Source organism: Notechis scutatus, chromosome 2, assembly GCF_049901735.1.
Source record: "Notechis scutatus isolate UNSWTSFEM ecotype Mainland chromosome 2, rNotScu1.2, whole genome shotgun sequence".
NCBI lineage: Eukaryota > Metazoa > Chordata > Lepidosauria > Squamata > Elapidae > Notechis > Notechis scutatus.
In genome coordinates, this window is record NC_142010.1 from 189,491,979 (window position 1) to 189,780,336 (window position 288,358).

Genomic DNA, 288,358 nt, shown 5'->3' on the forward strand with positions numbered 1-288,358 from the left:
GAAAATTGGAAACAATATGTGATTAAAAAGTGGGATAAAATATTCAGTGTAATTCAGTGAAATTTCTGTGAACAAAAGGAAGGTAATGAAATAAATGAGAGAATTGAAGTAGGAAGGAATGGGAACATTTTAATGACACAAAGTTTTAAAATATAAGTGAAGTGGGGGGGAAATAATTATGGAAAGTTTATAAGTGTTCCCATAAAAGTATGATATTTAACTGAAAAGTAATGTGCAAAATGTTCAAAATTTAAATGAACATTAATATTAATGATAGATTTGAATTAGTATGGATTGTTGTTTTAATTATAATACATATTTATAATTTTTTTTCTTTCTTTAAAATATAGTGTGTAACTTTAGAATGTACTAAGCAGAATCCAAATGGAAGTTATGTACTATACTAAGTGTTATAAATATAGGGGAAAGAGATAAAAGCGTCATACTCCAATTAGTGTACAGGAGAAATTTTGTTTAAAGAGAAAAGATAATAGATAGCTGGAAACAGGACAGACAAAGAATAATAAACATAATCATCTGAACTGAGATGAGATAAATAAAATAAAACTAAGAAAGTTAAAAGAGGGGAGAAGCTATATAGAAAATGTAAAATGGCAATAAGATATGGAATGGTATATAAAATGAGCATGAATTTGAATTTGTGTCTGTATGAAGAGATGTAACCCGGGATCAAGCTGCTTTCAGAAAAGATGTTTTATGTTTTTATGTTTTATGTTTTGTTTGTTTGTGTATTGTCTTTGAAAATCAATAAAATTTGTTTTAAAAAAAAAGAAAGCAAACTTTTCACCACCAACTGACAATCGCGGAGGTATGTTGTCTCACGCGGCCTTAGATAAACAGAGGAAAGTAATAATTCGAAGCTCTAGTAGATGGCGGTAGAAAGAGCACAGACAGGCAGCAAACTATCGCTGCAGCCAATCCACATTGAAAAGGCATGGGAATTCAACACCTATGCCCATGTCCATAAAAGAGAAAAACCAGAGGCTTAACCAGGAAGATCTTTTCTGATAAAGGAGATAACAAGCAAAATATTTCCTCTCAATTCCTCTGGTCATAAATTAAACATCACGCTCACATTTGCTTCACAGAGACCTCCCATTCTTATAAAACTCTCGTCAGTCAGTTGCCAGATGCCCCCCAAACCACTCTATATTTTGCTTTTGGAAATAAAAAGGGAGACCTCAGTTCCAGCAGCTCTCCTTGTGTTCTGATTGCTTGGTCTCTTTTTCTGACTCAGAAGAAAAAGGACAGAAAGACATGCTCCCAACAGTCTCATCACGACTTATGGCCATAGGCTGCATTACCGTCGTAAGTTGAGGACTTTCTGTATTGTTATTCATAACTGTTTATACTCTTTTTGGAATACTATCTATATATGATCTGCTTCGTACAATCACATGAGTGAAAACTCCTACAAGATTTATCTCTGGGGGAATTCTAGGCTATCAGAAATTATTTAACAAAAAACAAGTAAATTTGGAAGCCATAATATCTATTACAACACACACAAAAACCCTACTTTATATTCATCTTTAAAATAATTAGGAACGTTGAAAGTAAGTTGCATCAGATTGTTCATTTTCAGTTAACAATTTTGATTTAATTTAATTTTCGGGGGGAAATGTACACATTCAACATTCCGCTTTCCAAATATGATCCCCTTTCAGAATGGTTTGGGGGTATACACAAGCAAGATGAAAAGTGAAAATCAGAATACAAAGAATCAGTAGGGAAACAGAAAAAAGAAATTACAATAGGGTATAAATGCAAAGATGCAGCAGACTCAGGAGCATCTCTCAGAAGAACCAATCTTCCAGATTCCACTATTTAAAAAAAGAGGCCATATTCCTTCATCTTCATTATGAAGACACTATGTTGGTTTCTACAAACCTGTCTAGTGATGTTCTTCACCAACGTCTCATCTCAGCACTGCGATCAACTTCACAGCAGACTACAAGAAGACAACAAAGGAAACTTGGAGCTCTTGGGAAGTCATATGAGAGCCACCATTCCCTTAGAATGTATTGGAGATATTGTGGACTTCTCACCCCTCCTTGAAGAAAATGTAATGAGCATGAATGAAGCATCCCATGAAGAGGATGCCAAAATAGCAATACAAGAAATACTCCAACAGACAGACCTCGTCTTCAAGCAAGTTCATGCCGAGTTGTTTTGGGATGAGACTTCTCTAAGAAAATTCCATGCTGGATTGGATCAGCAGATCAAGAGACTGGAAACATGCCAAAATGCAGAGTTAGGACCTCGCACCATATCGAGTCCAAGAGCTCAGAAACTGCAGCTCACCAGATTAAGAGTGAAGAGGTATTTCCAAGGGCTGAATGATTTCCTGAAAGATAAGCAATACAGCTCCTGCGCCTGGGAGATTGTCCAGATCCAACTCAGAGAATGTTTCCTATTGATTCATCAACTGATCCAAAGGATTCCAACTCAAGGTATCAAGTACTTATGAAATATTATTTTGCATTAGAATTGAAAGGGAAACGGGGAAATTAGAAAAATTTACAATTACTTCTTATGATATGTACATCAAAATTCTGTCTTCCCAAAAATATTTGATATGATTCTTTTGAGAAACATTATATGAATTACATGACTATTGTCTTTGATATCATCGACAGAATATCTTTGTTAACAATCTCCATTGAGGCCTTTCTGTATTCTTACATGGGGATAATTGCTACACTCTTTGTCCACACTCTTAACTATAGTAGTACTTCCCACTGAATATGTTATGCTAGGAATTTTCTGTTTCATTTCTCTATTGTCCTTCAAGTTACCTTTAGATCCCTAATACAAGCAATTATGAAGATACAACTTTTTTTGACAAGGGAAGGCCCAACTCAACTGTGAACCTTGTGAAACTGGGATTATCAAATGGTGTCCATGAAAAACATAAATCTTATTCTATAAAAATATCTCATTCTACAATGCCCCACCATTTGGAATTATAATACAGAATATATATTTTTCTGTATTGTATGATTTCTTTTAAAAGGCCTCTGACTGGCTATTTTGCATCTGAAGAAGAAACTAGCATGAAGACGTGGTGATTATAGGTTTCATATATAGCTTGACCTAAATCTCTAGCATCTAGACTGCTTGTGTTAATTAAATTACTACAATCTTTGACCTTTGAATGTTACAAGGGTGCACAATTGAATGGCAACTCAATCCACTATAAGAACAATTGGGCTACACAAATAATTGCACAACACGTTTTCTTCATGAGTGAAATGTCCCTCTGGATCTTCTTCTCAAATGGCAAAGTAGAAGCAATCATGTCAAGGCCTGTCATGATCATCTGAGCACCATGGAATGATTTGTATAGCTCTAATAAGTAAAGACACACACTTTTATATTTCTGCAAGGTTTTATTAATTCTCCCCCCCAAAAAAAAACATATACACAAAACATAAAAAAGATCTTTTTGGAAAGTAACTTGGACCCAGGTATCTCTCTCTTCATGGACTTCAACTATATTCATGCTCATCTTACATATCATTACTTATTTTATTTACCATTCTAAGTCTTCTATATTAACTTCTCCACATATTTCACTCTTCTTAATTCTATCTTAATTAATCATCTTAATTTAAGTCATTATATTTGTATCTTTTGTCCATTCTTTATTGTACCTTTGTCTCATTCCTTATAAAAAAAAGAAATTTCTCCTGAAATCACTAATCAGAGTATGATGCCTTTCTATCTCCCCACTAAATTAGCAAGGATACAATTCATTAATTCATTTGAATTAAAATGCTTAATTGTTGAAACAATTGTTAACATGAATAGGGATTTCTAACTGTTTTTCCTTTTCCTTCTAGCTTGACTTGCTCTCTATGATGCAATCCGAAAAGCAGCAACAATCAGCTTTCACTCCGTGCCTTTCACGTATTCCTAGAAAGCCTCTGATGTTTCCTGTTTCCACTTTCTCTTTGACTGCATTGCTTCATGAAGCAACAGAGCCTTATTAAACAATGGAGCCTTATTAAAAAAAAAAAAAGCAAGGACCAAAATCCACAGAAAATTGCCAAATTTGACAAGCTTCCCCGAATTGCTTCCAAGGATTCCAATGTGAACTTGATCAAATAATTCTGCATGAAAAGATAAAATTGTGTTCTTTTATTCATTCCCTTAAAATCGATGCACGTTTCTATGGTATTATATACAGGGTAAAAATTCATGATTCTAACATCAAATGCAGCCAGTAGAATTTAACTTATGTCTAGCTGGACTTAATGATACAGGAAGGTTTGAATTAGCTAAGAAAGACAATTGACACGTGATGAGAGACGTACTGGAAAATTTATCTACATTGAAACTCAGGGAAATCACACCAACCAGAGGGCAGAAGTTTCCACAATATTTTGGACTGAAACACAGCAAAAGAGGCCCCAATGCACCTGCAAAGCTGATTCAATTGCTACCGAAAGTTGTGTGATTCATTTGACTCTACTAGACCACTTGAACCACAAAGCCTATAAAGAGAAGCAACTTTGGGAGAGATAACAAGCCACTATTGCTCACTTTGTTTCCTTTGAAGACAAATTATACAGCAAGATGTTTATTCTTGGGGTAAAATTAGGTAAAAAATGCTCCAGTAGAATAGATGAGATCCACTATAACTACTGAGTGCAGATGTTCAAGCTTCATAGAAGTAATACCGGTTAAACTATTTTACAAAATATCTTTATTCTTTTTTAAAAAATATTAATCCTACTAGAGAATTACAGTATTATTTATTTATTTATTTTTGTTTTGTCATTATACCAAAACAATGTATACATTGCTGGCCAATATTTATTTATTATTTATATTATTTATCTATTTATTTATCTATATATTTATGCTATATATTTATACTATCCCAATCGTCTTTGCTATGTTATAAAATTCAAGAAGTCTGTCTATTAAAATGCTAACTTCAAATAAAATTGGTCATTTGAATTATTTCATCTATTTGGATTATTTTCATCTATTTCACTGTGGACGTATACCTTCCTTCCTTCCTTCCTTCCTTCCTTCCTTCCTTCCTTCCTTCCTTCCATGTGGTGGAATATTATGCAACATTATTTGGAAAAAAAACTAAATATGAAATAACAAATCATTCTTTCTTTCCAAGAATGTATAGAATTATGGTATTACAATTGTACTTTTAAAAATAATTATAAATAATAATATAAATATTACAGAGGATAGTATCATACAAATTCATGAAACGCTACATTTTAGTCATTCTTCCACTTAATCCAAAGGATCAGAAATCTTCCTTAATGAATTTATAAAATGTGTTAATTCATGAAGCTCTGTCCTTAATATCTGACCACTTTTGATCGACAGAAACACTGGCGTGTTATCATATAGTTGATTTAAACTATAATCCACATTGAAATCATAACAGGTTTTTACTACTGTCATTTATTTATTTATATCCTACCTTTATTGTTTTTACAAATATCTCAAAGCGTCGAACATATCCAATACACCTCACTCTTCCTTTTATTCCACAACAAGAATCTGTGAGGTGGATTGGGCTGAGAGAAACTGACCAAGGTCATCCAGCTGCCTTTCATAGCTAAGGCAGGACCTGAACTTGTGACCTCTTGCTTTCTAGCCTGGTGCCTTAACCACTGGACCAAACTGGCTTTTCACTGTTTGAAGACAGTTTGAGATATTATTTTCATAGATGATAAAAATTAATATTTCTTCTCTCCACAATACAATTGCCTGCTTTTTATTGTTCCTTCTTTCAACCAAACTAAATATAAAAATGTTAATACAAATAAATTTTGGACAGTTCTTGTGCTTGTAGGGCACAGATAGGATTTTGACTCAGTGAGCTTAAAGTGAAATAAAACCACAATTCATTGAAGTGATATTTCATTGTTCCCACTTCAACAGAAGATAATATCAAACAAAATAACATTTATCACAAAGCGAAGGCTAAAATTTTAAGATATTTCTATAGTGTACTGTACTTCTGCTTGTCACCTTGCGTGTCAAGTTCAACAGAAGTATTATGTTTTCAGTTTTAGTTCCACATTGTAAACAATGACTTGCACTAGCTTTTTCTTCATAAAATCATTTTTTCCATTTGTCATCAAAGATTTGGATGTATTTGTTAAAAACAGAACAGAGAAAAGAGACACAGAGTTTACTTGCAAGGAGTTTCAGTTCAGTGGAGAGCAGAAAACAGCCAGCAAGATATCATTTTCCGTCCTGTGTTGCAAACCCATGATTTTGGGCAATTCTGTGGAGACAATTTCACAAACAGATAATAGACAAATGAAATCAACATGATGATGTTCAACTGAATAGGCAGAGTAGGAGTGGGATTCAGTTTTTTAAACAACCAGTTCTGTGGGCGTGGCTTAGTTGGTGGGTGTGGCTCGGTGGTTATGTGACTGGGTGGGCATGGCCAACTCAACATCACTCATGTCAAAGGGCGCTTCTCCTCACCTGGACTCTCATGACAGTGGGGATGCTGCAACAGTCGTAAGTGTGAAAAATCATCATGTCACTATTTTCAGTGCATTGTAACTTTGAATGGTCACTAAATGAACTGTTGTAAGTCAAGGATTACCTGTACAAAAGTACAAAAAACTTATTTGCTTGCAAAAAGCTGCCCCAAATACCAGTCATTAGATTAAGAATACCTGCAAGCCGGAGTTACAAATCAGGCAGAGCACCTTGAGGAATGAAAATAGTTAAAATGTAGTGATAACTATCAAGGAGCCAACTCTTGCTCATAAAGTGAAACTCTTTAGCAGAGAGGTCATTTAAGCTCTCCAGAAAGAGCACACCCAGGAGGAGCAATCCTTAGATCCATTTGCACCTTTTAAAGATACCAGCTGGTCTCACTTACCTCACAAGATATCCTAAGGAAATCACCCAGATTTAAGGAAAGGTCACATGCCCCCCCCAGAAAGGCAGTTAAAAAAAATCAGTGCCAAGCTTGCATCCTGCCTCTTGGAAGTACACCCCAAAAGCACAGTGCCAGATAGTACTAAAGCAGTGAGGAAGACACCCCCCTCCCCAGATAGAAAAAGAAACCATGAGGCAAGAAAAAATTCAAACACAATACAAATAATTAAATCACAACAGTAACTGTTGCTTGTTGAAGCTGAATAGAGAAAATTATCCCACCAATAAACACAGGTTTAAACTTCACCAAGCACAGAATTAACCTTCACCAAAAACCAGTTTTACATGAAAACTCAGAAAGGGTATGTAAACTTATGTTTGAATGTCAATCTTTCTATTTAGCCAAGAAGCCTTGCTGAATGTCGCTCATCTTGGTTCCCTGTCACTAAAAGCTCTGTTTCATTATTCAATTATTTCTTCAAAGTGCTGATTGTCCAGGGAAGTATTTCCTCCCAACAGCAGTGTAAAAATCTTAAAACAACCTTCCCCTTTAAGAAAGCCTCAGAAGCTCTGGAGACAGGAAGTCTAGGCTGTCTGCCAAGAATGTAATAAGAGTGGAAAAAAACAAAAGGAGATTGCTTCTAACTAAGGTTCTCCGAACTACTTAGAAAGTTAATAAGGGGTTCTATAGAACCAGATAGAACCAGTAGAATCCAACCCTGGCACAGAGTATAACCTGCTTTCCTGTCCTATAACTGGGCATAGAATAAAGTTCTGCATAGGACCAGTTCAGTTAAACCAGGAATGTCAAACTCAAGGCCCATGGGCCAGATCTCGCCCACAAGGTACTTAGATCTTGCCCGTGGGCCCACCCTGGAAACAGTGAAGGACAGATCCATGGTGCCTCTGCTGCCGAAAATGGAGCCCGGGCGGGCCCTATGTGACCTCCTCAAGCTCCATTTTTGCTGTCAAAGAGCTTCAGCCGAAAACGGATCCTGGGCAGGACAGGCGTGGCCTCCCCGAGATCCCTTTTAACTGGCAGAAGGCTGCAGGAGGCCATCATGGCTGAAAACAGAGCCTCAATGAGTGACATCGAGCTGGCCATGCACCCCTAGCCATGCACCCCTGAGGTCAAACACAACCCTGATGCAGTCCTCAATGAAATCGAGTTTGACACCCCTGAGTTACACTAATACTTGAAGTGTTGTATTGATGTAGAAACATCATCGTTCAGATACCCCTGATCAGACTTTCATCCCAATTCAGACAGACAACCAAGCCCTTTACAAGAAATAGCCACATACAGGTAGTCCTTGACTTACAACCGTTCATTTAGTGAACATTCGAAGTTAGCATGGCACTGAAAAAAAGTGACCATTTTTCATAATTACAACCATTGCAGCATCCCCATGGTTACATGATCAAAACTCAGACACCAGTTCCTATTTATGACGGTGGCAGTGTCTTGGGGTCAGGAGCACAGGTGGTCTTCAGCAGGTTCTGACCAGTTCTGGAGAACCTATAGGGGAAATTTTGAATAGTTTGGAGAACCAGCAAATACCACCTCTGACTGGAGATTTTACAATATCCTTCCCCTGCCACGCCCACCAAGCCACGCCCACAGAACCGGTAGTAAAAAAAAAATGAATCCCCCACTGGTCAGGAGATCACCTTTTGTGACCTTCTGATAAGCAAAGCCAAGTGGGAAACCAGATTCACTTAACAACGGTGTTACTAACTTAACAACCTCACTGATTCACTGAACAACTGTGGCAAGATAGGTCATAAATTCACTTCACAAATGTCTCGGCTAGCAACATAAATTTTGGGCTCAATTGTGGTTGTAAGTCAAGGACTATCTGTAGGTGTGTGTAGCCTATTTAGAAGGAGTTCTCACTCAACAATGGCCACTAAGCAACACAGGCATAAAATGCAACGTCATGTGACTGGAATGAAAATCACATGATTGTGGGACACTGCAACCATCAAAATTGTGAGCCAGTTGGTCAAGCACCCAATCACAAACTGGTACTAGTGACACAATGTAATGGCTGCAAGGAAGGATCATAACTTCCCTCATTCTGTGGCATCGTAACTTTGAACAGCCTTTGAATGATTGGTCCCTAAAGGAGGACTACCTGTGAACAAACCCCTCTTCTGAATGAAATCTATCCTTGCTGTTATCAAAGGATATTTGGGGATGATTGGCAATCTTACCGAGATGGTTACCTTAAAATGTACCTGTTTTACATCAATAAATTTTCTATAGATCCTGTTATACAGTTCACTCATTATTTTAATAAAAGAAAAACTATTTTTTTCTGGAAAATTTTCTGGAAAAATTAAATAAATAATTTCCCCAAATTAGGTTTTTTTTAAAATCACCCTCTGGAATATTACACCAAGTACCTCTTAAGGAGAAGTCCACCAAATGATAAAAACTGGGATTCCTGCCTTCTTACTCAAAACAGGAATGATAGCTTTTGGGTAATCTTTGGCCTCAGACTTCCAGCTGTCGATCCCTGAAGTAAGGCAACATGCAGGCCTGGAAACCAGGTGGCTGTGAGTTCTAGACCTGCTTTAAGCATGAAAGCTGGCTGGTGACATTGGGCCTTTCTCTCTCAGTCCAATTCACCCCACAGTGTTCTGACCTAGGTTTCACAAAATCACGAAGCAGACTCCTCATTCCAAGAAAACCCTTTTTTATTAGGCTAATGTGAATTCCAATCATTCACATCCGGGCAAACAGTCTTTTAAGGATGAATTACAACCACAGACTTTATCAGGCTTGGAGAGTTGCCAGGTCGATAGCTTCCAAGCACAACTCTGTACAAGGAAATACTTGGCAAGGAGTCTCGTGATTGAGAGTCACGAACTAATGTTCACACTAATTAAACGAAATAACTGTCTCCTACAAACACCACTCCCCTTTCGCTCCCCTTTATTCCCTATGGGAGGAGCCATTCATCGTCCACCTGAGCCTTTACTCCCGTTGACCCTTGTTCCTTAACTGTTCCCTTCTCCTGATGGCTCTGCGTATGCACACATCAGGAATAGACTCCAGCTGTTCTTCTGCCACCACTATCTCCGACTCCAAAGGCAGCTGGTAACTGTCAAACAGCCCTGGCCCCATCTCTGCCTCCAACGCAGCGCACTCATCAGAGCCTTCCTCAATCTCCTCACTGGCCGTTGGCGGGCCACAACACACAGCGTGGTTGTTGTGGGGAAAATAGGAGAAGCAAAAATTATTATGTATCTTTGCTGCCTTTAGTTATTTATAAAAAAATAATAAAGGCAATATACAAGTAGTCCTTGAATTACAAGCATTCATTTAGTGACCATTCAAAGTTATAACAGCACTGAAAAAAGTGATTTATGACCACTTTTCATACTTATGACCATTGCAGCATCCTCGTGGTCATGTGATCAAAATTCAGACACTTGGCAATTGGTTCATATTTATGATGGTTGCAGTGGGTCATGTGATCACATTTTGCGACCTTCTGTCAAGCAAAGTCAATGGGGAAGGCAGATTCACTTAACAACTGTGTTACCAACTTAACAATTGCAGTGATTCACTTAATGACTGTGGCAAGAAGCGTTGTAAAAAGGAGTAAAATGTACTTAACAAATGTCTCGCTTAGCAGTTGCAATTTTTTTGCACAATTATGTAAGTCGAGAACTATCTGTATAAATCAAACAATAAAACTGCTTGGAATTTACAATACAATTCACAGTGCCCAATTCTGGAAAGTATATCACCCAGCTGATTCAGACTCCAGTTGTGTATTTAAACTTCCAAATCCATTAAGAGCATTCATGCACCGATAGGTTTCAACTTATGTGTTCCCTGCAGGATTGAGAAACCGACTAGCTGCAGTAAACTCCACTTGATTTTTTTTAAAAAAATAATTTCAATTAAAACAAAAACCAGCAAAGAAAATTCCACAGTGCTCGCTTGAAATCACAGGCTGACAACCCAAGACTGAAACTGAAATTGAGAGGGAAGTGGGAGGGAGTGGAGAAGAAGAATGCATATTCTGATTGAACAGATTGGGGAATTTTTCAGAAGACTCAAGCTAAAATTGACTACTTGAAAACAGAAATGGTGATATCTAAGGCAAGAATATAGTTAGTACTCTGTGACAGATGAGCCAAATGAGAGAATGTTGATGCAATCAAACTTTGCATCATTCCAGAGCTGATGCATCAGTTCTTGTGCTTCAAACAAAGCAAAAATCAGCTTTTTAAAACCCTATCATTATAAGCAATTCTTCTTCAGCCTGAAATTCTATGTGTCTTTTGAGACTAAAACTTCCAGCCTTAAATTATAAGATTTGTAGTCCCAATGCTTTCTCAAATGGGACAAGATTGGAAAGACTGCTCTGGATAAGTAAATAAGTAAATGCATAAGGAACACAATAAGGAAATGCATAAGGAAAAGTTTGAGACAATTCTAATTGGGTTCCTCCAGTTTATTCCCACCAAAATTATAAGCATCACACATGTAAGAATCAAGCCCACTAAGTATATTTCCTAGGTATAGAAATGGGATCTAATGCTTTGCTGCAAAACTCCAGAGGACCCCTAGGTGGCATCAGAATGATCTACAACACTTTGCTGCCATCTACTGGTTCCCCCGAGCAAAGATATGAAATACAGATAGTCCTCAACTTACGACCAAAACCAAGCCCAAAATTTATATTGTTAAGTGAGAAATATGTTCAGTGAGTTTTGCCCACTTCACGACTTTTTTCACCACCTTTGTTAAGTGAATCACTGCAGTTCTTAAATTGGTAACATGGTTGTTAATGAATCTGGTTTCCCCATTGACTCTGCTTGTCAGAAGGTCTCAAAAGGGGAACACATGACTCTGGGACACTGCAACCGTCATAAACGTGAGTCAGTTGTCACACATCCCAATGTAAATCGCATGACCGTGGTGATGCTGCAACAGTCATAAGTGTGAAAAATGGTGATAAGTCACCATTTTCAGTGCCGTTGTAACTTTGAATGGTCACTAAATGAACTGTTGTAAGTCGAGGACTACCTGTACTATAACAGTTGATATTCCAAAGCAAAGTTTCTTCAAATTGCCTTGAAGAGTTGGAACGGACCTTACAGGTCATCTAGTCCAAGTGGGAGACCCTACATCATTTCTGACAAATGGCAGTCCAATCTTTTCTTGAAAGTCTCAAGTGATGATGCTCCCACAACTTCCCAAGGGAAGTTGTTCCATCGGTTGATTGTTCTCACTGTCAGAAAGTTTCTCCTTATTTCCAGGTTAAATCTCTCCTCGATCAGTTTCCATCCATTATTCCTTATCTGGCCTTTGGGTGCCTTGGAAAATAGCTTGACCCCTTCCTCTCTGCGGCAGCCCCTCAAATATTGGAAGATTGCTCTCATGTCTCCTTCTCTTCACTAGTCTGGCCATGCCCAGTTCCTGTAACCATTCTTCATATGTTTTAGTCTCCAGCCCCCTAATTATCCTGGTTGCTCTTCTCTGTACTTTTTCTAGAGTCTCAACTTTTTTTATACAGTGTAGTATTCTAGGTGTGGTCTTACTAAGGCTTTATAGAGTGATACTAGTACCTCCCTTGATCTTGACTGTATCCCTCTGTTAATGCAATTTAGGATTGCATTAGCTTTTACTTATTTAAGGTTAATTATCGTTTGGATTATTTATATTTTGCCTTTCTTCTGGGAGCTACAGCATAGCCATAATCAGGGAGACCGGAGGTAACATAGAATTTGCCAACCCATTTCAAGGACCCTACAAACAACTAAAGAAAGGGTCTCCCAGCCTAACTTACAGTATTTCATAGACTTTGGATGGGAAAAAAATAATGTTGTAGCTCCTGAAGGAAAGAAAGAATATAAATAATTGTTCTCTGATGCTCATATGGATAAAATTTATGTAGCCTTAACTCCACTGTTTTCTGTACCCCCAAATACCTAGCATCTAAAACCCGCAGAGTTGACAAAGGGAGCCAGGAAAAGGTAGCATAACGCCAGATTTATTTTTCTGCTTCCAGTGCAAGAGATGGATTTCCATAAGGGCTGTATAAATGAGGACATTTTCCTGATGGGGTGACATGATAGCAGTGTTCCAATATTTGAAAGGCTGCCACAAAACAGAGGGAGTCAACCAATTTTCCAAAGCACGTGAAGGCAAGACAAGAAACAATGGATGGTAACAATGGATGGAAACAAGGAGACAAACAACCTAGAAACAAAAGACAAATTTCCTAACAGGGGGAACAATTAGTGGAAGAGCTAGACTTCAGAAGTTGTGAGTGCTCCAACACCAGAGATTTTACAGCCATTTGTCTGTAATGGTGTAGGACAGGGGTATCCAACCTTGGTAACGTTAAGCCTGGAGGACTTCAACTCCCAGAATTCCAAGGTTGGACACCCCTGGTGTAGGGTATCCTCCTTAAGCAGTGGGGTTGGACTAGAAAACCTCCACGGTCCCTTCCAATTCTGTTATTTTGTAAAAAATAAAATGTCACAGATGGGTCAAGCTCAAACAAAGCTGAGTGTGCATTTGAATGATTACATCACACTGAATATTCAAATTATCCCAAGTAATTTTAATGAGCATCTACTGACCAGTCAGCCTGTGTAGATTACAAATTACTGTCATGGCCAAATAACCTCTCATAAACTGGAAAATAGGCACACAACTGGACTGCAAATCCCATAACGTTTGATCATGGAAATTGTAGCCTGAAATCTTCAAAAGGCATTGGGGATTACCTATCTAGTATTCACCAATCTTGTGTGTCCCTGGAGATTGCACAACTACAAAATAGCTTTCCTCATCTTGGACAATTAGCTAGACCAGCTGGGGAAAATGGATACCGTAGTCCAAAACTACGGTAGATGGAGAAGACTTCGCCTCCAATCTAATTTCAAATTCCATCTCATCAGTTATGTTTGATGCATTCTGTCAGTTCCGCTGGGAATTTACAATATCTAATTAAAAAAGAAAAAAAAAGTTTTCTGGTCTGTTCATTGGTTTCTTGGCTCCATGAACAGTGAAAAGAGTGTGGTTTTCAAACTCTTTTTTAACAAGAAAAATTACTCAGCAGCTGCGGAGTGACGATGGGAAAGTGAAAGTGGTGGCAGAAAGTGGAGCATCTGATGCTGTAGTAACTTTACCTCTACAAATCCAAAGACAAATCTGAAAAGCTCCAAAAAATAATTTGGAGTTATATTAAAAAGGGAAAATATCCATGTTTATCCTCATCGATCACTTTTTGCACATATTGATAGACTTACTGAATTTAATCAGCATTAAATTATTCTCTCTCTTTCTCTAATAATAAAGGCAAAGAATATAATCCTATTAAATTATAGACTTTTTTTTAAAAAAAAAGAAAATCCTAAAATAAGAGTAATTACAAAGGATTTTTAAAATAGGTTTTATAAATTATTCATTCAGTAGTTGAAGTTAGTCTCTTAAGTAGCCTGTCAAACTTCATACTCGTCTTTTAAAATATGATACATTAGATTTATCAAATGTTGGGGAAATCAGAAGATTCAGGAGTTCAAATGAGTATAAAGATTTCTTGCACGCTTAAGCTCTCTATAAGAATCTGACCAACTAACGGTCAAGGGAAGTCAGCGGGCAATAAGAAAGGTATTCAAAATGGGCTGGACTTAGATCTCTTGTGGGCGTGCAGGGACTCATGACTTTCTAGCACTAAAAAGGTTACCTTGCTGGGAAAGGAGATGTCTGCAAGAAAACAATCAAAGGCAGAGAGCAGCAAGGAACCTCCAATTCAACCCTGAACTGCAAATATTCTCTTCTCTTGATAAATCAAATACTCACTAAGGCTGGTATGAGGCACAAGTTACCATATGAATGATTTTGATCACTGTTGTGCAAAACATGGCAACAATCCACTTTTACTTTTACTTATTTGGTAATGGAAGATGGGGATGATGGTTGTTGTAGTTCAATATAGATAGCCCAAACTGAAAGTCTACATTTCAATCTACTGGGAGATGAAAAGGGTAACTCAAAAATTACCCAGTTAAACCAATGAAAATGGAAAATGAAAATGAAAAATGGTAGGACTGAGGTAAGGGAAGTTTTCTGCAGCTCTGATAAATAAACTCAGGAACATGGTACCCAGACTCAAACATCTCAAAGAATCCTTGAAGAAGGTCCAGGGTCTTGGATCTCCACACAAGTCACTGAAGCGGCATCACCATGATCTCAGGTTGCTTCCAGAACATTGTCCTCTTCCTTTTACTTTTCTCAGGAATCAGAAGTCTGAACTGTAACCATATTGTGAAATGCCAGCAAGGCGGAACTGTGAACATCATGAAGCTTTTGGACTCAATGGGACCAAAAATGATTCCCTGGCAATGCTTCAATCAAATTCAAGACTTTGCTTTCCCAATAGGAAACAATACTGGGTCCATCAAAGAGGATGCAAGAGCAACCGTTGGTCTGATGCTGGAGCAGATTAACAGACTGTTTTGGCAAAACTTCACCAAAGCTGAATGGAACACGACAGTCACTGAACATCTTCAAACATCTCTGGACCAGCAGCTTGTGCAGTGGGAGAAGTGCTCTGTTGCAGAGACTGGGAAGAAAGCAACATTTAAAGATGTCCGTATAAAACTCAAACTGAGGAAGTACTTTTTAAGACTAGACACGTTCTTAAAGGATGAAGAATACAGCTCTTGTGCCTGGGAAGCTGTGCGACATGAAATCATGGGCATCCAGGTTGTATTCCTCGACCAACTTTTGAGCACTCTTCAACTCTAAAGGTAAGATATTTATCCGATGGTTTGGTTAAAAAACTAACAACAGTGAATATACTTTGCTTGAAATAACTAATTGTATAAACTATAGTCATTTTCTATCCATTTGTAGATACTATATATTTTTGAAAATATATCTCTTTCTTAAACTATTCACATCAACCTTGTAATATAACATTAATGTCAAAAAGGGGGAAATTGCTATCAAGGCCTTGAAAATTATATTGTAAACAAAACAAGCCCTTCCTAAATTGATCAAATTGCCCAGAAGTCCTTTTCCTATTAACCCTAACTCAATGCACTGCTTAAAATTAAAATTTATCCTTCTGGTGTTGTATAATATTTCTGTCTGTAATTCCTCATTCCTCAGTTGTTGATGTCTTGAAACAGCCAAGAAGAACATAGACACCCTTATTGGTTAACTAATGGTTTAAACTAGCCTTGTTAACCTTCCTATTATTTTCAGTCCAAATAACAGGATAAACTCATTTCATGTGAAATAATCCTTATTAAATATTTTCATAGGTTACATATATATTTCATTTTTCTATTTATTAGCCTTGTTTTTTATACCAAAAATAATAATTTAACATTCTCTGAAGCAAACTTTCATTGGTATAGTAAAGTTGTAGACCTCCAGGAGGCAGTATATAACTTGTCACATCTTTCTTGAGATAGGTGTACGGAGGTTCACATGGTTAGGATGCTGGGTGGACAACAGCAAGTTTGAGACCTGAGTGCTGCCCTGGGACAGGGTGAGGTCCTGTCATTTTCTTCAGCTCCTGCCAGGACATAAAAGGAAAGCCAAACTGGCTTACCCTGGGCAATAATGATGTCACTGGCTAAATTTTTTAAATCCCAGAAACGCCTTGGTGCTTCTGACATGAATGCAATGCAATCCTATATATAATCTTCTATTGGAGACTAAACTCATGGTGCATTAGATGACTATAGAGTTGGGGTTATTATTTAATATTTTAAGAGGCACCATGTATCCTTTAGAATATGCATTTACTACCTAGTTTTAAATTGCCCTAGTTTCTTAAAGTGAGCTTTTCGGAGGTCAAATGCCAAAACTATACCTATGACCTAATGTTTTTCTTTTTTTCTTCTACATTACAGGTTCAACAAAAATTCTGAGACGACAAGGGACGCACAGCCTCATCTTGAAGCAGATACACAAGAATAAAGAACATCACAAACACTCTGGAACAATCACTTAACAAGAACTGAGACTTTTTAAAAAATATATACGGTTGAGATCAAGCTTTCAAACTTGACTTCTCCATCACCTGAATATAAGCCAGGAAACAGAACCTCCACCGATCCTATAAGCTTAAGATGTGATTGTCATTCTGGAGAAATGCCTACTTGAAATTTAAACATAGTATTTTAAAATTATTTATTTATTTACTTATTTTATTTATTCAATTCCAGATATTATTTATTTTTTTAACATTCTGCTTTTTAAAAAAAGTGTATTTAAGTGTATGTATTCTTTAGATATTATTTGTACTTGGTCTAGGACTATCCCCCCATGGCTATTTAATTTTTCTATAGTTGTAAGTAGAAGTGCAGTCATGAAATGGAATCCCGATTCCATTTCAGAAGGTCGCAAAAGGCGATCACATGATTCCTGGGACACTGAAACAGTTGTCAAGCATCTGGATTTTGATCACATGACCATGGGGGATACCGCAATGGTGTGAAACCCACACGAGAACTACCTGTGCATTCCTCAGTTTTTCCTGTCTAGAAAAGCTTTGGAACTGGGAAAAATAATATTTTTAAGGATTGCTTTGACTGATAAATCTTACAGTGGCTTTCAATTGCTAGATAATCATCACTGAAACAATTCCCTGTTGTTATCATCTGACATTGATCTATGAGGGTCATTTGTTGAATGATATTTGCATTCTTTTTATTGTCTTTATCAGCGCTATTTTATCAGCTATAAAATGTTTTAATAAAGTTTCCATTGTACTTTTATGGGGAAATAATAATATTTTTTCTAAATAAAAAAAGCAATCTAAATGTTCTTGAGCTTTTTTCCATTGTATATAATTTCAGAAATGAAGACAGCTGAAAAAGTTGATCTTATTTGTAAACACTCCTTCACTTTGTAGTCAATCGATAAATTCATTTAGATTCAAGTTTCCAGAGATAGTGAAAAAAGTAAGGTTCTACATTTAGGCAAGGAAAACCAAATGCACAAGTATAGTACAGGTGGTAGCTGGCGCAAGAGGAGTAACTGTGAGAGGGATCTTGGAGTCCTAGTGGACAATAACTTAAATATGAGCCTGCAGTGTGCTGTTGCTGCCAAAAAAGCCAACACAGTCCTAGGCTGCATTAACAGAAGGGTATAATCAAGATAATGTGGAGTGTTAATATCACTCTATAATGCCTTGGTAAGGCCATACTTGGAATACCGCATCCAGTTTTGGTTACCATGATGTAAAAAGGATGTTGAGACTCTAGAAAGAGTGCAGAGAAGAGCAACAAAGATGATTAAGGAACTGGAGGCTAAAACAAACAAAGAATGGTTGCTGGAACTGGGTATGTCTAGTTTAATGAAAAGTAGGATTAGGGATGACATGATAGCAATGTTCCAATATCTCAGGGGTTGCCCCAAAGGAGAGGGAGACAACCTATTCTCCAAAACAGGGGTTGCCAACCTTTTGGACCTCAGAGACCACCAAACTCATAATTTTAAATCCTGAGGACCAGAGACCCTGGGAAAATCCCCCCAAAAGACTCCAGGAAAATTGCCCATCCCATTTTCCTTCCGATCGAGCATTCTTTATTTGGGATCACAGGATATGATCTCCAGTTCTCAGGGAGGGAGGGAGGGAGGGAGAGACTGACTGACTTTTGGCTTCATGTAAGGAAAGCAGCAAAAGCAGCAGAAGTCTTTCTTTCTCTCCCCCAGACTCCACCAGAAATGAGTCTTTGTGAGAGTTGTCACGCCGGTGCAGCCTCTTGAAGCAGAAGGCCTTGCAGGGTCCCAAAGACTCATTTCTGGTGGAGTTTGGGGGAGAGAAAGAAAGACTTTTTCTGCTTTCCTTGCATGCAGCCAAAAGCAGAAGAAAGAAGCAGAAAGAAGCAGCCTGATGGCCAGGCGAGGCACGTTGGGTGAGTGGGGCAAATTCCCCCCTCTGCTCTTTTCCCCCCTCCCCTCACTATGTGTTGTGCACAATTCAAGCGATGCAAGCCTTGTGTTCCTGCGGGCCACGTGGGCAGCGCAGCCTTTTGTTCCTGCGCAGCCTGGATTAATTGCTTTGTAGGGTGCTTTGGGGGTGACATTTCACTGTGGACCACCAAAATTTTCTCATGGACCACCAGTGGTCCTCGGCCCCCTGGTTGGCGACCGCTGCTCCAAAACACCTCAGGGTAGAACAAGAAGCAATGGGTGGAAACTATTCAAGGAGAGAAGCAACTTGAAAGTAAGAAGAAATTTCCTGACAGTTGGAACAATTAATCAGTGGAACAACTTGCCTCCAGAAGTTGTGAACGCTCCAACACTGGAAGTTTTTAAGAAGAGAGTGGACAACCATCCGATGAAATTTTATAGGGTTTCCTGCCTAAGCAGGAGGTTGAATAGAAGACCTCCAAAATTCGTTCCAACTCTCTTATTCGGTTATTTTGACCGAATAACATGACTTTGACATCATGACAAAGCAGCATACACATAGTAAAGGGGATGAGCTAAATATATCAGCTACACCTATCAATCTTTTATTTTGTTGCCTAGTATCATGGGCTCAAGAAGTGTCAGTACTTTTAGTAAAAATATAAAATTCCCTTCGGTAAAGTTCTTTCCTAGAGATCATATGGATGCATACAGGTTTTGACAATACTACAACAGGGCTTTGCCTTAGGTAGTCCAAGTGCTAAGTACAAATGCTTTTATCCAAGTACTAGGCAAGCCAATGCAATTTAGCTATTCAATATCAATTAATTTTGAGTGTTTTTTTTTTTTAAATGAGAAGTACAGAAGTATTGTATGGGAAGTCCTCAACTTCCAACCAGAACTAGGTCTGGAATTCTGGTTTTAAGTCATTGCGGTCATAAATCAAGGCCCCCAAATGACTGGGCCTAAGTTTTTGATTGTTTTTATGGTGGTTGTTAAGCCAATCACATGGTTATTAAGTGAATTCATTCACCCAAATGGGTGTTTTTTGTTCAGAAGCCAGCAAAAACCATTGCAAATTGAGGTCAAGTGACCGTGGGAAGCTACAGCCGGTCACAGATGCAACTGATTGTCAAGCACCCAAAATTTAGTCATGTGACTGTGGGAGAGGGCGGTGTGATGTTTTATGATAGATGGAACTCTTTTACCAATCATCATGCACCCTTTCCATGGCCCTCATAACTTTACGTGGTCATTAAACAATTGGTAGTAAGTCTAATATATACAGGTAGTCCTTGACTTATGACCACAATTGAACCCAAGTGAAACATTTGTTAAATGAATTTTGCCCCATTTTACGACTTTTCTTGCCATTGTTGCTAAGTGGATCACTGCACTCGTTAAATTAGCAATACGGTTGTTAAGCAAATCTGGCTTTGCTTATCACAAGAGGAACACATGACTGCAGGACCCTGCAACCGTCATAAATATGAGTCAGTTGCCAAGTGTCTGAATTTTGATCACATGACCATGGGGATGTTGTAATGGTTGTAAGTGTGAAAAACGGCCATAAGTCACTTTTTCATTGACATTGTAACTTTGAACGGTCACTAAATGAATTGTTGTAAGTCGAGGACTACCTGTACATTGATGCTACATTACCTTTACAAAAATGTTATGCCTCTCCTGGCCACTAGAGGGCAAAATGAGATCAAGGCTAAAGAAACTTCACTGATGCTGTAAAATTAATCACATTTGAAATGTAGTGATTGCACATAGTTTATCAGTTGAAAAGGTGAGATCTTTCAGGAAATGTGGTGGGCAATGTGCCTAAAACCACAGTTCCACCCAACTAATCAACTGCACTCCTTTTGCAGGATTTTAATCCATTCCCATACCCCCCACATAATTATATTTCTTCCAACTCTGGAGGAAATTTCTGCAATCATTCATAGAGTGCTTAGCTCCAATTTTTCTCACTGGTTTGAGTTTCCTTTTTTTTAAGAGAAAGAAGATTAACTCATTAAGCTCTTAGGCATTTTTTCCCTGAAGGCCTTTTTTTGTTTAAACGAGGCTTCAGTGCATATGCTGAAGGTGGCTTCTTTTGAAGACATATTGGTCAAAAGATTTCGTACTATAGTTATTTATTACAAATAGCCCTCATTTAGTGACCACAATTGGGACTGGCAACTTGATTGTTAGCCGAAGCAGTTGCAAAGTGAAACTGTGACTGGTGCTTCACTTCATTTTTCTTTTGCTTTACAGATTTGCAGAAATTGTAAATACAAGAATTGGTCATAAAGCTACTTTTTCATCACTAACTGTGAAGGATCGTGAAACAAGGCAGTCACTAAACAGGAACTTACATTATTTATTAAGCATCTGCAGTGTTTTCCCAGTTATAGCTAAATAGCCCATCATGCCAGTTCACCACCCAAGCGGGGAGCCAATTGATCGGCTTTAAAGAAAGTGAATATCAACAACTTGCAGGGAGAATCGGTTTCTTCATACTTATTAGATAATAATGTTAATTCTTCTCTATTCTACCATGTTCCTCTCCTGAAGAGGTTTAGCACTGTGTTTGGGTCTAGGGTTCCTAATTTAGTACTTCCTTAAAAGGAAAGTATTTTAATTAAAGTGTTATAAACCTACTTTCAGAGCTCACCTTGTGAGCAGCACCTTTGTCAACCTTGGCTTATTTCAGAAAATGAAGCTGGGCTGGACCTGGATAGAATTTGGATAAAAGATTACCTGAAATATCAGGAATGTAGGCCAGAACCCAAACTTAAACAATTCGGCTTTTGTTTCTTTTTGGTGACCACTAATTTTAAGAGCTCAGGTCTGAAATTTTTTCCCTACTGTGGATATAAACAGTTGGCATGATATCTTTATTGTAATTACCCTGTGGCATGTAAATTGCTTTTAAGTTTATTGATGGTTGACAGGTATCATTAATCGTCACTAATAAACCTAACCCATCAATGGCAGAAGGAAGTGTGAGAGAGCCCAAAGAAGCAGACACAACTGATCGGTGTGCAAAACTGACTGGCAGGCAAAAAGGAATAAAAACTTAGCCAAAAAATCCCAACATATCAAATCTAACTTAAAGAAGATCTCCTCTATTAACCATTTTTTATGTTAGCTGTTTTGATTTTATCCTGGTTGAATAGAAAATTGGGTTAAAGCTCAAATATTAAAAAGAAGTAAGAGAGAAGAAATAAAAGGCTATTAATCATAAGGAAATTATTCACTTTTCCTGAAATAAGAAATGTGTGAATACATAAGATTCTCTCCCTGAAGAAAGGAGAATGGTGGTATCTGAGCATACTTCCCATACTGTTCCTTTCATTTTGTGTAGGTGGACTGTATTAATATATTGCAGGCTAAAGTAATGTCCCACATTCCTCTTTAGGCCATGTGGCTGTCTCAGATGGAGAATTTGGGAAGATTGGAGACCAAAACATATGAAGAATGGCTGCAGGATTTGGGTTTGGCTAGTCTAGAGAAAAGAAGGACTAGGGGGAACATGGTAGCAGCATTCCAGTATTTCAGGGGCTGCCACAAAGGGTCAAATTATTCTCCAAAGCATCAGAGGGCAGGACAAGAAACAATGGCTGGAAACTAATCTTAATTCCAATTAGCCAATGGAACAGCTGGCCTTCAGAAATTGTGGGCTCTCCATCGTTGGAGGTTTTTAAGAAGAGACTAAACAGTCACTTATCTGAAATAGTATAAGTTCTCCTGCTTGAGCAGGGGGGTGGACTAGAAAATTTCCAGCTTTATTCTATTTCTAAGATTTGGGATATCTGTAGTACAGGTAGTCCTTGGGTTACGACTGTAAAGGAGCTTATTGATTGTGACTGATCAGTAGTGGGATTCAAACTTTTTCACTACTGGTTCTGTGGGCGTGGCTTGGTGTCTGTGGACGTGGCAGGGGAAGGTTACTGCAAAATCCCCATTCCCCCACCCCACTAACCTGCTTTCCAGCTCCGTTCTCCTGTGCAAGGCAACAAAAGAAGACTCAGCCAAAAGAAGATCAGCTGGGACTCGGGAGGCAGAGAGTAGATGGGGGCGGGGCCAGTCAGAGCTGGGATTCGGAACTACTCAAAATTTCCGCTACCAGTTCTCCAGAATTGGTCAGAACCTGCTGAATACCACCTCTGCAACTAATCCAATGTTACAATCTTTTTTTCAAGTGGTTGTTAAGCGAATGCTACAGTCATTAACTAAATGTCTGTTTTCAACAAAGCTGTCGTAAAATGTGACTGTGGAATACTGCAAATGGCTATAAATACAGCCAGGTTGCCAAGCGCCCCTGGAGTGTGATCATGTGACTCCAGAATGGTTAAACATCAGAACTTGGGTTGTAAATCGAGGAGTGTGTACAAATTAGAAATGGATTCAAGAGTAGGCATTGGAGGGGACCATGACTGTGTTTGAAGAACACACGGAGCCATAAATCTGCCAACTGTGTTTTAACATAGCTTGTTCTGAAAACTGGGCAGTGTTGCTAATTTTTTGGCTTCAGGTGTAGTATGAATCAAAATGCTGGATTACGGAGACATCTTCATACCTAGGTGCAAATTGCAAACAAGTGTTGTATTATCATGATGTAAGCTCTATGACGTTTGTAGTGCATTATGATATCGCGGACACACATATAGGGACAGAGCTCGTGGTGCAATGTTGCATGCTCATTTCATGAAATCCAGGATTCTGCAGACCCCTCTGTTGAACGAATTCATATAATAATAATAATAATAATAATAATAATAATAATAATAATAATAATAATAATAATAATAATAATAATAATAATAATAATAATAATAATAATAAAGGAGTCATGCTTTACTTAACCATGGAAAATGCCACAAATGCAGTGCAGGGGAAGATGAACTTGGGAAGAAATGTTGGGGCCAAAGAGGATTCTAGGATGGTTGAAACCACCAAAACCCCAAATTGGAGTCTCCTTCTAGCCACTCAGGTGGGATGAAGTCAGGCAAAATTGTCCCATCCCAGAAGTAGGATAATCTTTCTTGCCAACACATTCCATGCAGATATTGAGACATGGTGGGGAGACTGCCAATTATATGGGACCAGCCTTGGATCTACATCATTCTCATTGGTTTGCCACGTCTAATTCAGGTTCACTTCCTTATCTAATTGCTCCTAATTTTTTTTAAAAAAATCAAAAGCACCCAAACAGGTTTTAATTGGGCATGTGCTGTGTTCTGGTTGGGAGTGATGGGGTAGCCTAGAGATGGAGCTGTCACCTCACAATCAGGAGACTGTGAGTTGGATCCTAGGTAGAAGCAGATATTTCTCTATAGTACACGGAGAATACATCTGTTGAACAAAACTCCGTATTGGCGACTGGAAAGGGCATCCAGCTATTAAAACACTCTGCTAGCTCCATTCAACCCTGCAAGGGATGATGGGGTCATTAACAGAAGAAGATGATGTCCTGTGTCCGTTCTTCAAGGGTTGTGGATAAAGAGTGTGTTGAGTGGGGGATAAGAACATCCACTGCCGTTGATGCCTTCCTGGGAAATTGGATCCCTGTGGTCGTTACGCATTAAAGGTGTTGTATGTGCCACCAAATTTTCCTCCCCGCCCCGGGACAGCACGGAAGCTGCCATGGGGATGAGGCCAAACATTTTTCTTAGTCCGTTTGGAAGAGAAATCAATTCAAAAAAAAAAAAAAAAATCGCCTCCGTTGATACGACATTCTTGATCAGTAGGAGAGCAGAATTGCACAACCACTTTGTTCGGGGAAATTGCCTACGTTTTTCAACGCGAGGCTGCCAAAGAGAGAAGCCACGGACACGCCATTTCTTAGACCTATTTTTTCCTTGACCGCCGAAGCCGCAAGGAAAAGCCAGGAAAAGGGGTCGTCAGCCTCCCTGCAGAAACGCAAAAGAACACACACACACATCACATCCCCCCTCAGCCATTCCTTCTGCTCCATTCAAAGGTCAGACTTCGGGCACCTTCGCCGGCTTTGGCCGCCCTGGCTGGAGACGTAAACGAGGAGGAAGAGAAGGGAGCAAAAAAGGAGGGAAGAGGTGGGTGGGACGGCCTCCAGAGCTCGCCTCCGCTCAGGGTCGAGAAGCTGCCGGAGCGGGCGAAAAAGGAAGGCGCGACTGTCGGAGAAGGAGCGCGCGCGCGTAAAGCCCTCAGCTGAAGGAGCGGAGAGACGGAGCCGCCCCGGGTAAGTCAGGCTTTGGTGCGAAAACCGAGCGGCCTCTCCTTGTCATGAGGGGAGCGTGTGTGTTTCTCGGAGCCCCGCGCGTGCGCACGGAGGTGCTAGGGAGAGGTTGGGGTTCGTTTGGGGCTCCCTTTCCCCTTTTAGGACCCCCCTCTTTCCGATGTTTCTGGAGAGTGGGTTTCCTCTACGATCTAGATCGGGGGTCTCCAACCGTGGGCACTTTGAAGACTTGTGGACTTCAACTTCAAGCTTTGCTGGCTGTGGAATTCTGGGAGTTGAAGTCCACAAGTCTTAAAAGTGGCCAAGGTTGGAGACCCCTGATCTAGAAAGCGTTGCGCCTTCAGAGGCTTCGGGACGCGTTGGGTTGGAGTCCATCGCTCCTTTTAATTTCATTTAATCTTTATTATTGGGTACAGGTAGTCCTCGGCTTGCAACTGTTCGTTTAGGATGGTTCAAAGTCACAAGGGCAGGGGGAAAAAGCAACTTGCATTTTCCTCCACACACTTAACACGTTGCAGCATCCCCATAGTCACTTGATCCAAATTCGGACGCTTGGCAACTGACTCAGATTTATGACAGTTGTAGCAACCCTGGGGGTCATGCGATCGGGTTTTGCAACCTTTTGACAAGCAGAGTCCAAAGTGGATTCATTAAACAACTAAGTAACTCAACAACTGCAGCGATTCACTTAACAACTGTGGCAAGAAAGGTCATAAAGTGGGGCATAATTCACTTAACAATGGCCTCGCTCAGCAACAGAAACGTTGGGCTCAGTGGTGGTCATGCGTTGAGGAAAACTTTGCCAGCTCTTCGGGCCACCAGTTCTGGAAAAAGCTGGTGGCCTGATCCCATTAATCCCTCATTAGCTAACTTTAGAGATTGGCTGGATGCCGATGGAGTAGTTGAATAGTAAGTAATATGTTATCGTTGAAAGGAAATCAGATGTCTTGGCTAGGGTTGAATGGTCCTCCAGCCACACTGGTTTCTCTGTCTTCTGCACTAAAGAAGGCAGCTGTCAATCTTTTAAGAATATTTTTCCCCACCTTTATTATTGTGTAACTAATTCAAGGTGGTGAACGTACCTAATACTCCCGTTTCCTTCTATTTTCGCACAACAACAACAATCTTGCGAGGTGGGTTGGGCAGAGAGAGAGAGTGACTGGCCCAAAGTCACCCAGCTGGCTTCATCAAAAGCATGCAAAAAACAGTGGCATCCAGCGTTTGGCTGCCACCAAAGGAGAAATTTGCAAAGAAACAGATGAAGCAGATGCTTCCTCAAATGTTATGTGCAAATAAGTGTGAGCCCTGTTGTTATATATATAGAAAGGCTTCTCTGGTTTAGAAACCATGTCAGAATGCCACAGCTGACATTTGTGGTTAACTCAGTTCCTAATATCTACGACATGCCAAAACATCCGTTGCCTTAAAAAAAAATATGGAAGGAGTGGGTGACAAATATTTGACCAAGTTTGTCATGCGCCTGTATTCTTATGACCAGAAAAAGGAAGGGAAGTTTAGCCAGTTGGTCTTAAGATAGCAAGATTGATTTTGGCCGCATCCAAAAGTAACTTTTTGAGGGGTCCTTGGTACTCTCCGAGCTTGTTGTTTTCTTGCAGACGTTTCATTACCCAAGCTAGGTAACATCAGTGCTAGTCAGTAGTTTGGGTAATGAAATGTGTACAAGAAAACAAACAAGCCCAGAGAGTATCAAGGGCTCCTTATTTCAACCCTGAGCTACAAATATTCTCCTTTATTTGCAGTTTGTGTAATTTTTCTCCAAAACTTGCTGGTGCCCACTTTTGTTTTGCTTCAGCTAATGAAAACTCTGCTGACTCTTTCAGCTTGCTTAGCTTAAGTGAGAGGACTTACCATTATTTATTTTGAGTTTCTTTATTCTGTGGTCTACCATGCCACCACACACACATACAAACATAGACCTAAAAAAGCAAGGATAACAGAGCTATTTTCACAAACAGAGGGGGCGCATTATCAGAAAAATAAAACTTTTATTCCCTAGTACTCTAGTGTAAATAAATAAAAAATAATGGTATGGGCATTCAAGCTTTTAAATGTGGCTTTCATTTTTTTTTCCTTTGCTTTGGCACAATTTGTAAGATGTTAGTGTGATGTATAAAATGCTTTGAAGAAAATAGCTAGCAGGTAAGAAATGATTCCTTTCTATTAGAATTTTGAGGTCAATCTTTGGTTTTTGAATTGGTACTTTTGTCTTTTCAGGGGGTAAAACAGAAAAACAATGAATACATATATATTCAGCTATTACTTAATTCAGTTTTGTGGACATTCATGGATATTTACCAATATGTTCATCAGATTCCTTTCATTTGGGGAAGGTAAGCTCATGTCATACATTTTCCTTTTTGCTAAAGCTTGTTAGTAATAAACAAATTAAGTATTAACTGAAGTAGATCTAACAGTGATATTGCTCTAGATATTTGCACTTGAGAAGTCTAAAACCCTTTTTACCCATATATAATATGTATGAGTTAAATTCCCTCAAAGGCAAAAAATAAATGTAAGAGAACCATTGTATTTATATTTTTATTCACTGAGAAGCTATTTTGATATAAAAAAATTGTGACAACAGAACTATAAAATCAGTTCAAATCAGTTTCCTGGTTGTTATTTCTCAAAATTACAAACAGAAAACCACGGTTTATTTGTTTTTAAATATCCACTTATCTCTCTGATGATAAAAACTCTTCATGTTTTTCTTTGAATTTATAAGAAAAAAATGGCTATCAAAACGCCAGCCTGACCCAGCAATCAAAGTCCCGCCCCTTTTAAAATTGTGCTTTATAATGTGTGGCACACAAAGGAGTGAGGTGAAGTGCCCTGTCCTGTCTGCCATTTTGGCATTATTGACGTCTTTGCTTACAGATAAATCCTGGAGAAGAAAGTGTAGGCACTGTGGGCCTAATCGTTTCTTTATTGCAGTGTTTCCTTCAGAGCCTCATTTTCAACTTCCTGGTGTGGAACAGAGGACTGAAAGTGAATTATAAATGTTAGCCTAAATCCAAGTGTAGTTCTGTTCACAGTTGGAACCCACTTATTTTTTTGCTTTTATGCATTCAGATGGTTGTGTGAAATAGGGTTGATTTAATCCCAATTCCTGGAAAGTGGAAAGATTTTAAAAAATAAAGAACCAGTATTATAGATTAAGGCAAAGGTGCTCTAACTCTACAATTCAAACCCTGTAAATGCTAAATGAAGATGAGTTCCCTTTATGAATAAAACCAAACTATGATTATGAAACAATGAATAGAACGGGCTGACCGGGTGGCTCAGCAATTAAGATGCTGGGCTTGTCTGGTAGAAAGCCTTCAGCCCAGGGTTTGATACCAAGCATCACACAGTAGGCAAGCTCCTGTCCTCACCCCAGCTCCTGCCAACCTAGCTGTTCAAAAGCATGCAAATGCAAGTAGATAAATAGGAGGGTAGGTAGCAGTGGGAAGGTAACAGTGCTCTATGCTGGCCACATGACAGTGGAAATTGTCTCTGGACAACATTGCCTCAATGGCCTTGAAACGGAGATAAGCACTGCCCCCTATAGTCGGAAATGACTAACGCAGTAAAATCCGCAGAGACTCCTTTATCTTTTTTTAAAAAATAAATAGAGATGGTATGTTTGGCAGGTAGTTTGGCCAAATGGCTAGATCCATGGGTTTAGCCATTTCTCAAATCTTACTCCAGGTTTTGCTCTCCATATTAAGGTAGATATAGGATGGATGGATGGATGGATGGATGGATGGGTGGGTGGGTGGGTGGGTAGATAGATAGATAGATAGATAGATAGATAGATAGATAGATAGATAAAAAACTGTTCTATAAGTTGCTTATAACCTCCTTGGTTATTATGACCTACGGTTTGAAAAAGAGTTAACTAGAGAAGTAGCTCGCTGTGTGAGTCAACAAGCTGGTTAAGATAGTACAATTATTCCATTTGTATGGGCACAGCATAAGTAGTGTGTGTGTGTGTGTGTGTGTTACTTTTGACAATTTCAATTACCCAAACCTGGGCCTTTTTCTAGGTGATTCTGAATGGAAATGAGATTTAAAAAAAACAAATTGTCCCCATACTTTTGCAGTATATATTCACTGACAATGATCAGTCTTAATTACACAAGGATTGATGGAAGGAAGTTCTCTTACATGTTTTGTTTTTGTACTTTTTATTCCCTTTTCAGTGTTAGGATCCCCCAAGTCCCCTAATATCTTACCCTTGTGTGTATACGGTGTTATTTTAGTAACATTATTATTTAATAGGAGAAGATTCAAGCAGGCTTGATACCTCCCAATTACAGTCGACTTTTAGCAAGATTACAGATTACAGATAATCAGAGTTGGAAGGGACCTTACAGGTCATCTAGTCCAACCCCCCACCCAAGCGGGAGACCCTACGCCATTTCTGACAGATGGCAGTCCAATCTCTTCTTGAAGGTCTCAAGTGATGGCGCTCCCACAACTTCCGAGGGCAAGCTGTTCCATTGTTTGATTGTTCTCACTGTCAGAAAGTTTCTCCTTATTTCCAGGTTAAATCTCTCCTTGTTCAGTTTCCATCCATTATTTCTTGTCCGGCCTACAAGCGCTTTAGAAAATAGCTTGACCCCTTTCTCTCTGTGGCAGCCCCTCAAATATTAGAAGACTGCTATCCTGTCTCCCCTGGTCCTTCTCTTCACTAGACTAGCCAAGCCCAGTTCCTGTAACCGTTCTTCATATGTTTTAGTCTCCAGTCCCCTAATCATCCTGGTTGCTCTTCTCTGTACTTTTTCTAGAGCCTCAACATCTTTTTTTAATGTGGTGACCAAAACTGGATGCAGTACTCTAGGTGTGGTCTTACTAAGGCTTTATATAGAGTGGTATTAGTACTTCCCTTGATCTTGACTGTATCCCTCTGTTAATACAATTTAGGATTGCATTAGCTTTTTTGGCAGCGGCTGCACATTGCTGGATCATATTTAACTGGTTGTCCACTAAAACTCCAAGATCCCTCTCACAGTTACTGCCATTGAGCCTGGTTTCACCCAGTCTATATGTGTACTTTTAGTTTTTCTTGCCTAAGTGTAGGACTTTACTTTTCTCTATATTGAATTTCATTTTATTAAATATGGCCCAGTGTTCTAGTCTGTCAAGATCCACCTGGATCTTGAGCCTATCTTCTTGGGTATTAGCTATTCCTGCCAGCTTAGTATCATCTGCAAATTTGGTAAATTCCCCTTCTATTCCCTCATCTAAGTCATTAATGAAGATTAAGTTAGCTTTTTTTCTTTAAAACTCAAGTTTTCTGCATGTGCAAGCTTATGCAATTCTGAAGCAATTAGTATAGTTATTCCAGTAAAACTCAAACAATTAATCATCTAGGGACTTTCTTTTAACCTTTTAATTCCTAACACATTGCATATGCCCAAACCATTTAGTTTAATCATCTGATCAAAGTTGATTAAGAATATTGGGAAAAGAATGAGGTTGTAAGTAATTATAACTGACTGGTCACTTCCTATATAATAGAAATGACATCAGCCTAATCCAGCTTAAGTAAATCATGACTAAATTACATTAAATGCACATTAATCAAATGGATTAAAGCCCCAGTGAACAACCATTGCTGGGAGACCCAGGATCTGAAAATCTTATTGCATTTAATCGCACTGGAAAAGCTTTGAGCCCATTTTTAGAACATGTGGAACTTATTACTCTGAGGAAAGCCTTACATTATGCATCTGAAAATGAAGAGGAAATGATCAGTCTATAATCACATATTGATATAGCAATAAATCAAGTCCAGCAAAAAGAACTATATTGAATAATGACCTATTATTTTAATCGATCTTGCATGAATATAGCCTATGTAAAACTGAACTAGATTAGAACGCACAGCAGCATAAATGTAACTACATACTTGCAGAAAATTGCTGGTAGATTAACACAATGATTTGTTATCCAATGAAAAAAGAGAGAGAATAGAAGTTTAGCCCTTTTTTTAGGAGGAGAATCATTCAAGTTAAAATTTCCTGGAAATTTAATTCATAAATTTGGTTGTGAAATAACTTTTCATCCCGTCACCAAATTAAATGTCACGTATTCTACGGGCCCATGTTCCACAGACATGATTGCCACATTTGATCTATTCCCCTTTGAAAATCTTGTGGGAAAATTTTTTGCTCAGTATGCTCTGTGCCAAAACATACACAGAGACAAAAACATCCAAATCTTCTGGAATTATTATTTATATATGTACAGGAAATCTTCAAAAATCTTTAATGCCAGTTTTGAAAAGTAGGCAAGTATTAACATCCTGTTTTCTTGAAGGTCAGTGGGAAGAGGGAAGAATGTGGCAAAGGGAGTGTCCTAAAAAATTAAATCAACCTTTCCTATTTTTGCTTTTGCATCTGTAGATTCTGTTGCAGACACTTTCCATTCTATTGGACTTGTGATGCGTATTTGCCAGCTAGCATCGATACTAGAGCTCCTGCATATTTGGTTTGGCATTGAGAAGGATCAGTTTTTCCCAAGATTCTTACAGGTATGGCAAACGATCATCATATTCAAGATTAGGATTTTGATATTTGGAATTCAGTCTCCTTTGGTTATTCTTACTGTTCCTGAAAATCCCACAGCAAATACTTGTGATGAAACTGAATAAACCCAACTTGGAAAGTCAATGAGAGAAAGTTCACACGTGACTTAATTACGCCATAGGAAAGCAGACCTATCTGTGTGTACCTCCGAGGTTGAAAGATGCCTCTGATAATTTTCACACCTGCGGTTTATGTTGCCTCTAACTGAAGGAATTAGGAGGTGTTGGCTTTGTTTTCATTACTATGTGGAAAAAATAATTGAAGTGATTTCAATCACTCTAAAAATAGTGAACTAGGAATCCAGATGTGAATATTATTCATTCAAACCTCATATCCAAATGGGATGATTGGGTATTTCCCCTCTCAAAAGCATGTAAGTGCTGGCTGCATATGAGTTTCAGGTTACACATCTTCTAAGTTTAGCTCCTGTCCTTCGATCAGAAAGGGGAATCTTTACTTCCTCCAGATGTTCCCGGAATCTAGTTTTCATCGTACCTTTTTAGTGTTTCAGATCTTGTTCTCGCCAACCTTACACCCTGCCTCTTTATTTATTTATGTATTAAATTTATATGTAACTTATGATCACATTATCATACTAGAGCCAAATCGATCAGTCTGTGTAGCTAATATTCAGATGTTTTGAATCATATAGATACAGGTAATCCTCGACTTATATTGTTTAGTGATCGTCTGAATGTTATAATGGTTTTGAAAAAAGTGACTTATGACTGTTTTTCACAGTTATGACCATTGCAATATCCCTGTGGTCATGTGACTTACATTCGGATGCTTGACAACTAACTCAGATTTATGACGTTTGTAGTGTCCCAGAGTCATGTGATCTCCTTCACTGGCAAGCAGAGTCCATGGGGAAACCAGATTCATTAACAACCGTGTTACTAATTTAACAACCCCCAGTGATTCACTTAACAAATGTGGCAAGAAAAATGATAAAATGGGACAAAAGTCACTTACCAAATGTCTCGGTTAGCAACATAAATTTTGGGCTAAATTGTGGCTGTAAATTGAGGACTACCTGTACAATGGCTTTATACAAAGACTTTGGCCACTACTATAATAAGCCACTGGTTATTGTGTATACCTCCAAATTATCCTGAAACTCCTGTCAAAATAACACACGGTTTAATTACAGTCATCAAAGCCTACCAGAAAGTAACACATAAGATATCCATTCCAATAACCATTATCTGAGCAAAAATGAATGAAGAACAATGGATCTAATACTGTGAAATTATGGTTGTCTTCCTCTTATGCCTTTTTTCTGTCAAGCACCAGGCTGCCCGGAGGTTATAGTTCCTTTTAATAGAGGTCCTAATTGACTAGATGCCCATAGCTGCATACAATTAAGTTAAGGGATACACATGGCCCTAAAGGCCACAGGTTGCCACCACTGCCCCAATCAAATCAAAGCAGCATTCAGAAAATGGTTGTTTTGCAAAACAGTCGATTTTGAATCTCAAAAGACCCATGCAGAAGGAAAAGGGCATTAAGTTAAAGAACAGAATTTGGAATGATTTTTTTAAAATAGAAAAATGGGTTAACTAATCACTCGAAAGGAAAGGGACAGAAACAAATCAACTAGAATGAAGATAGTGTTTGTTTGTTTTTTTGCATTTCTCCAACAGAATTTGAATTTGAGAAAATGAATTTGTAGGACAAATATGAATGATAGCATAATCAATACGTCCCACAAATGCACAAGATAATGGCATTTTAAAAATAATTTTAGAATATGCTGCTTTTCTTGAGTGGGAAGATTGTCAGCTTACATTTCAGCCTAGACTTCTGATTATGCCCTGGGTGTAAAGAATGGCCGTGAAAAATATAATGCTAAGTCAGAAGGTGTTTACTCCCAAGTAACACACACTAAGCTTAGTGAGATTGACAATACAATCTTACAGATGTCTACTTAGATTACACTAGAAAGATGCATTGTGGGATGACCTATTCAGTACATAGGTAGGAAATTCTAAATTTTTAATTATTTACCTGGGGAACATAATTTTTGAACTCTATGGGATTTACTTTTGACAATTTTTGGGATAGCGCTGTTAAATATTTTTCTCTGCCTATATCCCACACACAATCCCTTTTTTACTAGAATGCATAGTAATAGAGAGCTTAACATGAACATGAACTGGTTTTAGGTCTGAATTCTGGATACCATTTTAATGGGTTAAAAACATGGGTAATAAAAGTGCTCAGTTCACAGTGGATCAGAGTTTTGGAAGAAAACTTAATACAGGTGAGAAATACGATCAGAAGACAATCAAGGTTTGAGCAAATTTTATAAAAGTTGCCATTTTCCATCATCAATACGTTCTCTATAAACTAAACATGCATCATTTTTTAATCATTAAAACTGAAGAAACCATCCTCTAATACAGGGATAGGTAATGCCCCCCAGTTATTTTGAATTTAAATGCCTATTAGTATATGGCTATGATGACAAATAGCAATTCATTATTGGACTTGGAATTCAAAATATATACAGGGCAGAAGTTGGCTATTTCTGACATAATGTTTGGACTCGGTCTATCAACTCCAGTCTATCAACTCCAAGTGTATCATAATCATGTTTCCTATATTTAGCTGACAATATTTAGGCAATATAAAAATGATATCAAATTGTCACAGTATTAAATAGGCAACAGGTGTACAGTGCCAATCATTTCTAGTTCAAACCTTTCCTCTGCTTTTCCTAACTAATCTTAGATGAAATAAATGTACTTTTTGACCATAACAAAAGAAGAAAAACATGCTTATGCAACTCATTAAAAAAAATTAAGAAGCAAATTAATATGAGATCATATGATATCATATTATCTAAACTTGCCTTCAGGAATACAAAGATGATTCAGAGGTTGAGAATTATATAAATTTGATTGGGCCAATCTTTAAGAGTCCGGTGTGCCCTTCCTATGAGCATTTTTTTTCTTTCAACAGTCAAGGCAAAATTAATCCAGAGCTTTTCATACACAATTTCCAGATTTTTGGAATATAATTTAACAACAGATTAGCATCTTTAAAACTTCTCTTCCTCACAAGAACTTGATTCAGTAGCTTGAAAGGTATTGCCTTGAACATGTTCGAAGTATGTGCACAAATATTCTCTCAAATTTATTGTAAGTTGTGCTATATGAATGTACTTTGTTGCTTGACTTAGGCGGGAAATTTGAAGATTAGAGTCTCCAAGTCATTTCACACGCGAGATCAAGAGCAAGATGTTGTTCTCCTTTCATATATAAGAACTGACTAGCCCAGCAGTTCAATTTATTTTGGCACTGTTGCTGCTGAACTATGGTTTCTCCTTTGTGGGTGAGAGTGGAAAACTAGTTAGGGAGCCCAGTGCTTTGCCTTCCAATTCTTTGATACTTCTTCTTGGATTTAGGATCGGCTGCTTGAGACAATTGTACTTAAAGATAAAAACTGGCTTTACTTGGATACGCTAATTCTATCCCTGTACAAAAAAGGAATGTGTGCAAGATATTATTATGTTGTGGTTGGTTACACAGCCAGCCACATGTTTAAACGGGATTCGGCATTTTTATTTCACTCTCTGTGACTTTGTCTATTTTGTGGTCTCACCAGTTCTTGCTTGTTGGCAAATGGTATATCTTGCAGCTATTTTAATGCACCATTGTTGCTATTTTGTCATGCTGTTGTTTGCAATCAGACCGTGAGATCTTCTTGCAGCAGCTAACTAGGTGGTCCCCTATTTCTTCAGCTTCTTTTCAGAGGTGGCATTTGCTGTCTGTTGTTGTCTTCTCAATTTTGGTTTTGAAGCATTTGGTTCTTAAGGCTTGATCTTGTGCAGTCAAGATTAGACTCTGTCTCTTCAATTTTCCAGCTCTTAGTCATTGTCACGTTATATGCTTTGACTGCTATTTTTAAAAATATACTGGCCATGTAATACTTTGCCTTGCCATGTCTCTTTCCTGTTTTTTTCATTTGGTCTTTCTTGTAGGACAGTTTGGTCTCTCCAGTACTCAGTAAGCCTTTGTAGCATACCAACTTCCATGCATTTTCTTCAATGTCCTTCAGATATTCTTCCAATGCCCCTCCTTTTTTCTTCTTCAACTATTTGTTTCTTCAACTGTTGCAACATTCCATTCTCACCTATATTTCATGGCATGTAGAGTCTGTCAATGTTCCTGCGTGGATGAAGCCATGATTCATTGTCATTATTTTTCCAGTCCTTACATGCGGAGCTAGCAGTGTGATCTTTTGTAATTGACAAATGGAAATTTTGTTAATATGTAGATGTTCTAAGTACAATATGGCACCCACTGAGACTGCTGTATGCCATAATATTTTAACTTTGATTTTCAGATCTTGATACTTTGTGATCTTCTCCAATTCTTTGCCTTCTAGTCTACCATCCCTTGGTATTGCCACATCAATTACCCACTTTTTTTTCAATCACAGTTAAATCTTGTGTATTATGAGCCAAGACCTTATCCATTTGTATTCAGAATCTCACACTATTTTAACCTGCTCATTTTTACTACTTTTTCAACTATGTATTCTCACCACTTTTTCATTATTGGCAAATGATTACTTCAGCAGATGTTCCAGTGAACCATTTTGATGACTGTGCAGTGCCATTGTTTATAGTAAGTTTGTGTGGTTTTCTTGCATAAACTGTGTATATGATCTGAGTATGTAATGAATGAGTATCACTCATTCAATGCTATTATAACTTCTAACAGTCATCAAATTAGCAAGCAAGGATTATAACACTGAACATTTTTGTTCAGTAATTCAAGACAGGATATATCATATTCCCAATTCCAGTTTTTTTCTCCAGAAGTTTGTAGTGTTGATTAGGCTATTAGATACTGACTGATCTAAAGTCTCCCTGTGACTTTCCATAATTGAAGGTGAACTGTAACCTGCATTCTTGGTTTCTGCCCTCACCCCTTTTAAAAATGCAATTTTTGTGGGTTAATCAGATTAGAATTGTGTCTGGACATGACACATATTGAATAAATTGCATTTTTCATGGGCGTGGGGAGATGGGAAGGCTAGAGATGAAAATCTTTCTCGCTAGAACAGAATGTGAACAGAATTTCCTAACCAAGTTGGGATTTTGAAGCACACTATATATTTGTAATTTTAGTTTTAATAGTGGGCTATTAATTGAGTTAGTATCTGCTGTTGCACTGACTAAGCCACCTCAGAAACTTGAATGTCTGCTAAAAAATTGGGAAATAGGATATAAAGATAGAGAGAACTCAAGAACAATAGTACAAAAAAGGAAAAAGGAAAAACAATAGTACAAAATAGGACAAAGAAGCATCTTTGCATACATTTATTTTATAAAATAGTGGCACGAGTTTTCTGTTTCTGACATCTGATTATAGAAAACAGGATATGGAATTTGGATTTCGAACTTCAGTTTTTTTAAAAAATGAAAGCCAACAAAATGAATATGAAAATGCACAATTTCAAAAAATTATCTAGAGGTAGTCCTTGTCTACAATTGGGACCAGTGACTGTCGTTATACGAAACTAACTGGGAAATCACATGTCCTCAACTGTGCTTTCCTTTTCTTCACTCCCTGCTCTTTGTTAATGCTTATTCTAATGAAGTGATTACTAAGTGAAAGATCATGATTTTATGATCTTATTTCATCTTTCCTTTACTTTACAGACCTATGACAATCATAAATGTGAGAACTGGCTGCAAAGTTACTTTTTCATCACCGTCTTAACTGAAAAGTTGCTAAACCAAGCAATTAAAACAAGGATTACCTGCATGTGCTTAAAGACTAGGGTTTCACCCCACTTCTAATCTGTAACTAAACTCAATTCTGGTTTGTGCAAAATAAGTCACCTTCACAGTGTATTCATATACTCAAGGTTCTGCAAACCTGCTACCCATTATTTTTTTTATCTCAACCGCATTGTTTGGAAATTTAGTGAGCGGGCAAATATTGCTACTTATTAGTGAATAATAATCTACTTTGCAAACTACAGTACAGTGTTTCCTAAGTTAAGATAGCAGAAGCATTTAATGACAAAACTAAAAGTGTGTTTTATTGTCTTAGTATTTAGTGCATCCAATGCTGTACTGCTGCAGCTGTACTTACATAATATTTTGATTAGACAAACATCTTTTAATATAACGTAGTGTGTGAATTCTGCTTCCATACTTATTAATATGTCAAACCCAGAAAATTAGGGTGAGTAAATAATTTAATTGACTGAAGGGCTTATGTCACACAACTACAGGCCATTTGTCTTTTACGATGCAACCTTTACCATAATTGAAAATAGTATCCCTTCTGGCTGCTTTTATCACACTAACCGTCCCAAGAGAACGAGTTGAGGAATAAACTGTCTTACTTTTTCCAGATCACAGAAAGAATTGTCATCTTATTTGTTGCAATAGCAAGTCAAGAAGAGGTTCAAGGGAAAGGCATTGTGTGTGTCTTATTTTTCCTTTGGAGTTGCATTGATGTCATCAGGTGAGAATTTAATGCCACTCCTGTGGAAACACAGCCAAGAAGTTTCCAATATTTATCTTCCCTGCATGGTATTCACTGTTATTATCTGGGAGGCTTTCTTTGCAACAAAGCTCAGAAGATAAGGATGTGCGTTCTCTTATCAAAAACATTCAACCTCTAGCTGTAGATCACATATTGTCTTCTTTTGCTTTCTATTATCAATAGAAAGCAATAACCAGAATATTAGAATCCAAGATTTTGATAATATCAGAATACCCAGAACATCTGAATACTGCAAACACATTATTAATGAAATCAGTTGCTTTAGACTCTGTTAATTCCTGAGAACTGAGGCAACACAAAAACATTGTATGATTCAGTGAGAAAAAATGTAAGCAAACTAGTTTCTTGAGTTTCCTGCAGTTTATTGGAGCCAATAAAAAAAAAACCAGAAGGTCGCTGCTGATTAATTCTGATTTCTATGAAAACTAGCAAATGTTAAAAGAGTTGACCAATCAAATCATCCTTCCCAAATCTGTTTTTACCTATTCAATTCGGGCAGGCGGGTTGGAGATGCTACAGGTTCCCATCTGCCTTGGAATGTCAGCCTTTGGGTGAGTAAATAACTTAATTGACTGAAGGGCTTACGTCACACAACTACAGGCCCTTCTCTGTCGTAGGTCCCAGCCTTCTGGAGTATTCTTCCTTTGATATCCAGATAGGTCCAACAATGTTGGCCTTTCATAAGGTTGTATAGATAGGGTTGTACTCCTGAGCCTGGGGCCTCGAGTGTGTAATGGGCTCTGTTTCTTGGTTGCATTAACATCCATAATAGCAGCTTTCTTTGGTGCCAAATATATTTATTTTGTAGCAGTATTTTTAATTGATCTAATAGTTTTAATTGTTCTTATGACTTATGAAGAATGCCACCCAGAATTACTTGTTGAGATGGGTGGTTATTAGAAATCACATACATACATACATACATACATACATACATACATACATACATACATACATCCTCTTGACCAAGATTCAAATATAATCATTTGATCATTTCTTCTAAGTTGAAACAATGGCAGTTATAACACAACTGCAGGGAACCTGGGTTATGAAGGCTGCATGGGATTCATCTGTCCCATAAAAAATCAGTACTAATCATAATAACAATACCATATGTGTTATTTATTTGATAACATGGCACACATGACGCCACTCCCCTGCCCTGGTTTTCCTTCTAGATACACGTACTGCATATTATCGGAGACCGGGATATACTTTCAAGGACTAGCTTGGCTCTACCATTCACTGTGGATTCCTTTCTATCCTCTCTCAGTTTTGGCTCAAGGTAAGTAGAGGAAGAGGCTATAATTTCTGGCATTGCAATTCTGCCCAGGTCGTCCTCGCCTAATGATCCTAATTGGAGCCAGAATTTCCATCCCTAAGCAGAATGATTGTTAGGTGAAACGTCATGTGAACGCACGACAGTTCTGGCAGTGGTTGTTAGGTGAGGACCTCATGCTTTTCGCCTGCCCTGCTGTACTTGCCTCCATTCAACATCCGGCTCGCCTATGGAAGCGCCGGTCTCTGCCCTTTTGGTCACTCTGCACTCCACTCTTGGCCATCTTTTTCCTCCTGTGGCTGATTGAGGTGCTGAGGCAGCTGCCGGCCCTTCATGAAAACTTGAAAAGTCAGCAGGTGCCTCAGCCAGGTGCACCTCAATAGCCGGGAGGAAGATGATGATGAGGGTCAGCTGAGGGTGGTAGAAGTAGGTGATGGTAGAACGCAAGACAGCCAAAGGAGCCGAGATGGGGGAGGGAAGATATGTGGGGAGTGAGTTGAAGCACATGCTGCGGTTGTTTGTAAATGTGGATGGGCTGCCCGGCCCCCACATGACCATGAAGGTGCTTTAACGACTGTATCTTTGAGGACTGGCTGTAACCACCATTCTTTCAATGCTACTATAATTTGAAATAGTTGCTTAACAAACAGTTGTTAAACAAAGACGATCTGTATATTTAATTAGGAGTAAGTTTCATTGGATCATTCTAGATAGAAGTTATCCTTCACTTACAACAGTTCATTTCGTGACTGTTCAAAGTTACAAAGGCCCTGAAAAAACTGACTTATGACTGTTTTTCACACTTCACGACCTTTGCGGCATCCCCTTGGTCACAGAATCAGAATGTAGAAGCTTGGCAGCTGACTCATATTTATGACAAATTGCAGTGTCCCAGGGTCATGTGATCCCCTTTTGTGACCTTCTGATAAGCACAGTCAATGGAGAAGCCAGATTCACTTAACAACCGTGTTACTAACTTAACAACTGTGGTAAGGTAGGACATAAAATGGGGCAAAACTCACTTTAACAAAAGTTTCACTTAGCAACATAAATTATGGGCTCAATTGGGGTCGTAAATCGAGGACTACCTGTAGATGTTCGTAGGCTTGTAGAATGTGTTTGTAGAACTTGCAGTAAGATAAATATGATGGCCCTCCATAAGGAAATATTTCCAATAAGGAGTCACATGCTTCGCAAGGCAAATATTGTTCAGCAAGAATGGTTCCAAAAGTTGGTAACTTTTTTTATGTGATGCTACCTCTTGGAAAAATGATTTCTCTGAAACAACATGGGATATGTGTGTGTGTGTGTGTGTGTGTGTGTGTATCACTGGAGTACTCCTTCAAATCAGCTTCAGTTTTTTTAAAGTGGAACAGGAGCCTCTAACCTTGGCAACTTTAAGACTTGTGAACTTCAACTTCATGGTGGCTGGGGAATTCTGGGAGTTGAAGTCCACAAGTCTTAAAGTTGCTAAGGTTGGACATCCCTGGGGTAAGACTTGTGCTCTTCCAGATGTGCTGAACCACAGCTCCCAGCATTGGAAGCTATTGCCTAGATTGTATAAGGCTGATGAAAATTGGGATCCAATCTAATAATGAAAACTTCTAATTGTGAATCTTTAGTCCTGGCTGAAGCGTGAACCTAACCTATATCCATATGAATTGAATGTATTATGCAGAAATGAGACATTTTTACACATTTGGAATTTTTCACTTGGCTGATTTTTCTTTTTCTTTTGTCCCCCAGCATTTGCCATATATGAATCATTGCCTCACTTTGAAGCCTCAGGCACTTACTCCACCAGAATATTCTTTCCATTTGATCTAACTATTTACTTTCCCTATGTACTGAAAATGTACATGGCAATATTATTTGGGGGTAAGCCCTTTTATTTCTTGGCAAATTCAACAATACACTGTAATGCATTGGCAGAATTGGGTAATACACTCCCATTCCTCCTGGGGGCCTGATTGGTATAGGAAGTTCTTTATTCGCACAAGCCTCCGCTCTCTCATTATACCAGTATAAAGTATAGAGGTGTCCAGCACAGTTACATCAGATTCCTGGTCAAACTATATACGAAGTCTGAAACAACTATAAACAGATGGGTACAGTATATATTAATGCAAAGCTCTCATTAGCCATAGTGTGTTTTCCCACAGATACTGAATCCCAAATGGAAATAATCATGCCTATTTCTTTAGATGATTTAAATGACAATACATTTTTTAATTGTCAGAAGTGGGCTACTCTATCAGGAGCCGTGGTGGCACTGTGGTTAGAATGCAGTATTGCAGGCTAATTCTGCTGACTGCCAGGAGTTCGGTTCTGACTGACTCAGCCTTCCATCCTTCTGAGGTCGATAAAACGAAACACCAGATTGTTGGGGGCAATATGCTGACTCTGTAAATCGCTTAGAGCCGTAATGGGATTCAATTTTTTTTACTAACTGTTCTGTGGGCATGGCTTGGTGGGCATGGTGTGATTTGGTGGGCGTGGCTTGATGGGTGTGGCAGGGGAAGGATACTGTAAAATCTCCATTCCCTCCCCACTCCATTAACCTGCTTTCCAGCTCCGTTCTCCTGTGCAGGGCAACAAAACAAGACCCAGCCTATCAGCTGGGACCCGGGAGGCAGAGAATAGATGGGGGCGGGTCCAGTCAGAGGTGGTATTTGCCGGTTCTCCAAACTACTCAAAATTTCTGCTACTGGTTCTCCAGAACTGGTCAGAACCTGCTGAATACCACCTCTGGCTTAGAGGGCTGTAAAGTATTATGAAGTGATATATAAGTGCTATTGCTATTGCTATTTTGTGTGTTCAGCTATTTGGATATATGTACACTTATATATCTACTGTTCAGAACACAAATTAATATTGCCAAACATATGGGTGTCAAACTCGCTCATGTCATGTGACATGTTGCGACATTTGCCTTCGTGGAGCTGGGGTGGGTGTGGCCTATGCATGATGCATCCAGGCCGTGGGCTGCCGGTTTGACACCCCTGGTCTAACATATCTGAATGATCAAAAAGAATGAGGACAACCCTTGTCCTGCTCTGATGCTGATTTTCCTAACACCATTTCAAGTAATTGTGAGCTTAATTTCCTTCTTCATTTTGGTAGGAGCCCCAGTACAAATTTTCAGTTTTTTTGGAAATATTAAACAATAGGAAACAAAGAATATTGGGGGACTGGCTACTGAATCAGAAAAATGTGCTAAATTAGTTCTAAAATATAAGTTGCTGTAGGCTAAATAAATAAATTCATTTTAAAATAAATTTGAACACCTTTAAGGCATGAGGATTTGGGAGACAGACTATTATTTGATAAAGAGTAATGCTATTGTGTAATTTATATGTTTCTTTTTTTCTTTTTATGTTTCAAACATGCTGTGGTCTGGGTTTAGGTGCCTACTTCATTGTTCAATATCTTTATACTGAACGGAAGACTTATCTACGAAGCAACAACATCAAAGAGAAAAGGAGCTAACTCGTGTTTTTGGTGAGAAATGACAAATTTCACCTCCTGTGAAACAGTCTTTGCAACAATATATCAAGATCTAGTCATTTGGAGATTTCGTTGCTCAAAGACTTTGTATACAGAGACATACCAGGCTGAATCAAAAGAATTCCTTGACTCTGTGAACACACTTTCAATAGCTTTCTCGTTATATTCAGTGGAATGAACATTACCTCATTTAAAAGGCAGGATATTATGTACATACATGTATACACAAACACACACACACACACACACACTGGAGAATTCTTTTAAAGTTATATAGGAGGTGTTCATTGTTTCTAACACTGCCAGAAAGCACCACAGCCAAAATGACCTTGTTCGAACCTAAGTTTTTGTCAGCTGGTGCCTTTGAAGAAATATTATGTGAAAACCAGATCAGAACAAAACAATTTGATAGCAATAATTAACCTTTTTAAAAGTAGGATACATTGTCGGGCATTTTGTGTGCGCCTGTAATTTTGATTACATGTCTGGTGATACGTTGCAAGTCGTAACAGATAACATAGGGATGAACTTTCTGTATCTCAGGAACTTTATTTATTCCTAAATCTGTATTTTGCTATTATTCTGGAGCGTCTTAGGATCATGCCATTGAAATTTAATGACAAAAGGCTTCTTATCAGCCACATGATTTTAAATATGTTTTAGGATTTTCAAAATAAGCATGCTAAGCCTTTCAAAACCTTAAAACTCTGACTTCTTGTATTCTTTCTCTCAATCAACCACATCCCTGAAATGCTGAGGTTGAAAAATGATTTTAAAAATGGTGCTTGCTCCTGCGTTAAAGTATACGTGTGAATGTGCTCCGTATGATTAGACTATATAACAGTAGCAACATTTTTGAAATGCCTCCATACTTCCACACTGACTGCCCTTTCCTTGTGACTCCTTCTTTTTAATCTACATTTTTCCACGCGGAAATCCTCCCTTCCCTTGATCCATAGTTGCACTTCATTTCAGAAATGCAGTAACCAAAGATATTTAAAGGAAGAATAAAGTATGCTGAAATGAGTGGAGATTTTTGGGGAGATAGAAATATTGAAGTTCAAAACATTAAGAGATGGGTGGGGATAATGGGCAGAGAAACCTTGATATTAACCAGCTACAGAAACTAGAAATTTTTATATGATCGTTGTTGGATCAAGTCCCAATGTACCTCCATCAGTGCTTCTGTAGCTCTTTTTCTGGGAAACTTTCTTTTGATCTGAGGCTTAAATATAGATTAGGGTGCTGGGATCCTCTTCCATGTTTTCTCTATCACCATAAGTGAACTTTTTTTGTAAGCCTATGACCTGATATTTTGGAGCAAATTTAAATGTTTAAGGCAAGAAAACATATCACTTGGCTATACAAAGGCCTACTTCTGATTAAAATGACATACCTCAGTTTGAACTACAGCCCTCCATACTTGTAGGCTCATTAATTTGTATGCATCTCCATATAAAACATTTTTTTCCAGTTCAAAATAGGGTCATTTATTTCCATGTTGAAGGAACCCTTGGGGAAATACTTTTTTGTCAGCCTAATTTCCTTGGTACCAATAGTGGTAGCAGGAATATTAATGAACAGTGGGTTCATTGTCTAACAAATAAAACACATTCAAAAGTTCAATTTTTCAAGGCAGCATCTTTAATCTTGCCACACTGAGATTGTCAAGTGCAATGCTAACCAACCATTTGTGAAATATTCTTGCCTTGTTTACCCAACTCCCATTTCCTATAGTAATTCTTTCTTTCTTTCTTTCTTTCTTTCTTTCTTTCTTTCTTTCTTTCTTTCTTTCTTTCTTTCTTTCTTTCTTTCTTTCTTCTTTCTTTCTTTCTTTCTTTCTTTCTTTTCTTTCTTTCTTTCTTTCTTTCTTTCTTTCTTTCTCTCTCTCTCTCTCTCTCTCTCTCTCTCTCTCTCTCTCTTTCTTTCTTTCTTTCTTTCTTTCTTTCTTTCTTTCTTTCTTTCTTTCTTTCTCTCTCATCAATAGAACAAATGGTACATATTCAAATAGGGAGGATTTTTAAGGATCTTTCCCCAGGAAAGATAAAAATATATCTGTAACCAAAGCTCTTATTCCACAGCATAAAAGGTTTTTAGCTAGACATGTACAATCGGCAGCTACAGTATCTTTCCGTTTCTTCAAGATCCCTACCAGCCATAAGCTTTCGTCCATACTGCTTTCTTCTTAAACTCTGGAAGAGATCTCAGGGCCAATAAAGAAGCTGTTAAAAGAACACACACAATATCAGCAATGGAAACAGAAAGAAATCTACTGTTGCCTGTCTGAAAGAATTTGAAAGTCAATTAATATCATAGGAAAAACTCCCTTGGATCAAATCAAAGAAACATCAAGCCCAGCCTTCTTTTTCTCATAGCAGCAAGTGCTTATAGAAAATCCACAAACAGTAACTGAACAGAAAAAACACTTGTGTTTTTCCACATCTGAAGGTGATTACAAGAAGCCAATAAGAGGCTCATCCTCCAAGAAATGTATATGGAAAACATTTCAAAGTCCCTGAAGTAGCCTTTCTTAGTTGATGCTAACCACATTGTCCCATCTCTAGCCAATACAGAGGTCTGAGACCTGAAGCTGAAAGAGTCTACCCTCAACTTTGCCCAAAACTTTATAATGTGATGTGCAAAATAAGTTTAAATAACTATCTTTTGTAAACATGTTTTGCTTTTAAATTGATATAAATCACCTTTTTAAAAAAAACAAAAAACAAAGTGTTATTATTTTTCTAAGTTGGAAGTCTATAAGTAACTCAGTTTCTATCATACCTTTCAAAAGTTCTCTGGAAGACTGAGTGAGCATTTCATCAGCATTCTCCATTAGGCTAAAAATCCAGTCAATAAACTGTGAATAAATTTAAAACTCAAATGTTAAAATTGTTCTTTTTTTAAAATTAAAATAACTCAAATCAAGCCTTTTCAACTTTGTCCAGACATGTTGGGATACAACTATTGCCATCTCAACAGTCATCTATTCAGGGATGGGATTCTCCCGGTTCGGGCGAACCCCTAGTTCAGTGGCTCCGAACCCGTTTGCTCCCATGAGCATGTGGGACCGCCCACCCGCCCCTTTCTTTCCTGTGCTTTATTTCGTTCTTTAGAACACAGCTGATTCCACGCCTCAGCTGTTTTATTCACAGGGGCTGGTAGGTATTAGAGGTGAAAATGGGCTTTTCAAAATGTGGAGCGTGCGCACAAAGCGCGCACTCATCGAATTGGTTGTTACACCGGTTGAATGGCACCACTGATCCAAACTGTTTTATATGAAATGCATTTTAATGACAATTCAACATACTCTCGATGAGAACAATCAAATGTATGGATATTTAACCATTTCTTTGAAAAGGAAAAAATAAAACACAACTTCTTAGAAATGATAAAACAGAGACATATTAAATGGACATATAATCTGCCATATAATATTCAGATTCTACTGGTCAACTGTGATTGATATTGCATGCTGATCTGTGTAATTATTAGAGATAAGAGCGAGAGTTGCATGTTACTGTGCAAGTGAGAAAGAATAGCATTGTTGCTATTCTTTCATCATTGTTTGTAAACTTCCTGCAATGTCATACCTTAAAATCCTAGTTTGTAATTAATATTATTTTCTTAATATTATAAATTTGTTGGTGTTGGGCAGCATTTCAGAATGAAAGGCATGCTAAATTGCACCTCTCTGCACTTCCTTAGAGCAGCAGTATCTCTTCCCAGGAATCTATGGCTACTCTCCAAAGCCATCCCATAGCTCATGCAATCCTGGAAAGTATGAATTTCATTTAAAGACCTAATTTCAGTCATGCCAAGCTCTTCTCATACGGAGCGCTTTTCACTGGAATGATTTTGGGAAGATGTTGCAATTACCCACATACCACTTAGAGAAGATATGCTGGGTGGACTACATTTTAAACTGCCAATATAATGAACGTCTGTACATTAGTTTGAACAAGTTCATAGCTAGGAAAGAAGTTACAATGACCTTAAAAATGTATTGGGAAAGATGGGAATTCTTTCTTTCATCATCAGTTCTTTCTATAAAACACATACAACTATAAACAAACTTAAATTGAAGTCAGATCCCAATATTAGAATGCAGACATGAAGGATTTCTGGTCAAGAAGAGAGTGTATCAACAGGTATGGCAATTTCTCAAAATATTTTTGGATTTATTTAATGATTGCATTGTTATACTGCTGCAATCTACAGATACCCATTTCTATTATATGCGAGTCCAGCTGCTGCAAAACCTGCAAAGGATTCTTTCACATTGTGAGATCAGACTGCTGAGTGAACTAGTGCCAAGACATGATAGTGGCAGACTAGTTTTCATGATTTCTGTGCAAAACACGGATGACTATTTTGCTCCATTTAAAAAAAAAAACCCTTTTACTCTAAAATTCTCTTGTTTATTTTTGTTACCTATACAAATATTTTAACTATCCCATTTCAGCTGGTGGAACTTTCCATTTGCTCTTGTTCCTCTTTGTAATTATTATGTAATGAATACTGTAAATGGCTTGGGTGACTTGCAGGTGGATAAAAATTCCACCCAGATTGTCTTCTGAATGACAATACTGAGTTCAATCAATGAAAAAAAAAAAAAGGTTCAAGCCCATCATGAGTCCAGTGGACATGTACAACTTAAAACACATACCTTTGGTGTTTGCTCTTTCCAAGGCTCTTTGGTCAACAGAATTTCCAAGCTACCTGGAAGAAGGGTGAGTATCTCTTTAACTGCCAAAATATCCACTGGACGCTTGCCTAAGCCACGTGCGAAGACTCTGTCTATTGTTTCACACTGCCAGGCAGACCAGTCTGCACTAAGGCCAAGTAGCATTGGCAACGCATGATCAGCCCAGGCAACCACACAAGCGGTGAAAATCCACAACAGGAAGCTGACAGCCTGAACAGGAAACAGATGCACATTTTGCTAAGGGGATCAGTGAAGCCTGGAAAGGTCTAGAGCCACAATAATTTATAAATTATGGAGTGCAAACAATTAAGAAGAAGAATGCTACCAGAACTTTTTAATCATCTTAAAGCTAGTATATTTTTTTCTTTAACATGAGCTATATCAGGCTGGGAAAAAAAGAAACGTATCTTTAATTTCTAGAATGACCAAGTGAGCTTGTAGAAATGACTAAGTACAATATTTTATAATATATCCTGCTATGTTGTAAGTAAGCCTGTTCGTCTAATATAAAAATGTCTCCAAAAAGTACTATTAGCGCACATTAACATTGCAATAACTATATGGAGGATCATATTTTATTAGCTCTGACATTTTCTTATAAATGGGATGCACCAGTTTGTAGACTTGTTGGTAAGATAAAGATGGTGCCTATTAGGACTGTGGTATAGTGGTTACAGTCAGACTGGCATTGGAAAAACCCAAGTTCTAGCCCATCTTCAGCCCGCTATCTGACTTTGGGCCAGTCATTTTCTCTCAACCCCATTTACTTCACAAGATGGTTATGCGGGGCAAAATTGAAGCAGTGACTGTTTTATATATAGCCTTGAATCCTGAAAGAAAGATGGGCTATGGATCTAACAGATATATCAGAAATAAAAATAAGTCTTCACAAATTCAAACTTGAAGGCCAAAAGGGGCATGCACATAACATTTGTTTCCAGCTGCTTAAAGCAAATATATATTTTCCTCAGGATCATGTTGCAGGTGCCGACAGCACCCGTACAATCCTATAAAAGATACAGCTGCTTTAAGGAGGATCAGACAAGGACTGAACAAGTAGTCCTATATGCCCTTAAGCACCTTTGTCTTTGATTCCAAAGTGATGCGCAGCTCTAAAAAGTATTTACTACACAAGGGCTCTTCTTCTATCTGAAAGGATAGAAATTTGTACGTATGACAATAAAAGAATGAATTGTGGATCAGGAATTTTTCTGCATTCAGCTTCAGGAGTATTTCCTATAATAGAGATGCTTTCCGAACCAATCTATCTATTATTCAGTGGCCTTGGCCAAGTAAATAACACTAATTGTCTCAGTAAAATAAAAGGAGTGCAGTGGAATAAAAATCCTGACTCAAAGGATCTTAGTGTGAATATCTAGATAAGATATATGAAACACTCTGTTTTCTAAACCACAAATGCAGGTAGACCTCAACTTAAAAATGGTTTGAAGTTGTAAGAGCTTCGGAAAAAGCAACTTATGATCCATCAACAAAGTTATTATGACTGTTGCCACACGCTCACAGTCATGTGATCATAATTTGAGTGCTTGGCAACCAATTCCCATTTAGGACATCTGCAACATCTTGCAGATAGTTTAATAGTAATAAAATTGGCTCTAGACACATGATGGCTCCTGTAATGACTGCATCACTTAGTGACTGGTCCAATTATGGTCGTAAGTTGAGGACTACCTATAATGCCAACATATATTAACACTGAATTCTAGGAGAATTTTTTAGTAATACCAGTTTAAGCTTTATGCTGAGAAATTGCTATATAAAACAAACCACTACTTCCACTACAATTTCATTTGTGGTTCTAGCAGTACAGGTAATCCTCAATTGTATGACCACAATTGAGCCCAAAATTTATGTTGCTAAGTGAGAAATTTGTTAAGTGAGTTTGCCCCATTTTATGACTTTTCTTGCCACATAGTTCAGTGAATCATTGGAATTCTTAAATTAGAAACTCGGTGAAGTGAATATGGTTTCCCCACTGACTTTGCTTGTCAGAAGGTCGCAAAAGGTGATTACACAACCCCGGGATACTACAATGGTCACAAATGTGAGTCAGTGGCCAAGTATCCAAATGTAAATCATGTGACCATGAGGATGTTATATCGGTCATAAATCTGAAAAATAGTCATAAATCACTTTTTTCAACGTCATTGTAACTTTGAACTGTTGTAAGTTGAGGACTACCTGACCAATCAAACTTACTACTATCCTCATGGGGCTTATTCACAATAAAATATGTAACTTAATAAAGTAATTCTATGCTAATGAATTTTATGCTTTCCTCAAAAAACAAGAAGCAATACAAGTCACGAAGCAGAATTTAATCTGGTTCACATAAAAGGCTAACCTATAATGTGTTTTGCTTTTGGCTTAAAGTGATCTAAATACAGCTCTGGGCTTTATGCATTCTACTGCTACTGCTCAAGAAACTATGGCTCAAATATTGACATATAATTAATTAAGAACACGTGATTTTTCAGAATTCTGCTCAATTTACTGCTGACACTAATGGAAAAGAAAATAAATATGCAAAATTAAAGTCTGGCTTGCAATTTTCGAATATATCAGAGAACCATTTAGATAGGAGTGCGGAGTGTAAAGTCTTTGGATATGTTTTACTTGATTTTCACTGCCTATTTTATAGAGATTATATTTCATTACATCTTGTATTTGTGGATTATTATTATAATGACAATAATATGAATAATTCAATTCAGCTAAATAATGTGCCAAGCAAATCATACCGATGGTTTTACAAATCTTAAAAGCATTTGAATTTTAATTGCAGCTATTTCTAAATGTATATCCAAAATATTTTCTTCTTAGATTTTATCACTAGTCAGGCATTCCAGATGATAAATTTCCAAATTTTAAACAGGAGTCCCCAAATATTATTTTGGTGTGTGTGTGTCTGTGTCTGTGTGTATGTATGTATGTATGTATGTATGTATGTATGTATATATATATATATATATATATATATATATATATATATGTATGTATGTATGTATGTATGTATGTATGTATGTAAGTATGTATGTATGTATGTATGTATGTATATGTATATGTATATGTATATGTATATGTATATGTATATGTATATGTATATGTATATGTATGTGTATATATATGTGTGTGTGTGTGTGTTTCAACAAGCTGACATTTTCATTATGGAAATAATAACATGATCTTCTCTCAAAGCAAGCATTTCTTGATATTCCTCACAAGAATTTAAACCACACATTTCAATTTATTTTCCTTGTCTGGAAACAAAATGTAATTTTTCAGCAATGTACCTCTTGGGGAGAAACATTTTGCATAGAGGCCGTATTTAAGGAAACTTTTTTAATATATCCCATGAATTCCAAGAGCCACTCCATTCTTTTTAAGACTCCTGTAAAAGCAAAAGCACAGAGGTCAAAATCACACACCCGTTTTCAAATGTTGTGTAATCCTAATCTTATGGACATTTCCCCCACATTTCCAGTCATAACACAAGAATTCCACAACCACATTTCCTTCAGATATATTGAAAATGATATGCATATTGGGTTTAAGGGTCTATATCAGGAGTGTCAAACTCAAGGCCCAGGGGCCGGATTCGTCCCATGGGGTGCTTAGATCTGGCCCGCAGGGCTGCCCTGGAAACAGCAAAGGACCGGCCTGTGCCAGCAAAAACAGAGCCTGGCCCATGGCTCTCCTGAGCCCTGTTTACACTGGCAGAGTTTCAGGAGGCCGTCGCAGCCAAAAATGGAACTTGCAAGGGCCGTGGGCAGCCCTCCCAAGCTCTGTTTTCTCTGGCAGAGGATTGCAGGAGGCTGTCATAGCTGAAAACGGAGCCCGGGAGCCCGTTTTCTCTGGCAGAGCACTCAGGCCACCACGGGCGAACCTGGCATGAGTGATGTCAAGCTGACCATGTCCACCCTGGCCACACCCACCTTAGCCCCCTGAGGTCCAACACAATGCAGATGCGACCCTCAAAGAAATTGAGTTTGACACCCCGATCTAAATAGCTGGAGTATTGCTTTAATTATTTTCTAATCATCAATAGGTGGCAATAGCTAGTTACTTCTTGGATAGGAGACAACCAGGAAATCTCAAAACAGTTACAGATTAGACATGGAACTCAAAAAGCGTATAAGAAGATGGCAATAGAAATAACTATTATGTAATTGTCAAGAAACTGACATGGCTATGTCTAGGTAAAGAAACGGGGCCTGATTCAGTGGAAACTGCTTTATTTTATAATCATTATGGTATTGATAAGCCACAGATTGGTGTAGTGGTTAAGATACCAGGCTAAAAACTCAAGAGATTGTGACTCCTAGTCCCATTTTAGACATGAAGCTATCTGGATGGCTTCAGGCTAGTCACACTCTGTCAGCCCTAGGAAGCAGGCAATGGTAAATCACTTTTGAAAACTTGCAAACAAACCACAGAGATTTGTCCTGCCAGGCACCAAAAGACAAGACTGATATGAAGACACATAGCCACATGGCCACAGAGACTGTTTTAAATATAAGATACTTAATTCAATGTCTCCACCAGAAACTGTGAAGTTTGCAGGTTTTTGAGAATTGCTTGAAGGCAATAATGGATTGATTGATGGTCGAATAATTGAAGATGACTTAAGGAAAAAGAGGCTTACAATGGGTCTCTCTCTCTCTCCCCCTCCATCCCCCTCTCTTCTCCCTCCCTCCGTCTCTCTCTGTAGTGCTTCAATATTTGAGGGGCTCCTACAAAGACGAGAGGGTCAAACTATTTTCCAAAGCATCAAAAGGCAAGACAAGAAACAGTGGATGGAAGCTAACAAGGGAGAGAAGCAACCTAGAACTGAAGAGAAATTTCCTAATGGCGAAAGCAATCAAACGATGGAATAGCTTGCCTTCAGAAGTTGTGGGTGCTCCACCACTGGAGGCTTTGAAAAAGGGACTGGACAACCATTTGTCTGACATGGTATAGGATTTCTTATTTGAGTAGGAATTTGGACTAGACGATCTCCAAGATCCCTTCCAACTGTATTATTTTATCTTCTATTCTATGTCTTATGTTCTGTAGAGATATGCCCATTCATACAGGCATTTTAAGAGTTGTAGGATAATAACTCTTCCAAATTAGATTGTCTTACAGATTTTTTAAATAAAAAAAAAAGTTACTTCAAGTTTCAAGTTTCTATCAGTTTTAAGGACTCAGATGAAGATCAACGCTTCTTTTATAAACAATGGCTTCCACCATTACTCTTTCATCCCATTTCTATACAGTATTTTTCTGATGGTAGATTTATGAATTCTGGATTTAACCAGGCCGAGAGAAGCATGAAGATCCAGAATGTTGTCTGTGATTCCTTTATGACTCCCTGGATGGTATTATGCTGTGCTCTTGGATCAATTTGGACAGGACAACCACTCTTGGGAAGATTCACTATTGCCCCAAGTCTTTTCTATTTCAACACTGTGTCTCTGACTATATATCACCAAAGCTTAGAGATTTCTAAATTGTTTGCATGTAACTTTTCTCTCTCAAATGGATAGGTATTAATAACTTTTTAATAAAAGTTTTCAAAAACCTTTTAGAGCAGGATAAGGTGTGCTTTTAGAATTTGTATGGTGATGTTGTGACAAAGTTTGTGAGGTTTATATAGGGCAGGAGGGGTCCAAATCTATACATTGAAATATCAAGTACAATTGGCTTTTATTATTTTAACTGCATTGACTGGATAGGGGTGGGAGAGTGGTTACTTTTTTTTTTACACAGGCACAGTGCTCGATGGATAAATTTATGAAATAAGTGAAATAAGTACCAAACTTTGTTGTTATTTTATTCCCCCTCAGATTTTCTTTATGTATTGATAGGATCCGATAGCACATGAAGCTCTGATAAAATTAAGAGAAAAAGATATACCGACATTCAGGAAATCTGAAAGGGAGTGGGGGGGGGAATATTTTTTAAAAGGACTGTAAATAATATGCTCCAGGAATTTATGCTGACCTTGCACAATTTATGTTCCACAAGGCCAAATGCAGTCTACTAGCAGTTCAATAAATCTCCATCTTTCTGATGTCTGCCTGGAACTGGGGAAGGGGAAGGGGGTATTTGCGCATGCATAGTTCTACAGAAGGACTGGGGAGAAAGTAATTAGCAAATGTGAATAAAAGGAGGTTTGATACATTACTATTAGTAATGATACTAAATGGATATTAGTGGATCGGCCACGTTTTTTTTGTTTTGTTTTTGGCCATGATATCTTACCCGTGTTTTCATGGCTCAGGATTCGTGCATGATAAAAGCTGTGCAGCAGCATCCAAACAATGGTTTCTTTCTGCTGGCACCCAGCCGCAACACTAATCACATCGTTCCATCTCAGCAAAGGAAATCTGCCTTGAGATACTAAATAAACTCTGACAAATGCAACCTTTTCCAAATTGTTCTGCAAAACAAACCATGAAATGGATGAAAAATAGGAAACGGGCTCTATGGTGTAAGTTCTTACTCATTATTATTTGAAGACAGGAAACATTTCCTCACAATTTCTGAGAAAGAAAAAGGGACATCGCATAATCAGAAAAGAGTTCTCCGTTGAAAATGTTTCTGGCGATGCTCCTGAATTTCACATTAACAAAATGCAACATTTAAAATGTTTTAAAGCATACCCTAATTGAAAATCAGGATGCAGTTTCATACATATACTTCCCAACTCTATTGAATTAAATCCTTTTTTCTTCCCTTCCAGGCACATTTTATATATACACACATATGAAAATCATAGTTAATTTAAATCATGATACTTTATGATTCACAAATTATAGCCATGGATTTAAAGAGTTCTCCAATTATGGGCACGAATAAAGTAGGTTTTGTAAAATGCACAATTATTGTTCTGAATCAATGCGTAATACTAATAAACAAAAGGAAGAAGGAAATCAGGCTTGAGGGATAAAAAATAAAAACACCTTTCACGATAGTACACCCTAGTTTATAAACCATGATTTATGGGGTCAAAGCATTTGAAAACTGGCTCGGAGAGCAAAAATAGTGTTACATGTATAAGACAGCAATACTTCATTTCATACAAAAATAATTCTGGTATGGTGAATAAGAATCAGTTGGAATCTTCACACTTCTGGAAATCAGTTCAAAAACTTATAATTTCCTTTATTAAAAAAGCTTCTTGACAAAAAGCGGCTTAGCCCTCAGAACATAAAACTACACAAATATTGGGAGTTGTGTCTGTCTGTCTGTCTGTCTGTCTGTCTCCCATGTGGAGCCATCAATACTGATTCTGTCTCAGACTGGCGGGGGTAATAAATTAAAGCCACTCTGCCTGTCTCATCAGGACCAAAATAGATTAGTCCCTGGCATGCTACTTACTTTAAGAAAACTATCTACATAACTTTATTTTTGTGAATGGTATCATCTTTCAAACTCTTGTTTTAAGGTTATCGGGATTTTAGTTCAGTATCTACTTCCAAACCGACCAAGAAGTGGCATTTTTATATTACTAGGAAATACCTTAATTACTCAAACCCTATTTTCAAATGGTGTCAAGTTTTAAATAAAAGCATAAAATTAAAATCTGCCTTACTATATGCATCTAGACTTTGGAATGATAATGATAATGTTATGTAGAACAGTAGACAGAAATAATTATCCTCCATCTCCGTAAAAGATTAATAAGGCTAAAATGCATCTACCTTTGAAACTTCTGTAATCCGTTCAATTTCTGTATCAACCATTTCTGAGAGACATTTTGCTGCAAGTATATACATCTTTACGTCATCCTGCTGAAGAAATAGAAACAAACACATGTTTTAGCCTTAGCCAAGCCAGAAAAGTTATTATGTTGTGATATATGATTTTAATATTCTTCTGTTTCAAATTTTAAACTTTTGCTTAATGTTATCAGTGATAGCAATGTGAACAAATGATACCATGTACCAAAAACAATAATGCTTTAAACAGAGACCAAAACTATCTTGAGGTTACTGGAAAATGAAGGAATGACCAATACAGTATCATAAATGCCCACAGTGATATCTGTATTTATTAACTGATCAAACTAGTGATTCTTATGCACAGCATTACATGAATGTGCCTAATATAAAAAAACAAAACAATCCTAACCTCTACCCCATCAATTTGTTTCCCAGGTTGTTTTGTAAGACTAAAATGTTTGCTTGTTTACCAACACACATTCTTTGGGGAGGCTCCTGGACAACAGCTTATAGCTGACTAATCTTTTCAATTCAGAAGCATCCAAAGAGTAGTGAGGTGCTCATTTCTACCTGTGACTAAAATGTTGAAAACCTCTATATACAATACCCATGAAAAGCCGGTGTAAAAATCAAAATAGTATTACTGTTGGAACCCAAACTATCATTCATCCTCCTCCTACCAATGAAGCAAGCAACAAAATCTTGGGGGAGGGGAGAGCGGGGGGCGGAAAGACTGCACTGAAATTTCCTGAATGCAGCCCATGCTTCAATAAGCAAGAAAACTAGACAAAAGCAGAAGTAAGAGGTAAGGCAGGATATTAAAGGCAAAATAAATAGGGCAGTTGTAAGGAAGAAATATGCCCCATTGCCATGACAGCTGATAGGGAAGTACAGAATTAAATCACTGAATGTCATGTATGGTTCCATTTTTTTTTAAAGATCAAGAGAGTTTTTAAAAAAAGCCTGCTTGTGGCCTGGAAATTAATACTATCTGCTTCAATAACTTTGCGTTATGTTACTGGTAACTAACCAGGCTCTAAATAAAAAAAAAATCAAAATTGTTTTGGGATCTTTTTATCCTGTAACTAGATACGCTCAAATTCTGAAAACATAAAGAGTCTAATGTATGAGAAGATTATATTTCTGCTTTTAATACTGGATAAGCCAGATTTGCCTTCTTTACAATTCTATATATACACATATAATTGTCCACCAAGTGCTCTTTTTCCTCATTTCATGTCACTTCGGCCTTTGTTACATTTTCCTAGACTTCAAGAATGTAATATTCAGAGAACTATGCTTTCGATAAAATAAAGATGTCTAATTGTAAGGTAAAGGTAAAGATTCCCTTTGCACATACGTGCTAGTCGTTTCCGGCTCTAGGGGGTGGTGCTCATCTCTGTTACAAAGCCAAAGAGCCAGCGCTGTCCAAAGACGTCTCTGTGGTCATGTGGCCGGCATGACTATAAACGCTGAAGGCGCACGAAACGCTGTTACCTTCCCACCAAAGTGGTCCCTATTTTTCTACTTGCTTTTGAACTGCTAGGTTGGCAGAAGTTGGGACAAGTAACAAGAGCTCACTCCGTTACGTGGCGCTAGGGATTCAAACCACCGAACAGCTGACCTTTCTGATCGACAAGCTCAGCGTCTTAGCCACTGAGCCACCGGGTCTAATTGTAAAGTTGCCCAGTTTATTGCAAATTGTTCAAATTTGCAATAAGTATAAAAATAAACACACTTTTGATCAAAGGAATGCAATCATTTTTAGAATGATTTTAGAGAAATTTAGTCCCATGCACATGAGAAGATGAGGGAGGTAGGATTAGTATGAATAACCCCACCCCACTTTTTCCTTGAATGTGTTCAAATCAACATGTGAAAAAGGGCTTCAGTATTGTTCATTAAGACTGGAGTCCCTTACAAGTCCTGCAATCATAATTCTAAATTCATGGGCAGAATTAAATATGATTTTGCTCTATTAACTAAAAATAACAGCTTAGGTCATTTCTAAATCCATTTTATATATTTGCCATATTAGGCCCCAAGGAAAATTTTGCAAAATAACATTTCAATTAATCTTATTCACTCAGTACTTCAGTTTCTAACACGAACTCAGTTCAGTGAACATCCTCTGAGTGGAATTCCAACTTAATTGAGTTAATAGATATTTTTTTGAAGCAATGGAATCAAATGTGATTCTCTAGTTCAATGGTAATGTTGATCTAAGTTGTCCTCAAATTACATGCATACTCATTTTAAAAAGTACAAGAGATTATCCTACAGCATACTTGTGTAAGGCAATCTCTATGAAAGCTCTGATTAAAATATTATATGCAGTAAAATATCTGCATATGTCACAGTTCATTCTTTTTCCTCTAGCCTTTCCAGTTCATCAACCTCTTTTATCTTCCCAAATGAGGCGTTTTTTCAGCAAAATTTTAATACTTCAAATGTTTACTTTTCCTTACCCAAATCTCATCTGGCAAAAGCTCAAATATCTTCTCAGCAGCTTTGCAAAAACAACTCCAGCTGTGCTGAGTTGGGCTAGGAGATTTCATAGCTTGGCTGAGTCCTTGCAAAATATTCCAGCAAAGGTCTTGGTTTTTTGACTGTTTCTTTGTGTCAAAATGCTGCACCATAAATACTTCAGTGAAGATCTGCTGTTTGTCTTCTGCTACATATTTCATCCACAGAGGTAAGGAAGAAAAAAGGTACTTCTTGGCTTGTATCTGATGAGCAAATTCATAGCATTAGGGATTCACAGGAATCTAATATCTATTACAACGTTAAATCATAGTTGATTGTTTATTATTTTCAACAAATGTCTTTGAAAAATACATGTATGTATTTGAAGAATACCTAAACCAATATGATTTCATTTTACATTTACAAATGTTTCTTCTTTTTCATTCAGAGAATAGGTTAGTTTTAAAAAGAGTATAAACCTATTTCACTAAAATATGTGTTCCACCCCCCACCCCCCTTTTGTATTGAATGGAGAAGAACCACATGGTAAAAAAAACTGACTTTCCATGTCCACCCCCAAAACTGGGAAATAGAACCATTAGAGAAAGAACACATACACTTAGACTGTAGACCAGAGGTGGTGCCACCCACATGCCTAAAATCACTGCTGCATTCTGAGATGATTGGGCCTGGGTCACAGCTATTTCAATACACAACTGCTGTATTTCTTCTCCTAAAAGAAAAAAGGATGGAGAACTGAAGTCATAAGAAGACATAGCAAAAGGATTGGAATAAAACACCAACCTCAACTTCCTATATATCCTTCCAACTCTATTGAGTTAGAACTCAATAATAGAGTTGGTCTACTATTAGCATAGAATAATAGAGTTGGAAGGGACCAACTCAATAATAGAGTTGGTCCCTTCCAATTCCATTAGTCTTATGTTCTAATGTTCTATATTCAAGGAAATTTCCATTGCCCTGGAAAACATAATAGAATACAAGCAATGTTTCAGGGACCACAGAAAAGCAGTACAGAGGTAATCTGTGTCTTAACAGTTCATTTAGTGACCGTTCAAAGTTACAGTGGTACTGAAAAAAGTAATTTATGACCATTTCTCACACTTACAACTGTTGCAGCATCTCCATGATCATGTGAACAAAATTCAGACGCTTGGCAACTGATTCGTATTTATGACTGTTGCTATGTCCCAAGGTCACTTGATCACCTTTCATGACCTTTTGACAAGCAAAGTCAATGGGGAAGTCCAATTCACTTAACAACTGGGTTACTAACTTATCAACTGCAGTGATTCATTTAACAACTAAGGCAAGAAAGGTGGTAAAATGGGACAAAACTCACTTAAGTGAGACATTAACAAAAGCCTCACTTAACAATAGAAATTTGGTCGTAAGTTGAGGACTACCTATACACTAGTGCTGATCCTGATTGAAACAATCATCGGGTACCAGGGAGTGCCTGGTTCTGTGCAAAAATGAAAACCAAGTGAAATGGTCTTTATCTCTTATTTATTCATTTCAGATACATGAAGTATTTATTTCATTTGTTTACACTTACCATTTACTTTTTCTATGTTCCAGCAGATACTCAATTCAATAGATGACTGCAATTACATTTTGATTTGATACTGAGTTACAAAAATTATTCTAAAAGTATAATGAAACTAAAATCCAATTACAGGAGCACGATAAATAGAAAAATTTGCATTAGTCAACCAAGGCCAAGTAGGACTTTAAACAAAATTTAAATATATTAGAATAGAAGAGCTTGACTTGATTTAAGATTTAAACAAATAGTACCACAAAAATGGTATTTACATGAACTGAGAATACATGCTGAGGAAATAAAGAAACTCATAATCAGTTCTCCACCATGTATCCAAGTCCCGTCATATGGGAGAGGACGCTGCACTTTTGCTCTAATTGTATTTCTTCTGCTCCTTGAAATCTATGATGCAAATTTAAATTTTCAAATGTCATGACAAACAAATGGTGTAATGGAGCCCATTAAGTTACAAGGAAATTCATAAACCGAATGCATAAAGTTTTCACCTTCCACCACCTGTGAAGAATGCTTAATAGTGGATAAACAGGGATAAATAAAAAATGTTGCTCTATACTAAAAGAAGAGATCTGATGAAATTATTTATCTACTCAAAGGAATACAAACAAGATTCAGTTATTTATTTATTTATTTTTTAAGCATACCAAAATCTAGTCGCAGCAGCGGGGCGAGAATTGATGCCCAGTTCAAAGGGGGATACTGATAGCTTCCTCCAATCGATGCAATGGGTGCCATGGCTGCCTTTAAGAAGCTTGGATGAACTTCTTCAGGCCCTAAAACAAAGCCTCCGATTACTACTTGAAGAATTAGATACCCCAAATAACTGGCATATCTTATAGTAATAAAAACTAAGAACGACTTGATTAATTTTTGTGAGTTTTAACTATATTTTACTGAGTTTTAAAAATACAATCATTTTGTATCTTCATAGTAATATCTGGTATGAAAGCCCTTCATCAGAGTAAGGTCCAGATCCATTCCCCCCTTTTCTTCAGATATGCAAAATAAGTATACAAACACGGTCCAGATATCCCTCCATTTGCCCCCTAAGAATTCCAATTCGACATGAAAGAAGTTAAAACGGACACAAGCAAATGGGCATGCACCATTTTTTATTCCATAGTCCAGGGGTCCCCAACACCCGGCCCTTCAGAACCAGATTGTGGAAATGGTGGGGAGCGAGAGCTTGCATATGCAGCTGCATTAGTGAAAGTGGCGCACACACAAAACCATCCCCACTCCGCCCTGCCGCCATTGTTCCATCAAGCTGCAAAGATTGGAAACTGCTGCCATAGTCCATAAAGCAGACCCTTTGCTTTCTATTATAAATATCTTCTTGTAAATGGTAAAAATTTGGATTCTTTGGGAAAAAGTAGAGGGATACTCTTGGCTGTGTCCACATTACAGTCATTGAGAATGTGTAGAATCATAAGTTCACATCAGCAATGTAAGTCTTCTCCGGTTGTAAAAGAGAATGCTGATAATTTCTATAGTTAAAAAAAAATGTTTGGACCATTCTTTCAATTATCATGTCACATTTGTGGTAGAGAAGTGAAATAATTATTTCATTTCCTCACTGGAAGATGTTTTCCCCATAGAATAATTTTTTGTTTACCTTTCTTTCCGCCTTCTATAATAAAATCAATGGCTGCTCTAAGGAAACTTTTCTCAGGGAGGTAGCTAAAGTCAGAAGGAACTGTAAAGACAAAGACAAATCAGCTTAACCATTTTCACATTTACACTTGACAATTTTACAGCAGAATATAGAAAGGTGCCTGACATTAGAGTTCAAAACTGAGGTCCATGCATGATATTTGTGTAGTACGCTGGAAATAGTGGACAGGACCAAGTCAAAAAGTAACTTTCATTTCATTTACATTTAATGAAATGAAAGCCAATATGATTAACTCTTGATCACAGGGCAACTTAAGAGTAGGAAAAAGCAGGCTGTGGGAAATTCAGTGAGCGCTAGCAAACCAGAAATAAAACTTTTCTCTACGCAACAGGTGTCCTCCCCATGAACTGAAAAAAGACACTCTACTCAAGATGACCTCATAGTCTCAAAAATAAGCCCCAACCATATCAAAACTCTTTATTATTATCTCTTTCTCTTTCCACTGACATTTTCTGAATCTACAAACTCATGAGATGAGTTTACTTACCAGATGTTCGACTACGGGTTGCAGACACATTAGAAAGGTACAAATGTCCTAGCATCCATGCTGCGTTTACCTGAAGGCCTATCACCCCAGAAAAGCTGATTACCTGCAAGGAGAAGCATCACAAATGAACCCAAATTATAACTCATTGTATGTATGTTATCATAATTATAAAATAAATGTCACTAGTTTAATGTGGTGTTCCCCATAATATTACTGTAGGCACACTCAATATTTAGGTGAGTAGACCATACCATTCTGTAGATAACAGAATAAAAGGTGCTTTATTCTTTGAAGGGAAAAAATAGGCAAATGTTGAAGGGAAAATGTCCAATCATGACCATTCAATTGTCTGTGAATATTTTTCCTGTAACAAAGCTCATGCCTATTCTAAATAAGAAAACTTTAATCCAAAACAAGAACAAGAATGACAGCAAAAACTATATAAAACTATTCAGGGATTGTTGCCTGATTATACCCATACTCGAAAGTCATTCTGTTCAAATGGGAGTACACCTCTGTGAATATTTAGTAGAAATACAAAGCAAAGAAACTATGATTCCAAAATTGGAAAGTGAATTTTAATCACTATGACCAAAAGTGCGGGCTGCTATTGAGGTGTCTTTTTTCTTAATGATTAGTTGGAGTGAGATAGTTCACTACAAGCTGGAATAAAGACTACTGATAAAGCTGAAGATGGAACTATGGTGTGTCAGATCCAATGGATAGTGGATAGCAATTTCAATGATTATTTTCTAACCTCGTTAAAAGACTGATATGATTAATAACCATTTTCAAGCCAGCTCTTTCAGAAAAGGAAATGGGCCCAGGAAAGAAATAAGCAAGATAACCTCAGCAACAAAATATTATGTTTTTGAATCATATCAATTACATTGATAATTAAATTATTCCCTTATATTTAATCATTTTACCATGTCACAAAAAAAGTGACAACAATTTTGAAATAGAGCACCTGAGGACTTAAAGACCTGCCTAGATAATTCCATACTTTACCCCAAAATAATTTCACAGCAATGCCAATAGGTCAACCCATACCTGAGTCAGGGTTCGGATAACTTCATTTAGTTTGCTTTGAAACTGAGAAGATTGGATAGCTTCTGATTTCAGCTATTTTAAAAAAAAGGAAAAAGAAATGGGAGAACACTGATGGATGGGAGAAAAATTGCACCAAAAGCCAACGCATCTATATGGTGAGGAACTTTTATGTATGTGTGTACACACATACACGCACACAAATGATTTATTTTAATGTTTATTTAAAATGAGAACAATTTTATTTTCTAACACCAAACACATGCTGCTAAAGCAATGTTGGGTATGGTCTAATGGTTAAGGCACCAGGACATAAAACAGGAGACCTTGAGTTCTAGTCCCACCTTAGCCATGAAAGGCACCTTGTGACTTTGACCTAGTCACTTTCTCTCAGCCCAACCCACCTCACAAGGTTTTATTGTAGGGAAAATAGGAGGAGGAAGATATGTTGGATATGTTTGCTGCCTTAAGCTATTTGTAAAAATAATCAGGGCAGGATACAAGTAAATAAATAAATCACATGGCATTACACTCTACAGGTTACTAATCAAGGAAGCATAAGTGAATTCGAGTAAGTCACTTATTTGAGTAAGCCACTCTATCTGTTCCTCAGCTGTTTATTTATTGTGTTTGTTATATTCAGGAACACATCATACTCCTTTTCCCCATTTTTCCCAATGACATCTCTTTGATACTAGCCCAAAGTCACCCAATTAGCTTCTTTGGTTGAGAGGAGGCTTGAATTTGGGTTTTCCCAGGGTTAATCCTACATTTAACCACTACAGTATAATATCTCTTGAGTAAAAGCTATACCTTTGTTGACTCTGTATTGATGTCTGTTATTGGAAAACACCAATCACTTAAAACTTATTTATTTTTATCAGTGAATACATACATACACACACAGATATATATATATATATATATATATATATATATATATATATATATATATATATATATATATATAGAGAGAGAGAGAGAGAGAGAGAGAGAGAGAGAGAGAGATTCTCTATATTTCATCACACTAAAGTATAACTGAGAAAAATATTCTGTAATAATAAGCTAAATACTTAATATGTTGTATCACCCAGAAGAGACCAGAAGTAATCTTCTATATACTCTAAAGCAGGGGTCTCCAATTTTGGCAATCTTAAGCCTGAAGGACTTCAAATCCCAGAATTCTTAAAATTGCCAAAGCTGGAGACCCCTGCTCTAAAGAAAAACATTGTGTAACCATAAATTAAAAGAACTTCTATATACTCAAAAGAAAAATACTGTGTAATCGTAAACTAAATACTTAATATGTTGCAACACAGAGAAGAAAAAAGAATCGAGCTTCTATATATTCTAAATAAACATTTGTCTCTCATTCATGCATGGAGGGATAACACAGACCACCCTGTCTGGTGAGGCAAAGTCTGTTCCGCATCACTGATGGAAACTTAGGGAAACCACTGCTGGTTCTAGAGGAGAGCAATACAGAGGAGAGGTGCTAGGCTGGCAACCCCCTCAAATTCTCACCTAGACGTCCCAAAGAATTCTGGAACTTGGATAAACAAGACATCCAGAGGGAAGCAGGTTGTGAAGCCTGTAGTTGGAGTTTGCTTTTGGACAACACACACACAACTTCTCTCTCATTTTTTGTTACATGCTCATGCAACTTGTTTTAGCATTTTTCTATAAAAATCATGTATTTTTTTTTAAATGTAGAAGGGTTTTCCTCCAAAAACAAGAATAGAGAGATGGGAAAATAGTGGCTAGTAGAAGTACTATGGAATGAAGGACGAGCAGCAGTTCTTGCAGGCATACATACATCTACAGACCTCTTGCTCTTTCCGTACTACATTCTGCCCTAGCCTTATATCCTTTCAGGCAGCAAGGAAACAAAGTTATATTCTGGCCATTCTCCCAGTAAAATGGTTCAAAATAGCCATTTAGGCAGAAGGGGGCAGAGGAAGCATTGGCGGTGTTATTGTAGAGAAAGCTATAAGGGTGCTCTATGTAAAAGAAGACTTAGATGTTCATGTACTGCTATCCATGTACACTGTTGTGCCCCCCTCCAAATCTGAACCACTCTGGGGCAGCTCTCAAGGAACTAAAGTTGCCTAAATTTCACGTGACATTATGGTTTTTCCACCAGGTATGAGCATATTTTTGCAACACCACGGGGCTTGTTCAATTCACCTGAAAATATAATATAAGGAGCAAAGAATCAAGACCGTATGATAAATTCCAAATGAAAAAGGTTTATTGCTCAAGCCTAAACACAAGAATCTAGCCCACTAATTGGTCAGTACTAAATTGGTGCAAAATAAAAGACAACAGAATTCAAGAGGGGCTGGACTTGGAGCATCTGTGGACATGTAACAATTCTAGGCTGAGTCCTTTCTTGACTCTGCCCACAGGCTCTGCCTCTTCTCCTAAATCTACCCTATAAAGTTACCTTCCTATTCTTAAATTTGAAAACAATGTAAATTCAAGATGGAAATAACCATGCCCTTATTTTACCTGTATCATGGTATTTTCAGAACCCACTAGAGAGACCAAGCCATTGACTGCTGCTAATCTTTGCATTGTAGGGGCTCCCTAGAATCAAAGCAAAATCAAAGTTTGTTAGAGAAGAAGTGAATGTTCTTGAATTGCTTCCTGCAAGAAGAGATCCCCCTTCCCCCAAATTCTTCTAGCCACTGATCCAATGACAGACATCCTGATACCAAATATGCTACTATCAGCATTGTGAAATGGAAAGCTTTCCACTCATCCTCTCAGGATTCAATTCATAACTTATTCAGCCTTTTAATCATTTCAAAAATGAAATGCAGCTATGGGACTCTGTGGTCAGGAAGAGATGAATAGCACAAAAGGGAAGAGAAAAATGACTGCTTAGAAACTTTCACCTTCAACCACTTTAACCCCCGAAATCTTTGTGGTTGCTTTTCTATCCGTTAAAAAACAATACTGTGGTAAAGCAACTGGGGTGGGGAGAACAGATGGACAGGGAAGTGTTAAGCAGCTTCACTTAATTTCTACCATGCCACTGGTTTCCAGTTAAAAGCAGTGTAGGAACCAGGAAATACATCTGCTGATGTAAGTTTGGCCCTGGGTCAAACTTAGCGCAGCCCAGTTCTCAATGATTTAGAAGATCCAGAAGCTCATTTAGCTTCACTGCATGAATCCTGGATCTTCAGGTGTCCTTTATGGGTGGGGGACAGGGGTGGGATCCGACCAGTGTAACTACCGGTTCGGTGATTTTACATTTTGCGTGCGCATGCACGCTTCTCCCACACACACACCTGACGTATGCTGCATGCGCGTGTATATCATCATCAGCTAGCTGCCTGGACAGCTGAGCAGCGCTGTGCGCGGGTACGCAGTGGTTGAAAAAGCACTTTTTTTCTGCTTTTTCAACCGCAGCTGTGTCACGCAAAGTACCTGAGGTTGAAAAAGCAGGAAATAAAGGTCAGGTAAGAGCCCGGGCGGGCGGGCGGGCCAAAACAGCAGCAGACATAGAACCGGTTCTATGTATGTTCTCTGTTTGCTGCTTTTCAGAGCAACCGGTTCTACGGAAGTGGACAGAACCGGTAGAATCCCACCACTAGTGGGGGAAATAGAAACAAAAAGAATGGAATTGAACACAAAAATAGTTTGTCGCGAAAGTGGCTGCCTGCAAAGGCTTCTGGATTGTGGCTGAAATATGAAAGTGGAAGCAGTATGTTTCATCCCATAGTTGGGTAGACCAGGTTGCCCTAATAAGCCAGTTTCATTGGGGGGGGGGGGAGAATGAATAGAATCAGCCCATTCTAAGCCTCAAGACTTTCCATTAACCACAGCTAGCAAAAACAGATAAATTTATTCCATATTTTAAAAAAAGCAGCCAACTGGCACACTGCATCCCCAGGAATAGTTCTAGCTGTCAGTCAACTCATCCAGTTCCAAGTGCTTTACCTCGGCAAGTACAGTTTTCATCCAGGCAGGAAATAACTTATTGCTGAGAACATCTGCTTTTCCATGTCCGCATACAGACAATCCATGAACAAGGCTCCCCAAGGCTAAGGCAAAACCTGGTGTCTGGAGCAGAATAAGACATAAAGCAGGCAGCACATTACGAAGGCCGTTTGTTTTGCATTGTTTCCAAAGTGAGAAAAAAAAAAAACGGAGGAAAGGGGAAGGGCAGAGAAATCCTTAATTTAAGATGTGTACTGCAGTACAGTTGTGAGTTCTTTGAAACAAACAAAATCAAAATGCTTTTACGTTGTCGCACTCAAGCATGGAAATGAACTTGCACTGTACAGTATTGCTCACAGAGCAGCCCTTCTTCCAAACCAGATAAAATACTGCTTAAGATCAAGTGTAATTAAAAGTGAAAAAAAATCTTAGAATTCACAAACAAAAATATACCAGATTAAAAGATTGCAAAGCCACGAATGGTTTCATTATATGGTAAACATCATCCCCTTCCACTTTGAAGTGACCCCTTTCAGTTTCCTAGTATTCTTTATATAATTGCATTAAAAATTAGCAGGCTAGACTCTGAGGAGGGAAACAGTTGACATAATGACTTCAAAGTCCTGAATAAGATGGAGCAGCCTTTTTCAACTGGTACCCTCCAAATGAGTTGAGATTATACTCTTAAAATTTTCAATTATTTGGACATTGTAAGAGGAAGCCATGTTAGTTGACAGTGGCAAAAAAAATCTGGACTTTGATACCAACTTTTCTGAATAGGAATTTTTATTAAAACTTATTATTGTGCTTTCTTGAACTGCAACTCACTTCATCAGTTGTAGATGAAGGATTTACATTGAACAAAGGCAGGAGAAAGAGAGAAGGAAAAGTGATTATGCAGATGCAATTTACTTATAAAACAAATCACAAAAACCTTATCAATTAACAATTGTAATGTATTAATATATGTCAGTTTTGTGTCCATTAAGTCTTTTGCACAAAGACTATCTCCCATTTGTTCTAGATAGAATCTAGAGTTCTGGTCCTGCCATAGGTACAAACCCAGTTACTCTCTCACAGGTCTAGGAAGCACACAACAGCAAACCACTTCCAAAAATCCTTGCAAAGATAAACTGCAGGGATTTGTCCAGGCAGTCACCAGAAATGAATAACTGAATAACACACACATAAAAATTTCAGATAGATATTGTTGGCAAATGATAGCATACATCACAATGGAAGCAAAGTATATGAACTTACTTCTAATCTTATGCATGTTCTTGTTAAGATTCTGGTAGGTCACAAATTTGACATCAGGATTCAAAACAAAGGAATATCAAAGCATTTCAATCTCCCAACAAATTTCCTGACAAACCTCAAAGTGGATGTTTTGGAAAAGCAGGACTTTAACAGCACTTGCAAAGTTTTCAGGCCATCTCAGTGTACAGGTTATTTACACATTACAATTGTTAATAGATAAGGTACTTGAAATCTGTCTCATCTGTAACCTGAATCTGGATATTGTAACTATCTGTCCGCCTCCCTTTTTCTTCTCCAACTTCATTCAAATTTAAATCCTATCTCAGTCTGAGAACTGAAGAAGCTTCTTGGATGAGAATTGAAATGTTTTCAAGGGGGGAAAAAACAAGAGTTGCTTTTTGGAAAAGCACCTTTGGGACAACCATGACTTGGATGATTGAGAATCTCCACAGACATACAGGACTAAGGTTTCCTGCTGCCTCCATTTCAAAAAGCAGTTTGATTAGCTTTTCAGATCATTCATGCTGTTGCTGAAAACATTAGGATGACATAAAATATTACAGAAATATAAAAGCATAAAATTGATCTAAAAGCTTTATATGACCTGCTGATTCATTTCTGTTAATTTCTGCAACTTGTCCATAACCTCTTCAGCCTCTGTAGCCTCAACAATCCTAGTGCTGAAAGCAGAAACACAGACACAGGCAATTGTGTAGGCAAGAATCTAGAAAATAGAAAAAGTAAGAAATGATTAGAATGAAGTCATTTTTTAAAAGTATGTTTTATGTACACACAATCTGGGAAAAACAAGCATGCTGGAGAAACAGCAGATGAAAAGCAAGATTGGAAAAGTAAACATCATTCTCTTACTTCCTGTAATGTTCGGCTTTGGTCTTCTGCATCATCCAAGTATTTGCAAAGTTTACGCAGAGAAGTGGAGATGTGAGCTTCAGAATCTGTCAAGTTGCTGTGACTCATCAGTGACAGAACAAGTCCTACCCCCAAGATACATCCAGTTCTAAATATAGGAAATTAGAAAAAAGTGATGTGTTAAGTCAGTCAAAATTTAACCAATTATAAAGAATGCTTATTTTTTTCATATTCCAAGAAATTCTATTCGTGTCACTCATAAGAAATCACAATGATGTGAAAATGATTACACGTGTGATAACATGATCATGTGACTGGTATAATTACACACGTGTGTCATGCATAGAAGTCATTGCATTTTCAAGATAACATGATTATAAAATTGTTTCTTGTTTACAAATTTTGTACAAATATTAATGTTTTATTTGGGGGATCAATGTCACAACTCCATTTTATATTCACATATTAAAGTTACACACAGCCACAGAACTTTATTTTTAAATGCCTGTTTAAACAAGTATGTGCAATCGTTATTCAGTTCACAGCAGTTCATAGATAAGTGAAGAAACTGACATATCTGAAATGAAATTCATTACAAAAGATCTGTCTGTCATCCAGGTTCTGCCTGACTTGTATATGGTTATAATATTTTTATTAAACTAGTATGCCACTCAATAGTAGTTCAAGCATAATTGGCTCCACTAAAAAGCACTGCATCTGCGATAATGTGAAGAAATATATATGACAGCCTTTTCAGACAAGTGATTCTCATCAAGTAACAAAATACCTTGCCCTTACTGCACAATGTGGAAGTCCCTGCTATTCAATCCTTCCACTGGAAACAATGAGAAATATCTGTAAATATATGGTATTAGGCACATACATGTGGTGATTCATGATGAACATCCACAATGCAAGAACTGTGTGAATTTGAAAATCACTCTCATTGGCTAGTATTAGGAGCTACATTAAAAAAAACTATATCAATGATGGCCCTGATATAGTCATATCTTCATAGAACTGAAGCATATTTATTCAATTCATGAAGTAGATATTTAAGAAAAAAATAATGCTAGTATAACAATTCCTCACTGTTGTTGCTTTAACCGTTCAGTCGTGTCTGTGGAGACATTCTAGGCAAGTGCTCTCTATGCTACCCTGTCAAGCATAGCTTCTTGCTTAAAAGTCTATGCTGACCAATTGGCCCCCATCTTCACCTGAATCTTCAATAGATCACTAGAGATGCGCTATGTTCCTTCTTGTTTCAAACGCTCTACTATTATCCCAGTGCCAAAGAAGCCCTTCATCAAGGAACTGAATCACTACAGACCAATTGCTCTAACATCTGTAGTTATGAAAATCTTTGAAAGGCTTGTGCTGTCCCACCTGAAAACCATCACGGATCCGATGTTAGATCCCACGCAGTTTGCATACTGAGCAAATAAATCGACAGATAATGCCGTTAATATGGCTCTGCATTACATCCTACACCACCTTGAATCTCCAAATACTTATGCAAGGATCCTCTGTAGACTTCAGTTCAGCCTTCAATGCCATTATTCCAGACATTCTTCTAACTAAATTAAACCAGCTAGCGGTACTTGAACACACTTTAAGTGGACCATAAGCTTCCTAACAGACAGGAAGCAGTAGGTAAAGCTAGGCAGAATCACATCTGATACTTGTACAATTTGCACAGGGCCTGCCTCAAGACTGTGTGCTTTCTCCACTTCTCTCTATATACCAACAACTGCATCTCAAATGATCCATCTGTTAAAATACTGAAGTTTGCAGATGATACAACAGTGACTGGTCTCATTCGAGACAATGACGAATCCGCCTATAGACAGGAGGTTGTACAACTTGCCTCATGGTGTAACCGGAATAATCTGGAACTGAACACACTTAAAACCATAGAAATGATGGTAGACTTTAGAAGAAATCCTCCCATACTACCACCTCTTACAATACTAGACAACACAGTATCAACAGTAGAGATCTTCAAATTTCTGGGTTCTATTATATCACATGACCTAAAATGGACACCTAACATCAAAAATGTCATAAAAAAAAACCACAACAAAGAATGTTCTTTCTGCACCAACTCAGAAAGCTCTAACTGCCCAAGGAGCTGCTGATACAGTTCTACAGAGGAATTATTGAGTCTATCATCTGTACCTCTATAACTGTCTGGTTTGGTTCTGCAACCCAACAGGACAGACACAGACTTCAGAGGATAATTAGGACTGCAGAAAAAATAATTACTACCAACCTGCCTTCAACTGAGGACCTGTATACTGCATGAGTCAAAAAGAGGGAAAAATATCTACAGACCCCTCACATCCCGGACATAAACTGTTTCAACTCCTTCCCTCAAAACAACGCTATAGAGCACTGCACACCAGAACAACTGGACACAAGGACAGTTTTTTCTTGAAAGCCATCACTCTGCTAAACAAATAATTCTCTCAACACTGTTCAACTATTTACAAAGTCTGCATTACTATTACTATTAATCTTCTCATCACTCCTTATCACCCATCCCCTCACACTTGTGACTTTATGACTGTAACTTTTGTCACTTGTATCCTTACAATTTATATTGACTGTTTCCTAGTATGATTTGATTGCTAATTGTACCCTATGACTAATACTAAGTGTTGTACCTTATGATTCTTGACTCTTGAGGAATGTATCTTTTCTTTTATGTACACTGAGAGCACTTGCACCAAGACAAATTCCTTGCGTGTCCAATCACACTTGGCCAACAAAGAATTCTAATTCTAATTCTTTCAGTTGTTGAATGTCCATCTTTTGATTTTATTCATCCAGCATGATCTTTGCTTGCCCCTTCTTCGTGTTTCACTAACCATTCTAAGCATCATTGTAATTCCTGATTACTTAAAAATTACATTGTGAGCAATCCACCGCTAGATGGCAATAAAGTCTTATAGGTAGGCTGCAACTGTCCCCTGTCAAAAGAAAGCTATGTGAAACTATAAAAAAAAATACCCCTTTCAACAAGCTGGCTCCCATAAACATTTTTATTTAGATTATTTATGAGCATTTATTATCAATACATTCCAGATTCAGCATAGATTCTTATGCTTCTAAAAACAGAGAAGAACTGTTTTGAGACCTTCATCAAATCACAGAAACTGTTGAGTGACTTTCATCAGTGTCCCTTTCCTCCTCCAACTTCTGTCCACCCTCAAAATTTTATGTCAAAGAGTCAAGGGAATCTCTGCCAAAAGTTGGGAGAGGAAGATAGGAACTCCACTTTGGTGAGTGAAGGAAATTTGATGCACAAAGATTCTTGGTTTTTAAAAATTTATTATTTTATTAAAGTCATAACAAACAATCATGACTATAAATGGATTGAACTTGACACATTAATGACAATTAAAAAAAAACAAATTAAACTTTGTAAAATGTTAAGAAAAATAACCAAAGGAGGAACTTCTCCCCAAGCAGCTCAACCAAGAGGGGAAATGTTCACACAATGGTAAAAACACAACGGTAAAGTCAGAGAGAAATGGAACGGAAACAGAATGGTGGTTAGGGTCAGCTGCTTAATCTTAAATACAGTATTTTGTTGCAAGTGCCACTTGTATAAAGTGTTGAGTAGTCATGTTTTGAATATTTCCCCCTTTAGTTTTGCTCAGGTCAGAAATGGTATTGTATGTGTGAGAAAGGTGGGGGGGGGGACAAACAGAAAACAAAATACAGAAGCACAAAACAAATGAACAAGAAAAACAAAAACAAATCCTCAGAAAATCAACAGGTTCAATAATTGAACATACTTGTCATGAAAACTGTACAATTTTCATTCAAAAAGATTTATTTCCCTTTCTCTTAAAAGATACTAGATGGCAATGGCTAAGCAATAGCCTTGATTGATAATATATTTCATAGTAATATATCAGATAAAATCCAAGCCCTTCTTTACATAATACATAATTAAGTTATGGAGATTGATGCAGCTAATTTAGAGAATTAAGCATATCAAAGACGAATAGGGTTTCCAACGGCTATCCAGAGCGGAGCTGAACTATTTTAGAAGTATTTCTCCAGGTAAAGTAAGATTCCCTCCAAAATGACGGAATCAAATTCTGAACTTAATGAAAGACAGATAATGAACTGCAAAAATGGCAGCTCTATTTTCATTTTCTCTGACGTCAAATTTCATTCTGATCATATCCTATCCACCCTTAGAAGCATAAGCTCTTCTATAACTTTTTCTTTCTCTACTTGGGCCTTAATTGTTATTTTGAATTCTATGCTCTCTCTGTAGTTCTCCAGTGTATGTATCAGTAATTACTGTTTCTTGTTGAATTATATATTGTTCTGCCTCACAGTGCTCCTTCTGTGGGCCTTTTATTTAATTGCCAGTGTACTCTGTGTTTTATAGGCATTTTATTTTACATGCACACCATTGTGAATAATACAATATACATATCTGTAATGCTAATAAATAGTTATTTACACTCAGTTCATTGTGAGGGCAGACTACACAATCCACATGGGAGAATTAAAGGAGAGATTTCATCTTCTATCAAAATCCCAGTAGGAGATGACCAGACTGAGCCTGAGGGAGGGGTTAAATAGATCATCAGTCTCGAGTCCCTTTGCATCCACAGATCTAAGTCTTCCACCACCCTTGAATTCCATCGACCCTTATTTACCACCAATTTGTTTTGACCATTAATAGTTCAGATTTTGTAGAGAATAGTAGCATACAATAAACCTATATTCATTTGAACGGCCTTCAGATTTAAATTTGTTTTCCATAGGATCAATTATGTGAAAATTACATATTTAAGGAAGGTCCACTACTACCTAAATATGTCCACTTTATGAAATCCTTCCATTCCTTTCTCTGGGATTTTACAGACCCATTTTTAGAAAAAAAAATGCTGTACCTACTTTTGTAGATATCCTAGGCTGGCCAATGAGAGCCACAATATTTAACTAATTTATAGAGCCGTTCATCCTATGAGCAAGGGATTCTGGGCAGCAAAACAAAAGAAAAATGTATGATTCCAAAATTTAGTTCACATTTAGCTCTGAATCAAACTGTCCAGAATCTGAAATGTTTCAATCAAATCAGAGAGTTTTCCAAATGATCATTTCAGCATCTGAACTGGGTGACTGATACATGTCTTAACGTTTAACAATTAAGTTCTAAAAAAAACACCTCAATAAAGTATTTTAATGGATAAAATATGAATTCCTTATGTACCTCCCTAATACAAAAATTACTTGGTCCATATGAGTGCTTCATTTCTTGATATAGTTTTTAAAACTGTAGTTTAGAATGAGGTATCTATCTCTTCAAATATTTTATGAGCTAGGAATATTTGCAATCTAAAATGACATTTGGTATCGGTAATAACCAGATTTTTATTTAGCTCATTTTGCCCCAAACCATACCTAAAATAGGAGGCAAAAGATCCTAATCTTTCATCTCCCTACCACTGTACTATACCTCCATCTGCTCTTGGCTGGCAGGGAAAGCTAATTTGGCTACAATTATCAAGCTTTTATCTTATGCTAAATGGGCACTCAGACATGAAACAGTGGGCATTGCAAAGCAATGTGGCTAATGCATCTCCCTTTTACCATATGTGCCTCCTATCATGCCAGAAGACAGTCGAGCAATGCCAATTTGATTCTAAACTCAGCTCTCCTTAGATTACAGTGAGGGCAGCATCTACTCAGTGCCAAAGAAAAGTCTAAAATCTCTGCCAACGAAACAAGGAATCCGCATACATTTGCATACATTTGCACAACTAGGTATTTCTCTTTTGCTTCCAAGTGTCAGATTCTCAAACAGCAAAAGAAAGTAAGAAGACTGAACATTTATTCTTTATGGCATAAAATAAGAACGGAAAAAGGAATGAATTGAAGGATGAAAATGGGGGGGGGGGGGAATTAACCTAGTTGAGGCCATTAGATACTGAATCAGGACTGATTCAATAATGCTTACAATTTCAATGGATTTTGGAAGTATCAACCTGAAATTCACCTCTAAAATGGCCTTTTTATCTAAACATTGATTCTGACTGTAATGGTCAGGATACACCTCAAGGCCCATGTAATTTTAAACATGTTTTTTTTTCCAGCATCACTGTTCCATACATTTTAGTCTTTTCCCAGATTCTCAGCCTTTTTGTTCAACACCTGGAGTTCTAGCCTGTCGCTTGGCAAACCTAAATAAGTTTCCTTTCATCCATACTTTACATCCAATCTCCAGCTGTTAAATTAACACAATAGTTCCTCCAAATAAAGGAGCAGGGTGAGACAGCTGCTCCTGCAGCTCAGACTGCATTATAAGCACATGTCTGTTCTAACAACAGGCTCCAGAGATGTTAGGCTCAACTCAACCTTACCAACCAAAGCTTCAAAAGTGCATTTTATTAATTAACCTGTAAAGGAAGAGTCTCCTGTCAACGCTGGCTGACTCCATGATGCCATTACTGCCCTCCATTTTACCTTAAATGCTCCAAATCTTCAGTGTTCTAGGTTTAGGATCTAAGTGACACTGCATAGTTATCTTTATTACGTACTTTGCCTTTTCTGCTTAGTTTTTTGCCATCCCAGCAAAAACATAAACTATACATAGAACCATTTATTGAACACGTAGAAATATATTTAGGAGTTTAGAGAAAAATGTAATGAATGAAGCAGTCCTACAGTTTTCTACATATTGCATGGAATTTATAAACTCTTCCACAGTTGTGGAAAGAAAACAATGAAATCTAGTAACTCAGAAGACTGTCTTTGTTTCAGAGGGCAAGCATTTTGGAGATGTTTTAAATCTCTATTATATTTATACAAGCAAGTATATATTATAAATGTAGCATGCACCACTTTCTATCATGTAATAGGCAAGGTTATTTTACTGCACAAATACTATGAAAATATATAATAAAAACTGTATAAAGTACAGTTAATTGTTCAATATATGTAGCTGCTCTAAATACATATGAATCTTATGTCTCATAAGAAGCCCAGCTATAATACAGAGATTTACCACTACTATAACTGTTTTCAGCCTAACCTCATTATTGTTCCTAAAGCAGTGTGGAGAACATAAGTAAAATAACAGAAATTACAATACTAAAAAGGGAAAACACATGGCGTACTACAGCACAAAACTACAATAAAATTAAGCAATCTAAAAGTCTAAGGCATTTTAAAAATACACTTCCTTTGTTTATTCAAAGAATTTCCTTTAAACAAGCATCTCACACTAGTACAACAAAAAAGCATATACCTGTTTTACAGTGGATAATCAAGCAACCATTATGTATTCCTCCTATTTATACCCCATTTTTCCTGTAAAGTGTTCAGGAATTGCCTAGTTTTATCTTCACAAACATTTTAGAAAGTAGAATTAAGACGATATTATGCGACTCGTATGAGATCAGCAAAGAGTCACAACTAAGCTCCATGATCCAGTTTTAACTCTATTAAACCTGGACCTGCATGATGTTGGTGAATTACAGTTCCTAGTATTCTTGTCAATAGTCATGTTGTTTGGTTACTGGATGTTATAGCTCAGCATCTAGAACAGGGGTGTTAAACTCAAAGCGTGCAGGCCAGATCCGGCCCGCAGGGTGTTTCTAGGGTGAGACTGCCCTGGAAACAGTGAAGGTCCAGCCCACAGTGCCTCTGCCAGCAAAAATGGAGCTCGGGAGGGCTGTGTGCAGCCCTTCCAAGCACTGTTTTTGCTGGCGGAAGGTTGCAGGAGACATCCCAGCCGAAAACAGAGCTTAGAAGCCCTTTTTTGCTGGCAGAGTACTCGGGCCACAGGCGCCCCCAACATGAGTGATGTCAAGTTGGCCATGCCCACCCCATCCCCCCCAAGGTCAAACACAACCCTGATGCGGCCCTCAATGAAATCAAGTTTGACATCCTTGATCTAGAGGAATATAATTCCTGCTCCTGATCTAAGCACAACTTCACTCTACACATCAAAATGCAAGCACAACAAACATATAAATGTACATACCTGTACTCAATACTTGTGTCAAAGCAGCAATCTTCTAATGTATCCAGGGATTTCATCAACAGAAGATTCATTTGCTTGTCAGCTACATCACTAGGGGAGGAAGAGTAGTGATAATAAATCCTAGTGATACATTGCTCTACATTGTAAGTCTTGTAAATTCTTACAGTGTTTTCTTGATCTGATAACCAATTGGCTATCATTATTTATATATTCTTCTCTAGTCTGATACAAGTTAACATTTTGCATCTATGGGCAACAGAGCTATACGTACACTCACAGAAATAAACAAACTAACCACACAACATACAATGTCATGTAGTAAGGAGTGGATTCCAAGGAGAAGGTGTGTGCATTCCAAAGGAATAAGAGGCAACTAAGTCCAGATCTTATGTGAGAGAAAGATGGTGAAGATAGGAGCCTCCTAATCATTCACAGAGTATATTGTAAACGCACACAGTGGAGACTTCGTCTGGCAAAACTGTCTGTAGGCATGAAACAATAAAGAACTCAACTTGGAAGAATCACCACGTGTCATTATTTTTGATATATACACACATCTCCAAAAGCAGCATCCAGAATTATATTAAGAGCGTGCCAATGGGAAGTGTTGCTAACTTCTCTTCTCTTTTGATTTCTGACAAACATCTCTCAAAAGACCAAAAGAGAGAGAACTTACTTATCCCTTGACTCTATTCTTTATGCAATAGACGCTTTAAAGAATGAAAGAATAGGACTCATAATTTCTAGACAAACTTGTTTTTCCATCTTTCCATCCTTCTGATTTTACTAGAAAGTATACTCAAGACTAATTTAGGCTCCACTGAGTGTGTGCAAATCTATTTCCTTTCAATTCTTCTCACATATTCAGTATTGTAGTCTAAATGATCTTGTAAGAGCAGAGCTAAACAGTTATAGAGAACTGAATCAGTTTTATTCTTATCAGTTTCAAAAATAGCAGCTTTCTTTAAAATGTAGGTTTCCTTTATCTGCTGAAGCTATCAAAGCCTGCACCTTTGTATGGTATGTCTGTCAATGAAAAAAAAACCTATGACTTAAGATACCAAGTCCCAAATAGGATGAATGGATGGATATTTGGGGAAATTATGATAAGTAGTTGCTTAGTTCCATATTATACAATACTGTGGTGTCTTTTTTATTAACAGTAGAGAGATGACTTTGCTCCCATGCACAATGCACTGGTGTAATTTTGTCTATTTCTTTTTAAACTACTTTTTATTTTATTGTTCCTATACTGTATTTTATACAACATTGGAAAAAAATTATATAACTGTAATCTCCTGAAATATTAGTACAGGTAGTCCTCAACTTACAAGAATTCACTTAGTGACCTTTCAAAGTTACAATGGGACTGAAAAAAGTGACTTATGACCATTTTTCAGACTGATGACTGTTGCAGCATCCCCATGGTCAACTCATTTACATTCGGATGCTTAACAACTGACTCACATATATGATGGTTGTAGTGTCTCGGGGGTCATGTGATCATCTTTTGCAACCTTCTGATAAGCAAAGTCAATGGGGAAACCAGATTCACTTAACAACCATGTTACTAATTTAACAACTGCAGTGATTCACTTAACAAATATGGCAAGAAAAGTTGTAAATGGGGCACAACTCACTTAACCAATTCCTCACTTAGCAACATAAATTTTGGGCTCAATTGTGGTCAAAAATAATCACTTTTAAGCAAAATGACATGGGAGAGCAAGATATATTCATTTCAAATATTAGTAGACACATCTAGCTTTGAAGTATATGGAATATCCAAATAGAAAATAAAGTTACAATCCAATGTGGCAAACAAACAATATGTGGATAAAAAAGAAGTTTAGGCAACCTTATCTTCTCCAAATACAACATTTGATTATTACTATTTTTAATACAAGTAGCTGCTTCCTAACCTTTCATTCTGAGATTGGAATAATCCAGAATTTTCTCTAGTTTTCTACTCCAAAGTAATATTGTCTGGACTGGATGGGAAGCAAATCTGTTTTGTTTTTGTTGCTCTTTATACAAAACATATCAAAATAATCCAGTATTGGAATACTAAGAAAACTATATACAATTTGAGTCCATCCAAATGTTGGATATTTTATATGATTTCCAGCCAGCAAGATAACAGTAATGCTGGCTAGGGCAGATGGGCTATAGCAAAACACCTCTGGAGGATAATAGGTTGGGAAAAGCTTAGATTATGTGGGTTAAGACTTTTGCTTTTATTTTTGCAGAAAAGTCCACACTGAAGGGGCTTTCTCGCTGTGAACGTAACCCAGAGGAGGCCTTAGACACCACTGCAATCTTGTGGAAAGGGAATGCAATCAGTTACATGGCAGTGAAATAAGTTGAAAAAGGAAGAAGATGGGATGATCAAGGAAGTAATTCAAAATGAAAGCATCTTGCAGAATGGCTTGGGATTTGCGAAGTGCAGAAGGCTAAACATGTTGCTCTGCATAATTTGAATATCTAGCGTGAGAGGAAGCAAAAGTTATTTGCATACCTGCCATAGGATGGAATTCATACCTGACTTTCTCTTCGCATAACCGTGAAATAAACATCCCCAATGCAAGGCTCATGTGGATTTGAACAGCCTGAGACTCATCTGCATTTGGTTTCCCAGGTAACATGGCAATCAGTAAATTCAGGACTTCCTCAACCCTTTCCTTGTAGGATACAATAAAAACCGGCACCAAGAGAGACAAAGAGGTTGCTGCGCAGGAACGAGCAATAGCACTTGCGGTATTTTCACCCGAGTAGGATTTCTAGGACACAAAAGAAAAGTACCAAAGATTCTTAGTTTCATCTTTTTTTCCGTGTATAAAAGGATTTGGCACACTGCACACTCATCTAGGAAAGTGAAAGGAAGATATAATAATGATTTTAACTGTGTGACTCTGCATCCCTTTGCTTTTTATTTGGTAACACTGAAATAAGCTTTGCTTGAAGAAAATAAAAGCAAATATGTATTTTCTAAAATATATTAACGTAAATTAAAATTATTAATTCATTGTATAACTTTACTGGGATTTTCTGAACAGGCAGGAGATGAGGAGGAGAGAATCAACATCAATAAAAGCATTATGTGAAAAAGAAAAGAATATGTAATCATTGCAGAAACATCAAATACTCAATGCAAGAGAATTAAACATTTAATAATTAATACACATTTCAACATATTTCTTAAAGTGTTTAAACACACCTAGACTCACCTCTCAGTTTGTAGGTACTAACAGCAGTTTATAACATTAAATAAACAGTCTCAGAGGAAGAAATATCCTGAAATCTTAAAACTCACTAACTATAATTAGTATCTTACTTTCAATGGGATTTACTTTTGAATACATATCTATAGGACTGATCATCAAAACACACAAAATTGTATCTTTCCCTTCGAGGCAACATTACCACGGCTAAATTACATAGAGAAACACACTTGGCATAATGAGAAAAAAGAAAGCAACTGGAACAACAGAACAGTGTGAAGTCAAGTGACATTTATTTCAATATACATAGAGAGAGAACCCATACAGTTTATAGGTGAATTTATAAAAATACAAGGGAAGTTAAGAGAAAAACAGTCCTGCTGAGCATTAGGGAATTATGCCTTGGGAATTATTTTAAGCACAGAATTCAGATAACTAACTACCAAATGAACTTGTTTGGGAACAACTCAAGATTTTTCATTTCACTTAATTAACTGCATACAAAAAAACAAAATAACATGTTAAGTTATAGAAAGATAGTAAGACAAAAGAACCCTTAAAAATTAGAAAGGAAGACATGGTACACAGGGAAGGTATTCATGGACACATATGCATTCATAAGTGTTCTACATAAGCATTTCAATGACTGCTGGCCATATTTCAATATAATCACCCATAACTAATTTATGTTGATAAGTGATTCGTTTGTAAATTGTTAACATCAATTCTGCAGACTATTCAGTAGTTGGAGTTGTATTTTATCTTCCCAGTGCTTAAGAATAAGACTAACAGCTATAAGCAAGAGAATCAACTTTCTTTGTTTAGATGTCAATTTCTTTACAATAGGAATATAATTCAGAAGAATATGAGTATCTGAGATTATTAAATCTTGTCTCAACGCTGAGTTAATATATGTAATAGCTTCCTCTGCAAATGAAATGATTTGTAGGACACTCTACAAACGTATGTTTAAATGAAGCATTAGTCTTATTGTACAGGTAAGTTACGAATGTATTGGAGCCTGCCAATTACATTCGTAACCCAAGGATTCATAGGAGTTAATCACGTAACTTGAACATGATAACTCCCTGCTTTCGCCCACTCATTCACTAATTGAATATGCAGGTTGTTAAGTGCACAAGGTATTTCAGGGTGGGGAAGGACATGGGGAGCCTAGTGCTTCTGACCACCCAAGGCCTCCTCTGATCCACTGAGATATCTCATGCTTCTCCCACCCATTCTGCCCGACTGGATCACTTAACCTTACACAAATCTTGATGATCAATGCAGCTGTCTCCTCTCCAGCCTTTCTGCCATGGTTTTGCCTTGAGCAAAGGCTTGCCAAGGCCTAGAGACCTAGCATCCCTATAGCCACCAGTCATCTTTGCAAAAAGCCTTTGACAATGGCTTGGAAGGGCACACACATCCCTCCCTAACTCTGTTCTTGTTAGCAAAGGAGTTGAGGAAAGTCCTTTGCCAATGAAAATGGGGCCCCAGAGGGATATACTCGCCCCTCCTGGGCTCTGTTCTCAGTGGCAAAGGACTTGAGGAAAGGCCTTTGATGATGACAATGGAGGCCTGGAGGGACACATGCGCCACTCCTGGCCTCCATTCTTGGTGGCAAAGGCTTTCTGCAAAGACAGCAAAAGGCTTTGCAAATGGAGGGAAGGCTTTGGTGCTTCAGGCCTTTCCTCCATTTGCAAAGCATTTTGCTGCAGATCTAGTCCAGGCCTCTGTTTGCAGAGAACAGAGGCCTTAAGTACCCTGAGATCATGCAACATCAGTAGCACGATCTTGCATGGATCTTGCAGTACTTTAGGCTTCCATTCTGAAGCACTGAAGCAGGTCAAGAGACCCAAGGCTCGCTAAATCTTTGCAATGTGTGATGACCCGGGGTGTGGCACAAAAGCTACACAATCAGAGAACAGGTCTAACTTCCCTGTATTGCTCCAGCTGTGCCTCCAAATGTCCCCACATTCACTACAAGTCCTGGAGCAAAGCTCTCACACGCACCTTCAGAAACCTCTAGCTGCGAGTAGTCCAGTAAGCAAGGTTAGCCAAACAGCAACCAGGGCCAGCAGTCTAGTAAGCCAGGTTAGCCAAACAGTAATCAGGGCCCGTAGTCCAATAAGCCAGATAAGCCAGATAGTAATTCAGAGCAAGAAGGGCAAACTGGGCAAGCCCCACAAGACAGAGTACAGCAATCTCCGGGCACTGGCAAGTGTACACGAGACTCCACAGATTCAATGCTTGTTCCCGACAAATGCCCCTCCCACCAGCACCTCCTTACATCTCAGTCCCCAGGTGTGCCTTCTGAACAGGGGTGGAGCACTCTCCTCCCTCATAGCTGACTCAATCTGCGTTGATCTTGCCTTCTCTCTTCCCTCCTTGTTCTCAGATTAGGAGGGGCTAGTCCTTGCTTTTCTCCTGAGCTCTGTCTCTGCCTTTCTAACCCTGCAGGCCTTTCTAATCCTGATAAGCTCTGCCCTTCCCCAGTTTCCTCCAAAGCCAACAGAGCCGCCCCTCAATCTCTGCTGGCTCTTGTTCCAACTCATCTTCCCCTGCAGATCCAGACTCCTACGGGGGCATGACACAATGTGAGTATTCACAAGTCTAGCGTCTGTGGAGATGTGGTGGTGGTGGGGGCAATTGGCAGGATGAATATTGCAGAGCCTCTGTGGTCGTTCATAAGTGTGTGACTGCCGTAGTACTGCAATATTCGTGCATCATAAGTACTTGGGTGCTGCAACATTTGGGACTGCATCATAAGTACTTGGAAAGTTATGTTGTGACTGCGAACGGTTGCTAAGTGAACTGTCATAACTCGAGGATTGCCTGTATCTCCCTCAACATGATAGTTTATTCAATTCTTTTCTATATAATTGCAATGGAGACTAGTAAGTATAAAATATTTTGTTGAGCAAGGTGTATACTAAGATTTTGAAGTTTTTGGCTTTGATGTTAACATCTCTTCCCACTGTCTCTTCCCAGAAAATCGAAAGTATTAATTTATTATTCGAACTGACCACTAAAATTTGCATACCATACCAAATTTTCTAGTCAGTAATAGAATTTTATAAAGAATAATTGTAACTTGTTTTGTGTCACAGCTATAATTCTGCTTGCAGTAGATTATATATTTGTAAGGCAGAAAATACCGCAGATCCAACTTGGGGTATCAACAAATATTGCAGTTATAAATATTACCAGTGAATTGTACCAATTAATATTTGAATTTTGAAGTAGAAAACAAAAATTCTTCATGTTTATATATTAATTGAGCCTTATTTTAAATACCTATTTTACCCCAATTTTTGATAACAAATAGTTCTTATATTATGAGATTTGGATTATTCCACAGCATACATTTAGCATGAGAAAAAGGATAAAACATGTCATTTCCAGAAAGTATTACCACAAATCTCAGGTTGATATAGGAATTTGACATCTATTTTGATGCCAAGATAGTCTGACTATCCAAAGATATATTGTGTGAATATTTCTAGAATGGGCCCAAGTAGACTTTCTGTTAGAAGAATTCATCCCAGATTTGATGCTAATCAAAGACATGCAAATCATTTAATTCAACACTTGAAAAAAATTATGTTCATCCCTCCTCAACAGACATCTGGTGCCCTTAAAAAAAAGTTATTATTTTGATCCACCTACCTATTCAGCACCTACTTAACTGAAAATCATTTAGAATAGATCATAGAGTTACAGCAGTTTTCCTCCAAATAATGTTCCCAAATATGTTGGGCTTCAACTCCCATAATCCACTGGCCAACACAAATTTAGTTCATGTAAGAATTGTGGGAATCGATATGTAAACCCCTGGCAAATCAGAAGATTGGGAAAGGCTGTCTTATCATATTTCCACCATCCACAATTGCCAAACCACTTAGATGAGTCCATGGCTCCTTAGGAAAATCTGCAGTTAGTTATTTGCTGGACCTTTCAGGAAAGAAAAGAGAGGAAAATGGTGCCCCCATTCACTTCTGTATAAAAGCCTCTGTACAAAAGGATCGCCATCTTATTTAACTGAAGTAACATGCGGAATGTCATTATACTAGAATAGATGAGAATGTGAGTGCTACCTCTTCTGTTCCTGTCCCTCCTGTCAGTTCCAAGACTTTGTGGTGAGGCATAGCCTAAGTTCATAATGTACACAGTGAGGTTTATTAAAAAGAACCACAGAAGCAGCAGAAGGGGGAAAAAAGAGAGGGAGACCAAGTGACCAGAGCCCAAAGCAGAAAATCTAATTGCATGTAAATCTGCATATCCATTCCCATCTCCCATAAATCAGAAGAATCAGGTCCTGGGGGGAAACATCGGGTTGTTGAGCTATATAAATGTTCACCTCCTATAAGACGAATGGGTTCTGCAATGCAGGTTTTTTGCCTTAGGGTTCCCTTGAGTGCCCATTCATTCTAAAGAAGTAGATTATCAGTAACTTACACCTAATTGGAGATATATTATTAAAACGATTCTATGATACTATACATGACAATTTTAACTTTTTATATGTTAACTGACAATGGCACCTGGCTTTGGTTCTTTCTCTCACCCACACAATGAAATGGCCGTAACACTGTTATGTCATCCCTTGAGGGCAGTCTCTTGTAACAAGATAGTCTCTTTCACAGCACGGAAGAAGTGATATCAAAGATTCCAAAGAAAGGGGTGGGGATTAACAATAGAAATACCATTTTTAGACTGATCATTTCAATGTTGCCAACCATGTATATATTTTACTTAGAGTGCTCTAACTTACAAAGTTGAAAGACTGCTTGCTGTTCAAGCTTTGTTATCAACCATTTTGAACCTTCCTAACGGTATTCTGCTCATCCCATTCATTCAGATTCCTCCTTACTTCTATAAAACATCATTTTAAAGCTGCACTGTGGTAAGGCTCCAAAAAAGCTAAGCATTTTCTGTCTATAATTGACCAAAATTACATACAACCTTTTCATCTTTTATTTCTTCAGCAGTTACGAATCGGTAGCCACTATCTATGACAAACATGGTCCATTCTTCAGTGGTCAGGGACCACAGATTAGAAGATAATGATCATAGTCAGCATGGAACTGAGATGATAATATCACAAAAGTTGATTATGGTAGGATCTGAGAAGATTCTAGGCCTGATGCTTTTTTGGTAGGGCAAAGCTTAAAATAAGGTTATATAATTATACAATTGCTTTATTCTGTTATCTATGGAATGTATGCTACCTAAATTTTATTTAAATTTGTATGCCACCCATCTCTCTACCAAGAAATTCTGGTTAGCTTACATATCCATACATAAGAGAATAAAGCAATTATAGAATTACAACATTAAAACATTAGACATTAAAAGTTAAAATTAATATTAAAACAGGTTTTTAAAAACCCCCATAGATAGGGTTGACATGAGTTCTTGCACTAGTCTACTAGCTACCTTTAAAATGTTAGTCCCCTTTGGGGCCCCAAGCCAGTTGGCAAAGCCAGGTTTTCAGGCTCTTTCAGAAGATCATGAAGTTGGGGGGCAGATCTCAATTTGGAGGACATATTTCAAAGGGCAGAAGAAAAGAATCTTCTCCTGGACCCTGCCAGCTGCAATTCCTTGGCCGATGGGATTGAAACATGCCCCTTCTCCCAAAGCAAGTGGGGCGGGTCAATCCCATTGGGTTGAAACATGTCTCAGGTAAGCTGGGCCTATGTCATCTAGGGCTTTAAAGGGATAACCAAAACCTGGAGTTGCATCTAAAAGCAAAGGAGCAAACAGTGCAGTTTACACAACAGTGGTTTAAATGGGTCACCTCGGAATCCCTAAGACTGTTTATTCATTTTGTGCCAGGTTTTAGCTTCCAAGTGCTCTTCAAGGATAGTCTCACGTAGACGGCATTGCAGCAATCCAAGCGCAAGATGACCAGGGCATTTGAATAAATGCATGGCCTTACAATATAGGAAATGGCACAACTGGTGCACAACCTGAAGTTGTGCATTGTGCAAAGGCCACAATTGACTACAATTTCCTCTTTAAACAGAAGTTGTGAATCCAGGAGGATGGCCAGGCTTCACACAGATTCTGCCTGGGAAAGTGTAATCCCATCAAAAAACTAAAGATATTAAGCTCCAGGATCCTGAGGCTGTAGGTACCCAAAGCCTCTTGGTTTTACCAGGACCAGCTGATTTTTTAAATTTCTTTTTGATGCCACTGACAGATCTACACTGAAGGTATATCTACCATTAGAGAATGAGAGTAGATTCTATGTACAATTTCAAATGTAAGGTCATTCTAAAAGCCAAGATAAACAAAGTAAAATCCAAATCAATTTCTTTCCCCAATACAGTAAAGTACAGTTGTAATAATGATTCTTCGTACAATCTGCTTTGACCTACCTGATAAAACCAAGGAAAGATTCGACCCTTGGGACAATAGTGACTGTCCACAATGCTAAGGAGGGTATCGATCACCATGGAAATCCAGTGTTTTGTTGGAAGAAAGTCTGGCTCAGTCTGCAGAGAACAAAAGCACTGAAAATTATCTAATAATATTTTTTAAAAACAAATCTGGTTGTTTAAATGATGTAATAATTTTATGAACTGCCAAATAATAGAACAACACTAGGTACCATTATCAAAAATTACTCCTGAATTAGTATGCACATGTACATAAAGATTGAATGATATTTTATTTATTTATTTATTTACACACAAACACACAACCACACATTGCTCAAAAAGAATTGGAGTACAATTCTAATTTTATTACTGTAAGAAGTAATTTTCACTGTGGTCAAACGGATATAGGAATGCAATTTTAAATGAGTAATCTATATAGATTTTTAAATCATTGTTTTTGTTCTTGTGGTCATAAACTATTCATGTTTCCAGTGATATTTTAAGCAACTGAATTTAAAACTCATTTACCTGATTGCACCATATATTAGAAATAGAACTATAAGAACATCATGGCCAGTTTTAATGTTTACATATACAGTATTTGTTTTACAGTGAAAGCAATCAAGTCATTTTAACTCACATCAAATTGTTCTTCAATGTCCGAAGTAAGTTCTTTTTCATGCTTTGCAACAGCAACTGCCAGTCCTGTTAATGCTAGAAGACAATTCCCTTTAACTACTGGGCTTTCCCTGTTGAAAATCATGTATCAATTGTCAATGAAATAAAGGAAAAAATAAAGGAAGGAGAATGAGGTTAGAGAAATGGAATGAAAAGTCATCCCTTTTCAACAATCTGGTGTCTTCTAAAACTTTAAAGATCTACAAATTTTAGGATTACCACCCAGCATATACAGTATAATTCAGTTGAATTCTAAAAGTAGTAGGTCTAGCATAGCCTTTTCCTTTTAGAAAAAAGACATTTAATATACTTTCCATGAACTACAACAGAATTTTAAATACGTATGGGTTTTGGAAGAAGGGATTAAATTACGAGTTAAACCATTTAAAAAAAGGTTTGAACTTGTTTGCATACATCCCCTAGAAATGTCTTTCAGTATCAGTATTCCGAGATGATGGATAAGAGGACCAGGATTCATTTAAAAAAAAAACCAAAGCCCTTCCTTCCTACACCAGGGTCCTGATCCAGATTAGGCTATCCATGCTTGCTTCTTAAAAAGACCCTATTCACTAATTGAACCAAAGGTATAGCATTTAGTATATCTCCAGTAATGTTTTGTAACTGTTATGTTAATATATATAATAAAGATAACAGAGAAATTGCTTTATATTTATATAGATAGTGAAAAGAACAAAAATATTAGTGCTTCTTAAGGAAAGCTTCTCATGAGAGGGATGTAATAATAATATTTGTTTAAAGCAGCTTGTCCAATAACAACAACAACAACACTGTACATTTAAAGATATTGGTTGATATTTAGGATGCTGGCAGCAACCCGTATCAACCATCAGCGCCAGTCAATGATATTTGTGATACATTTTTAAATGTTCAGTTGACTGAGTTACATGTTTAATGAATAAAAGAGATAATAATAATAGTATCACAGCCTGTATTTATTAAGAAGCAAAGATCTTACTTGGAAGCTCCTTTGACTGCATCAGTTAGCATATCTCTAACCCTGTTAAAAGAGAGAAACAAGAAAGTAAAGAATATGCTATGGAATTAGACAGTTTTAACTGTGAGTGTGTATGGGTGTGTGTGCGCATGAGGGAGTATCTATTAGTGAGCATCCTAAAAGGTCTGAGTTGGGTAGCAAGCAAAATATGGGGGAGACCAGAGATGGAAGAATCGTAATTGATTGTACAATCATCCCCCCAATTAAGATCCTGTTCCAGGCAATCTCTAAGAAATGGATGTGCACTCTTGATAGTCTGCATCAACTGAAATTCTATTGCTGAATTGCATACTGGGTTGCTCAAATACTGAGCTGTTAATTATAGTTTTCTAGAAAAGACAGTGACCCACCAAAGACAGATCAGTAGGGATTTCTAAAGTATTTATTAAACAGAATGAAAACAATAGATTGAGATTTATAACCTTTGCAGTGATAGGGAAACCTATTTTTTGCATTGTTTGCAGATTTCTTGGAGGTTCTGAATATTCTAGTCATTAGAACTGGTTGTTCTGTTGAAGGATTGATGGATTTGCAGAATAAGGAGATAGCTGACATGTGGACTCCCAAGGAGCCTCTCTCTCACTGTTTTACCGCAGATTATTTCATCACAATTTCATATCAGTATAAAACAATAAATATTCTTTTGATCATATTTTGTTGCATAGCCACAGAGGCTACATTCTTGCATTATGTTAGGCAAACTCAAAGAAACTTTATTTATTAAAATGTTCCTCCCATAATGCTTCATTATAAACATAAACCAATTCTCACTAGCAAGCAAATGTTTATTTTAATTATCTTCTGCTTTGTCTCTACGTAGAGACAGATTAATCTTTTTAATGTAGTTTTTGTACAGGCACATAAGAATATTATAAGAAAGTTCATCATAATAAAAACTTCTTCATTTATCGCTAGTGCGATTAAATCCACAGTTCAACAATGAGGTGTGGTTTTCCTTGAGACTAGATAACTGCCTTTACTATTAAGATAAACTTCACATTCCAAAATTTGAACCAGAAAATCTTGGATCACATACAATTTTCCACTTTACAACTGAATTTCTAGTTTTGTTCTATTTCATGTTTAGAGGCACAGTTGACATTACCTTGAAAATAATCTACCAAATACGATGTTTTGGGTTATGTTTTTAGCAACATTCAGATTGCTATGTGGCAAAGAAACAGCCTAATAATGTTGGATAAATATTAAATTTATGTATTTAAGATACATATATTTCTATATTGCAATCACAACCAGGCATATTTTTATACCAAATCCATACATTCAGATATATTGAACATAAAAAACTAAAGTATGGTCACTGATATTACAACAAAGTCATGCATTTAGATGCTAAACACATTTCCTATATGCATCAAATTACTGAACGCTCAGAAAGAAATTTCAGAACGATTTAAGCAACTTGTTTAGGGATGTGCTGACAAGTCCATCATCAAAATCCTTCAGACATTCTTCATACACAAAAGAAGAGCTACTGGTGGCGGGAGAAGGCGGAGTCTCGTCGCTGCGATACAGCTGCTATCTCGGGGCTCTGAGATAGCTGCTGATATCCCCGCTCCTGGTCGGTCCCAACGGACCTAAACCGTCCCGTAGAGACGGTGATAGTAAGGGGCGTTCTGTAGATCCCAGGGGACATCGCAAGTCCCTGGTTGATCCAGAAGAAGCCCCTTTTACCATCGGGGGAGGCAGCCATTAAGCTGCTGAAGCTGGGACAGCTCCGGAAGGAAGAGATCGTAAGAGAAAGTGTATCGGCTTGGTGAGAACTTTTTTTTTTTTTATATTAGTATTGGGACTAAAGGACACTCTAAGGATGAGAAGAAAACTGTAAGATTATTGACAAAACTGACTTAGCGGCGATTTTCAAAGAGACATGTCAAAGTGAGGCTTGGCTTTTTATTTTTACCTTTTTTTTTCTTTCATTGAACTTCTATGGTGATCTAGTTAAGCAGACTGGTTTTTCTTTTATATTTACTAGTTCTTTTTCTCCTTTTTGACTGTTTTTATTTTATAAAATAGAGGCCCCCTTTAGTTTTGTTCTTTTTTAAATTAAATATATATATTTTTGTTCTTTTTAGGCTTTTTTAAGGGGGAAGAAGGGGGAGTGGTTTTAAGAAATTTTGCAACACTGCCAACTAGAGGCTTGAAAATATTTTATTTGAAGTTGAGAGCTGGGAAAAAACTTCTGCTTCAAGGCTATTGAAGTGATAAGATAAAGGGAAGATAGAGGGAAGAGTACTGGAGGATGTTTATACAGGTGCTCTTCGGGATTTCTATTATTAATTGAATATCTGAAGCTTGGCTTTGAAATGTGTCGAGAAGCCAAATAAGAGCCTTGGATAAACAAAAAGGCAGTGGGTGTTTTTTTTTTTTTAATCAACTGTTCTATCCCTCCCCCCCAACCCCATAGCATTTTGTAATATTGGTATACTTATTTTTATTTTTATTTTACCTCATTTTTAGTTTATTTTTAAAGGGGAAGCCTCAGAATATTTATTTTTTCCTTTTTATTTTTTTTATTGGGATTTTTGCTTTCTTATCTCTACTTCTGACTTATTTTTATGGATATTTTTTATTTTTGAGATCTCTCAATTGGATTAAGGTGGGAAGAACCTGAAGAACTTCTTCTTTTTGTTTATTATTATTATTATTATTATTATTATTATTATTATTATTATTATTATTATTATTATTATTATTATTTTACATTGTTGGCTTTATTTTGTCTCTTTTTTCTCTTCATTTTTAATTTTTACTTTTGAATTATAATTGAGTATTTCACAATTGGATTAAGGTATTGAAGAACCTGAAGAATTTTTCTTTTCTTTTTTAATTTTGGGCTTTTTACTTCTTTTTGGCTTTTTTTTTTTCTTTCTTCTTTTTGGTGTTTTCCCTTTTTCTAATTGGATTATAATTGGTCACCTTATTAACTGGATTAAAAGAACCGGAAGACGCTGAATCACGGAATGAGTAAGAGAATTTTACCTCCGGGCACTTCAATTTCTGCTCCTGTTTCCCCATCAACTGGAGGACGACTTTCCATAATGGCAAAGCAAGATAAAGCACAAATGGATTTAATGACGGTTATGCAAGGAATACAAGATCTTAAAGTGAGCATGGAACAAAGAATGGAGAGTATTGATAAAAGAATTGGGAAGATTGATGAAAAATTTGAAAATTTTCAACAAATGATGGTGAATCATGATGAGAGAATCCAAAAACTAGAAGAGAAAGACAAGCAAAGAGATGACATAATTGGAAATATTGATAATAGATTAACAACGGCTGAACAAGAAAAAAATGGGATGTTGAAGTGGGAGATGGACAGGTCAGAATTTTATCTTAGATTTCAAAATATTGAGGAAGAAAAAGGACAAAATTTGGCTGCAGTAATGATTGAAATCTTGGCTGGAGCCTTGGAAATAACAGAAGAAAAGATGATGGATGGAGTAGATGAGATATATCGAGTTTTCACAAGATATGCAACGAGGAACCAATTACCAAGAGAGGTTCATGTTAGATTCACCAAAAAAACTATTAAAACCCAAATACTACAAGTGGCAAGAGAGAGGGTGTTGAAGTATAAAGATAAAGAGATTGTGGTCTTAAAACAAGTACCTAGAAAAGTGAGAGAGATTAGAAGAGAATATCGATTTTTGACTAAAAGGCTATTGGAAAAAGAGGTGAACTATAGATGGCTGATTCCAGGAGGATTAATGTTTACGTGGCAAGAACAGAGATACAGAATTGATTCAATTGAGAAAGCAGAAATATTCTATAAGAAATTCTTTGAAAGAAGAGAAATGGAGATAGAAAAAGAGAACATTTCAACTGAATCTGAAGAGGATCTGATGGAAATGAGAAAAGAGGAAGGTGCAATAGGTGGACAAGCGGAGACCAAAGAACAACGTGAAGTAAGATCCACGAGAGCTGTTAGACCTAAATATAAAGTATAACCATGGAGGAAAAAAAATTGATTTCTATTAATATAAATGGACTGAATTCAGCTACTAAAAGAAGAAAAACCTTTCACAAATTAGAGAAGCTAAAATTTGATATAATTTGCCTACAAGAAGTACATATTAAAAACAACACGAACAACTACTGACACGACCAAAATTAGGGAAAATATTCACTTCTCTGACTTACTGTAAGAAAAGAGGAGTGGTTTTGTATATTAAGGAAACTATTCCAGCAAAACTGACTTTTACTGATGAAGACGGAAGAGTATTAATGGTTGAAATAGTGGACAATAATACAAAAAACACTTTTGGTTGCAATTTATGCCCCGAATGATAAACAAGAAGAATTTTATAAAAAATTACACATGAAAATAATTGAACTGGACTACGCTAATATACTTATGATGGGAGATTTTAATGGAATTGTAGACAATAAATTGGATTATACAGTAAAAGCAGCACGACAAAATAGGAAAACTCTCCCTAAAACTTTTTTAAAAATGATAGATGAATTAAATCTTAAAGACATATGGAGAGAAAGAAATGCTAAAACTCAACAATATACTTTTTATTCCAATAGACATTTATCATGGTCCAGAATAGATATGATTTGGACATCAACGGAATTATTATCTAATATTCAAGAGATAAATATTGAAACAAGTACATGGGCAGACCATAATCCAATGACAATTAAATGGAAAGGACAAAAAGAAGATCTAGATGGACATTAAATAATACTATTTTAAAGGAAAAAAACTTTACACAATGGATGGAAAAAGAATTGGCCTTCTTCTTCAATGTAAATAAAAAGAGGACACTTCAATACAGAATGTTTGGGATACAATGAAGGCATATGCAAGAGGATTAATAATAGACTATTCAAAGAAAAAGAACATTAGGAAGAGGCAAATGATTAAAGCTTTAGAAGATGACCATAAAAAATTGGAAAAAGAATTACAAAAAGCGCCACAAAAAAAAGATATTAGACTTAAAATGGACATAATTAAACATAAAATGGATCAAGCAGAGAAAGAAGAACTGGCACAAAAATTAGAAGTGCTAAACAGAATTATTTTGAAGATGCAAATAGGCCAGGTAGATGGTTAGCATATAAATTGAGAAAAGAGAAAGAATCAAGGAAAATATTACAGTTAATAGACAATCAAGGTCAAGTATGCTATGGTAATAAAGAGAAAAAAGCAATCATTCAAGATTTTTATGGACAATTATATAAACAGGAGGATCTTGATGAGGGAAAAATTAAACAGTATTTACAAAATGCTAACCTACCTAAGATACCTGATGAAACTGGGGAAATGTTAGAAAGTGCTATAACAATGATGGAATTAACTGAAGCACTCAATAGACAGAACAATGGAAAAGCACCAGGACCAGATGGTCTCCCGGTAGAATTTTATAGAATACTACAAGAATCGTTGAGCATTCCACTATTAGAAGTCATGAATGAAATTATGGTAAATAAGAAAATACCCAAAACATGGTCAGAAGCTTATATTACACTTATCCCAAAAGAAGGGGTTGACCCATTACAAATTAAGAACTATAGACCTATTTCCTTATTGAATGCAGATTACAAAATCTTTGCCTCAATCCTGGCAGAGAGGCTTAAAAAATATTTAAATAATTTTATTCACCCTGATCAGAATGGATTTTTACCAAAGAGACAAATTAAAGACAATATGAGGATAATCCTGGATACATTGGAGTATTACGAGGCGCATCCTGAAAAACAAATGGCTTTGATATTCTTAGATGCCCAAAAGGCATTTGATAACGTGAATTGGAGATTTATGCTATTATTATTGGAACAGATGGGCTTTGCTAGAAAATTTATTCAAGCAATAGAAGCCATATATTATGAGCAAACGGCAAAAGTAATGATAGATGGAGAACTTACAGACTCTATTAATATTAAAAAAGGTACAAGACAAGGATGCCCATTATCTCCTTTGTTATTTGTATTGACTTTGGAAGTGTTAAATAGAAATATTAGAGAGGATACAAATATAAAAGGAATGAAAGTTAAAAAGGAGGAATTCAAATTGCAAGCCTTTGCAGATGATTTGGTCTTTATTCTGGAAGACCCTCTTGAGACAGCTTTAAAATTATTCGAAAAGATAGAGATGTATGGTGAGATGGCTGGCTTGAAAATAAATAAAGACAAAACAAAGATTTTGACAAAGAACATGTTATTAAGACAAAGAGAAGAGCTGACAGACCTATTGAAAATTCAAGTTACGAATAAAGTTAAATATTTGGGGATATATTTGACGTCAAGATGTACTACACTGAAAGAGAATAACTATATTAAACTTAAGCAGCAGATAGCATCTGATCTGAAAAAATGGGGAAACTTACAATTGTCACTGATAGGTAGAATTTCAACAATTAAGATGAATATTTTACCTAGAATGTTATATTTGTTTCAAACAATACCAATTAGGTTAGGTAAAGACTATTTTGAAGATTTAAATAAAATTGTGTTGAAGTATATATGGCAAGGTAAGAAAGCGAGAATAAAATTAAAACTTTTACAGGATGCTAGAACTAGAGGAGGATTTGGCCTTCCTAATTGGGAGTTGTATTATCAAGCTGCAAATTTAATGTGGGCTAAAGAATGGATAACGTTAAGAAAGACTAGATTGTTGGCATTAGAAGGACATGATTTACTATTGGGTTGGCATGCTTTTCTATGGTATAAGGGAACTAAATCACAGGGTTATTTTAGAAGGCATTATATACGGAATCGTTATGGTTGAATTGGGAGAAAATTAAGAAACAATGTTATTTGAAAATTCCAGTTTGGTTATCAACTATTGAAGCCTTTTCTTATCCTATAACTTATAAGAAGGAACAAACAGTTAGATATGGGGAATTACTAGATGAAAAGGGTGAACTTAAAACGATGCAAAATTTAGAAGAACAAGGTATAAAGATGAATTGGTTTTCATATGCGCAAATACATTCAAGGTATCTTAAAGATTCCAAAATGGAAGGATTTTATGACAAAATGACTGATTTAGATAGGATTTTGACAGGTACTGATGAAAAAGTGATTAAAAAATTATATAATTATTTGTTGGAAATTAAATTGGAGGATGAACAAGTTAAAGAAACGATGATTGCTTGGGGGAAGAATTTTGGATATGGGATTGACTTAGAGAAATGGCAAAAGTTGTGGTCTCAAAATTATAAAATGACAATGTCAACAGCATATAAAGAAAATTTGTATAAGATGTTTTACAGGTGGCATTTTCCCCGACAAGAATAGCAAGAATGTTCAAGAATAAATCTGAAAAGTGCTGGAAATGTCATCAGATACCTGGTTCATATTACCATATGTGGTGGACTTGTGAGGATGCTAGAAAATATTGGACTAGAATCCGCATATGGTTGGAAAAAATGACAAAGAAACATATAGATTTGAAACCAGAGATTTTTTTATTGGGAATCTTACCTGATACATATAATAAAAATTTGAAGTATTTGATTGTAAATGTGTTAACAGCGGCTAGGATTGTATTTGCTAAAAATTGGAAGAGTGAGAAAATACCAGCAGAGGAAGAAATCATTAAAAAAATATTGGAATGTGCTGAAATGAGTAGATTGACATTTGAAATTAGAGAACAAGAAGATAAACAATTTTATGAAGTTTGGGATCTTTTTTATCAATGGTTAGATAATACAATATAATAATAGAATGTTTAGAAATTTAGGAAATAATGAATATACACTTTTTCTTGGTTTTGATAATATTTTTAGAATATTTTATTAAGATAGATTTGGTATGATTTTATGAATTGTTATAAAATAAATTAACTAAATTATAGTTATCTCGCTTAAGTATGAATTAGTAAAATTATAGTCAAATGATTGTTTAATAATGATATTAGGATATATAATTGTTGATATGAGTTATTATGTGATATAATTATTATGATGACTATGAATGGATGCACAAAAAGGAGTGGTGAACCAACCGATACACTGTCTGTAAATTTATGAAGGATGATGATGTTTTTATGTTATGTCTTATGTTATGTTTTTTGTGTTTTTGTTTGTTGTTAAAATCAATAAAACTTTTACAAAAAAAAAAAAAAAAAAGAAGAGCTACTGGTGAAAAACAACTCTTTGTGATTACACCTGGGACTTGCCATTTCTCTGCAAGATCATATCTGGTTTTTATCATTAACACTTTTAAAGTTAGTAAAACTTACAACACTGAATCCTTCAAATTATACTACTTGTTTCTTTCCCAAACACCCCACCACTGTTCTAGGTGACAAGGAATAGAGAGTCTTTGCCTTACCAGAGCCAGGCCGTAAATTGCTTGTATTGCACTTGCTCTAGTTCCTCTTTTCCATGCTTTAACTGCATCTCCAATTCAGCGTGCCTCCCCTGTATAATCATAACAAAAATCAGCAGGGATACTTATATAGGTAGTAACACAGTGATTTTTACAGTTTTGTACAATTCCTACTTTTCTGCGTAATAAGCTATGTGTTAAGTAATGGAATCTAAAATTTTAGGTTTGAAAAATAAAGATGCATCTCTTCATGAGGCCATATTTTCTCATTACTTTCATTCATGATTGCCACTTTTTGGAGAGTTCTCTGATAAAATAATGTACATTTAGACAGTTCAGTACACTTTGATGTTATAATTTGGGAAAAGTTGCTAGGTGCTTTATTAGTAAACAACTGTAGCATTCAGCTTAAATATCTTGCTGTTATTTATCACAATAAATATCCAGGAGATGTGATTCTAATATTTAGAAGAAAGTTTCTAAATTTCCTAAGTGTAGGGAAATGGAAAGAAACTTTTTCTTGGAATACTCTGTAAATTCTGCTGTGATCTAAAGATTATAAAAATTATATGCAATATTGAATCTTTGTGAGAAAGTATACTAAAGTAAGTATCTTTCCCAGTTATTTGTCACATTTTTCTGGTATGTTGAAATTATAAAAATATAATTTTTAGTAACATGGGTAAATAATGATACAATTCTTCACAAAGTTATGTTTGTGAAACAACAGTTCCTTCATTAATTGAGATTGGCAACTATTTCTTTGTGCTAAATGATATGCATAGAGGTTACCCTAATCTTTTGAAGTCATACACACTAACTGACACATACAGAGGCAGAGGCACATACATACAAATTTAACAGCTGAACTACCACAACCTAATAGATAGCCTTGTTCATTCAGCTCTAGTTAAGTGAAAAGTTAAACACAGATTCAGAAAGAATTAAATGAATTGTGCTCACTCATGTTTAACAACCTCAAATTAGTGTGAGAAAGAAATTAGGTTAGAACTAAAAGTGTGGATTCTACTCTTTGGTTCTTTATCTATGTTGCAATGTCGATCTTAATAAAATACAGAAATGTTAGAAAAATCACAAAAGAGCTATTTAAATGTTCTCTTAGTACAGTAAGTGTTCTATAGACTATGATTTCAATTCATAACAATTCTACACTTTTTAAAAAGGTACAATTAAACTGTAAAATTCTTTCAATTTTACAAGTTGTAATTATGCATTTTTCATGGTTTATTGTCCACATTACTGTAGCACTGCAACACTGTTTTGTTTAAAAAAAACAAATTCAAAATATATTTTAAAAGACATGTGTTAAAAACAGGTTAGATTTGTAAGGCATTTTTATATGCAACTTTCCTAATTTTAGACTTCCCAAAAGCCATTTTTTAAAAAACACCCATCACCTTATTCTGGTTCTCAAATGTGTACATAATTATGATGCAGGATTTTAGAATGCAGGAAATTTCCATGATATAAGTCATTTCTTTAAAAAAAGTAACAGTAAACATTTTTAAAAATCCTAGAATTAGAAACCTACAATTAGAAACTTGGATACCAGTGGACTTTTTGCAATGCTACGAAGACCAAATGCACTAGCAAAATTAACTGAAATTATTCTATATTCATAATAGACACAGAATTCTATTCAGTGTCACATATAACTTCATTTTCTTCCTCTTGTTCTTCTTCAGCATTACACAGTAAATGAAGCAAATTTGATCCAGATCTCCCAAAATTATCTAAGTAGATAACACTGAAAATCTGTTCTATTACTGATATACCATCTATTCAACGTTGGATACACCCCTTTAATAGGTAAAGGTTTCCTCTGTCCAGTTACTTCCAACTCTAGGGGACGAGGCTCATCTCTATTTCTTAGTTGAAAAGCCTGCGTTGTCTGAAGACTTTTCCATGGTCATGTGGCCAGCGTGACTATACACGGAGGCGCACAGAATACTGTTGTCTTCCCACCAAAGTGGTACCTATTTATCTATTTGCATTTGCATGTTTTCAAACTGCTAGGTAGGCAGGAGCTGGGGCAAGTCACTCTGTCACACAGGTCACCCTGTCACACAGCACTTGAGTGTCATATTAGTTATCTTAAATTCCACTGAAATCAATAGGGTTTAATTAAAAAAACAACAGTGTGGGTTTAACCCTAGCCTATAGCAATTTAAATGGAGATCCCTTTGGCAGGTTCTTTGGTGAGCTGGCCAGAAGAGATACCTTTCATTAAATGTACATGTTGAAAATTAATGTTATTTCTTCATCTTAAATCCAGAGTGTGGCGTATGGTTATAATAAACACCAGATTCACTTAATAACCATGTTACTAATTTAAGAACTGCAGTGATTCACTTAACAAATGTGGTGAGCAAAGTCATAAAATGGGGCAAAACTCACTTAACAAATTTCTCACTTGGCAACATAAATTTTGGACTCAAATGTGGTTGTAAGTCAAGGACTACCTGTAACTGCAAACCCTGAATGCATCAGGCATGCTTGCTTACTTATGTATTTACATAAAAAGTTCATCCCACTTTACAAGAAGACAAGAATATCCATTTATATACTGTATATGCTAATATCTCATACTTGAATAATTGCATGGTATGCTCTCTCCATAAATCCAGCCCAGGAATGAGGCAGCAACAAAGAGTGATGCCACTCTGAAGGCTGAATGTTAACCTGCATGTCAAAGAAAAGAGAATAAACTGAACAAAAATATACAGTTACAAAGTAACACATACCCACAAGCACACACGTATACACAATCTCAAATTTACACTGGATCGCTGCCATTATCAAATATTTTTCTTCTTTGTATCAAGTATCAGTTTTGAAGTTTGTACAAATAAAAATACTCATACTTTTGTATTTCCTTCTGGTTATTCAGTTTTACAGATTTTTCATGCAGAGACTGTAATTCAAAAGACAAAACAACTTGTCCTGAAAGCCCCATTAGTCTTATCTGATGGGAAATTGCTTTTCCTTCTTCCACTAAACATTTAGGGAATTACTAAGTGAATAAATAAACAAAGTAGTGCACTTTGAGGAGGCTTTCAAATGCAATTTGTGTAGCAAAATAGACATCTTGTTAAAGATTTCATAATACAAAAAGTCTCTGAGGTACTACAAGGACTTGTAAACTACAAATAAATTTGGTTTTTAAATCCATAGTACACTGATTGCACTATATTAATATTGAATATTTTACAATAGAATCTTAATCATAAGGAAAATTATCCATATATAGTAGGGGTCTTCAAACTTGACAGCTTTAAGACGTGGACTTCAACTCCCAGAATTCCTCCTCCAGTCATTTTAGCTCAGGAATTCTGGGAGCTGAAGTCCACAAGTCTTCAACTTGCCAAGTTTGAAGACCCTTGATATATAGGAATGGAAAACTTTTATTACCTCAATCTACTTTGGCTAAGTATCATTTAAAATAACAGAAGTACAGTCAGTTTTTCCCCCAAAGAAACTAATAGCACAACTATACATTTCTTTGTAAAATAGTTTTACTATAGCAAAATGCCTGGGATCATTTCTATTTGTTCTGGGACTTCAAAGACCTCTATTTTTTTAAAAAAGAAAAAGAGCACTGTAATTAAAATGATTTTGGTGCATTGTTATGTCTCATAATATTGTATGGCAGGCAAAAGAATCAGTTTTTGTTCCTGTGTCCAATTATTTTTAGCATGGCCTCAACCAAAAACATTGGAAGTTGTCATGACAGCCATTTGGAGCCTATTAAACACAAGTTATGAGAACTTGGCAGTTTTCAGGTCAACATAAATTCACATAATACTAACTACTATGTTACTAATACACAAACACATCTTGGTGTACAAACATGTACATTTTGATTTGTTTCACCAATATGTAGGAACTAAATTTTGCCACTCCCCACTTCCAATTTATTCTTACAAAAGTCATTTTGTGAAACTATCCAGAGATAAAATGACTGATCCAACATCGCTCAGCTTCATGGTTAAGTGTGTATCTGCACTAGGAGCTCACCAATCCATGTCCAATGTACATAAGCCAGCTTCAATTTTAATACATTTTTTTCAATATCCACTGCTGTATTTTTTTATTTAAAAAACATTAGAATGATTTATTTAAAAAACCCAACTTTGATTTTATGTTCAATTCAGTTTCTTTCATTTCAATCACAATGCTTAAAAGGCAGCAACAGATTATTCAGGTAATTTGAATAATAAGGAATATTAAAAAATAAAGGAGTACCATTCTAACAACAATAATAGAAGTTTTAAATCTTAAAAATCAAGAAACACCAAGGAAAGCGGAAATATCAAAACCACCTGTTGAAGAATGAAATTAATTCTGTTGAGGCAGTCCATACAATAATTGGGCTACAGACATAGATAAAACTTTGATCTAGATTTTGAGTTGTCCCAAAGGTGCTTTTTTCAAGAGGCAACTGGGTTTTTTTTTCCTTTGAAGACGTTTCACTTCAGCTCCACAACACAATCCTTTCAGCAGTTCCAAGAAGGCTCCACACCCTGAGGTGACCCTGACAACACAGATAAACCCCCAAGTGGCCTCAAGCACTCGCTAAAAGAATGTAAATAACCAGCTGTCTGCGAGGAATACAAATCCTTTATTCGCTACCATCCAGTCAGAGCTGAAGAAGCTATTTGGATGAGAAGCAAAACATCTTCAAATAAAAAACAAGAAAGCCCAGTTGCCTCTTGAAAAAGCACCTTTGAGAATCTTAGGAAGTTCCATAATTCAATAATCAAAGTTTTAATTACCCTAGACTGCATTTCTTGAATATTTTTCAAGGTAAGATGAGACTCATTGAGAGGATGAGCAAGAAAAGGAAGATCTCTTAAATACCATATTACCTATGGGAATGTTTGTGTAGTTCTGTTTCATCCAATGTACAGGTGGTCCTTAACTTACAACAGTTCCAAAGGCACTTTAAAAAGTGACTTATGACCATTTTTCATACTTATGACCACTGCAGAATCTCCATGGTGATGTGATCAACATTCAGATGCTTGGCAATTGACTCATATTTATGACAGTTGCAGTGTCCCTGGGTCATGTGATCTTTTGCCACCTTTTGACAAGCAAAGTCAATGGGGAAGGCAGACTCATTTAACAATCATGTTACTAACTTAAGAACTACAGTGATTCACTTAACAACTCTGGCAAGAAAGGTTGTAAAATGGGGCAAAACTCACTTAACAAATGTCTTACTTAGCAATAGAAATTTTGGGCTCAATTGAGGCCATAAGACTACCTGTAGACAAAAGAATTAGCTTCAAAGTTTTAATTTATATTTTAGATTATTAAGAACTAGTTTCTCCTGTTTTAGATAATTAGAACTAGTTTCTTCTCCAAACCTTGGCAAATTGTAATTAATCTTAAATAAGATGAAATTTATGTGTCTAATCATAGCACATTAGAACAGAAGGATTCTGCTGATGGCCCTTGTTGTCTCCCAGTGGAACTTGTGAAGGTGTCCTTGATTTTCTAACAGGACTGTTTTTTCTGAAATGATTCGTTCTGAGCAATTTTCTACATCACTGTCACATTCTTGTCATCTGGAATAGTTGGGGATGTCATAGAAACCATGGGCCTCTCAATTAATGTGACAAGATATACTCAAGATGTACTATTTGCTGGGAAAGATGAAATTGATCCAAAAAAATCCACAGAATGAGAAGTTCAAAAGAACCGCATTATTGATGGATCACTACTCATAAACTTTGCACAGGAATGGAAAAAGGGTTATTAACACGGCCTTTGAAAATTACTAAATTCTGCTGCCACAAGCCTATGGTGATCTTGATGAAAATCTGGTTGATCTATGGAACAGGGATAGGGCAACAGTTGACAGCAGTTGACATAATCAGTCCCAAGCACCCTCTCATAATGCATGAAGTCCAGGTTTTGATTTTCTGGGGAGCTGACAGCAGTGTTTGAGTAGATAATTAATGTAACAATGGAAAAGGACTTAGCATTAAGCCAGCAAAGGATCAAAGGTTTAGAGTTTAGAGTGTTAGCAACATTATCTGGGTCAGGATGCAAATGTAGACAGCTATGTTCAGATTATTCACATTGATATTTTTGAGAAGGTATACACACAAAAAAGGTAGCACCATGGAGAGCTCCAATATGGGAAGGGGGACAGGGAAGGGGGGAGCTATTGAAAGCTAGAACATTACATGTGGATTGTCTCTGACTGAATCTTATATAGGATTTTAGCTTTCATTTGTTTTTATCATATATCCTAAAGAGGATCTTATCTTGATCAGTACTAAGGTGATTGTGGTATCATGAAGCTTTTAATATTTGAGAGTAGTAATGTGTTCTCAAGACCACAATGGGTATTAGTCTCAGGGTGGTGCTGTTCCCCTTCCCCCCTCCCCCTGAGAAGGAGGTTTTGAGCTAGTTCAGACTCAAAAAGATGCTTCTGGTACCAAATCCTCTTACTGGTCAGAAAGACTATCTCAATAATTTCTTGTTTTAGGAAAAGGAATTACATTTCAGGATCAAGACATATCTCTTTCATTAGAACAAGGCAAGTGTCTTCCAGTGAATAAAGTAACATTATGGAAGAGATACTAGTATAACTGTAATATTTTGCAAAACATTTTCCTGATAAAATAAACAATTAATAATAAATAGAACCTAAGGAATTGGATTAGAAATGAGGGAGGACCTAAGTTTGGATTCACTCTCTGCCACTGTCAGGTGAAAGCAACCAGAAGTACTCATGAAAACCCTCCAGGCTGTAACTTCTGGAGAGATTCAGAGAGGCAGCCTACATGACAGATCTTCATTTTTTGTCATATCATTGACTCTACTTTTTGCAGAGCCATTTTCAGGCCACCATTTTTTTTAAATCCGGAAATCACAATCTTTGCTTTTTGGAGTAAAGTTCAAAATAATGACATAATAAACATTGGAGTCTACTTGGATTTTTTTAAATCCTTTCTAATCTGTGTTCAGTTCTGATTTGGAAAGAAAAACAGTCTTGAATCTCTTGGTAAGATGATTAATGTTGAGCATAAGACAGGTATAACTGCTCGTTCTGGAGCCTTTTATCTACTGCATTTTTCAGTGTACCTTTCTGCCAAAAGAGGTATTACAGAATAATGACCAAAAGCATATTCAAATTTTACACCTGCCATGTTCAATGTTTTCTTATTCGGAATCAGTAAGCAACTACATATAAATAGTGAGTACTGTATGCATTCAAATTTGCAGAAAGATGGCATGTTTGACTTTCTACCATGAAGAGACTGGGTCAGCTTCTGTTTACCAGGAATGTCTTATTTTTTGCACACAACCGTAAATATCAGTCTCGGTACCAGCAACTTTACTAGAACTTAGAAGTCAGATGTCTCTTAATCAAATTCTCTTTGGGAGGGCAGAAACTACTCCTCAAAATGATGGTTTGTAACTGTTGAAATATATTAAGATAATTGTTGGTCTGTCTAATCTACAGAGGAGGGTTCTTTGAAGACACTTTCTAGGCACACCTAATTGGAATAGTTGACCAAAAGATAGGCTGATACTGCAATATTCTTTTCTAAAGAGCACTACCACAACTTCTTTACCAAACAATAAAACAGCAAGTTAGCACTTTGGGAAGACTTACATGATGAGCTATAAGAGTTATTCTAAAAAAAAATTACAGAAATGTAAAGAATACACAACTTTGGATTCCTGCTCATAAAACTGTATGTCTGTCTTTAATAGAAAATCAATTCTAAAGAATGTGAAAGCTACTTTATATACTAAAGCAATTCCTATTGACAGACTAACAAAGACACCCTAACAAAGATTATACAAAGAAATACATCAGATAATGGTTATTGTATCAGTTGGAGATGGGTATATAAATATGATATATACATATGCTCTTCATTCATATTTAACCATGTTAGCCAAGCTTAAATGCTCAACTAGATAAAATATTTCATTCATTGTGTATGTTTTATATATAACATGAGCATTTGTTTTGTATATAACATGAGCATTCTTCCTAACACTGACATCCGTTATTTACCATACATGCCAAGAAACACAAAACATAATTTTAAAACAACAGTTTTTAGTTTTACACTTTTCACCGAAAATAGTGTCTTTAGACGCACCTCTTAATAAAAATGCCATTTAAAAATTCATTTAGAAAATAGCTATCATAAGCTTCTCTGTGTGCAATTTACATTTCAATCCCAGCTACAAAACTCCACATATTGAAAAGAACTCATTTAACTGGTCCTAAATTAACTTTTGAGTATTTAGTTCAAGTACAGCCTATGGATTCCTCTGCAAGGAAAATTAAGGAGTTCCTTAATAAATTCTTACAGAATTAATAAAGAACTTCATAACAGAAAAACAGTAAGAATGTTTAAAAATCATAGGAAATCTCTACATGGGTGTTTTGGTAAGTAAAGGACAATAATTCATGTCAAAAAGCAATGTGTTGAATGAGTTTTTTAGAAAATAATAATAATACAGCTATCATATCATAGAATTATTTTATCTTAAGAATCATAGAATTATTTTATAATCATAGAATTATACCATATCTTACAATTATTTTTTATCTTAAGAAAGTATGTGTATGTGTGTGTATAATCAACGCAGTAATATCTGAAAAATGGTTACCTATATGAATTCAAAGGGAGCTTATTATATAGAGTAAAGGAAAACATTGTACTCAGAGGGACTAAAAAACGTTAAGAGTGGGCAATTTGACCCCCTCCGCATATTATTGTACTGTAATTCTCAGCATTCCCAAAACCATCCACACAGGCTGGAGCTTCTAGGAATTGTTTGGAAACATCTTTAGAGGATTAAGTTATTTATCATGAAGCAGCAGAGAGGAAGTCTGAGGTATTTGTCAGCAATCCCCACATCAGTGTGCTAGACTTTTTCCTGGAATCTCAGTTCTTACACTCCCTTTTGGGAGAAAATTCCATACAGCCATTCTTTAATTTGTGGAGTCCTTGGGCTCTCAGAATTTGGTTGTTTTCTTGCAGATGTTCATTGCCTGAACTGTTGCATATAACTGATATGCAGTTTTGTTTCCTCTTTGTGTGTTATACCAGTGGTCCCCAACCTTTTTTGTACCAGGGACCGGTTTCAAGCAGAAAATTTTTGCAAGGACCGGGGAGAAGAAGAAGGAGGCTTCGCTCTCTCGCTGCTCCACCAGCCCAGGAAGAAACTGCTTCAAAGAAGCGGGGGGCTTTTCCTGTCGCCGCAGCTATTCCGAGCGCCCGTTTCACCCCCACCCCCACCCGCCCGCCCGCGCACGCGCGCTTCAATCCACAGTGTCCCGTTCTGCCTGCCTGCCTGCCTTAGTTTCTGGTTGTTTGGGAGCAGCTTCGGCTGAGAATAATAACTATTCGCCTCTTTTACTCAGCCAAAGCTGTTCCGATTCAACCATTAACGAAGGCAGGCAGGCAGGCAGAACGGAGCACTGGGTTGAACCCCGCGCGCGCATGCGCGCGGGCGGGCAGGCGGACGGGGTGGGGGAGAAACGGGCGCTTCGGAGGTGCTGCGGCGACAGGAAAGCCCCCCTGCTTCTTTGAAGCAGTTTCTTCCTGGGCTGGTGGAGGAGCGAGAGAGCGACTGAGAGAGCTGACCCAGAGAGAAGGACAGGCTTCGGTTGCTTCCTCCCTCCCCTTCTTTCATTTGTGTCCTTGATCCCCGATCCCAGCAGCATTCACCGAAGGTGAAGAAAGCCGCCATTTTTTTAAAAAAAAATTCTTTGCGGCCCGGTAGAGAGTGCTCCACGGCCCGGTACCGGTCCGCGGCCCGGTGGTTGGGGACCCCTGTGTTATACTACTTAGTAAACCATGTTTACTAATGCTGATCAAAAATAAAGTTTCCAAGATCCAGACAGCTCCAGGCTGTTGATTCCTAGTGTCCAAAAACATTTGAGCTTCACAACTAATGTGATACAAAATGCACAATTCATATTATTCATGTGGAAAGTTAATCTCTCCATTCATGGATGGTGTGTATTGTCCAGAATGTGTGTATTGTCCAGAATGTTTGGATCAGGGCAGTATTTAAATATTGTAAAATAAAGCACTACAGTTTTTAACAATAATGAAGAATACCAAAGTGGCAGAGCTGACTCCCATTGGCACAGAGATATATTAAATCAGAGACAAGTTGAGAATTCTGAACTTCAAATCAAGAGACAAGTTGCAGACTTCTCCCCTTCAAATCAAGGAATCAACTGAGAGCCTTTCTCAAATATTTTTAATGTGGAATTATTTGGCCCCATTGAACCCTTCGTTTAAAAAAACCCCTTCCTTCCTTTTTTTGCCTTTCATTCATTCAATTAGACACGTTTGTTATTTAATTAAAAAAAGCAGTAGAAGAGTCTTACAAATATGTGAAAACATACTGGATAAACATAACAATGAGAATGCAAAAAATATTTAAGATACAAATATTAATAAAACCCAAAGCTTTTCTTTTAGATATGATGGACAAGCCAATTGAAAAACAATTTGGGGTGTTATTCCTTCACATGGTGACGGCTGCAAGAATTGTACTTGCCAAATATTGGAAAGAAAAAGGGACCCTGACTGTTGCAGAATGTACTTTGAAGTTGACTGAATTAGCAGAGATGGCAAAATTAACTGCTTTGATTAGAGATAATGGACTAGACAGCTTCATAAGAGACTGAAAACTGTGGCCTTTCTATGAGCTAAATATAACAACAGATGGATTTGAAGATTAGTGTAAGGATTAGTTCAACCTGTTGACTGCTTTTTCTTCTTTCTTCATATGAAAAAGCAGTAATTTCTCCTCCCCTTTTACATACATACATACATACACGTGTGTGTATCTGTATAAAAAGGGAGGAGAATTTACTGCTTTTTTTTTTTCTTTCAGCACTCAGCCATATTTTTTCTTTTTTGTTGTTAGGGTTGAACGTATGCTTTTGTTTTGTTTCATTTTATTTGTTTGTTGTACTGTATTTTACTGATTTTATGATAAAATAACAAATAATATATATATATAAAAAGAAAAGCAGTAGAAGTGAAATGTTATTTTGCAAATATTGTATCTGCATTTCCCAGAAGCTGGCTACTTCTTTTTCGCCAAAAAAAATGTTTCTGAAAATGAAATTACCATTTCAAATAATTTTTATTAAGCTATATTAAGCAATATAACGCTATCCAAAAACTGAAGCCTATTTTTCATCTTAATATCTTGCATCCTACAGAAAAAAATTGCCACACAAATGAATAACTCTGAATCATGTTTCCAAAGCCTAAAACTGCATATGCAAAACACTCATCTCTCTCATTATTTCATCATTTTTTAATTTTTCCTCTGATTCAAATTTAATACACACATGTATTTCTGTCAAACCAAAAGGAAATTTAGCCCCACAGGAAACAAACAAAAGCCTTGAAGTTGTAAAATAGAACACAGACATTTCTTTTTATAAAATAAAAATATATTCCAAACTCTGAAGGAGGAAAGAAAGATCTTTTTTGTGGTTGATAGCAAATAAAAAATGTGTTTGTAGTAAAAAATATTTATTATTATTGTCAATTTATTTGCCGTGTATCTTGCAGTTCAAATGATTCTTAAATAAGAATCTCCTATAGAAAAAGAGAAGAAAGTAAGACTACACAGAAGTTCAGGGCAACTAATAAAATATTTCGGATGAGGCAGACAGATTTATTCAGTTGATTATATTTAAAAGAAGTTTTGGTTTTCCTTTTGATCTAGCAACATAAAGCCCAAGATCTACCTCCAATAGTCCTTCTAACTAGCCCTATTCGTAAGCAAAACGCTATCCAAAAACTGAAGCCTATTTTTCAGTTTGGAATGGATCAACTGCTACCTAATTCCTATTACTACTAAGTATTACCTTAGTTTATCTTCTTGCCTCTTCCTATTTGAAGCACATAATGTGGAAGAAGAGTCTGGCATGTAGCAGAAAAATCTTTCCATGTTCAAAAATGTAACAGATTCATCCAGTGGCAGGTTTTAAACTTTTATTGCAGTTATAAGCAATTGACAACTATTTCCTGAAATCAAGATTTTCATTTAACTTTTATGCTGTAAGCTGCCCAGAGTCATTAACATGCAATGGGTGCCAAATAAATAAAAAATAAATAAGTAACAAATAAACATAAAATTTCAAAGTCCTATATTGTATCCAAACCTGGGAACACACTGATCAAGAGCTGCATTGTTCTTCCATTTTTTTTTGCCTGAATTCAAACAATAGAGTTAAAAACCTACATTTTCACTCGTGACTATACATTGTTTTACAATTATTTTAACATTCACTTTTCAACTTTAATACTTCTCAATTGTTCTCTAATATATTTTGGTGCTATCAGTTGCCTTGTCTTAATAGATATAAAACTTTGTATAAATTAAATAAATCAGGAAACAAACTTATTTTTATGCTATTTTTCTACCAAAACTATTGTAAGCAACATAAAAATAATCTTTTTGGTTAATCTTAACAGAACTCAATTTAAGACTATAGAAGATATGAAGTATATGAGGAAAACAAAAACCTTCAAATTATTTTAAGTGATTTCCTCCTGATTATCCTCAGAAATTTGGCTCTGTGAAATAAAGGTTTACTGAACAGGTACACAAAACAAGACAGATTTTCATAACCTTATTATTAATTTTATAGGGAAGTGGATTCTCCAAGAGGCTTTTTAAAAAAGAGTAAAAAGAGGTTTTTACTAATGACCAAGAATATTCAAGCACTGTACATGTAGTTGGAAAGCTGAGCCACTGACATCTTTCAACAACCCAGAAAAGTGTGAAAGCTAAGAAAATTAGAACTTGGAGTATTGTACAAGTTAGTCAGAACAGAGTACTGGAATAAATTCTACACTGTAGCTGAAAACTGAGAAGTGATAGATGCTGCTAATATGAAAGCAAGATCCCTGTGCCAGATTTAGATTTTTAGAAGTGTGTATTTTAACTCACGTTGTCCTCCGTTGTATTTTACATCAGAATTCAGCATAGACCCATAAAGGTGTAAGAGAAGTGCCACTGGATTAGATTTTTTTAAAATAGGAATTTCAGAAGAATAATTGCAATGCTGCATCTTAAAGATCAGTAAGCACAGAGTTCTGCAGGTTTACAGATTTAATAACTACTTCTGAACCTGGAATTCTTTAGACATATCACAGATAATTAATGATATGACAGTAGTAAAATTTAGAATGCAATTATACTGCGTTGTGCACTGTGCATTCTGAAAAAACAGTGCAGGGAAATGGGGTGACAATTGTTTAATGCAACTTTCCAAATTTGTGTCCTTCCAAAAGTGTTGGAAGTACAATTCTAAGAATTTTCAGCCTTGATGGCTAATTCAAGGGATCCTGAGAATTACATTTCCACCCTTTCTGGGTGGCATAAGGCTGCTCTAATACCGGTAGTTACTACAATTTAAGAAATGTTAAATAAAATAAAATAGAAACTCTTCTTCAAAAGTTTGTCTACTCTCATAAAGTTGAGTAAAATTCAAAATGGTCTTCAGTAACTCTTCCTTAGTCTGCAGGGTACTCATTATCTGAATAGAGGTAGATATAAATTCTTCCTGGCAACCCAGCTGCCATTCAAATGTCAGAACAGACAGGAAATAATTTTACATAGTTAGCTTTCTCAGAACCTTCCGCTAGTTATAAAAATAGCACCAATAATATAGCAGTTTGATGCAATCTGACAGAAATGCCAACATACCCGTCACATGCTTTCATACTCTTCTCCTATCTGCTCTCTGCAATTTCTGAAAATCAGTTGTTGTAGGTGGTATAAGGATTACAGTTAATTATACATCCTTTTCTTATTTTTTTGTCCCTACCTTAAATCATACTTCATGCAAGAAAGTTACAGCTTCAGTTTATAAAACTTCAGTGCACAAATATTAGTTATATTAATATAATACCCCAAGATGCTGAGAACATTGAAGAGACACACTGAGTTGTTGTTGTTGCTGTTGTTGTTGTTGTTGTTGTTGTTGTTGTTGTTGTTGTTATTATTATTATTATTATTATTATTATTATTATTATACAGTAGTAACAAGGGATATGGGTGACTCCATAGGTTGCCATCCCCTAATTGTTTTTCAGGCAAGCCTGGAACTGTCAAGAATGTCACCTGCTTAAGCAAAACTGTTTAAAAGAGTTGAAGATATAACTCTGATGCTCTGATTTGCATAGTGTTTTAGAGAAAACACTTCAACTCAGAGAGCATTTCATTAGATGAATTTGTGTTTTCCATTCTCCTTAAGTTTACTTAATTAAAAGCAAACTACAACAGCACATTGCTTGCAGCTACCATTTCATAATTAAATATAAGCAAATGGAAGCTCAGGTAGGGAAATAAATGCTTTGAATGGTTATACAAAAAAGGAGAATGGTGCCACTTACCTCATGGATGAGAACTATAAACATCTGGTGGAAGTTTCGCCCCCTGCTGGCTAAAAACCGACTGATAGGTTTGCCGTCTTTGCCCACATGGATTGGAAGATCATAACTCAATAACATGCCAGCTGAAAAAAGTGTTTATACATGCATTAAATTGCTGTTAACTGCTCCAAAAACATATGCTAACATTATTGTAAAATTACATAAATTCAGAAAAGCTGAAATCTGGGGTTTCAGAAGAATTTGATAATTATTTCTTAAAGGGGAGGGGAGATGCAAATACCGATTTTCTTTTCAGTATATCATTCACCAAATCACACCAACTGAGTATGGTCCTGGTTCTACCTAATTAGCTTAGTACATAGAGCAGAAAATATTTTTTTCTTCTTTTGAGGACTCACTTTTCTTATAGAAAACTTATTCTATAATACATCCATGAATGGACATGGAGACCCGATCTATACCAAGTCAACATGGACATAAGAGCAAAGCTTGATCATCTCCCAAAGACATTTTATTACACAAAATTTACCTATTGTCTATCTATTCTCATGAACCATATTGCTTTTTTTAGACCTTCACTAGATGCCATTGGAATATTTAATAATTCATGCATTTGGATGAGGCATGGTCTGGATGAAGAGCCAGATCTTCACTGCTCTTCTAAATAACAGCAGAGTGAGGTGGAGTCATCTGGATTTTAGGGGAAGCTGCTGCTATAGAGAATTATGCTCCCAGAATCCTAAAAGATGATATTGAAGGAATCCAGAGCATGCCAACCTTATAGAATCAAAATGGCTGGGAATGCCTGGTTACTCAAGTAACCAGGCCCTATAAAGTATAGGTAACAGTCTAGAAGATTAGTTTTGGTGACATTTCAACTGTAGAACGCTTTGCTTTATGTGCAATATGTTTAAGTCTTTTAAAATATTCAAATATCTTATTATTCAGGCTTTTAAAATGCTGTGGCTTTTTAAAATCCCTGCTCTTAGTAATCAGAATATTGGACTAAGAACACTTAGTAGACAGTGTTACTAAGTGACTGTGCACTGTTCTTTTTTTTTTTTTAAAGCAATGTACATGCAAGGCATGCATGGTATTTATTCTGAATGTCAAGTTATGCCAATTGTGACATTTAAATGTTTTAAAGTTATGAATGCCTCCCTGAGTGACATAAAAATAAAGTTGATAAGTATACAAAGGGGCATTGCAAGAATCTAACCTGCAAGGCCAGGTTTCAGCCCAGGCTGCTTGTTCCTCTCATGCATTTTCATCATAAAGTTTGGAACACTTGATAGTGTTTTCCCATGGTCTGACCGCACAGTGTTTCCTCTCAGTGCAGAATGGTATATTCCACGAGGCATGTTAGCCATCTCTTCTTTCACAAGTGATGTTGCAAACTCTTCAAAAGCTAAAGGGAGGGAGGGGAAGAAATGAAAAGGCAGTGAAGGACAGAAAGAAAACAAAAGGTGACTGACTGGAAAAACCAGAACCACCCAACCAAAGCAGAACCACAATGATTATCTGGGAATGTTATATTGAAATAAGTAGTAACTCCATTTTCAACTGCAGCTTCAAGGTCATGGTTTCTGTAACTCCTAAGCGAGATTTCATATTCACCTCCCACTCAAAATGTCACTTCAGGAAGCCTTCAATAAATGGTGTCAGATGTTCCAGCTTAGGAACAAAAACAAACAGCCCAAAATGTCTTATATGTTGATCAATGGACCCTTTGTCTGACCATTCGAAAGAGGTCCCCGATTTGAAACAACAGAAGTGACTTTTACCATACAGCATCCAAAAAATATCCCAGCCTAGAGCTACACAATGCTTATTGTGGTTTTAAAATAAAACAATTCCAAGACAGATACTGAAAAATAAATAGATGCAACAGGGTTAGGTTGATCAAGGATAGTAAAGCTGGAGTTTTAATGTTATGTTAACTGATGAATTTTTTAATAACAATTGTTATAATTGGGAAACTGAAATGCAAGGGGAAACATAGTCAGAGGGACCACAGCAGGTCACACCACTCATTGCTTTATCATCAACAGGCAAAATAAGGCAACATTTGTGAGGTTTAACAATCTGTATGTGTTTTTTTTTTTTTTGGTAAAAGTTTTATTGATTTTAACAACAAATAAAAACACATAAAACATAAAACATAACATAAGAACATCATCATTCTTCATAAATTTACAGACAGTGTATCGGTTGGTTTACCACTCCTTTTTGTGCATCCATTTCATAGTCATCATAATAATTATGTTACATAATAACTCATATTATCAATCAATCAATCAACAATTATATATCCTAATATCATTATTAAACAATCATTTGACTATAATTTTACTAATTCATACTTAAGCGAGATAACTATAATTTAGTTAATTTATTTTAAAACAAATCGTAAAATCATACCAAATCTATCTTAATAAAATATTCTAAAAATGTTATCAAAACCAAAAAAAATGTATATTCATTATTTCCTAAGTTTCTAAATATTCTATTATTATATTGTATTATCTAACCATTGATAAAAAAGATCCCAAACTTCATAAAATTGTTTATCTTCTTGTTCTCTAATTTCAAATGTCAATCTACTCATTTCAGCACATTCCAGTATTTTCTTAATAATTTGTATGTGTTTTTTATTATATAATGAGAACTTGCATTTTTCCACTCAGAGGGAAAGCTAAAAACAACTGTTTCTCATTATCTTGGTGGATCTGATGCACAGTTTTCTTAAAACAGATACAGTGCTCGGTATCTTATAAACTGGAGCTAGTATTGACTGAAAACGTATTCATATACTCATTCCTGCAAGCCAGACATACACAAAGTGTCACAAATCAGTTAACAAAATCCAGTCAGACTCTGATACGCCTTGGCTTTTTATCTTCCAATCTTTTCTTATTTCGTCTATTCTCCTGAATGCTACCCATTCTCCCACCCCACTTCCTGCCTGTTATTTCTCTTAATAATAGCCAGAGGGAAGTGTCAGAAAAAGCAGTCCAATATTTATAGGAAGATTAGGACAACTTTTCAAATCTACTAGCGGAACAAAAAATTAACATGACCAAACTAAATCTAAATCTGTGCTTCTATTTAGGAATACTTTGGTTATTTCTTGTGATTTTTGTTCATACTGCCTAAAGTGCATCTATCAAACATTTCTTTGAGGGGCACTTCTTGCCCCTTTAACTACATATTTTGGACAACTGACACAAATTCATATAAAACAATTTAATAGTAGTAGCCTTTCTTTATCTGCATAAAGGAACAGAGGAAAAACTCCTTATCCAAACATTCCAATGGACATTACTTAGAGATGTTATCCAACATGACCATGGAGATGCTGTAATGGTCATAAGTATGAAAAGCGGTCATAAGTAATTTTTTTCAGTGCCATTGTAACTTTGAACAGTCACTAAATGAACTGTTGTAAGTCAAGGACTAAAAGCGCCATTTCCAAACTGAACTTTTAGAAACAACTTTAAGAAAGTATGTGTTTGATATTATGAAATTTTACAACAATTTTATTACAAATTATCATGTTTTATGAATATGCTGCACCTTGTAAGACAGGAGGAGGAGTGAGTAACAACAATTTGATATATGATTGGCCAGGTACAGACAAATCTACTTCTTCTTCCTCCCCTTCCTCTTCCTCTACGTCCATTTTTTGTTGCTCCAATTCTGGTCTTGCCTATATGTATGATAAACCATGAAAAAAAAGGTGTATGCAATCAGTTATACAGAATCAAACTTCAAAAACTGAAAATAAGTTTCCCTAAGTCAACTGAAAGGAAAGACAACTAAACGTGTCAACCTTCCTCAGTCTGATGCTTTTAAATACGATGAACTAGAGCTGACATAATTCCCAGACTTCATGGTTCCTGGAGAAGTTGTTATAAATATTTTTTGAGACATGAAATATGTCTTTTTTATTCTGTTGTCATAACATCAACACAAAAGTTTATTATTAAAAAATTTATAATCCATTTCATATACCAATTAATATAAATTCATAACTTTTTCCACAGGAGTTTGATGAACATGAAATGGTTTACTTTTCCAATTATTATGTCCTTTAACTTTTATTTCTGAACTTTATTATATGGTAATTTTTAATATTACTATTAAGCCAACATATAGGCATTTTCTATATTAACTAATACTGTACCTTATCATGTTACATTGCATAAAGTCAATATTGATATTGTTTATATTCCATTTTGTAGTTTCTATATTGATTTTAGCATCAGTATTGTTTAACTTATAGTTTTATATTATCATATGTTGCTCACCTTAATGAAGATTTGATTTTAATAAAAAGCAGGCATGACGAATTAACCAACCACAGAAAAAAATGTCAGTCCCACTAATGGCTTTATTTTCTTTTCTAAAAAAATATTGTAACCTTCCTGTAAGTGCCATAACCAAGAGATGTTTTAGTCCTCTCAGATTAAAAAAAGATGAAGTTAGGAAATTTCACCTTTATACAGGCTAAATCAGGGGTCCCTATGCTATGCTGGCTGGAGAATTCTGGGAGTTAAAGTCCACAAGTCTTAAAGTTGCCAAGTTTGGAGATCTCTGGGCTAAATTGTAATCTGATAGTTTTTAACTGATGCATTATGTGAACTAAGTCTCAGAGGTTTATAAAACAGTTCAGGGTTAATATAAGTAGTGACTGGGTAGGGTGGAGTGGGGTGGGTGAGTGGAGAATGCCATCAGTGATTGTCGCACATGTGCGCGATGTTGCACATGCACAATAATGACTGACTGGGCAGGGAACGGAGGAGTGGGCGGAGAAGGATGGGGCCAGCCAGGGACCCGTATTACCAGTTCTCTGAATTACCGGGAATGGTAACAACTGGTTCTACCGAACTGGTGTGAAGTGGTAGAATCCCACCCCTGGTTAATATTCAGATAGGTATGAGATATTTAATGCATTATAACTTAATAAACTATGGCTTAGCTTAATATCTATTAAAGAAAGGATAAAGATGCTTCCTATGGATGCACAATGTTTCAAAAATCAAATCAATATTTTAAATTGAATTTGAAAGTTAATCAACAAACCAAGTAGAATATGGCATACTTCTCAGAAAACTATTATTAAAATCTTATTAGGAACAATCTCCTAAGTCAAAAGAAGAAGAAAATTGCTTCTCTTGTTCAAAATGTAATTTTTTTATAACTCTCTTGGAATACACAATCACCATATTGATTGAATATTAAGAATGAGAGGTAGCCCTTTTTTTTGCTTGGCTTATCCACACCTTTATGACTTTGTTGGTCCAACTCCTTCTTACTATGCAACTCAAAAATCTGTTTATTTTCAAGACAAACATGCCCATTTACAGAAGGCTCTTTGCTTCTAAACTCCCACCTGCAACAAGTGGAAGGATATGAGTCCAAGCAACTAGAATATACTGTAACACAGGAGACAGAGTAGCAACTATACAGCCATTTCCTATTAAGATCAGATGAATTACTGAATGTCCAAGCAAGGATCGAACACTGTTTCCACACTTGTATTCCTGTTGATTACAACACTCACCCATAATTAAAGTAAGAAAGATCTACCTGTTCAGGAAGATGGAGGATGGTGTATTCTTCAGAACGAAATTCAGAGAGAGATTTATATGCAGAAATAGCTACAAGAGAATCCTACAGAGAAAAATATTGCCATCACAACATTGCAAATAAGAATGGATAAGAGAAAATACTGTATTTATATATTATGTTAAATGCCGCATTGATTTCCCAAGTAGAGAATGTAGGCCACGTTCTAAATTGCCTTGAACTTTGTGGTTAAAAGCAAATACTGTGTGCTAAAAATCACATCATCCAAAATTACTGAGCAAAAGAAACCTTTTTTTTTTTTTTACTGCACTGAAGTTGTAATATTCTGCAGTAGTTATACTATAGTAGGGCTTTGGGGTAAACATTTGAGATATTACTTAATGGTAAGATCAAAAGTCTCAAAATACAAATACATATTTTGAATCTCCTGACTGTAAAATGTTTTAAAAATAAAGAATGGTGACTTGCCCGTAGCAACACACAATTCATTTACCCTGACTGTACTGTGGTCTTGATGATATTTGTGGATTCTTATGGAAAATTATCAATACCATTGATCAGTCATAACTGGGCATTAAATAAAAAATTAGGAAGGTATACAGTACTTTTAGAAAAAAAGAGTGCCTTTTTTCACATAACCATCATTACAATATGGACAAAGCAACTAGATGTTTCATGCAACACAGAAAATATTTAAATAAGGCCAGTATCTGGCCAAAGTCAGTTCATTTTCTAGTATCTCACCTTGCTTTGTGTGTGGCTCCACAGGAAACTGACAACTTGAGCTTTAAACTTCTATAATGTCAGATGGGGAAGAGAGAACAAAATCCAACTCATAAACATTATTTTTATTAAGAAAACAGGACAGAAAATTGAGGTAAATAACACATCATAAAATAAACCAAGACAGGCAATTATGGATTAGCAGTTTACTTGAGGCAATGACAAGGGAATAATATTTCTATGTGGCCACTGGAGTTTAATTTAAAATAACAAGAAAGGTTTTTGGCAATTTAGTTGGCTCCAAAGTGAAGACTAATAGTCCTTATTATACTTACTGAGAAATTTTCAAAGGTCAAAAATTATATTCAAGATCCCATATTCAATGATGTATAATAAAAATGCAAAGTACCACTTCAGGTTGAGGGGGAGGGGTTGACCTTTAAGTACCCTTAAAGAAGCAATTCAAAAACCACTTTCAATGTGACAATCTCAACCATGTAAACAGATTTAAATGCTTTTAGAAGCATAGAAGTTACCTATTAAAGCATTCTGCTCAGTCCTTCATTGAGAGAATAATTATATTAAATATATACAACTGCATTTGCAATACGAACACCAGATACAGCCAAATGACCCTAAGATTACCACCTTCTTCTCATTTGAGCAAACGATGTGGGAGGGGGGAGGAATAGGGGAAACATAGTACTAGAATTTAATATTTAACTGGATATTACCAAATTCTTTGGAAAGTATGTCTATGTAGTAATATAAGACAGGGGTCCTCAAACGTTTTTGGTTCTGCGGACCGGTGGCACCAGCTTCAGCGGTAGAGGGGAATGATTTCACATGTGCAACCTAAATCCTGTGCATGCACAAATGAAGCTTCGCATGCTCGCTCGCTACTTCAACAACCCGGTTCCCAACAAGGTATAGCCCAATAGCGGGCCACAGCTTAAGATTTGGGCATCCCTGATATAAGAGACTTGCACTGTAAAGTAGCTGATACAGGACCCAATGATCTTCAATATAAGGATGTAATCATCCTATTTATTTATTTATTTATTTTGATTTGTCAATCGCTTACACGATAATAGGTATAAGTATATACATAGTTATGAATACATGAAATGGGTACATATAAGAAAAATAAAAGAAACAATAGGACAGGGACGGTAGGCACGTTGGTGCGCTTATGCACGCCCCCTACAGACCTCTTAGGAAAGGGGGGAGGTCAATAGTAGACAGTCTAAGGTTAAAGTTTTTGGGGTTTGGGGAAGAAACCAGAGTCAGGTAGAGTATTCCAGACATTGACCACTCTGTTGCTGAAGTCGTATTTCCTGCAATCAAGTTTGGTGCAGTTAACCTTGAGTTTGTATCTATTGTGTGCTCTTGTGTTGTTATGGTTGAAGCTGAAGTATTCATTAACAGGTAAGTTGTTGCAATGTATGATTTTATATACCATACTTAGATCAGACCGAAGACGGAGTAATTCAAGGTTTTCTAGGTCTAGAATTTCAAGTCTGGTGGCATAAGGTATTCTACAAAGAGTAGAGGAGTGGAGAACTCTTCTTGTGAAATATTTCTGGACTTTCTCAACTGTGCTAATATCAGATACGTAATGTGGGTTCCAGACTGATGAGCTGTATTTGAGTATTGGTCTAGCAAATGTTTTGTATGCTCTAGTTAGTAGTGTGATATTACCAGAGAAAAAGCTACGTAGGATTAGGTTAACAACTCTTAATGCCTTTTTGGCTATGTAGTTACAGTGGGCTCTAGCACTTAGATCATTAGAGGTGACTATTCCAAGGTCCTTTACAGAGCTTGGATCATCAACAAGGTCTTGACTATTCAGCTTGTATTTTACTTTCTGGGTTTTTTTTGCCAATATGTAAGACAGAGCATTTATTTGTTGAGATTTGAAGTTGCCATTTGTTTGACCATTCTGATACATAGTCAAGATCTTTCTGAAGGGTAGCAGTATTGTCTGTGGTATTGAACAGCTTTACATCATCAGCAAAGAGACGGCAGTTACTCTTAATATGATCACAGAGGTCATTTATGCAGAGTATGAAGAGAGTTCGTCCTAGAACACTGCCTTGGGGGACACCACTATTGACAGGTACAGAATTTGATAGGACACTCCCATTTTTGACCATTTGTTGTCTGTTTGACAGGAATACTTCTATCCAGTTATGCAATTGTCCAGAGATACCATAAGATTTTAGTTTTAGGAGTAGTTTGTCATGTACCACTGAATCAAAGGCTTTACATAAGTCTATGTAGATTGCGTCTATTGTTTTGCCCTGATCGAGTTGTGTCCATATGTTTTTGCAATGTAAGAGTAGCAGATTACAGGATAGTTTTTTTCTGAAACCAAATTGTTTATTAGAGAGTAGGTTGTTTGTCTCTAAGTGGAGGATAATGGATTGGTTAAAAATTGATTCCATGACTTTACAGGTGATGCAGCATAGGGAGATTGGTCTGTAATTTTCAACTAGGCTGGGGTCTCCCTTTTTGAAGATGGGGATGACCGTGGCTTGTGACCATAGGTTAGGCAAGGAGCTGGTCCTGAAAGATTTTTCAAAGATTATGCTTAGAGGTTTGGCTATGGCAGTGGATAGCTTTTTAAAGAAGCAGGCACATATTCCGTCCGGTCCAATAGATAGAGATGGTCTTAGATTGCATAGTGCTTTTTCAACATTGTCTTCTGTAAAATTGATATGTATTAGATCATTGTAGTTGTCTGTGGTTCGGCTAGGAAATACTGGGCATGATCCATTGCTGTTTACAAATACTGAGCCAAAGAATGTGTTAAAGATGTTGGCTTTAATGGTGTCATCGTTGCAGTCCTTACCATTAGGTCCTATCAGGAGTGGGATGGACCTTGAGTCTTTTAGTTTGTTGTTTACAAAATTGTAAAAAGCACAGGTGGAATTGGTGCGTAGAAGGTTTTCCTCTTGTTTAATGTGATAATTGGTGCATTCAGTCTTTATCTGGTGGCATAAATTTTTGTATCGGCTTTTGAAGTTGGCAACGTGACCAGATTTGTTTTTCTGCCAGAGTGATCTCTTTTTGGATTGAAGTTTCCTTATGGGTAATCTGGTTTTTTTTGTTTTGGGAGTTGTTATTGGTACATATAGTTTGATGACTCTTTTGACTTCAAGTAAAAATATGTTGTAATGGTCTTCAACAGTATTGCATCCAGTGAATAGAGATTGCCAAACAAGGGATGAGAGATCGTTGTCTATAAGATCATAGTTGCTTTTGAAGTTATAATTGGGGATTTTGTCATTGTGATGATTTTTGTGTGGGCGTATGTTGAGATAAAAGTCAATCATATTGTGGTCACTGTTGGAAAAGGTTATTTTGTTTGTATTCCGTAAATTAAATTCAAACTATTGCAGAAGATGAGATTGAGGCAGTTGTTAAGTCTAGTATTGTTGGTTACTAGTTGTTCCAGTCCCAGAATTGTAACAGCATTGTAGAAGGTTGCATGTATGGGTTCAGTTGTACATTCGTTTAGGGTCCAGTTAATATGAGCTAGATTGAAGTCACCAAGAAAGATAACAGTGTGTGGGCAGGATGTTGCCCATGTTAGTCGTGAATTTAGCTTGTTTACATGTTCAATGTCATAATCAGGGGCTCTGTAATATAGTTAAAATCGAAATGTGATATTTAAGGGTAGTTCACAGATGATGGTCTCAGGAAGAGCAAGCTCCTGGGTAACTTGGATGTTTTTTAGATGTAAGGACTTTTTATAGAAGATAGCATCACCACCTCCTCTACAAATTTCACGATCTGATCGGTAAATATGATGGTCTCTTACTGTGGTAATGGAGTCAGGGAGAGATGCATTGAGCCATGTTTCACAGACAAATATGATGTCGAATTTAGCCATATTTAGTAAGAGGAGAAATTCAGGTATTTTATTCACAAGGCTTCTTGCATTGAGTAGCTTGCATTTAAGGCCAGTTGTAGTTGGAATTGAGGTAGATAGGGGCGTGCGTGCCTAGTCTTGGGTGATGGTGGATTGGTTGAAGTAGGATTGTGGTTGAAGTTTAAAGCTGAGTTGTGGGTTGTGTGACTTACTTTTGATACAGTCAGCATGGTAGTCAATGTACAGGTCCTTCTCTCCATTGTCTAGACGATTTTTGAGTTCTGTGCGTAGTATATGGGAGTGGGCACGTTGCTGTAAGGTTAGGTCAGGACAAGATCGGAGGTTTTTATGGTTGTTGTTGTTTTTGGCGAGTGAATTTATAGTATAAATGAATTTACGTTTGCTTAATTCATTTTTGCAAATGACCCTGCAGAAGCGTGGGGCCACAGAGCCGTCTCTGTTTTTGAGCTCTCGGCCAATGCGAGAAATGTCAAGTATTTCATCAGGGGAGATGGTTGATGCTTGATAATCACTGATGATGTTTCGGAAAGTTGTGATGTCATCATTTGGTCCTCTAGACCAAATAAGATGGTGTTTGGACGTTTCCGTTCGCGCTCAACGGCTTCTCTGATGAGGATTGGGATATCATTATTTGTCTGATTTTTGTTTTTTGTGGATTGGGTTGTGGTTGTTGGGTAGAGATGTGGTTTGTAGCTATTGGATGTTCAGGTTTTTGCATTGTGTCTTTTTTTTCAAGGTTGGATAATCTTTCTTTTAAAGCATCCAGGAATGCTACTATGGTGTCAAGGGATGATATTCGCATTTCTATGGTATCAACTCTTTCAAACAGATCTAGTTTGGGTCTGCATGATTTGCAGAGATATGGAAACTCATTGGATGATTCTAGGTATTGAATCATTTGCTTGGGTAATCCCAAGCAGTCATCATGAGCGTATTTGTTACATAGAGAACATTTGATGGAATTTTCATTATCCTTTAGAGTTTTATAGCATTTAAGGCATATGCAGGAGTCTTGTGGCTCATTGGTGGGGATTACTTTTTCTTTCGGTTGTGGTTTTGGCATTGGATTTTTTTCTTGGCATGATAGGTTTGTTAAGGTGATACGTTGATTAAATTACTTAATGAAACAATTTTGGGTAATCAATATAGCCAATATCACACCAATCAATCAATTGCAATAATCTCTCTAGTCAAATAATTTTGCTAAGCAACTATCAGCCTAATCAATTAATTACACTAATTGCTAATCAATTAATTACACTAATCATTAATCACACTGTTCAATTAAATTCAGTAAATCACTAATTTTACTAATCAATTAAATTGCATGAATCTTGATCTTTTAAACTAATCAATAATCACACCATTTGCACTAAACACTCTAATCATACTAATCAATTAAAACAATAAATCAATTAAACCATTAATAAATTATTTTATAGAAATTGATTATCTAATCATTGATATAGGTAATGAGGTAGAAAAGCTGTAAGTTTTGAGGTAATGAATTAATCAGTGTTTGATTAAAGTAATGAGGTAGTATTGAGAATCTGTAAGGAAAGGGTTAATTGTTTTACTAGCAGCTGTTATTTACTGGGTGGGAGGAATTTATTGCTCCGATGGCTGCTGCTATTACGCTGTAAACAATAGGCTGTAACAGGATGTTCAAAAAGCACGCTGGATTATTGAAAGAGAGCAAAACTCGCTGAATTAAAACACTTTAACTACAATCAATATGTCTCTGAATAAGATTGTTTTCCAATAGTTTCCCAAAGTTCTTCAACTTCAGTAGTAAAAATACAGTCCAGAAATTTGGGTTAACCAATCCAATCTGCCTTTACTTTTAAAGTTACTTCTAGCTGCAATATCTTTTTTTCTTTACTAAATCTGACAGTCACTTCCAATCGTTAATTGCAAAGGATTGTTAATCCTTTGAGTCCCACTTTCCAAGGAAAATTCCACTGCAGAAATTGGAGTGATTCTTACCAAGGCTAAGCACACTGTTACAAGATCTTTCCTCTCTTTTTCACTTCTGTCTCAGCTGCCTTCCCGGCTTCAATTTAGCCACGCTGGTGGTTCTCTTTTTAGTTCAGATGGAGGGGTTTTCTTTGGGTCAGTCGAGGAGACTCTCCTCTCCTCGCGACCATTATTTCCATCAGGACAAAACAAAACAAATTGAAGCCCAACATTACTGTCCTCAACTTACAACCATTCATTTAGTGACCATTCAAAATTACAAAGGCCCTGGAAAAAGTGACTTATGTCCGTTTTTCACACTTAGGACTGTTGCATCATCCCCATGGTCAAATCATCAAAATTAGGATGCTTGGCAACTGTCATGTGTTTAGGATGGTTGCAAGGTCCCGTGATCACATGATCACATTTTGCGACCTTCTGATAAGCAAAGGAAATGAGGAAGCCAGTTTCACTTAATAACCAGGTTACTAATTTAACAACTGCAGTGATTCACTTAACAACTGTGGCAAGAAAGGTCTGAAAATGGGGGAAACATTATTTAAGAGTCTTGTTCAGCAACAGAAATTTTGGACTCAATTGTGATTGCAAGTTGAGGACTACCTGTATAACTAAAATATACAAAAATATACCAAGCAATCACCTTAGGTGTATGTATAGGCGTATAAAATGGAATTTGTCTTTTTCATAACTCTTTCACATTAGATTGGCATTTTATGAAATAAATTGAATACCTAACTGCCACTGTTACAAGATTTGATTCAATTATATAGCATTAGTACAATTCTGCTCATTTACTTTTTAAAAAATGCAGGCAGGAAAAATGCAGAAAAGCACCACCCAAATGATTACAGTGTTGTACAAACTCTCCAATAACAAAAGGTTAAATTATTTGGAGGTTTTCACCTCAAGAAGAAAATAGCATGCTTGGCGGAATTAACATTTGAAATCTTTTAGACATTTAACAGTCGAATTTGTACAGAATAGAGTTATCCAACTAGCTACTTGCAGATTATTTATAAAATGCAGTATGCCTCTGAATACTAGTTGCTAGGCAACATAAGGAGAGAGTGCTAATACATTCATATTGTGTCCATGGAAGTATTTAGGATGGTTTCGTTAGAATCAAATGCTGAGGTAGATAAGCTTTTGGTCTAATCTGGAGCAGTCTTATTTACTTGTGGCAAACAAAACTATTTAAAATTAACTGATTATATAGATGGTTCCAGCCAATGAGAACACTAAGGGCAAATACCTATTTAGATTGATTCTTCCTGAATATGATTCCTTTTTCATAAGTTTTTAAGAAATCCTCAATAGTTCCATGAAAGTACCAGACTTTCAACTTTAACAAAATGATCATAAAAACCTTCAGCTCTTCAGTCCATTCTAGTTTTAATCGCTACTCAGCTATGAAATGATAACCAATATATAGGTAGTCCTTGACTTACAATGGTTTGTTTAGTGACCAAAATTACAACGGCACTGAAAAAGTGTCCTATGACCATTTTTCTACTTATGCCCGTTGCAGCATCCCCCATGGTCATGTGACCAAAATTTAGACACTTGGCAACTGACTTATATTTACGACGGTTGCAGTGTCCTGGGGTCATGTGATCTCCTTTTGCAACCTTCTGACAAGCAAAGTCAATGGGGAAGCCAGATTCACTTAACAACTGTGTTATTAAATTAGCAACTGTCATGGTTCATTTAATAACTATGGCAAAAACATTCATAAAAAGAGCACAAAGGTCACTTTACAACTGTCTCGCTTAGCAACAGAAATTTTGGGCTCAATTGTGGTCGTAAGACGAAGATACCTATAAACATTAGTTCTGACCCTGAGTAGTTTCTATGATTGGTCTGACCCACATCTCAAATCTCCAATATAGTTAATGCATTTTACTTAGAGGTAAAGATAAAGTCTGCTTTAGAGTACTGGCAACAACAAAAAAACGTTTTGCCACTGCTATCTGTTGGAATATTTTTCAATTCAAAGTGATCTGCTATCCAAATACTAATGAGGACCAATCTAATGAAGACCAATCCTGCTTAGCTTTTTTGAAGAACACCAAGGTTGTCCGTTGTCTATAAAAATAACAATCCTTCAAAAGTTGAATGGAAAATAGCAAAGGAAATCTGGCGGTACTGCTTTCCAATAGTGTCATTAGAACACTGCCTCGACTCTGCAGTTCAGTTTCCTTCACTTATGTTCATAAACAATCTTCAAGGAGGTACTCACTTGACTGCCTTATTTAAAATTACGGATTTTTAAAAAAGCAGGCCAGTATGAGACGCATACCTCATATTCAGTCGAATTCACCATTAACGAAGGGACTAGAGAGAATAATTCATTGAGGGTTTTCAAAATAAGTGGCCGGGTATCACAGCTCAGTTTTGGTGAGAGGGCATTCCATGTAGAGCGAATGCAAACAACCTGGAACAGAGAAACAAAGGCTTCTTTTAGCATCACACAGTCTGTCTCTGTGTGTGTGTTTAAAATATGTTTAAAAATATATGATATATGGATTAGAAGTAGCACTTACAAATTACATCTTGTAGGCTCTCATTGTAAACCAGAAGTGCCATGTTTCAGATAGAAACTCAATTATTATTAAGCAACTAAAATTTAACCAAAATTAAGTCCATGTTATACGGTTGATATTTATGGATATAGTAAAGGTATTAATGAAATCCAGATCTTGTTAGCTTCAACTGACTGACTATATCCAATGCCTTGGGACTGAAAAGCATAAATGACATGCATATATACCATCATACAATTCCCTTTTGATTTAGGCAATATTATGCAAAACATAGAATGGGAGTAAAAATAGTAAGCAAAAGAAATTAAAGGCATGACATAAGAAAAACAAACTCAGCTAGAACTAGTTTACATCAACAGCACTCACTACATACTTTTTTGTTCTTGTAAGCCATTCTTCCTTCCAGCATGCCCATAGACTGCAGCAAACATTGCCTTTGCTTTATTAAAATTCTCATCTGTCTTTTTCAGGATCTCATCAACTCCCACAAATTGCCTGGTTTTCCCATCCTCTCAATCCATTCACCCTTCTTCATATTTGTTTTGCAATTTAATCACCAATAATTCTATAGACCAACCCATCATATTTATTTTCCATGCTACTCAGTCACTTTCATATATCCATATTCATTCAGGCCTCATTCTTGACTGTACTTGTTTTCCACATTAAATATATCTCTCCTATTGAATTGAACGTTCTTTTTGTTTCTCCTGATATACAGTATAACTCTCACTCCCATATAACAAGATGAGTAAAGTGGTCAGAGCATATTGTTTATGCATAGTTTTGCTTCTTTTGATAATCATTTATATTTTCCATTAACTCCACATTGTGGCACACACTAAAATAATTATGTTCTCTATTCCTGGCATAAAATTTCCTTATGTCCATTTTCCATTCATGCCTTTAATCTATCTTAAAATCCTTTTTTAATCAGGGCTCATTTTTTTCACTTTCTAAAAGTTCTTATACTTTTAGTTTCTTTCAAATCTGACTATTTTTATTAATCTCTAGTTAGTTCTTTCTCTTTCATCTTCCTTCTTTCCTCCCTCCTTCCTTCTTTTTCTCTTTTTTCTAATTAATCGTGTTCTATTTTGATTTATTCCTCTTACATTCTAATATGCCATGGTCATCATAGATGAGCCCACAGATACTGCTCATATCTGTGATCTACTTGACGTCAAATTTAGAACAATGTAGACAAGGTTAACATCTTTAGCCACACCTATGCCACATGCAGTATTCCCTGCTAATGGTAAATCATGCAATACAAATCTGTTCGGGCACATTTTGGCTAGCATGCCATATGCACAATCGAAATCCATTTTTCTCAGGCACGTTCACATCATTCTATGCATGGGTATCTAATACAGTGATTACCCTGAAAGACAATATAGTATTGCCTAAATCCCAATAATTAGAAGGAATAAATAATGTAGACAGATACATTCAGGGAGCCTATTCTAAAGAAGAATTCTCAAATAATTATCACAAATTTGTTGTATTTATTCATAACTAGAAAGTAGCCCTTGCCGGATCATTGTTAGAGTGATACAAAATCCTTTGTGTCAATAGATAAGAAAAGATCCATCAACAAAATAGTAAAATCTGGTTCATATATAAAATCAATTTTGGTGAAACAGGTAGGTTTTTTTTATAGTTGGAAATAGCAATTTACCATTAAAAGGATACCAATTTGAAAAAGTTCTAGTCAGAACTACAATTCATTAACATTCCCTTAAAATACATTAATATTAACAGTAAAAAAGATGAATCATATCTGAAACTGTTTGCATCACACATTATCAAAAATGAAAAATGTTTGGCAAAAATCTCTGAACAAAGTGAGCACCATCTGTCACTGGAGGTAAGATTCTAAAGAAGCAGTTTTAGTAGAACTCAAAGATTTGAATAAATATAGCCCTAATAAAAAAAAAAAAAACCTATAAATAATAGAGTTATGCTAATATGTTGTCCCCATTTGTGCATAAATCAATGGAGCTGCACATTTACTCATCGCAAAATTTATGACTTTTAGGCAATCTAATTGTATTCATTACTAATTATCTGACCATTATTGACCCAGGACAAGCTACTACAATAAAAGTTGCTTCTGCTTCAACATTTTACCATCTCAGAAGCCCCTGTGGAATTTGCAGCCTTTAAATCCATACATTTTCAAGACTTCATATTTTGATATAAAAGATTTTTTTAAAAGAAATATGCTACTATTTTATAATGACAGCAGTTTTTGAATCTAACAAGACTGCAACTTGTGTCCATGCATGAGCCTACTTGCTTCAAAATTATAGCTTAGTAAGTCAATGCTGAAGCAGTTTGTTTTCTAGATGTGCCCCCAGAGTGCTATATGAATGAAATTCAAGAAAAGCAATAATTTAGAGAGGTGTAATGCACATTTAGACTAGGCAATGTATTACTAGATGTCAAGGTGGTATTAATATCATTTATTAAGTCAAATGATTTTTAAACACAGAAATCTAAGCTCTAGTCAGTAAACACAACAACATATATCCATCCACTGCCCAACAGAATTTTATTACATGGTCATGACTGAAGAAGCCATCAAGCAAATCATTAATGTGCAATCTTGGGAACAATAGAGTTTTTGAAGAATGCTGTGTATGAATAAATGTCACTATCTTATTAACATGGGGCAAGTTTTAAAAGTACTGTATTTCATGATCTATAATAGCAATAGCAATAGCACTTAGACTTATATACCACTTTACAGTGCTTTACAGTGCTCTTTGAGTGGTTTACAGAGTTAGCATCTTGCCCCCAACAATCTGGGTCCTCATTTTAACCACCTTTGAAGGATGGAAGGCTGAGTCAACCTTGAGCCTGGTGAGATTTGAACTGCCAAATTGCAGGCAGCCGGCAGTCAGCAGAAGTAGCATGCAGTATTGCACTCCAACCACTGCGCCACCTCAGCTCTAGGTGTCTCCTTTTTATTTTTTAGTATGAAATTCATATGTTCTTTGCTATATTGAAGTTCTTCTTTAGATATTATATCAAAAAAATCACACATTTTAAAATTTTAATTAGAGATTTGAGTTTCAGGATTCCCAACTGTATTGTCAACACCCTTACCTACCAGGAAGTCTAGAAGTTGTAGTTCTTAGAAATCTGAAGAACTCCAGAGTAGATAATAACTGCAATTCAACATAGATGGCAATGTCACATATAGAGGAAACAAGGATGTTAATAGCTGCTCCCAAAAGGTAATAAATATATTGTAAAATGTTCATTTCAGTTTTATGGTTTTACCAAGGGAGGTAATATTATAGACTAAGCAGTTTTACTTCATTTCTTTCCTTAATGTGTACATTTTGATCCAGCTAAACAGTGTTTTGTGTTTTTTATTTTTTTAAAGCAAACTTTATTGAATATGTGTTTTTTAAAAAATCAGCAATATAGCAGTAGTTCCACTTCAATACTGATGTTTTCCCATTGCCTCCCCATAAGAATGAGATTGTTAATGTATAATTTGTTATTTTGTTAGAATTAAAATGGTGAGGCTTACACTTTTCTTATTATAAATGCATCATAGCAGCATCAGCTGAGAGCCGGTTCTCTTTAGTTGCTAGATGCTGCCCTAAAAAGCAGGATATTATGAATTTTAGGCCTCTCATAGGCATGAAAGCTAGTTGGGTGACTTTGGGCTTGTGTCTCTCTCTCAATCCAACCTATCCCACAGGCTTGTTGTTGAGAAAAGAAGAGGCAAGAAGATTAAGTATGTTCACTGCTTTGAGTTATATATGTAAAAAAAGACAGGATAAAAATCTAATAATAATAAAACTGTAAATATTGACCACTTTTTTTCCAAAAATTTATTCCATATTCCAAGTTTCTGAAATTTTCAAGAGACACAAGTTTCCTAAGTTGTCTAACATATCCCTCATCCTTTTGGCCAGTTGGAAATATACTAAGTAAGATCATAACTGGAAGAAATAGATCAAGCAACCACTAATGTACTTTTTTGATAGTTAATCTGGTTTCTCCTTTAGTTTTCCTTCAAGGCTGGAAGTCCCCCCCGAATCTCTGCAGGGAGTAAACCATTGTAATGAAGACTTCAATGGATTTCCCTGGGGTCAATCCATGCACAGAAATGCATAAAAGTTCCCTTCAGGAATTTCAACTTTTCAGACATTATTATCATATCTGCAGGTTTCTGCCAGTTGCCTGCAATTATCATGAACCAATCAAATCTATGCTGTAATGGCAGCAGAAATGTTGACAAGAAAAATTGGCTAGAAAAAATAATATATATCCTTGCAAAAATTAAAACAGCAAGATGATACTAAGGGGAAGACGACAAAGTAGTGTCTAAGTTAGGGTTATACATCTGGTTTTTATTCAAAATCAAGGAAGTAGATGCCAAAAACAGTTTATAATCTATACAAAATTGTAAGAAACTTGCAATTGTCTCTGCCAAGTGGGAGAATCAAATATCTGTATCGGCAGATAAATGAGTTGACATTGTCTCTGGGATGCTCATATTGAAAAGATAATGAGTTAATGAAATCACTATAGCAATATTTTATGCTAGAAAAAAATCAAAACCCTGGGCATCAGAATTAAACAGCCACTTTGGCGGCTGTAGAAATACTTTAGAGGAACCATTTCAAAATCAGTAACGATAAAGCTTTTAAGGACTCCTATTGAGTTAAGTCCTTTTAACGAACAGATGGATCCATGAAGACAATTCCAGTGTAACTCATGTTGACAGCTACTGAAACTTAATCTGATTATATGTTGAGTGAAAATGACATTTCTCCACCTCCACTTTAGAAAACATTGATCTCAATAACTAGACAGAACAATTCATGTGGAGAATGTATATAGGCAAAAGAGAAAATGAAAACAAAATCCTGAAATTGGGAGAAATCATATTTATTTACAAACTAATTGAAAAAATTATTAATCAATACATTATACCACCAAAAAAATGGAAAGAACAGTGAATCTGTTGTGTCTGTTGTGTCTCTGTGTGTTTTAGTATAAAATGACACCAACATTTTTTATTTTGCAAAAAAAATTCATTAAGAAATTATTAAAGAGACATTCTTATAAATGACTATTATTTTAGAAGTATGTCATTTAAGATTGTAAATTCTTTTATAATTTTACATCAAGATCCAGAGACTGGCCAATGAGGTGATGGCAACACACCGACACCGATCAAGTCTACAAGAGCAGATCTTAGCACTAGTAACAAGTAAGTAAATATTTTACCTTTGTTAGCAGCATCAGACTTCAATTTCATATTGACTCACCTGGGAATAATTGTGTCATGGTCCCAAAGAATTCTTACTTAATATGAATTCCTATCTGGAGGATAGGAACATTAACTTTGCAAAATAGTTACACTTTTTGGTGCTTTTGGAAAGCACACAAAATAAAAATCACCAAAAAATCTCTGTAAAAGAGTATGTTTGTGAATGAGTGAGTGCATGTGTATAGTCTATAAACAGAAGCCAACCTTGGGTTATTCACAGTCAGTCTGAACACTTTTAGCTATCTAGTCATGTTACAATCCAACAAAGAGACACTGAAACGGTATGTTGATGCTTGGTGTTTGGTCTAGCCAAAAGAGTAGGTGAACCTCCAGAATAAGAGGCTACTTGATTTAGAAGGTTATGAATTAAGATTTGGATGGCATGGTTATTTATGGTATGACAAGGTTAAAGAAAATGTTGATTTTTAACACTCACTTTGCTAGACGTGCCATTCTAAGAGTTTGGAATAAATATAAAACAAGGTTTTCTTTGAGGATACCTCTTTGGGTGTCCCTCCCCCAGGAAACTTTTTTTAGAAAAGAAATGGTGGCAAAGCTGGACTTTTAATTGTGGTGATCCTATCCTCAGGTCTAAGGAAGAGCTAGAATCAGAAGGACATGTCTGCCATTGGTTTACATATTTACAACTGAAAGGAAGATTTAAATTAGACAAAAAGAGCTATGGGTTTGACTATCTTAAAAATGGATTGGAAATCCTCCTGTGTGGTAGTGATGAACATATTAGGGTCTATAAAACATAATTGAATTTGAATTTGGAAAGTGAATATGTAAAACATTGTATGATTCAGTGGGAAGGAACTTTGGATACAATGTGAAGCTTGAACAATGGGAGAATATGTGGACGAAAGTTTTAAAATTTACGTTAAATTACAAGTGTAAATACAGGAATGTATAAAGGTATTTCAAATGAATGTTGGAAATGTAAATGTAAAAAAGGGACTTTTTATCCTTTATGGTGGACATGTGATAAAGCAAAGAAATATTGGAGTAGGATTCATATTCTAATAAAGAAGATTCTCAAAGTAACATTGTAGCTAAGTATAAAGCTAACATTAGAAACTTTTCTCTTGGTTTTAATGGAAAAAGACTTGGATTTTTTTTTCCTTTTAGTTATATGTTATATATGTTGATGGCAGCAAGATTACTTTATGCACAAAAATGACAGCACACTTTAATCCCCACAATGACTAGTTGCAAAACCTGATGGAGTTAGCAGAGATGACTAAATTGACTACTTTGATAAAAGAAAAAAACACACAATTACTTTTACTTCTACTTGGAAACCATTGCTGGACTTTGTGCTTGAGGTGGAAAAAAATGAAATTTGATTTTGGATTTTACTGATTAGATGGATCTGTTGGTATAGAAATGGCTAGTTTATACTATTATGTAAAAGTAAAAAATTGAGGTTCAATGTTACTTCTTATTCTACTGTGCCAATGGGAGTCGGAAGTCAATGTCTTTTCTTTCTTTTTCCTTTTTTTCCTGCACTTTTCTCTTCTCTTTTCTCTCCCCTATTTTTTCTAATATTTGCATTTGTACTTTTGTATTTTATATTATAAAATAATAAAACAAAAATATTTTACAAAGTACTCACAGTCTCTTGGTTTCTAACTTTTATATCAAACTTGCTCTGGATTTAAGATTACAGATCCTTAAGTGTTACTTTTGACCACACTAAGTGTGTCAGCATTGTTTTCTGCCTGAGATCCTTTGAGATAAGTTTATATACAATGATGACTTTCTATGACCCTTTAATCTTTATCTTCCCCACCCTTCAGGGTAAATATACACAGTTCCTTCTGACTGTTCTCCCATTTGTCTTCCAAACACCTCTATATTAAGCTGCTCTCTGAATACTTTCCAATTAGCCAAAATATTGATTTACTATCAGAGGAAATGCCTAATATGATCCCCAGATCAGAATAATTATATAAAGGGAAGAAAGAGATACAACAAGAGTTAAAACACATGTTTGCTAACCATCATCATTAAAAAGATATACCACTGTTAAATGAAAGTGAAAAAGGAATAATTCTCTTAAACTTGAGGATAAGAAAGTGAATTTGATTGCTTGTTGAGGAGTGCTGGTTTTAAACTGGAATATTCAGTTAGACTGCAACATCTAATCTAATAATCTGTATCTTAAAAGGTTGACTTTTTTTCAAAATAATAAATGTATCCACAAAACATTACACTCAGTGATGGCTTTCAAAAGGACTGTATATTCACTAGGGCAGAGATACACGATCAGCAGGTTAGGGCCAAATTCAGCCAGTTATTCTAAACTGTCCTGTTGAACTGCATTATTTAATGTGATAGCATGGATATGTTACTGAACACATGCTGCATGTACATATTAAATTTATAACACTGATAAATATATTAACTTAATTCTTAACACAGTTCAATTTTCAAAGAATTTTAATTTTAAACAAATTTAAGTTTTCTCCAGCATACAGTCGCAAAGCTTTAAATTGGCCCCTAAAAAGTTGCTCATCTAGGGCACTCTCACTCCAGAACCATTTCCCAGTCTCTACAAACTGTAATGAAATCATCCTATTTAAACACTGGCATAAATGTTCCTCAACAAAGTTCCTCAGTTTTACATGTTTATAGTTCAAAACATGCACCATAGTTATCGTCTTATCACAGAGCAACTTTAAGCGTGACATCTGGCCCCCGGCCCCCAGGGTCCTTTAAGTTGAAACACTATAAAAAAAGATTAATGCTTTTTTTAAAAAATCAAAACCTAAATCAAGACAGATATTCACCAAGGTAACATAATAGCATTGATGATTATCATACTTTGAGTCACGGTATTATTTCCAGCTCAGTGGGGTTCATTCACCAATCGTGATTTGCAGCCAGTCAGCCAGGCTTCTCTGCTGGTGGTTGGGTTCCCCTTGTTCATAACAGACAAAGTCAAAATTTCCCTAGCTTTTAAAGCTACTGATCTTTTCCAAATGCCCTTGGAATTTTGTTGAGATACAGTAAATCAATGGAGAAAGAAAGAAAGAAAGAAAGAAAGAAAGAAAGAAAGAAAGAAAGAAAGAAAGAAAGAAAGAAAGAAAGAAAGAAAGAAAGAAAGAAAGAAAGAAAGAAAGAAAGAAAGAAAGAAAGAAAGAAAGATCAGGGTGGATTAAAGATAGGTTATGATTTTTGCAACTCCAGCATTACAGTTTTAAAAATCATCTTATATTTATCCAATAAGAATCTCAGATTAGCCGAGATACTAATAATCAGATTGTATATTCTCATTCAAGGCACAGGATATATTCTGAAAAGCATACTCATTTATCTAATTTCCATAGTAAAGAAAATGTTATAAAATTTAAATATTGCATATTGTAAAGATAAAATTTGTTGGGTATAAATGTTATATTATGTTATATTGGTAACTGTGCTATAACATAAAGTTGAGTTTAGAGCTGTGGAGTCCCTCCCAGATATTTATTTTATACAAAAAAATATTACAGGTAGCCCTTGACTTATAACTACATTGGTTGCAACTCATTGCGGTCATAAGGCACATGATGAATTCAATTTTATGACCATTTTTACAATGGTCATAAAGTGAGTCACCTGCAATCATAAATTTAATCATATGCTTGTTAGGCAAACCCCTTCTAATTGGATCTTATTTTTGCTGGAAACCAACATTAAATATCACAAATCATTGTCCTCTGACCATGGGATGCTGCAACCGGTTGAAAATGTGAGCTGGTTGCCAAGTGCCCAAAATGTGATCATGTGACCTGTCCAAAACAGGAAGTCATAAATTTGAGAATAGGTTGTAAGTAGTTCTTTTTTAAATAAGTGTTTGGAAGGTTGTTTAATGATTGGATTGTAAGTAGACAACCATCATGGTAAAAAAACAAGTTTCACAGAAAAAACAGGTGGTCTTATCCTGAATTGTAAAGGAAAGGTTAATCTGGGTTGGTAACATTTAATGGTAGAAAAAGAGCAACTGGTAACAGGTCAGGGTCTGAATATCTTGAAACTGATAATCTGGAGGAAGGATGATAATTAGTAGTCCTCCAGATCAGAGGTGGTATTCACAGGTTCTGACCAGTTCTAGAGAACTGGTAGCGGAAATTTTGAGGAGTTCGGAGAACCAGCAAATCTCACCTCTGACTGGAGATTTTAAAGTATTCTTCCCCTTCCACACCCACCAAGCCACGCCCACAGAACCAGTAGTAAAAAAAATTGAATCCCCACTGCTCTGGATGTTATTGAACTACAACTCTTATCCACTGGTGATTTAAGCAGTACATTTATTTATATATACACATTTATTTATACTCACTATCCTAAGGAGCTTGTAGAAAAATGGAATCTATAAAAGCAGGAAACTATGGTAAAACCAAATCAAATAAATCATTATAAAGCATGCTATCATAAACATAGTGACAATAACAGAGACACTAAAGCATCAAAAGACAAAAGCAGGTTGTACGACCCAAAAATGAGAGCAAAAAGTCAGGTCTTCTTCTATTACCAAGACATATCGAATTACATGCTATTTTATTTTTGAACAATACCATACAATTTTCCTAGCATTTTAAGAGTAGATCAAAGGACTTTGAGGTCTTCTTTTATGGCTGTTTATCCAGTATAATTGCTCATCCAGTGTAATTGCTCAAGCAATGTTATTTACTTGATAGTATTGGTCTAATCAGGACAACCTTTTCCCATGCCTTCTGAATATATTGAAGTATACCTCAGAAAATTCCCAACTACTCTAAGCAGTGATCTACTAACTAAGCAGATAACTGGAAGGGGGGGGGGGGGGGGGGGTTTTTTTTTTTTTTTTTTTTTTTATTTTTACGGGGGCCACTAAAATAACAAGTTATAGTCTAATATACTTACAAAGTGAAGGGCTAACAAAAATTAGTAGAAAACTACCATATTCTATAATTTTATCAGCACTCTTAAAAGCATGTTTTTTTGCCTAGGACTTTGTAACATGGGTGTCCCTTATTTGTTTTTTGGTAACCGGGGGGGGGGGGGGGGGGGGGGGGGGGGGGGGGGGGGGGGGGGGGGGGTTTTTTTTTTGGGGGGGGGGGGGGGGGTTTTTTTTTTTTTTTGGGGGGGGGGGGGGGGGGGGGGGGGGGGGGGGGGGGGGGGGGGGGGGGGGGGGGTTTTTTTTTTTTGGTAAATGTATACTAAATATCTTTTCCTATAAAGCAATAAGGTTAGCCTCTACTTTTGATCTATGCTTGAATTGTTTTCTACATCAAGGGAAATGTTTCTATAATTCCTCTATTCAATAGCACTAATACAGTAATTATTACCTCAAATAAAATACTGGTCTGGGAAAAGGTGAATATATTGTATGCTACAACATGAAAAATGTGTCATACAGCAACATTATATGCAAACATATATTCCTATTTCATAAAGTTAAACACAACATTCTGAGTTTGTAACAATGAAGCCAATCAGAAATGCGGTATCTTAGCACCACACTATTAAAATACCTTTGGAATATAATATAAAAATCCATGCACAATTTAAAGCATATAATCATATATATTCTGGCTAGCTTTAGGGAAATGTCTATCCATACTGAAACATTTCTATAATAAAAATTTATTTTAACACACTTGACTTCAAATTCAAATGTTTTATTTGCTCTTTCTGCAAAACAAGTTTTCTGGAATAAAGAAACAAAATTGAGAATTAGCTATTGTCAATGTTCTCATGTTACACAGAAATCAAATTTATCCTTTTTTTTCTAAATTATTATTATTTTGGTAAATGTAAACAAATGCAAAGGTAATAACAGCACTACAGTAACGATCTTAGTATGGTGCATTTCCGGGGGAGCAGCCAATTCTGTCTTGTGATAAACGGCTTGCAGTGAACTCTTTCTCTCGGTCATGAATCCCCAGGAAATGCCCAGTGTCTGGATAGTTATTGCTCAATTGTACATCGCTGTTATTTGAGAACACAACACCCTCAAGGAGTCGCAGAAGATGAAAGTAGTTTTGTGCCTCAATATGGGGGCACCTATTAGTTCTGACACAACAGAGCGATAACTGATCAGAAAGCATCTTTGTAACTCCAGGCAGCGTTCAAAGGCTGAGGGTGCAAGCAGTCTTTGTAAGTTTGTTTTAAACTTTGTGCTTATTGTTCCGTCTTTTATTGTTGTTTTAGCATGAATAGATCATTTCCATCTCTAAGAACTAACAAGGATTTAATGTCACAGATTCCAGGACTATTGACAGTGTCTTTTTTTATGCTTCGGTGCAAAGAACACACTGATTTGATATACACTTTCAACCAGAAAATGCTTTAATTATCCTTGCCAAAGCTGAGAATGGACATGAATAGAAGAGTACATTGTTAGTGAAACCATTTGCATAAAGGAAAATAAAATTTAATATACCTTTCTGTTAGCAACAAAGATCATAAAAAATACAGTGGGCTTGTATGAGTGTAATAAGTACTTTCCGAATTTATTCTAACTTGCATGAAGATCTGAAAGGTATTTTATAGTATATTAACCTTCTTCTATGTGACCATTCTGTATCACTTTGCAGAAAGTTGGAAAAATGAGGACTTAATTCTTGTCAGACCTTAGACAAAACTGTGAATACTTCAATTGAGAGTCAAATTATTATTATTCCTAAAAATGGCATTCGTATATTTGTATAAATATCAAGGAGGAGGAGGAGGAAGAAAGGGAGGGAGGGAAAGAGGAAAGGAAGAAGAGACAACTCAGACTGAAGTCAAACAGGTCTCAAGAAATAATGTACTGTAGTAAAAAAAAAAATCCCTTGAGCAACTGGAAATAGTTAAGGTGTTTTAATTAACTATACCTTGTATACTGCCTTTTGTTTTTACCCCCAATGGATGGAGGAGAAATTATATTCTGCTCAGAGTAAGTTCTGATGGAAATAGCCTATAAGCCCTGTAACACAGAGAAAGTTCTCTTATACAATATTTTCCTGAGCCTGTTGTGAAGGAAATCTATCAGTTTGTCAAAATGAACCAATATCAATGCAGTGAGGGTTTTTCTCTTCTTGAGGTTTGTAATAATTGTATATAATCCTCAACTTATGGGAGTCTGCCCATCACAGTCTTAAACTGTAATGGCTATAAAACAAGCTGGACATGTGACAAGACCAAAGTTTACATTCTTTTTTTTGCGGCACTTGTTAAGTAAATGATTCACTATGGGCATTTTTGCCCAAAACCTCCAGATTTTGGAAAAACCATCTCTCAGCTGCCTCTGGTTTCTTGGTTTCCCACCTGGAAAAAGCAGCCAGGACTCACAGTTTGGAGTAATCTTTGCTTTATTCCAGCAACCAAAACAATGCAACAGCGAGTAAGGACTTTTCCAAATAAAGCCAGCGCTGAGAGCCACTGCCTCTCAGTGCTTTAAATACCCTAGTTCCGCCCCATCCACTCATCTAATCTGCCTAACTTCTGGTCCTTTGTTATACTAACATCTACCAATCTGCAGCTCCCTTCACCAGTGTGCTTACTATCCTTCCTTATTATCCCGGGATTGTGCCCAGATTATCCACCACCATGGCCATTCTCCTCCAAACGTCAGCCATCGCTCGTCTCTCCTTCAGTCCCAGATTCAGTAGCTGCCACCCATTCCCAGCCTGCTGCAATCTCTGTCGCCTCCTGATGACATCATCCTAGTCTCTCCATAGTCAGTGCGACTATCAGCTGCAATCTCCCTGTTGCCTCCTGATGACATCATCCTAGTCTGTCCATAGGGGTGGCTGGGGCAGCATCAAGGTAAATAGCAGTTCCTCCTGCCGCCCGACATCGTTGTTGGGCTCCGGCGCATGTTGCGGTGTGTCCGGAGCCTGACACCATCATATAACACCATCATGCGACCTTATAACACTGCAAACTACTGTGAATACAGCCAATGTTGTTGAGTGACTTATTTTACTGCACCAAAGGAGATGGAAGTCAAATGCCTTTTCCCCCCCTTGCTTTCCCTAACTATCCACTTCCCTTTTCCCTCCCCTAACTTCCCTACTATTTACTTTTGTGTTTTCTTTGTATGCCATAGTATAAACGAATTTAAAAAATTAATTAAAAAATGTTGATGAGTGCCCAACATTTGGTTTTGGCTGGAGTTGATTGTTGGAACTTCTGTTTGGGAACGTAACTAGCCTCAAGGTAAATTCGTCGAAACTTTGGACTGTCTCTGAGCAACCTGTTTTAAGTCAAGGACTACAGGTATGACTGTTCTACAGCGGTGCACTGGATAGAATCTCAGCATGGCTTACTTATTGTGCTCACTTACATTAGACAGTGCTGAGAACTCATCTAAAAGTCAGCTCTTACCTATGAAGCAAAGCCTGCTTGGCTGTATTTGGACCTTGGATTTCCTCTCCCCTTGTCACTTGCTTTTCCCTTGAATCTGTCACTTGACTTACAGTTTACCAACTCAGATTTGTACCTTGCTGGTTGGACCATAAGGACTTTCTTTCGTCAGAGAAAATCTGACTTTCTCCCTTTGACTTTTCCTATTGGAAGTCAGGTGGGAAGATTACAAATGATGATCACATGATTCCTGGCAACGCAACTGTCATAAATACATTCCAATTGCCAAGTGCCTGAATTTTGATCACATGACAAAGAGGATGCTGCAAGTATGAAAACTTGTCATAAACCACTTTTTTATTGCTGTTGTATCTTTGAAGGATCACTAAATAAGTGGTTGTAAGTTGAGGACTACCTGTACTAGATTATGGAAGAACTACTGCATGTATAGCTAAGAACAGATTGATAACTACTAATTTATTACTTGAAAGACAGCCATGTTACACCTAAAAGGATACCACTAATAACAAGTATAGGAAGTTGGTTTATTACTTATCGCCCAAAAAATGTAAGAGGCATTTTGAAGGGTCATTTAAGGTTATGGTCTATTGGTACCAAGAGCCTGTTCTTAAAATCATTTAAAATGCCACTTGAAAAGCTTTAATTCCTATACTTCACTTTCTTACTCAAATTCAAAATTATTTGATATCCGATATTTTAAAAAGTGAAATAATCACATTAGTAAAAGTTGTCTGTATCAGCTTTTGTTGTGATAATATATTCTCTTCCTCAAAATATCCAGAATTATTGGTGTTCCTGAATAATATGAAGATAAAGTTGTCCCTGTGCCTTTTTTTAAATGGCACCTCTGAATTTTACTATTTACCTGTGCCTATCAGGAAGCATATGGAATAAACCTCATAAGAGTAGGTTGTTAGTCTCCAAGGAAAAGATTTTTCAACCCAAAGAAACTGCTTAATGTACAAAAATATATTGCTTCAGGTTTTAATAGCAAAGTTATTTTAAGAACTGTCAAGAAGCATTTTTTTCCTGTTGTCAAATTCACTAGGTAATGTAATTTGTCATCATCATAGTTTCCATTATATTCTGTTCTGTCAGCCTCGCTTCATGTTTACCTTTCTGTATGTCTTCTCTCTGGTCAAAGCCTGATAAATGTAGGATCAAGAAATAAACCACAAAAAAAATTGCTTCCATGGAAGAAAAGACTATAAACACATACCACACAAATTTAGCTTTTTCATTTCTGAATCTTGGCCTCCCTGATAATAGTTCCCACATGAAATCTATTATAGACCAGGACATGCAGGCTCACAGAAAATATGCTGGCTTCTGTTGAATTATTCCAGTAAAAAATGGATTTGCCAAGACTTAACAAATGTGGTCTGGCAAGGACTACTTTATGTTTTCCAGGTTTGACATGGAAAGCAAAGAATACTGTAAGTATCGTTTATGGAGTATATCATTTAAATACCCAAAAAGAATTAGCTACTGTATCTTACTGATAGCAAGCCAAATACTCAGGAGTCATATGAGTGATTCATGAACAGTGTTTTGCATTTCATATAAGATATTATATTTTAGTACAGGACACTCATTGCAGTTTAAAAAAGCAGTTAAAAGTTGCAGGTTATTCTGTGAGATTCAGATTCAAGATTGATTTCCAGTGTTGATGGTCACTGTGTTCTCCTTTAAAGACATTCTTAACATGGTACAATCAAAGAACCACAGAACTAAAAAAACCACAACCCAATTCCAACAGAAGCTTTCTAGTTGCAACACAGTCACTCATGGGAGGCTCACCACCTTTCTGAGTAATTGGCCTTTATGATTGCTTCTCTCCATTCAGTTGAAATCTTCTTTCTCATATTTCAAACTATTATTCTTTCATCAGCCACCTTGAGATAATAGAGAACAGTCTTCATCTTTTCTGTGACATCCTTTCAAGAATTAGAAGTGTACTCAAGACTCATGCCCAACGGGTTTAATTTCTTTTCATTGGATTTCGTTTCTAGTTCCTTAATCATTTTTACTACCCTTCTCTAAACTTTAATGTAACTCACAGAGCAGAGGTGTAACATGAACTGATATAGGTGGGCATAAAACTGCCTGCACCACTGAATTTTGTATCAGCTGAAGTTTTCAGATGCTCTTCGTGGACAGCAACGTGTATGGCAATGTTTCCCATCCTGTATCTGTGCATTTGATTTCTAAGTATATCTGTTAATCCTAATTTTGTTATTTTTAGCTATTTATCCATTCTATTATCATACCATCTGACTAACATTTAACTTACTTGCTAACAAAATCATCATGAGGTATTTTGTAAAAAAAAAAAAAAAAGCTTCACTGATATTAAGGAATATTAAATCCATAGTATTATCACAATCTACTAAAGAAGTTGCCCTCCCAAAATAATAATATGATATTATTGTCTGGCAAGATCAAGTCTTGATAAAACCGTGCTAAGTATTTACTTCATAGTATTCAAGATTGATAGCTCTGGAATCTTCCCAGTTATCTGTGCCAGACTTCCTGGTCTGTAATTCCCTAGATCTTTTTACTCCCTTTTGAAGAAATGGGCATTTTGCTTCCTTCAATTTCTAGTACGTCATCTATTCTCTAACATTTCTCAAGGATAAGAGACTGAGGCTCAGACAAACTGAAGCCCACACATACTTCAAAGCATCTTTTTGCCTCTTAATCCAAAGCACAATCCTCCTATATCTGTCTCTTTCTTTTCAGATATTCACTAAGAGATTTATTCAGTCAATCATTCAATTTGTATCATGAAACGTCTCAACACATGACTCTGGGTGGCTTTTGGGCTTTCACATTAGTCTCTATTGTCTTTCATATTCTTTCCCAATGAAATTGTTTGCAATTGTATTTTTAGTATTTCTTTTTAAAATTCTGAGTTCCATTTCTAATTAGCTTCTCCGATCACCGAATCCTGCTCTGAGTTTAATAAAATAGGTTTTCTTGAAGTCCAAAGTACTGTACTTATTCAATACATCAGCTATAATAGATGCTTTCCCGTAAAATGAGTGTGATTTTTGCATGACTTCAGGGATACACCCATGCATCTTTCTTGGCAATAGTACGTAAGTAATTTGCCATTCTCTTCTCACAGGATACTTTTCAACTTCCTAAAATATCTTACAGCTCCATCATTTTCTAATTATCCCCTATACAAGTACTAACCAGGTTTCTGAGTCCAGATAAGTCAGTTTTAGTTTCCCTTAATAAAAAAGAACAACTTCTCTTTTTGGTCTCTTTTCTCCAATGTTCCTGTTATTTCCACTTAAAGGTAAAAAAGGAATCCCTGTGGATTTTACTCTATTAGTCATTGCCAACTCAAGGGAGCAGTGCTCATCTCCATTTTAAGGCCATTGTGCTAGTGATGTCCGAAGACGTTTCCACAGTCATGTGGTCAGCACGAAGCACTGTTACCTTTCCACCTAAGTGGTACCTATTTATCTACTCACATTTGCATGTCTTTGGATTGCTAGGTTGGCAGGAGCTGGGACAATGACAGGATTTCACCCAGTGGTGGGATTCAAAAATTTTTACTACTGGTTCTATGGGCGTGGCTTGGTGGGCGTGGCAGGGGAAGGATACTGTAAAGTCTCCAGTCAGAGGTGGTATTTGCTGGTTCTCTGAACTACTCAAAATTTCCGCTACCGGTTCTCCAGAACTGGTCAGAACCTGCTGAATACCACCTCTGATTTCACCCCATTGTGTGACAGGTCTCGAACTGGAGCTTCCGGTTTTCCAGACAACAAGCTCAACAAACCATTGAGCCACCACTCCATCGACTTCTAAGCTAAGTCTGGAAGAAGAATAAATCCCACTCCCATCACCTGAGGGCCATCACCATCAGCAACATTAAGACTAAAAGATGTTTTTCATAGTTCAGCATCAATTGCAAAAAATATCTTTTCGAGCACTTCTGTTTCTCCATTAAATTCCTTCCTTAAAATTGAAATCTCTCTCTCTCTCATATCAGAGGTATCTAATGTAAAATTGTATTTAGAGGCTGTTCTCCTGGTACCACTACTATAAAGACTAGTAGGTGGCTGCAAAAGAAAATGTTTTTCTGATTATGATACATAAGCTACAGAAAGCTATCCTGGGGCTGTTAAACTGTCTTTGCAGTTCTTCTAACATTTTTATTTTCCACACCATATTTCCATTCCATATTTTAAAACTTTCATAAAATTCATTTAAGTTCTTACATTTTAACTGTCAAAAATTGTGCTATTTCAGAGGATTAGTTAATTATATTATCTGCTACTGGAAACTTTAATGTTCCATTTTCTTCTTTTATAGCTTATAACTGTACCTTTATGTTTCACTGATGGTTCTAATTCTAAGCCATCTGCAAAAACTCACTGGATGTTATAAAAATACAAAAAAAAAATAATAAGAGTTATGCCTGCATATGAAGTAGGAGAGGCTGTGTGGTGCTTTGAACTTGCTTTTTCTGAATGGATTCAATAATTTAGGACGTGCAATGAAAATGTAAATGACTTCTACCATTGCAATGGACATGAACTATTCAGTGCCTGCTCCACAGTTTTTCTATTACTTTTATACATTCTCTATTTGTGAGTTCTAGCTATAGAATTCTAGCTATAGAACTATAATGATCAAGAACAGCAATAGCCCCTAGCATCATGTTATTTCATTATTCGGAATTCCCCTGTATTTGTTTCCAACTGTACCATCCACAGTATGAGATGCCATAGGGTCCCAGATGCCATAACAGCTTACATCCGAACATGTTCATTGCCATATAACCAACAGTATCACAATCCTAAGGAATATTTTCCTCATTTCACTTATATCCTCTTCCCTCCCAGACAAAGCTACCACTTGCTTCTGTTCTGCAAAACCAATTTAATATTACTAGCTAACAAAAGAATTGAGGAAACCTAAATACTGCTGTAACTGATATCTCAGGTACTACAATTCTACCCCTCTAATAGCATGGGAGAAAATAGGTCCTTGGACATCAACATAAAACCAGAATCAAAATAAATTCAAGGCACAATTGCAATGTATACATCAAGAACAACACTTTTCAGAGCTAGTCCATCAATGACTGAAATATAATTTGACTACAACTCTCTAGTTACTTTCAGTTACTAGAAGATTAGTGAATGAGGAAAATATTTACTAGGAATGAAATATGGGATTTTATTCTAACAACTACTAGAAGGAATGATGGATAAAACATGAAATATATAAAAGAGAAAAATAGCCCTCTGAACTCAGTAAATAGTACCTCAGCTTGACAAAGTGCATGAAGTCCTTGTAAAACTAAGGCAGCAGGTGTGGCTTGGTCGGGTTTTGTGCATTCATTCAGTACCTGAGAAATTGCAGCCAGCATATCTGCCCCATGTTGGTAAGGCCTAACAAGATACAAAAGTTTTCATGTAATTATAGAACTAATATAAAATGAACATAATTGCATGGCTATGCTAAAATCTGTAGCAGTTTGTTCTAGCGGTTTAAGGCGCCGGGCTAGAAAGCGGGAGTTCCACCTTGGCCATGAAAGCCAGTTGGGTGATCTTGGGACAGTCATTCTCTCTCAGCCCAACTCACTTCATAGAATTGCTGTATGGGGGAACTAGGAGGAGGAAGATGTATTGGATATGTTTGCCACCTTGAGTTATTTGTAAAAATAATAAAGGTGGGATAAAAACACACACATATCTACATGCACACTCTGTCTCTGGAAAGTAATCTGTGGCCATCCATATATTATTAATCTACCATTCCAAGCACTGGCCATTATGAATGGGGCAGCTGGAATCTGAAATTTAACTAGAGCTAGAAGGGCATAATTCACCATATCTAGCATAAGAGAAAACATAAAAATGCTTGAAGCCAGAAAAACTATAATCTTCCATGATATTTTAAAATTCTTAGTTTATTCATCTGTATTATATTCCTTTATTCTTTTTTCATATTTTCTTCTGTATTTATGTAGTTTCTTTAAAGAATCCAGTTTAAAATGAACATTAGTATAAAATGTGATGCTAACCACTTGTCTGTGGTTTAACATAAATGTAAGCTTGACTATTGAACCTTATTCAATAAACCATTATTGTGTTAAGTTCAGTAATAGTGACAGCTCAACTTGTAGAAAAGGCATGAAATAAATTGACTTCATTCTCAGACATGACAGATTCATTAAGGATTTAGTTAGATATTAACCAATTTTTCAGACAAATGCTAAAAATCTTGAAACAGCTTGAATCAATTGAAAACAATTTGGCCTAGGACAGTAGGAAATGAGATAAAGGAATACTGTGAAAAAGCAGATGAGTTTATGATACTGTATTCCTTTTAAGATACACAATGGTCAAACCAAATGTTCTTGCAACAGAAACAGACGATAAAGTTGAAACTGGAAAAGATGAACCTGAAGCTCAGTACATAAAGTTTGCGGAAGCAAGGACACAGAATCATAACACATACACTAAGGCTAGCCCGTTCAACGTTTTTATAGCACCTAGATTTTAGGCTATTATTTATTTTATTTATTTTATTTATTTATTTGATTTGCCAATTGTTTACAAGATAATAAGTATAAGTGTATACATAGTTGTGAATACATGAAATGGGTACATATAAGAAAAATAAAAGAAGAATAAGAGAAACAATAGGACAGGGACGGTAGGCACGTTGGTGCGCTTTATGCACGCCCTACAGACCTCTTAGGAAAGGGGTGAGGTCAATAGTAGACAGTCTAAGGTTAAAGTTTTTGGGGTTTGGGGAAGAAACTACAGAGTCGGGTAGAGTATTCCAGACATTGACCACTCTATTGCTGAAGTCGTTTCCTGCAATCAAGTTTGGTGCGGTTAACTTTGAGTTTGTATCTATTGTGTGCTCTTGTGTTGTTATGGTTGAAGCTGAAGTATTCATTGACAGGTAGGACATTGCAATGTATGATTTTATATACCATGCTTAAGTCAGACCGAATGATTCCCTTTCTTAGGCCATACTCCTTACTAACAATATTATCAGTATAAAAATACATTATTTGATTTTTTTTCCTTTTCCACAAAAATGCAAGTAGACACAGGAGCATTAAAGAACTAAAATCAGCATAATTTTAGAACTGATAAGCTTATATCAGTTTAAAGGAAAAAAAGGGGGTGGGGGAAGTGGGAGGAAGGAATGGAAATTATGGTATAAATAGTCCAGCTCCAAAAACTTTGACCATATTGTTCAAAACCCTTTTACCTTGAACCCTTGCCAAAAAACAAAGAGTTAACATTCTAATAGTAACAAACAATACATATTATCAAGCCAAGAAGAACGCAAGCTAATTTAATATATGAAACCTAACATTTACCTTTGCTTGCATATATCTCTGATAGAAGCAGCTTTGGCTATCAACTTCTCCCACTGAGTGTCTTTACTAACAGATAATGAAGCCATTTCAGACATTGCCATGAATCTCTGCAGTTCTGGATAAACTCGATCCTAAACACATTTTGATCGGAGAAAAGGAAATAGAAAATTAGAGAGTAACATTTATTGCCCTACTGTTATTTATTAATCTATTTTTCAAATATATAATATATGAGGCCCTGGCAATAACTGCACACACCAACTTTTTGTGTGTGGGGGGGGGGGGAGGGACGGACGGACGGAGGGAGAGAAAGAGAGAGAGAGATCTTCCAAGATCCTTAAACCTATGATATCTTGATAATCATACTAGCTCTCACAGGATTTCATGCAATGATCTCAGAGTATTCGACAAAATTTGGCACAATTTTTAAAAACATAGGGAAAGGACATAAAGTAGGCCGCCTGAAATTTTTCCAAGTTTTTTTTAACCAGCGGCTACTATAGGAGGCCTCTGATTTTTCTTTCATTTAAGAGAGTGAAAACATTTGTGTGTATAAACTCTCATCCCATGTGCATGCATGTATTTGTATGTACAGGTGTATTTGTACGAAACAGGCACTGTGAAGAACTGAGCAAGCAAACTGCTTCACACTCTGCTCTGTTCTGAGTCATGAGATCAATACATGGCATTTAATTGACATACAGAAAGTCCTTGACTTATAACACAAAATTTATGTTGCTAAGTAAAATAAGTGAATTTTGCCCCATTTTACCACCTTTTTAAAAAACAGTTGTTAATTGAATCATGCATTCATTAAGTGAATCTGGCTTCCCTCATTGACCTTAATTGTCAGAAAGCATTGGGAAGATGATAAATTGTGATCCCATGATCTTGGGACGGTGCAACTGTCATAAATAGGTACCAGGTGCTCCAACAATTGTAAATGTGAAAAGCAATCATAGGTCACTTTTTTCAAAGCTGTTATAACTTTGAATGATTAGTAAATGAAGGTTGTAAGTCAAGGACTACCTGTATTGCCCAGTATTTTTCCCATCAAGAGAGGAAACATTTCTTGAATTGTTTTCAATATCCCTGCAAGTCCAGCCGGCAAAGTGGAAAGCCTAACGCCCAAGACTTGCCAGCAAGCCAGAAAAAGACGCTTAAAAGAAAAAGCCAGTAAACGCTCAATTCAAAAGTATTCGGTGATTTCCTATTCCTCCTATCCTTGACCAGCACACCAGAAAAGAGCTCATGCCAGTAAAAAAATCCAATACCAAACTACAACCTAAAAAAAAAAAATCCCTACCAATGAACCACAAGACTCCTGCACATGCTTTATATGCTCTGTAACTCTAAAGGTTAATGAAAATTCCATCAAATGTTCTCTATGTGAAATATACGCTCATCATGACTGCGTCGAATTACCCAAGCAAATGACTCAATTCCTAGAAACATCCAATTATGCATTTCCATTTTTCTGCCCACCATGCAAACCCAAACTGGACAAACATATAGCCCTGTTTGAAAGAGTTGACTCTATAGAAACGCAAATATCATCCCTTGACACCATAGTAGCATCCCTGGACACTTTAAATGAAAGATTAACTAACCTTGAAAAAAGAAAAGAAGACACAACACAAAAACCTGAACATCCAATAGCTACAAACCAACAACTGCAACCTAATCCAATAGCTACAAACCAACAACTGCAACCTAATCCACAAAAAAACAAATAATGATATCCCAATCCTCGTCAGAGAAGCTGTCAAGCGCGAACGAAAGCATCCTAATGCCATCTTATTTGGTCTAGAGGACATCAATAACAATGATATCACAATTGTCCACAACATCATCAATGACTGTTAAGCATCAACCATCTCCCCTGATGAAATACTTGACATTTCTCACATTGGCCGAGAGCTCAAAAACAGAGACGGCTCTGTGGCCCCACGCTTCTGCAGTGTCATTTGCAAAAATGAATTAAGCAAACGTAAATTCATTTATACTATAAATTCACTCGCCAAAAACAACACCAACCATAAAAACCTCCGATCTCGTCCTGACCTAACCTTACAGCAATGTGCCCGCTCCCATATACTACGCACAGAACTCAAAAATCATCTAGACAATGGAGAGAAGGACCTGTACATTAATTACCGTGCAGACTGTATCAAAAGAAAGTCACATAACCCACAACTCAGCATCCAAACCTACTTCAACCAATCCACCATCACCCAAGACTCGGCATGCACTCCCCCAACTACCTCAATTCAAACTGCAACTGGCCTTAAATGCAAGCTACTCAATGCAAAAAGCCTTGTAAATAAAATACCTGAATTTCTCCTTACTAAATACAGCTAAATTCAACATCATATTTGTCTGTGAAACATGGCTCAACGCATCTCTCCCTGACTCCATTACCTCAGTAAGAGACTATCATGTTTACCAATCCGATCGTGAAATTTGTAGAGGAGGTGGTGTAGCTATCTTCTATAAAGTCCTTACATCTAAAAAACATCCAAGTTACCCAAGAACTTGCTCTTCCTGAGACCATTATCTGTGAACTGACCTTAAATATCACATTTCGGTTCTTACTATGTTACAGAGCCCCTGATTATGACATCGAACATGTAAACAAGCTAAATACACTACTAACATGGGCAACATCCTGCCCACACGCTGTTATCTTTCTTGGTGACTTCAATCTAGCTCATATTAACTGGACCCTAAACTAATGTACAACTGAACCCATACATGCAACCTTCTACAATGCTGTAACAAATCTGGGACTGGAACAACTAATAACCAACAATACTAGACTTAACAACTGCCTCAATCTCATCTTCTGCAATAGTTTGAATTCAATTCCTTTCCCAACAGTGACCACAACATGATTGACTTTTGTCTCAACATAAGTCCACACAAAAATCATCACAATGACAAAATCCCCAATTATAACTTCAAAAAAGGCATAATTATAATCAACTATCTCTCTTCCCTTGATTGGCAATTTCTATTCACTGGATGCAATACTGTTGAAGACCATTGCAACATATTCTTACTAGAAATCAAAAGAGCCATCAAACTATATGTACCAATAACAACTCCCAAAACCAGGAAAAACAGATTACCCATAACAATAAGGAAACTTCAATCCAAAAATAGATCACTTTGACGAAAAAACAAATCTGGTCACATTGCCAACTTCAAAAGCCGAAACAAAAATCTATGCCATCAGACAAAAACTGAATGCACTAATTGTCACATTAAACAAGAGGAAAACCTTCTACGCACAAATTCCACCCGTGCTTTCTACAATTTTGTAAACAACAAACTAAAAGACTCAAGGTCCATCCCACCCCTGAAAGGATCTAATGGCAAAGACTGCAACAACGACACCATCAAAGCAAACCTCTTTAACACATTCTTTGGCTCAGTATTTGTAAACAGCAATGGATCAAGCCCAGTACGTCCTAGTCGAACCACAGACAAATACAATGATCTAATACATATCGATTTTACAGAAGACATGGTTGAAAAAGCACTGCGCAATCTAAAACCATCTCTATCTATTGGGCCAGACGGAATATGTGCCTACTTCTTAAAAAAGCTATCCACTGCCGTAGCCAAATCTCTAAGCATAATCTTTGAAAAATCTTTCAGGACCAGCTCCTTGCCAAAATTATGGTCACAAGCCACGGTCATCCCCATCTTCAAAAAGGGAGACCCCAGCCTAGTTGAAAATTACAGACCAATCTCCTTATGCTGCATCACCTGTAAAGTCATGGAATCAATTATTAACCAATCCATCATCCTCCACTTAGAGACAAACAACCTACTCTCCAATAAACAATTCGGTTTCAGAAAAAAACTATCCTGTAATCTGCAACTCTTACACTGCAAAAACATATGGACTACACAACTCGATCAGGGCAAAGCAATAGACGCAATCTACATAGACTTCTGTAAAGTCTTTGATTCAGTGGTACACGACAAACTACTCCTAAAACTAAAACTATGGTGCTCAGACAGATCCCGGGCATTTTTTAAAAAATCTTTTGTTTTGCCAGCTGCTTCTCAGCACCAAATGTTATTTTACCCCACAATCAATTCTGTTCAATTTTTTAAAACTACCCACTGATAGAGAAGAACTTAAGCCCCTTTATATCACTTTTTCCAACTCTCCAATTTGGATTAAAATGGATGAAAAAAGAGGGTGCATACCTGAAAAAAGTTACTGATCCCCATACACAATATTTTAACTAATTTTCAGGAAGGAGTTTATATTATGGAAGGATAACCTGCAGTTTATATGTAGCCCTCCAAAACTCCCAGCATGTATATCAACTACCTAAACAAAAAGATGTTTCAAGAAAAGATTATATTTCCATCTCTTTAAGTTTGTAACAGTAAGGCTTGCTACACCCATGAATGACACTGTTAAGCATTTTTGTCAAAGTGAAAATTAACAGTTTGCAAAGCTTTACCTGGTTTTCCCATAAACATGTCATCAGACGTAACGTAACAGCTTGAAGTTTTGGCGTATTTCCTAACACCTGCAGCACACGTAAAATCTGTGCAACACAGACCTAGAAGATATTTTTTTTGTAAATGCAATTCCTTGAATATTCATTTATCATGTAAAATAAATCCAGAGAGATTACTTTTGTACTATCTCCAGACCCACTGATATGCTCTTCTTGTTTAAGACATCAATCAGAAAGTAATTTTTAATTTGACTGATTGCAAAATTTAGTATTACAAGCTGACAAAGCTGAAAGCAGAGTTGTAAAAATTGGAGGTTTGGCCAACAATCCCACATTTGCTTTATTTATAAACTATAATCTGCATTTTCATTACAAGATAAGAGTAGACATGGTGTTTATACTGGATACTAACTGATTTGTGGAAATTTTACATACAATATTTTTATAAATTTATGCAAATGAACCATTAAAAGGTTATTCTGCTAAATATAAACAATGATATATTCTTAGTTTAAAAATTACATATGACTTAAGAATGACATGTGACTATATTCATTATACACACTGGAATTAGATTAAATCACTCACAGATGTGAACTGAAAGTATGAATTGTTAAATAAGATGTTACTTATTACTGAGTGCTGCATCCACCCTTTCTTTCAAGAACTCAATGCAATGCACATAACATACTCTCTTCCAATTTTTCCTCACCTGTAAAATTAATTGTGCAGAGAGAGAGAGAGAGAGAGAGAGAGAGGGAGAGAGAGAGAGAGAGAGAGAGAGAGAGAGAGAGAGAGAGAGAGAGAGAGAGAGAGAGAGAGAGAGAGAGAGAAAGAGAGGGGGGGGGCTAATTCTGTCATTCCCCAAATGCTTATGTGGAGACTGGAACTTTTATCACCCTAGTCTTAATTTAATACTTCTACTATTACATCAAAGTGGCTCTCAAGACAGCTATAGTTAACATATTATTATATTATTATTATTTAGAGCCATGTTGGTGCAGTGATTAGAATGCAGTACTGCAGGCTAACTCACTGCTCACTCCAGGAATTCAATTCTGAGTGGGCTCAAGGTTTTCCATCCTTCCAAGGTCAGTAAAATGAGGACCCAATTGTCCTCATTTGTTGTGGGCAATATGCTGACTCTGTAAGCAGCTTAGAGAGGTCTATTAAAGCACCATGAAGTGGCATATAAGTCTAAGTGCTGGTGCTATTTAAATAATAATTCTTTTCCATCCATATTTAGTATTTTGAATGAGCATACAGGTGAAACTCGAAAAATTAGAATATCGTGCAAAAGTTCATTTATTTCAGTAATGCAACTTAAAAGGTGAAACTAATATATGAGATAGATTCATTACATGCAAAGCAAGATAGTTCAAGCCGTGATGTGTCATAATTGAGATGATTATGATTTACAGCTCATGAAAATCCCAAATCCATAATCTCAGAAAATTAGAATATTGTGAAAAGGTTCAATATTCTAGGCTCAAAGTATATCACTCTAATCAGCTAATTAAGCCATAACACCTGCAAAGGGTTCCTGAGCCTTTAAATGGTCTCTCAGTCTGGTTCAGTAGGAATCACAATCATGGGAAAGACTGCTGACCTGACAGTTGTGCAGAAAACCATCACTGACACCCTCCATAAGGAGGGAAAGCCTCAAAAGGTAATTGCAAAAGAAGTTGGATGTTCCCAAAGTGCTGTATCAAAGCACATTAATAGAAAGTTATGTGGAAGGGAAAAGTGTGGAAGAAAAAGGTGCACAAGCAGCAGGGATGACTGCAGCCTGGAGAGGATTGTCAGGAAAAGGCCATTCAAAAGTGTTGGGGACTTTCACAAGGGGGGGACTGAGGCTGGAGTCAGTGCATCAAGAGCCACCACACACAGACGGATCCTGGACATGGGCTTCAAATGTCGTATTCCTCTTGTCAAGCCGCTCCTGAACAACAAACAACATCAGAAGCGTCTTACCTGGGCTAAAGAAAAACAGTACTGGTCTGTTGCTCAGTGGTCCAAAGTCATCTTTTCTGATGAGAGCAACTTTTGCATCTCATTTGGAAACCAAGGACTCAGAGTCTGGAGAAAGAATGGAGAGGCACACACTGCAAGATGCTTGAAGTCCAGTGTGAAGTTTCCACAGTCTGTGTTGATTTGGGGAGCCATGTCATCTGCTGGTGTTGGTCCACTGTGCTTCATTAAGTCCAGGGTCAACACAGCCATCTACCAGGAGATTTTGGAGCACTTCATGCTTCCTTCCGCAGACGAGTTTTATGAGGATGTTGACTTCATTTTCCAGCAGGACTTGGCACCTGCCCACACTGCCAAAAGCACCCAAACCTGGTTCAATGACCGTGGGATTACTGTGCTTGATTGGCCAGCAAACTCGCCTGACTTGAACCCCATAGAGAATCTATGGGGCATTGCCAAGAGGAAGATGAGAGACATGAGACCGAACAATGCAGAAGAACTGAAGGCCGTTATTGAAGCATCCTGGTCTTCCAGAACACCTCAGCAGTGCCACAGGCTGATAGTTTCCATGCCACGCCACATTGAGGCAGTCATTGCTGCAAAAGGGGCCCAAACCAAGTACTGAGTACATATGGATGCTTATACTTTTCAGAGGTCCGATATTGTTCTATGTACAATCCTTGTTTTATTGATTGCATGTAATATGCTAATTTTCTGAGATTGTGGATTTGGGGTTTTCATGAGCTGTAAGCCATAATCATCTCAATTATGACAAATCACAGCTTGAACTATCTTGCTTTGCATGTAATGAGTCTATCTCATATATTAGTTTCACCTTTTAAGTTGCATTACTGAAATAAATGAACTTTTGCACGATATTCTAATTTTTTGAGTTTCACCTGTAGAGTTGTTATTTGAACTTGTATTCATTGGATGTATTTATTTGATTTTTACCTTTTATTATTAAAGATAAATAATTATAACTAAGTTGAACCTGCCAATTTAATCAATAGCTGGCTTGGTGTCAGGCACAAGAAATCAAGAACAAGACTATTTCAAACGAGTACAAATTTATTCCATGCTAGCTCTGTACAAGAATTTGAACTACTAATGGGCAATGCAAACTGGCAATAGATAACACTCAATGGAATTCAAGGTGAGCTAGACTTAGAACTCTTGTGGGTATCAAAGGACTCGAGACTGATGATCCATTTAACCCCTCTCTCTGGCTCAGTCTGGTAATCTGTTACAGTTGTCTGTATTTTGATAAATTACAAAGTGACAACCCTATTACTATTTTTTCTTCATCATTTCCTACCTGACAACATTTGAATTCTTCCCCCATTCTGATTCTTGTGTATAACTGCTTTAAAATCTATTTATAAAGTACATTTTCTTCACCTTCTTCCATGCCACTAGAACAGTGGTGGGATTCAATTTTTTTTACTACCAGTTCTGTGGGCGTGGCTTGGTGGGTGTGGCATGGCTTGGTGGCATGGCTTGGTGGGTGTGGCAGGGAAAGGATACTGCAAAGTCTCCATTCCCACCCCACTCCAGGGGAAGGTTACTGCAAAATCCCATTCCCTCCCTACTCCACTAACCTGCATTCCAGCTACATTCTCCTGTGAAGGGCAACAAAAGAAGGGATTTGGGAGGCAGAGAATAGATGGGGGCAGGGCCAGTCAGAGGTGGTAATGGCCAGTTCTCTGAACTACTCAAAATTTCTGCTACCAGTTCTCTAGAACTGGTCAGAACCTGCTGAACCACCTCTGCACCAGAATAACATTTTGTACCTTTACATGGTACCTTCTTAAAAGGAATCACTCACAATGTATATAGCCATAATTGTCTTGCGCCATGTAACTGCACATTCCAAGGATTACTGTGGTAGTATAGAAATACACCACCAAAATATCCTTCTAGGCCAATAATTGGGACAATTATAGTTAACATTTTAAATTTGTACAATCAAAACTGTGTATAAGATTCAGGCATAGGAATATGGGTCCCAATGTTATAGCTTTCAACATTATCACAAGTGTCACACATCCTGTGGAAAATAACCACGGCATTGAAACTAATTGTACCTAATGTAAATAATATGAGAGAGAAGTTATATTTTTGTGCAGACCTTATGAACTCCCAAAGCAGGTAAGGTATACAAGATGTCCCGGCAGAGTGTGGCCTCCAGTGGTCTTCCCAATTTAAACATCAGAACTGGAATCAGATTTGGCACCTAAACATAAAAGCAACCAATCTAAAACTTGCATATTATATTACTTATATAATACTAATACAGATAAATAGAAGCTTTTTTGTGCTAACTTTCCCTAATTTCAGAACAGAATCAGGGTTGAGACAAACAATCAAAGGAAATAAAAAGCTACTGTGAAATATTGCACTTTATATTGCAAAATAAAAAAGAGACTATTTACAACTGAAGTTTGACAATGAAGCAATAGAATGTAGAAAGTATCTGTATATTATGACAATTTATATTTTATTATGTTAAAACATATAACAGGTCTCAGTTTCACACATTCCTCTTCCTGTCTGCCTTCTAATATGTCTGGGACAATTTGTAAGTTGTACGCTTCTATTTTTGCAAAATACAACCTTCCCTGTTATTTACAAGATTTATAATATCTATGATTACTTCTAAAAAGCTTGGTTGTTCAAAACGTACCAGAATTAATATTAAACATTTAACATTTGCTAATCTGGATAATAAAACTACCATTAAAGGGAATGTTTCAAAATGTTTTCCTATAGGAAGGAAGGAAGGAAGGAAGGAAGGAAGGAAGGAAGGAAGGAAGGAAGGAAGGAAGGAAGGAAGGAAGGAAGGAAGGAAGGAAGGAAGGAAGCTTATTTTGAAGGAAAATAAAGCTAAATACTTAGGATGGTTCATTCTTGCAGTAATAAACTATAATAGTTCCCATGAGCATTCATACCCTCCAGCAGTTCAATAATAGCACTCCTCAACTATTTCCTCTTTTATGAATTGGATTATATTAATTAAAAGGGATGTGCAGTGGTGCTTCAGATTGAAAGGGAAAAGGTGCCTTGGCATATGAGCTGATGTCTATTAATACCTGCTGGGAATTCCTTAAACCAATTAAATCTTTACCCAGGATCATACTGTAGTTGAAGACAACCATTGAATTCTATGAAAAAAATGCTTCTACATTAAGGAGCTGATTATTAAAGTCTCTCAGACAGGAATTTATGTACCAGTCTAAATCTTTCAGTTCTATTTTAAAAATTTTAAAAATAAATATTAGCATTTTCCCCATTTATAATTGTTCTGGACATGCCAAGCTTGAAATACAGTATTCTTTTTTTTTTAACAAAGTAATAGTTACTCATATATAGCTCTGAAAAATCTGCAGAAAGTATGACATGCACAACATCTAGAGTTGTTTCAGACCCTTTTAATGATAATGCCACTTCAGGACAAGGAGAAGAAATGAGAGGTAGGGAAAAGAGGAAGGGGAAGTTGGGAGGGAGGAGTCCACAACACTGTAGTTTGCTCTTCATATATATTGTGTGGGAAGATATTTTCCCCCCCCCCCCCACTCTTCAACCTCTGGCCAATTTGGACCATTTTTTAACTTTATTTCCTTGAGTTTTCCAACCATGCCAAATGTAACCTTATTTTGTTCAATTTTCAAAAAGTTATTCTGCACGCCATTGAGTTGGAAAGAATCAAATGTAGCAACCTTCAGCATATCTCATTTGTATTGAATTCGAAATATACAGTATTTGGTTGATTCTGAACCAATTTTTGAACTTGAAATGCTCAGCAGTAGTAGATTCAATTCATTGCTGCCTGGCAGTGGTGAATTCAATATACTTAAAATAAATGTAATGCAGACCTGTCAAACTGACATCCTGCATGCCGGCCTACACAGGCCACATCCACCTGACTCTGCAAAGGCAAAAAACATCACGATACATCACAATACAGTCTGCAATGCGATCGGGTTTGACAAATGTGTCAATGATGACTAAGTTATTTTTTATTTGCAATTTGAAAGTGGCTATGTAGCATTCTTGATTAGTTGTTCCCTCCTGGTAACCCGGCTACACTTGAGTTTGTATGGATTTGAAGCAGAAAGAATAGGTTATACAGAGAAATGGAGGGGAGGCCAAAAAAGATGGCAGATTGGTCAAAAAAGATGTCAATTTCTGCCACGGACAAAAAAAACATGGTTGTGAGGATTAGCAAGTAAATAAATGGGACTTGACCTGGGATTAGGGTTTTTCTTTTCTTTGCCTCAACACTTGTATGTTTTCATTTTCTCTCCCTGTTGAATCTCTGTGAAACTCTGAATCTTGCTCATAGACACAAACAGACACACTGATCTGGTTTATGAATATGTACCGTAGGAAAATAAAGTGGAGATGAGTTGGCTCGTTGACAGAGAAAAAGAAAAGGAAATTTGAAATTTGTCCTTACAACATGAGTGTATTTCACTGGAGCAAAAAACTGAATGTCCTTGGAAGACAGACTTAGACATATTCTCGTAATGAGGTTTTTGGCAGGTTACTTGTCTTTCATTTCCTTCTGTCTGCCTTTTCTAAAAAAGGACATTTTGTGATTGGCCCATTCTCATTGCTTGCTATTTTGTAAATTCTATCATATTCACCATTTTGTGATAAATTTAAAAATCCACCAAGCTTTCAAAATTAAGATGAACCCCAAAAGTTGAGTATCCCCATAATGTTTCCAGTATTTGCTCAAGCTGTGTTTTCAACATTTATTTCCACTGTGCCAAATGGTTGCATTTTTACACTTTGCTAGAACTGGAAATAAATTAAGCATCTTTAGTTTCTAAACTAGTTTCTTAGGCTACAATGTTGCTTTGAAAATAAATTATATGACTTAATTCTCATTTCTATACCTTAGATCTAAAATTTACATTAAATGGGAGAGTTTGAATAAAAACTAAAATAGTAAATATGTCTAATAATACTTTTGTAGATATTTACATTTTGTACTCGAATTTAATACTCAAGTATTCTTGGTATTCTGATTTTTAAACCATCAGATTCAATGATATGCTCTTCATGCATAATAATAAACAAAATAATTTATTTAATAATAATAATAATAATAATAATAATAATAATAATAATAATAAAAGTAATATAAATAATAATAAATAAAATAATAATGTTATAAAAGGGAGTACATTTTAATACAAATTTCCTCATTTTCACCTTATTTTAACCAAAATATCATATCTACTATAATTTTTACATACCAGCAAGATACGATTAACTCAATAGCAGTGTGGTTTTGAAAGCAATACATGTTTCAGGAGAAAAAAATCATAAATTCCACAGCTCTAGGTAAGTAAAGAATTATATATTCTGCTGCATTTTGAAATGGCAGAGTTGATTCATTATGAGGAAGAGCCATAGATTTGTTCTTTGTAGAAAGAAGATTCCAAATTTAAACCATGTATATTTTGACATTGCTGCTTTACAAAAAATTTCTTCATGGTAAGTCTAATGCTAAAATCAGAGTGTCACTGACATATGAGGTCACCTTTCAAATGGACCAATTTCTAGAACTCCTTATTCCTGCTAAGAATACCACATGGCATTTATCAACATGAGTAAAACTATACTGACAAGCCTGCCTGTTGATACCCACATGTACAACTTAAGTTTGTTTTTCACAGCACAGCACAGCAAAGCAAAATCAAGGAAGCAAGAATTATGCAGATTCGAATAAGATCTCTTTAATGCTACTCTAGGTAAATGCAAAACCTTAAAAACTGTAATAATAATTTCCTGGTATCAGTTGTAGTGAACTTAATTAAGTCTCTTTGAATACTTTCAAATGCTTCTTCCCATATTTGTATCTACCTAGGCTGGTCATGAAAAGATGACAACTGACTCATCTCCTTTGTTTATGCTAATGTCCTCTTCCAACTCTTTCCCAGCCTCCTATAATCTGCCATACTCACCAATTATACATTATAGGCAGGAATGTTGAAAAAAATTCATAAAGTATTATGGCAGTGTACTTATATCTATTCAATGCTTTTTGTTTATTTTTCAATTTCCTAGATGACATCATTAAAATGTGGAGGCAAATAATTGATTTTCAGTATAATTTTGCTTTTCAAAAAGAAAAAGAAAAATCCAAAGAGCTAAAATAGGTATTAAATTTCCAGTATGCTTAACTCACTTGTTTTGTCTTTCTACTCCCATCAAAATTTTGTCCTGTGGTTCTACCTCTTTATGCAATATGACCATATTCCGTGAAGTTCATAGCCTGATCTCAAGATAAAATAGCATAACTGCACTATAAATCTTACCCTTGCTTAACAATAATTAACCACAGAAAGTGGCTATATTTTAAAGAGCCAGGTCAACATTAAGGTATAAAAAGGTATAAAGAAAGCAGAACTACTGCAGTGGCTCAGAAAAAAAACAACAAGCAATATCATGCGTATAATAGAGAAAAACAAAAATTACCAAATTCAAACAAGGCGCAGATCTTAGGAGTGGTGGGTCAGCACCAAACAAAAAAGCATGCACCTTCGCATGCAGGAAAAATGTATCCACCCCAAAGATTTTCAAGTTAGTTGTTAAATCGGTTTTACAGACAACCTCATCCTATTTTATCTTACTGGAGCCAGGAGATTGTAGGTGCCTAATCAGGGCTGAAATTTATTAGGCTAAATAAAGCACAGTCCAGGTGCAGAAGAGGAGTGCACCAAAATAGGCCTTGGTCGAAGCAGTCCTGAATTTCTCACAAACCCATATTGTTTTTATTTGCCAGAAAAGGAGGTTTCTTTGAACAATTTTTATGGAAGGTTTCTTTTTCTCTGTAGCGCATCTTTAATCACATTAGCAGCTTACTATGATGTACACAACTTTTCTTTGAACTCAGAGTTTTCATATGATAATAATTTGAAATTAGCATAACTTCAGAAACAGGAACTAAGCATCCAAAAGCCATATGGTTCCAAAGCCATTAGGCTATTCCTATAATTTTCAATTGTACAAGAATTAACAGTTACTTCCAACTGGAAAAAAATCATTAGAGATATGTTAATATATTTAAATTTAGTAGCTTGAACAGTGGGGCTGTACAATGAGCCAGAACGCAGTTATAGTCGATTGGTTGGAGAGTGCTGGCTCCTGCATGAGGGCAATCTGATTGGTTGCTATGGGTCTGAAAGGGGAGTTTCACTTTTTCCCTGCCTTTTTTCTTTGGTGTTCTCTGTGATTTACCTTATGATGTAATGATGTGCCTTAGTAAACCATTTAGAGAGGGCTATAAAGCACTGTGAAGCAGTATATAAGTCTAAGTGCTATTGCTAAGTGCTATATGTAAATATAAAAGTTTGTGTCAGCGTCTTTGACTTCATTTGCACACCAGCTACACAATTTAAAAATCTAACTAAGGATATCCTCGAAAAACACTCAAACTAGAAATCTCTCTTTGGGACCTAATACACAGAGAGAATTAAACTGGTAGAGGGGATCTATTGATAAATATACAAGTATTTGTTTGTAAAGCAGCTAGCAATGTTATACCAATATCTACTTCATAAATTATGTTAAGATCGTAAGCCAATGGTTTCTGATGCTTTGTTGTACTCAACTATAGGTTTTTAAAATCCAGCAAAAGCTACCTCTTAACTTCTGGCATAAAGAAAGGAAGGCTATGTCCTTACCAATGCTAAATGAGCATTTACTCTTCAACCTTTTTTCCCCCAAGAGTTTTTTCCACCCCCTTCCTCATTGCTTTGCACTACCTACGAACACACTCAGAAAGCTATTGAATGAATGTGTTGCTTAGCAATGCAGCATTTTCAACCCCTCACCATCTCCAAAGATTCAGCAGCTAGGCCAACCCTCTCCATTAGATGCCTGACAAAGAGTTAGCAGATTCATTCCTCCCCCTTTTTTTCTTTCTTTCTTTCTTTCTTTTTTCAGAAAATAAACTGTAGTTTAAAAAAAAATCTCAGTCAAGCCAGGCATATGAACAGACTTACAGGCTGCTCTTAAAATGATTAGCCAGGATCAAAATATGATCCTTCACAAAACAGAATTGCTACCCATGTTTATATCTAGAGAGCAAGTCAGTCTTCATTTAGCTACACAGCAATTACCTTCAAAAGAAAAAAGAGGGGAGGGGAAGGGAGGGGAGAGAAGAGGGGAGAAGAAAAGAGAAATAAGACCATCTGATGATATAGAAGAATAGTTTTTTAATTTATAATACAATATATGGGGGAAAGCATTCTTTATAAAACAAAGTGCTTGGACTCACAACTACATAATCTTTTGGGAAAAAAATTGTTCTTAGAGAAATGAAAATTCCAGGCACAACTATTGTTTATAGTTTGCACAGAAACTGTCTAACAAATGGGGGGGGGGGTGTTTGTCAGTATTCTATCTGCAAAACATGAAGTGTGTGTTTATTGTGCCAACAGTAAGGCAGCAAGAGACAAAATAACATAAAGGAAAAAAATAAGGAAGGAACTAATTGGGAGAAGGTGTAGATCAAACTTGACGACCTGCAGAACGCATTGTCTCCAGGCCTCAACCTTGGCAATGCAACTTAAAATTGCTGCCATTTTAAGAATACAGGACACAAACTGTTGTAACTCAAACGTAAGATTTCAGAGTAAGAACAATGTTGCTATTCTCCTAATAGCATCACTTTCACTACAATATCATTTCTGCTATAAATTAATACAAAGCATATGAGATTTAGTTTTCTACCATGTTCTTCAGGCTGTAAACTTACTATGTGTATCTGTCACATTTCAGAATTTTGAAGCTGTATATAAGTTACCGTTATTTCATCTTTTGCAATCTTCAAACCAGTCTCTGTACCTGGACAGTGCTCTTAATTTTGGATTTTATTTTAATCTGATGTGTTTTGATTATTCTATATTGTACAATGCCATAATTTTACATTACTCATATATTCCTTTATAATGGTCAGTATATTCCCTTTGTAATGTAATTTCTAGTTATTAAAGACAAAAATCATTTTTGCGTGCACATACACACACATACCCTAGTTTCCAAACTGAGAATGTGAAATGCCATTTTTGCTTAAAGTCAAGTTTCATTTATTTTTTCATTTGATTTGTTCTTGGTCTTCCACTTGAGTCCAAATATAGAAGAGGACTATCTTCATATGAATTTCCCAGAAGGCTGTCATTTACAACTAAATATTTTACTGCTGCAGTTTAGCTAGACCATAAAAGGGTGAATATCCCCCAGGGACTCATAATCCACTAATAATGGTAATAGATCTTGTATTACAATGCACAAATGACCTCTCAGTCAAACGATTTAATTTTTTATTCTTGCAGCATGGTTGGATTCACACACAACATAATAATAGTGTTTTTGACACAATGAGTCCATTCAACCCATTAGGAAAGCAGCATTAAACTCTTTTGCCAACAAAACAAATCAGTATGACTTCTGCAGTGATTTTCCACATTCAAGCTAGCATCATACTCATCTAAGAATTCTTGAACTTCCCAATTGTTCCAAATCATTCTTTGCCTTATAAGATGCATTTGAAGCAGATAGACTGCAAATGTTAAATAGCTCCTCTATGAAGTAAGTATGCAGATCTCCTTTGCTCAACCTTGTATCAGACTGCAATTGTATTAAGGCCCATATTGGCTATTTTGCACAGTATGCAAATGACCTCAAAAGAAATCAGTGACAGATGTCCCTATAAGCATATACAGCATTCATGTGGCAAGCAGAGCTACATATCTCAGCCCATAGCAGATTCTTTATGATCTTAGATGAATAGCACAGGCTTACCAATTGATCTCTTCAACAGAATTTAAGAAAACAAAACAAAATAAAAAAAAACTGCCAAAGAGTATTTGTTTTGCACTGCCTTTTTTAAAAGTAGTTTTATTTTTCTCTAAAAATAAACGCTGGAATACCTGCAGGAGCCAATTTAGATTCTTTCTAAAGAGGGGGATCATTGCATTTCTCTATTTAGTCATAATGTAACAATCAACTTGTGTGCTGAGCCAAACGAATGTCTCATTTGAAGAACTTATGCCTTTAAATGACCAGATACTGTGCAAGTTAAGAAATGGCAGCTTTATATGCCTATTCCTCTCTTTGATCTTATCAGCTGTCCCTGGTATATTGAGCTAAACGGAATTCCTGAAAAAAAAGGATCAAGGAAAAGTAGGATAAACTACAACTTTCCTACTTCTTTCTTTTTAAATATTAAGTAGTACTGGATAAGCCTGGATAATTACTGGATAATTAGGGGTCACTTATTAGTCAACACAGACATGTAGTACTGTAAGCTACAAAGGCTACTGTAGCTACAAGCTAAAGCAACTACAATTGGTCAATAGAAAGCTTATGGAACAATATGTCTCTTTTAAAATCCATTCGGATAAGTCAATTAGCAAGCATTCAGCAAGGTATTGTTCTTTAGAAAGAAAAACATTGTCTACATGATGACACTATGAAATTAAAAGTCACATTCCTCTCCTCTGACTGCAAGAGTTTGAACTGGTGTAAACATCAGACACTGACTGTAAAAATAAAAGAGTGCTCCGTACATAAATATAATGAAATATGTTTATGTGACCTTTGATACAACATGTTCAAGATACTTTTGTGCCAAGAAGCAGAAAACTGTCAAAACGTAATTTCTGATGGAGAGAGTTGGTTGATGGAAAGGTTTTAAAAGGCAAATTTTGAGAACTGCATTATATTGCTAGCTGTACAGTTGCTTTTACATAAGCTACTGGAAATGAAAGCACTAAGAGTTATAGATTGCAAATTACAGCAAGTCCCTCCTTAATATAATTGGGACCAGCAACTCTGTCACTAAGCAACTGAGTTATAAAATGTGATATCACATGACTGCACCAAATTAGAATTTCCAGGACTTCTGGTTGCCATCATTAAGCAAACCCTCTTTAGTTAAATGCAATGGGACATGGTTACCATTTGTAGCTTTCTACTCAGCTTCTTCACTGACATGCCTACTGGAAACTGGCCATGAAGCAGTCACATAACCGTGGGATGCTGCAACATAATTGCAAGTTGGTCGCCTAAATCATGAACATATGACTGTGGGAACGCTGTGACTGCCACAACTACAAAGACTAGTTGTAAGTCCCACTTGTTCATTCTTGTTATAACTTCAAATACTCATGGAACAAGTGGTTGTTAAATGAAGATTACCTGTGTTTGGAAGAAAGCACTTGAATTTTTAACCAAAATAAAAAGCCAATTATCTACAGCAGGGATGTCAAACTCGATTTCATTGAGGGCCACTTCAGGATGGTGTTTGACCTTGGGGGAAGGGGGCGTGGCCTGAGCACTGTGCCAGAGTTTGGCAGAGGGTTGCAGGCGGCCATTGCAGCCAAAAACGGAGTTCAGGAGGGCTAAACTCCATTTTCACTGGCAGAGGCACTGCAAGTCGATCCTTTGCCTGTTTCCAGGGCGGCCTTGCAGGCAAGATCTAAGCACTCTGTAGGCCAGATCTGGCCCGCGGGCTTTGAGTTTGACACTCCTGATCTATAGCTATTATCCACATAATAGAACAGGATCCAAAGAGAGCTTAAACAAGGCACTGTTAATATTTGAGGAGATTCAGAGGTACTCATTAACTCACAGGTATTATTTTTCGATCCAAAAGAATATTTAGGTACCTGAGGAGCCATCTCTCCCCAATGGGACTAGACTGCACCATTCACATCACAGTAGAGGCCTGCTCTGGATAGCATCTGCTAAGGAATTTCAGCAGGTGGGTGGAAGAAGAGCCTTTCCCGCTGTGACCCCATCACTGTGGAACTTCTACCACTGGGGGTAAGAACTGTTCTCACTGTTTTGGCCTGGGACCCTGAGGAGGAGGCTGACAGAATAAGGAGACCTCATCCCATTTTTCTCCATCTCTTGGTTTTGGTTCCATCATAATCTTTTTTGTGGGGTGGGGGGGGGGGGGGGGGGGGGGGATAGGACCGTGCAGTTTAAACATTTGAATGGCGGGTTCCGAGCCCGCAAAGGGGGGGGAGGGCAGCCCAAAGGCAGAAAGGGCGGGCGCAACCTCGCCTGGGTAAGGGAGTGGGGTTCCCGCGGCGGCTCAGACCCGCTGTGTTGCTCGCACAGCCCGCCTGGCCTTTCTTTGAGGTGGAAGAGCCACTGGTGAAGGGACCGGGATAGAGAGGCCCGAGCCCCCCGGTGGCTCCGGCAGGAGGTTTGTAAAATACGCTTTACCTGGGGGGGGGGGCAGGGCCCGGTTGCAGGAGGAGCCTGCGGCGAGGCTGCAACGCCGGCAAGGGAGAAGGGGAGAAGGAGAGAGAAGGGGGAGGGGGAGGTCTCGATGGGCCCCACCAACGGGGGCAAAACATGGTGGGGCTTCCTATTGGTGGAGCCGTATTGTTGGAGAAACACAGTACATTAATTATTTTTAACTTATTTTATAACCTATAAGCAGAGTCACCTTATACAGGAGACGGGCAGCATAAAATAATAATAAATTTAATAAATAAATAATCTCAAAAAGAGAAGTTGCTCTTTTCCTACTTCACAGTTGCAGCACACGCATATCTCTGAAGTCCTATCAAAATGCCTTAGAAGCATTCACAACAATCTTAAATAGTAAATGATAAATTAAGATTAATGTTTTTCACATCTTCTATTACATTTTTCCTATTTAGAATGCCTAATTTATAAAATATTATGCAAACATCAAAAAAGAACAGGCCTCTGCAATTTGATCCCATAGATGAAAATTAAATTGTAGAGATTTAAGCAAAATATCTCAATTCCAAATGTAAATAATTTATAGCAAAATAGATAGCTATCATATTGCAAAAATTTGCTTGAAATATTTTTGTTACTTATATTTCATGTTTATTTGATCAGTTTTGCAAAGTATAATGCTTCTTTCAAAAATGTTATATCTGTCTTAAGCTTTCTTCATGATTTTAGCACATAAACTCTAAACAAGTTAGTCTGCTATAATATTGATTTATCATAGCCATTTTCCAATGTACTAAAACATATTGTGACACACATCTAAAAGAAAACTACACAAAAGCCAAGCATCTTCTGCTAATAATAAACTTAACCGTAAACCTCCCAACAAGCCAAATACCCAAAAGTCTAAAAATGCTTTTTTCTAGCACTCAATGTGGTTGATCTAGGGTTAACCCGTATCCACATCCATAACTATGCAAATAATTTACAGCTGACTGCCATTGGCAACAGCCTCTGTGGTTCTAACCTTCTTCCGTTTCTCTATTCTATACTAAAAAAAAAACAATCAGCAGAAAATCTTGAACAAAGACAATTCAGGCCATTTGAGGTTGAAAAGAAATTCCCAAGCTCCCCATTTTGTGTAAAGTAGTTCCCATTTATCTGTTCTGAATTAATATGATAAAAGCATCCTGAACAAAAACCATCCACAGACAGCTGTTCCCGCAGAGAGCTGCAAACTGTAAAGCAGAATTCCTCTCTTATCATTAAATGTTTTTTTTGCATTTTGAATGCATGTTTTTTTTAAAAAAAAAAAAAAAAGACAGCCAACCAAATGGAATACAGTGGATCAGCTGTTGTGCATCTACAACATAAGATTTTCTCTCACTATTTTATTGTTAACCTTTGCAATTCTTCGGACTTTATGATACTTAAACAGCCATTTAATAGTTCTGCATGTTTAATAATTTTACAGTGAGAAAGAAATATAGTGTTTGAATGCACCCTAAAGTGTTTAACATTAATAGAATACAATTACTGAATGCTTCATAGTTATTAATGAATTGCATTCTTTATTCTTGCAAAGCTTATTTCTCATAATTCAATGGTTCAGCTCTCTTTGTATTTTAACATTATATCAACCTATTTAATGCTTCCAATATATCCAAGGTTAATAGAAAATAGAAAAGTCCATGAGTATTTTCATATATGTGTAGATTAGCCTGTTAAGGTTTCACACACAAGAGCCTCCGTAGATGAAATTAATAATCACTAACTTCACATCTGATCATCTGCTACTTTTGTTATAAGAGGAGCTGGGAAGAACATATAACAAAAAGGTGATATGCAAAAAGCCAAAAGCTATAGAGGTAAGAGGCTCAGACTGATTTTGAGAGGTCATTTGGATATTAGATATAGGCCTTTTATCAAAAATCAATCTTACCTGTGATGAATCCACCTTTGCCATTTCTATGGTTGCATCCAGCACACTATGAAGATTATCCCCATTCTCTTGAATGAGGAGATGAGCTACCAAGAGAACAACATGGACAGAAACTTGTGTTGCAATAGGAAGCATTGATTTTACAGAAGACAACCAGTCAAGCATGGAGGTCTTGTCTCTCAGAAGCCAAAGGAGTTGCCAAGTGACATGCAATGAACCATAGGTACTATTTATGGGGAAGAAGTGCTCCCAAGAGACCTGTGGGAAATGAAAAAGGCCTATTATAACAATGCTTTCCTTCATGATGCCAAAGATGAATATTTTATTCAACTTTCAAATATATATTAAAACCATGATTCCCATAACTTGCAGCCTGTGTGGACAAGGAAAATACTGACTAGGAATTGTGGAAATATTGGACTGGCACATCTGAACAGTCCCAGGTTGGGGAAAGCTGCAAAGAACAATTACATTATCTTATTGCTGTTGAAGAGTTTTTTTCATTCAAATAAGTCACCAACATCACTGTTGTCAATTGTGGCTTCCTCTTTTAAACTAAACTTACCATTATACTTATATTACGTACCCTCTTAAACTTCCCAAATGTCAATCACTATAAAGGAAGTGCTAGAGTTCTGTTACTAAAGAGCACGCTTAAAGCCCCAAATAATTATGAATTATTGGCATGCTAAAATTAGCTGGAGCTTCTTAACATACAAAGGGATTCTTGCTTCCTCTTTAAGGAGGTTCTTCAAAGCAGTACTCCATTGCCACTCCAAGTGGACCTAAACATTTCTGGCTCTTAAGGCATATCATACATGATTATATCAATATAGGCTTAATATGAGGAGGAGGACATGTTTTGGAAGCTCTCCAACCCAATCAGATGAAGTGCTGGACTAACCCAGAGGAAATCTGATTTAGCCCCAGATGGACTTGGTTTTATTTGGGACTCATTAATTCTACTTGCCAATTAACTCCCCCATTTTGTATGAATTACAGGTAATCCTTGAGTTATAAATGTAATGGGGCTTGCCAATTACATTCATAACTCGAGAATTCATAGGAGTGAACCATGTAACTTGAACGTGATTACTCCCTGCTTTTGCCCATACATTTGTTAACAAATGTGCAAGTTAAGTGCATGAGGTATCTAAGAGTGGGGAAGGCCATGGGGGGCTTAGTGATGGAACCGGCCACTCAAGACCTCCCCGACCTACTGAAAAGCCTCATCTTTCCCCCCTCAAATCCTGCATTTAAAACACACATTATTTATATACATTATTATATATTTTGTGTATGACCCAAGATAATTCCTCTTCACTCAATAAAGCCAGGCAAGCCAAAGATTAGGTACCCATGCTTTAGGTACTTAACAGCCCTGACACATTAACCAAAAGACCTTCTCAAGCCAAGATTCTACTTAGGTAAAGGACAATCCAATGTCTTTAAGATATGATATAATATGAGCTAACAATTACCACATGTGCTTATTTATGTTGCCCCTTCACAATCTGATTTATTCTCTCCTAATATTCTTCCCCCATACTTCATTACCTATTTTAATATTTTACATTGTTTGATTTTAAAAAAAGAGTTGAAAGTTTGAATTATTATATAACTATTATTTTCCCACAGCTGGAAAACTTAAAGTAAGCATGAAAACTTTACCAAGTGCTGCTCTTTCAGCTCTTCCTGCTGTATAATCTCTAGAAGATTAATGGCTAATTGCTGCCTAGTCGTGCTATCATTCTCCTCAGTCATGTTGTCCTGAACAGCTGTAGATGATAATATTTGCAATGCAGGCATCACTAAGATGGCAGCCATCATTGGAGTCATCTTTATTTCCAAACCTGACAGAAGCTTGATGGCTATAAAACAAGAGAACATTTGTATTAAGAATTTTAAAACTCAAAACTATCTAATACAATACTGAAAAGTAATAGAATACAGATACAATCTCCCTTTAGAATAGAAAGGTATTCAATAACATGCAGCATCAACATCCTAGGGTCTTCAAACTTGACAACTTTAAGACTTGTGGACTTTAACTCCCAGAATTCCTCCTCCAGTCATGTTAGCTCAGGAATTCTGGGAGTTGAAGTCCACAAGTCTTAAACTTGCCAAGGTTGGAGACCCTTGTCCTAGGGAGTCATTATAAAGTGGCTGCATTCACATTTACACTCAAAGTTCCTTCAGTAGACAAATACCCTTTAATCTGAGATAATTTTATAATTCTGTCTCATTTAGAGAATCTCAACTCCCACAATACTACATGTAAATTTACCATGGAATCAATGTAGAAATAGGAATATGAAATTCCTGGGTTGAATGGTGACAAACTGAGTTTATAACTTTGATACCTTCCAAGGACAAGGGACCAAGAAACCTCAGAGCTGAAATGCTGAGTTTTTTGTGCTCTCTGAAGTTGGATATTTTCTTGTTTTCTTCATTAAGTTTCTTCATTGGTAGTTTTCTTCATTACCCAAACTAGATAACAACATCAGCGCACACTGATGATGTTATCTAGTTTGGGTAATGAAACATCTGCAAGAAAACAACCAAACTCAGAGAGCATCAAAGACCTCTCAAGGACGAACTAGTATTTCAGCATATTTTCACTGTGTTTAGTAAATACTGTAGTTCTCATTGTTAAGTGGAAAAACCTTTGTCTTGCATCATTTATCAACACCTAGTACCTGTAAGATAACCACAAAAAATATAATAAATAAGAATTGGACCATTCTTTCCAGGGAAAGAAGCTTCTTGAGTGAGATGTAGAACAGCAGAAAGCTTTAGCTTCTTCTAAATTTATTCCTGATCCACAAGAGTAAAATAAAGAAACTAAGAGGGGGGAAAACTATGTTGAGATGCTTACTGTCCTACTGCTATGAAATTTGTAAGATATACACTATGGGATCACATCCAGCATTTATCTTAGCTAGTGGGATTTTTGGAATAAAATACAAAGGATATAATGATTTTTTCAGATCTGACTCCACAAACAGTTCAGAAGCAGATGTTATTCAGAAAGCCCACTGGGCAGCAAATCAAAAAGAAATTAATTCTTTTTTTTCCTTTTTCCAGCAATTTGTCACAGAAGATCCAGAGAAGTTTATTGTGTTGAGATCATTTGAAGAAATGTAGTAGCAGCTTTTTTAATGCTCAGTGTTTTTCTTTCCACATTTTTAGAGAGAGATGAAGCACTTTGGATTGGGACCAACAGTTGGGAAGAGGGAAAGTCCCCATATTCTATTTCAGTACATCTTATCTGGAAATCTATTAATATTTTATTTTTTCAGATTTCTCTTTTTTTTCTTTTACTTCTTTGACAGTCTTTATTTGTATTTTATTAAATGTTCATTGTGATTTTATTAAATACTAATGGAAAAATGTTGACAGTGACTCTGGTATGTGGATTACATAAATTATTAAACTGATTGTCCACCCTTCACAATCTGGTTTCATCAATGGATGAAAACCCTTGAATAATATTGTATTACTAATTGGTACCTTAAATATACATTAGAAAAATTAAATCAGCATGATGCCTAACTGGAAAAGTCTTGAGATGATACAGAAGAAATTTCTGGAGTACTTTTTGGCTGATAAATATGACAAATGCATTTTTGTCATTAAATGGATATTTTATTCTAATTTTGATTAGGATTATTGTAAATGAAATTAGTTTCTCATCTAAGTATTTCATGGAACTCGTGAGTAATGTTCTGTATTTCCTCTTACTTAATTTGATATTTAAATCACTGACCTTTTCTCAAGTAACTGAAGGACATTCTGGGCATAAAAATAGCTAAACAAATATATATTTATGGTATATAATCTCCTACTAATCTTTATGGGCAACAAATTCAATCTACTATAGTTACCAACAAGAGCAACAAAGTAATACTTCCCAGGGGTGCGATTCTACCGGTTCTCACCTATTTGCTAGAACCTGTTGTTAACTTTCTAAGCAGTTTGGAGAACCGGTTGTTTGAAGAAATCTCTTGCTTTTTTCCACTTTACACGGCTAATCCTGTAAGGAAGGCAGGAAGGAAACATTCTGGTGTTGTTTCTAGCATAATCTTTATTGCCCTGTTTACAGAAACTGTCTCTCTGTTAACCCTTATTACATTCTTGGGAGTACATCTAGATTTCTTGTCTCCAGAGTTTTTTTTTCTTTGCTGGTACTTTCTTAAAGGGGAAAGATTGTTTTAACCTTTTTAAACTGCTGTTGGGAGGAAATACTATCCTGTTGGAGTTCTTCCAGCTGGAATCAGTACTTTGAAGAAATAATTGAATAATGAAGCAAAGCTGCCAGAAAGAAGCTTTTAATGACAAGGAACCAAGATGAGTGACATTCACCAAGGCTTCTTGGCTAGCTAGAAAGATTGACATTCAAACGTGAGTTTACATATCCTTTCTGAATTTTGGTCTAAAATTGGTTTTTGGTGAAGTTCAATTCTGTCCTTGGTGACGTTTAATCCTGTGTTTATTGATGGGATAATTTTCTCTATTCAGCTTTGTTTGGAAAGAAAAAAGTTAATCTCTGTTCCTGGAAAGAAACTGGGTTGAGAAATCTGACTAGTTCCTGGGTCTATTTGTTCTGGTAATTGGTTTAAAAAGCAACAGCGACTGTTGTGATTTAACTATTTGCATTGTGTTTGAATTTTTTCCTGCCTCATGGTTTCTTTTTCTATCTGGGGAGGGGGTCTTCCTTCAATGCTTTAGTGGTTCCTGGCACTGTCCTTTTGGGGTGTACTTCCAAGAGGCAGGATGCAAGTTTGGCACTGATTTTTTTACTGCCTTTCTGGGGAGCATGTGACCTTTCCTTAAATCTGGATGATTTCCTTAGGATATCTTGTGAGGTGAATGAGACCAGTATCTTTAAGTGGTATCTTCAAGTGGTGCAAATGGATCTAAGGATTGCTTTTCCTAGGTGTGCTCTTTCTGGAGAGGTTAAATGACCTCTCTGCTAAAGGGTTTCACTTTATAAGCAAGAGTTGGCTGCTGATAGTTATCATTGCATTTTAACTATTTTAAATCCTCAAGATGCTCTGGCACCCTGCCTGATTTGTAACTCCAGCTTGCAGGTATTTTTAATCTAATGATTGGTATTTAGGGCAGCTTTTTGCAAGCAAAGAAGCTTTTTGTATTTTTGTACAGGTAACCCTTGACTTACAACAGTTCATTTAGTGACCATTCAAAGTTACAGTGGCACTGAAAAAAGTGACTTATGACTGTTTTTCACACTTACAACCGTTGCAGCATTCCCATGGTTACGAGAGGCCAGGAGAGGAGAAGCGCCCCTCGATGTGAGTGATGTCAAGTTGGCCACGCTCACCCAGTCACATGACCACCTAGCCACGCCCACCCAGTCACATGATCACCAAGTCACATCCATAGAACTGGTTGTTAAAAAATTTGAATCCCATCCGATACTTCCTAAATAAAGCAAGCAATTTTTTAGGGAATTATTGCAATTTTACGATGAAGTCTTACCTAGATTTAAAATAGGCTTTTGCTGACTAGCTGGAATCTGCAGCAGAAGCACACCTAATCCAATGATGGTCATCTGAAATGGAAAACCCTGAAGAACCAAGATACACAATCAAGTCTGATTTTCTTTCCAAGCATAACATACAACACAGCCTATGGAAATAAATACCCTAAGCAAATTTTACACTCTTGGTTTTTTTAAACTAATAAAATGAAGCATATTTCTTCAGCCTTAATATGTAAAATAAATAACTCTTAAGTTCCTTCTGACTTTACTTGGTGTTGGTAACATAGCTACTTCCCATGTTCCATTTCCTCAGCAACAGACAACAGTGTCATAACATAAGAGCCAGTGACTGACTCTGGCTCCTCTCAAGAGAGTTAATGAATACTAACTGGTGTTTAAACATATTGCTTGAATAAGTGTATATATACATGAAAAACGCCAGCCAGATTTCCCTTCTCTGGTCTTGGGACTGCAACAACAGCTTTCTTTGATCCTCATTACACAAGAAAAAACAGAGCCAAAAGGTCTATGTTCAGAGTAGGTAATAGGTATATATAATAGCATAGCTGATTTATACTGTTCCATCTTATAATAAGGTTAGAGTAATCTTTACGCATAAGTGCTTACTTGTCAAAAAGGCTAATGTTCTTTGAAAGTCAGCTTTTACAAATAATGAATCCTTGACTTGTAAACTAGAGAATCTTGTAATTCTCTACATTACTAAAAAATGTATATGACTCCAACAGGAACAAAGATAGTAAGACCCAGATTTATTTCCTAGCATCATCACACAGATGGGAAAAAGTTGCAAGCTGACGTTGCCAGCCAAAAGGACTTTCTCTTGTCTCTGAGGACTAGCTGAAAGATCTGCCCACCAAGGGACACTGAACACCTTCAGCATGGTGGATAAACAGAGCTCAGATCCTGATGATTTGAGATCTGTTTCAGCAACCCATGGAAGAAGTTTTATTCTGCAGGCAGAGAAAAACTGACATCCTCCCATGCAGTGCAAAACTAGAGCTCAGATCCTAATGATTTGAATTCCATTTCTCCACCCAGTAGAAGGTGATCCTTTCCAAACTCAAAGGAGAGCTGACATCCTTCAGGAGGCAGCTCTTTCAGCCAGACTCTAGAGACGAGAGGAATCCAAAATTCAAGCAGAGAACAGAGTGGCAGTGTGATAAGGTAATCAGCACAGAGTACTTTAGGCAGATAGAGGAAGACCTGGGAGGCCCGGTGCAGACCATGAGTGTTTTTCCTCAGAAGCTGAAAAACCTGCTAGGATTTTGGCACAGAGTATTTTCAGTTCTTGAGTGGAACCTCCAGGGTTTCCTCAACCCCATCCGTACTCCTTATCTAGAAATCCATCCACTTAACAACTGCAATTAGGAATGTCAGGATTGCAGTTATTGAGTGAAGCAGCCACATTGATGGTGTGACAACTCGCTAATGATCGCTTCACTCAACGACCAAAATTCCAGGCTCCATTGTATTGTTAAGTCAAGGATTACCTGCAAATAAAGCTTACTATACAACCAATGCCTCACTGGGTCATTCTTTCGAAGATGTTTTCTTATCTATACAAAAAAATAGTATGACCACCTGCAGGAAAAAAAAAAAAACAGTGGGAGGGGCAGCAGCTTCCAAAGTCTTCCCCATTGAATTTCCTTGTGGGAACTAGCAGGAAGCACTGGATATCCTTCCTTCCTTCCGACCTACCAACCTACCTACCTACCTTCTTTCCTTCCTCCCTCAAATTCCTGCTAGCTTCTCCATTTATTTTGCTTGTGGGAAGCTTGAAAGTTACTGAGGGCAGTGTAAATAAGAAATGATGTGTGGGATGCACAGGAAGTGCTGCATAGGTCAACAAAGGCACATTGGATGATGGGTGGGGGGTCAGGAAAGGAGTACATACATTAGAGATACTTTGCAGGTAGGAAAGGAAGTGTGGGTGAGCAGCATGGGTTAGGAAAGGTGTATGAGGGTGGACAAGAGTGGTACTACACAGCTCAGCCAAAGTGCACGGAGGGGCAGGAAGGAAACATTCTGGTGTTGCTTACAGAAACTGCCTCTCCATTAACCCTTATTACATTCTTGGCAGGACTAGACTTCCTGTCTCAAGAACTTCTCTGGAGTTTTCTTTCCCTCCTTTGCTGGTACTTTGCTCACGTGGAGTGACCATTCAAAGTTACAATGGCACTGAAAAAAGTGGCTTATGACCATTTTTCACACTTATGACTGTTGCAGCATCTCCACAGTCATGAGAGGCCAGGCGAGGAGATGCGCGCCTCAATGTGATATTGAGTTGGCCACGCCCAGCCAATAACATGACCACCAAGCCACGCCCACCAACTAAGCCATGCCCACAGAACCAGTTGTTTAAAAAATTGAATCCCACCCCTGTTTAGTAGTATATAGATGCTGGGAAAGTTTATATAATGACTTAGTTTTTCTACAATAAATATACTTCTCAGCAACTCTTGTGTCCTTACATACCTGTGATGCCTGTTTACAGTCCACCTTACTAACAAAAGCCTTACAACTAAGTGCCAAAAGTTAAGGGCCACTACCCAAATTAGATACGAATACATCTTTAAAAGTTATCTTATTCCCCAGAAAGCCTACCTCTTTCAGAAGCTCAACATTTTCTTCCATTAAGCCAATTAAGGATGAACATTCCCCTGTGGCCTGCAGGCTAACCCCACAGAAAACCAGAAGCTGCAGACAAAGATGACATAATTGTGTCTTCCAAAAACTAGGGTAACGCAGCAGACTCCGAAATAATTCCTCCAGAAAAAGCAATGCTTCTGTGATCTGTACAGCATCTTTTACCTATGGAAAGAAAAGAAAAACAAGATTACATTATACATGCAAAGGCATAAAGTGTTAATAGATATATACATAAATGAAGAATTTGCATAGAGGAAAGCAATACATAGACATATTGTGTTCATAGTAATGTCAGTTTACCTGGAATAGGTAATCTAAGATCCTACCTCTATATGCATTCTAGAAACACGTGCCTGATATTATACTGATGATACTTAGTTGTACATCTCTATCCCCAGCTGCCAAGCAATATTGTCAAAGTGCTTTCCCAGTGATTGGAATCCATGTGGGTCTGGATAGGGATAAACCAACTTTACATCAACCTTGACATGACCAAATGGCTATGAGCCTCAGGGTCCCTTGTATGCAGTGGTCTTTGAATGGGGTAACTCTCCTCCAGGCAGAGTTAGTGTACAATCTGAGGTTTCCCTTAGACTCAGAGTTCCTGTTCAAGAAGCAGGCGACAGCCATTGCCAGGAGGACCTTTGCCCGATCACATCTTGTGCACTAACTATATCCATTCCTAGAACTGGAGGAATGGTCATGGTCACTCATATCTCAGTCACTTGGATCAATGCAACATGCTCTGCACGGCTGAAGAGCATTTAGAATTTTCTGCATGTCCAGAATTCAAGAGCCAAGCAGTACTGAGCGCTCCATAGCACAGGTAGTCCTTGACTTGTGACCACAACTGAGCCTAGAATTTATCGTAAGTTGCTGTAAATCAAATTACCACATGACCAGATGTGATTCTGCAACTGTTTTTATAATGTTGTTAAGCAAGTCACTGTGGTCACTAAGCAAATCACATGGTCCTAAGTCCAAATCCAGCTAGAAAAAACAAGAAAAGTCACAAAAAGCAATCATGTAACCACAGACACTGTAATTGGTTGTAAATACAAGCCGGTTTTCAGGCACCCAAAGTGTAGTCATGTGATCATGGATGTGTGTGGCAGTCAAAACTTCAAGGACAGGTCATAAATAATTTTTTTAGTTTATTATAACTTTGAACAATTATTAAACAACCAGTCATCATAAGTCAAGGACTATCTGTAAACCCAATTATTGTCCAAAGTTACTTCCATGGTCATGTGGCCAAGGCGCACGGAACACTGTTACCTTCCCATTGAAATGGTACCTATTTATCTACCCACATTTGCATGTTTCTTCATAAGATGCAGTGGGCTCCGGATGAAATTCAAGTTTTGATGGTTATTTTTAAGTCCTACATGGAAGGGGCCAAGATACTTGTAGGACTGCCTCTCCCCAATAGTTTCTGCCTATCCCACCAAATCAGAGTGGGCAGGCTCCAACTCCTTTCAGTAAAGTAAGATCATTTGGTGAATCTTTCTCAGTCATGGTGCCTGTCTTATGGAACAGACTTGAGATACAGGCAACCATGATGCTCCTTCCATGTAACTTTTTTAACTACAGAAAGGAAAGCCATAAAGGCATGGCTGTTCCCCAGGTACTAGAGCCATGATGCCACCCCACTCCAAAGAAATCCTCTGATATGGTACATCTGTGATTAATGAATTTTTTAAGGTCCTCAGATTTGCTATTTTTACACTATGGATTGTCATTTTGTTTTCTTTTATCCACTATCCCAGGTTTGGTATATGGGTGGCCATAGACATAAAAGTAAAGGTTTCCCCTGTCTAGTCATGTCTGCTAGCAGAGTGTTCATCCTTGTTTCTTAGCCGAGGGAGCCAGCATTGTCCAAAGTTACTTCCATGGTCACGTGGCCAAGGCGCATGGAACACTGTTACCTTCCCATTGAAACGGTACCTATTTATCTACCCACATTTGCATGTTTCCTAACTGCTAGGTGAACAGGAGCTGTAACAGGACTCACCCCGTTATATGGCACTCAGGTCTCGAACCCAAGCGGACAAGCTCAGCATCTTTAACTGGCATATGTACATATGTTAAAGAAATTTAGAAAAAAATAGAAAGTAAATAAATAAAATAATGTGCAATGAGAGGTTAGCACTGGAGAAGTTTTACCTGATAATACGGGACTAGGTCACAAAACAATTGAAGGAGATGGCATTCAAGGGCAGGGGGTTCCTCTCTATTCAAAAGTCCATATGGCTGAAGCAAGACTCTAAGCAGGCTTATGCGTAATTCTGCATGTTCCCGCAACTGGTAAGGTTCACAATATAGGTACCTAAGAAATGGCCTCATGATATTGACACATAGAAGTTCTGCCCTGAAATTATAAGAAATAATTTTAAGACATCACAAGACATTTATCAAATCAATGTATTGATTGCTTCTTTTGGTATACCATAAAAAGTCAGAGAAAAAACTGGAAAAATACAAAAATTGTAATTAATGTCTATACCCTCAAGGTTTAAAACATGTAAACTAACAAATACAACCAAAGAAAAGCAAATAAAACACTGCTACTTGGAAAGACCTGAATTAAAATGTTTTCTAGAATACACAGCAGTTGTTGATTCCTAATCATAGAAAAAATTAGAAAGAATGAGAGCCTAAACAGGTGACAATCTGCAGACTGCAGTACAACCTGCAAGACCTTATCCAATATCTTAGTATGTTCATGGGTATATACTGGATAAAGGAACGTAGCAAGCAATCAAGCCTAAGTTTTCAGAAATTCATGTGCTACCCGAAACATGCATCAGCCTAGTATCTAATATAATTTGTGAAACAGTGAAAAAACAAGAGATATTTTCACCACATGTTAATATGATACCATGATTATTGGCAGAATAGTACACTTTGCTGAACTAGTGGCACAGTTCACGTACAGTACTGCAGGCAAATTCTGCCCACAGCCTGGAGTTCAATCCTGAAAAGGGCTCAAGGTTGACTCAGCTTTCCATTCTTCTAAGGTCAGTAAAATGATGACCCAGACTGTTGGGGACAACATGCAAATAAAACTTACATTGTAAACTGCCCAGAAATACTGTAAAGCACTATGGGGTTTTAAACCTAAAATGCTAAGCTATTGTAACTATTACCATTCTATTAATCAGCAGCAAAAATCTTGTATTGTTAAAGCCTGAATTCACATAAGAACCTAGGGATCAACTGTGTCATCAATTACTTATGCAATTATTTTATTTTCCTACCCTTTTGGACATTGCTGGAAAAATATGGTCATATGTTGAAGAAGGAATGGCCAGCAATCAGGTCTGTTTTCAAGTGTAATAATTAGAGGGTGAGGAGAGTTTCTAAGAGAAAACCAAAATGAGGAGAAATGCATTGAAAATAAAACTTGCAAATATGATTATCCTAAAAATAAGCACAACCATAAATACAGTATTTTAATAATATACAGAATTGCCCATGATATATGCTTTGTTAATCGGAGTACATGTTCATGGATACAGAATGTATTTACATGCAATACATTAGTAAACTCTTTAATGACCTTCATGAATGGTGATAATAACTCTAATGAAAATATGTTTATTGTGATACCAGAACTTTTCCTACAATATATTCCTGTTGCATAAATTTTAGGAAATAAATGAATAAATGAATATTTCTTCTTTGATATGAATATATGCATAAAATTTCATGCTATACATACTGTATTGTGCACTCTTACTACTATCTCTTTTCAGATGCTCAAAGGGCATTATCAAGAAAAGTGATAATGCAAGAAAAAAATACTGGGTAATGTTTCATATTTTCTGATATACAGGATGTAGCTTGTTCAGGACTTTATTCCACCCCACCCACTCACCCAAATGAAAAAATATGAAACTGCCTCTGTTAAAATTAATTCTAATTTTCTGGACAAGTTTTGGGCCTGGTTTTGTTGCCTGTTAGCTGAGATATTCAATTTTATGTCATTTGCAATTTTACTTTTCACCTTGCCATCCAAGTTATTATTTAATTCTAAAGAACCCACAATCCAAAACCTGACTGTATATCACTCCACTAAATACACCTTAATAATTTGATGCATGTGATTGTTAATTTTCAAGTTTTTAGTAGCTATTGACCCACCTAATAGACATAGTGTAAACTAAATTGTTAATTAAAGGTATAGGCTAAGTTGTAAAATATTTGCTGAAACATTGCATTCAAAGCAGTGGTGGGATTCAAAAAATTTTTACTACTGGTTCTGTGGGCATGACTTGATGGGCGTGGCAGGGGAAGGATACTTTAAAATCTCCAGTCAGAGGTGGTATTTGCCGGTTCTCCAAACTACTCAAAATTTTCACTACCGGTTCTCCAGAACTGGTCAGAACCTGCTGAATACCACCTCTGGTTCAAAGTACTTTCCAGATCTACAGGGAGGGAGGGGGGAAGGAAGGAAGTCTGTTAAGACTCATTCTCAACAAATCCATGATGAATTCCAGTAATCACTGTGTTGCATTCAAAGTGTTTATAGATTTGTTGTTTTATCTTTCTGGTATCAAATGTCCATTCCCCAAATCCTTTGGCCTCTTTTTAAAACAAAATCAATTACTCTCTTTAAATTGTCTGGCATTTCACAAATTCTCTGAGCTTTCTCACTGTTAATGGATATAGGTTTGATCAAATCATTAAGTTATGTCTATAATGTCGGAGGTTTTTGGCTTTAGAGATTTAAACTCTTTCATTGTAAATATGTGTCTATTAACCTCAAGCCACATTTCTACCTCTTCATCACATCCTCCATAACTGTCTACTTGAATATATGCTGCTTTCTAGAGAATACTAAGCCAAAAGTTTAGCTGAATAGTTTTATTTTATTTATATACAGCCTTTATTATTTTTACAAATAAGTCAAGGGGGTGAACATAACCAATGCCCTTCCTCCTCCTATTTTCTGACAACAACAACCCAGTGAAGTGATGTGAGCTAAGAGAGAGTGACTGACCTAAGGTCATTCATTTAGTTTTAGTGGCCAAGGTGGGACTTGAACTCACAGTCCCTTGCTGTCTAGCCCAGTGTCTTAACCACTAAACCAAAATTACTCTCCAACTTTCTTTAGGCTTAAACCTAGTTCCACCTTTTTGTGGTTGTTGCCTAATGAAGATTTTATTGGACTCTTAGCAACCAGCATTTCAGGCAATTTTTTTATTTGCATACCTGCAATGAATTCTTGTTATTTGCAGATTTCATATTTTCAAATTTGTCTACTGATTAAAATGTATTTGTAACTGATTAAAATGTCACAATATTTGTGACATTTTTGTGATATAATAGGTTGTGAAGATAAACTTGAGAAACATGAGGAAAAACCACAGCCAAGACAATAGTCATATAAAGAGAAATCTTGCAAGATTTGATTACTGCAACCCTGTAATAAAAGTAGTTTTAATATGCATAATGTTAGAGTTTGACTCTTTTATACTTCAAAGTGCTGACATCAATATTGTAAATCTGAATGTGTCTCCCAGTCCCTTTGCCTTCATAGGGAGGGTTAAGCTTGAAATATTTTTTGAAATTCCATTCTTGCGTTGGATTTATCTGATTTATTGATTATTATTTATTATTTACTCAGATTTATCTGATCATTGCCTTGATTGTGGCTCTCCCTCTTAATCTCAAGAAACATGTGATCATTTATGGACATGCAGAATGGAGAAAAATTGGGTTACCCAACACACATGTTCTCAGCTAAAGTTTTAGTATTCACTAATTTAGTGTTCAAAATGACATTATAAAATCATTACTGCAAATAATGAGAATCCTTGGTACTTGCAATGTTAATCATGTTACCATTCAAAACAACATGCCAAATTTCACTGATTTAAGGCATACCTGATTGCATATAAGTCAAGCTGGTGCTGTTCTTCACTTTTTGATATCTTCAAGGCTTGCATCTGTAACAGCTTTACAATTATTTTTATCAAGCCCTGGACATTCCTATCAAGAGCACAGTAAAAATACATGTTCAATGAACAGATTTCTACAAAAAGAGAAACATTTTCATGATGTCCCCATTTTTTAGTTTGAAAGGACTTCTCAGCTTATGTCATTAATGCAGGATCAAAACATAATTCAACATACCACTTTTTCATTTGATTTGCTCTGATTCCAATAGCTAGGTGACCAGTTTTACATAGTAAATTATCTCGTAGGCATTATCTGAAGACAGCCTTAATTTTCAAAATATCCTCTTTGAAGATATAACAGGTCATATGTACATATACTAGAGATCCTTAAGGGTCAGTCCTGATGTCACCAAAAAGACCATTAACAACATACTTAGTTTAACCTTGATCAAATAAACCAACTTTATATTCCTTCCTTTCATTCTAACAATCTCAGTCTTTAATCCCTTCAAGTAATGTCATTGAACCTGATTGGTTCTTTGCTCCTTATCACAAAACTCTTCAAATATTAACAAGCCATTTTTTATCAATCCAATATAGCAAAATTATCCAGATCATTCTCTTCCTTTTGCTGTTTTGATATTCCTTTTAATTGTTAAGACATCAGCCAAAGTTTTTCTATGTCTAATGCCGCATCTTTTTCCATGTCATTCTTATAGAAATCCACTTTCAACTCAGTTCTACTCGTCAGGTAGAACTTGTTCCACTTCCATAAAATATTTTAGATACAGTGTATCTATAGAGGCAACCACCTCTACAGTTAAAATTAACTTATCAGTCCATTGTTCAAAAATATTCTTCAAAATATCCAATGTTAAAATAGTTTGCTTCATTCTGTAATTGTAAATTGAGTTTATGTGGTTTTCTCCTTTCATTGTAATTTTTAACTCCTTCTAGTTTCCCTTAGTATCCATTTTTAAAATCTTCTCTCATTATGTTTTAAAACAAAAGAATTTTCACATGGGGATTCTTTATAATCAATTCCAAAATCTTATTGCAAATTTAACTGGATACTTATTCAAATTTTAACTTTCTAAAATCAAAGTTTTAATCATTCTTGCTGTGTATTTCATAATTGTTTTTAAAATTCTTAAACTTACTGTTAAAACTTCTTTCACTAAGGAATGAAGGAAATTCACATACTGTAGTGTTATTAAAACTCACCCAATCCAAAGGTTTCCAATAGCTAAAAACCAGTTAACAAATATTTTCCAAAAGTAATTAGAAAAGGAAGTACCGTGTTTCTCCAACAATACGGCCTCCACCAATAGGAAGGCCCAGCATGATTTCTAGGCATGAGGTGAAATTAAGCCCCGCCCCCAAAATTTAGGCCTATTTAAACCATGCGTTTCCCCGCCATTTCTCACATCATTCGTTAGAACTACAGGAGGTGAAGAGAAATGGGGGGAAGGGTGGCGGGGTGGGGAGATAACTTGCCTTTAGGAGCGCCCTGCAGGTAGCCTAGGCCAGAATACCCTGATCTACTACTGATAGAACATCAGCCGATAGAAGCTCCCTGAAGGCAGAGTCACCAGCCACTTCGATCGGCCGGTAAAAGTGGCCTCGGGGCGAGCGCCCACGCACACTCCCCTTGTCATGAGGCCGCTTCTATCAGCCGATGAAAGCTCCCCAAAGGCAGAGTCACCAGCCACTTCGGGGCGAGGCGTGGCTATACATCAGGTTCCCAACTGCAAACAATACAACTGCAAATTCAACGCAATGTACATATGCTGTTGTCAGAATAAATATCAGATGACCCCAAGATTCCCACTACATTTCTGCTTCCTGAGCCAGCCGCTCTTCTTCGTCCCCTCAGATAGCCCTATTCCCCCTGCCCCGATTTCCCACTGCAACCATTTGGATCATAGGAGGGTCGCTAAAGAAGCTTTCGTCTTCTCCTGTCCCACTCTTTTAAACTTCTCTCTCCAGCCTTTGAAATCCTCTCCTGGGGACTCCATCCCAGCTCCAACCCTGCTTAATTTCCATCCTAGACAAGCACCCTCCCAGGTGCGCTCTGGGAATCCAAGGACTGGTTCTGCCCCCCCCCATCTCTGACTTGAGTAGAGCAGGCACTGGGGGGCAGGGAGGGGCAAAGTGGAGGGGCTCTTGGGTTTTTTTGTGGTGAGGGGAGTGTGCATGGGTGCTCGCCCCAAGGCCACTTCTACCGGCCGATCGAAGTGGCTGGTGACTGCCCTTGGGGAGCTTCCATCGCCCAAAAGACACTGCCTCATGGCAAGGGGACGCGGGCAGCCATGCCTCACCCCGAAGCGGCTGGTGACTCTGCCTTTGGGGAGCTTTCATCAGCCGATAGAAACAGCCTCGTGGAGAGGTACCTGCGCATGGGGCACTCTAGGTGGGGCAGGAAATTAAGTCACCCCCGAAAAGATGGCCTAGCTGTTTTTTCAGGGGTCAAAAAAAAAAAAAAAAAGGCCCGGCTTTATTTTGTGAGAAACACGGTATGTAAACCTAGTGTCCTTTTGAAGGGGGAAAAACATATACTGAAAACCAAGACAAAATGGATACTATCCTCCAGTCTTCTAAAAGCCAACTGAGAGGGGGAACCCAAGGTCTTGACAGGCTCCTTGTAGCCACTTTTTTTGGTTATGCTATATATTGTTCCTCTTCTTATTCTGTGGTGAATTAGGGAGTGGTGTCTTTCTGAGCCCCTTTCATATATTTGTTCTCTGTTGTGGACTTAGGTTTTGTTTCACCCCTCATCACTTTGGTGATAGAGCTTGCATATTTCTGTCAAGGTCACCTTCCTTGCTCTCTACGGCCCATTTGATTATGTACTATTAAGTTGGTGTTGACTATTAGCAATCATCTAGGTTTTGTCCATGACAACCTGCTCATAAACTAGTGCTTCAAATCTTCCAATGGTATATAAATCACCACTGTAATTGAGTCCATTCACCTCACTGCTAGTTGTCCTCTTTCACTTTCAGCATTACAGCCTTCTCCAGAGAGCTTTACATAATTAATCTAAAGTAGGATAATTTGAGCCTCAGTTGCAATATCTGGATTGATTTGTTTGATGATCTTCTTTTTTGTTTTCTTGGCTGTGCACGATATTCCCAGGAGTCTTCTTCAACAGTGAAGTTAAAAAACAGCAATATTCTTCCTGTTCTACTTCTTCAAAGTCCAATTTTTGCTTTCATATGTGCCATAGGGAATGTCATTTCCTGCACTATTCTGATCTTTGTGAGTATAAACACATCACAGCATCTGAACATGCTTTCAAAGATTTTCGCAGCTGCTCCATCTAGTCTATGATTTATTTCTTGACTGCTCCTTCCCTTACTATTGATTGTTGATCCTGAAAGATACCACTTAGATATCTTCTAAAGGTGGTTGTTCTAGCTGTTGTCATTTGTTTAGTCTTCTTTATATTTCGTTTCATTTCCATTTTTTCTCCTTAACTTTTATTACTAGAGCTTGGAGATCCTTTATATTTTCAGCTTAGGTTATTGATATTTCTTCCTCCAAAGTAACACATTCATCTGCTTCGAATCCAAATTCCCTTAATATATATTCAGGATACGGGTTGAATAAATGAAGGGATAGTATAAAGACTTATGTCAGTCTTACAAGGTAGATCAGACTGAGAAACTAACGTCAGGTAGGTTAGTACTATTTTTATTGCAACAGCTATAATAATATTGCAAGTCTGAATGTGCTTTCCCTTCCTTCCCTTTATCTCCACTGAATTAGGTAACGGGCTTGCCAAGTTACTCTCTTGATGCAGGTTCAGTCTCCTTTTATCTAATCATTGCCACCCAACCGTCCTTCAAGACCATTCCCTGACCTCCGCACTTTGTCTCACTCCTTTGCTAACCTGGAACTAATGGGTTTTATTATGTACTGTCCTTGCTGGGGCTTCCTGATCTGTATATATATTTTGTTTGAGGACAATGAGATGTCCTGGGATTCCCATTTTTTTAATATACATTTCACAGTTTCACATGTTGACATAATCAAAAGCCTTTTTATAAAGAAATGAAGCACATGCTGATTTTTTTCTGGTATTTTTTGGCTTTCTTAATTATTCAGCATGCTCAGCAATATCTTTTGCGGCTTAGCATTTTTTTAATGTCAGCTTGAACATCTGGCATCTCTCTTTCTATCTATGGCTCCAATCTGCATTAGATGATCTCAAGCATTATTTTGTTGACATATCAAATCAAGGATATTGTGCTATAGTTTGCATACTTTGTTAAGTCTCCTTTTTCATAAAGGTAAAAGTTCCCCTCACATATACGTGCTAGTCGTTTCCGGCTCTAGGGGGCGGTGCTCATCTCCGTTACAAAGCCAAAGAGCCAGTGCTGTCCTAAGATATCTCTGTGGATGGCATGACTAAATGCTGAAGGTGCACGCAATGCTATTACCTTCCACCAAAGTGATCCTCATTTTTCTATTTGCATTTTTACATGCTTTCGAACTGCTAAATTGGCAGAAGCTGGGACAAGTAACGGGAGTTCACTCTGTTATGCGGTGCTAGGGATTCGAACCACCGAACTGCTGGCCTTTTCTGATCGACAAGCTCAGCGTCTTAGCCACTGATCCACCGCATCCCCCCTCCTTTTTCATATTGGGATGTAAATTTTCCAATCTGTTGGCCACTGTGTTTTCCTCCAGATTTGCTTCATTAGAATCTTAATTGATAGCCTGGTTAGAATCGTTACTGATTCTTCTTCTGTTGGTTGCCATATTTCAGCGAGTATTCCATCCGTTTCTGCACTTTCTGACTAGGAAAAGACTGGATGTTAATTTAATTTCATCTTCTACTACTAGAGGTGCTTGTAAGTAGCAATATCTTCTATAATATCTTGAATGTTGATAATTTCACTGTACAATATTTAAGGCTATTCATTCCATCTTTTTTTGAAGCTATCCACTGGCATCTTTTAGCATATCAGTTTGAGGTTACAACCCACTTCTAGAGTTCAGAGATATTTTGGAAGGCTTTCCTTATTTTTCAAAACTGTTTTCATCTTCAGTATCTTTACAGAAGTACTCTTAGTACTGTTTCTTGTCTCTTCTAACAGCTCCCTGAAATTGTTTGATAGTTTTTTTCTTGAGATTTTGTTTTTTCTTGGCTCTGGCTTCTTTTCTTGGTAATTCCCATGATCTGTTCTGACATCCATCATTGATTTCTTGTTTCATTGTCTTTGGCAGTATCTTTTCACATTCTTCCTTAACATCTTTGTTATGTTCAATCCATAGTTCCTCTGATTCTCTGTCAGTGAGGTTCAGGATTTGCAAGCAATTCCTGATGTTCTCCTTGAAAATGGCACTTATATGCTCAAGAAGATATTGTGGAAATTGTTTAGTTTTCCTGTTCTTATTTAGCTTAATTCCAGCTGTTACCTTGACAAGTTAACTAATTTCCTTTAACCTTCTTCAGGGGCTTGGATTATATTTTTAAGACATACCCTAATGTACATTGTAATACACAGCTAGAATTTAATAGAGTCTTTTGGTAGTGTTTAAAAAAGAGATTGCTGTTTTACTGTGCTGGATTGGGGGTGGAGAGGGATATATTGGTTTTACTTGTTGAAGCAAGGCATGTTCAAAATGTAATTTTGTGAAAGTTAGAATGTAGAAATATGTTTTGATGATACAAATCATAAAATCTCTGACTTTGAGGGTCAGTGACCTTATAATACAGTACAGGTGGAAAACCAAATTACTAGCCTTGAGCAATAAAACAACTTCTATGCAAAGAGCAGAAATCTGTAGGTGATTAAGCTTCAGCATCATTACAATTATTCTTTTTCATCATTTGCCTATTTATTTTTTGCTACACCACTCTGCTCCATCATTTATCTAACTCCAATTTAAGAATACGAGAGAAGAGGAAGAACATCAAGGAACATATTTAACTTTGGCAAACTTCCATAAAACCTGTTTGGTTTTGGGTTGAGCAAAGACACATCATGAACACTGAATCCAGGGCCAAGTCAATCAGATCTCTGGAGTCTCAAAAGAAATGGCAAAAAAAAAAAGAGTATTTGGTAGTGTTTTCATTCACAACAGCAAAATGAGAATACCTTTGAGCATTATAAGGAAACAGTTACATGCCTAAAGCTTTCTTGGAGGAAAAGCATTATTATTTTGCCCAGTCCAAGACCTAGAAAGATATTCTCTGAATAATAATAATAATAATAATAATAATAATAATAATAATAATAATAATAATAATAATAATAATAAAGAGGAGGAGGAGGAAGAGGAAGAGGAAGAGACTAGGTGTTCCAGAGATTAGAGAGGACAGTATGACTCTGAAGCCCCATCACTATTTAGTGTTCAGAAATGAGGGCACTGGAGCAGAAAAGAGCAGAGGTGTTAGCCCTGCAAGGTAGGCCAGGTCAAGTAACAGAAACAGCAAGGATTCCTGGAATGTTCTTTATAAAGTAAAAAATAGGATCTAGAAAACTTGTCCAAGTTTCTTTCTGTTACATTATAGATAAAACCAAAGTAGAATTATTTGGCATCTTTCTCATGCTTTCCTCTATCTCAGGATTGTACAGGTAGTCCTCAACTTACAACAGTTTGTTTAGTGACCGTTCAATGTTACAACGGCACTGAAATATATGACCTATGACCAGTGTTCACTGTTATGACCTTTGCAGCATCCCTATGATCATGTGATCAAAATTCAGACACTTGAAAAACTGGTTCATATTTATGACCGTTGCAGTATCCCGGGGTCATGTGATCACCTTTTGGGACCTTTTGACAAGCAAAGTCAGTGGGAAAACCAGGTTCACTTCATAACCGCAATTTACCTAACAGCCGTGGCAAGAAAGGTCATAAAACAGGACAAAACTCACTTAACAAATGTCTTACTTAACAACAGAAATTTTAGGCTCAATTATGGTTGTATGTTGAGGACAACCCATATAATTTTTTCTACCTTAATAGCTCATTTCTTCCTTCCTCCACTAATGGCTCTTTCACGTTTTCCCCAGGATCAAGTCTACCTTTTTTTTTACAAGATGGTATCACTGATTCTGAACTACAAACGAGCTGATCTTTAATTAAATGACCATCACCTGGCTGAAGGAATGAGGCTGAGTGCTGTGTTAAGAATGTAGCCAAACTCTGCATGATCTTGTTTAACAAGCATCACCAGAGCCTCACAGCAGGTTGTCCGGACCATCATATTGTCACTGCAGGACTTTTCCCAAAGCAAATTTAACGCCGGGGTCTAGAATCAGAGAGAGGAGAAACAAGATCTGTTACTCAGGACTGATGACTCATAAATTCAATTATTATTCTCATAGCTATTCTGCTTCAATTGATATCTGAACAAAAACAGAGAAAGTTAATGAACATTTGACTCTTTTTTTCTCTTGCCACTTGCTAAATGTATCGTTAATTTACCTCAGATGGGTTCCTGAACTCAAAACTAAGTAATATGTGATACAAGAAACTGTTGACATAAAGACTCCTGCTTTTAATAGTTGTGTAAGATATTCGAGCATGGCTTGAACATCAAATATCTCTCTCAGGACAGCATGGGAAATAAATAATATATAAAAGGCATTTTTCAGTAGTGGCCTCATAATTATGGAAATACCTCATAAAAATGTGGGGTTTTTTGTTCTTTTTTTTTTTTTTTGCATTTAGAATGTAAGTATCTTTTGAGGAAGGCTTGTTTCAGAGTTTGCTTTTTATTAGGATTGACATTTAATTTTTATTTAATCAAAATCTGTAATTTAATCTTGAGATGACTGGTAGTTATCCTATTGTAATTTTAATATTTGATACTTCTAAAAATATAGCTAAAATGTTTAACTGCACCTAGCAATTTACATCAGTCAATGGGTTGCATAAAATGTCTGTTTCTAAAGTGGAACTGTTCATCATGGCAAATGTTCTATGAGAGTACAAAATTCTGGCCTTCTTAATAAACAAAGGCATGTTTCCATTTAATACTTGGAAAGATGTCTAGTAGACGGTTTACTTTGCTACACTTTTACATGTACAGTATTCTTTTTTTAAAATCCACTTATAATGAAATATCCACAAAATTTACATAAACAATTAACAGTAAAAGGCCATGATCAATTAATTATTTCATTTTCAGGGAATGAAAAAGGAGGTGCAAAGGGTAACTTTGGTGCTGAGAAGACTCAGATTCTAGTCTGTTGTCAGCTATGGATTTTGACATAATTTTGAGTCAGTCATGCTTTCTTAGATCTAGCTATCTCACAGGGTTATTATGGAGAGAAACAGGAAGAGGGAGTTCTTTGTATCTTGAATGAAAACCAGATATAAAGGGATCAAGCAATAATTAAGTAAAACTGCAACGAATAGTTTTAGCTCCAACAATTCTAAATTTAAGTTCAAAAATGTAAATTTTATTCCATTTAAACCTAATAAACTATAACACAAAGTAAACATCAGGAAAAAGATAACAGAATAGGAAAATGTATTTTATATCAGGACCAGGTAATCTATTACCAGATTTCGCAAATCTTTTGAAAATCTTTTTTCAATTACATTACAGATTTTTACAAATCTCAGCATCTCTAAGTCAAGATGAACAATTGAGGAAAATGAAGCAAATGCAAGTAGTCCTTGACTTACAACCATTTATTCACATTTATGACCATTTCAGCATCCCTGTGGTCACATTTGGTCACATCAAAATTTGGACACTTGGCAACTGGCATGTATTTTTGATGGTTGCAGTGTCTTGTGGTCATGTGGTCACATTTTGTGACTTTCTGACAAGCATACTTAATGGGGAAGCCAGATTACTTAAGAACCATGTTACTAACTTAACAACTGCAATGATTCACTTAACAAACTGTGGCAAACTGTGTTAACTTACTTCTGGTAATTGGGACCAGAATTGCCATCGCTAAGTGATGCAATCAAAAAGTGCAAAGCCATATGACCACATTGGCAGGAAGTCACAAGTCCTAGGCAGTTCACAAGCAGGTTGGGAGGCAGGTAAGTGGCTGCTGTGGCCTGACCAAAGTGCAGCCAGGCCAGGGCTGGCTGCTGCTATGGTGGGTGAGCAAGCCGTCCTGCACTCTACCATCCCAAGCACCGGAATTTTGATCACATGTCTGCAGGGGCATTGTATTGTCCATGACTTCAAGAACCAGGCTTAAGTATTATTCAACACTGTCAGAACTTTGAACAAAGGATTGTTAAGCAAGGACTACCTGTAGGTTCCCTTAATGCTTGATACAGGTTATAACAAAGAGAAATAATTGTAAAAAAATTGCTTGCACATGTTCAGTAAGAGAAATACCGGTAGACCAGAGAACAGTTCAAAGTCTTCCTTGCTTCATAAAATGTTAGTATTCATGCTGTGCATGAATCTACCCATTCCAGACAGTACATCATTATCATTAGACAGTCTGATGATATTGTTATGTACACCATTTCAATGTTTTTTTTTCTTTCTCAGTGAAGCATTATCCTCTAGCTGTGAAAATTTAAAGTTGCCACAATTGATTTTCAATCATGTTGCACCACAAAAGCAGTTGTCAGGGCAATGCGGGGAAAGAAAAATGAAAGCAAATTCACAAACCTGGTTACTGGACTGGCTGATCTTGTTAGATAAAACATTTTCTTTCAGCACTGCAGCAATAAGATGGCCCACAGCCTGTGAATAAACATAAATCACTAAACTATGAACTTTATTGCAGCCAGAAGCAACCATGCCCTACCCCCCCTCCCACCCCATTGCTATGTTAGTTAAACAGCAACATGAAGGCTAAGGTTATATGGTGGGGGGGAATAATTTATCACACACAATTCAATAGTACCAACTTGATATTCTCTTTATCTTCACAGATAATTCTGGGCTATAATATCCCGGGGCTAAAAATATGGCCACTCACAACCATTTAGATTGTCAATTCAAGTGGACCAGAACTTGCTACCTGAATAAGCATAGCAAAAACATATTAAAGCTAATATTAAAAAATTAGAGCAGATGGGCCTTTACTTAGGAGTTACATTTATTTAAAAAGTGATTTAATAACTGTTCCTGATAATGGGAAAAAGTTTCTGCCTAGGACATGGGATTCTGTGCTCTGTCATTATAAAGTAAATGGACAAATAGCCAGATGAGTTCTAAACTTCCTTAAGAATTTGGTGCCTCTACTAAAAAAAGTAGAAATTCTTATAAGAAAGCACTTTAGAGGTATTTAAAATATGTTATCTTGTATATTTACACCTAATAAGAAGGAATGACTCCCTCATAGAGTTTAAAATAAACAAATGCTATTTCCCTAACCTTTCTGCTAATGCATGTATAAGGCTGTTTTCACTTTCTAAATTTGAATACATTCTGATTAATTTATTTAGCAAAGTGGCAATAAGTCAGACAGGTAGGATATGAAAATATGATAGATATATGAAAAGATATCAAGCTGCTTGTAATATATACATCATATGCCTACTAGAAATATAATTTTGCAGACAACATTCTGGAGTAGGCATGAGCCTCCTTTAGTTCTCCAGACAGTTTTTTATTCCCAACAATGTAAACTAATGAAGTCAGTGGTGTTAAGTTGTATTACAGTATCAATTCAAAGACCACAAAATGCCCAACTTTATCCAATGAATAGAGGCAAGAATCTTTTTTTTTTAAATAAAAAAAAGTCCAAATATTTGCAGGAACAGTATTCGTATTTGAAAAATGAACAGTTCTAGTTAACAGGATCATAAATCAGCAGAAAGAAAAAGAAGGCCTAACATCAACTTGCATCTTCTCTTAAGAACGTTTCTTCACTGATATAATGGCTGCTCTCACTAATTAAAACAAACCACACAAGAGCATATCTGTTATTCCTACAATGTGGAAACCAAGCAAAGGCTTAAAGGAACCTGATGCAATTGCATGTCTTGGCCAAGAGATTTAGAGTTTTGGTTAGGAGTTTATCTGTCAATTCACTATTATTGCACTTCAGCTGCCAGGTGGCTATTATGAAAAGTAGAATGATGCAACAGAAAGACTACTAGTTCTGATCTAACAGAATCTATTTCATACTTCTCTATGAAAGAATTAGCAAATTACTAGCATATACTCTAGTAGTCAAATTCAGCCTCTGGTGACTTCTAGGACAGTTCCATAAAATTGGTAGCAATGCATTAATAGTAATAATATAGAAGCAGTTTCCCACTATCCCCAGTATCTTGCATTTTTTTAAACTTCCCATTTTTATGCTCCTGGTAATTTTTGTGATCAAATACTAATCTGTTCTATCTCTGCTTATTTTTTTAAAACCAGCGACAATTGGCTAGATGCAGCCGTCTAGTAAAATGTAGCCTTAAAATAGGAATTTAAGTTTTTTTTTCTCTTTCCTATTTCAAAAGAGACAAACAACAAATGCAGCTTTTTATTTATACCAGGTGGAACTAAAATAGCCTACTGTATTCCAGTACTAGTTAAGACAAGACATGAATATATCATCAAATTTAACTAGCTCAAGAAGGGACACGGCTGGTACACTAGTTGTTGCAGATGCCAAATCCAGTGACAGCTGAGGATCAAGAACCACTCCAGAATCCATGAATCTCTTATTTCAAGGAGAATGCAACCCACTCCAAAATGATCTGAATTTCAACCTTTGACACCTATTTAATAACAGTGTCTCTGTTTTGGCTGGATTAAACAGCAGCTTGTTCTTTCCCATCCAGTCCATAATGGCACTTTGGCAATACTCCAGAGTATCAAATGCTTACTTGAAATGGAGTGGTAAGAAGCAGCAAAGCAGGGTCCCATCATCCTGAAGACATCCCACTCAAAACTCTTCCCCAGGGGTTTCATGTAAAGAATTTATTTTTCAGCAAGTATAATTGCTTGTGTGGATAAATCTATGTATTCATGCCATATATGGTACACACCAAACAGAAGCTTTCTCACCTGTGACTGTATAAGCGTGTTAGGAAAATCAAGCCTTTTTCTGATTTCTTCAGACATTGTTTGATTAATCTATAGACAATGGAACTTCTGAAACAACAAAAGTAGATACAAAATGTCATTATCATTGATTTGCTGAATAAACTGCAGTGATTAAACATAAACCAAAATTTTGAGTTTATAGATTTACACTAAGTCTACGTGAAAGTAACCACATCATGGCTAAGCCATGTGTGCATTCTGAATAACAGTTATTTAATTGAAGGTCCACACAAGTCTAAACAATAATCTTCTTAAATTAAGAGCACATAGTGTAGCATAGCAGTCCCCAGTCTTTACAGCTTGGTGACCCAGCAGGGGTGGGGGAGGTGAACCGGCCCACCAGTCACACAAGTTGAGCTGCGTGTGTTTGTTGCTGCCCCAACAATCTTCCAAAGTACTATATGCTCATTTTGTTGAAAACAAACAACTGAAAACACTTATTCTTCTTACTGAAAGTATAGAATGTAGTAAGGTTTTTTTTCAATTTAACAGAATTGCTAATTTGTTTCTACTGCTTTATATTTAAACCAAAACTCTGTTCTTGTGGCTACTTGTCTTTGTCTAGGGCGGGGTGCCAAACTCATGGCCCGCAGGCCGGATGTGTTACATGCTGGCCCCGCCCCTGCCTGGTTTAGCAAAAGGGAAAAAAGTCCCAATACATCACGTAATGCTGCTGTGACAATGTGTGTCTGACACACCTGGTCTAGGAGATCATACCAGAACCATCCCTAATTTAACCCTGGCAACAATTTTGAAATATAGGATGCTCAGTGACCGCTACTGAACCACTTAGCAATCTGTAAGCAATTTGTAAACCGCCCAGAGATGCCTTGCAAAGTGACGTGGGCGGCTTATAAATTAAACAAATAAATATCTAATTTGAACCTAATTTCCCATACTTAGCCCAATCCTTTAACTATACAGTACACCACAAAAGATACTTATCTACTTACTGAAGTGCCTTATTAACAAGATGCTTTCTGGGGGGAATCTCTTCTGATTTTTACCAGCCGAATAAGGTATTTGATCAACCATCTTATTTATTTATAATTACTCTTCTGTAATATCAGTACATTGTCAAAATTCCTGGATTATTGTATTCCACATGTCACAGTGGATACAGAAAGTCTACACCCTTATTAAAATCCCAGGTTTTTGAAATATAAGAAAATCAGACTAAGATAAATAACTTCAGAATTGTTTCCACCTTCATAACATATAAACTGAGCAATCAATTGAAAAACAAACTGAAAATTGACTCGTGGGGAAAAAAAAATCCTGGTATTTTAACAGGAGTGTATAGACTGTTTATATCCACTGTATATTAACTTTTGTTTTGCTTTAACTTTCTGGTAATATTACTCTATTTCTTAATCATGTCACATATTCTCTATCAGCGAACATATATCATCTTCAGGCTGAGGGTTGTCAGTCCTATTGCTCTAATAACACTGGCAAAAGCATTGTATTTTTATAGTATGAAAAACCAGATGAGTAGAGGTGAGTACTCTGCCATACTGTTCAAAATGTTAGCTGATATGTATATGAAACATTCAAACTTAATTTTTTTTTACATTAACTGGGTTCTGTCCATAAGTCAAAGACAGTGACAATCTACGTGTATTAACTGAAGAATACAAAAGTTTACTGCATCATCAGGAACCTTGCTTCATATCTTCAGAGAGCAAGTTTGGAGCTAAGGGATCAAGTGCATGTAACATCACTAAGGATGGGGCCAGCATCCACAAGGCCAAGTTAGCAGGGATTACCTCTCTAAAACTCTGAAGCAAGTTGAAATAGCACTGGTTTGAATCAAGCTTTCATTTTTCTCATTGTCCAAAGCTCTGTTCTTGTTCTTGTTCAGCTTTGTTATATAATTCTAATTCATCTTATTCATGTTGCAGTGGTTTTAAATTTATTTCAAATTTTATTTACACAACTTTAAACATTAAAAAAAAACAATTTGGGAGTTTCAGAAGACTCTGGTAGTCATGTAATCCAATAAGGACTACATACACGTAGACAAATAATTTCCCCAGTAGTGAACTGCTAAAGTACTACAAATCTCAGCAAACCTTATACTAGCTAGGTTCGACTTTAGACCTCTATTATTTCAGCTTTTTAGAAAGGGTGGGCTGCAACCCCATCATTGCCAGACAGCCAAGCCATTCTGCATGGAGATTATAAAAATTAGGAGTCCAACTGATGTGGGGACTTCAGCCTGTGGGAAGTTTGCCTTAAACTGCAGTGCCCGACTTAAGTTATGAGGCATGCATGTTTCCTTCTTAAAACGTGGCATGCATCAACGCAATCCAGGAGAATAAAAGACATTAAAAGTTTAAATTACTTTCCAATTGCACGACTCAACAGCCCTGCGCAACACCCCCCCCCCCTCTCAACTCTGCAGAGGCCGTTCTACTAGATCCATTGTTGGAAGGCTGCGATCGGCAGCGTTGGAAGCAAGTGTTTCAAACCGAAAGCAACCTCTTAAGGCGGAAACAGGCGCTCACCTGCCTTCAGCAGAGATCCCTCTGTCAAACCCCGCAGGAACGTCCCACGGCCGGAGACGTGATGTACAGCGCAGACTCAGTAGCGAGCGTTCGGTCGCCCTGATTCACAAAAGGGCACGTTTTGTTGCTTCTGAGCATGCCCGGGAAGAGGAGCAGCCGCATTACAAATAAGGAAGATTTGGTTTCATAAGAGTGGTGTGTTAAACTTCACGCAGGGGTCTACAACCTAAGCCTGGAAGATTTCAACTCCCAGAATTCCCCAGCTACTGAAGTGTCGGTGACTTACCAATTTATGTGTGGCTAGTTTTTAAAGTCTAATATGACAGATTTTTCACTTTCTTCATATTGTTTTTACTACTCTGTCGCTGCTTATTACAATCATGCATATACCTATATATAGCTACAATGAAGCCATTAGAAATCTCTGGGGTTATTTAATAGACTTTGAACATGAAAGAAAATTCAATGACCTGTGAAGAGTTAGTTTCTTCATACACTATTATTTAAAAACAACTGCCTCGAAAAAAAATCCATTCCTTACAAAATAGCACAAATACAATAAAATTAACCTACCCTCCAAACTACACTAATTTTATTTAAAACATTAGGATTCTAACTCGTGTTAGACAATTTATTTTGTTTCATTAAAAATAAATCACCCTGGTCATAACACTTATATAAACACAATTAAAATACTCATGGCAATATAACCATCAAAATAAAAATAGCCTCAAATTACAATCCCATTAAAGAAAAGATACTGAAACACATAACAATATTATTAATTCAAATAACTGGCTAAACAAAAAGAGTTTCTGTAATATCAAAGTTGGAGAAAAGTATTTTATAATAAGTTAATACAACAAAATATTTCAGTTTATTAAACTATGCCTGGATGCATAACCAGCACAAAGAAAAATTTATAATTGCAATGACTAGGTCCAAACAACTAATTTATCAGATTATGGCTCAGCACAAGTTTATAGAAGACTCTTAACATATAATAAAAAGATATTTTAATTAAAAACAGTATGAAGTTATTTGTTCTAGCTCCCAATGGGTTAATGGTATGTGGAAATGACCTTGATGGTCAGGCAGAAGATCCTTAACCTCAACAACAGTCTGATAAATGAAATTTGAGTTCAAAGGAGGCAGTGGCAGAATGTCTCAGGATGTTTCCTAGTTTTCAAGAAAATAAAAGCAAAGGAAGGGAAGAGTTTTTTCAGTCTTTTTTTTAATATTGCTTTTGAAATAATAAAAAAGACAACAAATAAAATACAAGGATAATTATAATGCCTATGTTTGCAAAGACTGAGACTGGATATAAAAACTTTTTAAAAAGTGAAAAATACAACAGACAAAATAAAGGAATTAACATAGTTTTATACACACACACACACATATCCATACATACATATATACACATACACATATCCATAAAAGATACATATACATACACATATAAACTGTACACATACACATACATATACACATACACACATGTGTAAGCATATATGTATATGTATGTGTACAGTGAATGCCTGTGTGTATATATATGTACACAAACAGAATATTCAAGTATAATATATTTCAAATATATTTATAGAACCTGAACTATCATTCATTTCAAATTTCTTTTAATGCAACCTTATAATAAAGATAAACTAGTAATCATCAACTCTTTCAAAACATCCAAAAATTTTGCCACCAAAAACCTGACAGAACCTTTTTTCTTTTCCTTTATTGGCTCTCAGAGGTCATGTGACACCCTCTGGGACCAGAAAGCTGGCTGGTTATTTAAAGGGACAGCTGCATCCCCATCTATGGCAACAGGTTTTTCTCTGTGAAACAAACCATGCTAACTATCAGGATGAGATCGTGCAAAGCCAGAAGCAAAGAAAATGTAATGCTTTATGGGTTATACAAGGACTAGCCTATTGTGTTTAAAGTTCAGAAAAAATATTGTGGAGGTTGTTTTTTTTTAATATCAAGAAAACTAATCACATCAGTCTATCTTGACAGTGTACTGTTTTTTTTAATCTATAGCATAAATAAAATATGTATATAAAATTTCAGTTATTTAAGTATTTGCACTTGCCATTGTGGGATTTCAGGGCAGGCTTCTATTTATATTGTCATACATTCTACTTCACAGTTTTCAGTGAAGAAGGATTCTTCTTTATAAATGCTATTTTAATCACTTTCAGCATATTGTCCTAGCTAAGTGGGACAATATGGTTTGCACACATAGAAGTTGGAAGATCATTTGAACCAATCTTCTGTCCTGTATAGGAAAATCACTGCTAGAACATGTGTGACAAATGGCCGTCCAAACTTTATTTAAACCTATCAAGTTGAATAAGAGTCCATCATGTTCCAAGGCAATCCATTTCATTGTGAATAACACTTATTATTGTGGAAATGTTCAGTCAAGGAGAGAAGCAACCTGAACTAAGGAGAAATTTTCTGAGAGTTAGAACAATTAATCAGTGGAACAACTAGCCTCCAGAAGTTGTAAATGCTCCAACACTGGAAGTTTTAAAGAAGAGATTGGATAACCATTTGTCTGAAATGATATAGGGCAGGGATCCCCAACCTTTTCGACGCTGCGGCCCGGTTCCGGCGTCAGCTGGGCGCCGCGGCCCGGTTCTGGCGTCAGCTGGGCGCCGCCATTTTTTTACGAAAAATCACTTCCGGTGGCGTCACGGAGCGATTTTGTCAAAAAATGGCGGCTCGCGCTCGGTGAGCTTTTCGGGTAGAAATGGCTTTCTACCTGGAAAAGCTCATCGAAGCGCTAGCGCCCGCCATCTTTTTGACGAAAAATTGCTTTTTTACCAAAAAGATGGCGGCGCCCAGCAACCAGCGGCCCGGTAAGGCTTGTTCCGCGGCCCGGTACCGGTCCGCGGACCGGCGGTTGGGGACCCCTGATATAGGGCTTCCTACCTGAGCAGGGGGTTGGACTAGAAGACCTCAAAGGTCCCTTCCAATTCAGTTATTCTGTATTCTATCTCTCTCGGTTATTCTATATTCTACCTTCATTCCTTGTAATGAAGCCCTTTGCTTTATGGAACAACTTTGAACAATACTTCCCCGTCCTTTGTGTTAAAGTATATCAGATGTGGCAATTTATATTGTTTATATTATAATAATCCTTGACTTTCAACCATTTGTTTAGTAACCATTTGAAATTATGTCAATGAAAAAAGTGACTTATGACTCGTTTTCACACTTCTGACTGTTGTAGCATCCCCGTGGTCACGTGATGAAAATTTGGGTGCTTGGCAACTGGGTCGTGCTTAATGACGGTTGCAGTGGGGATCATGTGATCCCCTTTTGTGACCTTCTGACAAACAAAGTCAACGGGGAAGCCATTTCATTTAACAGTCATGTTACTAACTTAAAACTGCAGTGATCCGCTTAACAACTATGGCAAGAAAGTTTATAAAATGGGGCAAAACTCATCTAGCTGTCTCACTTAGCAATGGAAATTTTGGACTCAATTGTGGTCATAAGTCAAGGATTATCTGTGTCAGCATTCCAAGTAATGCACCCATTGAAAGCAGAACTCCGAGGCAGGTAGATTCCTCAAATAACAATTTATTGGATACATCATATTGGCACAACTGGTGAAAGCTGACTGAAAGTTCCCAGTGGTTTTCACCTCATTAAAAAATGAAATTTCCCCCTTTCCCCAAGTCATTGGTCAATAGAGGTGCTGGCCAGTTGCTTGGTTACTTCTCTCTTCCTCTCCCCAGCCATCTGTTAGAGTGTCCTTGGTTCCCACAGGAAACTTTTGGTTTTGGCTACAAAATCTCCTCCATCTGCTTTCCCCCCTCCCTGTCTCTTCTTCCTTTTGGCAACCTGAAGCCTCAAAGATGGCCTCAGCCAGGTTCATTTCAGGGTTGACAATCTCTATGTTGTAACTCAGGGGTCTTCAAACACAGATTTAAGACTTGTGGACTTCAACTCCCAGAAATCACAAGTCTTAAACTTGCCAAGTTTGAAGACCCTTGTCATAACTTGATATAAATAATGTGAATGTTATTCAATGATGTAAATTTAAGATCCTTGTCCATGTTATTGGAATTCAACAAACTTGTCCATTAACTCAGGAATGCCTGGACAGAAATTATATCTGTAGCATCCAAAGTCCATTAACAGGGACCCACAGCTTATGAATAAGGATGATGTAAGAGCTAGCACTTTGTTTTGTAGCATGCTAGCTCCCACTTTTAAAAAATAAAATCAGCAAAGTGGATAACAAAAGAAGTGTCTACAGGGACACGGTGTGCTACACTGGTGGCCCATACACTAAGCTATAATGTAAGCTAGCAATTTGGGGCCTAAACCCTTTTTTCAATCACAGTTTCCTGTCAGAGAACACCACCAAACTACATTAATTTGTGCTTGATAAAAGAGATCCATCAAGTTCATATTATCTTAAATAGCATTTTAAAAAATTGTATTTCTTAAAATAAATGTTAAGATAAAAATGCAAACATCAAAAGAAGTGACAATTTAAAATGTACTATAGGAATCTTTCCAAGTAAAGCCTTCCATTTAAAATAATATTTATTTTAAAGTGCTTAATCCAGGCAGTAAAATATATCTTGACCCAAAGAGTGTTAATCATTTCCATGATTACATGTAATTTAAAACGAAGCAAACTTTTAGGTGCAGCTACTTTTAACCTAAATGGCTGATTATATAAAGCTCAAATCCACACAAACAATATATCCTTCATTCAGACAGCTGGCAAAATGTGTGGCCTGCATTATGTAGAATTAGGGTACCATGAAAAGACCATAATAGATGGTCTATAGTATACTGTATATAAGTAACTTCTGCAATGTATAGAAAAATCGGGAAATCCAGACAGTTAAGATGAACATAAAGGTTCATGAACATAAAGGCACACTTAAGATCTCTACAAGAATCTGAACTAGTACAGTCAGAGCAAATTGGCAGTAGATAAGAGTCAATGGAGATCAAGGTGGGCTGGACTTAGACCTCTTGTGGACACAAAGGGACTCAAAACTGATAATACATTTGACACCACCCTCGGGCTCAGCCCAGTCATCTCCTACAGTCGTAGAATTCATTGCTGTGAAGGTCAGCTAGTCACCAAAGAGGCTATTTGTTTGGCCAGTCAATGCTATAGATTAAGGGCATTTCTCCCAGGAATACGACTGTGTCAGGATCCTCTTAAGATTATGTCAAGTTGGGAACCCAAAGCCCTACAGATTTTAACAGTAACCCAGCTAACATGACTTATTGATAGAGGTTGGGAGTTCAGGTTTAGCATACCACCTTACTGTCCATGTATGTATGGAGCTCTATGACAAGACCAGCTATTGTTAAAGTTTCAAGATTTGACCTCAACAGCCCTGATATAAAGTTAGAAGAATCATATTGCTTAAACAGTGGCAGAACTGGGGTTATATGATGATCATAATATATGACTGTTCAAACACTCATGCTGACTGTCAGGAGTTCAGTCCTGACCGGCTCAAGGTTGACTCAGCTTTCTATCCTCGGTAAAATGAGGGCCTAGATTGTTGGGGGCAATATGCTGGCTCTGTAAACTGCTTAGAGAGGGCTGTAAAGCTCTGTGAAGCAATATATAAGTAAGTTGCTATTTATATTGCACTCTGATCAGTGATGGTATTCAAAAAAATTTACTACTGGTTCTGTAGGTGTGGCTTGGTGGGCCTAGTGTGGCTTAGTGGGCCACACCACGCCCACCAAGGCTTGGTGAGTGTGGCTTGGTGGCATGGCAGGGGAAGGATACTGCAAAATCCCCATTCCCTCCCCACTCCTGGGGGAAGGTTACTGATAAATCCCCATTCCCTCCCCATCCCACTAACCTGCTTTCCAGCTCCGTTCTCCTGTGCAGGGTAACAAAAGAAGACCCAGCCCATCAGCTGGGACTCGGGAGGCAGAGAAGAGATGGGGGCAGGGCTAGTCAGAGGTGGTATTTGTTGGTTCTCCGAACTACTCAAAATTTCCGCTACCGGTTCTCCAGAACCTGTCAGAACTGGCTGAATACCACCTCTGACTCTGATCTATATTAGTAGAATTACCACAGGGACTCAAATTAACTGGTTGGTCTAAATACCTAGAAAAATAATACATATGCTGTTGCTGGCTCATGCTTTGGCTTGGTTCACATAAAAAATTTTAAATGGATTATTATTTTTTAGCAAACATAAGCCATAGTGCCCTTCTGTGTATTTCATACTAAATTGAAATGAACAAGCCTTAGCACCATGTGTGAAGCAGGCCTGCCTTTTCCTTTCAAAATCATTTTTACCCAACTTTCTTTCAACGGATGTTACAGAGCTTCACCAAAACATATGGGGTAAAGCAGATTTTGTTAGCGCAATCCTGGTGCAAAAGGACTTCAGCTAGACTCCCATGTCTCAGTCACCATCTTATACAATAATAATAGGAACCAAATGATTCTGTGAATAAATATCTTAGTGGAAGTAATTTTGGAGACCTAGTAAAGAACTGCTAAGGCAACAGCTACTTATAAGATGAGTTGCCAGTTGCAAAAATACTAAATAAAGATTGTTCTGCACCAGTCTCCTGTGGTGTTGTTTTACAAATTTGGTACCTCACATTATAGTGAAATATTATATTCTGCTGATTTGGAAACATTTGTATTGGGCCCAATGAGCTTCTGAGCTGTTTAGGTGGGTCAGGAGAATACTGTACAAATTTATTTCCATTAATATCTTTAATAATTGTGAATCTTTGAAGAATTGTGAAGCTATACAGTACTATATAACTGAAATCCCTAATAACTTGAGTAGAACAAGACTCTACCACTCTGGCTCAGGAATTCTGGGAGTTGAAGTCCACAAGTCATAAAAGAGCCATGGTTCTCCTTTCCTGCTCTACCAGGTATCGCTAAACAATGGAATGATGCCAATCCATGTATTTTACTTTGTGACTTTAAACAAGCAGTGTCTGTTGCTATATATGAAAGATTCTTTTGTGATGAATTCCAGAAAGCGGGTATAGTAGGCCAAATCTCATCAAAGTTAATGAAAGGATTGCATTACTTCCATGGACATCAAGTGAAATTACTGTGTTGGTGAGGGTCTCTCCACTGAATACATACTCATAGCCATCAAAGCGAGTTTGTACAAATTTTGTATGGATGTGTATGATTATAAAAACACACCGTTACTAAATCTGGAAGTTGTGCCTTGATCAAAGGTGATTAAAGAAGCAGTTGTTAGTTTTGGAAGCAGATGCTGAAATGAGGAAATCACAGCAGTCATAATATAGTCAGCCTGAATAAATCAGGCAGGATTATGGATTTACCATGAATAGAAAAACTTCACCTATTAAATGTCTACACATCCTCAACAAGAGACCAATCAGAAAATATGAGGTTATTTTCTTTCTTGTGGGTTTCTTGTTTTGGTATTTTTTTTAGCTTTGAACCTACTTTTAAGACAGTTGTATTATATCATTTGCTAGAGGATGCTGACATTTTTGGACTCCATGTATTAAGTAGTGTTCTTATTTTTCTGTTAAATGTAGAATGCTACACTACAGCACAGTATATTCATCTAGGCTGTGGAAATTATAGTGTCATCTGCCTTTAACAAACCTTCAAATATTAATATCTTCTAATTCCACTGAACTTTAAGCTACATGAAGATCTAGGGATGTATTTGCACACTGTTTACCAAGTTGCAAAGTTTGTAAAGTTGCAAACTTTGTAAATTTTCTCAGGTCACATTTATTTTTATTTCTTTATATCCTACCTTTATTCTTTTTATAAATAACTCAAGGTGGCAAACATACCTAATATACCTTCCCCCTCCTATTTTTCCCACAACAACCTTGTGAAGTGTGTTGGGTTGAGAGAGAGAGAGAGAGTAATTGGCCCAAAGTCCCCTAGTTGGCTTTCATTCCTAAGGCAGGATTAGAACACATGATCTTCCAGTTTCTAACCTAGTGCCTTAACTACCTTCACTTGACAAATTCACATTTTTAATAGTTGAGGTATATTTATTTACAGTCGAAATTAATACAATCACAAACATATAGCATCAAACAAGTTAATATAAGAGCCAAACAATTAGTAAAATGAATAAAGTTAGAAAATGAATAAACATTTCCAAAGCTAAAACCAGAGCCCTCTGATGGCTGTTACAATCACTTGGCAATCTTCTCAGATGTTTCTGGAGATGGTTCCACTAATATACTTCCTTAAATTTCTGCAAAAGATAAAATATAAAAAATATTTTAAAAATATTTAAAAACAAGAAAAAAGGAAGAAAAAATAGAGAAAGGGAAGATGCAAAGAAATAAGAGGGGAGGGATAAGCAGGGGGGGAAAAACAACTTTCAACTTTTTCCGGTATAATTACCAAAATAAAATACATTAAACTTTTAATTTGAAATTCAATATTCTGCAATGTTTCTATAATTATAAGCAATTATAATTGTCAAATTCCAAAATTAATATAGCATTTTTAGCAAAAAGTCAGAAATTCCAGAAAGAAACCAACACGTTTTCTTTAATGTAGTTAATTTTTCCTTTTTAAAGGTGATGTCAAGCCCTTAAGAACAAAGTACAACCCAGAAAGATTCCATCAACAGTCACCATTATGTTTATTGACAAGAACAGGAATTAATAGCATTCATTCATTAATGAAATTATGAAGATGGATATATGACACACCTCCCTCAAACACCTTTCCCAAAATGCAAAACTGAAGGGGTAATACTCTTTGACACTGAAATATCCATCTGTTTATATTGACATAGTCTTATTTTTCCCCAGCCTCAATGTCAGCCCTGAGATCACACCCACAGATAAATTTTATTTATTTAGCAAATTTTAAAACCACGGATAGTGTACAGAGAAAACATAAAACCATAAAGACAGTATATATGTTTTAAATTTTTAAAGGAAAGGATGAATTAAAAATCATGTGAAAGTTAATTAAAAGGCAGGGGGGAGAGATTTCAGGATGCTAATCAGCCCCACGGTTGCATGCTCCTATGTGAGCCACAAGCAAAGCCACAGAGCCATGTTTTCACACCTTTCCAAAAGGCCAGGAGAATTGTGGCCTACCTCACCTGGGAGATAGGAGAATGTTCCACACAGTGGAGGCAATAGCCAAGAGGCCTCTTATTCTGGATCCTCACCAAGCAAAATTCTTTAGTAGACAGGGTCTGTAACATACCTTCCTGCCTGACCAGATGGGATCAGCCAATGTAATCAAATACAATCCTGAAGGTAACATGGCGTCATGCCATGTATGGCTTCAAATAGCAACAACAAGTTATTCAGGTTATATGGTGTCAGCAAGCTGGGGGCAAATAATACATGTAGATTATGTAACTGATATATTTATATCACTTTTCAGGATGGAAATATATATGGGCAGCATTCCATATTAAAAGCACTGAAGTGCTTCTGCGGTGAAAGGGTTGGCTGGTACCTCATCACTGCCCAGGAGACACCCAGTTGGGGGTTCCTTTCGTGTCCTTGTGAAGTTGCCCACCAAAATGGTCCCAATTTATCTTCTTGCAGTTGTCAACTTTCGAACCGCTGGATTGGCAGGAGCTGAAGCATGTGGTGGGAGCTCACCCTACCCTGTGGCAGCAGCAGGTTTCGAACACGAGCCTGCCAATCGTGAGGCCAGCGTTCTAACCTCATGAGCCACTGCACTCCTAGATCATGTGAGTGATCTCACCCTGTGTATCTTGACATTTTGTCACAGAGGTTTTCTGCAGATGCTACTGAGTTTAGCATCTATTATTGAATAAAACATTGCTGGCTGACTTCATATATTAAGCTAAATTAACTAAGCTATCAATCTATTTAGACATCTTAACAGGAAGTTTGATGTTTAATGTAGTGTATAAACCTGTATACTACTCAGAATCTTCAGAGATGAAGCGGCTTATAAGTTATATTAAATCAACCACCCAAGCAATGTGCACAATATGATGCACAATTTGATCAGAGAACATTATATATTTCATTAGCATATGCTGATATTACAATTAGTCGAGAGATTACGGAGTTAATACAAATTGTTGTTGTTAGTTGTTAGCCACTACAATTTTTGCTGCCAAAGAATGCTTGTCTGTTTTATTCACTCTCGTATGCTATCCAGGAGGGAAACTACCAGAAAGACACCACCCCAGAAAGACAAGTGCAGTGGTGCGATTCAACCGGTGTAACAACTGGTTCAATCCGCATTTTTAAAAAGCCTCTTAATACTTACCTTCAATTGTAGCCTCTGTTTATAAAACAACTGAGTTTCGGCAAACCGCTGTGCTGCGTGAATCAGCTGTGCTCTAAACAAAGGAAATAAAGCACAGGAAAGAGCAGGGGTGGGCAGGCCCACGTGCTCATGGGAGCAAACCGGTTTGGAGCCAGCTGATCATCAGAACAAGGGGTTTGCCTGAACTGGTCCAAACTGGAAGAATCCCACCCCTGGACAAGTGGCATCCAATTGCAAGGCAACATCAGTAATGGGGGAAGGCTCACATCATCTGGAGCCTTCTCCCATTACTGAGGTTGCCTTGCAATTGGGCATCAAATCCAGGTATTACCAGCACTGGCAGGGATCCAATTGTCTGCATGAAATGGCATCACATTTCCCACCGAAATGGTACCTATTTATCTACTTGCACGTAACATGCTTTTGAAGTGCTAGGTGGGCAGAAGTTGAGGCAAGTGATGGGCGCTCACCTCACCACAAGGTGCTAGGACTCAAACCGCAGGAGCAAAGGCCATCTCCAATGTCTTTAAACCACTGAGCCACTATGCCTCCTTATCAGAGAATACAATTTGTGAGAAGATTATTACAGTGACAAAAATAATTGCCTGGATAAGGAATTATAATAGTTCTGTCACAAGTAACACTACTTTCTCCAGCCAGGTGCTCTCCAGTAATATTAGCCTACAAAGACCATGCGTGCTGGGGATGATGGGAGTTACATATTGAAAAGATTTTCAGAATTTCCATAGTCAAGGTTCCTGTTTGTCCTTAAAACTAGGGGAAACCCAAAGACTGCCACATTTTTCTCTAGTTATAGCTATTCAATTCAGCACCCAAATCAACAAATAATAGGATAATTGATTTTTGAACAGAGTGGGACCCAACAGTTATGATTATTTTAATCCAGTCAAAATAGCATTAGAAACAGGTTAGACTAAAGGCCCCTCTATTGTTATATATGTACAGTGGCTGAAGGAAATAATTTGTTGAGTCAGCTTTGTATTTGTTATGCTGTATTTTCTTCAGGGAATAATGTTTTTGAGGCAATCAGAAGTCAAATGCATTCATGTAGGTGTCTCAGGAGGACTGCCAAAGCTTTTATTATTTGTCACTAGGGGACTATAACATTTTATTTATTTCTTAAAAAAAAAAGGTCCACAGCCAATCTCTTATGCAGCTAGATGTATTTACAACCTTTGTATTTATTCCCTGTCATCTAGCTCTCCTATTAAACCAGGAAGATAATCGGTAATAATAGCATATATTATGGCTAGCAGAGCTGGGCTGAAACAAATCTAAATGATTACAAGATAATCACAAAGAAGTAAAGTTTCCTTTGCTGCCATCTTGATTTTTGCAGCTTAGATTTGGTAGCCCTAATATAAGTTGTTAATAGAATAGAATTCTTTATTGGCCAAGTGTGATTGACGCACAAGGAATCTGCCTTTGGTGCATATGCTCTCAGTGTACATAAGAAAAAATAAAATACATTCATCAAGAATCATAAGATACAACACTTAGTGATAGTCATAAGTTATTAATAAGCAATCAAATCATACTAGGAAACAAATAAAACAATATAAATTGTAAAGATACAGGCAACACGGTTATAGTCATAAGTGGGAAGATATATAGATACCAGAAAGGATGAGAGGGATAATAGTAATACAGTCTTAATAAATAAGTTGACAGTGTTGTGGGAATTAGTTGTTTAGCAGATGATGGCGTTCAGGGAAAAACTGTCCTTCTGTCTTGTTCTGATGTGCAGAGTCCTATAGTGTGGTTTTGAGGGTAGAAGTTGAAACAATTTATATCCAGGATGTGAGGGTATTTTCAGATATTTTCACAGCCCTCTTTTTGATTCGTGCAGTATACAGGTCCTCAATGGAAAGCAGGTTGGTAGACATTGTTTTTTCTGCAGCTCTAATTATCCGTTGAAGTCTGTGTCTGTCTTGTTTGGTTGCAGTTATAGAGATGCAGATGACAGACTCAATAATTCCTCTGTAGAACTGAATCAGCAGCTCTTTGGGCAGTTTGAGCTTTCTGAGTTATTATGACGTATTATTACTGATTATCATCCCAGTCTAATGAGACAGCCAGAGCACCTGTAATGTACCTGTCAATGTTCAAATCCAGCCAAATTGATGTTGTGTGATCGTAGCCATATTGTAGAATTAGGGATAGGACTTAGGCTTCATGTAATTGTTTTGGTTCATCAAAGAATGAAACATTTCATAGTAGATGTGCCCTACTTTCACTAGAAGAGGAATTGATTGACAGGAAGAGAATCCACTCAGCAAATGCAAACCTGCCTAGTGTTATATTGTTATGGGAGATTATTTTTACCTCCTATATATTGTACTTCCCAGTTGCAGTCATCAACCTACCATAGAAATATTTTAGGGCACCATCTGAGTCTCCCTATTCCTAGAAATTGCTATGAAATAGTTTCTGGATTGCAAACCACACAATTTATTGACAGTTTTACACTGTATGCCTCATTAATTTTGATGGGATCTTGAATGACAATGGCAGTTCGGGATCATGCTGCCTATACAACAGTGTATAGGTGTGCATTTTGTTTTGTGGGTTCAATTTAAGATACAGAAAATACAAAGCCTCCAGAATCCCAAAGCAACTTAAAGACCACCTGTATCACTTTAATGTTCTTCCGGCCCAAAGGTATTTTAATCAAAAAATGTCATGGGGGTAGATGGATTTTTTATAACAAGAGTTGCCAAATCTGAATCCAGTGAAGACAGTCTCTACTGAGTTAACTTCTCATTTTATATAGGACATAGCCTAGTCATCTGCTATTTCTGTGCTACCTTTCTAAACGAATTGTTTCTAGCATTCATGGATAGCATTAAAACTACATTAATTATAATTACGGACCACAGGAGTTAAAGATTGCCTTATTGATTTTACTGGTGCTTCTCATTCATCAGTTAATTTGGATGTACAGGTAGTCCTCAACTTACAACAGTTCATTTAGTGACTGTTCAAAGAGAACTGAGAAAAGTGACTTATGACCGTTTTTCACAGCTAACGACCTTTGCAGCACATCCTCATGACCTTGTGATCAAAATTCAGATGCTTGGCACCTGGTTCATATTTACGACCGTTGCAGTGTCCCGAGGTCCCGCGATCCCATTTTGCAACCTTCTGACAAGCAAAGCCAATGTGGAAGTCAGATTCACTTAGCAACTGGGTTACAAACTTATCAACTGCAGTGATTCACTTAACAACTGAGGCAAGAAAGGTTGTAAAATGGGGCAAAACTCACTTAACCAATGTCTCGCCCAACAACAGAAATTTTGAGCTCAATAGTGGTTGTAAGTCGAAGTCTACCTGTAGGGCCCAGAATCTGCATTATCGTTTTAAGTTTTCATAGTTTCTTCAATAATAATATTAAAACGCAGTGCGAAAAGAAAACAGCCAGCTGAATAACAATTTTAAAAATACAATAAACTGAGCTGATCAATTGAAGTTGCTTTTTGCCTGTGGGGTGCCTCTTTTCTTTTCCATGGCCATTTTTTGCTTGCTCCTTGCCACATCAAGAAGAGTCTTGTTATTCATGTGTTGACTTTCCCCCAACAAACCCATCCCATTGTTTTCAGTTGGGAACCAAAACAGTTATATTGCTGATCCAAGACTTGTATATCTATTTTTTTAAATAGAACTATTCACTGAATGGGGAGGATTTGCCAATAGCCTCATTGGCCTCTCAACCTTGCTGCCTTCTCAAAGTGACCCTTTGGCAAAGAGGCAGCTTGCTAGGGAGTGTCACATGCACACACAAAGGGAGATTTCAGACATGCCATAGAAAGAAATTTTAAGGCACCTTTTGCACTAATAACGTGCATACATAAAAGCACACATAAAGGGAGGTGGATTTAAAATTGCCTTTAACCTTTCTATTTAAAGGGGCTCGTTCTATGTTAAACTGACTTTTAATCATCCCTATTGCACTTTCCCCTATAAAACTACAGATTTGGTTGCAGGAATTTTTTTTTTTACATTAACAGATGCCATTTCTTTTTTGATCGCTATTAAATTCATTTTCTTCATTTCATTTCATTCCGACTCCGCTTCCTTCCTAGAAGAAGCCCGGAGCCATTTTCAAGAAAACAATAACACGCAATCTTTATCAAAATCATAAAACCAGTGATGCCCCAAAACAGTAATTTTGAAAATTAAACCAAAGTTAATTTTAAAATAATAGAAAAACTGCTGGATAAGAGGCAATCTAAAAACAGACTTATACTAGAATAGCTATTATTCTACAAATACCTTTGAGAATCTACAATTCTCAAAGGCTTCTATAGCTTTTCTGATCAGGTGGAAAGGAGAAATATTGCTGAGCATTAACATATGGAACACAGTATACAAAAGGCATTATGTCTATATTACTGGATGAGTACAGAAATATGACTACAGAAATACGACTTATGACCACAATTGAGCCCAAAATATTTGTTGATTAAGTGAGTCATTTGTTACGTGAGTCTTACCCCATTTTACTACCTTTCTTTCCACAGTTATTAAGTGAATCCCTGCAGTTAATAAGTTAGTAATCCGGTTATTAAGTGAATTGGGCTTCCCCATTGACTTGCTTGTCAAAAGGTTGCAAAAGGGGATCATGTGACCCTGGGACACAGCAATGGTCATAAGTATGAACCAGTTGTATTAAATAAAAAAGAACAAAGCATATTATCTAAGTGTTTTACTTCACTGTTCTCCCTTCCCCTTCCGTTTAATTTTTTTTAAAGAAACAGACATGTACTTCATTTTTTAAAATGTGTTGTTTAGCATTGTATAGCTTTGTGGCCTGAAGCCCCTTTTCCTCACAGAATTCAAAGCAATACACAGCCCTAATATTTACATCTGAGTACAGGTAATTCTCGACTTACAACAGTTCATTTAGTGACCGTTCAAAGACAATGGCACTGAACTATGTGACTTATGAGAATTTTTTCATAGTTACGACCTTTGCAGCATCCACACGATCATGTGATCCGAATTCAGAGGCTTGGCAACTGGTTCATGTTTATGACCGTTGCTATGTCCCAAGGTAATGTGATCACCTTTTCCGACCTTCCTACGAGCAAAGTCAATGGGGAAGCCAGATTCACTTAACAATTGTATTATAGTGATTCACTTAACAACTGTGGAAAGCAAGGTTATAAAATGGGACAAAACTCACTTAACAACTGTCTCACTTAGCAACAGAAATTTTGGGCACAATTGTCATAAGTCAAGGATTACCTGTAGTAGGTGTCCAAAGCATCAAGATCAGGAAGAGGGTTTTTTTTTCAAGAGAAGCCACATCCCCATGTTTCTCAAAATACTGGGAATAATTCCTTCAAGCAGAGAAGCTTTGACCAATCTTTGGATGTATCCAGTAGGACACACGTACACACAAACACACAGAGAGACATACAAGCTGGATCTTACCATTCAGAATGGGCAAGAGCCTCTAGCACATATATCCATGCTTTGCAGGTTAGTTTTGCATATTGTGCTATATCACATGCTACTGTTTCTGGACTAAGTCACAGCTACCTGGGACCATCATAGACCAAATGTTTGGTTCATCCAAAACCATAAATTAAAACATAGTTGATTAGTATTGCCCTATGATTATCTTTGCATAATGCATCTACACATAATTAACAACCATTGGCTGCTGAGTCTAGTTTTCTGGGTCTATACAATAAAGTATATTGGATTATAAACTGGTCACACATGACCAGGGTTTGCTGGAGAGACTAAGCTGAAATGTGCTTAGTTATTTTGTGGTTAAATGTGCAAATAAAGTTATTGCATATTCCTGTTCCCAGACAATGCAAGAAATATAAACGGATAGCATTTTGTTCTGCTTTAATCCAGGTGTACTACATTGCCACATTATTGTAATGCATTTGGCTTGAAAATCCAAGATGTGACATTAAACACTGTACAAAAACTTTACAGTGTGGGTGTTTTTATTAATGTATACTTTTTAATATCTTTGTTGAGATTGAGTCAGATGAAAGTACAGATTAACTGCACAGCTGGGAAATCTAGCTGAGTTTGAGATAGGTTTTTAACATTATCGTTCTGGCTGGGGAGGGGAGAAACATCCATTTAGCCCATAATTAGCTATCTTCACTTGCTTACTCAGCCTAAAAATGACTGAGGATGATATTTAGTTCATTAGAAGCGTTTATTCAAGCTGGAAAAGATGCACGGCTCCCAGAGACACAAGAAGGGTAATAAACTATAGAAAAAAGTGAATAGCGACTGTCAGAGAAAATCAAGCGATGCATTATGTACGCGGGACAGGAATCCGATTCTGTTAACAGGAGTTTCACAGGAAAGCCCATATTTGTATGCTCTATTATCTTAACTAGGAAAAACTCGGCAATTAGGTATTGATGCTTAAATTGCACTTGTGGAGAAGTTGCAGCCTAAAAATAGCACATCATTTCTAAACTACTGCCATCCGTGAACAGCAAGACAGATTAAGCCTTAGAAGCTGTTTTAAAGCTCAGGCTGTTTTCACCTAAGGAAAGGAAAAATTCCCTCTATATATGTAGCATGCATAACTACGGCCCAGACTACTTAATATGCAAGCTGTTCTTCTCCAAGTCTTTTCTTGTTTACTAGGATGATTAAAATTATTTGCTCTGGTTCTTGGAAGAGAGCCTTTTCAGACTGACAGACTTGGTTGTAATAAAATATTACTTCCCTTTCCCCCCCACTTCCATTGTTTTTCTCTCCTGAAATCAAAGGTCCATAAATGGGAGTTTACCATGAGCTCAAATATTTTAAATGACTCCTTCAGTTAGGCATTAACAGATCCGTTTTACAGTGCCAAAGGAGGTGGAATAACCTATCTACCCTGTTAAGTACTGAAATGTTTTTTGGGACGGGAGGGGATAATTTACATGAAGTTCTGAAGCATTATTTTCCTATACAGGTAGTCTTCAACTTACAACAGTTCATTCAGTGACCATTCAAAGTTACAGCGGCACTGAAAAAAAGTGACTTATGACCATTTTCACACTTATGACCGTTGTAGCCTCCCCATGTGTCATGTGATTAAAATTCAGATGCTTGACAACCAGTTCATATTTATGACGGTGACAGTGTCCCAGCATCATGGGATCATCTTTTGTGACCTTCTGACAAGCGAAGTCAATGCGGAAGCCAGATTCACTTAACAACCAACTACTTTAACAACTGCAATGATTCACTTAACAAATGTGGCAAGAAAAGTCATCAAATGGGGCAAAACTCACTTAACAAATTTTCTCATTTAGTAACATAAATTCTGGGTTCAATTGTAGTTGTAAATCAGATAATCAGAGTTGGAAGGGGCCTTGTACGTCATCTAGTCCGACCTCCTGCCCAAGCAGGAGACCCTACGCCATTTCTGACAGATGGCAGTCCAATCTCTTCTTGAAGGTCTCAAGTGATGGCGCTCCCACAACTTCCGAGGGCAAGCTGTTCCATTGGTTGATTGTTCTCATTGTCAGAAAGTTTCTCCTTATTTCCAGGTTGAATCTCTCCTTGTTCAGTTTCCATCCATTACTCCTTGTTTGGCCTACAGGTGCTTTAGAAAATAGATTGACCCCTTTCTCTCTGTGGCATCCCCTCAAATACTGGAAGACCGCTATTATGTCTCCCCTGGTCCTTCTCTTCACTAGACTAGCCATGCCCAGTCCCTGTAACCATTCTTTACATGTTTTAGCCTCCAGTCCCCTAATCATCCTGGTTGCTCTTCTCTGTACTTTTTCTAGAGTCTCAACAACTTTTTTATAATGTGGTGACCAAAATTGGATGCAGTACTCTAGGTGTGGTCTTACTAAGGCTTTATAGAGTGGTATTAGTCAAAGACTACCTGTCCAGTAGGAATAAAAGGAGATATCATTTTATTTGCCTATGTGTTTCTTATAGTTGTATCATATCTGGGTTGCAGAACCAAACAGAATGAAAGAGATATGACATTGCTTGCTAGTTGTTGGCATTTAGACATGGTTCAGATTTTTGGGGGTCAGATATACTAACTTCATCCTTATTACACAATTCCTCTCAATAATACAAAGAAATTGCTGATTCACACAACACACAAAGCCCCAGTATGGTTTGTGCGTTTGGACTTGATTAAGTGGGAATCCAGCCAATTAGGGCATAATCAACAAAACACAGTTCAATAAATCACGGCATACCGAGCTAAAACATAAAGGGAATTGTTTTATTTTGGTACAGTTTGATTTGCAAACCCAGCCATTGTCTCTGACAGGCAAAACGTGTTTTTTTTAAAATCATGAATCACCCCGGCTACGAGAATTTTAATAATATTTGGGTAAGAAGAATGCTAAAATATTGACCAGAACTTGTTTCTTGCAACTCATGCACTTTAACTCTAATTTCAATTTCAAAAGCTACTTGAGATCCACTCAGAAATAGTGAATAGAAGCAGATTTATTGGTTGAAATTATCGTCATTGTCATTGCTGACTGGTTTATGAAGCCGCCTAAATATAGGAGAAACAATAAGAGAATTTAGCACTTTAAAGACCAAGAAATGCTCATGGTGTCGGCTTTCATGGACCACAGTGAAGTGGCACTGGATATTCCTCACAATAGATTTGTCGGTGTTTCAACGCTCATAAGATACTTGTCTTACTTTCACTGTAAAAGATAGCATGGTTACCCCTAAAGTGAAGAAGGTGTGGATCAGAAACTAATGCCTTTATATTTCCATGCAATCATAAACAAATTATAAAATCCCTTCTTATCCCTATACTGGGTGGCATGCATGTTCCTCAATCAAACACCTAGGAGTTTGAGGGTTCTGCACAATATCTTAGTTGTTCCTAACACAGCACTCTTCTGGACAGAGAGCTCTGATGTCCTTCATGGGATCTGTTGGAGTCTCTGTCCCAGCTTAGAAGTCATGGACCCAAGTGCTCCTACAATTGGTAGGAGAACTTGGGACCCTGTGCTACCACATTCTTTCCAGTTCCTCCATCAGGCTCTGGTCCTTCTCCAGCTTCTCCAGCTCCTTTGTCCTGATTTTGCTGTCACTTGATACCACTAGATCTATCACCACTGCTGCGTTCTGGTCCTTGTCTACTACCATGATATCTGGTTGACTGGCTATTACCTGTCTGTCTGTCTATCTGGATTTGGAAATCCAAGAGAACTGTTAAGTTTCACAAAATGACTTCTGTGAAATCTTCCATCTGAACTTGAGAGGGTCCAGTTCAAACACCATGAAGATGTTTCTGTACATAATGCCAGCTGCTTAGTTGTACCATTCAGTACAGGCTGTTCTTGCTTGCATCTTACACCCTGTCACTATGTGTTGAACTGTCTTTGAGGTCTCTCTTCATAGATTTCACCTTGAGTCCTGTCTAGTTTGGTAAATTCCTGCTTTTTTGATCTAGTGCATAGCGGCTGTTTCTGTGATCAATGCCTCAATGCCCTTTCCTTCTATTGTAGGATTTCTCAATGTTGGCCATCTCAACTATCTGTTGATTACAGATATCTATGTATATCTACAATATATCTATACCTACCATATATATACAGTATTTATATCTGTATGTCTCTATCTCTATCTCCCATCCATCATCTGTCTCTGTCTGTCTGTCTGTCTGTCTGTCTGTCTGTCTGTCTGTCTGTCTGTCTGTCTATCTATCCATCCATCCATCCATCCATCCATCCATCCATCCATCTCCTTGAGGCAGTGAACATATCTAATACTCCTTTCCCCCCCCCCATTCTCTCCACAACAGCAACCTGTGCAGTATATTTGGCTGACAGTAAATGACCTTGAGTTACCCAGCTAGTTTTCATGCCTAAGGTAGGACTAGAGTTAGGATTAGAAATTAGAGCATGCATAATGCATATTAAAAAGGGGTAGAACTTTAATTGCATAATCACAGCTTCTATTTTGATTTTTTAAAACTTCTCCTGCAGACACTCTAATCTCAGAATACCTAACAGGAGTGTTTCCATGATAGTCTAGGGAACAGTAGGCACAGGCTTTCTATGATGATCAAACTATTTTTTACTAAACTACATAGACTGGATTTTTAAATAATACTAACTAAAAACATGGTTGATCTGGTTTTTTTTTAAACCCATGGTTTATTGCATGACATATGAACCCATTTATTAAATCTCAGACACCAGTAATATGGATACAAAATAGAGTGGCTTAATGATGCATGGCTACATTGCGGTCTTAAATGTGATTCCAGTATACTTACATTTTATCTGTGTATTGGATGTCATGTGCAGTATTGGCAGGCACATACAACAAACGCATTAAATATAAGGTAATTTGAGACTTGTAAAAAGCAGTGGGCATAAGATGTTAAAATGTACATGTGACTGAAAATATTTCTGGCACTGGCCTGTTGTAATTGTAATGTGCACACACATTACATAATGCGTAAAGATTCTCGGAGGTGCAACCAAATTGAATATATAGAGATCTTGAGTCCATAGGTCCTGCTTTGTGTTTGCACTATAAGAAAAGCACGATTTCAACCATAAGGTGAAAAGGGCTTAATAAATGTGGCCTGACTACCAACACGCACCTTCATTGATGTATCCCTAACCACTTGCAAAACTATTGCCTGGACTCTGCCTTTAGAGTATGCATATATGTAGGTATTGTCTTAGTAGCAAATTGCTCTAAGTATTAACTATTGCGTTAATTTAGACTTCAACACATCTTCATGGTGAAACTCAGACTGACCAAGAACTGTAGGGTCCTTTGGAAGAGGTCAAGTGAGGACAAAAGTTCAAAGATTGTTTACGCCATCTGCTGGTTGAACATATCATTTCCCATTGTTACAGAAACAAGATAAAAACAGAAACCTTGGATTGTTTTTAAACTATGGATTGCAAATTGTAAAAGTCAGATGGGAAAGTGCTCACCCAAAGCGTGGGGAAAATATTACTTATTGCAATACTACAAACATGTATGTATATACATGTGTATGTGTGCCCATGAATGAATGAACTTTTGTAAATAATATAAATACATTTCTCTTCCCAGCCCAGAAAATTGTGCTAAACAATTCAAACCAACAGCAATTTAAAAAAAATCTTTTCAGAATCTTCCAAAGGATGCCACAATGCAATGAATGATGATAAAAGAAGTTCTTAAATTTTTATTAGATGTGCCCTTTTCCTCCTCTAATCCATCATCACCAGTTGCATTTATTCAATTAGTACATTCTTTGAATTTTTCTTTCCCTTTGTTTCTTAAGGTAAGTTTGCCAGGTTCACAATGAGTGTCTAACTTTGCCTGTGTATTTAGAATCTTTCCAACCTTTCCCTTCCAAACCCTTGCACATTGTTTGTTTTTCATTGTAGATCTCTTTCAGGGTGAGGTTAACAGAGTCCATCAAAGAAGAACACAAAGAATCCATTTCACAAGCTTGTAGGAAGCAATTTTATTTTTAAAATATCCTCTATTGTATATTCAGAGCAAGAACTACTTTTATTATTCTTTCCAAGTGCGAATCTTCAATTGAATAATGTAAGGTTGGCTTACTGATTAATATATTTCAGCAACCTATGTCATTTTACTCAACACAAATGTCAGGGATTATAATTTATGCTGCAATGATTAACTGTCAATGTGAATGGGAAGACTTCTGGAATCACTGTATAGTAATATTTCAAGTGAAGACATCTAAAAGGTTTCCATTAAAAATGCCTTCCCTACAGCTACCACCATGGCTGATCCACCAAATGGAAACTGAACCCTCTTAATTTCAGGTATTGGTGTTAAAACTTATTTGTGCACTCACTTCCACAAGCAAAGTTCAATATTGTGTGTGAACAGTGTAAATAGGCTTACATACATCAAATGTTTCTCTTTCTTTGGCCACCTCTATAACCTCTCAGCATAGGTGCTGTGGCATGAAGAGAGAGATTTCCTTCTCCCTTTTCTTTGGGTGATAATGTAAGAATTGGACACCACTCTTTGTACACTTAAAAGGATGGGTATTCTTTTTGGAACAAGGGATGGAAAGATCCTTTACTGATCAATTGTTGATGGAGGATATTAGGCTGAACCTTGTTTATTTGAGGAAGGACTTAAGCAAAATAATTTTGGTATTCTACTAGTGATATAACATTTATTTTAGCTGGAAAAAAGTGCTGACAATTGGAAATTTGTTTCTGTATTTTGCTAACACAATATCGGCGCTGAAAAAAAATGGAGCCAGAAGGTTGCAGATATTCTGTAGTGTTGCCTCCTTTTCTTTACTGTGCTTCAATTTTGTTGCCTTTTTCATGTTTCCTTACACTATCTCAATTATACATAAAGATTCATCTCATTTTGAAGAGAGAGGGGGAAAAAAAGAAAAACATGATTACCAATCAAACTAAGATTTCTAATAACTAAAACAATCAGTTATGTTGATAAAAAGACAGGAAATCTTTGTCTGCTTTCCTCATATTGGACAATAAAGATATAATAATTGTTTAAACTATAATGAAATATTATTCCAAATCTGACAGTTGACTGAAACAGCTTATCTTTATTAAAGGTAGGACTGGCCTTGCTTCCAACAAATAACTTGGTAAGAGCACAACTGTGTAGCTTCAGCAATAGTGCCACTGAGATATCACATATGACTGTCTGCTGAATTCAGTTTTGGATGTTGAACCCCACAACTGCTTCTTCCTTGCCTGCCCCCATTCTCTCTTTTAATTCTGTATTGCTGAGGAAATCCAAGAAAAGTGGATCATTTCTTTCTCAGAAAAGCTTCAATATACTGTCTGATTGAATGAGCACATCAGCTAAGTCAGAGATGCACACCTTCAATGGTCTTGAAGGCTTCAGTAGAGTTTGTGTGGTTTCTTGAGATACAATTTAAAAAAGTAGAGAGGGCAGGTTTTGGAAATTTTAAAAGGCAAAATGGTTACCTTAAGTATCTGCAAGGTTTGACATCCATCTTACTTCAGAAAACTTCCCATCCTCAAACAGAGAAAAATGACCAAAGTATTTGGTGCCAGCAAGCCAGCTACTAACTTTCTTTCTCAAAAAAGACACCCTGCTAATTTTTAAAGAAAAGATGGAAAACTTTGGAACACAGTTTGACTATTATTGCAATGAAAAAATAAATACCTAAACAATATTTTAACGTAAGCTGCAATTAAAACTGTTAAATGGTAGACCCAAGAGTCTTTAAATAAGAATCTTTAACACCACCAAAATAATATAATCAATTTATACCTACTTGGGCCAAAAAGCTGCCGTTTATTTCGCATGTTTACATCTAGCCACTCTTCCATTACAGTGTTTAGGAAACCTGTATTTTGTTATCAATTAAATTGTTTACAGTACTATGAACAAAACTTCATTACAATGTAAGCATGTCCACTCAATATTCTAGTTCTACTAATACTGAATATCCTGGAGTAACTTTGTTTACACTTATTCCATCATTCCTAATAAAAGTGTGCAAACTCAGTGAGATTAAGAAGGTCCCAAAAGAAAAATTCAGAAAGTATAAGATAATTTTCATTGATTTATTTGTCTCTAATATCCATTGTCTTAATAGATCAGAAAATCTGTTCCAACTCTCAAGGGGACAATCTAGAAGACCCTCCCTTCTGAACACTGTGGGACTTCCACATGTACATATATAGCATTGCATTGTTGGGGACAGGGATGGCACTGGAAAAAAAAAAAGTGTTAGAATTCTCTCCCTACTTGCTCTTTCTCAGAAAAACTTGTGTTTGGAATCAGCAAGGAGATAATAAATAATAAATATTTAAAGTCCAAAACATTTTAAAAATCAAATCATCTTTATTAAGACCATTGAAAAGTTCACAAAGTAAGAAAACTGTTATTGTTTATTAAACTTACATAAATGTTTTGAATTTATTATATGGCTGGATGCTACACATAAAACACACACGCACACACACACACACACACACACACAAATAGATTCACAGAAGATGGGCAAAAGAGGTTGTTACATAGCAGTCTAGATAATCTTAATCTATATTTATCCTAAAATGGAATGAGGAGTGATATTATTCAAGTTTCCAATTAAATAAAGGATATGGCATGTTTAAAATTGCACCCAGGCACAGAATAAGAGGTTTATGATTGTTCTCTTGTTAAAAATATAAAAACCAAAAGCGTTCTGTATGGACTTTATCAGTGACTGGAACACACAGGTTTCTTGGTATAAAGCCACATGAGAAGTTAAAAAAAAAGATGTGGCAGTTTTTATGTTAACCAAGCTTGAATTAATTTAGGGTTGTACATTACAGTTAAATCTATAGGTAGTTTGAGTTTAAAGGGCATTTTGGTATTTTACCTGAATCAGAAAGTATTGAATTTAAAAGATTGCTATTGCCCTATTTTCATCTCATTCCACCTACATGTGCACATATTACATACTAATCTATCTTGAAGATGTAGCAATAACTTTAGGAAAAGAAACTATTGCCCTATCCCTCAAAAATTGAGCCAGATTATTGCTCTTTTTTGCTGATTACTAAAGTGCATCCTGTTTCAAGTACAATTAATAACCACTGCAGTCAATAATTTATTGCAGTTGCTATTTTGGGAGTGTTACTTCAGGTCAGAATATATTCAGATGTAAACTTTCATTTTAGGTGTTGTCTTTTTCTATTACATGTTCTATGTGCATCCTTCTGAGATTTCTGGTATCATATGAATCTTGTTTCTACTTTTTGTGGTAAAACAAAATCTTGTAAGGTGGCTTTAGAGACAACTATCAAGGTCTGCCAGTGGGCCTTTGAGCGGGACATCTGTCCTTTCCTTGACCCATTCATCTCATCAGTAATCCCACAGATAATTTTACACTGGGATCAATCAATCAATGCCTATTTATTGACAAGAAGAACACTTGATTGCGATCCAACGAAAAGAAGGTTTGTTTGGCTTCAGTGATATACATTTATCATTAAAAGGAAATGCGGTTACCAGGTGCTTCAACTTCCCAGTCGCACACCTTATTTGATTGAAGGCATTTGGTTTTTTTCCACGAGCTCTTTTACATTCATTTTTGTACAATAATGCATACCAACTCCAATTCCAGTTATCACTTAAAATGTTAATTGGCAACCGCTGAGGTAATGCAGGAATTCCAAGATGTTTTGAAACACACACACACACACACACCCCTTCTCCAAGTTCCTTCCTTCTCCAAGTTCTTATTAAAAAGATCTTTGTCTCCATTAAAAAAAGAAAAGAAAAAAAGGGTGGTGTAACTCCAGCCGTTTTACCTCACCACACAGATGATGCCCCCCTCCTTTCCCCTCCTTTTGGCTACAGGCTAAAAAGGGTTCTAGACACACGGTTACATTCAAGCAGTTTTAATCCGGGTATTATTATTATTATTATTATTATTATTATTATTATTATTATTATTATTATTATTATTATTATTATTATTATTATTATTATTCACAAAAAACAACAGTGTACGCACAAACGAGATAACTATGCTGGGTTTCGTATCACAAATCACGTCGAACACCTCCCTTTATTATTATTATTGTTGTTGTTACTATTATTGGTCAGATCCCGGGACTTTTACTTTTTTTGTAGTTGGGCAGTTTTCGGCTCTCCCCCTTCCTCCTCCCCCCTCCGTTCAATAAACCTGTTACTTTAAGGCGCTGCGCGGAAAGTGTATGTGCACGGCGGGGCGGGGAGGCTCGCAGGCGGCGTGCCTCGCACGGCCCCGACTTGCACGCGGGTTTCCTTCAACCTTTTCTTCCGAGGATTTATTCTTATTCTTATTACTATTACTATTATTCCGGGCTCCCGGTTGCTTTTGATTGGCCCTGCCTCTTTTCTCTTTTACCAACCCCCCTCCCACTCCTTCTTCTCTCTCCCCACCTCTTCTTCTTTCCTCTTTCGGCCCGGTGTTGCATCCATGAGAGTGTCAGGAATTGGCACAGGAGTGCACCAGGGCGCATGCTCTCGGTAGCTCACAGCAGCCCAGAGCCGGGGGCTTAGTTTAATAAGGAGCGAGCCGAGCGACAGACAAGGAAGAAGGCGGCGGCGGCGGCGGCGGCAGCAGCAGCAGAACTACTATCAGCAGGCGGAAAATAATAATAATAATAATAACGAGCCCACAGGGCGAAAGCGTCCGCCATGGGCTTTCCTTTCTTGCGCGCCTTCTCCGTTTCTTCATGAATTAGAGCTGAAAGGGTGGGGGCGGGGAGAGCTGAAGACACCCCAAGGCCCCCAGGCATGGCCAATTCGGTGAGTACATGCGAAGAGCAAACCGCCCCCCCCCTCGCTTTCTCCTCACAGCGCTGCCAATTATATAGCGAGGGAGCCCCCGATTCCGCCAACCCTTCTCTCGCGCGCGGCTTCCTCTTCGTCTCTCTCTCTCTCTCTCTCTTTCCCTCCCCCCCGCGCTCCCCTCTCCCCTCCTCTCCGTGCAGTTGCATGCAGCGCGCGCGCACACTGGAGGCGGATAATAATCCAGCCATATTTCTGCAGCGGCGGCGGCGGCGGCAGCAGCAGCAACCCGCCTCCGCCGCGCGCCCGGGGAGGTGGGGTGCGGGGGGGGGGGGAGCCGTGGAGTACAAGTGTGCAAAGGGGGTGGGTGGGTGAAAAACTGGCTCTCGCCGCTCAGGAAGGCGCCTCTCAGGATGGTGCGTTTTCTCTTCCCCCAGCGTGGCTTTTCTGACAGCTGGCGGGCACCCCCTTTTCCCACCCTTGCCCCGATAGTCTTCCTCTTTATGCGCGTGGCTAGGTGTATATGTGCGTGTGTGTATATATGTATGTATGTATGTATGTACACGCGTGACGGTGAGGCGGAGGCGAGAAGCTCCCTGAAAAAACAAAAACCCCAAAATGGGTTTTGAAACTACTTCCATCGCTGCACCTCCTTTCCTTGTTCGGTTTCTTCCTCATCCCCTTCCATTGACTCTGAGGCGATCTCTCTGCTTCGCTGGAGCGCGTTTCAAATGCAACTTGAAATGCCAGCCCCATTGAAAATCCGATAAGGCTCCAATATGCAAGGCTAATATTATTTAGTCCGCTATTCTTTCTCCCTTTCTCCCTTTTTTGGGGGTGGGTGGGGGAGGCATGGAATGAACTCCTCGGAGATTCGTTCTTTCCCCCTTATTTCCTTCCCGCTTTCCCGTGTTCCCCAACCCCAAATTCTGCACCCAACCCCGGTCTCGAGATTGCAAATTTTTCCAGCCTGCATTCCGTTACAATATCAGCTGCTCTCCTCCTGGCAAAGGTCTCTTTAAAAGTAAGAGAATGGTGGTCTTACCCTCCATAAGCAGGCAGCTATTTTCTTTGTGTGTGTTTTCTTTTTGTCCTTTTCAGGGAACCTTTAAATCTACAGGAATGGAATTGAGGGACAGGGGGAGGTATCTTCGCTTTTTCTCTGGTACTCATTGTTATCCTTCTCTCTCTTTCCCTCTCTCCCTCTTTCCCTCTCTCTCTCTCTAGTGCGCTGTTCAGGTGAAACTGGAGCTTGGCCATCGAGCCCAGGTGAGGAAGAAACCCACCGTGGAAGGTTTTACTCACGACTGGATGGTATTTGTTAGAGGACCCGAGCATAGTAACATTCAGCACTTTGTGGAGAAAGTCGTTTTTCACTTGCATGACAGCTTCCCTAGGCCAAAAAGAGGTAAGGCTCCAGGACAAAGGTGTCTTGGTTTCTCTTTTAATATGTTTGCGTAAGGGAGTAAAAGAAAACAGTTGGTTGCTTTTGACTTTCAAACTCCACACTCTGCTTTTGTGATCTGAAACCCTGGTTATTCTCTGCCAAGGATTGAGTGGGGTAGAGGTGAAGTTTTTTCTAGGAAACAGTTGCCTACTGGAAAATCAGGGTGGTACTTTTTACCACCTTTGGAGGTTGATGATGATTTGCTGCAGCTTCTGAGAAATGTCAGACGGGCATGAGCTTCCTTTTACAATGAAGCAACTAATAATGACCAATTACACTATTTATTTGTGTAATTTGTCTGGTTCAGTTTTTGCTATAGTTTTTGACCTTTACTCCCAGCCATGGAGGAAAACATTTCATTCATTAGGGATACATGTAGTGTTGCCACTTATTGTCTTCATTTGCAGGGTTTATGGTCCTACCTTTCACTAGAAATAAGTAGAATAATGCTGAGTAATATTGTTTATTTGGTGCCCTTTTTACATTTTCTCTTGGATTGTTCTTGGATTGTATGTGACCTTGTATTGGCAAAGTGTTATCTAAAGTATTGAGTTATGCAAGTTTGAGGGTGAATAAATGTTTATTCTTTGTGCTTTCACTGTTTGGATATTATCTCCAGTTTGTATTGATTTAGCATGCAGTTAAAAGAAGTCAACATACAACAAAAAAAGTGCAAGCACTTAAGTGCCTCCAAAACACAGAAGGATGAGAGTGATTTTTCCTTTGATTTCAAGAGGTTTAGGAAGCCTTTGTTTTCAATTTTCATTTCATGACTTCCAAGCTGTTGTCTTGGCTGTTTTAGTAGGATTAGTGGAGGTAACAGTAGGAATACAATAAGGTGCTTTGTTTGTGATCAGGTTTGTTTATCTGAGTATGCACAATGGTTAGCAGTTATATTTGTCTAATCTTTATTGGCATATAGAACTCCTGTGGTCTTTTAAAATAGCATCCTAATAAATCCATTTTGCTTAGAGGCTTTGAGAATTATTGAAAATACAGAACTGTGAATCTGTGAAGGGAAAGGGTGGAAAGAAATGGGCAGGTTCTGTGAGCTTTTTCATCTTTTCAAATTGATTATTTGAAGTATTGTAGCATCTTAGTTTCCATTATATATTGTTTTCCTCCCCCTTGTTTGATTTATTATTATTATTATTATTATTTGAATTTTTGAATGCTTTTACTGAATTATCATATGTACTATTAAATATTGCTAATAATATTGCTTTATGTTTTGACTTTTGCCCAAACCTCTATTGATACTATTTTTCCCATGATACATATTTGGTTTCAATATGAAAAAGAAATACCCGACCATGCAATCTCTTTTTTAGGTTTGGTTTAATTATTTTTCCTCTGATATGTGTTAGAAAGTTGTTTCTGGTGCAGATATAATTCTCACCAAGAGATATAAGAAGTTTGGATAAATGTTTCTTTTTGCATTGTCAATGTCATATAATTAACATTCATAGTAAGAAGTTATTGCTAATACTATAGTTTTCTAGTGCAATCCAATCTTTGGTGTAGCTATTCAGATGTAAGTCTGTTTAAAAATCAGTGAGACGTCTTAATATGAATAGGAGTTAAGTCTTAAAATCCTGCATCCATGCTGTTATTGGTATAATGATTTGTGATGATCTGCCTCAATTCCTCAAACTGAATAACTTTCTGGCCAGTCTGAGGAAACATGATTTTTGTAACATAGATCTGTGGGTGGTTATTAAGTGAATATATTCATTATAGTCCAGAATGTGCAAAGATGTGAGTACTTGATACAAGTAGCTAAGTTTCAGCATGTATATATTACATTGCTGAGGTGTTACATTACAGTTGGTAATATAGAATGTGCAACAGGTTGTCCCTTGGTAGCTGTGTTATACACTTAATGGGAGTAAAATATTAATAAAGGACATGTTTTCCTTAAATTCTGGGTTGTAATTTATGAATTTTCATGGCATTTGTTTGGTCATTGTTGTTTTTTGATATCTCTTGTCTCATGCAAGACAATTTAGTTGGTAAATAGGATTTTTTTAAAAAAAATTATCTACATTTTTATCTCTATTACTATAAAAGTAATCTTAGAATGATGGTGGGTGAGTGTATATTTATAGTCTGAAACCATTGGGATCAAATTGCCATTTATGGAAGTTACTTTGGATCCCTTCTTAAGGAGAAGAGATTGCCTTTTTTTATCAGACACAGTGCTCCTTTGAATTCCAGTTGCAGAGGAACCCAAGAACAGTGATGCTGTGCTTTTATCCTGTCTGTATGTTCCATTAGCATCTGGCTAGCTCATGTAAATGAAGTGCCAAATTGGATAGACTTTTGGTGTGACTCTAACATTAACCAGTTGGTTTGCTATGATGTAGTATTTGTCATGTATTTTCTGTTTCATATTTTATAACATACTAGGCCCATCAGATCATATGTCTTAAAATAGTTTTATTTTATTAAGCACTGAGCAATAGCTGCTAATGTCAATATAGTGTTGCAGTAATGTCATAAGAAGCAGTCTTTTTGTTTTCCTTTTTTTGTAGGAAAATAAACATTAGAAGTAGATAGCCTGTTACAAAGGCAGATGGGTGAAAACAGAATCTTTAAGGCAATTATCTTGATTAAATGGTTCTTTGTTGAAGTAGTGATACCAATAAAAATGAAGTGTATTTATGGACTAAGCCTGTTCAATGGTGAGTTGTTTATATCTATTTGGCACATATACTGGAAATAAATGATTAGGTGATGCACAAGGAATAAACAAATAGTGATAGATTAATTATGAAAAAGGATGCTTTTAATCAAGATTGTATATTTCTCCTGTTTCATATGATTTTCTTTAACAAAAGATTAGTGCATGCTTGAAGTCTAACCTTACAGAAAACTTAATGAGCTTATATACAAAAATACAGAACTTCATCAGCCTAGAAGACATTGAATAATATAGAGAAGAATCTTTGTATTCTTTCTGTTTATACTTTTTGCTGTGTTTCTTCTTCTCATAGATATGGTTTTAGTCTTCCCTCCAAAGGCAGTTGTGTGTTTACAATTGTTTATCATCATAGCAGCTGAAATGTATTCGAAGAAAAATGTATTGTTCACTTTGATATATTTATCAGTGATGTATATATATGATGTAGAAGTACAGGTTCATACACCCCTCCTCGTATATTACTAGCTCTTTGATTGAAGCACTGACACTTAAATGGATTGTTAAAGGTTCAACTGTGAGTTGGGAATCAAAATAAAATGTGCCATCAATAGAAGCAACAATTAATAAGGAACAACAACCTCCTTTCATTATACCAACAAATTACTAGCTGTTTAGATCATTATCTTAAGCACACAGGTTGAATCAAAAGATAATGCTGCTAACTTAACAATGCATCCACTTCACAGGAAATAGCTATTTATGTTTTTCTTTTTCTAATTTGTACTTTATGAATTCATTAATAAATGATCTTTGAGATAACAGCAAAATAAAAACAATATGTTTTGCCACTTCATGTAGTGCTCCTAGCCATTCATAAATTAAGAACGGTTGGAAATTATAATGAATATGCAACTGTTACCAAGTGTGCTTCTCTGCCATTGTACCTTATAAGCTTGTTACTAATGTCAATAATGAAATTCTGTATTCCATGACATCTCACAATCATGGGATGTGGACACAATTTCCCATTTATCTGTTTAATTCTTACCTGAGGCCATTGCTTTCAGCTCCTACATATTTAATAGCTAACATTCTGCTTAATTTTTTGCAGAAATCATCTGGAAGTCATTTTAATACTTGCCAGTCCAGCCTAACCATATATTGGTTTGCAATTTTTGGAGATAGCTCTAATTGGTTAGATATCAGTTAAATAATTAATAGAGATGTTATATAGCCATGGCTATAGAAGTATCTGATTATATTTTGTAATTATATTGTTATATTTCTCCAAAATGCTTAGGGGGAAATATTAATTTTCAGAGTTGAAGCTAAGATGATTTAAGTATATATGAGAAATCAAAATAAGAATTTCATTCTTAAGTGAAAACTTAAATCCTTAGATTAAATATGCAAATTGATAAAACATGAATAACTCCATGTCTGTCATATGGGTGAAAAAGATATTGGGTAGATGTTACTTGTTAATCAGCTGAATTCAAAACATGCTTTGAATTATCTGACATGGATAATTCCTGACTATAATTTCCAAATATTATCCCAAACTATATTAAAATCACTGAAATATAGTATGATAACAAAAAAAAAAAAGGCCAATGAAGCAATATCTAAAACAAAGATGGTATCCACAAAGCATAGTTAATTATTGTGCTGCTAATTTGTTCCATATGAGATGTAGGAGCGCAAAAAAAAGTCTGACAAATAGCATCCCATAAACAGCTTCTGCTGGTGGTTCCCCAGATATCTCCTCAATGCTATAGGATTTTTATAGTGAAAAAAATCCACCATTCAGTTACAATCATCATATAGCACATAATTTAAAATTATATGTGATAATCAGAAATTAATAGCAAACTACTTAAAAGTATTTGGGAGGACAATGTTCTCTTTTAAACAAACACAACAAATATTATAAACATAAGCTGTGCTTAGTCTGTGGCTCATTTTCTTTTGTTCCTCATGAGACACTAAAAGAAGTGATCAAAAACTATTGCTCTGAGCTTTAATTAACAAACATTACCTGTTTTTATTATAACCTATATCAGTAACTAATTGCTTCAAATAACCAAGTTATAATAAAAATGGTTAACAAAAACTGTAATAGATTATTTAAATTTTTGAAATAATTTTCCCACATCCTTTTAGGACCACCCAGAGATTGTTTGCAAGTCCATAGTTCCCAGTGATTCATGCATACCATCCTGCCCATCCATGGTTTAGCATTCTGCCAAACAGGTCCTATGTGTTATACACCCATCAAAATATGAGCAGTTTTACAAATCATGATATTTTTGTATCCCTTCTGGAAATGAAAAGAAAACTTCATAAACATGTTTAAACAATGTTAACATTTAATTTAGGTTGATTTAGAATACTATAGTTCTGTTATTTTAAAAGGGTGCAACTTATGAAAGGGAAGTTGTTACATTTCAATAAGATGTTAAATTTGTGAATATTTTGTTAAAATGAAGAGTTTTACTAGTTCTCTCTAACACATCATTAATTCTAACTGATTACTTAGAGTTGCATTTATGTATGCCGATTTTCACAGCAAGAAAAACATTTCCAGTTTGTTCTTGCAACCAATTTATTTTACTTCTGCTGTAGATTGTTTTCTACACATTTGTCTGGCTTTGGACAAATGGTGGTAATATTGCTATAATGTTTTTTTTTTACTAAGTATCTTTGATAACATCTTATCAAAGCCAGACTTGAGAGCTCCTTGATGCTCTCTGAACTTGGTTCTTTTCTTGCAGACATTTTATTATGATTACATTACCTAATTTGGGTAATGAAAAATCTGCAAGAAAACAGCCAAACTCAGGGAACACCAAGGACCCCTTCAAGCTACAAATATTTTCCTTTAAAACTAGACTTGTAGAATTTTTGTTGTGTAAATCAGTGATTATTTACCTAGTGATATCTTTGTTTCTTCTGTAATTCAGTAATAATTAAGTGAAGCCAGCTTTTAAAACCCATGATACAAATGGCTATAGAGCTTACATTTTGCTGAAGCAAATGGACATCACTTAGGGTAAGTTACAAGAATAATGAAATAGATGGAAGGCTGCAGGAGATAGGAACTATGTGGAAAGTGAAAATCCTGCCATAGAAATAATTGATTTCCTAAGAAAAAATATTTTTGCCCAAGGAACTGCAAATAAGGTAAGATAAGCAGAAAGGAAGTTGTATGAATATTCATCGTTATGGTTTACTTTTTCGTGGTTTTCTGGCTAGGCAACAATTGGCCAAAGTTGCACAATTTATTAAGTAATGAAACAAACCATAATGACTAAATTCTCATAGCATCTTAAGCCAAACCCAAATACAACACCATATTATGTCAGCATGATGACCAAGCATATCTAGAAAATGGTATCTCTAGCAGTTAAGAAATACAGTGTGAATAATCTACTTCCTTCTGGTTAACAAAAGGGGACCAAAGTTTTGTAACAATCCGCTCACAAAAATTAAGGAATAATATAAAGTTTACCATATAGTACATTCCATGTATACAATTCAGTGAGAATAAAAGTATGCCCCTTTGACACAGTTAATTGAAGCATACTTTCATTTTTCATGAACATAACTTAAATCTGAGTTGGATTTGAAAACATCTGCACATGTTTTATAAAAGTTAAATATTTGCAAGCTAATTTGAAAGAGTAGCTATTTAAAAAAGAGGAAAGAAAGCAGCATCATGGATGTGTATGCTCAGGTATATGTGCTGACATTTGTGCTTTAGGAACCTTGTTTTCATCTTACTGAAGGACTTTCTAATGATTCAGTGTTTCCATTGACTATACATAATGGCTTTTGTACTCATTGTAGTCAATGGAAGTCCTGTGACTGATTTGTACACAGACTGTCGGAATCAGGCATAATTCAGCAACGTGTATTTGAACATAACTAATTGGACTAAATTTGAACATAATCCTTTGGGCAATTTCAGTTCAACTCAAATTTTATGTTTAATCAAAATATAGACAATATTAGCTCCAGTAAGACATTATGATGTGTACTTGTAATGTGATTTGTAATGTGCCTAAGAATCTACATCATGATATGCTTGACCTCCAACTTGTCACCTGACTGTTTCATTTTGTGACTTACCAGAAATGCTGCTTCTTTGGTGCAAGTCAGTTACATTTTCCAAACTCTGACATAAATTTCTAATTAAATATCATTAAATATGTTTTGATGTGATAGTTAATAGAAATCAAGTTGCTGCCTTAAAATAGTGTAATTAAATCACTAAGCTTAGTATTTGATTCCAGAACCAAATGTAAACTGGCAATGAGGAATATTGAACATGTGATAACTTCAGCAAATTTAATTCTTTTGGTTTACATTTTACTTCCTATGTGATCTGACAAATTCTGTGTTCTCTCTAAATATATTAACTTCTGGATTATTTTTAAGTAGCCTAGGATTTCATGTAGAAAGAAGCTTCATTGCTGAAGTCACTATGATTTTTGATTTTTTTTAACTTAAATAGAATTTAGACAAAAATGGATATCAAGAATGCAGTTCAGTCTATCTTAAGTGCCAGCAATAAAGTAGAAGAAGAAATAGACTATTATGCCAATATGGAAAATGACTTAATTTAAGTTGGATCAAGGTAAACACTAATACTTTTGTTTAAAAATGGGAAAATATGCATTTTTAGTATTTTGCAATATTTAATTATCATACATCTCATTTCCCAGTAAATTTTGAGGATACTACATTTATAGCCTATTTCTCTTAATGGAAGTTAAGAAAAATACTCTTCCATCTTTTATATTCTTATAATATCTCCCATTACAGAGAGACTATATGTATGACTGCTTTGAAAGAAGTTGACCCATGTAGGGTACTATACTTAGAGTACTCAATTGCAGGGGTCCTCAACCCCTGGACCACAGACCAAGCAGGGTCTGTCTATGGACTGTTAGGAATTGGGCCACACAGCTGGAGATGAGTGGCAGGCAAGCAAGGGAAGCTATGTCTGTTATTTGCAGCCTCTCCCCAGCACTAGCATCAACACATCGGCTCCAACTCAGATGATCAGGCATTCGATTCTCATAGAAGTGCAAACCCTACTGTAAACTGTGTATGCGAGGGATCTAGGTCAGTGAAAAAATTGTCTTCCCTAGTGCCAAAAAGGTTGGGAGCTGCTACTCTACTGGACAAAGCCAAGTTCAAAACAGCCCCAGCCTCATTGAAATTCAGTGATTGACTGAATAAGTTCTCCCCTAGTGTTGCCTGCTACACAGGATAGTTGTACCGTTAAAAAAAAATACAGAAGAGAATATGTGTCTGTATTAATTTGTATTTTTTTATTTTAAAAGAAAAATTAGGAAATATTTATCAATTTTTTATTTTCTCCCCATAATATAACATCAAGAAAGCTTCAGGGGGAAAAAAGTGTGTGGGGGGGAATTCCCCAGTTTTCCCTCCAAGGAATCCATGTTTCTACTTATAGCTTCAGTTATAGATTTTCTGTCTTTCCATTCACACAGAGAGAATACATACATACATAGCTCTGTGAGGAAAACTGGGATATAAATTGCATCAATAAATGTGATATACTTCATTATTTTACAGAACTATTTTTTAAGTAGAAAAACATATCCCAAACTAATTTTTAACCTGTAATAGATGGCTGTTTCCATTTCTGCAAATAAGATGGAAAATCTACAATTGAAGATATAAGTAGAAACATGGATGCCTTGGAGGGAAAACTAGAAAAATTCAGAGAAAGGGATTTTCCTCCCTCCCCCCATCTGTCCCCCCCCCCTTTCTTGATGTTATGTTATGGAGAGAAAATGAAAAATGGGTATTTCCTAATTTTTCTTTTAAAATAAAAAATATTTTAAACATCTTACCTACTTAGTATTGGATATATATCAACTAAAGGATACATTAACATGTCTAATGCTAGGCTTTGTTCACTAAATGGAAATTTGTAATTCCCAAGAATCTATGCAAATGATAAAAATAAAAGATCAGAAGAAATACTGCTGCTGCGGGAACATTCCAGTTGAGAAAAAGAGACTGATTAGCCAGTGTTTTATGTGGTTAAATGTCTGTTTTTAGCTTTGACTTCCTTCTTCTTCTTTCCCTGTAACACAATGCTTTTTGCATCTGCATTAGTACAGAAGACAACATTCCATAATACACAACTCATTGTTTCTTGCAATGATGCATGTTTTGCCTATTTCTAGCATTAGTGTCCTTGGTTTTCCTAAATAGCCACACACAAAAATTGTTATATCAATCAGAGGTAATAGCTTGTAGGTCCATTTGAGAGAAATATTAAATATATTATTAAATTCTTAAGTGAGTTTAATCAATGAATGTTTATTATCTCTAAAAAAAAACCTCTTTTCAATGTTATCCTTAGTATATTTTATGAGCAAATCAGGCTAAACATAAAGAAGAGGTTGACTATATTTTTCAATGTTTCAATTTTTCTGGAAAAAAAAATCCCATGTAGGTATGTATATCTGTATGTGTATCTCTCCCTCCCTCCCTCCCTCCCTCCCCCCTCTCATTAATAGTTGTAACTTTTGTTACAGGGTGCATTTTGAAGTTGCATTTTTACAGCAATTATGTTATAAATGTAAAGCAACAACAATTCTTTTTGCTTATCGTATCTGAAATACTCACATTTGCTTTTTAAATAAAGAACAATAAAAAGAAGCCTCAAATTATTATTTGAGATTCTGTCATTGATGTACAAAAAAAGGAAATATTGTTAGAAAATGTTATTTAAAATGGGTACAAGTTCCCTCTATGATTTAAGTAAATGTAAGTAAATTAAAACATTAATTTAAAACATTTTAATGCAGTTGCTTCATTTGCCTCATTTTCTTTTGTTAAAATTGATTCCTAATGGAATTTGTATACTAATTAGTAGTCACAGAAATTCAAATTGAAAATTCGAAGAAGGTCCAAAGATTGCATAGTCCCCTGACCCTAGAAAATATTAATATTAGAAAAAATATATTTGCTATATATGACTTTAAAACAGAAATTTTATTGTTATTATTGTATCTATAGCCATCCCTTAACTTGAGATTGGGAGATGATCATGAAGTACAGTGTTATGTTCTGACAAGATGGTCATTCTGACCCAAAGAATTAAAAATATTGTCCAGGATTATCGAATTGCTTGCTATATAGCAGTTACAGTGTTATTTGTCAGATTAATCCTGCTTTTTCAAACTTTGTTAATATCAGTTCCTCCCAATGTAAATTGTGAGGAGAAAAGTATATGTAGTTAGAAAGCTAATAAAGCATACACAGAGTATTACCCTTAAGATAGTTTTATGATTTTGTGATGCAAGGCAGTTTATTAAAAAAAAAGTCAAGAACAGTTACAAACAGCTGAATTTTATAAATCATTCAAGTTTTTTTTACTGTACAAGTTCACTCACTTTAGTATGCAAGAAAATATACATTTGAAGCTGTATACAGAGAAATAGTTTGGAGCGAAACAGTGTTTATAGAAATCGCAAGTTCATCTGATAAATTAATAGTTAAAATGACTTTTAAAAGATAGACAATAAAGTTATATTGCAACTTTCTGATTTATCTGAGTTTTAACTTTTCTATCCATTGCATTCAGTACTTTATAAACTTAATTCTATTTTAAAATGTTCAGCCAATTGCTAGGTTTTTATCATAGGTTAATAGAAGATGCAAAGTAAAAGGTTATACTAAATGTTGCAGAAAAATTGTTGCCCAACATTGTGGTACTATGTAACATTTATTAGTACAAAGCTGATTTCAACTCCTATGTTTTCCAAACAAGACAAGTTGTTGAACTTTTAATCCCTAAAAAGCATGGGCATGATGAGAGAAATACTGTAAAAAATATGAAGGAAAGGGTTCCAAATAATTAGTAAAAATTAAGAAAAGTTCAGTTGTATGCACATTTTAAATCTGGATCCTTAATTCTCAATCTAGGGATTCCTTTATCTGTTGCCAATTTCTCCCCCACAAGATATAATTTACAACTACAGTATGATGACTTCCTAATGTAAAGGAGACAGTACTGAATTTTTGCAGTTTGCTGTAAAAAGAAGCCCAACATTTAATCTATGAATAATCCCCCCCCTTTTTTTTGTCTATATAACATGCCCTGCCTTGGTTTCCAAAGTGACTATTCAGTTAAAGACTATTGAGCTGTTATAGTTTTATATTCTGATTATCTTAGACACTTCAGAAATATTTATTCAGTACATTTGTTCTCCCATGAGCTGTTCAGAGCATCCAGAAGTGGGAGGTGCTTCAGTCTCATCTGGAAAGGCTGGGCTTAAAACTCCGGGATGCTCCTCCTCCTCCAGGGGACACCTCCTCAGCGTCCCCCAGTTTTAGCTCAGCCTTTGTGGTAAGAGGTTGTGCACTCCCTGACTGGAACGGTTTTCTGATTCAGCGAGTCAAAATTCAGGTTTGCTCTTGGGTTAATTCGGCTTGTAAATTTTTCCTCAATTAATTTGGCGATTTCAAGGCTTGTGGCTCTATTAGGTCATTCCCCCCGATCAGTTTGAGAGCAGTTCTTTGTGGCTGGCGGAGCCTGCCACTCCGCAGGCAGCCTGAGACAGCTGCTTCAGGCAATTAGCTTATCTAATCCCCCGATCGTCTTATCTCTGCAATCTTGGCGGAGCGCTTGCAGATGCAGCTCACTTCTCCTTGCTGTTTCGACTGACAGGATCATTTATCTGACAATTTAGAGAGTCAGCAGCAGCGGCTCGTTAAACTGTTTAGGCAATTAACATAGGAGATTCTGCCTTCCCGCCATTTTCAATGGCTGGCTTCAAGTTCGCGCCTAAATATCACAGGCGCCATTCCCCGCTGGTTTTCCTTCTTGGGGACTGGGGCAAGTACCTTCCCACTCCACTTCCCTGGCATTATTTCTCTTTTATCTTGCTGGTGTTGGATAAGCAGGCTAGTCCTTAAACAGGATTTTTTTTTCTTTTTGCAATTGCTTTTGGATCATTACATTGGAGTGAAGCCGCAAGTGCCATTTCAAACAGCGGGACGTTTTTGACAGGAAAGGATCCATTCAGGCCCTGTATAGCTGGTTTCCCTTGTTGGGGACCAGGGATCCAGAATATTTCTTGCTTGGAGCGCTTGGGGGTTTCCCTTGTTGGGGACCCCTAGATACTGTTTCCCATATACACAGTTTTACATGTAGATATAGGCACGTATATGTATATGTATATGTGTGTGTATATATATATATATATATGCTTGCACTGGCACTAAGCCGAAAGCACCAGCCTGAAGATGGTGAGTGGGACCTCGCCGAAACGTTGCCTAGATACTTTGAATCTTACGCGGGAGAAAACCCGAATAACCAAAGATCCATATATATGTATGTATATATGTATATATGTATATATGTATATATGTATATATGTATATGTAGATGTAGATGTAGATGTAGATGTATATATGTTATTCAGCTTTGTTCGGGTATTTTTCCACGTCATTATAGTTGTGCTTTTAAAGTTGTAGCAACGTTTCGGCAGAATCTCATCAGGCTTCTGTATTGTGTTTGTCAGACGAACACAATACAGAAGCCTGATGATGGCAGATGAGATTCTGCCGAAACGTTGCTACAACTTTAAAAGCACAACTATAATGATGTGGGAAAATACCCGAACAAAGCTGAATAACATACATGTAAGTACCCGCGAAAACTTAAGAAAACAAATATGTGTGTGTGTGTATATATATATGTGTGTGTGTGTGTATGTATATATGTATTTATGCATATATATATATGTATATGTATATGTATGTATGTATGTGTATGTGTAATATATGTGTGTGTATATAGATATATAGATATTTGTTTTCTTAAGTTTTCGCGGGTACTTACATGTATGGCATTCAGCTTTGTTCAGGTATTTTCCCACGTCATTGTAGTTGTGCTTTTAAAGTTGTAGCAACGTTTTGGCAGAATCTCATCTGCCATCATCAGGCTTCTGTATAGTGTTCATCTGTGAGTCAGACTTTTACAGTGGTTTCAGATTTAAATTTGGGGCAGCCTATTGCTGTGCCAGAATGGTTTTTTCTTCATCCTGATTGGTTGGGAGTCTTGGTCTGTGTTTATTGGAGCAAGAAGATCTGCTTGTAAGTTTCGACGTGGTTTCACTATTCACTCAAGTCCCGATAAAAGAGACCCTTGAAATCATCAAAAATAAATACCAACCAGCTAAACACCTCATGGAACTAACAGAACACTGCTTAACCAACACATATTTCATATACAAAGGACAAAGATACAAACAAATTGAAGGAGCCCCTATGGGATCACCACTGTCACCTGTCATTGCAAACCTGTTCATGGAAGAATTCGAATCCAGAGCCCTGGCCAATGCCATCCACAAACCCAAACTATGGTTAAGATACATCGATGACACATTTGTGATTTGGCCCCATGGAAAAGATAACCTAAACAATTTCCTAACACACCTAAACAGCACACACCCCAAAATCAAGTTCACCATGGAAACGGAAACAAACAAACAACTACCATTCCTAGATGTACTAATCTACAAAAAAACAGATGGCACACTAGGACACACCGTATACCAGAAGAAAACACACACCAACCGCTACCTCAACGCCCAATCCCACCACCACCCAGCACAGATAAACTCCATGGCTAAAACACTAATTACTAGAACCAAACGCCTGGCAGACAAGACACACATAAAGACTGAACTATGCACCCTGACTAAAGTACTGACAGCCAACGGCTTCCACAAAAGCAAAATCACCAACTTGATCCACAAAAACACACTGAGACATAATAGAGACCCAGAAGATGAACAGACCTATGGAACAGCTGTCCTGCCCTACATAAGAGGTACTACAGACAAAATTAGTAAGATACTACATAGACATCACATCAAGACTGCCTTCAAAACAGACAGAAAAATAGCAGCCACCCTAAGAAATCCCAAAGATAAAATTGACCTGGAAAACCAAGGCATATACGAAGTCCCCTGTGCATCATGCCCGGCCACATACAGTGGACAGACCAATAGAAGAATAAGTACCCGCCTGGATGAACACAAAAATGCAGTCAAAAAGCTGGAACACACTTCCTCACTAGTCCAACACATGGAAGCCACAGGTCATAGCATCGACTTCAATGGCACCAAAACCCTAGTCACTATAGAAAACCCCAGCCACAGAATCATCAGAGAAGCCATAGAGATTGAAAAAAGACCAGAAAGCATGAATAGAAGAGATGATTCCAGCAGACTGTCAATCATTTGGAAGCCTGCACTCACAAACAAAAAAATCTCCACACCACAAGCCAGGCAAACACCTGGGCACAAACAGATTGCCCCTGATACCTCCAGCTCAAACGCATCCCAACCAGGCACCCAGATGAAACCTAGCTTCCTAACTAATGATAGCCGTCCATTTACTCGGAGCCAAGCTGCACTAAAGGCCTCCAATAAAGTAACACAATGTTGCCAGCCAATCAAGATACAAAAAGAGCCAAAAAACAGACAGAAGATATTAGAAACACCAATCAAGCAGAACACAGCAAACTCCAAGACCAATAAACACAGACCAAGACTCCCAACCAATCAGGATGAAGAAAAAACCATTCTGGCACAGCAATAGGCTGCCCCAAATTTAAATCTGAAACCACTGTAAAAGTCTGACTCACAGATTAATACTATACAGAAGCCTGATGATGGCAGATGAGATTCTGCCAAAACATCGCTACAACTTTAAAAGCACAACTACAATGACGTGGGAAAATACCCGAACAAAGATGAATGCCATATATAGACTTACACTCCTGGACAAGCGTTCTATTTTCAACCACAGGGGTAGGCATCACCCCTAAGTACAAATAATCATCATCATAATAATAACAATAATAATAATAATAATACTTTTAAAAAAAAATAAAGTTAGAGGCACGAGAATCAATCCTCCACAATGGAAGGTGACAACGTCTTCCGCTCCAAGACAAATAAGTCCCGAGATAAGCCAGTGGGCCCCAAAAAGGTGGCGGATAAGGATGCCCATAGACAGCACCAAGCCTTGGAAAGGCAGTTGCAGAAACGGGCCAGGGAGGCGGACAAGATGGCTATGACACAACAATTGGATCAGGGCCCAAGTACATTGTTGGGGCCCTTGGACTTATCCACCCAGCCCAGACAGGCTATTTCTGGACAGCCTTCCACAGGCATATCTCCTCCAATGAGCACTGCCTGGCGAATCCCAGAGGCAACCTTCACCCCTACGGCCGCCGGTTTAAGACAGGAGGAGAGATTACCTGAGACTATTCCCATCGAAATGAGGCAATGGATGGAGATGGCCATACAAAAGGGCATTGTGGCTGGAGTGCAGCAATCCATCCGGACCAGACAGTTTTCGGCTACTTTGGAAGCGGGATCCCTGTCTGCTCGATCCTTTGTGCATCATCATCAAACTCAGGTATTCCCCAATATCCCTGACATACCAGTCCAGGGTCTTCGGGAGGAGGTGGAATTAGATGACCAGGATGTTCCCATGGAGGTGGGGTCGATCCATCAGATGGACTTGGGGTTGTCAGAGGCTGACCCACTAGAATGAGGAATGTCGGATGACGAAGGCCTCATTCCAGACCAACCTACCTTTTCTGGCCTTTTTCGTCAGCACCTCTTTAAATCTTTACTGTTCAAAGCAAAGAACACCGCTAAACTAGACACATCAAGCCCTCATCCGTTGTCAACAGGGTCTCAGGACAAATCCGAGGATCTAATATTCTCACAACCGGCTAATGAGGCAGAAACTATTCTTGTCCCTCGTATGTTTGCTGAATTAGTACAAAATCAATGGGCATCAGCAGCATCCTACCCAGCCCCAACAGGGTTCGATAAACAATATTATAATTTGGCACCAGAGTTTTCAAATTTTCTCAAAACACCGGAGGTGGGCGAGCCCATTGTGGCACTGGTCTCTTCTTCAACCTTTCCCAACGAGGCCGAGGAAGCCCTGAGACCGGAGGAAAAGAGAGCAGACTTGGCACTCCATAGGGCGCATGTTTCTGACGCCTGGGCCATTAGGGCAGCTACAGCTGCGTCCTTTTTTACACGGTCCTCCCGACGATGGCTCTTCCACTTGAAGGATATATTGCCGGCGTCAAATGTCAGAGCCCACCAGGACATTGCTAAGATTATTGCAGCAGCAGAATTCTCCGCTGACGCCACATTTAATGCAGTCAAATTCTCGTCTAGAGCTATAGCATCTCACGTATCAGCACGGAGACTGCTGCGGCTCAGACATTGGCAGGCGGATACTGAGCATAAATGCAAGCTAGCATCAGCCCCAATATTGGGGGATAAATTATTTGGCAGCATCTTGGAGCCCCTGCTAATTGAGAATAGAAACAAGAAAAAAGTGCTTCCCCCTCTTTTTTGGAGGTCTGAAAACAGAACACCCCAGTTGTTTCGAAGGGGTTCTGCAATGGTTCCTGGTACCTTTCCAGCGATCCGGAAGAGCCACTTGCAACGTCTGGATAAAGGTACCGCACAACGTTCTCCGATCGCTCGGCTGGTGGTCGGAAAACACGATAAACAAGAGGTGTCCTTTCAAGGAACCTTGCAGGGCAACGATCACAACCGATGCCAGCCTGGTAGGATGGGGAGCTCACTTCCAATCCCACACTGCACAGGGAAGTTGGACTATTTCCAAACAATCACAAAGCACCAACCTGTTGGAGCTGCGAGCAGTTCATCTGGTGTTATGCAGTTTTCTACCCCTTTTCCAATCATGCCACGTTCTGGTCTTGACAGACAATATCACAACCAAGGCCCACGTAAACAGACAGGGGGGTACCCACTCCAAATTTCTGATGCTGGAGATGGCGAAGTTGTTCAAGTGGGCCGAGGCCAGTCTGTTTTTGCTCAAGCCAGAGCACATAGCAGGGGCTTTAAACACACAAGCGGACTGGCTCAGCAGGGCCACGATAGATCAGACAGAGTGGTGCCTACACCCGTCTATCTTCCAGGAAGCAGTGTGGAGGTTTGGGCAACTGGTGATCGATCTATTTGCCTCTCCCCTCAACGCCCAATTGCCCAGTATATTTCAAGGTATCCAACTCAGGGGGTGGAGGCTGTCAACACCCTGCGATGTCAGTGGCTTCCCGGACTTCTATATGCATTTCCTCCACTCCCTGTAATACCCAGGTTGATCCAGAAGTTATTGGAGGAACAAGCGGAATTGATATTGGTCACCCCTTACTGGCCCAGGCGAACGTGGTTCGCGGACTTACAGGACCTGTTGAGAGAACAACCTTGGAAAATTCCACCATCGAGGGTTTCCCTCTTGCAAGGGCCGGTATTTCACGCGGACCCACAATGGCTCAGCCTAGCCGTATAGAGGTTGAGCGGAGCTGTTTAGGATCCAACAGATTTCAGAGGATGCCATTGCCACCATACAAGCATCCAGACAGTCCTCAACAAATCGTATATACGAGGCCACGTGGTCCGCTTTCTGTCGCTGGTGCTGGGGGTCTAAGATTGACCCAACCGCCCCATCAATAGGACAGTTATTGGACTTTTTACAAGAGGGGTTGACCAAGGGCCTATCTCCAAATACTTTACGCAGACAGGTGGCGGCCTTAGCCTCAGTGATATCCTGGGGTGACCTTCATTCCATAGCACACCATCCACATGTCCGCAGCTTTCTTAAGGGTGCTGCAAACTTACGACCTCCTGTAATTCACCGCTATCCCACTTGGGAGCTCAACAAGGTGTTAACCGCACTTACAACTGGCCTGTTAGAGCCTTTAAGAACCGCTAGTCTCAAATTCCTGACATATAAGGTGGTCTTCTTAATTGCGATCACATCAGCAAGGAGGATTTCCGAAGGACCTGTGCGTGTTTCATGCGGACAGAGTGGTTCTTAGATTGGATCCATCGTTCACCCCTAAAGTAAATTCAGTCTTCCACAGAGCACAGGAGTTGGTGCTTCCAAATTTTTGTCCAAAACCATCTCATAGACTGGAGCATCAATGGCATCAACTTGATATTCGAAGGGCGTTAAGTATCTATCTAGACCGCACAGCAGCATTTTGAAAATCTGAGGCTCTATTCCTATCCTTCAACCCATCCACTTTAGGACACAAGGTGTCGTCGACGACCATTGGTAGATGGTTGAGAGCCACCATAGCTAAAAGTTACAAATGCCAGTCAATCTCAGTTCCTAAGGGCATTACAGCCCACTCAACAAGGAGTGCGGCAACATCAGCAGCATGGGCCACACGGGCTTCCATAGACGAAATCTGCAGAGCGGCGACTTGGGCTTCACCATTGCCCTTTGTCAGAAATTATAAAATTGATGTCTATGCCTCAGCGGACACTTCATTTGGCAGAAGAGTCCTGCAGAGGATCCACAAAGTTTAGGAGTGGATTTCGATCCAGATGGAGTCCCTCCCTAAGGACAGGCCAAGCTTTGGTATGTCCCACTTCTGGATGCTCTGAACAGCTCATGGGAGAAAGGGCGTTGGTACTTACCTGATATGCCCGTTCTCTGTGAGCTGTGAAGAGCATCCAGCCCCACCCATTTCTTTCCGTCTGGTGGGGTTCCATTCTGGTCAGGGATCCAGATTAGGTGATGAGTTCCAGACTTTGGCACTCAGTCTTCCCAAAACTGGGGGACGCTGAGGAGGTGTCCGTGGAGGAAGAGGAGCATCCCGGAGTTTTAAGCCCAGCCTTTCCAGAAGAGACTGAAGCACCTCCCACTTCTGGATGCTCTTCACAGCTCACAGAGAACAGGCATATCAGGTAAGTACCAACACCCTTTTTATTGAATATAAACATTATTTTTATGTCTTTTTAAAGTTTTTTCCCCCAGTGGTTGCTTTTTGTGGTAATAGCAGTAACAGAGATTTTATATTTTTATGGCAGTATCATTTGCATGGGTTTAATTATATTCAATATCAATATATTTAATACAGATTGTCATATAAAGGAGTAGGTTTCTTATTTAGATACATCTTTAGGGAAAATATCAGTTTCTAATTTTGTTTAAAATTATAGCTAAATATAATATAAACATATAAAATATGAATTGAGTTAAATTCCTATTCTGTATGTAAATAATACAAAAATATGATGCAAAGCTGGTAGCATATTATAAATATAATAGATAATGTTTGTGGAAATTATGATTATCAGATTAAATATGGATACTGATATGTTAAAGAGAAATAAAACTGTGCCAGTAAGTACCAGCTGTGTTTTCTTTAATGTTCTAAACAGTAATTCTTACTTCATTTCTTTTCAATTATATAGTTAACATTAACCATAATTCTAAACCACAATTAATGCTATAAGTAAAAAGGAAATTATGCTGAGTAGTTTGAAGCCAATTGGTGACCAGTGTGGGTTCTGCAAGTGGTCTGTGATGCAGGGTCAAAATAAAAATGAAAAATAGTTTCAAAATAGTTAAAATAAGTTAAATAGTTAAAAAAATCTGAAAGATCACAATATTGTGACATGCCTTCTTAAGGTTATCCACTTTTGGTGTTCTCATTCAGCATTGTGAGATTTGTGTACTCTTGTAAGATTTCAGGTAAGAAAATCCCAAATTTTGGGTGACCTCACCAGAAATTTGAAGTTTGATTGGCTATATGGTGATCTGCAAAAGTTTTCCATGATGTAACAGTGGTCCATGAAAAGGTGAAGACTAGGAATCAGTTGTGTTTATTAATATTAACCACTATTTCTGAGTTATTCAGGACTTTATTGCTCTTTCTGGTTTTACTGAAGAGAAAAGGGAAATGGCCCAGGTGGAAGTCTCACTTCTACACTTTTTTTTGTTGTCGAACAAAACACAAGAATATATGGTGTGATGTTGGATATAAAGATATACAGTACAAAGACCAAGCTGAGGTTTTTAATGTTAAAATGGTTGATAAGTTATTATCAATTTTGTGTTGTAAAAAACTTGTGAACCTGTATAGAATAGAAATGGTATCTGATGCTCCTGAACTGTATAAGGTATCAAAGCAGTTGTAGACTTTCACAAGGTTTTTCTTAAGATTTTTACACTATTAAACCCAATATTGTTGACTCTAAAATAGAGCAGCAAGAAATGTATCTCATTTCAAACAGTTGTTTGAACATGTATATCATTCTTGGGTTGGGTTTACAAAATGTTTAGTTATGATTTGTGGAATAAACTACAGTGGCTGTGATCATTATCCCAAGCCAAAATGTTGAAACAGTCATTATCCCTCAACACTAGGTGTGAATTAAGTTGTTTAATAAAGAAGTTTATTGTGAAAATACACAGATTCTAAAAAGGAGCATTGATTTAAAAGCAGCTGAAGGTAAAGTGCAGTTCAAAAAAAATAAGGGATATTATTTTTAATGGGGAGAACTAAAATGATACCCTACCCGACTCTGTTGTTACAGCCTCAACCCCTCACAGCTTCATCCTCTGTCTACCGTGGACCTCAACCCATTCTTAAAAGGTCCTTAAAAGGGGCATGCATATGTGCATCCGCGTACCTACCGTCCCTGTCTTACTGTCCCCATTTATTTGTATTTATTTCCTTTGTTCTTGTTTATTATGTTCATGTTATCTTGTACATGTTTGACAAACAAAATAAATAAAATAAAATAAATACAGTCCCTACCTTCATTTGACTTCTTTTCTAAATTTGAGGGAAGACAGAAAGCAAAAATTCTTTCAAAAATTGTAAAGAAAGAAGATTCTACTCCTTCTTCCCTTCACCTTAGGCACTAACCAGTCTACTAAAAGAAATTTAGCTTTGAAGCCTTGTAGGCAAGCTTAGGAGTTAAGAGACCTTATAGGAATTTCATCAGTAATTGTTTTATTGCTTGTCAGAAATAGGCCTGTTTGTATAGGTAACATACAGCCTATCTGACAATTTGGTGTCATTTATATCCACCATAAAAAGAGAAGAAGAAAAAAAAAGGTTAAAGGGATAGAGGAACTAAGCTGTAAATGCAAATTGTTCTACCTTTTTTCCTCCTCAAAGAAGAGTAAAGGAAGCTGTGCATGGGAAGCATTTTATTGAAGGTTCATTAATAGAGGCCCATCTCTTCCTCAAGCTCTCCTAATATTGTACTTACCCTATAAAACTGCTATTTTTCTGTACTACTTTCACCCACTTCAGTAAATTGTAGCAGCATGATACATACATTCAAGATGGAATTTCAACTGTTAGGAATTGAGAGTTACGTGTCACTGTAAGTATGTTCTACCATGTAGTGGCTTTTGTTTGCATTTTAGACTTTTAGAAAACCCATGAAATGACAGTTTCGTATGGTTATTCTGTGCTAAACATCTTTACCAAATATCAGACAAGGAATTCTTTTTACATAGTAGTGATTTTAAAATGATGTTTGAGGATCTAAATCGGATATTTTTGTGGAATGTAACACATGAAGTTTTGAGAGACTCACTACTGACGTTTTGTTCAGCATGGTATGAAAGAGGTACCAGGTTCACATTTTGTTCTAAGTAATAATGTGGCTTTCTTTGTTTTAGCTTCCTGTGTTATCTGAAACATGATTTATCAGCCATGGCTTATAGGTTAGTGTGTTATATGAACCAAGCCATCTTTCTCCTCTCCTCTACTTTGTATTGAAGCAAATTAGGAACAACTTGTTACACCTGCAGTCACTAGTATATAGAGATAGGAAACTGCCATAACAATTCAGTGATCTCAGAAACTCTTTTTTACAACCTGCCTTTGTTGACTGCACAGGTAATGATAGGCAAAGTTATTTATAGTTGAGTTTTAAAGTTCAGCCTATTAATTTCAAAGAAATGTATTCTAGTCAAGTCCAGTTGGGTCCTGTATTGTAAATAGAAAAAAATCAGCTCATGGTTTTTAGCCAATTCTTTTCTTAGCCAACCAGCTATTTGAATCATAGTTTACCTAAACAAGTAACTTCTTTGTGATGTAAATGTAGCTAAAACAGCAATATAACCCCTACAGCTTTCTCGGTCTACTCAAGATTCAGAAACTGGGAACCTTGAAGGAAGTTGCCACAGAAAAATCACCCACTCTCTTCTGTGTTGTACATAGATTTGAAGTTACTTTCTTGAAGTGGGTGAGATTAGATCAGATTTTAGAAATAAGTGCTTCTTTATAGCCAAGAGAGAAAAAATATATCTATAAAGAAAGCTAATTCAGTGTTCTCAAAATTTGCTAAGCAATGTTTCTCTAAGATACAGTAATTAACTTTTGTGATCTCCCATGAATAAAACTGTCAGATTGTACTTTGACAAGGAGCCTCCATTTAGATAAAGCTCCCACTCAGCCTGGACAAGCTGGCCGTTGGGAGTGTGGTCTGGCAGCAATCCATTAGTTGCACATGCAGTTTACAGGCTTACTGTTAAAAATCACTCTTGGATCATCTATGCACATTTAGCAATGGCTTTTGCAACAGACTTAGTCGTCTTGAGCCACACTTGAGCCAGGATTGAGGGGTTTTTTTGCCTAGTTTTACCTTCTGTTCCATCCAAGGCAGCCCATTTATTTATATATTTATAGAATTCATATGCTGCTCTAATCTGTTATGAATCTGTAAGCTTGCAATTAATCACTCACAGTTTTATTAGTTTTTATTTATTCTGTCAATGCTTTTATTGTAAACTGCCATGAGACTAACACCTAGAGGCATAAGGCTCTAATAATTAGTTAATGTGCTTTGAACAGTACTTTGAACAGTACAAAGAGAACAGTACTTAAAACTGTTTAAAATTGAAATGACATTTATTTCAATGTGAGAAGGTAGTCTTGACTAATTCAAATCCTGTGATTACAGTGGGGATCTTGAAGTTGATTAACATCTGGAATTAAGACCACATGTACCAACCAGGTCTTTCCTTCTCAGATTTTGAGAAGTGCCCTCTTTTGTTTAGGAAAAAAAATCTAAGAATTAGAGGTGCAAACTATACATACCACATGCATACATATATTTAATATAAACTGAATTTCTGCTTGGTGTCATGGAGTGTTATGGTGCTGAGTCTGTGCAGCCCAAGTGCTGCATCTCTTTTTTCTAGGAGATCAACAATTCCCAAGGATTGCATACCATCTATAAAATATTTTATATCAATTTATCTTTAGGTTATAAATTAATGTTAATTTTATAGATTTAATCCATAATTTTTCCCACTATTATGCTGTAATTTTCTTTAAACCTTTGCATCTATTTTATTATAGCTTTTTTATTATGTCTTGGTATCATACCTAAGTAAAAGTTTATATATATATGCCCTAATAAGTGATATTGGTTTTATATCTGCATTTCAAATTGTTTTTTTCTTAATATTCCCCCTTCCTTCTTGAAATCTGATTTTATATTTTTGTCCATTTGTAAATATATCAGCTACGGTATATTCCAGCCTTCACTAAGTAGTTCTTCTTGTGTTTTTAGTCTATTTGTAGAATCTGAGTGAACCGTATCTGCACATATAATTATATTTTTCTTGCTGTGTTACCTCTGAGGTGGAAAGCATTTGACAGAGAAACTAGAGGTGAAATGGTCGAGTTAGTATTCCATACTTTTATCAAACTTTGTCTAATAATGTGTCCTTTAAAGCAGGGGTCCCCAACCACCGGGCCGCGGACCGGTACCGGTCCGTGGAGCACTCTGTACCGGGCTGCAAAGAAAAAAAAATTAAAAAAATGGCAGCTTTCTTCGCCTTCGGTGAATGCTGCTGGGATCAGGGATCAAGGACACAAATGAAAGAAGGGGAGGGAGGAAGCAACCAAAGCCTGTCCTGCTCTCCGGCTCAGCGGCTTCGGTTTCCTCCCGCCTCGTTCCTCTCTCAGTCGCTCTCTCGCTCCTCCACCAGCCCAGGAAGAAACTGCTTCAAAGAAGCCGGGGGTGGTGGTGGCTTTTCCTGTCGCCGCAGCTCTTCCGAAGCGTCCGTTCACCCCCACCCCGCCCGCCCGCGCGCGGTTCAATCCAGTGCTCCGTTCTGCCTGCCTGCCTGCCTGCCTGCCTTCGTTTCTGGTTGTTTCGGAGCAGCTTCGGCTGATAAAAAGAGGCCAATAGTTATTATTCTCAGCCGAAGGTGCTCCCAAACAACCAGAAATGAAGGCAGGCAGGCAGGCAGAACGGAGCACTGGATTGAACGCGCGCGGGCGGGCGGGTGGGGTGAACGGGCGCTTCGGAGGAGGTGCGGCGACAGGAAAAGCCACCCCCCCAGCTTCTTTGAAGCAGTTTCTTCCTGGGCTGGATGTTAGAGGTCCATCATAGCTCTGAATGATCCCTAAACAAGGACTACAGGAGCTTCCTAGGGAAAACACACTGACTAAATGCTCCTCATTCAATTCCTGTTTTCACCAAACAGAGATAAGAGAAACATCTGCATGAAATTTTGTAGCTACACAGCTGGGCAAGACCTAGAACTAGAGAGACTGCAGTCAGGTGTCTTTAATGCTAGTTGTAGGGTAAACATAAAGTTTTGGGAATGGAAAATAGAATCTCCCCCGCCGCCGGTCCTTGAAAAAGTGTTTCTGCTTGAAACTGGTCCCTGGTACAAAAAAGGTTGGGGACCACTGCTTTAAAGTTTTATCCTCCTTTGTATCTATGGGATTTTTTCTACTCCGTTATCTATGGTCAGCATCTTTTATGATACAGTCTAAAATAGGCCAGGACCACTTTTCTCTTTAGAATTTTATAGGATTTCTTTCTTTGACTAGGTCTTTTCTCGCTCCATATGAATTGATTGACATTTTTCCCCATTCTTTTAAAACTCTCTGCAGTTCTGAATCATATAGTAATAATGTCCTGAAACAGAAGAAACATCTTACCATAAATGGTGGGCATAGACAAAAATCCTTAAAAGTACTAGAAAAACCTCCATATTAAAATGCAAAAAATACTGGAAGTTAAATTCAAAATGAAACCTCAACTTTTATTACTAGGTGTAATCTCAGAAATAAAATCAACAAGAAACACGCTAATTTAATGAGAGCTGCTTATAAATATGAGAATTTTTGCTCAACATTAGAAGAAAAGCACAATTCCAAGAATATTTGGTCTGCAGATTTAAACTTGGAGAATTTGCAGCAATAACAAAAGTAACACATAAACACAACGACTATAGAATTGTGATGGCGAATCTGTGGCATGTGTGCCACAGGTGGCATGCAGAGCCATTTGTGCCGGCACACGAGGTGCAGGTAAACTTACCCCACTGCGCATTCCAAGTGATTTTTGGCCAGTTTGAGGCCTTTTTTGGCCTCCCAGAGGCTTGAGGAAGGCCTTTGGCAGCCTTTGCAGGCAGAAAAATAGGCCCGTAAATTTTGACTAGGGCCACTTTTTCCAGGCGAAGCAGCAATGACACATCACGCCTCAAATTTGCTTAGGTAACGCCAAGGTGATTTTAGGGGGCAGTGCTTTTTAAGCCTTTTGTCATGCCCCTGTTAGAATCTGACTCCGAGGGAGAGGAGGAACAGCCGACAGGGAGTGGGAGTGTGACTCCGGAGGTTGTGGAGGAAACTGGGGAAGGGCACAGGCCGGCTGGACATTCAGAGGAAGACCCAGGCCCATCCCCTCTTCATTCTAGGGCACGCAGGGAGGAGCGGATAAGGGAGAAACGTGAATGGCATGGTCTATGGGAGAGGAAAGGGCCTTGATCCTCTTCATGGGCTGCGAGGACTGTGAGGACTGTTTAAAAGGACAAACTGCGCATGGGCCAGTGCTGGAAGCAAAGCATGAAAATATTTCTAGTTTGTCAGTTCTTATCTGAGTTTTGGCGTCCTTCCCAGTGTGTGTATTTCGATATCTGTGGACATCTTCAAGCACTTATCCTGCCTTGTCTCATTAATTGCTTTGGTGTGGTTTGTGTTGTTTTTTTCCTATTTATAATTTATATGTATTTTGAGTTTGAACGGAAGTTCTTCCTTTTCGCAACTGTTTGTGGGGGAGTTTTTTCTCCAGTCAATTATAATTAGACCTTTGAAGACAAGTTGAAGGAATTAAAGGGACTTCACCTGTTTTTGTGACTTTGTTGCTTTTGTATCCCACCCTGGGTCATCACACCTTTGAGTCAACGCTGTCTGAAGATGTTTCTGCAATCATGTGGTTAACATGATATCACACCACTGTGCAAAGTGCACAGCAAAACATGGAACAGTGTTACCTTTCCATCAAAGTGGTAACAATTTATCTAGTTTCGAATTGCTAGGTCGGCAGGAGCTGGGGCACGGTCCAGGAGCTCACCCCGTCTTGTGGCTTGCTGCTGAAGTATAGACCTTGTCTGGGATCTTTTAAACCAGAGGTCTCCAAACTTGGCAAGTTTAAGACTTGTGGACTTCAACTCCCAGAATTCTCCAGTCAGCCTAGCTATGCTGAGGAATTCTGGGAGTTGAAGTCCACAAGTCTTAAATTTGCCAAGTTTGGGGACCCCTGTTTTAAACCACTGAGCCACAGTGCCTCTAATTTTCTTAGGATTTCCCCAGAGTAGCTTTTTTAAAGCATAATTTGTATTGAAACTTTTTAGATAGATGACACCCCCCCCCCCCCAGTATTGTATTTCCAGTCTGAAAAACTCTGAACTATTTATCATTAGAAATAAAATACTTTCTTAATTGTTTGCATACTATTGAAGGGGAAAATTCAGTCAGGAAAAAAAGTTACAGTCCCAAGATTAAGCACTAAGGAAAAGGGCTTAGAAAATTTTCATAGATTAAAAAATTGTGTCTAGTTTAAATATTTGACCACTGCTAATACTGAAGTTGGTAAGAGTTATAATCCAAAACATAGCAACATGTTTGCCTTCAGTCAGCGTTATATTCAGTGCTCTCCTCATCTAGCCTTATTTCCAAGAATTTAACAGCTGCACATGTAAGCCATTTTCTCACATAGTGATATATATTTGCAATTCTTTTCTCTAAACTGGTCAAATAGCATTTAACTTATGCAGCAAATTATTTATGGGAGGTATGAGCTGAGCTTTCTGTTGGATTTTGTCAATATGAAAGAATGCTGGATCTCTATACATAATGTGAGTTTTCTGTACAAAGACATAATCATGTGTTCCACTTCAGATATTTTGGAAGTTCAAAGTACAGGTAGATCTCGACTTATAACCATTCATTCAGTGACTATTTGAAGTTACAGTGGCACAGTAAAAAGTGACTTATGACAGTTTTTCACACTTATGACTTGCAGTATCCCCACAGTCATATGATCAAAATTCACATGTTTTACAACTGTTTTATATTTATGACAGTTGCGGGACCCAAGGGTCAAGTTATCACCTTTTGCAAACTTCTGACAAGCAAAGTTAATTAGGAAGCCAGATTCACTTAACCATGTTACTAACTTAACAACTGCAGTGATTCACTTAACTGTGGCAAGAAAGATTGTAAAATGGGTAAAACTTACTTAACAGCTGCTTTGCTTAATAACAAAATTTGGGGCTCAGTTGTAGTTCTTAAGTCGAAGACTATCAAACAATTTCCTGGTTGTTTGGTAAAGTTTTTGATTAGGGGCACTTCCATACTTTTACTCATTCTTGCCATTGTCCTTGCCTTTTGGAATATCCCCCCCCCCCAGATAGGCAGGCCCCCACTCTGCTTGACTTCCAGAATAGTGTCAAGACAAGGCTCTGCCAATTGGTATGGGAGGATTGGGAGTGATCTGCACTTAGGAGTTGTTGGTTTGTCTCTGCCACTTTAATTTTTTAACATCCTAACTTTTAACTTTGCTGTTAACTCTTCGGTCTTTAACTGTGAAATTCTGTTTTCCAATTTATGATTTTTATACCACTGTGTATTTTTATTATAAATGGCACAGACTCAGGTTTTGTCTTAGGCCCAGTACTCTTCAATATCTTCATTAACGACTTAGATGAGGGAATAGAAGGGGAACTTACCAAATTTGCAGATGATACTAAGCTGGCAGGAATAGCTAACACCCAAGAAGATCGGCTCAAGATCCAGATGGATCTTGACAGACTAGAACACTGGGCCATATCTAACAAAATGAAATTCTATGTAGAGAAAAGTAAAGTCCTACACTTAGGCAAGAAAAACCAAAAGTACACATATAGACTGAGTGAAACCAGGCTCAATAGCAGTAACTGTGAGGGATCCTGGAGTCTTAGTGGACAACCAGCTAAATATGAGCCAGCAGTGTGCAGCAGCAGCCAAAAAAGCTAATGCAATCGTAAATTGTATTAACAGAGGGATACAATCAAGATCAAGGGAAGTACTAATACCACTTTATAAAGCTTTAGTAAGACCACACTTAGAGTACTGCATCCAGTTTTGGTCACCCCATTATAAAAAAGATGTTGAGACTTTAAAAAAAAGTACAGAGAAGAACAGTGAGGATGATTAAGGGACTGGAGACTAAGGCATATGAAGAATGGTTACAGGAACTGGGCATAGCTAGTCTAGTGAATAGAAGGACCAGGGAAGACATGATAGCAGTCTTCCAATATTTGAGAGGCTACCACAGAGACGAAGGGATCAATCTATTTTCTAAAGTGCCTTTCTAAAGGAATAATGGAAGGAAACTGAACAAGGAGAGATTTAACTTGGAAACAAGGAGAAACTTTTTGACAGTGAGAACAATCAACCAATGGAACAGCTTGCGCTTGGAAGTTGTGGGAGCACCATCACTTGAGACCTTCAAGAAGAGGTTGGACTGCCATTTGTCAGAAATGGTGTAAGGTCTCCCGCTTGGGTGGGGGGTTGGACTAGATGACTTATAAGGTCCCTTCCAACTCTGATTATCTGTAATCAGGTGAGACAGGTAGTATAGAATTTTGATCAATAAACAAATATTTCAAAACAGATTCATTGAGCACAAACTTTTGCCCAGTTAAGTAGAACAAAAATGTTTTCTAAATTTATAAATTTCAGTAAGCATCATTTAAAACTAATCATCTTAGCATTTACTTCTAAATGGTCTTGCTATTTCTTTAATCTGAAATGCTATTTATATATTGCTAATCACTCATGAGAACAATATTATGCAATTGATTTTCTGTGAAAAAGCATGGGCTAGATTAAAGCTCTCCACTTAAATATCCAGAAGGGATTTTAAGAAAAAAGGAAGGAAAGCTTCAGTAAAAGAGAAAGCTAAGATTTATTGGGAAATCTGTGTCCTATTTTTACATGTAAATTTGAAATTATTTTTGTTACATTGCCTAATATTTCTCTGGTATCAATTGCTGAATAAACTATGTTGCAGAAAATAAATATACTGTATTTCTTTGCTTAAAAATGCTCAGGATAGAATTGCACAGATGAGAATAACTAGGGATAGATTATCTCATGCCTGCCAATTTATGATTTGAATACAATCCTTATTTTCAAAGTTTACCGCACCAATTTATTCAGTAATCCATAGTTTTTTCTGCAATTTTTAATCATGCCCCCAAAGAAGGGTAATTATGCACTTAGTATTTTTAAAGTAACATATAGAATTATTCAGTTAAGAATTCTAGAACAAAATTATAATAGCAATAAAATCCTAATGTCAAGAGTATACCATGGCCCAACAAATATGTACTTTGAAGTGAGTTTCAACAAGTACCTGAATCTCACCAAACATAAATATATACAGTTCATAATATATATGGTACAAACATTTATGATAGCATTTGAGAGACTGCATGTATTATTGTATAAGTTGTCTTGGTAATTTCATTTAAGGGTAGAGAACATTTATTTTTAGGTAGCAAATAACAAAATATTGAATTCTGGCTGTATTCACGGTTGTGTACAAAAATGAAAATTAGTATTTCAAATTCAGAATAGAAGTATGTGGTATTCAGAATTTTCTTTTGAAACATTTCAAGGTTTCTACTCTCCACTGGAACAAAACTTAAAATGTCTGAAGTGTCTTGTGTTAAATCAGAACAAAAACTCAAATTTCAAATTTCCTGCCACAGAAAACAATGGGAACTGGAAAGAGACCCTTTACCTCCCACTCCTTTTTGGTCTGTCTTCAGGCCATTGTTGATGGGGGGTGGGTCTGTTTGTTAGGCAGCCTACGTAGGGAAGGAAAGAAGAGGCAGAGCTTGAAGGGGAGTCAAGAAAGGACTCAGGCTAGAATCATTACGTGTTTACAAATGCTGCAAGTCCAGCTTCGCTTCAATTCTGTTGATTCACATTTGGTGCCAATTTAGTGCTGACTGTTAGATTAGATTCTTGTGTACAGGCTTGAGCAATAAATCTTCCTAACTGGAACTTAATATATGGTCCTGATTCTTTGCACCTGACAGCCTATGGGGAAATGGCCAAGTGGGTAATATGTATTTTGTTTTTTAAAAGCCTCCAACAACAACAGAACATTATAGCATTTTATGGGCTCCCTGTCAACCTGGACAAACAGCCACAAAGGCCAGCAAAAACAGATAACAGCAGTGGGATTTTATTTGGGGGGGGGTACAATTTAATGGTAAGAAAGGTTCACTTGTCTGTCTCCAAAGCTCAACAAAAAAGCAGAATTTTACATCACCAATAAATCTCTTAAAATATTTTTCTAGTGTACAAAAGTTTCTTAGTCTCTGATTGTGTAGTTAATTGGTTCTTCCTTAGCCAAACTTCTCTCTATTACATCAAATGTCAGTAGGAAAGAACCTGTGCCTGTTTTGTTGGCTAATTAGTGGTTTGAGTGAATTTAAAAGAAAACAAACTATATTATATTAGAACATTTCAAACAAGATGGAATGAAATACTGTTTTGCCGTGATCTTGGGTCAAGCATTAAATTGAACTTGAAACTTTGTTTCAGGTTGGAGCAAAACTGGGAAAAAGGGTGTTGCATTTCAGTTTTAGAATACTGGTAATCCTCAATTTACAACCACAATTGGAACTGCAAGTTCTGTTGTAAGTCATTGGAGTTGTAAGTTGAGTCATTGCGTAAGCAAACCTGATTTTACAACCAATTTTACCACAGTTCCAAGTTGAATCACATGACTCTGAGAATCCAGCTTAACCAATGGCATTTTCCCCAAGAAACAGGAAAAAAATGTAGTAAATCATGTGACTGTGGGACAATGCAACCAGTCATAAATGTGAGCCAGTTTCCAAGCAATCAAATTGCAATCATGGGACCAGTGGTGGGGCAGGGGTCATAATTTACAGATTTATAGATTAACAGAGTTGGAAGGGACCTTGTAGATCATCTAGTCCAACCCTGCCACCCAAGCAGGAGACCCTACACTTTTTCTGACAAATGGCAGTCTAATCTCTTCTTGAAAGCCGTCAGTGATGAAGCTCCCACAACTTCCGAAGGCAATTTCTGTTCCATGGGTTGATTGTTCTCACTGTCAGAAAATTTCTCCTTATTTCTAAGTTAAATCTCTCCTTGATCAGTTTCCATCCATTATTCCTTGTCTGGCCTTCAGGTACCTTGGAAAATAGCTTGAGCCCTACCTCTCTATGGCAGCCTCTCAAATATTGGAAGATGCTAGATGTAAAATGAGCCTTTCACATATATCTAAAGAGAACAGCTCCATTTCAAAAGACTGAGGCTCTTTTCATCAGAATTCTTTAGATCAAAAAGTATCTTGCTCTTCCATAGGCAGGTGGTTTAGAGCGACCATTGTTAAGCTTACACAGCGCAAGGCTTACCTGCTCCAATTCAGGTCACGGCTCACTCTACACGTAGCACCGCTACAACAGTGACTTGGGCTACTCAGGCTTCTGTGGAAGAGATATGTCAGGCGGCAACCTGATCTACCTACCCCTTCACCCTTCATAGGCACTATTACCTTGACTCTTGCTTCCACTGATGCAGCTTTTGGTTGAAGGGTATTACAGAAGGTCCCACCAGAGACTCTCTCTCAATAGTGGCCAGAACCCCACCCGTAGGACATTTGCTTTGGTATGTCCCATGCCTGGATCCTGTCAACACCGATCTAGAGAAGGGGCGTTGGTCTTACCTGAGACGCACCTTCTCAGGTGGTGGAGACAGGATCCAGTCCCACCCTTTTTCTCTGGTCTCTATGATCTTGGGTGTGTGGGATGATACGAACTATGACTTATACCTAATCATGGAATTCTTACAGCAACTATATAATAAGACCTTGACTTCATCAAGAACTGGAGACAGTGGCCCAAAGGGGATGTGCCTTCAGTTTTTCCTATTCAGCCTATAGCCGAACAGAGCTGAATATATCCCATGCCTGGATCCTGTCTCCACCGTCTGAGAAGGTGCGTCTCAGGTAAGACCAACGCCCCTTCTCCATTTCTCCAAACATATTAGAGGAATATAAGAATATATGTATACTAAGGAAGCAGTGAAAATTTATCTGTGAAAATCGGTGCCAATAAAATTTACAATGTAGTTCTGTAATTGTAGTTTCAAACTGACTCAGCCATAGGTTCACTATTTGTACTTAAATTCACATCTTTTATTTCCATATGCTAATGGATTGTTTCATAGTACTACGCTATAAACATAAGTAACAATGGCTGATAAATACAAAGGAGAAATGTTCTACTTTTAGAAGAGTTCCTTATGATTTTGTTGGCAACTACTCAAATAGTTATTAGAAATGCTTGTGTGGCATGCACAAGGAGAGTAATTCAAATGATTGATAGAATGAATGAAGTAGCATTCTAACACTGATATTTTTTAACTTTGAAACTATTTTTTTAAATAAATTTTATTAAGTTTCCAAATTTTAAAAACATAAAATAAAACTTTATACATGGTTGTCAACATCAAGACATCTTTTGCATCTCCTCACGTTTTTCAATATGTGTATTTACTTATTCCTTTACCATTACATCTTACTCTTACTATAAATCAATATCTTTTATCCTTACATCTCAATCTTCTCCATGGTATATTTACATATTTACATTCTTTTCCTAATTGCCATTTTATTTTCTATTTTTTATTGTTGAAGCAAGCTTATTTTATAAGCTCACCACTGATTATATTTGCAGTGACAGTGAAAAAATTAAATCCGCATTGATGGGATATCTTCATTAAGTTAACTGAAGGATTATAAAACTATTATAAGCTTTTAAATTTACAAGAATTCTTCCTCAGGCAAGATAGTTAAGATTCCTGAGGAAAGAAAGGGGTAGGCAAGATGTATCTGCTCAAGACTTGCTCCTTTAAGAAGAAGCATGTGAACTGAGCTTTATTTAGTGAAACAGTATTAGATTAGATAAAGGACTATCCTGGAACTTGCTGAAAAACGCCTTCTAATTTTGGAAATATAAAATCTGGTGGTCTAATTCCAAACTATTTCCATGTGATGTAAAGATTTGGAATAGGCTATTTACATTTGCAGACTTTTTTGTTTTGATTGGTTTATGATTATTTCATCTCATCATGTGAGCTGATCTGTTGGTCAACCCTTGTTAGTGTTTACGTCATCTAAGTTAGTTTAATCAGAGAAATAACCATTAAATAAGTTGTAGTTTATTCTTGGTTTTTTCACTTTGAATAGAGGCATAAATTACTTCCAGAATATTCAGAAACCATGAAACCAACCCCAGTGACTTTGATTGTTGTAAGAAGGACCCAACACAGGTGATAGGACTTAGTCTTAATGAACATAATTCTTAACTCTAATTGCTGTCCAACTCTAATTGCTGTCTTTCTGATAAAATGTTTTTTAACCAACAAGTTGTTCATTGGCATAATAGCAAGCTGGTAATAATGGTAGTTATTCCTGTTTGTTTTTAAAATTTTTGCACTGCATATAGATAGTGCCTGGAATTACATATAGATAGTGCCTGGAATTTAAATGTAAGATGACTTTAGATGATCATTGGATTCGAGAGTGAGCGAGAGAGAGCAGTTGGCAAAGCACCAATTGGTGGTTTTTCTTAATGCAATCTTAACACAATTCTTACTTGAATGTAAAATATTTCTAAAGTTGATGTTTGGTCATTGCTGTGTTGAGCTTGTATATGTCTTATAGCTTTTTATTAAGCATGTCTTTTAAAGTTTTTTTTTTAATTAAGCTTTGTTTAGCATGTTTTTTAATTTCTGTCTTTTAATTTTAAAATTAAGTTTTAATGGTTTTGTTCCCTCATCTAATTAAAAATTAAGCTATTAATTGATAATGTCATTTTTCACAAACAGATGTTCACTAGCCATCTTTTTAGGGGAATAAATTAAAGGATAATTGTTATGTCTACATGCTATTATCTTTTTCCTTTACACTGAATTCTTTTTTGTATTTGGAAAGAATCTAAACAAACTAATCTTAAAGCTTTGAATGCACTTTGCCTCTTTCTTCCCAATATTATGCTACATTTGGTAAAATTGAGAGGTATCTATGACTAAAGAATTAAAAAAGAAGACATTTTATAATACCATCCAAATCTGTAAAGTGGCCTAAAAATTATACTGTAAGAAAAACAGGAATTTTTAAAGTTAAGGCTAAGGAATTCTGCTTGCTTATTAATTTTTACACTTCCCCACCTTTGTTAAAAGCATACTTCATAGGTTATATTGAGACTATATTGCAGTTGGCTAATTATGGCTTATTGTGCGAATCTCTATAATTTATAAACTATGGAAACAATGGATAACATTTTTTTTTTGCTGAGGGCCTTTCTTTTAGGAGCTGTACTTCAACAAGAGAAATGGGGCAGGATAAAATTGTTTTGTACTACATTATTGGATTTAATTTATAATTAAAGAATATACAGTTAATGGGACTACTTCCCATGTATTTTGCTTATATTTCCATTCTGTTAAAATAAAAAGAATTTTGGAAGGTTTTCAGGTTTTGTATGATCTTGGACCCTGAAAATATCTTACCACTGCCATTAATTTGTGACTCCATTATAACTTATTCAGTAAATCACTGAAAAGCTGAGAAAATTATTCAAGAAGATCTAAACTTAAAGTAGCAGATATAAAATCTCCAAATCACTTTGAATGTCCTTAGACATACCTGCCTTACAAAAGCCTACTTTTTAAAAAATAAATAAGGGATCAGTGCTTATCAGGATATTTCTGTGGTAAAATATCTGATATACAAGCAATATGAAATTGCTATTGGTTTTCCTTGACATATTTGTACAGCTTTCAGTCATGGTCTGTTGGCTTCATTGAGAATACTTACGAGAAATCATCAAGATAATTTTCAGGTGAGTTCCAGATTTCCTGAATTTGGAAAGAACTGATAGATTTGTTTATAGTATAGAGCTGGTGAGGAAGAATGGAGTCATTGATGCCTGGCTTACCGTGGGAGGAAACTGAAAAATGATTTATTATAAGTTTTGTTTATATTAGTAGACAATATTTTAAAGTTTCATTTAACAGGTGCTTTAAAAGCATTAAAATGTGATTAATTGTAGCATGTGTCAACAATGAAAGAATATTGGATAGTGATGGTTCTTTTTTTAAAAAAATTTATTGGTTTTTAAAACAAACACAAACAAACAAAACTTAAAAACATCAAGCCATCTTGTATAGATTATTATTATAATATATAGCTTCTTGTATACCTTAATCCAATCGATTGGTTAGATAGCAGTAAAAATTCAAAAATGAAGGAAAAGACCATAAACACACACAAAAAAGAAGAAGTTGTAAAATCCTAAAAAAGGCAGAAAAGTGAAAAATAAAAAGCTAAAAAAGAGAAAGGGAAAATTCTTCGGGTTCTTCAACACCTTAATCCAATTAGCAGGTCTCAAATATAAAAGGATGTATAAGAAAAAAAAAGGCCAGAAAAATAAACAAAAGAAAAAAGAAAAAAAAACCAATATGGAAGGTAGATGGAAAGACAAAAATACCAGGGAGGGGGAGGGAGAAAAAAAGAAAAAAAAGACTACTCCCTTAAAAAGAAAAGGAAAAAAAATCATTAATACTAAAGCTTTTCCTTTAAAATAAAGAGCAAGCGTAGAAATTTAACTTCCAAAGCCAAGAAAAAAAAAAAAAAACAAAGGCAAGTTCCAAAGGGAGAAAAATCCAAATAGCTATTACAAAAAGTAAACTGATGAGGAGGGGTAGCGCAGCTTAGAAAAAATAAAAAGAGCATGCTGCACTTTGTTTAATTATCCAAGGCTCTTGTTATAACTCTCTTCTCCAGAGACTTATCACCTTTTCTTTTCCTATAAGCTTCAACACTAGACTCCAGCTGTTGATAGAAACCCAGAAGAACACCTGTAATAATACTCTCCCATGCTCTTCCCTCTATCTTATCAAATAGCAATGTCCTTGAAAAGAAGTCTCAGTTCTTTCTCAGCTTTGTCTGGTTAAAAGAGAAATAGAATATTTCCAAGCCTCTAGTTGGCAGTGTTACAAAGTTTCTTTTGCTTTCACTTTCCCCCTCCTTTTCCAAGCAAAATATAATAAGAATTAATTTTAAAAAAGAAAAAGATATTTTAAAAAAAATAGCTAAAAGGGAGTCTCTAGCCTAGAATATTATAAAATCAAAAAGGACAAAAAGAATAGATAAAAGAAGAGAAAAAACCAGTCCAGATTCAAAATATAAGATCGTGTGTAGAAAATCCAGCGATGAGAGAGAAAAAAAATTACTTTGACATTCCTCTTTAAAATCGCCGCTTAGTCACTTCTGTCAAAACTTTTACAGATTCTTTCTTTTCCTTAGGGTGTCCTCTCAAATCTTAGAATAAAGAAAAAATTCTCACCAAACCGGCACACTCTCTCTTTCCGTTCTCTTTCGTTTCGGAGCTGTCCCAACTTCAGCAGCTTTAATGGCTGCCTCTTTGCCGCTGGCAAAAAGAGCTTCTCCTGGATCTACCAGGGACTTTGCGGTATCCCTGGGATCGACAGGATGCGCTCTTTACTTTCATCATCTTTTCAGGACAGTTTAGATCCGATTGGACCGTCCAGGAGCAAAGATATCGGCAGCGATCTCAGACCTCCAAGATCACATGCTGTATCGCCGCGACGCCAGCTCCACCCTCGGATAGTGATGATTCTTAATGCCCAAACTGATTGTATTTCATTCAGCAGTTAATTTTAAGGATATATTGTCACTTTAAATTAATCTAATATGGGCCATTTCAAAATGACAGTATTGGAGGAAGGAACATTCATGTTTTTTTTAAGGAATACAACCTATTAAGGAAAACGAATGGATTGTGATGAAGCAAAAATCAGTATGTTTGTAAGGCTAAACTCCAAACTAATAATTTATAACAGGGCTTTTAAAATATATATATGAGTAATGGATACATAAGTAGAATAGATTATGGTACATCAAGCTTTGGTTTCCACATCCTTTCCTATGTCAAAGATCAACTCAAATTATGGGAGAAATATATTTAGTATTAATGTTTCCTGATTCCTTGGCATTCCTTCTGATATTCTCTCAACATAGAAACAATGAAATATTTTAATGAATCAACAAATCCAAAAATGAAAGATGGATACTGTTGAGAATGGATAGCTGAATGCATTTTGAAGGACAGGGGAAGACTGATGGTTGTACAAGTTATGATAAATAAAGATGTCAGTTAAAATGGTTTAATATACAGGTTTTTTAAAATTTGTCTACAAGTGGCTTGAAGCAATTTTTCTACTAGCATTTTACATGCTTTTGAACTGCTAGGTTGGCAGAAGCTGGGACAAGTAATGGGAGCTCACTCCATTATGCGGTGCTAGGGATTCGAACCACCGAACTGCCGACCTTTCTGATCGACAAGCTCAGCGTTTTAGCCACTGAACCACTGCATCCCCAGGCTATCTTGTAAAGGAGCCCTATTTGAATAAAAATATAGAAAGCATTTTGATATAATGTATATTGATTTATTTGGGTGGATGAAGTGCACTATATACCTTTTGATAACAGTTCTATTTAACTATTGGATTCATATTTTAATTATATGAGAGAACAAGATTTGTTTATCTGTTCTAGCAACTTTTAGAAAGTTCCTGCAGACACACACACACACACACACACACACACAGAGGTTTTCCTATAATTAGGGAGACAGTCAAAATACTGAGGTGACAACATACTTCCTGGCTCATTACCTTAAGAATTTATTACTCTTCCAGATTATCTGAAAAGCAGTTTTATAAATATAAATATATATAAATTAGATTCCTCTCTTTAGTTTCACTAGTGTTTGTGGTTAATTATAATACACATTCTTTGTGCATGATTTGGGGAATGGTAGTATTCCATTCCATGAATGGTTTGATTAATCAGACATCTTGGCATGTTTCAAAGAAAAAATAAAATAGGCAGTTTTCTTGAAATTGTCAGTTTAATCAGGATAAATGTATGCATGCTAGTGTTGGCTTCAGTTCAATTTCTACTTCTTTATGGGTGTTTATATTTTCAATTTTAAAAGCTTTGAGATAATTTATGTAGTTTTTAAGTGAGCTGTTTGACTTTTCAAGTGAAATTCCCAATGTAGACTGTATACTCAAAACAAATTTTGAAAAATACAGATACAGAAGAATAATGTCTTCTATAATAAACTTCATACTGTACTAAGTTCCTTCTTAGAGAACAGCACTCACATTTTGGCATGAATGATTTTGCTGTACTAGAGAAGAGACTCTTAACACATTTTGTTGTTCTTGGCCTGTTTTAGAAATTCAGTTATATTGTGCCTCCGGGGCAGGGGGAATGGGTAAAAAGGGTTTTGAAAACTTAAAAGGATAGATCAAACAGGCAGTTCCCTGCATGTGAACTTTATTTTGTAATAACTAAAACTTGTTTTGCATAAAATGATATCCTCTAGAAGAAGGGATGTGAACAGTTAATGACTTGCTATACTAGAGAAATAACTAATTGAAAGCAACCAAAAGACTTTGGTTGAAATTTAGCCAAGACAATTCTGACCAAATGTTACTGCCAACTTGTAGCTGCTCAGCAGCAGATGTAAAACGAGCTTCCTCTTAGCTTAATACCTGGTGTGGAAAAATGTCTTACAAATCCTGACAGATGTTGAAAATTTGGACACTCTGGGAAAGGTTTTCATACAGGAGTATTCACTGATACAGATCTTGGGACCCCTAAGCATGTTGTTAGCACTCTGAACTGTGGCAAAAGGAAACTTTAGCTTTTTAAAAGAAATGGGAGAAAAATGTGGTAACAATTTTTTTTTTATACACATAAAAGACAGAGTTAGTATTCAGCAGGTTCTGACCAATTCTGGAGAACCAGTAGTGGAAATTTGGAGTAGTTTGGAAAACCGGCAAATACCACCTCTGACTGGAGATTTTACAATATCCTTCCCCTGCCACAGCCACCAAGCCATGCCCACAGAACTGGTAGTAAAAAAATTTGAATCCCACCAGTGATACAAGAATACAAATATGTAATTTAGTGCAAGTAATACAACATTAAAAGAAAAGGCTAAGGAAAGGAGGGAATCCCTTAACTTTGTATTTAGGAGGTATTATTTTGGATATATTATTGACTTACTTATTAATAAGTGATGGCTACAATTGAACCATCTACTTCCAAGGAGTTCTGATATACGACATCCCATGTTATTGTGGTAAAACCAAAGATTAACTACTTACTGCAATCCATGACTGAATGGGAATCTGGAGACAAGCCAGTAGACTTCAGTTTTCATTGGCGGATTATATAAAAATCATTCAATAAACCATATATTTTTTTACATTTTTAAATTACTCAAAGGCATAATGTGATTTAGCTCAGTGTTGTTTTTACTTAGTCATTGTCATTTGTAAAAAAAAAAAATCGTTATGAGTTTTGCATGTTTTGTGAAATTGCTGTTCTCCTGAGAGCTGTTCCGAGCATCCAGGCATGGGAAATGCTCTGTCTGTCGTTCGATAGGCTGAGCTGATTTCTGAGGACACTCCTCCTCCTCCTTGGAGCTCCTCCCAAACGTCCCCAGTTTTAGCTCAGCCTGTCATTTAGACTAGACATGCATTCCTCACCAGGATCATCGGAAAGCTAAAAAACAGGTTTCAGTAGCCTTCAAGATTAGAAGGCACCCTTTCCCCCCCAAATTCTTAAAGCATTTTCCCTTTAAAATGTATGAGTTTTGCATGTTTGGTGAAATTGCTATTTTGTGGTATATTTAACAAACATGGATAAGCTAAACATGGCTTAATGGGCCATGAGCTTCATATCTGAAGTGCTTTTAGTTGGATTTATCTATAAATTTTATATAATATATGAATTTTATAAAATTCAGCATTTTATATTTTTTAAACAATTTTTGTTTTATAATGGATAAATCTTTACAGATTTAAAAACTGCTGCAATTCAGGAATCGAGCACAACACTACTCAACAGCATTTTTAAAAAAACTAATTCATCAAAAATAAACCTTTCTTAAAAACTTAATTTACCTTGAAAATTCTTGGGATCTTTCATGTATCTTGTATAAGAGCTCAGAAACATCAAAACCTTTTGTGAAAAATTGCTGAAATCTTGTCAAATATTGCATTTATTTAACAAAAAACAACAACAAATTTTTGGAATTTTGAATTTTTCAGTATTTTAATATTACAAGGTTTGTGTCAACACCAGAGAAGAATGCTAGCCAGTACTGTATTTGATTAATTTGAATTATATAAACACACTCACACTCACACTCACACACATACACACATACAGAGACACACACATGCACATTTAAATATTCAATAATTCAGCATTTAGTTTTGAAGTTTAATTTAATTTAGTTTTTTTACTTTAATATCTTAATATTAGCAATCTTAAATTGCTAACCACACTTAGAGATGAAATTCAAAATTTTCTGTTTCATTTCATAGGATTTTTAAAATGTTATCATTGGATATTTTTTTACTTAGTTTAGCTAATAGCCCCCAAAATCATTAAGAGTCTGAAAATAAAATTTGATGATAATTTGGAAACATAATTCACAGCTAACTTAGAATTATTAGGCTCAATCTTTGAAAGTAATAAAGAAAATTATTTGATTTTAAAATCGTCTTCTGATTTGCTCCTTTTTGAAAATTATTTAAAGTTTTTATAATATTTACCATATTTGTGATGCTTATCTTGTTTGGCAATATCATACTGATTTTTATGTAGAAGGGAGGTATGATCATTTTTGATCTCAGTACTGGAACAGTTGTTAAAACTTTTGAAGCTAAAAAGCTAAAAAGGATGTTCCTCAATTTAGATTTAGTACATTTTTTAAATCTACTTGGATCACAGTTGTAATTCATTTTCTATAGGAGAAGGAGAGGCAAAACTGGGGGTGGAATTAGAAGAGGAATAAGTATAGAATCCCTCCATAGCCATAAGCAGACTAACTCCAATCTCCCTTGGATTTCCATTGTCCATATCTAATTCCAAGCAGGCCCTAACCGTTCATTGAGAAGATTCCTGTACATAGTCTGTGTAGCAATGAATCAGTTTAATTTGACCTTCACATGTGGACCTGACTTTTTGTGCCTGACATTTTCTGATACCATGTTGCAGTCATCAAATAAAGACAATATAGGGAATCTACTTGACATCTAATGCAGTATGTCATCCAGAGAAGGATCCACTTGCCTGCCTATAAGGCCTTGACAACTGACAGATCAAGGTTGTGCTGTCTTGTCAGCTGAAACAAAAATGGATCTACAATATGAATCCCAAAATAGTAAAGTTTTTTGTCTGAAGAAATAGCATGGGCTTTTTGTTGGCATTGAAAAAAACCTTTACTGTCAGTGTATAAGTTACTTTACATTCTTCAAGCTGATGATTAAAAAAATAAGAATATAGAAATACTAAAAGCAAAATAAGAAAATAAGAAAAACATAAAAGCATCATAAACACTTTCAATAGCACATTTTTAGAAATAAAATGAATTTTGATGTAGAAGAGCTCAGCAGCAGTTATTAGTACCAACACATTATAAAGGAAAGAAGTGCTGTTGTATTGTTGTGCAATGTCTATTTTGGTTACCAGGAAAGGTTCATAGTGGTAGTGAACAGGCCTTTGGGGAGAAATTGTTGGCATTCTTTGGGCAATCAGCACATTTTAAGGAAGAAGGAAGACACCGTATAGATTTATTTCTGTACCTTGATGGAAGTCTGATATTTAATTCATGCTGTGTACTTTCTAATATGCCAGATCTCTGAAACTCAGCACAATCCAGCTCAAATTAAACAACACAATCCATTGCAGGAAAGAGCAATCAGTTTTGTTGATTCATGGTCTCCTGGATTGTTTTCTGGCATGGATAATTTGGGCTAGTCTGTTGTCCTATGAGTGTTACCATTTTACCACTGGCAGAAACATAATCCTCTTTTTATTTAGACATACAATACCTGCAATCCCAAAGCATCTGTCATTATCTGTACTTAAAATTGGCTAAGTAGGTAATTGCATAAATGATTATAAAAATAAAAACTGGAGAATGTGGAGAATGAAATGGGAAGACTCTGTCTAATGTAAATAGGAGCAGGGAATTACACTGCTCAAAAAAATAAAGGGAACACTTAAACAACACAATGTAACTCCAAGTCAATCACACTTCTGTGAAATCAAACTGTCCACTTAGATAGCAACACTGATTGACAATCAATTTCACATGCTGTTGTGCAAATGGAATAGACAACAGGTGGAAAGCATAGGCAGTTAGCAAGATATCCCCAATAAAGGAGTGGTTCTGCAGGTGGTGACCACAGACCACTTCTCAGTTCCTATGCTTTCTGGCTGATGGTTTGGTCACTTTTGAATGCTGGCGGTGCTTTCACTCTAGCGGTAGCATGAGACGGAGTCTACAACCCACACAAGTGGCTCAGGTAGTGCAGCTCATCCAGGATGGCACATCAATACGAGCTGTGGCAAGAAGGTTTGCTGTGTCTGTCAGCGTAGTGTCCAGAGCATGGAGGCACTACCAGGAGACAGGCCAGTACATCAGGAGACGTGGAGGAGGCCGTAGGAGGGCAACAACCCAGCATCAGGACCTCTACCTCTGCCTTTGTGCAAGGAGGGACAGGAGGAGCACTGCTAGAGCCCTGCAAAATGACCTCCAGCAGGCTACAAATGTGCATGTGGCTGTTCAAACGGTCAGAAACGGACTCCATGAGGGTGGTATGAGGGCCCGACGTCCACAGGTGGAGGTTGAGCTTACAGCCCAACACCGTGCAGGATGTTTGGCATTTGCCAGAGAACACCAAGATTGGCAAATTCGCCACTGGCGCCCTGTGCTCTTCACAGATTAAAGCAGGTTCACACTGAGCACATGTGACAGACGTGACAGGGTCTGGAGACGCCGTGGAGAACATTCTGCTGCCTGCAACATCCACCAGCATGACCGGTTTGGCAGTGGGTCAGTAATGGTGTGGGGTGGCATTTCTTTAGGGGGTGTCAGTTCCCTGAGCGGATCTCAGATCCTTCCAGTGGTGGCTGTCCCCAGCCATCAGCATGAGCCACCTCTTCAAAGACCCCAGCCGAGTGGTTATCACCACAGATGCCAGCCTGTACAGCTAGGGAGCTCATCTTCAGTCAGAGATGACTCCGGGGCAGTGTTCTCAGTTGGAGAACACTCATTCCAACAATTGGCTGGAATTCAGGGCTATCCATCTGGCCCTCAGACAGTTTCAGGCTAAAGTGGTTGGGACCCATATCCTTATAATGATTGACAATGTGGCAGCCAAGGCACACATCAACCGTCAGGGAGGAACCAGGTCCAGGAAGCAGAGAGGCTAGGTCTTTGGGCAGAGAGGCATCCTCTAATTCTAAGGGCGGAACACATTTCGGGGGTCGACAATGTACAAGCAGATTGGCTAAGCAGGGCCCAGATAGATCACTTGGAATGGCGTCTCCATCCGGACCTGTTCAGGGAAATGACTGGGATTTTCAGATTCCTGGTCGTGGACCTGTTTGTCTCCCCAGACAATGTCCAACTTCCCAGGTATTTCACCAGGTTCTCCACACTGGGGACAGAAAGGATCGATGCCCTTTGGTGTCAATGGCCAAAGGGTCTTTTGTACGCATTCCCACCTCTTCCTCTCATTCCAGCTGTAATCAGGAAGTTGTTGGTGGAGAGGATGGAGGTTTTATTCCTGGCCCCCCATTGGTCCAGACGCCCCTGGTTTGTGGATCTGGTGAACCTATCAGTGATCCCCCTATGAAGGATCCCCCATCCAAGATTTCCCTCAGCCAGGGGGCCCTATTGCATCTAGAGCCCCAATGGCTTCAGTTAGCCATATGGAGATTGAGTGGGGATCGTTAACCAAGGACAGCTTCTTTTCTAGAGTCATAAATACTATGCAGGCATCTAGAAAAGCATCTACCAATCGCATTTATGATGCTACTTGGAGGATTTTTTGCACTTGGTGTAATAAGACTAATTGCTATGGCTTCGCCAATGGCAGGAAGATGCTAAAACTAAGGGGAGACATGCCTCCGCATCTTACAGAGGTTCCTCCCTCTTTGGGGATGCATTGAACCCTTTCCTTGTTGAGAACAAGGAAAAACGCAAGGTATTGCCCTCCCTTACCAGATGCGCAGATAGGCGTGCTTTCCTATATGTCTGTAGGCAGTCCTTTCATCTGACGGACAGCGGGGCAGACCACAGTCAATTTCAGCATTCTTATCTCCAAGACCTGAATGCCAAGCGGACAGATCGGGGTTCAGAGATAGGTATAGACAACAATTTCAAGCCAAGTGGCCATTTTGTGGGTCAGAAGGCTGTCCCTTTCGCCATTCCAAGTGACTGCCAGGACCCTCCTCCTATTGGTGGGCACCTGGCCCTATTTGCGAATCAATGAGAGAATATCACCAACGACTTATGGGTCCTAAATAAGTTACGATTCGGCCTCACTCTAGAATTTCTCTTCATGTTTCTGAGAAACTTCATCCGTTGCACCACCTCCAAAAATGCAATCAGGAGGGATCTCATGGTCATGGCAATTCAACACCTGTTGGACATCCAGGCCATTGAACCAGTTCTGAAGGACTAATGGGGACTAACGGATTCTATTCAATCCTATTCATAGTTCCAAAGTCCTTCGGGGGGGGCAGAGAACAATTCTGGACCTCAAAAAATTGAACATCCACTTGACGTACAAGAGGTTCAAAATGCAGTCTCTGCAGTCAATCTTGGAGCACATCAGGATGGGCGACATTTTGATGTCCATCAACCTGAGGGAGGTCTACCTCCATATCCCAATCTTTCCCTTCCATCGAAGGTACTGTTACTCAGGCTGCCATTTTCAGTACAGGGCACAGCCTTTCAGTCTATCCTTGATAGTCCCTAGGACCTTCACAAAAATGCTAGCAGCACTGGCCACGCACCTAAGAGCAATTCCGGTGCATGTCCAGTGCTACCTGGACGACATCCTCATCCACTCCAGTTCTATCCATTAAGCACAGAAGGACCTAGAAACGATGATCCATGTCCTTCAGGACTACGGGTTCTCTATCAATTTCCCAAAAAGTCATCTATTACCAACTACTCTCCTTTTACACCTAGGCGCAGTGATAGACATCTAGGCACAGGTTATGCGAGGTTTACCTTTCCCAGGAGCTCCAGGGCAGCATCAGGTCCTTGGTGAATCAAACCAGAAAGGAAAAAACCGTTCCATTGGCCGTGCTTTCACAGCTCCTGGGAAGATGGTATCTTGTATAGTGATAGTCCTTTGGGCTCGGCTACATCCCAAAACCTTGCAATGGTTCCTGTTACCATTCCAGAGGGTAGGAGACAGCTGCTTTAACACCAAGGTCTGGGTGCCATTAGAGACATCAGGTCCCTCAAATGGTGGGTTTCCCCAGCAATAACCAAGGGTACCCTGTTCAAGGAGCCCAGCCACCTAACCTTGACCTCAGATGCCAGCCTGTTTGGCTGGGGAGCCCATCTCCAGTCTCAATTGGCACAAGGAAAATGGTCTCAGGCAGACCTGAAAAACAACATAAACTGACTGGAGCTCCGAGCAATCCATCTTACCCTACGGCACTTTCAGACCGCCGTAGAAGGACAACATATACTGATCATGATGGACAACATGGCCACCAAGGCACACATCAACCCCCAGAGGGGCATCCACTCCAGGTCCCTCCTGTGTGAGGCAGACCAACTGTGTCTCTGGGCAGAAGCTCACCTGCTTTCCATCAAAGCGGAGCACATCCTGGGGGTGACAAATGCACAGGTGGATTATCTCAGCAGGACCACGGTGGACCATTATGAGTAGTGGCTACACCCGGACCTCTTCAAGAAACTGTCAGAGAGATTTGGTCACCCAGTCCTGGACTTGTTTGCCACCCCTGCAAACTCGCAACTGCCCAGATTTTTCACAAGATTTGCGACATTGGGAGCAGAGGGAGTCAACACCCTCCACAGCACTTGGCCCAGGAGCCTATTATAGGCATTCCCTCCTCTGCACCTCATACCTGGGGTGATCAGGAAACTTATACTAGAAAAGGCGGAGATTCTGCTTCTCAGTCCCCATTGGCCCAGACGGCCATGGTACGCTGACTTGGTCAGCCTATCTGTATCCCCTTCTTGAAAGATTCCTGAGGACAGGATCTTTCTCATCCATGGTGTCTTGGTCCACCTGGAGCCTCAGTGGCTCCATCTCATTGTCTGGCACTTGAGAGAGAATCCTGAGGAAGGACAACTTCTCAAGGAAGATGATACAGACAATCCAGGCTTCCAGAAGACCTTCCACCAATAGAATTTATGACTCTACTTGGAAGGTGTTCTGCAAATGGTGTGTTAGGATGGGCTTAGATCCCATGGTGGTATCTATTCCACAGATCCTGGACTTTTTACAAGAGGGTCTTGACAAAGGGTTAGCACCTAGCACTATTCGCAGAAAGGTGGCGGCCTTATCCTCAGTGCTAATCTAAGGGGACTTGGAATCCCTTGCCCACCATCTGGTGGTACAAACTTTCATCAGAGATGCAGTTAACTTAAAACTGCCTGTAGTACACAGGTACCCCACCTGGGACCTGTCCAAGGTACTAAAGGCCCTCACCTCAGCACTCTTTGAGTCACTTCAGACTATGAGTCTGCGATACCTGACCTTCAATGTTGCCTTTTTAGTGGCCACCACATCAGCCAGGCAAATATCAGAATTGGCAGCCCTCTCAGTCAGGGAGGACCTTTGCATTTTCCACACAGACAGGGTAGTTCTATGTTCCTTCATTCCCAAGATAAACTCCTGGTTCCACAGGGTCCAGGAAATAGTGCTACCAAACTTCTATCCAGGACCATTCCACTCGCTGGAACAAAGGTGGCACACCTAGACATGTGAAAGCCACTCCGCAGATATATATAAAAAAATCTCATCGTAGAACAGAATCCCTATTTGTAGCATTCCAACCATCTTCAATGGGCACCAAGTTCACCTCATCGAACAAAGGCCATTGGATAAGGGTGTGTATAGCCAAGGTCTACGAGTTCCAGGCTCTCCCGGTACTCAGACGAGTAACTGCTCATTCTTCTCAAAGTGCAGCTACTTCAGCCGCATGGGGAATGCAGGCCTCTATTGAGGACATCTCCAGGGCAGCAACATGGTCCTCGTTGTCTCCCTTCGTACGGCACTACAAACTGGACACCTTCGCCTCGGCTGAGGGGACCTTTGGCAGGATAGTGCATGTTGAGCCAGCTTTGGTATATCCCAAGTGTGAATTTTCCAATCGACGTGCTGGAGAAGGGACATTGGCTTACCTGAATGCCCTTTCTCAGCATGTGAATGGAGAATCCACTCCCACCCTGGTGACCATCTGGTCCCACATCCAGGAGATACAGAGCCAATACCACTGAGGAGTTCATCAGATGACTGCGCCTTCATTACAAACTGGGACAGTGACAGTTGCCAGAGAGGCGTTGCAAAAGATTGAGGACAGTCTCTGGGCAGAAAGGCATGTGTCAACCCAAGTGTAGATTCTAAGTGTGGATTCTCCATCGACATGCTGAGAAAGGGTGTTCAGGTAAGCCAACACCTCTTTTCTTTGTCCTACCAGCTGTAATACCTGGATTATATTAAGACCATAGTTTCCACCAAACCTCTACGATATATTCAAAAAATAATTTTTCTGAGTACACTTTACTATGTAACTTCTCATTAAAATTAATAGGCAGTTACATAATTTCAGTGGGATTTTATTGGGTGAAAATCATTCACTGCAGCACAGTAAAGCTAATCATCACATAAAGAAAATAACGTGGTTACCAAGTAATTATTTGAGAATATGGGAAGATTGTATGCATTGCTTTTTAATTTCATTTGAAGTGTGTAATATAGGCAATTTCAAATGTGTGTAAACCAAGTAACCCATTTCTTTTTCTTGGTGTGACTAAGTTGTAAATTGCAGATAAAGCTATTAATGTTGGAAAATAAATTAAGGCATTTATACATGGCAAATTGGAAGAAGCCTTCTATACCCTCACAGGAGTACCTAAAAAGTTGTTTAATTCTTCGGAGCTGACTGTAAATAATATGGACAGATATTATTGTAGCTGAGCAGTTCCACGTCTGTAAGCAGACAATGAGTTCCACTCTAATGCTAAATTTTCTAATATGGCAGTTTTGCTTGCATCTTTTTGTCTGTATAGAAAAAAACTATTCAGGGAAGTGAATTTGGGTTGGAAAAAAATGGTAAGAAGGGAAAGAATTAAGAGGCTTTTCCCCCCTCACCCCAGTTCTTCTTTGACCTTGTAAAAATACCTTTGCAGGTACTATATGCAAACAAAGAACCAAGGAAAATAAAATGTGTTTGGTGTGGTATGTTGTTTTGGAATTATTTTTAATGTGTTCTTGTTTTGCTTTCTTAGATCAAGTTATGTCACATTCTGTAGCCTATGTACCATTGTATAAATCAACAACTTATTTTTGTTTGGTGACACACATTAATTTTATACTGTCTTCTAATTAGGATTTTGGTAAGTGGAGCTTTCCTGTGGTGACCACTGGCATGTTATAATGCATTTGAAACAGCTGTGAGAAAAATACATTAAATTATATAACTGATACCATGGTAATTATCTACCATGTTAATTAATTGGCATATTGCAGTCTAGCCATATGGCCACTCTAAACAAGCAAGTCATGAGTGGTTTGCAACTGCAAGAGAAGGATGACATGATCATCTGATTGTCTATACCAGAGGTGTCAAACTCAAGGCCCCCAGGCCAGATCTGGCCTGCGGGATGCTTAAATCTGTCCGCGGAGCCGGCCTGGAAATAGCAAAGGACTGACTCCTGCTGCCTCTGGCAACCAAAATGGGCTGCAGAAGAAGCACCCAATTTTTGGGCCTGGATGGCCTTCTGCAACACTCTGCCAACCAAAATGGAGCATGGAGAGGCTCTACTCCACTTTGGCCGTCAAAGAGTTGCAGGAGACCGTACATCTGAAAACAGGGCATGTGGGGTGTGCACATCCCCCTGTGCCTCGTTTTGGCTGGCGAAGTGTTAAAGGAGGCATCTGTCCCGTCTTCTCTCCCTCTCAGCTGGCCCGCGGAGAAAAACTACAATGCTGATCTGGCCCTTGAAGAAATTTTAAATTGGTAGATGTGCTGCTTCTTCCCTTATAATTGATTCACAAAGATATTTTTAGTTCAGAAGTAATGGCAATTTGGTAAGCAAGAAATTATGCCAATACTAGAAATATGAAGGGGCAGGGAAGTACCTTGGGTGCATATATGTATATCATTCCTAAGTTTTTATGTTTTTTCCAGGTGAAACATTGGAAGTGTTGTGGAATTTTGTGAAAATTATTTTCTCCTCCCACCTTTGCAATAAATTAAATGCTTTCTAAGATAAAGGTTCATTATGAGATATGCAAGAAAGTGATTCAAATTCAAACTACCAGGTTAAAAATAAAACCAAAATTTCTCAGTCTGGACATAGTCAGGTTTCTGAAGTATCTAAATATAAAAATGAATGAATTTTTTTTAACCTAATGATTTTGATTAGAAAGTGTGATTGTGTTTTGTTATGTTTGTTGTTTAAATATGACAAACGTGCATTTATTTGTCCATAAATGTAAAAAAATGTATTATTGAAGAGTTAAATGCTACAGCGTTTTTTTAATTTTGTGACTAAGTAAGGCAAGTAGTTCCTTTTTATTCAAAAGCGATGGCTTTGATTTTCGGTGTTTATATTTTCCTGTTTAGAAGACAAAAAATAAAAAAATGTGCTAAATAGCATGTAACTCTTTATAGCTGTTTGTGATTCTCTGTACAAAATCAAAGAGTTTATATTTTAATAAGCATTTCATCTGAACAATTTAATATGGCAAGTACAGTATCAATGAAACTTTTTAGCATTAAGCACGGTTAGTAAGTAGAACTGGCTCAGTGAGCTCCATAGTCAAGTGGGGATCTGAGTTTAGATCTTCCTGGTCCACATCCAGTACATAAAATCATGTACAAGTTTCAGTATTCCTATCAAAAAATATGTCTACAAATATTTTATATCAATATGAGGTGTTAAAAAGATTAAGATAATAACTGAGATTGAAGGGGAACAAATATTTAAAGGGATTGATTCTTAACAACCCCACTGTCATACAAATACAGGCCAAATATAGTTGTGTCTCATATTTCAAAAGGAGGTTCATGCAGTAAATTTTGGAAAACTTGTATTTCTGCCTCCTTTCTTTATTGCTGCATCAGTTAACTTTTTGGTATTTCTCACTGTGAACATCATTTTAGTTGTTCACCACCTACAAACAATTCATCTTATAATCCATTTAAATCAATCTAGCCTTTGGTTTGTACTCTTCATTGTACCTGTGTGTTGATGAACAGTGAACACTTTAAATTAAGTTTACCATTTTATTTCAGCAAAATACTGAAAAGGGCAGCAAGAGGCATAATTTGTTACAACTTGTAGGCTGTCTGTGACCCATCAGTGTAGGTTCTGTTACATAATAGAGAACAGAGGTTTCAGAGAAAAGGAATACTGGCTGAGACCATGTTCAAAGAGAGCTGAAAGGAATACTGTACAGGAAATTAAATCACTGGGCAAGGAAGTAAAATTGGACTGATTGCAGTCATTAATGTCCTTTTAACGAGAGCCACATAAGGAATGTAACTCAGCAACTGTGATGGTCCCTAGTGTGGAGCCAATTAAGTAACGTAGATCTGGTATTTCAAACACACAAGAGTAGAGAGCGTAGATTATGTATCAGGAATAACACATCTGAGAATCGGGGGATTTTTCCTGTGAGCAAAGTTTACAAGAAAAAAATGAATATACAGGAGAAATGCAGATTCATACATTTAATTTATAGTGCTCTATGAATATTACTCCTCTTTTCCTTACATTCCACTCCCTCCCTATGTTAAATATAAATTAACTGCAACCTTTTTGTGCTTACCTTTTTATTTAAATTGCTTAAAAACACTATTCCCCCTCTCCCCAAATACATACATTAGTTTGTGAATTAAATCAGCTTTCTTTGAAGTATTACTTAATTTTCTTATGGCAAGCTTGGATATTTTTCTGTTTTTAAAAACACTTTCCTTACATTACCATTTAAATATATGTTTTGAAAATGTAGATGTATTTTAATAATACTTCCAATATGATTGTTTGCTTTCTTTAAAGTATCCATTACATTGGTTAAATCTTTTAGGAGTTGCCTCTGCATTTTAAAAAAATATTTGAAATACAGAAATTCTAAATTTAGGGTGGTAAATTCAGTCAGGTTTGGTTCTGTATTCCTCATTGTATGACAGAATATTGCAGTATTTTTTTTCCCTTTCAAACTTGGTAGAAATAAACAGGTCTTTAGAGATCTTTGTGGGGAAATCACAGTGCCCCTTAAATCTGTTTTTTTGTTTTCTCTCTCTTCTACTTTGCAGGTAGACAAGGGAGGTGATAAAACAAGGCATGGTTGGGATCTGCTCACATGTATTGGTCCCATGATGCAAATAAATCACTGCTTTTCTGTTTAATTACATGTTCTCATTTGCAATTTTTTCCCTGTTCCTTTTGTCACTTGTTCCCTACCTTATCTTCAGCACACAGCTATTTTGCTGCCTTTGTTGATTATTCTCCATCTCTTTCTTTCTCCTGCCTCTAACCTATTATTGCTTCTGTAAATGAACAGGAAGTACTGAATAACATCTTGGAGTGCTAACTGTGCCTCTGTTAAATCTGGCATTGGGTGAAATATAACCTCAAATGAATGGAAATACACTCAGAACTTTTTCTTCCATCCCGAAATCTGTTTTGGAGAGCTCCCACAACTATCTGGAATGGATTTTGAAAACAGCGTGATGAGGGTTACTTTTTTACCAGTTTTGTTAGAGAAACTATCACATTTCAGCCAGTGAAGCAGCAAGCAAACCTATGTACCAGTAATACACATCCACATGCAGCTCTCACAAAGAATTGCGTGAAACTTTACTTTTCATAACATGACATAACGTGATTTATTTAGGAAATGGAAATTTAGCATATACATTGTATTTACAGTGGCTAGTTACTAGAGTAGGATTAGAAAAACCCAGGTTTAGTTCTATCTTAGCCATAACACTTACTGGATTATTTTAAACTATTCATACTCTCTCTCTGCCCAATCTATGTCACAGGTTGCTTTTGTGGGAATAAAATAAAGGGACATCCTCATATAAATCATTTTGAGGTTTTAATAGAAGCATGGGATACAAACCTAATGAATCAATAAAGCAAGCATACCAGAGATGAACTATGTGTTACTCATTTGAACCAAGCTTTTTGCTTCTGCAAAACAGTCACAACATAGAAAGCAGGTTTTTTGAAATGATTTAATCCAAACAAAGAGAAACATCATGCCCTAATTCATTATCCACCGAATTTTTGTTTCAAATTAGTTACTATAGTTCATTACCTTTCAAGTGGTCAGTTATTCCACCAAACCATGTCTCCTCACTTTTTCCTTTCTAAAGACATAATTATGCTCTCACACACATATAGGTAGCCCTCAATTTATCATTACAATTGAACCCAAAAGTTCTGTTGCCAAGTGAGACAATTGTTAAGTGAATTTTGTCCCATTTTTGCCACAGTTGTTAAGTGAATCACTGCTGTTGTTTCGTAACACTGTTGTTAAGTGAATCTGGCTTCCCCATTGACAAAAGGTAATCACATGACCCTGGCACATTGCAACCATCAGAAATATGCATCAGTTCCCAAGCCTCCAAATTTTGATTATGTAATCATGGGGAAGCTGCAATGGTTGTAAGTGTAAAAACGGTCATAAGTCACTTTTTTGGTGCTGTTATAACTTCAAATGGTCATTAAGCGAATGATTGTAAGTTGAGGACAGAGGTGGTATTCAGCAGGTTCTGACCAGTTCTGGAGAACTGGTAGTGGAAATTTTGAGTAGTTCAGAGAACCAGCAAATACCACCTCTGATTACAGGCTTTACACTATGCTTCCCCAGCCATGCCCACAAAGCCACGCCCACAGAACCGGAAGTAAAAAATTTGAATCCCACCACTGATCGAGGACTACCTGCATTTCCTTTTCTCAAATGACTGAAAATTCATACTTATTTTCTCCTCTTTTATCTCCATAATCACTTGGTTCAGACAGTGACAACCTAGAGTTCATTACTAAATATGGAGAGGAGTTAAAAAATATTCAGCGCAGAGTGCCTGCCACTAAAATCTATTGGCTTATTGGTACATTTTTGTTACATTTCTAAATTTATCTGTTATCTCATCTGTAGATATTAATTCTTTAACAAAGGATGTACTCATTTAGATTCAATTTTTTCTAATTTGCTTACTAAATCTAGCTGTTATCTGATATTTCTTTTCATATTTTATGAAATGTTCTTATCTTTTTCTAACTCTCTTTGGATACTAACTGCATTCCAAATTTTAGGCATGAATGCTGGGTGTTCTCTTGTCAGTTACTTTACTATCTAATATGCTTTTAAATAGATGAAGTAATGCTAATAAAAGACAGCCACTTTCATAGTTGCCTTATTTGCCTCCTTTTCAATACTATAACACTACAACACTACCTGCATGAAACTATATATTTTTAGATGTTTTTAATCTCACCTTTATTTTTTTTAAATAACTTAAAGTGTGAAACAGAGGTGGTATTCAGCAGGTTCTGACCAGTTCTGGAGAACCAGTAGCGGAAATTTTGAGTAGTTCGGAGAACCAGCAAATACCACCTCTGACTGGAGATTTTACAGTATCCTTCCCCTGCCACACGCACCAAGCCACACCCACAGAACCGGTTGTAAAAAAAAATTGAATCCCACCTGTTCGATCTGGAGGAGTGGGCGTAATAATGGAGACGAGGCATCGATAGTGACTCAACTCAACACTTTAATAGTGACTTCAGAACAGAGCAACAACAAGGGCAGCAGCAGCTCTTTTATAGAGCTAGCTGCTGTCACAACAACCAATGACTTTGAAGTAACCGCTCTAAAAGCGTCCAATCGGCGACGGCCCGTTGTCAGCCAATCAGGTCAGCCAGAATCGGCCAATCACGATTAAGCAACCGGGCCAATCAGAAGTGCAGGCTTACAAGCCTGCTGCTGAAGTAAGCTAGTATAGTTTTTGACGAATGAGTTTATTTAGTTCGTAACACCACCACTGGTGTGAACATATCTAATACACCTTCCTCCTATTTTCCACACAATAACCACCCTGTGAAGTGAGTTGGGCTGAGAAAGAATGACTGGCTCAAAGTTACCCAAATGGCATTCATAACTTACAGTCTTCTGATGTTTAGCTTGATGCCTTAACTACTTGGCCAAATTGGCTCTTCTAGACCAACTTTTGTGACAAGGACTTGACTAAGTCAAGTGTAGAAATCCTGAACTTTTTTTTTTTTGAAACAAATTTTATTAATTTTAAAGACAAACAAACCATCGTTAACCATTAAGTACATAAAACCTCTCCATTATTAATTTTACAAGTCAAATAAAATATTATTTTATACAACATAATTCTATTTTTCACCATTTCAATATAACCATATAGATATCTCTTAACAAATTTCTCATTATTTCTCTTTTCTTATTCAATTTCATTAATTATTATTAATTTTCTATATTTATCCAGTTTATAACCATCATCTTCATTCCTCTCTGTCTTGTTTAACATTATTCTCATCCAATATTCCTCCGAGGTTTTATTAATTCTCAAAGAAAACATAGACACACAAAACACAAAAATATAAAACTTCTTTTAAGAAAGTAGTTTGGCCCCAGATTACCTCTCTTTGTATGGACTTCAATTAAATTCGTGCTCATCTTATATACCATTACCTATCTTATTTACCATTCTATATCTTCTATATAACTTCTCCCCGCTTTTCACTCTTCTTATTTCTATTTTATTTAATTCATTTTAGTTTAAATCATTGTATTTATATTTTTTGTCCATTCTTTCCAAATTATCCATTTATCTCATTCCCTACAGCAAGTAAAAAAAAAAGAATTTCTCCTGAAATCACTGATCAAGGTATGATGCCTTACTATCCTCCCCCTAAATTAATATTTAAAATAACACCTAATACCCAATCTGATTCTGCTTAGTACATTCAACCTACTAACCTCTAAAGCAGTGATCCCCAACCTTTTTTACGCCGCGGCCTGGTACCGGCATCAGCTGGGCGCCGCGGCCCGGTACCGGCATCAGCTGGGCGCCGCCATCTTTTTGATGAAAAAGTGCTTCCGGTGACCTCACGGAAGCACGTTTCATCAAAAGATAAGCGGCGCACGCTCGTGAGCTTTTCCGGTAGAAATGGCTTTCACCCGGAAAAGCTCACCGAGCGCTATGCCGCCATATTTTTTGATGAAAGCGTGCTTCCGGTGAGCTTTCTACCCGGAAAAGCTCACGGAAGCACTTTTTCATCAAAAAGATGGCGGCGCCCAGCAAGCCAGCGCCCGGTAGGAGTTGTTCCGCGGACGGTACCGGTCCGCGGACCGGTGGTTGGGGACCCCTGCTCTAAAGAGAGAAAATAATAAGTCCATAATAATTAATATAATTAAATAATAAATCTAAATTTTAAATCTTATAGCATTCCAATTGTCTATTTCAAGAAACAAATGCTACAATAATGAGTTTATAATAAGATCAAAACAACAGTAAATTAAACTTTTTAATTAAACTCAATATTTTAAACATTCCTTTTAATCTTTTATTAAATTTTAAAATCTATCATTACTAAACATTTCAATATTTTAGTCTTTTGTTAATTCTTATAACATTCTAATTTTCTATTTCTAATACAAATACTACCATACCATCTTATGTACCTTGCAGAATCTTCTTTTTTAAAGAAATTATACATTACCCTTTATCCCTAAAAAAATTCCTTTTTTCCCATCTTGTTTTATACCTTTGTGGCTTTTCCCTCCCTTTTCCCTTCCTTTCTTATCCCACCTAACCTTTTTACCTCCAGCTTCCCCTCTCTGTTGTATTCCTTTCTCCTTTTGCTCAGTAACATTAACATTGAATTGGTTTTGCATCTTATTTTTTCCTTTCTTAAGTATTTTTTTGAATCTTAAGTCCTTCATTTTCCTTCCTTTCTTTCTCCTTTCTCTCTTAACTAAATTTTTAGATTCATTGAAGATGGTGTCTTCTTCTTCTCCTTGTTCTCCTTCCATTTCCTCCATCTGTTGTTGTATTTGATAATTAACAAGCGCCATTTCTAAAAAGAGGAAGGCTTCTTTCACAGCGTCCTTTCTTTCTTCATATTCTCTAAGTTCATCAACAGATAAAGCCATTCTTTATTCTTCTTCTTAAAGCAACCAAAATGTTTCAAAAGTTAGAGCAATTCCCCAAAATTCCAGAGAGAGTCAATCAGTCCAAACAAAACACAAAGTTCTCACTTTCTCTTCCTGGTGAGGTATCAAAGGGAAAGGAAAAAACCTCCAATCTATATTTTAAAGCCTTGTTGCAATTAATTTCTGGTCTCAAGATCTTCAAGGCATCTCCTCCAACAAAATCTTTATATATATATATGGTGTTCGGCTTGGTTCGGGTATTCTCCCACGTCATTGTAGTTCTTTTAAAGTTGTAGCAACGTTTCAGCAGAATCTCATCTGCCATCATCAGGCTTCTGTATTGTGTCCGTCTGTGGGTCAGACTTTTACAGTGGTTTCAGATTTAAATTTGGGGCAGCCTATTGCTGTGCCAGAATGGTTTTTCTTCATCCTGATTGGTTGGGAGTCTTGGTCTGTGTTTATTGGTCTCGGAGTTTGCTGTGTTCTGTTTGATGGGTGTCTCTGATATCTTCTGTCTGTTTTTTGGCTCTTTTTGTATCTTGATTGGCTGGCAGCATTGTGTTACTTTAATGGAGGCCTTTAGTGCAGCTTGGCTTCGGGTAAATGGACGGCTATCATTAGTTAGGAAGCTGGGTTTCATCTGGGTGCCTGGTTGGGGTGTGTTTGAGCTGGAGGTATCAGGGGGATCTGTTTGTGCCCAGGTGTTTGCCTGGCTTGTGGTGTGGAGATTTTTTGTTTGTGAGTGCAGGCTTCCAAATGATTGACAGCCTGGTGGAATCATCTCTTCTGTCCATGCTTTCTGGTCTTTTTTCAATCTCTATGGCTTCTCTGATGACTCTTTGGCTAGGGTTTTCCATAGTGGCCAGGGTTTTGGTGCCATTGAAGTTGATGCTATGACCTGTAGCTTCCATGTGTTGGACTAGTGAGGAAGTGTGTTCCAGCTTTTTGACTGCATTTTTGTGTTCATCCAGGCGGGTCCTTATTCTTCTATTGGTCTGTCCAATGTATGTGGCCGGGCATGATGCACAGGGGACTTCGTATATGCCTTGGTTTTCCAGGTCAATTTTATCTTTGGGGTTGCTAAGGATGGCTGCTATTTTTCTGTCTGTTTTGAAGGCAGTCCTGATGTGATGTCTGTGTAGTACCTTACTAATTTTGTCTGTAGTACCTCTTATGTAGGGCAGGACAGCTGTTCCATAGGTCTGTTCATCTTCTGGGTCTCTATTATGTTTCAGTGTGTTTTTGTGGATCAAGCTGGTGATTTTGCTTTGGTGGAAGCCGTTGGCTGTCAGTACTTTAGTCAGGGTGCATAGTTCAGCCTTAATGTGTGTCTTGTCTGCCAGGCGTTTGGTTCTGGTAATTAGTGTTTTAGCCACGGAGTTTATCTGTGCTGGGTGGTGGTGGGATTGGGCGTTGAGGTAGCGGTTGGTGTGTGTTTTCTTCTGGTATATGGTGTGTCCTAGTGTGCCATCTGTTTTTTGTAGATTAGTACATCTAGGAATGGTAGTTGTTTGTTTGTTTCTGTTTCCATGGTGAACTTGATTTTGGGGTGTGCGCTGTTTAGGTGTGTTAGGAAATTGTTTAGGTTTTCTTGTCCATGGGGCCAAATCACGAATGTGTCATCGATGTATCTTAACCATAGTTTGGGTTTGAGGATGGCATTGGCCAGGGCTCTGGATTCGAATTCTTCCATGAACAGGTTAGCAATGACAGGTGACAGTGGTGATCCCATGGGGGCTCCTTCTATTTGTTTGTATCTTTGTCCTTTGTATATGAAATATGTGTTGGTTAAGCAGTGTTCTGTTAGTTCCATGAGGTGTTTGGCTGGTTGGTATTTATTTTTGATGATTTCAAGGGTCTCTTTTATTGGGACTTGAGTGAATAGGGAAACCACGTCAAAACTTACAAGCAGATCTTCTTGCTCCACGTGTAGATCTTTGATCATTTCCAAGAAGTGGTATGAGTTTTGTACATGTGAAGCTGCTGTTTCAGCATGGGGCTGTAGCTGCTTTGCTAGGTATTTGGCTAGGTTTTGTAGTGGTGCTCCTCTGGAGCTGACTATGGGTCTGAGAGGTATGCCTTCTTTGTGTATTTTTGGGAGGCCGTATAGTTTGGGGCATCTGGAAGATTTCTCTCTGGGTATAATCGTGTGTTGGATCTCTTTGCTTATGTGGCTGGTTATAATTTTCTTCTTGGTTAATTTTTCCAGATATGTGGTTGGGTCTGTGTTTATGGGTTTGCATGTGGAGTCTTGGAGTAGGTCTGTCAATTTTGTTTCGTAGTCTTTCTGTCCATTACTACAGTGGCATTTCCTTTGTCTGCTGGGAGGATGATTATGCTGCTATCTCTTTTCAGGGTTTGTAGTGCTTTAATTTCATTTTTCTGTAAGTTGCTTTTGGGTGGCTTGCTTGTGCATAGGATATTGGTAACTTGGTGTCTTATTTTATCAGCTTCATCTGTATTTAATTTAGTTAGGCTGGATTCTACTGAAACCACTGTAAAAGTCTGACTCACAGACGGACACAATACAGAAGCCTGATGATGGCAGATGAGATTCTGCTGAAACGTTGCTACAACTTTAAAAGAACAACTACAATGACGTGGGAAAATACCCGAACCAAGCCGAACACCATACATATATATATATATATATATATATATTTGTCCTCTTCCTTCCCACTTATAACAAGAAGCCAAGTTTTTACCTTTTATAAAAAAAACAACAGGTTTCTCAATGGCCATTTGTTGATTCCATAAGGAAGGAGAGTGAACTTTCCCTTTCAGCACTCAATTTTGCCGCTTGAAATCCTCCTCTGGAAACGAAGTATTGTTCAGAAAACCATAGTTCTCAGGATTAAACGCCTCTTAAAATCCTGGGTCAGCCACAAAAACTTTCTCTTAACAACTTTCTCCTCTCTTCCTCCTGCTCAGTCTTACCCAGCTGCCGGCTTCTTTGAGGCGGCCATTACAGACCGCCGCTCGACCGTCTTGGGAGAGGGGGTTTTGCCGGCTGGGAAGGGGGTCTGCAACACCCCAAACCCCTCACCAGCTCCCCTATCTTCGGCTGCCTCTTCGTGGCAGCCTTAGCCTCCAGATCCGTGGATCGGAGGCACCAAAGCGGCTAGCGCGGCAGGGATCGCGCAGGATCTCAAATCCCTGCCGCTAGCGAAGCCGACAAACCGGAAGTTCCAGAAATCCTGAACTTTTAAAGGTTCTGCTGCTGTTGCCTCTTTTCCTGATAAATGTATAATCATGTAGTTTGGTTTAAAGTAAGATAACTTGGTCTTAAGGGTTACTAGATTGTGTGACATAAGAGGTATTTCATCTGCTCATAATGCAGTAGACTTTCTTCATTTGCATACAACTTTGCACCTTACAAGTTTATAGCTCCTGTCCTTCCCCATATTTAAAGTTATTAGGGATAGAAAGAGAAATGGTAATACTAAGGGACTATTCATTAAACAATGCAGTCTTTCTGATAATTTTCTTGATTTCATTTGCTTTATCCTTAATATTTTTTATGGTACAAACTGATGAATATTGCTTTTGTCATTTTCATTACTGGTAAATTTTATCTAATTGAATGATTTTTTATTATTATTATTTTTTTGCAATTCGAAGTGCTTTTTTGTTTACACTCTTCCATAAAAAAGCAAAATAGCTAGTATTTCCTCAGGTAGGCAACATGAAATATTTTTAGGTATTTTGTGACAAAGAACTATACAGAACTTAGATATTCAAGATGTGTCCAGATGAAGCTTCAGAAAGTGATTCCAGTGAAGAAGGTTAGTTTAACTTCTGATTTTACAAATACTCCTTAGATACTTTATTTTAAGAAAGTCATGAGTCTATTTTCCTTATGGTAACAATTTAGTTTACAATTTATATAAACATTTCTTAAACAAATTCTTCTAAACAGCAAGGTGAATGTTACTCAGTCTTGGGTTTTCAAACATTTAAGTGGATGCAGATGGACATACATCTTCTCCTCTAATGATTAATTAAATACTACTCAAAATTACTATTTGGTGGGTGATAAACTGTATTTAGTTGTGGGCCATGGTGGAGAAAAATTCAACAGTGAAAACATAACATTTTTCTTGTATCCTTCTTGCATTCTGGAGAAAATTTTCCTTTGTTATTCTAGATTAATAGTTGGTAAAATCACTAAATGTTTTTTTAAACAATTTCAGCACTCCAGTTACTATAACATTGTTAATTTTGATGTGAGAAAAAGACACTATTACAGCAGAGGACAACACTAGGATATCTCTGAAATGCTCTTTGTTTCCATTTGTTTTGAATAATAAATGTTTGATGCAACTATATATAGAAATTCTTTACCTTGAAGATCTGTGTACTGTACAAGTAAAATATGTTAAGATTTTGGATTTTAATGTCTATCCCCTACCTACATCTCAGTGATTATATTTTCAATTGTTGACTCACAACTGATTTTTAAAATATCCAATATATTAGATTCCTTATTCAAATTTAATAATAAATCCTCTGAGGCTATAATTCAACAGCAGACTTGCATTCTTTTCTTCCCTTATGTTTTTTACCTCTCTTCCTACAGAATTATGATAGACAGTAATAACTAAACTTACACGTGTCTTTAATACAGGCAAGTAGGAAGGAAGGCTTTTATGGCACCAAGCTGTGCTTTGATTGTCTAGTACCTTCAACCAAGTGCTCACTAAATTCTGCATTTGTTTTTGGGTCTGCATACTGACTCACCTGTATGAGCAGAGTCTGCTTGCTCTGCACTGTGCTTGCCTAGTTCACACAGCAAGGCCATGAATGCATAATGCAACAAGGAGTCTGTTTTCCAGCTGTTTTGCCACAGAATCTGGTGCTAATTAGGGCTATGAGGGAGCAACTGGCCCAACATCCCCCAGCTAATTTCCATGTAGCCTATTCTTCTTTCCAAAGTATGACATTATCAATAACGGATTCATTTTTTCTGATCCCTCTGCCTTACATGCTTGCATAGAAATCATTTTGATCGCTGTAAAGCTGATCTCTAACGGGTGTGTGAGCGGGTGTGGGTGCGGGTGGGATGGGTTTCTCCATTCCACTGTGCATACTTAATGAATTGCTTCCCTCCATCTCCTCACTTTCTTTCAGAGATAACTTCATCATTGAATTCTCTCAGCAGCCATTTTCTGCAACTCTTTCAAGCTGTTTCTCATTATTTCTTAACGCCTTGTTTTCTGTGACTCTTAGTCGTTTTGTAGAGTTCTCCAGAGTATTCATACCTTATTCCCTAGTTGTAGGAGCCACACAAAGAGGATGCTTCCCAAAAATCGCAGGCAATTCTGGTTTATGGTAAGAGGAACAAACTAGATATTTGTGAGAGGAAGGAAATGGTTATTCCATTACAACATTTTCTCTTCAGGTTGCCAGTCATGTGACTCTGGCAATAGGAGAACCAGGTATTTTTAGGCCAGACAGCATCACTATGTAAACACAAAGCAGGTGTTTCTGATTTAACTCCTCTAAGTATAGCCATAGTAGTCACCCATCTGTTTGGAAACAAAGAAAATAGAACAAACTGGTTAAGTGTTGCTTTTTGAGGGTTCATCTATAAATTATCTGTCTATCAACCTATGAACCATTCTTCTTAATTGTTTTTCCTTGAGCTCTTTATCATCTATGATGGCTCAAGGAACTGCAAAGAAGAGGTGCTTCCTTAGAATTCAGTCACGAACTAATTCAGTAGTGACTGTACAAGTGCAAAACATTTCTCCCATGAGCTGTTCAGAGCATCCAGAAGTGGGAGGTGCTTCAGTCTCTTCTGGAAAGGCTGGGCTTAAAACTCCGGGACGCTCCTCTTCCTCCACGGGACTCCTCCTCAGCGTCCCCCAGTTTTAGCTCAGCCTTCGTGGTAAGAGGTTGTGCACTCCCTGACTGGAACGGTTTCTGATTCAGCTAGTCAAGATTCAGGTTTGCTCTTGGGTTAATTCGGCTTGCAAATCCCCCCCCCCCCCAATTTAATCTGGCGATTTCAAGGCTTGTGGCTCTATTAGGTTATCACCCCGATCAGTTGAGAGCAGCTCTTTGTGACTGGTGGAGCCTGCCACTTCGCAGGCAGTCTGAGACGGCCACTTCAGGCAATTAGCCTATCTAATTCCCCAATCATCTTACCTTTGCGATCTTGCCAGAACGCTCACAGCCGCAGCTCACTTCTCCTTACAGGATCATTTGTCTGACATTTTGGAGAGTCAGCAGCAGCGGCTCGTTAAACTGCTCAGGCATTTAACATCGGAGTTTCTGCCTTCCCGCCTTTTTAAACGGCTGGCTTCAAGTTCGCGCCTAAATATTACAGGCACCATTCCCCGCTGGTTTCCCTTCTTGGGGACCGGGGCAAGTACTTTCCCACTCCACTTTCCTGGGATTATTTCTCTCTTAGCCTGCTGGCGTTGGATAAGCAGGCTAGTCCTTAAACAAGAATTGCTTTTGGATCGTTACATTGGAGTGAAGACTCAAGTGCCATTTCAAACAGCGGGACATTTTTGACAGGAAAGGATCCATGCAGGACCTGTATAGCTGGTTTCCCTTGTTGGGGACCAGGGATCCTGAATATTTCTTGCTTGGAGCACTTGGGGGGTTTCCCTTGCTGGGGACCCTTAGATACTGTTTCCCATATATACGGGCTTACATATAGATACAGGCATATGTATATATGTGCGTTTGTATATAGAGATATATATATAGACTTACATTCCTGGGGAAGCGCCCTACTTTCAACCACAGGGTTAGGCACCACCCCTAAGTAGTAGTAGTAGTAGTAGTAGTAGTAGTAGTAGTAGTAATAATAACAATAATAATTTTAAAAAAATTAAAGTTAGAGACACGAGATTCAGTCCTCCTCAATGGAAGGTGACAACGTCTTCCACTCCAAGACAAATAAGTCCCGAGATAAGTCAGTGGGCCCCAAAAAGGCCTCTAAGGCGGCGGATAAGGATGCCCATAGACGGCACCAAGCCTTGGAAAGGCAGTGGCAGAAATGGGCCAGGGAGGCAGACAAGATGGCTATGACACAACAATTGGATCAGAGCCCAAGTACATTGTTGGGGCCCTTGGACTTATCCACCCAGCCCAGACAGGCTATTTCTGGACAGCCTCCCATAGGCATTTCTCCTCCAATGAACACTGCCCGGAGAATCCCAGAGGCATCCTTCACCCCTATGGCCGCAGGAGGAGGGATTACCTGAGACTATTCAACCTAGCTTTTCTGGCCTTTTTTCGTCCGCACCTCTTTAAATCTTTACTGTTCACCGCTAAACTAGGCACATCAAGCCCTCATCCATTGTCAACAGGATCTCAGGACGAATCCGAGGATCTAATATCCTCACAACCGGCTAATGAGGCAGAAACTATTCCTGTCCCTCATATGTTTGCTGAATTAGTACAAAATCAATGGGCATCAGCAGCATCCTACCCAACCCCAACAGGGTATGATAAACGATATTATAATTTGGCACCAGAGTTTTCAAATTTTCTCAAAATGCCGGAGGTGGATGAGCTCATTGTGGCACTGGCCTCTTCTTCAACCTTTCCCAACGAGGCCGAGGAAGCCCTGAGACCGAGGAAAAGAGCAGAGTTGGCACCCGTAGGGCGCATGTTTCTGACGCCTGGGCCATTGGGGCAGCTACAGCTGCGTCCTTTTTACACGGTCCTCCCTACGATGGCTCTTCCACTTGAGGGATATATTGCTGGCATCAAATGTCAGAGCCACCAGGATATTGCTAAGATTATTGCAGCAGCAGAATTCTCTGCCCACTCCAAACTTCTGATGCTGGAGACGGCTAGGTTGTTCAAGTGGGGCAAGGCCAATCTGTTTTCGCTCAAGCCAGAGCACATAGCAGGGGCTTTAAACACACAAACGGACTGGCTCAGCAGGGCCTCGATAGATCAGGCAGAGTGGCGCCACACCCGTTTCTCTTCCAGGAAGCAGTGCGGAGGTTTGGGCAACCGTTGATCAATCTATTTGCCTCTCCCCTCAATGCCCAATTGCCCCGGTATATTTCAAGGTACCCGACTCAGGGGGCAGAGGCCGTCAACGCTCTGCGATGTCAGTGGCCTCCCGGACTTCTATATGCGTTTCCTCCACTCCCTGTAATACCCAGGTTGATCCAGAAGTTATTGGAGGAACGAGCGGAATTGATATTGGTCGCCCTTACTGGCCCAGGTGAACGTGGTTCGTGGACTTACAGGACCTGTCGAGAGAACAACCTTGGAAAATTCCACCATCGAGGGTTTCCTCTCGCAGGGCAGTGTTCACCCGGACCCACAATGGCTCAGCCTAGCTGTATGGAGGTTGAGCAGAGCCATTTAAGGATCCAACAGATTTCAGAGGATGCCATTGCCACCATACAAGCAT

At 37.2% G+C, this 288,358-nt stretch overlaps 4 protein-coding genes across 6 annotated transcripts in view; 3 read left to right on the forward strand and 1 right to left on the reverse strand.

Moving 5' to 3' along the window:
• The first annotated feature begins 1,882 nt into the window (after nt 1-1,882).
• On the forward strand, nt 1,883-15,691 carry LOC113430433 (uncharacterized). The gene is made up of 2 exons (XM_087954223.1): nt 1,883-2,474; nt 15,180-15,691. The coding sequence occupies exons 1-2, from the start codon at nt 1,883-1,885 to the stop codon at nt 15,689-15,691; spliced, it is 1,104 nt and encodes a 367-aa protein (XP_087810349.1).
• An 8,735-nt stretch (nt 15,692-24,426) lies between these two features.
• Nucleotides 24,427-43,728, forward strand: HACD4 (3-hydroxyacyl-CoA dehydratase 4). Its single transcript, XM_026680283.2, has 7 exons — nt 24,427-25,031; nt 27,264-27,379; nt 31,442-31,569; nt 38,006-38,118; nt 39,339-39,445; nt 41,186-41,317; nt 42,846-43,728. The coding sequence occupies exons 2-7, from the start codon at nt 27,283-27,285 to the stop codon at nt 42,926-42,928; spliced, it is 660 nt and encodes a 219-aa protein (XP_026536068.1). The 5' UTR covers nt 24,427-25,031; nt 27,264-27,282; the 3' UTR covers nt 42,929-43,728.
• A 1,139-nt stretch (nt 43,729-44,867) lies between these two features.
• Nucleotides 44,868-195,844, reverse strand: FOCAD (focadhesin). Of its 2 annotated transcripts, none has more exons than XM_087957633.1 (44): nt 195,765-195,844; nt 193,216-193,302; nt 190,873-190,947; nt 188,375-188,529; nt 181,246-181,350; nt 178,614-178,715; nt 177,520-177,724; nt 175,309-175,515; nt 172,680-172,767; nt 168,849-169,048; nt 167,178-167,435; nt 155,127-155,231; nt 151,025-151,126; nt 146,538-146,668; nt 144,459-144,585; nt 125,286-125,420; nt 117,133-117,183; nt 116,389-116,472; nt 114,373-114,505; nt 112,016-112,204; nt 110,797-110,918; nt 98,960-99,052; nt 96,353-96,441; nt 88,001-88,042; nt 86,987-87,095; nt 86,344-86,460; nt 79,281-79,519; nt 76,740-76,829; nt 68,723-68,870; nt 68,457-68,576; nt 66,593-66,715; nt 65,156-65,233; nt 62,648-62,719; nt 61,595-61,697; nt 61,048-61,128; nt 60,077-60,205; nt 58,465-58,580; nt 57,850-58,110; nt 55,361-55,447; nt 53,919-54,096; nt 50,966-51,063; nt 47,613-47,861; nt 45,728-45,803; nt 44,868-45,168 (listed from the first exon to the last, which is right to left on the reverse strand). In XM_087957633.1, exons 2-44 carry the CDS (start codon nt 193,270-193,272, stop codon nt 45,095-45,097), a joined length of 5,403 nt encoding a protein of 1,800 aa, XP_087813759.1. In that variant the 5' UTR covers nt 193,273-193,302; nt 195,765-195,844; the 3' UTR covers nt 44,868-45,094. The 2 variants fall into 2 exon arrangements, with proteins under 2 accessions (XP_087813759.1, XP_026536064.2); XM_026680279.2 differs by having other exon boundaries at nt 55,361-55,450.
• Nucleotides 195,845-221,732: 25,888 nt separating this feature from the next.
• Nucleotides 221,733-288,358, forward strand: part of MLLT3 (MLLT3 super elongation complex subunit) — a 147,810-nt gene continuing 81,184 nt past the window's right edge. The window contains exons 1-2 of one of the 2 annotated variants that reach the window (XM_026680277.2): nt 221,733-222,303; nt 223,513-223,693. In XM_026680277.2, the coding sequence (XP_026536062.1) occupies nt 222,292-222,303; nt 223,513-223,693 (193 nt within the window). In that variant the 5' untranslated portion in view covers nt 221,733-222,291. Of the gene's footprint in view, nt 222,304-222,503; nt 222,702-223,512; nt 223,694-288,358 lie in introns of those variants that run through there. The other variant, XM_026680278.2, reaches the window with a different exon arrangement.

Coding starts and splice junctions, on each gene's coding strand:
- LOC113430433 (XM_087954223.1), top strand. CDS start 1,883: ATGAAGACACTATGTTGGTTTCTACAAACCTGTCTAGTGATGTTCTTC. Junction 2,475..15,179: donor CCAAAGGATTCCAACTCAAG/GTATCAAGTACT, acceptor TACTTTTCTCAG/GAATCAGAAGTCTGAACTGT.
- HACD4 (XM_026680283.2), top strand. CDS start 27,283: ATGAATACATATATATTCAGCTATTACTTAATTCAGTTTTGTGGACAT. Junction 38,119..39,338: donor AGTTGCATTGATGTCATCAG/GTGAGAATTTAA, acceptor TTTTCCTTCTAG/ATACACGTACTGCATATTAT. Junction 41,318..42,845: donor CATGGCAATATTATTTGGGG/GTAAGCCCTTTT, acceptor GTCTGGGTTTAG/GTGCCTACTTCATTGTTCAA.
- FOCAD (XM_026680279.2), bottom strand. CDS start 193,272: ATGTCTGAAGAAATCAGAAAAAGGCTTGATTTTCCTAACACGCTTATA. Junction 112,205..114,372: donor TCCTCCTCCTGTCTTACAAG/GTGCAGCATATT, acceptor CCCTCCCTTTAG/CTTTTGAAGAGTTTGCAACA. Junction 60,206..61,047: donor TATAGAAGGCGGAAAGAAAG/GTAAACAAAAAA, acceptor GCTTTGTTTTAG/GGCCTGAAGAAGTTCATCCA.